This window comes from Liolophura sinensis, chromosome 1 (assembly GCF_032854445.1).
Source record: "Liolophura sinensis isolate JHLJ2023 chromosome 1, CUHK_Ljap_v2, whole genome shotgun sequence".
NCBI classification, from domain to species: Eukaryota; Metazoa; Mollusca; class Polyplacophora; order Chitonida; family Chitonidae; genus Liolophura; species Liolophura sinensis.
Window position 1 is genome coordinate 3,858,637 of NC_088295.1, and position 279,049 is coordinate 4,137,685.

At 41.3% G+C, this 279,049-nt stretch overlaps 16 protein-coding genes across 28 annotated transcripts; 9 read left to right on the top strand and 7 right to left on the bottom strand.

Moving 5' to 3' along the window:
- Window positions 1-12,775: 12,775 nt before the first annotated feature.
- Window positions 12,776-39,756, top strand: LOC135470957 (broad substrate specificity ATP-binding cassette transporter ABCG2-like). Its single transcript, XM_064750009.1, is given in 20 exon segments — window positions 12,776-13,228; window positions 18,117-18,180; window positions 24,235-24,348; window positions 24,655-24,807; window positions 25,277-25,434; window positions 26,063-26,214; window positions 26,538-26,639; window positions 27,315-27,347; window positions 27,774-27,818; window positions 28,381-28,407; window positions 30,284-30,353; window positions 31,811-31,919; window positions 33,046-33,111; window positions 33,560-33,645; window positions 34,163-34,252; window positions 35,016-35,140; window positions 36,158-36,312; window positions 36,810-36,894; window positions 37,739-37,805; window positions 38,534-39,756. Coding segments are annotated over 20 exon segments (2,169 nt in total). The 5' UTR covers window positions 12,776-12,914; the 3' UTR covers window positions 38,688-39,756.
- Window positions 39,757-46,054: 6,298 nt separating this feature from the next.
- Window positions 46,055-70,219, top strand: LOC135475275 (broad substrate specificity ATP-binding cassette transporter ABCG2-like). Of its 6 annotated transcripts, none has more exons than XM_064755114.1 (21): window positions 46,055-46,971; window positions 47,661-47,758; window positions 49,734-50,541; window positions 58,994-59,053; window positions 59,610-59,724; window positions 60,030-60,182; window positions 60,484-60,641; window positions 60,831-60,982; window positions 61,337-61,447; window positions 61,837-61,866; window positions 62,573-62,632; window positions 63,567-63,636; window positions 64,069-64,177; window positions 64,654-64,719; window positions 65,090-65,175; window positions 65,300-65,389; window positions 65,563-65,687; window positions 66,507-66,661; window positions 67,369-67,458; window positions 67,875-67,939; window positions 68,583-70,219. In XM_064755114.1, the coding sequence occupies exons 3-21, from the start codon at window positions 50,240-50,242 to the stop codon at window positions 68,731-68,733; spliced, it is 2,148 nt and encodes a 715-aa protein (XP_064611184.1). In that variant the 5' UTR covers window positions 46,055-46,971; window positions 47,661-47,758; window positions 49,734-50,239; the 3' UTR covers window positions 68,734-70,219. The 6 variants fall into 6 exon arrangements, with proteins under 6 accessions (XP_064611184.1, XP_064611207.1, XP_064611200.1 ...); XM_064755137.1 differs by having other exon boundaries at window positions 61,337-61,435; XM_064755130.1 differs by having other exon boundaries at window positions 50,047-50,541.
- A 3,255-nt stretch (window positions 70,220-73,474) lies between these two features.
- On the bottom strand, window positions 73,475-81,227 carry LOC135477905 (enkurin domain-containing protein 1-like). Its single transcript, XM_064758123.1, has 7 exons — window positions 81,149-81,227; window positions 79,969-80,036; window positions 79,470-79,633; window positions 79,058-79,210; window positions 78,408-78,568; window positions 77,874-78,010; window positions 73,475-76,360 (listed from the first exon to the last, which is right to left on the bottom strand). The coding sequence occupies exons 2-7, from the start codon at window positions 80,030-80,032 to the stop codon at window positions 76,203-76,205; spliced, it is 837 nt and encodes a 278-aa protein (XP_064614193.1). The 5' UTR covers window positions 80,033-80,036; window positions 81,149-81,227; the 3' UTR covers window positions 73,475-76,202.
- Window positions 81,228-81,448: 221 nt separating this feature from the next.
- LOC135481901 (uncharacterized protein C2orf81 homolog) lies at window positions 81,449-93,613 on the top strand. 3 transcript variants are annotated; one of them, XM_064761670.1, is made up of 12 exons: window positions 81,449-81,766; window positions 83,205-83,367; window positions 83,876-83,945; window positions 84,602-84,719; window positions 85,015-85,156; window positions 85,433-85,639; window positions 86,838-86,996; window positions 88,399-88,502; window positions 89,456-89,580; window positions 89,818-89,915; window positions 92,534-92,605; window positions 92,955-93,613. In XM_064761670.1, the coding sequence occupies exons 1-12, from the start codon at window positions 81,654-81,656 to the stop codon at window positions 93,147-93,149; spliced, it is 1,566 nt and encodes a 521-aa protein (XP_064617740.1). In that variant the 5' UTR covers window positions 81,449-81,653; the 3' UTR covers window positions 93,150-93,613. The 3 variants fall into 3 exon arrangements, with proteins under 3 accessions (XP_064617740.1, XP_064617741.1, XP_064617742.1); XM_064761671.1 differs by lacking the exon at window positions 86,838-86,996 and adding an exon at window positions 87,073-87,114; XM_064761672.1 differs by lacking the exon at window positions 86,838-86,996.
- A 1,052-nt stretch (window positions 93,614-94,665) lies between these two features.
- Window positions 94,666-106,409, bottom strand: LOC135482173 (aminoacyl tRNA synthase complex-interacting multifunctional protein 2-like). The gene is made up of 4 exons (XM_064762037.1): window positions 106,266-106,409; window positions 98,614-98,799; window positions 97,628-97,853; window positions 94,666-95,363 (listed from the first exon to the last, which is right to left on the bottom strand). The coding sequence occupies exons 1-4, from the start codon at window positions 106,365-106,367 to the stop codon at window positions 94,966-94,968; spliced, it is 912 nt and encodes a 303-aa protein (XP_064618107.1). The 5' UTR covers window positions 106,368-106,409; the 3' UTR covers window positions 94,666-94,965.
- Window positions 106,410-106,902: 493 nt separating this feature from the next.
- Window positions 106,903-131,707, top strand: LOC135462174 (nucleosome-remodeling factor subunit BPTF-like). The gene is made up of 22 exons (XM_064739563.1): window positions 106,903-108,092; window positions 108,569-108,689; window positions 108,854-108,975; window positions 109,580-109,785; window positions 112,032-112,267; window positions 112,656-113,082; window positions 113,493-113,717; window positions 114,061-114,444; window positions 114,664-114,806; window positions 115,290-117,852; window positions 118,306-118,444; window positions 118,673-118,989; window positions 119,212-119,400; window positions 120,694-120,810; window positions 121,211-122,038; window positions 122,325-122,595; window positions 124,755-124,980; window positions 125,389-125,678; window positions 125,964-126,137; window positions 128,294-128,489; window positions 129,810-129,894; window positions 130,122-131,707. Exons 1-22 carry the CDS (start codon window positions 107,149-107,151, stop codon window positions 130,313-130,315), a joined length of 8,397 nt encoding a protein of 2,798 aa, XP_064595633.1. The 5' UTR covers window positions 106,903-107,148; the 3' UTR covers window positions 130,316-131,707.
- Window positions 131,708-134,460: 2,753 nt separating this feature from the next.
- LOC135462175 (phosphatidylinositol-glycan biosynthesis class X protein-like) lies at window positions 134,461-136,535 on the bottom strand. The gene is made up of 3 exons (XM_064739564.1): window positions 136,267-136,535; window positions 135,285-135,466; window positions 134,461-134,548 (listed from the first exon to the last, which is right to left on the bottom strand). The coding sequence occupies exons 1-3, from the start codon at window positions 136,413-136,415 to the stop codon at window positions 134,538-134,540; spliced, it is 342 nt and encodes a 113-aa protein (XP_064595634.1). The 5' UTR covers window positions 136,416-136,535; the 3' UTR covers window positions 134,461-134,537.
- Window positions 136,536-136,648: 113 nt separating this feature from the next.
- Window positions 136,649-144,472, top strand: LOC135478994 (charged multivesicular body protein 6-like). Its single transcript, XM_064758696.1, is given in 9 exon segments — window positions 136,649-136,774; window positions 137,493-137,602; window positions 138,462-138,549; window positions 139,001-139,016; window positions 139,019-139,086; window positions 140,129-140,194; window positions 141,307-141,387; window positions 142,637-142,694; window positions 143,160-144,472. Coding segments are annotated over 9 exon segments (618 nt in total). The 5' UTR covers window positions 136,649-136,705; the 3' UTR covers window positions 143,222-144,472.
- Window positions 144,473-145,274: 802 nt separating this feature from the next.
- LOC135478978 (nucleolin-like) lies at window positions 145,275-152,003 on the top strand. 3 transcript variants are annotated; one of them, XM_064758686.1, is made up of 10 exons: window positions 145,275-145,489; window positions 146,010-146,096; window positions 146,780-146,885; window positions 147,152-147,292; window positions 147,994-148,080; window positions 148,253-148,393; window positions 148,610-148,721; window positions 151,047-151,234; window positions 151,557-151,681; window positions 151,858-152,003. In XM_064758686.1, exons 1-10 carry the CDS (start codon window positions 145,388-145,390, stop codon window positions 151,876-151,878), a joined length of 1,110 nt encoding a protein of 369 aa, XP_064614756.1. In that variant the 5' UTR covers window positions 145,275-145,387; the 3' UTR covers window positions 151,879-152,003. The 3 variants fall into 3 exon arrangements, with proteins under 3 accessions (XP_064614756.1, XP_064614746.1, XP_064614739.1); XM_064758676.1 differs by having other exon boundaries at window positions 145,277-145,504; window positions 147,997-148,080; XM_064758669.1 differs by having other exon boundaries at window positions 145,279-145,504.
- On the top strand, window positions 151,904-154,751 carry LOC135461818 (nucleolin-like). The gene is made up of 5 exons (XM_064739064.1): window positions 151,904-152,009; window positions 152,643-152,775; window positions 153,241-153,307; window positions 153,688-153,897; window positions 154,680-154,751. The coding sequence occupies exons 1-5, from the start codon at window positions 151,904-151,906 to the stop codon at window positions 154,749-154,751; spliced, it is 588 nt and encodes a 195-aa protein (XP_064595134.1).
- Window positions 154,752-156,248: 1,497 nt separating this feature from the next.
- LOC135482289 (uncharacterized) lies at window positions 156,249-175,527 on the bottom strand. Of its 2 annotated transcripts, none has more exons than XM_064762201.1 (11): window positions 175,408-175,527; window positions 172,241-172,339; window positions 171,879-171,940; window positions 171,197-171,300; window positions 167,497-168,245; window positions 165,742-165,886; window positions 165,135-165,243; window positions 164,638-164,739; window positions 163,892-163,987; window positions 159,441-159,606; window positions 156,249-156,365 (listed from the first exon to the last, which is right to left on the bottom strand). In XM_064762201.1, the coding sequence occupies exons 1-11, from the start codon at window positions 175,422-175,424 to the stop codon at window positions 156,272-156,274; spliced, it is 1,743 nt and encodes a 580-aa protein (XP_064618271.1). In that variant the 5' UTR covers window positions 175,425-175,527; the 3' UTR covers window positions 156,249-156,271. The 2 variants fall into 2 exon arrangements, with proteins under 2 accessions (XP_064618271.1, XP_064618270.1); XM_064762200.1 differs by having other exon boundaries at window positions 167,497-168,281.
- A 67-nt stretch (window positions 175,528-175,594) lies between these two features.
- Window positions 175,595-201,387, top strand: LOC135468072 (scaffold attachment factor B1-like). 3 transcript variants are annotated; one of them, XM_064746129.1, is made up of 20 exons: window positions 175,595-175,764; window positions 184,266-184,356; window positions 185,114-185,145; window positions 185,521-185,811; window positions 186,541-186,636; window positions 187,127-187,184; window positions 189,458-189,983; window positions 190,377-190,414; window positions 190,824-190,942; window positions 191,219-191,368; window positions 191,687-191,747; window positions 192,077-192,322; window positions 193,462-193,643; window positions 194,539-194,702; window positions 197,391-197,528; window positions 197,928-198,074; window positions 198,669-198,998; window positions 199,137-199,330; window positions 199,917-200,057; window positions 200,418-201,387. In XM_064746129.1, exons 1-20 carry the CDS (start codon window positions 175,633-175,635, stop codon window positions 200,744-200,746), a joined length of 3,465 nt encoding a protein of 1,154 aa, XP_064602199.1. In that variant the 5' UTR covers window positions 175,595-175,632; the 3' UTR covers window positions 200,747-201,387. The 3 variants fall into 3 exon arrangements, with proteins under 3 accessions (XP_064602199.1, XP_064602181.1, XP_064602190.1); XM_064746111.1 differs by having other exon boundaries at window positions 192,077-192,379; window positions 200,418-201,385; XM_064746120.1 differs by having other exon boundaries at window positions 185,524-185,811; window positions 192,077-192,379; window positions 200,418-201,385.
- Window positions 201,388-202,729: 1,342 nt separating this feature from the next.
- LOC135482165 (tektin-4-like) lies at window positions 202,730-205,820 on the bottom strand. Its single transcript, XM_064762023.1, has 6 exons — window positions 205,145-205,820; window positions 204,713-204,783; window positions 204,332-204,475; window positions 203,805-204,027; window positions 203,463-203,617; window positions 202,730-203,191 (listed from the first exon to the last, which is right to left on the bottom strand). The coding sequence occupies exons 1-6, from the start codon at window positions 205,712-205,714 to the stop codon at window positions 202,975-202,977; spliced, it is 1,380 nt and encodes a 459-aa protein (XP_064618093.1). The 5' UTR covers window positions 205,715-205,820; the 3' UTR covers window positions 202,730-202,974.
- Window positions 205,821-206,784: 964 nt separating this feature from the next.
- LOC135474965 (forkhead box protein K1-like) lies at window positions 206,785-223,534 on the bottom strand. The gene is given in 10 exon segments (XM_064754675.1): window positions 206,785-211,877; window positions 212,462-212,706; window positions 215,665-215,880; window positions 216,892-217,088; window positions 219,674-219,867; window positions 220,446-220,520; window positions 220,522-220,554; window positions 220,556-220,745; window positions 221,040-221,237; window positions 223,156-223,534. Coding segments are annotated over 10 exon segments (1,926 nt in total). The 5' UTR covers window positions 223,518-223,534; the 3' UTR covers window positions 206,785-211,661.
- A 19,003-nt stretch (window positions 223,535-242,537) lies between these two features.
- On the top strand, window positions 242,538-246,799 carry LOC135480103 (ubiquitin-like protein ATG12). The gene is made up of 4 exons (XM_064759862.1): window positions 242,538-242,823; window positions 243,694-243,830; window positions 244,200-244,262; window positions 244,832-246,799. The coding sequence occupies exons 1-4, from the start codon at window positions 242,700-242,702 to the stop codon at window positions 244,889-244,891; spliced, it is 384 nt and encodes a 127-aa protein (XP_064615932.1). The 5' UTR covers window positions 242,538-242,699; the 3' UTR covers window positions 244,892-246,799.
- A 344-nt stretch (window positions 246,800-247,143) lies between these two features.
- Window positions 247,144-252,841, bottom strand: LOC135481781 (cilia- and flagella-associated protein 52-like). Its single transcript, XM_064761484.1, has 12 exons — window positions 252,667-252,841; window positions 251,901-252,118; window positions 251,556-251,692; window positions 251,227-251,355; window positions 250,498-250,597; window positions 250,144-250,364; window positions 249,862-249,922; window positions 249,564-249,676; window positions 249,152-249,300; window positions 248,573-248,894; window positions 248,053-248,290; window positions 247,144-247,618 (listed from the first exon to the last, which is right to left on the bottom strand). The coding sequence occupies exons 1-12, from the start codon at window positions 252,725-252,727 to the stop codon at window positions 247,463-247,465; spliced, it is 1,905 nt and encodes a 634-aa protein (XP_064617554.1). The 5' UTR covers window positions 252,728-252,841; the 3' UTR covers window positions 247,144-247,462.
- Window positions 252,842-279,049: the final 26,208 nt, after the last annotated feature.

The window sequence follows — 279,049 nt, forward strand, 5'->3', positions numbered from 1 at the left end:
AATGTTACGTTGTGTGGAATGGCTTCGGACTGGCTTAGTACGTGCATGCATGTAGGCTGATTTAGTACTAAGTCTGTATTCTCACCTCCCACAGTCGAGGACATAAGCCTCTGTTCACAAGTTACATTTTGTTTGAAGCTATTTATCTCCATCTTATATGTAGCCCTCTTTACCTTCTCTTGAATTCATGTTTCTGAACTACAAGTCCCGGATTTCATTTGAATCTCTCAGCATGTCTTCACACTAGTAGCAGATTGCATGTACAAAGCTAACAATTGTTGACTGAAAAATTTATTGACAGAATTTAACACATGGTACTGCGGTATATGGTGGTTTTCTAACATCTTCTTGATTCAAATCCCAGTATAATGCAGTTTTTAAATAAATGAATGTATAAATCTCACTTAAAGGGATACAGAATGATTTCTGTCTGGCTGTTGTGAGCGATATGTAAGTCCGGGCTATGTTTAGGCTATTCAGCCTAAGCTGGATTTTAGTTAGGCCTATGGCAGATTTATTTGAACGTGACCAAAGGTGCTAGGTGTAAGTCTGCAAATCTGCTCTGCCGATTATGTATCCCGGCTTTAACACTGCTATCATATTTGCAAAAGCAAATACGCCATGTTTACACACGGTGGTATGTTAATCAAGCTTTCCAATAAACAGATTAACCCATTCTCAAGGCTGTGACAAAGGCAAGAAACAATATAATAGGTAGGTATAATATAACAAGTACCGTAATGGACAAAGCTGGTGACTATAGCATGCGGTGACAAGTTTAAACACAAAAGGGAAGGACAAAGGGGGAATGGGCTAAACAATGAGAACAAGATTGAACAAAAATGCATGGCCAATATAGCGAAAAACTGGCAATGTCTGGAACAGACGCAATTTTGAGACATGAGCATATTGTTTATTATGCTCTTATTAAAGTTTGATGGAAACATGATACAGGGACAGGCAAACTCAATACCACGTAAAGGTGTGGCGTACATCGCCCATTCGGGCGGAAAACGCCAGTGCAAACCAAAAGCCCCCCCCTCTACCCCCCCCCCCCCCCCGTGTAAAGGGACAGGAAAAAGTGGACCAAACTGAAAGCTGCGTGGAGGTGTATACTGTTGCATTTCTGCATTGCAAACTGTGTCTCAGTGACGTACAGGATATTAATTTAGAAAAATTGTCTTCTATATACAAGGTGTAATATTTATAAGCACGTTGGGCGTACACCAGCTGTAAATTTAAATAACTTTGTGGGATATGTAACCATAAATAGAGCAGAGAAGCCGGTGCATGTGAGAAAAACGATGTAGATAAATACCATGCGCGGAAATGCCACGTGCTGAACAGCCAGGTGACAAATTGTCCTACCACGCATTATGGCCCTCTCGTGTGTGAAATGTCAAAGGGTTACGCCGGAACTCTTCTAATGCCCCAATGTTCGGTCAACTCATCATATCAATATGAATACAACATTGCCCAACTCCCATTTACTTTCTGCACTCTGTCGATTCGCTTAGTATCATTAATTATAAGTTACTAATTAGTGCTTTCGTTACTTGGCTTCGTTGGACGGAACACAAATTAAAGTGCGGACCTCGGTTGATTTAAACTTTTCACTTGACTGTGATTACATGTTGTTCTCACCTACTCAAGAGACTTTGTAACGTAAGAGTTGTATGCATGTACAGTAGCCGAGGATATCGCGAGTTGGCTTCGAACACAGGACTTCATATACTTCTCTTGTCGATAACTTACCTGATTTACCTGTCAAAAATTCAAGATAAGGGACATGCTGAATGTCACCAGGGATACAATTTGCATCCGTTGTAAGGAATATTACAACTAGGAAATTGACAGAGTACGTACAGTGTTTATATCAACTTTGGCTGGGAATTCGTTTATGTCATATCGATATCCATTTCACAAAACCGGGACCAGTCATCAGAAAGGGTTGAACACTAATATGGCTGCCGCTGCTTTGGTTTTACTCCCCTTGAATTATGGTTTTTCTTCAAACAAATCCCCCGACCTGGTCGTCTTCTTGAAAGATGATTAAGTGACTTAAATTTTGATAAACGTCTGGGGCGGGTTTCACGAAGTTTTTAAGAATACAGTACTATGATTCTTTTTTGTAAGCCAAACACTTATAATACTATATTCATATATATGTAGTGTTTCATTTCCTTCCTCGAAACACTCCAAGCTCTTAAAAAGAAAATACCGACACTTCATTGATCTTGTTTCGTTGGATGAGCGTTATCCAGTATAGATATAGATCGAAGAACGACAGAGTGGAGATCCAGATGCTGTATTCTAAGCCAGGCCGTAAACATAGGAGTACACCAGGTTTGCGTAATGCACTCTACATATAGTTTACACATACATACGCGATGCGCTAGAACATTGTTTTATGATGTATATGCATATATCGTAGCAGACCATAGCAAGTTTCATGAAAACGGGACGCTACAGTATTCTAGCATAAGATTCCAGAGATGCACAAAAATGACAGTTCACTGTCAGACATGCACGTAGATCTACAGAAGTAACTAACGTGACTACTACAGCATCTATTTCAATGAAATGGGCCAGGCGGTGTGGGTTGGGTCAGGTATGGAGCCACATTGAACTTTCTGTGCATGTCCTGGACTTTCAGTCTGCCCCAGATGCAAGTTGCTGGCATGGATACCGCGTGTAAGTAGCCCATAATCATGTGACATTAGGTGTACATGTACGCATGTATAAACTGAAACCAATGTTCCTCTGAACCAAGCATTGAGCTGTGCTGACAGAATGGATTGTATTCCAGCCACATGGTGATTGAATGTTTAAATAGCGTAACCGATACACTGTCAGATCGTTGTCTTCGAAAGTGAACTACAAATCTATATAGAATCTGTTACGCAGCGCGAAAAAAAAACCTTGCCAAGAAAATAGCTTGATCCCATACAACTTATATACCTGAAGACAACGTTCTCTGCTGACTTACCTGTGGCCATGAAAAGTTTGAACCGTAAACATTTTGCTCCCAAATATTCCTTTGGAGCAATTTCCTAAACATCGACATTGGTTCCTTTCAATGTCGATTCCATTCTTCAATGGGTTTTGTCTGAACTGAGAAGAAATTCAGTAGTTTTTGCACTCAGTCGGATACAATTCGGCATTGATTTCCCCTCAATGTCTTTGAAAAGAGCAGCAGGGAGGGCGAGCGCACCAGCCACCGAGGCCCCCAGGTACTTTTCAGACCATGGCGCGCCCATTAATTATTGATTAATTATGGCTGGGAGGATTTTGTGCTCCATATATACCAAGCGACAACATGACTACTATGGACGAGCTAATCGAAAGAGATTCTTGTAGAAATGCCCTATCCTGTCCCCGAGGGCCAACACTTCATCGACTTGGATGACCAGGTCCCTCCCCCTGTCAGGCTCCCAGCCCATGAGTGGGTCACGGTTCTTAATGATGTCAAAGAAAAGTTTGAAGTTGATGGTGCCACTGCGGTCTTCTCTACATTGAGGGTGGAAGCAGAAGATGCGCTCGACATTGGCGATATCGAGATCGCTGATGGAATGCATGCCAGGGCTGGCCGACTGGCTCTGGATGCTTGTATGTCTGACGAGAGGGCAGCACAGCTACTTGCCGCACTTCCTGAGGGTGAGTACATCCTAAAAATCACAGGGCTAGCACAGACCAAGTCTTGGGGGAAAGGTCTGAAGGCGACTGGTTCATAGAAGACAAGTTTGACCCAGTGAAAACAGAGAGGAAGAAAGGGGAAGGGATCGTTGAGATTTCAAAATACACAAAGTCTGGGGCCCTTACTGGCATTGACAGGCCTTACTATGAGAATGCCTACCCAGTCACAGCGGTCGTGTATAGGCTTTACCCCCTCAGAGACCCAGACCCTACCAACATAGCCCCACTGAGGGACCTCAACTGTGTGGCCCAGAGAGTGGTAGAACAGTTTGAAGGTGCCTTGAGAGGCCAGGGACTTACATCCACAATGCGCCAGAAAATAAGGATTGGGAAGAGAGGGTCCATGAGACTGGAGCCTCGGTTGAAGATGTGGCAGACCTACCAAATTCTTAAGCGGGCAATCATCCTGCGAGACATCGCTGGTGAAGACATATATAACAGTGGCAAGTACCAGTTTGGTGGCAATAGAGTTAGAGGTAAAGTAGAACTCATCTGCCACAACGACCACGCCTGGCCCAAAGACCTCCACTTCGCCCAAAGCAGAGATATCCACTTCTATGAGGGTGACATCTGGCAGGCCATTCAGGAAGCCACCCAGGGCAAGCCATTAGCGGTCTGGCTTCTTGGTAGACAAGACAAGAGGCTTTCCGTTGACCAGTTCGTGCTCCAGGACGGCCGCACCTACAGGACACAAGAGACTCACGAAAGACCTGGAGAAGTTTGGGCCAAGTCAGTGGGCTTCGTTTATAAATGCGGGAGAGAGCATCGGCGACCTCTCCAGCATGTTTTGTGGCAAGAGGTTCAGCCTCCCTATAACGTGAAGCTACATCAACCATGGTGAGAGCATATTTGTAGGTATTGCGGCCACGAGGGAGGCGGTCATGAGGGAGAAAGAGCTGGTCAGCTTGATGGACCTCATTAGGCACACTAACATCAAACTTTGGCCTTGGAATGTACCTTGGAGCAGGTAGGTAGATCTGCCAGATGGCCTGTTTCTTCAGCCAGGCCCGGGCCACATCTTCAGAGACTTTTGCAGCAGAAGCTAGGTTTTTGATGGCTGAAATGCCTTTCCAGTACCCCCGTGAGCTGTAGTACACATTAGACAGCTTACTGGTCGACATGGCTTGCAAGATATTCCAGCAGTCTAATCCGTCTCCAACAGGCAGAAGCCACATGCTCAGGCAGCCGCCCGGTCGTCGCTCGGATATTTGTCGGCCCACACAGCACCTCTGCTGCGAATCATGCCATGTCCCGTTCACCGAGGCGCCACGAGTCTCGATGAGCTACATCAATCATAGTATGGGCCAGAGGGCCGAGGCCTTCATGCCGTCGGGCGCAGTGGCCCACTTGGAGCATCGCACTGTAGACTTCCTCTGGGAGCCCCATCTTGTATATATACTATAGTACTTGTACTATACTATATATCTGAGCGGCAAAAAACATCAGGGAGAAATTCAAACCCACCATACCACTACGGTCGTGCCGGCGATGGAACAGTTGATTCGGATAACTTGGTGAGTTTGTAGGGCAGTCGCGGTCATTCCCAAGAAAACGAAGGCGATCTCGCGGTCTTTTTGGCCTTCGCTCGGGGCGTAGAAGTCAGAGAGTTGGGGCTCGGACCTCAAGGAATCAAGATTATGCCCGGTGACTTTGGCGTACTCGCGCATCGCCACATCGACGTCGCGGAAAGTCTGGACAGCGTGGTTCTGGCGTCGAAGCTCTTCAATGGTCCAGTTCAGGCGCTCAGTGCGTCGGCGAGACCATGCCGCTTGGCCAGCCTGCAGTTGCTCAACTGCCACATCATGGTGCTTCCGTTCCTCTTCAACGCCGGAGCTCCTCAGCATAGAGGAGAGGTAGTTGCTGCCGCTGAACGCCAGAACTCGATGCTCATATGTTCGATGCTCATATGCATATACCGTACAAAGACGTATCCACATGCGATTTCTCTACTCTCTATACTACGATTCCTCACAAAGATCTTATTGAAAGAATATCGTCCTTAATTGTCTCGGTATTTACTAAAACTGGTCACCGTTACATTAACGTCAGAAGCAATAAAGCTTTCTTTAGTTCTACTCTTTATAAAGGTTACCACTCATGGGATGTTACATTATTTATTGTAAAAGCGTTCAGAATCTCTGGCGATCTGCATTGTGATCAACCACATAGACGGCGCTGTTATCACTATGTACATATCTATCATGTACATGGTATTTAACAACATAGATGGCGTTGGTTGCCCAGTGTAACCGTCTATCTTGTATGTCATGTGTAACATCATAGATGCATGGCGCCTCTTGTAGCATGAGATCTTTACATATTAACGGGAAAGACGTAATTGTCCGTTACTTTTGAATTATAATCTGATCGGTTAGGGTGTGTAACGCTCGTCATTTTCAAACTGTATCTAATACCGCTTAACCTGGGGCTAGGGGCCGTAAAGGTAGCCATGCTAATTACATCAGCATGATGCCTTTATGAACAGTTGCAATGAAAGCGCGACCGAGATACTTGTTTAGCTGTTATTTGACATGGAACTCACTCACGGACTACGAATTTGAACTTTGATATGGAATTCATGCCTGGAATATTCATTGTCTGCTCGGCATCATTGAAAACTGATGACCGCTTCTCTCTTGTGTGTTACCGGCTTTATTTCTTACTTATATAATTTCTTACATACCTTTTGTCTTCGGGAGTTGGTGTTAAACGTTGTTGTGCAAATGGATCTTGCGATTATCGATTTGGAACGCCCTTTACGGGCTACGAATGGTATAGGAATGTCGGACTTGACTTATATTTATAACCTGTGCATGCCCCGATTCTGCTGGTGGTTTTTGACCTCGAGGCGAGGCCTCTCCACAATTATACCAATAACTATGAACTACAAAAATATGCATAGGACTAACGCTGGGAATAGTGGTGCATGTTCGTAGGGTGAGTCAATAAATGAATCGTTTGCACTAAGACCCATTTCCATCCAAATACCGGATATATTTGAGAGCATTAAACATGGTATTTCCACCAAACCGTGTTCTATCCAACTGAACGATTGTTTGACACTGAATTCCCAAAGCAAACATTTAACTATTTCCAAATGTGGACATACCAATTGTCTTACATGTCCATCATTTGATACATCCGCCACTTTTATTTCCTCACTGACTGGTAAATGTTATTCGGTAAATTCCTACGTTAACTTAAGTTGTATTGCGTCCAATTGTATTTACTTGGTAACATGCAAGAGTGTGGTCAGCAGTATGTTGGGAAGACCACCCAGAAACTACATTTACGGGTAAACGGGCATCGTAAGTCCGTGCGCAAGAAACAATTGCTAATAGGCAAGCATTTCTCTGCCTCCGACCATGACTGGGACCATTTCAGCATTCAAATAACAGAATCGGTTTATCCATCAACAAATAAGACTGCTGTCGAATTTGAACGTAAAATCCGTGACCGTGAGCTTTTCTGGATGCTAGAGATTGGCTCAGTCTTCCCATATGGGTTGAATGATAACGTTATGGGAATCGGCAATGTAACATCTAGCCAACCATATGACTCCATCGAAACAAATTTATTCAAATACCATAAACGTAGACCTCGCAGTCATGGTAGGAGGAAGTTCAACAGAAACATGATTCACAAACACGTTACAGTTAGCTATTTAGTAGGATTGTCGTATGACACCAATAGCATGCATGCTCTACGCACAGTTTTATATGTACTGCCATTGAACTTGTTAAAACAGGTCGTTCAAGACGTATCCAATAACATACACAATTTTAATGTTCCACCTCACCTTGTACGTCTGTGTCAAGACATATCGTATTTTCGATTGTATCGCCCTGTAAATACAATTGAAACTCAACACGATCGACTCTTTTTGAAGATAAAGTATTTAGACAGTGGCCTTGATCTAATTAACCTACCACCCATCTTTAATGAACCTGATGTTCGTAGTGCTGTGCCTAATTATTTTAATATCCAAGAGCCACCTTGCATATCCTATGAGTATACAAAGCCTATCGCTTCCAAAATTTTCAATTATTCTTAGGCCATCAAGGAGTTCGATTTGGCGATGTATACTTCTGGCGGCTATAACTGTGATTGTGAATCCTCAGTTTTTACCTACGACAAATGTAAACATGTCCTGACTGGTGACCTTAATATTATTAAGAATCATGATCTAAGGAATCTCTTTGTGAGGGGTCCTAAGTATAGAGAAAAGAGTAGTGTCAACATTCGATCAAACAAAAAAAATATCATCTCGGCACTTGAGGAGTATGTTAAAAAATGGTCAAAACGGAAGAAAGTGGATTCTTCCGTACTTAACGATTGGCTTGAGATTGTCAAAAAGAAAGTTACTTTAACTACACACCGTCTTGATGCTCTACATAAAGTTAAAAAGGTTCTAAAGGATCCCACTGTGCAAGAAACACTCGCTGACCTTCATAGTAAATTTGTCATCACTGTAGCAGACAAGGCTCCTAATAATGTCATCTTTATTTGCAAGAATTATTATTATCAAATTCTTGTTCGAGAGATATGTGCATCTACAACGACATCCACGTATTCTGCTACTACATGTACTCTGGAGGAACTATTTAACAAAAATAAAACCTGTCTTAAAGAAAGGCGCATAAATATACCTACCCGTCACACAGAAATACCACAACTTTACTGGATTCCTAAAATGCATAAATCCCCATACAAGGCTCGATTTATTGCAGGTTCAAGAAGCTGTACCACCAAACTCTTGTCAACCCTACTTACGAGAGCGTTACAAGAAGTAAAGTCATTTTGGAATAAGTACTGTTGTGCCATAACAAAACATTCAGCTGTCAACTGCATGTGGATTCTTAACAACTCCAAACGTCTTACAGAAGAACTTGATGCTCATATGCATATACCGTACAAAGACGTATCCACATGCGATTTCTCTACTCTCTATACTACGATTCCTCACAAAGATCTTATTGAAAGAATATCGTCGTTAATTGTCTCGGTATTTACTAAAACTGGTCACCATTACATTAACGTCAGAAGCAATAAAGCTTTCTTTAGTTCTACTCTTTATAAAGGTTACCACTCTTAAGGGATGTTACATTATTTATTGAATTACTTGAATTTCTCATTAATAACTTCTTTGTGAAATTTGGAGATACCATTTACCATCAGTGCATAGGTATTCCAATGGGTATCAATTATGCGCCTCTTTTGGCAGACCTATACCTGTTTTCATATGAATACGACTATATGCAGAAATTACTTAAAAGTAATATCTTTAAAGCTCGATCCTTTTCATTTACCAAGCGGTATATTGATGATCTACTGGCGTTAAATAATCCCCATATTGCTGAAGCGGTGAAGGAAATCCATCCGCCTTCATTGGATTTAAAGGAGACAACAGATAGTCCTGATGGTACATCTTATTTGGATCTATATCTGTACAAAGACGGACAAGGTCTCCTTTCACGCCGCCTTTACGACAAAAGGGATCATTTCAATTTTGATATTGTAAATTATCCTTATTTAGATAGCAATATACCAAAGGGTCTTGCATATGGCGTATACATATCTCGCCTTGTAGCATTTGTCAGATCTTGCGTTAATTGTGATGACTTTAATCTGCGTCACAAGTTGCTAGTTCAAAAACTAGTTTGTCAAGGATACTCAAACGCCTTCATTCTAAGTTTCTCAAATTTTATAATGAATATAACACTCTCGTTGGCAGGTATGGACAAAGTGTTCAGAATCTCTGGCGATCTGCATTGTGATCAACCACATAGACGGCCATGCTAATTACATCAGCATGATGCCTTTATGAACAGTTGCAATGAAAGCGCGACCGAGATACTTGTTTAGCTGTTATTTGACATGGAACTCATTCACGGACTACGAATTTGAACTTTGATATGGAATTCATGCCTGGAATATTCATTGTCTGCTCGGCATCATTGAAAACTGATGACCGCTTCTCTCTTGTGTGTTACCGGCTTTATTTCTTATTTGTATAATTTCTTACATACCTTTTGTCTTCGGGAGTTAGTGTTAAACGTTGTTGTGGAAATGGATCTTGCGATTATCGACTTGGAACGCCCTTTACGGACTACGAATGGTATAGGAATGTCGGACTTGACGCTTATATTTACCAGGAGGTACTTTACCCAAATGCAGTTATTATACCTGCGGTACAAATGCAGCTCTTTAGTTAATGACAGCCCGACTGTGCGGACCACTAGGCTGATAAATATTTCTAACCAGTGTAAAATTGGACTAACAGGTCGTCTAATTGAAAAACCGTGTAGGTCCGTCAGCACCTTCAGCAACATCTCTATAGTGGTGTGCTTTCATGTGATCTACTGGTTCACATAGTCTCCGGATATATATTGGCGAGCTGCCATAGATGGTAAAATTTCTGTCTAGGAGACACAAATTCTTATAGTTGTCGGATACAGAGAAATTAATATGGGCACTAGAACTTAGATCGCGAGGGCGCGAACAGATCTCTCGACATTTGCCCGCCATGCATCCAGTACAGCAGTCTGAGATGCTGCCTGAAGGCATTGTAATGACAAAGAGCAAAGTCATGATTGGGTATAAGTACTTATAAAGACGCTTCATAGCCCCTTCTGTGGATCTTGGAAGGAAGAAATCTTTACAAATTGTACACATTTGCCAGATAATCAGTTCACAAAAAGGGAACATAACTCCTCCCTGACCCACTCTATTCGTCACTCTTTTTCTGAAGACCCTGTACACAAAAAGCCAGGAGCAATGCATTTAATATGCAGTTTTATAAATAAAATGAAAATTTATTTTAAAAAAGAGGAAAAACAGACACACACGCACACACAACGTAATCCCTAAAGACACCTGTATTCACCCATACCCGGTATCTGCATATATAGAGTAGTGAAGCGTAATAATTAAGCCTGCCCATAATGGTCGCATAATGGTTACTTTGGAAGAGAGGACTAAAGAGCACCAAATGGGCAATGGGTAAATGTGTAAATCATTTTAATCTGGAATTCTCATGAGGCCATGGGATACACCATATTGAAGAAAATAAAAACTTAATGTTGCATCACTCATTCCCTGTCCTCTATATAGTAACAAGGTATACAGCGAATAAGTATAATGATTTGTACTTCGGTAGAAATCACCGGTGCCAGACAAAGGCATGTAATTGCTAGGATCAGCGCATGGCACATGGTGTAAATGTACAAAATATACCAACACTCAGGTATATATGTTATGTTATACACATGTACCAGTTAAACCCTACCTGCCAATTTACCTGCCTTGAGCTAACGTTGAAATGCGTTTTCCTTTGGTCTCAGTTTTAGCAGACTTTCGAAGATCAAGACAAAATTTTCCACACACAGACCTATATACATTTAATATATGATTCACTCACGCAACCAACTTTAGATCAATTATTTTTTAATTTCCAAATTTGTTAAACATATTAAGTCTCCTTGTTCAAAGAATATCATGTTTGTTGATATCCTTTCTTCTTAACCTATTTATTGATTGATTGATTGATTGATTGATTGATTTATTTATTTATTTAAATTGCAGGTTCCAATGTTTCCTAATAGGTGTCCGACATTCCCTTAACTGTATATATGTTTTCACTAGAGTATTACCACGTATACATTACTACACAATCAAACCAACCATTGATTATATATGGCCCTATCAAGGCGTATATGTATATTTTGTCTGCCATATAAACGAGTTTTATAGTTCTAACTTGTTCTAGACCAATGAGGTCTTAACAAATTGCAATTAACGTCAATGCATTTTTCTTACCTAATTCTTCTAGCCGCACATGTGTGGCCCGAACTTCTCATCGTTCCGCGTCTCTTTGTACCCAAATCGACTTGTGCAGTAGAAAATGAAAGAGGAATAACTCTCACAAGCTCAATCTTATGTCGTCGTCTGCTTTTCCCCTGCTGAAAGGAACATTTTTATTCAGTACCGGCATAACACCCAACTGCTGAAGAAAAATACCATAGACACAAGAAGGCGATGTAGGTCATCATTAGCAAAAACCGTTTGTTGTTCCAGAACAGGATATCAGCTTACATTTGAAGGTAATGATGGGTCGTGATCCGATCTTGGGCTTCGTGATGTAGACCCTAGTACCGGTAACGAAAGCTCCTCTCAGGCAGGCTCTCCCAAAAGGAAAGTTCCCCATTTGAAAGTCTGACGGATACATTATATCCGCCTTAACCCTAACATATTGCCTATGTAGGCGCGGTTGCAATGGTAATTTTCGCTATGCTGACAGAAATTAGTCTGATGACCGGGATTTAGTTAGGCCTATTTCCCATGAGTTTAGAATGTTAGATATTTTCACGTAGTCGACTTCAGAAAGAAAATTTTCAAAAAGAAAAAAAATCTGGCAAATGGTTATTAACGTTGGCCACATTACAAAAAATACAAGACAGCACTGCGCATATGGAGAGGTATACATACGAAACCGTCAACATTACAGCATATTTATGCCAAGAAATTTTGGGAAATAAGTTTGGGACAGGATGTCTGTTCACTTTAACACACATTTTTTATGTAGTCTTTTTTGTCCATTTTTTCGCAATAAATGTGGAAGGATATAAATTGTAGCTGTTCAGCTGTTCACAGTGATCTGCGAAGGAGCTCACTGACAACAGAGTCATCCTAGTCCTTACAATTGGCCCGGATCCAAATGCTTACGTAATCCAAGCGTCTGCCAAAACCCTACTGACATATCCAAGCCGTGAAGAGGCTGTTTCTCAAAGGGGTCGTAACGTTACACTGGTCGTAGATACCAAGGCGACGTATGCTGTCAGTATGCGACGTCATAGTGATTGGGCCGGCGTAAGGTTACAACCCCTCTAAAAAAAAACAGCCAACAGGCGATGCACGTGCGCCAGGGGTGGAGCGCGGGAATATTTGTATACGTGTAAAGTAAGTGAAGTCACGTGCCGTGTGTCACTGGTATCGCGCAGCCATTTTCCTGACTGTCAGTTTTGGCTTGCGTCAATCGATCGATTGCTACCCCCGGGTTTGCCTTGACCTTACTAAGGTTAGGGCGTTAGCTTTTGTGGCGCTAGAATTCATGAAGCAAAGCCTCAGCCGATACGCGTGGTTGACCATGTACTGGTGATGTACTAGACTTTTCCCATGCCCTGTTCATTTCACGATTAGGCCTAACTGTTGTAGTCAAGATGTCCGGTGCAGAGTTGACATTGTACAATTCCGCGGAAGGAAAAAGATCCATAAATGTTGCACCCGCTTCTTCTACTCCTGGACAGGAACCTTTGGTGGGGAAAGACCAGCACAAGTATGGCACGGGGAGCCCGGGGACTGCCACCCCACACACTACAGTGTTCATGGTGGACAAGGATAGAACTACACAGATGTCACACGAGGCCAAACTGGGCGCAACAGTCTCCTTCCACAGCATCAGCTATGACGTACAAGTGGCCAAGAAGGGATGCTGCAAGGGTACTGAGCCCAAGAGGATTCTGAAGGATGTCAGGTAAGCCTGTCCCCCGCTACCCCCCCCCCCCCCCCGCTACCCCCCCCTCTCCCACCTTAATGTATGGGTTATTAAGTGGGACGTGGGGTGTCTTGTGTAACAGTTGCAGATTGTTGAATGCAGCGCTGAATGGTGAGATCGTTGACACCAGCAGATGCATGTTTGTAAGACTTTTTAATACTGTGAAGTGCATTTTTGACACAAATTAAGGTTTTAAAAGTGGCATTTGGTACAGGAACTTCATTACGTTTTTACAGTTGTACCGGTATGTCATATCCTACATTCCTGAACAGAATTCAGTATGTGTCAATTAATCATCATTCAAGTGTCAACACGAATCAGAAGTCAAATATAAGGAAATAAAAGTAAAAGTTGAATGTCTTTGGGTGGGGGAGAGTGTATGCAATGGCTATAGGCCTAGGTCTATTCATTGAGGTATAGTGATAATACATGACTGACAGATATATGTGCATAAGCATATCCATTTTATACAAAGATGTAAAGAATGAATTAATGCATATTAAAAAACAAATAAAATAAAAATTAAACCATCCTTTGTTGATTTATTAACAGACAACAGGTAGTAAAAGAGAAATTTATTAGGAAAAATTTCAAACTGTAAGCGATGGGTGGGAAGTGATTTGATTACTCTGCTGTTATGTTTGTCAAAATTTTTGTTCCCACATACACCCATGCACACTCCATCGAGGTGACTTCTAACACTTGGTCAGTGCACATACATCCATGTACACTCCATCGAGGCGATTTCTAACACTTGGTCAGTACACATACATCCATGTACACTCCATCGAGGCGATTTCTAACACTTGGTCAGTACACATACATCCATGTACACTCCATCGAGGTGAATTCTAACACTTGGTCAGTGCACATACATCCATGCACGCTACATCGAGGTGACTTCTAACACTTGGTCAGTACACATGCATCCATGTACACTCCATCGAGGTGACTTCTAACACTTGGTCAGTGCACATACATCCATGCACGCTACATCGAGGCGATTTCTAACACTTGGTCAGTACACATACAACCATGTACACTCCATCGAGGCGATTTCTAACACTTGGTCAGTACACATACATCCATGTACACTCCATCGATGTGAATTCTAACACTTGGTCAGTGCACATACATCCATGCACGCTACATCGAGGCGATTTCTAACACTTGGTCAGTACACATACATCCATGTACACTCCATCGAGGCGATTTCTAACTCTTGGTCAGTACACATACATCCATGTACACTCCATCAAGGCGATTTCTAACACTTGGTCAGTACACATACATCCATGTACACTCCATCGAGGCGATTTCTAACACTTGGTCAGTACACATACAACCATGTACACTCCATCGAGGCGATTTCTAACACTTGGTCAGTACACATACATCCATGTACACTCCATCGAGGCGATTTCTAACACTTGGTCAGTACACATACAACCATGTACACTCCATCGAGGCGATTTCTAACACTTGGTCAGTACACATACATCCATGTACACTCCATCGAGGTGAATTCTAACACTTGGTCATTGCACATACATCCATGCACGCTACATCGAGGCGATTTCTAACACTTGGTCAGTACACATACATCCATGTACACTCCATCGAGGCGATTTCTAACTCTTGGTCAGTACACATACATCCATGTACACTCCATCGAGGCGATTTCTAACACTTGGTCAGTACACATACATCCATGTACACTCCATCGAGGCGATTTCTAACACTTGGTCAGTACACATACTTCCATGTACACTCCATCGAGGTGACTTCTAACACTTGGTCAGTACACATACATCCATGTACACTCCATCGAGGCGATTTCTAACACTTGGTCAGTACACATACAACCATGTACACTCCATCAAGGCGATTTCTAACACTTGGTCAGTACACATACATCCATGTACACTCCATCGAGGTGACTTCTAACACTTGGTCAGTACACATACATCCATGCCCTCTATATGGCAACAAGGTAAACAATTATATTGCATGATGTCACTTGGAAACAAGTAGGTGTAGTACATGAGGAAGCACAAAGTTCAGCATTTCACTTCAAATAGCTACAAATTACTGACATATATACATATACAACATGTTTGAGTGGCGTTCAGAAGGAGGTACACTGAGACAGTCTTATGGATATGCAAATTTAGGGTTTATTAAAGGAGAAGAAAATTTAAATATCAAACAGATACCATTGAAAAGAGTATGCATTTCCTCGCAGGTGCATGCCATAAAAAAATTCTAATATGTACCCCAAGTTGATAAATTATAAATAAAGTCAGCCCCAAAATTCGCTGTGGGCAAGTCCATTTTGTCAAAGAGCTAGTCCTAAAGTCTTCTGGGTTAGCAGGAGAATTGCCATCAGAAACCACTGAAATGCAGTTCGTACATTTCCGGTAGAACTCTTCTTCCCAGAAGGTAGCAAACAGTACAGTTTTTTATTCCGCTTGACGATCGGAAAACCAGAATGTTGGACATAGGTTCCGAGTTTACACGAACAAGCCGGCAGTTTTAACCGCTTTCATTGGCTGAGAGGCAACACACCCCCAGCATAAATTATAGCGTGTTAAAGATGGAGGATGCAATGAACTCAGTGATTTATGCAAGCTTTGCCATTTGCAGACTTCACTTGTATTGTGAGGAAAAATCACAAAATTATGCAGCAGGCACCACCAGATAGAAAGAAATGTGCTTCTTTCAGCCTATAGTGTAATTGTTTTAAGTTTCTTTTCCTTTAAAACTACATCGAAATGTCGTTAATGAACCAAGAAATTGTAATATCCATAAGAAAGACTTTCCCAGTGTACGTATACATGTAGCTAAAAGTTACTCTGCACTATCAAATAATTTAATGTCACACCAGTAAGAAACTGCTTCACTTGACCTCCTCTTTTTCAGTGTCACATCAGGAATATTTACACATCATATCAGACAATTCTATGAAAACTAGCAGAGATCGAACACCTCAGTTATGCTTAGGCACTAATGTTGTGCATCATGAATAGTGTGAAGCCGTGGTGTCAGTTTACTTCTCTCATATAATTTTGAAAGATCCATCTGTTTTATCTAGGAAATGGGTGTCTCTTTAAAACTTATCACTTTTCATATCAGTTATTGGAAATTTGGTTATCAGATGTAATTTGCTTTTACATTTGCTTTCAAACTGCCTGAAAGTTACACATTAATTCAAAGAGAACATAACCTATAATTGGAGTCAATTTTAAAGGCTTCTTCAGCTTATCATCATTTGAAATCCTTATTCTACATGAGAGAGCAGGCCTCTCTCATGGTCTAGGGGTTAAAGGTGCTTGTCATTTAATTGTCGTGTATTTCCCCACTTTCAGTGATTGTCAGTGAGATTGGTGGAAATAAGTTGTGGAGTCGTTGATGCTTGTGTTGCCATTTGGGCAGTTCAGTATACATTGAAAACAATTTGTCTTCCACCATCATGGTATGCTGAATGTCACATGTGGTAAAGTTTGTCAGTAACTCGTCAAACATTAGTGCTTTACCTGGAGCATTCTGGTTTTCTTCGTCCATACGACTTATCACCATTGTGTATGTGAAAAATTCTTCTGTATGGCATTAAACAACATCCAGAGCTGAAACAATGTCAAACAAAATGTGACGGGTGGTACCATAAAAAGTAGTGGTAAGGGACAAGATCTGGTAGCAATTTCAGATGGTCGAGGGTTTCCCCAGACTCTGCCCAGTTTCCTCCCACTTTAATGCTGGCTGCCATCGTTTTAGTGAAATATTCTTGAGTATGACGTCGTTTGTTGTCATAGTTTTCACTGTACACTGTCAATTAGGAGACAAAATAGCTATGTCTAAATAAAAATCCACTTCTGGAAATCATGGACAGTGCATCAGAAAACCAGCTTGTTAAAAGAGCATTAATATCAGTTCAGTTGCCATATAAATCAGTGGTAAAGCATTGGGCTGAAATTCTTAACCTCTCAGAAAACGGGGTTCAAACGCTTTTGGCAAGAAAACTGTTAATTGTAACGCAGTTCAGTTTATTCACTACAGAAAGGGCTGTTTTGGGCTGCAATTTGGTGCAAGTTTCAGACTTCTAGTAGCTCCCATAGTTGTTGAGTAACAGATCATTCAAATTACGCAACAAAGTTTTAGTGTTTTGACTGTATCAGTAAGTTACAGTGATAGGCAAAAAATAATTCCTGATTCAGAATCAGGGACCTGAAATACACCAGAGTTCGTGAAAAAAATATTCAAGTTTCAAAACTAGTAGGTATTACAATCAATATTACATCTTCGACCAGTGGCGAGCTTTAACAGTTTTTACTGGAAGTCAAAGATTTCTTCAAACTTATGTAAGCTTGGATGAGTCTACCTGCATATCAAATTTCAGATAAATCCATTCAGTGGTTCTTGAGAAGCAGATGTTTATGTGATTCGGTATAGGATCAAATATGGCCACCAAACCATATGACATAACAAACTTCACGGATTATTAAAATTATACTGCAAAACTTCAAGTCAGTTGGTTGAACGGTCTTCATTGTAGCTTAATCACAAAAATGGTTGAATAATGATAATCGAAAGGATTTCAGTAGGTATACTGGAGGACTACCTGTGTGGACCCTAATAAGCAAAGGTGATGTTCCATCACTGATGCTCTGTGTGCATATTACTTACCATGAACAACCAAATTCACGATTTCACTACTTTATATATTGAGCTGAAGTTTTGCATTCATGGACCTTTTATGTATGAGCTCTTTGATAGCCTTCCTACCGAATCTTAATACCAAGATTATTTTCCACATTCATGTAGCTATTATGATCTCTAAACACAGGTGTTTTTTGTGTTTTTTATTCAGTGGACTATTCCGACCAGGTATGAATGCCATCTTGGGGCCTACAGGGAGCGGGAAATCATCGTAAGTTGGCACCTGTATATAGCGCTTAACCGTGAATGTGTTTGTGGTATGATACAGTAAATGCACTGACTTGTGCTGTGATTGACCCAGTTGCTGACCTCAGATCTGCACCTGGTGTAAAGCCACATTACAGTTATATCACTTCCTTACTGCTTGTGACAAATATCTTGGCAACCTTGCTATGCTAACTAGAGTTGATTTTCCTCTATCTTAAGGTTTTCAGATAGCAGCTTATCATGTTTGCATAGCATACCTGGAGTGTGTTAGTATGCGTGGAGTACTTCAAACATTTTGGCAGACATTGAAAAACAACAGCAGGAGTTACAGTGATGACCGTTATGTTTGTGTGGCCAGCTAGATTGTCATACATTTTATACATAGCAGAAGGTTTTTTAGGTAGTTGTCAAGTTTGCAGTGGTTTTCCTCAGGGTCTGTCCTCAGGCCAATACTTTCTCAAGTGACATGTCTTAATACATATGAAATGCTTCTGTAGTGTATCTAATGAGTTCATATATAACTTTTAAATGTGCACAAGTCAGTGGCAAGAAGTCATTGTTAAACTCCTTAAACCACTGCTTTGAGACCCACTAAATCCTACACACTGCTCAGCTGGTCATTGAGATTAACAACATGTCACTGTTCACTGATAATCCCCTACACATAGTTTTGTTTTTTTTACATTATGAAATTCACACTTGATGGCTTAAATTACACTACCATATGAATTATGAATGTAGATGTAGGCCAGGGACTGTGGATCTGGGAACATTGGCTGGCAGAGTTTTGTGATATTTATGACAGTCTTGCTATATCTGTGGTGTTACGGCCAAGTGACCTTAATGCACTGAGCTGTCAACATGCATGTACATATGGGATGTGGTCAGGTCATGAAAGCATTGAGCCATGTTGTTGCCTTGATGGACACATAAAATGGTACTACAAAATGAAGAGTATGTGTTTAACAAACATGATGAAAGATATGCCCCCAAAAAAATTACTTTTTTTACACTTCATTTTTGAGGCATGTCATATATTTCTTAATAATCCCTTTGTTTTACGTAGATTTCTGTCAGTGATCAGAAATATTTGGAAATCGTGTCATTATTAAACGTAATGGGAACGAGGGAGAAGGGTATCACCCTCAATTTGGGCGCTCCGCCCAACGAAGTTGTGTTGATAGCTATCATCATTGTTGTCACCACAGAAGGCTGGTTAATTTCTGGACTGACTGCTGGGTTCTGATGATAGCTGTAGTTTATAGCCATTTTTACATCACAAAAAGAAATCTGATGAAATAAAAACTAAGCGTTTAGCCTCATTTAATTTATTGTGCCTATTTACTGCACAGAATTCCCACAGCTACATCTGATAAGGAAAGCGTTTCTTAGATTCAGACCATATTGATCACGTACCACATTTCTTTTATATAGCAGGGATTCGTACAAGTCCAAATTTCTTCAGCCAGAAACTCAAAATTGAGTTTTTTCTGGACCAGATTGAGTTTATTTATATTTTAAACCCCGACTATAACCTGGTATTAAGTTTTATTCCACTTTAGCCACCTGTAATTTTGTGGACGTGAAAGTGAGAGAGAGAAAGTTTAATTTCATTTGAAGTTCATTTCTGATCATGATTTTATTGTTGATATGTACAGATACTTTTACTAGTATATTATCCTGATCAGAGATATACATTGTATAATAAAACAGTCATAAACCATGCTGATGCATGTTCAGTTGTTGATTGTTATCTGAGGGAAAAGAAAGAAACTAACAAACGTTGTATCAAAGTAAATACCTGCAAAATACAAAGGTAAGGCTTATTCTGCTCAGACTAGAGGACTGGTATAAATGTAGAATGGCACATTGTATGCTTGGCTATGTTGAGTAAGTACCCAAGGGAGATTCTCCTCAGATCACTGAATAGCTTTGACCTACTTTACATTGCCTGTAAAACACTTACCCTTCAGGAAGAGGGGAGCCAAGATCATGTGGTGTTGCATGAAATTTAAGGGTGATACATCAGCCTTGCCAGTGTATATAAACTTCCCGGTATGGATTTGAAAAATGTACCTGGTCTTTGAAGTACCTCTGCTAGGTATTCACATTACAACAAGGTATCACCAAAATGATACATTTTCTATCCACCAAAGTTTCCTTGGCATTATTGGGATGGTGACTGTCTATGACCACTCGGGAAAGCATACCAATTACTTGATCACTGGCATGCTTTTGAGGGGAGAAATTATCCTTTTGCCTGACAAAAACCTTTTTGCTTAATATGGGATGTCCCAAACAGTACATTTCTGGTGCCCAAAGAAGGGGTTCAAGTGGGGGCCTTAAGCTGAAAGGAGGAGGCACTCTTAGGAATTGTTTGATGAGGTACTTATGAAGCAAAAATCTTCCATTTTGAGCCTGTTCTTACAAAATTTAAGACGTACATTAATCGGTTTCAATTTGTCACAATGATTACTTGTCCCACAGAGATATACAATTGTCAGTCACTAAACTCATTTAGATCACAAATGTTAAATTCAGGGAGTAGTCTAGGTTCAATAATTGATTCAGGCAGCTACCCGTTCCCTATATAAAACCAATGCATGTGCCATCTCTTGTTGTTATACACAGTACACTTTGCACTGTACACTGTAGTTTTTGACATAAAGAATCTGTGAATCTTACATATGACATCATACTGCACGTGCTTTGAGACTTTGTGCCTCTTCTGGGTTTGAAGCTGATGGTAATGTTTGCTGAACACAGATGATTATGTGATTAGCGTAACATGCTAAAAGAATACTTGGTCTCCAAATCAGGACAGTGACAGACTTTTGTGATGGCGGGTCATCTTTGAACACTGTGGGTGAGGGAACAACATGGCTAACCCGTGTCTGCAAAATAAGGGCGTGCCTTTGCCATCTTGGCCCTGAAAACAGCTCAACTCTACGTGTATATTTTTGAATGTAATTCAGTTTTCCTCCAAAAATTTGAGTATTTGTACCAGAAAAACAGAGAATTGAGTTTTTGTAACTCCAGTGTTGTGTTTTTAACTGAATTTTACCACCGAATACCAGGGTCTAAAATCGACGTGTATGAATCCCTTTTTAGGGATCCCGTTCTTCCTGAACGGGATCCCTATTGTAATCGTTCTGTTTTTTTTCTTATTATTATTATTTTTTTTCACCGACTTTGTTAGCAAGGAAACTTTTTTACCGTTAAACATAGAGATCTCAAAATTTGTACACATATTTTGGCAGAGATTTTCCAGGAATAAATTCTCCATTTTTTTTTCATGTCACGTGGTTGGCCGCCATATTGGATTTTGTGTAAAACTTTTAAAAATCTTCTTCTCAAGAACCACTGAACCGATCGCTTTCAAATTTGACATGCAGCTAGACAGTCACGAGTTCTTTAAAGTTTGCGAAAATGGTTTACTTCCGGTCAAAAGTCTGGAAGCTCGCCATTGGTCGAATTTGTGACGTCACAAAAAGTTCTCAAAGTTCATTTTTTCTGAACGCATTCTGATGTATTTTGAACTGCTGATTCTGAATCTGGTTGCATTTTTTGCATATCTGTGTAACTTTTTGAGATATAAGCAAAAAACTCAAAAAAGTTACGTAATTTCAATGACCTGTAACTCGAGAACTATGGCAGCTAGAAATGTGCAACCTGCACAAAATTGTAGAACAAGACATGCTCTTTCGAGCATTTGTCAACGGATTTGAGCTCCGATCAATAGTTTTTTGCTAGAAGTGTATGACAACACCGTTTTTTGTTTAGAAAAACATTGGAATCCCATTGCTTTAACATGGAGTTAGATGGGGACTGGACTGGGTTAGTAGTATTTGACCTGATGCTTTCGGCTACACTGTCCGTGATTTCCCGAAACGATTGTAGGATGACATTGATTCCAGTTCCCATCTAACTCCAGTACTCTATTAGATGGAGTAGAGATCTAACTACAACAGCAAATGACGTGGACCTGTAAAAGTTAGCTTTGTTTTGCGCAGACCTCGTCCTCTTTACTATACGTTAAACAGGCCAGGGTGATTGAAAGATATGGACATGTGCCGTGGTCCAAGTGCTGACTTTCTAACGATGGCCGAGCTATCAGTGGAGCAGTGAGTCTGTGCATGGCATGTCGTGGATTGAGATGTGAATGTACAAACTTGCTGTTACACTGGTCGTGTTTTTGTGTTATTTCTTAGAAAAAGCGGGCTAACTCTGCCAAAGAACGACCGTTTTTCACTGGGCATAGCGTAGCATCATCAAGGTCGCCGATCTATTCGAGGGAATGCAAATGACCGGCCGACTGCCTCAGTGACAAACGGTGTCAGGTCGCAAGGTAACTTTGAAAGCCGTGTATGTGGAACATGTGTCCTTTGAACACAGAACATGAAGATGAAAACGTCATCGATCCGATCCGGGATCCCGGCCTAGGATCTGCTATTCGCAGATCCATTCTAGTCTTATTATTATTTTTTTTTTTTTTTTTCACCGACTTTGTTAGCAAGGAAACTTTTACACTGTTCAACATAGAGGACCCAAATTTGGCTCACATATTCTGGCGGTAAATATCTCAGGACAAATTCTCCATTTTTTTTGCTATGTCCCGTGGTTCGGCCGCCATATTGGATTTTGTGTAAAACTTTTAAAAATCTTCTTCTCCAGAACCACTGAACCGATCGTTCTCAAATTTGACATGAAGCAAGAAGGTTACGAGTTCTTTAAAGTTTGCAAAAATGGTTCACTTCCTGTCAAAACTCTGGAAGCTCGCCATTGGTCGAAGTTGTGACGTCACAAAAAGTTCTCAAGGTCAATTGTTCACATCGTATTCTGATGTATCTTGAGCTGCTGATTCCGAATCTGCTTGTATTTTTTGCATATCTATGTAACTTTTTGAGATATAAGCAAAAAACTAAAAAAAGTGACATAACTTCAATGACCTGTAACTCGAGAACTATGGCAGCTAGAAATGTGCAACCTGCAGGAAATTATAGCCCAAGACATGCTCTTTTGAGCACTTGTCAACGGATTTGAGCTCCGATCAGTAGTTTTTTCGCTACAAGCGTTTAAATCACAACACCGTTTTTTGTTTAGAAAAAGATGGGAATCCCATTGCTTTAACATGGAGTTAGATGGGGACTGGTCTGGGTTTGTAGTATTTGACCTGATGCTTTCGGCTACACTGTCCGTGATCTCCCGAAACGGTTGTAGGATGACATTGATTCCAGTTTCCATCTAACTCCAGTACTCTATTAGATGGAGTAGAGATCTAACTACAACAGCAAATGACGTGGACCTGTAAAAGTTAGCTTTGTTTTGCGCAGACCTCGTCCTCTTTACTATACGTTAAACAGGCCAGGGTGATTGACAGATATGGACATGTGCCGTGGTCCAAGTGCTGACTTTCTAACGATGGCTGAGCTATCAGTGAAACAGGGAGTCGGTGCATGGCAGGTCGTGGATTGAGAACTTGCTGTTACACTGGTCGTGTTTTTGTGTTATTTCTTACAACTAGCGGGCTAAGCCTACCAAGGAACGACCGTTTTTCACTGGGCATAGCGTAGCATCATCAAGGTCGCCGATCTATTTGAGGGAATGCAAATGACCGGCCGACTGCCTCAGTGACAAACAGTGTAAGGTCGCATGGAAACTTTGAAAGCCGTGTATGTGGAACATGTGTCCTTGGAACACATGAAGGGGAAAACATGAAGGGGAAAACGTCATCGATCGGATCCGGGATCCCGGCCTAGGATCTGCTATTCGCAGATCCATTCTAGTTGTACCTATATTCATGTCATTCCCCTTTCACAGCATTTACACAAACCGTTAGGGTAGAGATTAAATAGGAAATTGAAACCTTCACTGGAAAATGACTAGAAGATAACCTGGATTTCACATCACCAGTATGAACTCAAACCTTTCAATGTGGTGCCAAAATCTAACTTTGCTCTAACTAAGTACTTTGATGATAATCCTTGTTTAGAAGATGTGAATACTTTTTTGTGGGTGTTGTGATAGGAGTACTTCAGTGTGTGTAACTGTCATTGTTCCAGCCTTCTGATGTCTTGGCAGGGAGGAAGGATCCAGCTGGGCTGTCTGGCACCCTGTTAATGGACAGCAATCCTGTCCCAGATAACTTCAAATGTATGGTCGGCTATGTGGTGCAGGTAAGGTATCAGAGACAGGTGTGGTGGGAGATGATGCAAAGATTGGTGTACAGTTTACTGGCATATTTTGCTACATCTTCTGGCATTTAGGGCATTATAAATGTGCCAACATAAGGATTATGCGCCTGAAGAGGTTTACATTGAAATCCACATATTGAGAGTGTTAAAATGCAATAGATGTGGTATACTTTACAGCTGGTCTACTGTGCTGAGCTAGTTAATCGAAAATAGTCAAGACCAATTGTTCTTCCTAGAGGAGTGAAGTCTACTGTTTTATTATTATCATACTTTTTTGTCTGTTTATAGGATGATGTTGTGATGGGCACATTAACTGTACGTGAAAATCTGTTGTTCTCAGCAACCCTGAGATTGCCCAAAGCATATTCTGCAGAAGCCAGGAAGATGCGAGTAGAGGAAACTATCCAGGAGTTGGGACTGACCAACTGTGCTGATTCCAAGGTACACCAGTTATCCTGGAACTCCAGTACATTATGAACAGTGCAACTAGCATACATATGAATTTAAAGTTTGTCTGAAACAAGCTGCAAAACAAGCTTTACAGGACACAAGATTATCCTGCAGCCCCAAGGCTGTCTGCGCTGTTCTTATCTTCCCTAGGAGAGTCACAAACAAACGTATCAGCCTGAGCAGCCTATGAGGAAAGTGTTCAGCAGAATTTGTGTCCAAGCAAATATCTCTATGGTCTCAAAAAATAGATAGTTTGAAATGCAGGTACATGTATGATCAATGCTGCTTGACACAATGTTTAACATGTGAAAGAGTTGAGGAATGTTATTGTTGAAATGTTGCTTCAGAAATACACCAGAAGCCAGTAAACTAGTGCATCTATTTAGTATTTCCTTTCTGATATTGATTAGGTACGTTCTGTATGTTTGAGAGGAATGTTCATTTTGATTGTTTTCTGTAGATTGGTAACGAGTTTATTCGGGGTGTGTCTGGGGGAGAGAGGAAGAGAACTAACATCGGTATGGAGCTGATCATTGCTCCTCCCATTTTGTTTCTGGATGAACCCACCACAGGCCTGGACGCCAGCACGGCCAACGCGGTCATGCTGCTGCTCAGACGGTAGGCCAAATACAGTGAAGCATATTTCACGATATCGTGACATTAGTCATTTATGCATGGGCATATCAGTTTATTCAGACAAGTCTACCAACCAGGGTGTTTACACATTAATTTAACTTTCTTTTCCTAAGACTTTCAGAAGCCTTTTTAAGTACTTAATAAGATTGATACAGCATAACATGATTTGTGTAAGCAGAATTTCAGAAATTTGACTGAAATATTCTTATGAAGATATAGAAAGCTGTAATGATGTAGATGAAGTGACAGATATGTAATCTTCACATTAAGTGACTTGAGTGTAGAAAAAGAAATTGTTGATGACAGAAATCCTATGATGTACATAGATAGCACAGTGTATTGGGACAATACATGATATCAAATCATCAGTAGTACCCCATCAGATGGTATTACAGTGTAGTAAACATGTATTAATGAATTCGATTTTGAGTGTTCTTGTGTTTGTGGAAACCTGTCACAAATATTTCAATATGTTGTGTTTTCCTAACCCCTGATTTGATATTGTAAGCAGTCTACTATCTATGATGGGTACATGTGAACTGTTTAATGGCACCTTCTGGAGAGCCCCTGATATTGTGGTTGTAAGACCCGCTGATATTTCCTTTGCCAGACTTGCCCTGCGCGGGAAGACAATCATCTTCTCCATCCACCAGCCTCGCTACTCCATCTACCGTCTGTTTGACTCGCTCATGCTGCTGTCTCATGGGGAGACTGTCTACCATGGCCCCTCAGACGAGGCACTCCAGTACTTCCATTCCATTGGTAATTTTAGTTCCACCATTTGTAAAAACTAGCTGTAGAAGGTTGAGCATGTTACTCAAGGCTCTGTGTAAGCTATTTTTAGAATGGTATTTCCGTTTTACGTCTTCTGAGTATATAAGTGAAATGTGCAATTAGACAAACTGGATTTGTTTGTCCTCATGATTTACACATATGAAAACATTCTCAACCCCAGGATTAACATGCACGAAGGTATGCAATGCCTGTGTCAGCTTGACATACTTTGTCTGACTTCACAAATATTATCAACTTCTTGCTCATATTTCTGTTGGACAAGAAGCATTGAATGATTCATTTATTTGAAGGCCATCAGTGTGAAGAGCACAACAACCCTCCAGACTTCTTCCTGGACATCATAAATGGAGATTCCACAGCTGTAACTGGGACAGCCGATGACCAGCCAAATGGTGAGATCAGTTAGTAGTGAGTAGCTAAATGGTGAGATCAGTTAGTACTGACCTGCTAAATGGTGAGATCTGTTAGTACTGAGCAGGTAAATGGTGAGATCAGTTAGTACTGAGCAGCTGAATGGTGAGATCAGTTAGTACTGAGCAGCTAAATGGTGAGATCAGTTAGTACTGAGCAGCTAAATGGTGAGATCAGTAAGTACTGAGCAGCTAAATGGTGAGATCTGTTAGTACTGAGCAGCTAAATGGTGAGATCATTTAGTACTGAGCAGCTAAATGGTGAGATCAGTAAGCACTGAGCAGCTAAATGGTGAGATCTGTTAGTACTGAGCAGCTAAATGGTGAGATCATTTATTAGTGCAAGCAATATTGTGAGATTTGTAACTAGTGACCAGCTAAATGTGAAATGCAGTTAGTACTGATCAACTAAATAGTGAGATCACCAGGTAAATGTGAGAGCAATAAATGAGTATGAGAAAGTGGTTAGAGCTAATGAGTGACCAACTGCATGCATGTAATATATACTACATCTGTGTGTAATTGTAATAAACCTAATTAAAAAGGCGAGGGTTGTTGATACCAGTGCCCCCAATCTGCAAGTAATTTTTTTAATAGGCCAAAGGTTAGGGTTGTTGATGTGGTCAACATGTGATATTCTCCTTTCCCTATTAACAGGTATCCTCACACATCTCTCCCGTCAAGAAGAAGGTAGGGCAAAGATATCTTGTACTGATCTGCAATACTCTATTTACCAGTTTATTGTCTGCCATTGCTGAGCCTTGGAGAATGTCACAGTTACTAAACCTTCTCATTATCCCTGTATTAAATGTACATATTCTGGTGTGGAAGAAAGATAAACCCCTTTGTGTTCTGAGTGTATGCCATACTAAAAATTGCCAAGCAGTATGCCTCGGTGCACTTGTAACTCATCTAACATGCTTTGTATCTAGTATTACAGTCATTTTTGCATGCTATTTCTTTGCTTTTTGGTATGAAGATTCTGGAGGGATTATTTCTAGCCTGGCTACAATCAAATCTCTGCTGTGCTAACCGCTTAATCAGTCACATGCCATCTTTTGTCTTGCTCTGTCTGGCATGCTGTAACAGCAGCTAACCTTTGACCTTTGATTCCAGGTAGAGGGGGCCATCCTCCAGACTCACCCCAACATGACTATGATGGTATGACCACCTCCATTTACACCAGGCCTCCAAATAGAAGACCTTGTAAAAAATATTTTAAAAGTCCTGTAATTTATAACCTGTCAGAATTTTGAATGAGGAAAGAGATGAGATTACATTATCTGAAAACCTAGATGTAAAATACATGTACATGCGCAAAAAATGCATGTATATGTATGTGCAACTGGTTTCAGGCTATCAAAGGAGATTCAAAAATTGATCACCAGACACCAGGTTCAGGGCAACAATTTTTTTGTTTACTGTGGGGCACGCTATTTTGAGGCGTTTTTATGCTACGCCTTTATTAACCTGCACTTGGCTTTATTGCACGAAGTAATGTACTCAGTTTTTTGCTAGTTGTTATAAAGCTGCTTTACATGTAAACTGATAAGAGATAAGAAGATATTGGCCTGGAATGAGATATTCATAATGTATACATCTTTGGAAATTGCAATGTTATGAATTTGAATGTTTTTTATATGTATATATGTGATACTATTGTCGGATGTTTGGACATTTTTTTTTAACTTTCTCCTTGTACATTTCCTGCTGCTCTCCTCAGTGTGGAAGACTCTAATCTCCAGTCATGGTATGTTCAGAGTGCCTTTATAAGGAATGGTGAGATCTGGCGTAGACCTCACCCACTCTGTTTCTTGTGGATGGGTTTCTTTTTCGTTTGTTTGTTTCTTTTTTTGTGTGTGTATTTGTGTTTTTTGAAGAGCGGCATTGCAATGTTTTTGTAAGAGAAAATAGTTGGATATTTTTCATGTAGTATTCATGTAGTGTGGTTGTGGATAACAGGATCAAAGGTTTGCATTTCTTCACCTGTAATCAACACGCTCCCTCTTCAGTTGTTATGGAGTGACTTCTTTTGCAGTGAAAGATCTCTCACCTTGTCCTTCTGGCTGCATCCCCCTCTCCCTCTTCAGTTATCACAGGGTGACTGCCACCGTGTACACTGCCCTGCCCCTTCCCCTCCACCCCCCCCCCCTCACTTCCCTTGCGCCCTGCTCTCCCTCTTCAGTTATCACAGGGTGACTGCCACCGTGTACAGTGCCCTTTCCCTTCCCCTGCACCCCCTCTCCCTCTTCAGTTATCACAGGGTGACTACTACAGTGTACACTGCCCTGTCCCTTATCCCCCCCCCCTCACTTCCCTTGCGCCCTGCTCTCCCTCTTCAGTTATCACAGGGTGACTGCCACCGTGTACAGTGCCCTTTCCCTCCCCCCCTCTCCCTTACCCTCCACCCCCCCCACCTCACTTCCTTTGCGCCCTGCTCTCCCTCTTCAGTTATCACAGGGTGACTACTACAGTGTACACTGCCCTGTCCCTTCCCCTCCACCCCCCCCCCCTCTCCCTTCCCCTCCACCCCCTCTCCCTCTTCAGTTATCACAGGGTGACTGCCACCGTCTACACTGCCCTGTCCCTTCACCTCCACCCCCCCTCCCTTCCCCTCCAACCCCTGTCCCTCTTCAGTTATCACAGGGTGACTGCCACTGTGTACACTGCCTTGTCCCTTCCCCTGCACCCCCCCCCCCCCCCACTCACTTCCCTTGCGCTCTGCTCTCCCTCTTCAGTTATCACCGGGTGACTACTACAGTGTACACTGCCCTGTCCTTACAGCCCCCCACCCCCTCACTTCCCTTGCGCCCTGCTCTCCCTCTTCAGTTATCACAGGGTGACTGCCACCTTGTACAGTGCCCTGTCCCTTCCCCTGCACACCCCCCCCCCCCCCCCACACACTTCCGTTGCGCCCTGCTCTCCCTCTTCAGTTATCACAGGGTGACCACTACAGTGTACACTGCCCTGTCCCTTCCACTGTCCCTTTTCCTGCTCAACCCCCCTGATGAGCTCATGTGTTGTATTTTTTTTATTTATTTATTTGATTGGTCAGCAACCTGCGTTTCATGGGTTTCCCCCGCGCTCTGCCCGGTTTCCACCCACCATAATGCTGGCTGCCGTCGTATCAGTGAAATATTCTTGAGTATGGTGTAAGACACCAATCAAATAAATAAATAAATAAATATTTATCTGATTGGTGTTTTATGCTGTACTCAAGAATAGTTCACTGATACGTCGGCAGCCAGCATTATGGTGGGAGGGAACCGGGCGGGTGAAAACCAACGGCCATCTGCAGGTTGCTGACAGACCTTCCCACATATAGCCGAAGAGGAAGCCAGCATGAGCTGGACTTGAACTCACGGTGACTGCATTGGTGAGAGACTCCTGGGTCATTATGCTGCACTTACGTGCTAACCAACTGAGCCACAGAGGCCCCCTCATGTGTTGTAAGATTTAACTAGCTTCCCTATAAACAGTATTGCTGTCTTTACCGCGCTTCCCTTACTCCCCACAAAGTGGTGCATCTGGTGCAATGGCTTGCTAAGTGATGCTTACTGTGGATAGGAAATTGATTTTTACCTCCTTAAGTTTTTATGTTGCGATGGTTATCGTGATTGTTTCAGAGAGGGGCACTGATTCTCCTGTTCACTGTGAACTGGTGGGACAGTTCCGAAAATCCGGGCATAAACAGAGGTATGTGTTCTGTTGAATGGTTCTCTTCTTCATTGCTAGTCCTCATTAATTAGCTCAGTATGATATGAGGATTTAGAACTAGAATGTTTGGCAAGTATGGATTTGTGGTGTGCTAAATTATGCTACAGTTCTGAATACGGAGAGCCCTACGGATATTTGACATGACACTCCACAGGCGTAAATTCACTGGGTAGTCACGCTTAATCTTCACACACAGTTTTCTCCCAAATTCCCATTTATCACAAAATAACGATAATAAAACAATCTATGAGGGCCAAACTTTAGATTATTTGGCCTACTAGCAGACGAGATGAAGATGTCGAATTGCGATCAGAGCAACACCTACACACATGCTTTTGCACCCCCGCAGCAAAACATTTCTTGTTCATTCGGGAGTCATTCGAAAGACTGTCAACTGAGCTATTGCCTATGTTTCGTAGATTTAAATACTTAATAGTTAATCGAGTACCCTCAGATGAAATTTTAGGCATACAGATTGGTTTTTTCTACATGTAAATAGATACAAGCCACTTACAATCACAGATCTTGAAATTTCTACGTGTCTACCCATCAATCACATGATTTGTGCTGGAGAAAGGCAAAACAATAATCTTATCTGTGGTTGGCGACTCCATGAATCACATCTGGGCAAAACTCTTAAAGAAGAAATCATAAAACATTTTCTTCATAAAGCCAGTGACGGTGTTGTGCGAACTGCTAATGTGATAACTCAAACAAATCCTGTCTTCCGATATGCCGGACCTGCACACAGTGCTACGGAAAAGGGGTAAAAGTAATTTGTTGTAGTTTCGAGGAACATCGCATGGATTATGTTTTCTGTGTTGAATGGAGTTGCGGATTTACAAACACGGGAAAAGGAACTCTTCTGCAAGAAGACAGTTCTGACTGTAAAGAAACAAAATTGTATGTGTAGACTAACATACTAAATTGAAGTTAAATGGACACGATGACACATATTTCTTAGTGAAATTCGTTTTCAGCTAAAATACATTTGTACACATATTCGTTGCATAATGAGGACTCTCAGCAGCCAACCCTTGACCAGATAACGGTGTTAGGTAACTTGCACGTAGGCCTAACCTGAATAATTGGTTAGTCTAAAGTGTACATTGTGGATGTAGATTCCTTGTTTGGCGTGGTCATGCTTTGAGACCATGTTTGGAATGTAAAGGTTTGTGATAGACATCGCCTGTTTTAATACTTTCTTCGATTTCATTCATGGGTATATTTAGAGATCTACATGTAGGCCTACTAGTAGGGGGACCTGCACACCTCACTCTCAGTGACCACCCCATTAAGTGCCTTGAAGGGGTCTCATCTGTCATCTTGCGACCAACTCAGATCATGGGAAAGTTAACAACAGTACTACATGTGCAAAACTTCAGGTCATTTACCATGAAGTACAGTGTGCTAAGTGCTGTGCCTTGTGATTGCAGACTCCATGAGGAGTTGGACCCAATCCTGAAGGACTATGAACAGAGGGTACACCGTGGGGAGGCTATTATCATCCCCAAAGTAGACTATGCCACATCATTCTGGACACAGGTAACAAACTTTTTGTTAGGCAAGAACTATTCATTTACAATTCAGCTGGAGTTTGACATCGGAAGGTTTGGTCTGTATGTTCACTGTACAAAGGACAGTTGTTTTCTCCTCAGTATTTCTCCTGGCTTCAATCAGATTTCCTCCTCACATAAACCAGATTCAGGTCTTAAGTACAGTGTGCCAATCATACAAGCAAAAGCATATAAACAACTGAATAAATAAATTTGTTAAAATATTTAGGCAAAGGTTGGTGGACAGTAGGAGTAGTACAGTGGACAGTAGGAGTAGTGCAGGGGACAATAACAGAAGGTGCAGTAACAGTACAAGGGACAGCAACAGTACAAGGTGCAGTAACAGTACCAAGTGCAGTAACAATGCAAGGTGCAGTAACAGTACAAGGGACAAGAACAATAACAATTGTGCAACGGATAGCATTACTCAGTACAGAAGACAGTAACAGTACAAAGGGTTGTAACAGTACAAGGGACAATAACAGTACAAGTGGTAATAACAGTACTAGGTGCAGTAACAGTACAAGTGGCAAGGGACAATAACAGAACAAGGTGCAGTAGCAGTACAAGGTGCAGTAGCAGTACAAGGTGCAGTAAGAGTGCCAAGTGCAGTAACAGCACAAGGGACAGGGACAACGACAATTGTGCAAGGGACAGCATAACTTGGTACAGGGGACAGTAACAGTACAAGGTGCAGTAACAGTACAAGAGACAGTAACAGCACAAAGGACAATAACAGCACAAAAGACAGTAACAGTACAAGGGACAGTAACAGTGCAATGGACAATAACAATGGTCCAAATGACTGCAGCAATAGTACAGGAGACAGTAACAGTACAAGGTACAATAACAGTGGTCCTGTGACTGTACCAATAGTACAGGGGATAGCTACAAGCTACACATTACAGTACAAGGTACAGTAATGGAACAGATAACAGTAACAGTATCAGGAACAGTTGTAATATAAGGGGCAACAAAAGTACGAGGGTCAGCAACAGTACAGGGGAGAGTAACTTATTATTTGTATCAGTGGCACAAAAGATGAATAAATATGACCCTGTGGATTGTTTCACCTTTGTGATTTAAATTTCTTAACTTCCTTTTCTCACATGCAGCTCCGTGTCGTGTCTCAAAGAGCTGTGAAGAATATTGTGAGAAATCCTCAAACCTCGATTCTTCAGGTGAGCTGCCACCTGCATACGATAATGTAAACATTATTTCTTGTTATTATTGCAGTAAGTGTTCCAAATGCTTTAAAAAAGAATAGATATGTTTTGTTATTCTTTATAATGAGTGATGTATAAACAGAATTTGACTATTGATCAATGTAATTTGGCTGGTATTGTTGCTTTGTACTGAAATATAGTGGTATTGTTTGGGAGCTGTGATTGGTTAGATTTCACATGATAGCAAAGCTACACTGCAGTATGTATTTTTTTGTGAGCTGAAAATTTGTTATTCAGGCTGTTTGAAGAAAATAAAGAGCATTTTTCTTATGATTTGAACGTAAGTTTGTGCTGAATCTGCTTTAGCTCTCAGTTTGTATGTTCACATGTACTAGTGAAATAAACAGTGTTTGCTATGTTAACATGTGTTTGTTGTGTAATTTGTGCTTTTTATCTCTTGCAGGTGATTGTCATGATCATATTTGGTCTGATCGTGGGAGCTATCTATTTCCAGATTGAGCCTTCCCTTAAGTCAGGTGTACAGAACAGGTATGATGATACCCTAAACATCCTGCTCTCTGTAGTACGCTACTATTGAGTTCTAATTGTGACTTGTGAAGATAAATGGTTCTAGTTAGGCAATAACCAACAGTCCCTTTTGTTCTGTAACACAGTTACATAGCCTGTAATTGTGTATGCTACAGACATGTGTTTACAGTTTGAATGTGTCTTGTGAGCTAGCTGATCTCTTTGAGTGCATATATTTGGACATAAAGCATTTTTGAAACATTTTCAAAGTAAAAATTTAGTTATGTTTTTTTTGTCTATAGTAGTAGGTCTCCAGTATATGTATTTAACATGGCTGTGCCTTCAATATATGTACCCTTAATTCTTCAACCTTTTCAACTGCCACTGGGACCAATATTTGAAACATTCTGAAAGAACTATGGGCTGTGGAGAAATAACTTGCACAGCTTCATGAAGCCTTCATCTTTAACAAGAATACTCACAGATTATCCTGAAGATGAACAGAGATGTGTCATTTTGTATTTATTTTGTTCCATAGAGTGGGTGCCTTCTTCTTCATCATTATGAATCAGGTGTTTGGGAATTTGTCAGCTGTAGAGCTCTTCATTAAGGAACGGGTAATATTTATGTGAGTATGAAATTTATGTGAGTATGATGTTCATATGATATTTATGTGAGTGTGATATTTACAATATATGTGAGTATAATATTTATGTGACAATATTTACAATGTATGTGAGTATGATACTTATTTGACGATATTACAATGTATGTGAGTATGATATTTATGTGACGATATTTACAATGTATGTGAGTATGATACTTATGTGACGATATTTACAATGTATGTGAATATGATATTTATGTGACGATATTTACAATGTATGTGAGTATGATACTTATGTGACGATATTTACAATGTATGTGAGTATGATACTTATGTGACGATATTTACAATGTATGTGAGTATGATACTTATGTGACGATATTTACAATGTATGTGAGTATGATACTTATGTGACGATATTTACAATGTATGTGAGTAGGATATTTATGTGACGATATTTACAATGTATGTGAGTAGGATATTTATGTGCTGTAGAACTCATTGACACTGAGTAGAATAACATTCATGTTAGTGACTGACTCAACATTGACACTGAGTAGAATTTTGGTCAGGTAATCCTCAGGAATTAGCCATGTAAATCCATGCAAAATAGAGGATAATAATTGTGCCAATACGACCCTGGAAGGTAGTTATTGAATTATTAAGAAGACAAGAACAAATTTGCGAGCAAAAGTGGGGATCTCTCTGATGTCGTAGTTGAGAAATAGTTGTCACACAAGCCGACTATGTCAATGACTTTCACATTTATTTTTGTGTTTTTCAGACATGAAAATGCCAGTGGGTTTTACAGAGTGTCCGCTTACTTTCTTGCCAAAATATTCTGTGATGTGATCCCAATGCGTGCTGTACCGGTGGCTGTATTTTCATCAATCACCTATTGGATGATAGGTGAGCTGGTTGGCTTTTTCCATTTGTTAGCAAAATGTAAGGGGTGTAATGGTCTCAAAAAGTACAGCATGTACTGAGCTGAAGTAAGACATGCGTTTAAAGCACAGTGACACTAGGGGGAATGTTCAATCGCTGATGCTCTGTGTACATATGAAGTAAGACATGCGTATAAAGCACAGTGACACCAGGGGGAATGTTCAATCGCTGATGCTCTGTGTACATATGAATTACTGTAAATCACCAATTTCATGACCTCTATATTTCATGTACTGAGCTGAAGTTTGACATGCGTATAAAGCACAGTGACACCAGGGGGAATGTTCAATCGCTGATGCTCTGTGTACATATGAATTACTGTAAATCACCAAATTCATGACGTCCATATTTCATGTACTGAGCTGAAGTTTGACATACGTATAAAGCACAGTGACACCAGGGGGAATGTTCAATCGCTGATGCTCTGTGTACATATGAATTACTGTAAATCACCAAGTTCATGACGTCCATGTTTCATGCAGTGAGCTGAAGTTTTGCATTCATGGGCCTCCTTCAGGTGAGGTCTTTTGGTAGCCTTCCTACCAAGTCTAAGTGAGCTTGTCAATGGTTTGCGCTCATTGAGCCGTGTGCTCATTGAACAGGTGATAATCCTCTATGGTTATGACATGTTTCCGTCACCTTCGATAGGTTTGAAGAGAAATCGTGCTGAATATATGGCAGATGTATGGATACACAGGTTGTCTGTCAATTAAGAAACATGTTAATAATTATACCTTCTCAAGATGGTAAACATATTTAAAGTTTAATTTTATTTTATTTATATTATTATTTATTATTATAATATTTTTATTATCATATTTAATAGCTGTAATTTCATGACTGTTGCTGATGCGTTTCGTCCTCATAAAAAGATTGATACACATTTGTTTGACCTTACAGATGCAGACATTTCCATAAAACACTACACCTCAGAGTTATACCTCTTCCAGTCAGTCCTCATGATTTGTGTTTTTGCCATAGGTTTCCGTCCAGAAGTGGGTGCCTTCTTTGTCTACATGCTGACTTTGTTTCTGACGACGATGAGTGCAGTCGGCATCTCCTTCATCATCAGTGCCAGTGTCAAAATCTACGCCATTGCTAATCTACTCATTGCACTCAGCTATGTCTTCATGATGGTCAGTAAAGTGCCTCTTTTCTGTGCTTTGTGAGCTCATTTGTCTGCTATTGAAATCCCTTTCACTGAACAGTGTGGTTACCCTTTAACAAGGCAAAATAAGTGTTATTGAATTATCTGTAGTTTTGAAGGCTTCTGCTTGTGTTAGAAGTTTCTCCTCTGTGGTAGAGAGGGAAAGCGTACTTTCAAGCAGTTGTATGAATTAAGCCTTGATAATTGCTGTTCATATGAGGAAAGTTTTTGTTTGTCCTAAAAAAATAGACACGATCACCTTTATGGGAGATAATAAAATATTGACAAAGATTTTTTCTTGTCCTATTATCCGTACTGTTATCTTCTTCAGATTAAAGATATACTTGGTAAGACTCATTACCTCACTGAAGGAGCACAGCCAGCTACCTTCTGTCTTCTCCAACAGAAATTATTCTGTCACTCTTTCTCTCATTCGAGGTCACTATGCGCGAGCTGACTGAGTTATGTCCCTTTTGCATGTTGCAGTTGTTCAGTGGCCTACTGGTGAACCTGGATGATATAGCAGACTGGCTCAAGTGGCTCAAATGGTTCAGTATCTTTCGCTACGGGCCTGGATGTAAGTCCTTGAACATGCTTAGTAAAACAAAACCTTACATACTATAGCTCCATGTACCCCATCGTGAGATATGTTCAGTCGGGGAGAGACAAAGAGAGGCCACGTTGATCAGCCAGTAATGTGATGATAGAAGGGTATATTCTAATTAATGGCTATAAACCTGTAAACATCTTCTACATGAGCAATTTTGGAGTCAATAAATCAAAGAATCTAATTGAAGCCCTCACTGTGTGAGCTATCTAATGGTTTGTCCTAGAGGAATCCTGACCATAGGCCAAACGGTTGTTTCGAATCTGCATGACGGGCATTTCTGCTGCAGGTGCTGTAATAAAGCCCTCAGCAGACACCCAGTTCAGTAAATTCCATGCATGTGAGCCACGTTACAGTTAAGACTTGAGGGCTCGAGCATAGTTTCATATTAAAAACTTAGAAAAGTGCACATAAACTTTGTAAACAACTGAATTGAACCAGTTGCCAAAGTGGGTAATACTGTAGGCATAAATGGCCAGGTGCATTTGTTTATCCCACATATGACCCACTCTGCACATGTGCACTGATGTGAAGGTCAGAAGGTTTGTTAGCAACATGAACCTGGTGAGGTATGGTGGTTCTCTGCAAGCTCCACCCAGTTTTCACCACCAGTAAACCTAGCTACTACCTTGTTTATTAAATATTCTTGAGTACATCATAAAACATTCATCAAATAAGTAAATAATATCCCTTGTGGATTCACAATTGCAGCGTTGGCACCCATGGATTGTAGGCTAAGTGAATTGTGACTACTGTGTAACTACATATGTTAAAGGTATTGCCGCAGATTTAGATTATGTCCCTTTCTTTCAGGCCTTAAGTATCAATGAACTGAAGGATTTAGAGTTCTGTGATGCAAACAATACAAATATTTGGTAAGTAATCATAATAGAGACATTTGATGTGTAATGGGGACATTTATCATTCAGTATAGGTCATTTGGCTCTATTAGGAACATTTTGCTCCACCAGGGATCGTTTCACTGTGTTGGGCATCAGTGGGCTCTGTCAGGTATCATTAGGCTGTACCAGGGATCGTTTGACTGTGTTGGGCATCAGTGGGCTCTGATAGGTGTCATTAGGCTGTACCAGGGATCGTTTGACTGTGTTGGGCATCAGTGGGCTCTGATAAGTATCATTAGGCTGTACCAGGGATCGTTTCACTGTGTTGGGCATCAGTGGGCTCTGATAGGTATCATTAGGCTGTACAAGGGATTGTTTGACTGTGTTGGGCATCAGTGGGCTCTGATAGGTATCATTAGGCTGTACCAGGGATTGTTTGACTGTGTAGGGCATCAGTGGACTCTGTCGGGTATCATTAGGCTCTACCAGGGATTGTTTGACTGTGTAGGGCATCAGTGGACTCTGTCAGGTATCATTAGGCTCTACCAGGGATTGTTTGACTGTGTTGGGCATCAGTTGGCTCTGTTTTATAGTGGAGATGTGTACAGGTCATTTGTGTCAGGGAATGTAATAGTTGGAAGGTGGGGGGAGGGCATGGAGTGTCTTCGTGTGAAAGAAAGCGTTTGGTATTGTGTGGTACATAGATATATATTGTCATTAGGCGTACAAATGTTTTACTCTTTGGTTTGGTCTGTTTTCAGCTCTCCTGCAGGAAATGTCTACCTGGAGACACAAGGCATTGTGTTTGACTCAGCCTGGGACCTGTGGTCAAAGGAAGTAGCCTTGGCTGTCATTTCCTTCATTTGTCTGGTTCTGGCTTATATCCAACTTGTGCGAATTAAAAAGTTAAAGTAAGGTGTCGTGATAAATGTTTACAGGCAGCTTACAGGCGTCTATCTGCTGTTTTAAGTACTGGCAGTTTTATGCCCGCTTACACAATAACCTTATGCAATAGAGATGTAGAAGTTGCTTGTAAGGTGTGATGGATACGGCAGGTAAATCATGAAGATGGTAGCTAAACCATATTTAATGTTACGGGACATACCCACAAAAGCTGGACTTTCTACTATGTTGTGATTCTGGAATAATCTTCCATCCATATCATTTGTTATGTAATATTTATATGGAAGTTTTATTGTATAGGGTTTTATGGCATAGTTAATTTTTATGCAGCTGTATCATTTGTTATTCATGGAAGTATCCATATGAAGATGTGCATTAGATGAGTTATCCTCGAATAAATCGTATCTATCATTTGTTGTGGAGTATATCACCGTAAATCTGTGTCATTTATCTTCTGGTATATCCACCTGACTGTTAGCACTCCGCAGTATATATTCCATTTGTCAAATGAAAGTTTTTTGGGGTTCAGAGGTGACCATTACAAGTGCTCCGGTGCATTTTATGTTGACATTACAGCTTCGGCCAGGATTGAAATCCATGACAACAATAAACATAGAGTGAGGAACAAATGTCACTGTGGTAAATTGGCTTGATCCGACATAGTGATAGACTTGTAAAACTTGACCCAGATTGGGATATGTCAAGCTGAATGTTTGACTGTCTACAATGGGTAATAAAGTCAACAACTATACAAGGGCCACTGTGTGAGTGTATAATCTGGGTCAGGTCGTCCCCTGTACAGTATAGGACTGATTATGTGTTAGATGAACATGTGTATAATCTGGGTCAAGTCGTCACGTGTACAGTATACGGCTGATTATGTGTTACATGAACATGTGTATAATCTGGGTCAAGTCGTCACCTGTAGAGTATACAGCTGATTATGTGTTAGATGAACATGTGTATAATCTGGGTCAAGTCGTCACGTGTACAGTATACGGCTGATTATGTGTTACATGAACATGTGTATAATCTGGGTCAAGTCGTCACCTGTAGAGTATACAGCTGATTATGTGTTACATGAACATGTGTATAATCTGGGTCAAGTCGTCCACCTGTACAGTATACAGCTGATTATGTGTTACATGAACATGTGTATAATCTGGGTCAAGTCGTCACCTGTACAGTATACAGCTGATTATGTGTTACATGAACATGTGTATAATCTGGGTCAAGTCGTCACCTGTAGAGTATACAGCTGATTATGTGTTACATGAACATGTGTATAATCTGGGGTCAAGTCGTCACGTGTACAGTATACGGCTGATTATGTGTTACATGAACATGTTGTATAATCTGGGTCAAGTTGTCACCTGTACAGTATACGGCTGATTATGTGTTACATGAACATGTGTATAATCTGGGTCAAGTCGTCACGTGTACAGTATACGGCTGATTATGTGTTACATGAACATGTGTATAATCTGGGTCAAGTTGTCACCTGTACAGTATACGGCTGATTATGTGTTACATGAACATGTGTATAATCTGGGTCAAGTCGTCACCTGTAGAGTATACAGCTGATTATGTGTTAGATGAACATGTGTATAATCTGGGTCAAGTCGTCACGTGTACAGTATACGGCTGATTATGTGCTGCATGAACATGACAGTGACAGCACTGTGGGTAGATTGAAGCTGACTTGTCATCCCTACAGCATGATTTGTTTAGGAGGACTTCAGGTGCTGACTACACGAGGAGCTCTTAAAGCAAGAGTGCTGTGCACAGTACTTTGTTTCGGAAGCAGTTCCATCCTTGTGCTATATGTTGTTATTACAATAATTTCATGTCTCACCTGTAAAAAGTTGTGGTGTGCTTTATCTTGCTCTCATGGTTATGCCAACTAGAGATGCTCTGTCTTTATTATGGTTGATGTTTGGGGGGGGGGGGTCTTTGTGTCCAGGCTCTCAGCTATGGCAGGAAAGTAATTAGTCTGCTTGTGTAAATTACTGTGTTTACTGTTTCATTGAACTACACACCTCTGTATCCAGATAGTGTTTGAGTTGTTTCCCTCTACTAAACAGTTATGTATCCAGATAGTGCTGGAATTGTTTCCGTGTATTACACACCTCTGTATCCAGATTGTGCTGGAATTGTTTCCTTGTACTACACACCTCTGTATCCAGATTGTGCTGGAATTGTTTCCGTGTACTACACACCTCTGTATCCAGATTGTGCTGGAATTGTTTCCATGTACTACACACCTCTGTATTCAGATGGTGTTGGAATTGTTTCCTTGTACTACACACCTCTGTATCCAGATTGTGCTGGAATTGTTTCCATGTACTACACACCTCTGTATCCAGATGATGTTGGAATTGTTTCCTTGTACTAAACAGGTATGTATCCAGATAGTGCTGGAATTGTTTGCTTGTACTCCACACCTCTGTATCCAGATGGTGTTGGAATTGTTTCCTTGTACTAAACAGGTATGTATCCAGATGGTGCTGGAATTGTTTCCGTGTACTACACACCTCTGTATCCAGATGATGTTGGAATTGTTTCATTGTACTAAACAGGTATGTATTCAGAAAGTGTTGGAATTTTTTCGCACGTTATTAACACAAATTTTGTTCTTGCCATGTGTCTAAAATCTTACATTTTACTTTTGATTGAACTTACTTTTCTGTTTGTGATTGGTTTTTTTGTTGTTGTTGTTGTGTTTTTTGGGGGGGTGGGGTTTGAGTTAGTTTTGAACAGTTGTAGTTACTCTTTGATCATTGATCTAATCTGTGTTTAAAAATTTGGTATAACATTTGTTTCTGTCATTGTCTTGTAGTTGTCCACACCTTCCAGGGCCTGTAGGTGGCCGCTGGACAACCCCGCCCACGCCACACTTCTTGGAAATTTCCTACGCCTGTTCTTTGTAACTTAACCGGATTACACTTTGTCATACAACCCCTCGTCAATGGTATGTGCTAGCCACTTTGTTATGCGACTCTCCGGTGGTTTTATAGCAGTTGTCGACACATGGCGGTATAAATATTTATATACCTCCATGATCCAGGAGACAATATTACAGAAAATGGTTGCAATTTACTGAAAAGGCAAAGCTTAAAGGATTTGTGTCCAGATTTAGCTACTTGTCCTTAGCATGAAGATTGTAACCTGTTTAACAGTTTGTTACCAGGATGGCCTCAGAAAAACGCAATTATGTCTTTAAATCCACTAAAAACAACAGATTTTCTACCCTGTCTCCAGCCGGCAGCCCAGTACGGCTCAGCGGGTGACGTCATAGGTGGCCAAACCAAGTTTAGCCGGCCTATTCGACCTGGAAATTCGTATCAGACCGATGTCTTTTTCGAGATGGATTCTAGCTACACAGAAGCAAATATACTGCTGTATCAATTCGAACCCATAGTGGACGACGTTGAAGTTTCGATTTATGACACTGGCATCTCTGATCAGACTTCATATTCCGAGTTTTCAGACGTTGAATTTGATCTTTGTCCAGGCATTTCCAACCGCACTGGCTATACGGACTGGTAAGCTATAGCTTTCTTCTGGGCTACACTGTAGGTCTACATTTCGTGTGTATATCAGATTTAATATATTCTATTCTTTGCTTTTGTCCGCTTCACAGTAAATACCAGTCTATTCCCTGGATGGATTTACTTCAAAATTGGGTTTGTGGGAATTAAATTTTGTGCATTTAATCAAAGCAATTTACTGAGAGAAAAAAATCTTAAACCTGTTAAATTTTCCTACTTTCTGTTATGGCCGGAAGTACTTAGACTTCATTTACTCTCATTCCACATACATGTGGCATACGAGGATACAATCTTCACATGTAACACAGAATGAGTTATCATAGGGGATGCATGCAGAACAGAGCATCCACTTAAAGACATTGACACCAATGAATAAACGTATGTGAAGGTAAGGTCAGAGCAGTATACAGCAGGCCGCTACGTAAAAAATGGAAGCATAAATACCTGTACACAACTTCACTAGTTGCGGTTAATTAGAACATAAGTCGAGCACTTCAAACAGGTATTATGAACGGTGGCTTTAATCCGCTTGTTTGCTTTGGTGTCGCTAAACCTCGTAATCGGAGATAAAAACAATGGGGGATAGATCATCACTATGTAAGATTGCTTTCGCACCTTAGTACACTGAGCAGTATCGTACTCAAAGAGATGTCACTTGTTTTCGCATCTTTGGTGAGTAATTTTAATCAACAGCCAGTATTTCAACCCCAGTGATTAATTGTTGATTAACGCAGTCAAGCAACACGATAAGTTTTGGATTGTTCTCGGTTTTAATCGTCCGCTGTAGCCGGTCAGAAACCGCTAGCATTGCCGTAGCTGTCAAAACAGCTGTTGCGTTGTTGTACACAGTTCACAATTTGCAAGAAGCTCACGTGTTGGTCCACAGGAGAGAGACGGCCAGTGGGAAAGCGACATTCACTGGACGCCATTAAGTGGTTGTATATTCTTTTCTTTCACTTTACCGGCATATTGATGATCGAACTATAATGGCGAATGGACTCCCGCTTTGTTTTACACCCACCAAGCCCTATCACCAGAGTTGATATACACATATTTAAAGCCTAAGTTCCCTCCCTGCTGTTAAAATGTAGCTGCCTGCTAAGATGTCTCATTCTAACTCCTGCCAGCCGGGGAAAGATTTGACTCGTTGGTGGGTATAAAATCCTTCCGTCTTGTGCCGTGAATTCCACGCTTTCCTGAGGGCTAAATCGTCTAAAAACTAACTACAGGATTCTTCTACAATCGTTTTTACAACAACATGCAGAACAACAAACCTTTTCGCAGAAAAATTCGATATGCTTGTCAGTTGTGTGGCTTTTTAACACTGAACTAAATTTCACTTTGTGGTGAAAAGCGATATTCATGAAATTCATGACGTAAGGCTAGAGCTCTGGAACAGATCAACTATCAATATCGTCATTCCCTATCGTGGTTATAATTTGTTTTTATGCAGGCTGTAGTTCCTGCTGTGCGTTATTCCATGACATTCATTCCAATCTACTCAGTTAGTGAAGTGTATATTTTAAGATATAAAGTTTAATTACTATACTTATGTCAACATGTAGTCTCAAACTTATCTCAGGCATTTCTTACCGACACTTCCAGTCGGATCATTTTTATTAAAATATTTATATGTATTAAATTGTTTACCTGTGAAACGAAAGTAAATGGCGTCTTTATGTTGTCATTAACAGTTTTGCATCAATATAATCTGAAGTATCTCTGTGCAGTTTACTGCCCATAGCCATTGTACCGTTTTTGAAAGTGCCGTTAAGGGCAGCCTCAATGTTTAAGAGAGTGCCCATAACGGCAGCCTCACTGCTCGGGAAAGTGTCCAAAATGGCATTGTTTAGGAGAGTGCCAATAAGGGCAGGTTCAGTGTTTAGGAGAGTGCCAATAAGGGCAGCCTCAGTGTTTATCTAAATCTGTAAGAGTGTTTGTCACAGAAGGCGCGGATATCCTGGTGTTCTCACGAGTGGCCATAACGGCAGTCTCTGGTGTCTGTGTTTAAGGGTGGAGAGGATACAGTTGTCTATGCCTAGTGGGCAGTTAAGTGCATTTTAGTCGCTTTTGAAGCAAAAACGGTTTACAAATTTCGATGCGTCATTGACAAATCTTTTGATTTGTCCAAGGGTTAAGCTTAATTGTTGATAGATTGAAGTTTAAAGCCATTTTTAGGAATATTTCATTTGCATGACATTAAGTTATTTGAATGGTGGAGAAAACGAGAAAAGTCTGGCGTAAAAATGCTACCATTGGATAGTTACTGGTGAAATCCACTGCAGAGCTCACCCGAGAGCACTGTTGACGGATTAATAGCTCCGAAATGTATATCAGTCTGGAGTCTTCAGCATGATGTTTAATTGTTTGAGGCCGCGGAATGATTGAGAGAGTGCTAAAAACTTTTTCTGTAACATGACGACCAGGTTTATAGATGGAGTAGCACCAGAACGAATACGATTGAGACCATCCTGTAACAAAAAGACACTATTAAACATCCGGTCGTCCGTGGGAAGGTCTGCCATAAATGGGGGTGGTGGATTACCCTGGGCTCTACCCAGTTTCCTCCGCCGTCGTAAAAGTGAAATATTCTTGAGCGCGGCGTAAAACACCAATCAAATAATTAAATTTTTTTAACATAAACGACTGCGGTGGCGTTATGATGGGAGAGCCTGCCACGTAAATGGTAGACCCTTGGCACTGATAGGTCTATTGTTAGTATTATGTCTGGTGTCTTCAGTATGGCATTCCAGTGAGGCAGCACTATAAATGTCTGAACAGGGTCCGGAATGATACGTCAAGGAGACATCACCGACGTTAAATCACGATCAAACAAATTTAATGAACATTCACACTCGCTAAGAATTTAATGTCGAGTCAATAACACAAAAACATTTGGAAGGTTTGTCGGTTAATGTGTAAAACTGAGGGATATTTCCAAATAATGGGCAAATGCCCGAACAATGGCTCTGTGTGTACGCGTTCATTAGATGAAAATCCTGTTAGCAGTCTCCTTCGTCATACTCGATAGTTGAGACTGGGCGTGTAAGGCCTATACAACATATAGACAGAGAATCCACCTATAAGACAAAACCATATAGGCTCGGCCTAGCCCGTATCAGCGTGCTACTACGGACAGTAAAGTCATTTGAGATGTTTTAAAGAAGAAGAAAACTTAAAAAAAAAACTTACATATTAGATTTTTTATGGTATGCACCTGCGAGGAAATGTATACTCTTTTTCAATGGTATTTGGTTGATATTTACATTTTCTTCTCGTTTAAACATTAGCATCCCATCCTCAGAAGCGTAGCTGTGTTGTTCCACGGCGTTTCCAAACACAGGCCTAGTATGATCAGTCACGTGATAAAAACCGCCTCTGAGGTGTTGAAGGAATATAAATGTATATGCACATTACTCTCTAGATATAGGTCATCGAATTAAAGTTTCCTCCCACCATAATGCTGAGCGCCGTCGAAAAAGTGAAATATTCTTGGGTACAGCTTAAAATATTGTAAACACTAATCCCAGTTATACAGGTCATCAGTCAGTTATAAGCTGGAGTGTCGATAGTTAGATCCCAAACCAACACATTGATCAAGAACAAGATCAATTAATATGTCAGTACTGGCTGTGACACATACTTCTTTAATCTGGCACAAAGACGTTGGCAGTCAATGTGGATTTGCCATATACTTCACTTTCGCTGACGTATCACCCATACATAACATGTGTTCTGATGTATTAGGCTTGGTATTGAGTGTGGTGGGAGATGACTCGAATTTCATAAACCCAACTCAACATATTAAACCACGGTATTATATCTACATGTAATACCCAATCATCCATATATTTACCACTAAATATAGTGGTATTCACTAAAGGATGTATTATTATATAGTTAGATGTTTACCGTTTGAGATGCTGTGTGTCCTCACAAATACAGGGAAGGCTCCTGTATTTACACGCTAAAGGCCTATGGTCACGTGACCTAAGTTAACCAATCATGACAGCTTTACCGATCGGCTAGATTTAGTGAACTAATTTTCCAGACAAAAATGCAGAAAACTGTAACTATAGAACTATATGTAACTATATATAAGAGCTTTTGGGCTTATGTGAGAGCGTTTTCCTTGGGGTTTAAAAGGCACCAAATATTTACATTGAATAAGGAAAACTGACAAAAAGCTCTCAAGGGATTGAAGAGTTTGGGGTATGGCTATCCTCACTTCCATATCACGCAGTGCCAAGTGCAGACCGTACTAAGAATTCTTTCGATCAGCATGGCCAAAGCGATTTGGTGTAGGCCCCTACTTAACAATATATTCTGAAGAGCATTATTCCCAAACTAATAAAATTCCATAAAAGCACCTGATATTTACCTTGGGAAAGAAACTTAAACACAGTTGAATGCCCCGGTACTCCCGACTCCAAACACTGCGCTGGGAGCGTAGGGAAGTATCACGCAAAAATAGTCCTCAAACATTTCTTGCATACATCAAAAATTGCTCTTAACAAAGTGAAAAATTATACTCAGTTATTCAACTGGAATATTTTATAACATTTCAGAACATGCTAAAACAACTAGCAACCTGAAAAAATGAGCAGAGTTCAGAACTGTATATTAACATACACTGGCTCGTCGTAAGCAAACAAAATGGCCGCCACGGGTGAGGAGAGAGTGAAGCCCACACAGACTTCAGGCTTTTACACAGGATATACAAGGTGTCAAGTCCTATAGAAGAGGTAACATATCACTTTAGTTCTGGGGAAGCCTTAGAATATTGTCCTACAATGCACTGTGGAATAAATTAAGCAAAGACAAGCTGAATAGTTTGTCACAGTGCCACACGTGAAATGTAGAGGTACAACGAGTACATTCGAAGATATGTGAAGTGAATTACAGATGTTATAGCTACAAAAATATGGCACTGTTGTTACACATAGTATTATTTCTTACAACACCAATCAAATAAAAAAAAAGCTGAAGAGTACGGACTGGCGTCATTAGTGTGAAATGCATCTGGCTTCCACAAGTTCTTGGGTCAACGAGAAATTCTTCATTCGTCTTCCATAGTACATGTAATTCTGTAAAAGATAGAACAGCGATTTTACAAGGCCATGTACATGTACGTCCACCGTCTCCACAAATCCCGTAACGCAACACATGCACAGTCAGCCAATCAACGGTCCTGACGTATGACGTCATTGTAGACATCACAATAACGGATTACGTTCTGACGCCATACGTAAACAAATACAAATGGCGGGCTTGACAACGACTGCATGACCAGCCTGTTTGATGGCTGAGGTGTCGAAGACATCACGATCTCGAGGTATGGACAGTATAACTAACGGATTGGCATATACAGTTTTATGTACACAGGCCTAGTGTATCAGGTAAATGATCTTTCTGTTTGTTGTGTTAATGGCAGAATCCTTACCCCGGGTAACAGATCACTATCAACAATCTACCCGCTGATGCCAGGGGCCTACCGGAAAAAGCCTGTGGATGTGAAGTCTTTGGATATACGTAGGTTTCCCAGTTGATGTAGGCCTATCCGTTTATGATATTTTTAATTACGTACACCTATATGAGGCTCAACGGTACTTGGGCATGTTGTCTAAATTGTCTAGTGCATAATTTTTAAGTGTTGTAGGCCTGTGCAGTATAATTATTCCCTCGCCATTTCCGAGATGCCGAAGTGGGCTGTATATAGCTTTATCATTAAGTATGTGTAGTTACATGTTCTGTACCGATCAACCTGCTATGACTCGGTCATGAATAATTAATGCTTTGTAGTACAGCGGCACCAGCTGTGACATGCGTGCTCCATACAAAACAGAAAATGGCCTATATTTGGAGACCAAGGAAGTCCCCTGTATAGACGTACTCCTCGAAAAGCTTGTATGCGCATGGGTCGTTGTACTGGCACCTCATATAACAGGTGTTTCATCGGCATTTCCCTTACATATTAAATAATGCACACAGCCAAGTTAATATTCTCATAAATACGACTTAGGTTAAACCTATAAATAGTACATGACGACTATATAACCTGCGAAGTTGGCAAACACCCAATGTTCAGTATGACTACAGACATTTTCGTGAACTTTGGCACAAAAATGTTCCAAGATTTGTGAGTATTAGTGGCTCATGCCACGTGTGTATCAGTAGATCACGTGGAACGAACGCTGTACCGTACATTATTCCAACGCGGTAAAGTACAGAATGAACTCAGTGACGGACATGTGTCACACGATTGAGCTCCGACACTGTAAATAAAATTTAAGAGTCGTTTTATCTTCACACAGCTTACTATCCGTGTGGAAGTACTTATACTCTGACTCATAGTCTTAGGGGCATATGTAACGGCAGATATCCTCAGCGTATCTGGTCATGTGCATGGGTGTACTTCTCTGATGTATAGGGCCCTGACGTATAGGTACTTGTAACAGAGTAAATTCTTTTAAATTTCTTGATATCATTAGTCATACAGTTTACCATTCATCTGTAACGGATTATGATCTGTATGTTCATACATGTATGATTACCTTTCCGCATACGAAGGTGCGTGGTTAACATAACTATAGCTAAACAATACTAATATAATAGTTATGTTTAGCCCTTGGCGACGTTCAGGCCTGTAAAGGCAGATTAGGCAATGTGTCAGATCTGGTGTAATGGGCATAACTTCTAACCATTCACGTGGTAGGCATGTTAGTCATGGAGTGGGGTGCGCGGCCCATGAATAGACCCGACTCATGCTCATCTTAACACGTGTTCATATACCTTTGTATTCACTTCACCGCTGACCAACTCATGCGGATACATTGTTGTGAGACTGCAGAGTTATCTACACAGCCGATATTACACGCGACAAAGCTATACAAGTAAGTGTGGCGTATAATAGCATATCTAGTTCACATCTGACTGTTGCAAATGAAATTACCCTGGAAGTCAAATTGATTTATTAAGGGCAATAATAAGTGTGTGAAAATGGGTCTGCGTTACCTGTACAAATATTGTAGTACTTTTGTACACAGTGGCATACGTATGGTGTGTTAACGCTACAGCTTTTTAGACGCGTAGGCCTATAGGTGTCTGTGTAGGCTACGGATTTGAAGTATTTAACTGCTAACGTGATCCAGACTGATGTGAAGGATGAGCTACACTAGAGTACATACAGCCACACCCATACCCTCCCCCGGTCTAGTAATTAGGGCTTGGATCTGTTCCCATTTGGCCGCAATGAGTCTGCCCCCTCTGTCACACCTGTCACATACCGACCTAGTTACGTCTGCCTTGTGGTCCTTCGTGTGTATTCATCGCCTTTGAGATAGCCCGTATGGCCTGGGATGTAACTAGCTAGGCCTTCTATATAACACAGAGGCAGATACCATGTAGTTGAACTGTAGAGACTAGAAATCTTTTAGGACGGTATCTTCGTCACGCGTCTATTAGTCAGCTTTGAAACTTGTGGCTCTCTCTACATCTGTGCCTTCAGGTAGTCGCTTGGTTAACTAACCGACAGGTCCCCGTGGGACCCCCTGTGTCTGAGTGACAGAAGAAGAGTCACGGGAAATCAATCCGCCCAGCTTGGGCTGGCAGCTCTGTAACATGTCTACACACGTTGTTGTTAAGTGAACAGACCGACGTACAGCGTGTTGCTGCTCCCCAACACACGTCCGCTGGCCCACGGAGCTGGAGAAAACAGACCACAGTGGCCTGACGGTATATGTCACAGTGTTCAGTGTACGTGAGGAATCAACGAATACAGGTGTCTGACAAGCTATATAGGGCAATCTGCTTTCTTACAGGTATTCGCTGTTAACAGGTAGGCTGCACCCAGAGGCCGTGAACACCTTAAGAGGTATCTTGAGCCGTTCTATCCCCGGGGCACGGCTGTCCCAGATTGTGGCCATAGACTGACCCGTTTCACCTGTGATGCAGTCTGTGTGAGGTATACTCTGAGGTTATAGCTGTAGTTTTGAAAGGCGACTGGGTACAATTATGATGGAGTCGTCGTCGAGGAAATACCGCATCTCGTCCGCTCTTCCCAGGACTAACTCAGGCTCTCAGGAACCAATGATCATATCTAACGGTTTCCATTGTGACAATCCTACAGCAGTCATGGAGGGCTGTTCCAACCCTGGTCACACGAGCATAGAAATGAAGTGTCTCACAGACCTGGGCCAACAGGCTCCTAAGACAGGAGCCACTTTAACATACCACGACATTAACTACCAGGTTCAGGTGCGCAATAAGGGATGCTGTAAAGGCTCATGCCCTAAAAGGATTCTAACAAACATCAGGTGAGTGTATAGTGTTAATGTATGGGGTAAGATATAAGGAAAGTATAACGGACTACTGCTATAACATGGTGTTTCTGTGTGAAGACGCATTTATATATAACAGTCAAAATGGCAGAGATGAGATATGTGGTAATGTCTGTATAACGGTCCATGATATCGAGTTGCCAGCGGTTGTTTGTTGTCGTTGATATCACGCCAGGTATACAGACAAAGGTGTGCTGGACCCGGGCCAAGAGCGTTCGCTGACACAATGCTGACCTTCTCCAGAACACAGCAGTGCCGGGTCCCATACCGCCTTTGTTAATGGGGCTTCCTCGGCGGCAGTTATAAAGGCTCATTGCATTCTCGTCTATATTGTTATCTTAGGCTTATTCCACACCGATTATATAGCGTGCATGTGCGATTAGCTGTACGTAGGCATATGCATACTGTGGGGTGTACAAACAAAGATCGAACCATAAAGTCAGAACCATTGCAATTCTGATGATTGGTGGAGCACTTCAGTAAACAACTGTCACACAAAGGACAACAAATTGCATGAGATATGCAAATAAATTCAATTTGGGGCCGTCAGTTAAACAGGGTTCAGCAATACAACACAGTCATATCCGTCATAGATAAATCTAGCTGGTTCTCATTACAGTTTGGGGAAACAGGTATACGATAATGTCATCTGTTTGTTTAATTTTCAGACATTGAACCATTGTTATATCCCTTGCGAATTAAAGTTAAAAGACTACTCAGGTATCGTACTGTAACCCCGACGAAAATCTTTGGCTGTTTGAGGGTTGTAGTTTACAGTAATGTACATGTACAAATACTAAGTAGGCCTCTCACATGGATACAATAACGATTTACGGGCTGACACTTAAACGCTTGGAAGTTGAGCCTCTGATTTTTAGTCAAAAGGAGGAGAGTTATAGGTTAAGTGGCAAATCTGCATAGCATCGCAAGAATTCACCCTTTCCCAATACCTACACCTTCACGGGTGAGAAAGGAGGAAATGTGTGTGTGTGTGTTTGGGGTAGGGAGAGTGGTGGGGGGGGGATAGATGGATACAAATTGTAGTTTAATTGTTACACAATCTAGGGACCTTCACTTAGAACCCGCTGAAGGATAGGTCAGTGTACTCCATGTGACTAAAATGGACAAACCAGTCGTATATGTAGATAAAACATTTAAACACGACACGCGTGATAATAAAAAACACCATTTGTAACTTCACCCATTCAGGTGCACTGACCTTGTATGTGTTTTTAATCAGATCTGCTGTCAGACATGTACAGGCTGTGTTGCATACACCTGGCATAGGACACACACCACCCGGTAGCTACATGTAATTGTGGTATATCTCTGCATGTATAAATCCCTTTTATTCGTCTTATCTGCTGAAAGGTGGGCAGCTCAAATCGATAGGTTTGTCGACTGTGTTCAGGATTGTCCGAGCTGCTAAACGTATATGCGGAAAGACCTGCATTTTATAGGATGCATGTGACATTATTATTGATTGCCTACATGACTGTCCAAATCATCCGCTACGTGCACATGTGTACGGAAAGGTCTGCAATGTGATCTAGGATGCACGTGACAATGTGTTTGTCTACATGACTGTCAAAGTCGCTACACGTACGAGGAGGCCTGGGTGCTACAGAATGCACGTGTCCACAGGTTTCGCCACCCACCATCCACCCCCTCAAAAAAAATAATAAACAAATAAACATTGGACCACAGATTTAATCTGTATTTTCATTGGGCCTGTTTGTGTTCTACTGGACCAGTAATATATCGAATCGATACATGCGCATGCAGTCGCGTATAAAATGACAAATAAAAACACTAAGTTATTAATTTAACGATCGGCTTCCGTCTGTGTTCAACCAAGTTTATACGGAGGTTTCCGTTTAAAGATATCGAGGAAATTAACATTATTGTTAAAAGTATTATCCATACGTATTTTTGAGAAGGACGAAAATATCGATTTGATGTATTTTTCGATTGCCTACCTGACTGTTCAGATCGTTACATATACGGAAAGGCCTGCGTGCTACAGGATGTGTCGGTATGTTTGTCTGTTATCCGTAGACTGTCCAGATCGCTACCTATACGGAAAGACTGTCCAGATCGCTACACATACGAAAAGATTTGCATGCTACAGGATGTGTGTGTCGGTATGTTTGTCGATTGCCTTTAGACTGTCAAGATCGCTACATATACGGAAAGGCCTGCGTGCTACAGGATGCACGTGTCGGTATGTATGCCTATTATCTGTAGGCTTTCCAGATCGCTACATATACGGAAAGACTATCCAGATTGCTACTCATACGGAAAAGTCTGCATGCTACAGAATACACCTGTCGGTATGTTTGTCGGTTGCCTTTAGACTGTCCAGATCATTATATATACGGGGAGGTCTACATGCTACAGAATACACGTGTCGGTATGTTTGTCGATTGCCTTTAAACTGTCCAGATCGCTACATATATGGGGAGGTCTGCATCCTACAGGATACACGTGTTTGTCTATAATCTGCGTTCTGCCCAGACGGTTAAGTATGTAATTACATAATGTTGATCTGAAATATGGTTGCTTCAGGATACGCTTGTCAATATTGCCTGGCCGATTGCCTAAATCTATTTAGTCTCCTATATTTGCAATGGCAAGGGGACAGGAACAACACACACTCGCTGATATTATATTTTAGCCCCTAGTTTTCGTTTCTGTGGTGGGTTTTTTTTGTGTGTTGAAAAAAGCTTGACAGAGGAAACACTATTTCTCTACGTGAGGGCCTGTCAGTAGTCAGTTACTGAGGACTCATCATTTGTACGTGTGTGTTATAGAATACGCATGCGTCATTCTGTGGGATTTGGAAATATATTTGTGATACATGATGGCTGAGTAGAATAAAATACAAATGAATTTGTTTTTAAAAAAGCATCGATAGCCTATGATCATTGTAACTATCAGGACGACTGCCATCTTATGGTTTTAATATCGAATGTTCCTTCAAATTCCCAGAACTTTACATGTGTGCAGCACCCTTTGTATTGCAGTATATGGAAGACTGCCCGTTTAGGGTAATTTTACTCACGGTAATCAGTCAGTATATATATATGTTTCAAAATTTGGCGGTTAACTGAGCAATTCTTCAGTCAAATGAATGATAAGAGCACATGAGAAATGATTAATAGGCCCCTACTGTTCAGTGAGGAATGAGCTAGCAACACCTGTCACAGTGTAGCGAGGAATGATCCAGGAACACTTGTCACAGAGTAGCGAGGAATGATCTAGGAACACTTGTCACAGTGTAGCGAGGAATGAGCTACCAACACCACGGTGTAGCGAGAGATGATTTTACAACACCTGTCATGGTTTGGTGACAAAGGATCCACCAACATCTGTCACGATGCAGCGAGTGATGATCTACCAATACCTGTCACGGTGTAGCGAGGGGCGATTTTCCAACACCTGTCACGGTGTATCTAGGAATGGGCTACCAACACCTGTCACGGTATAGCGATGAATGAGATACCAACGTCATGGTGTGGCGAGCGGTGATTTACCAAAACCCGTAAAGGTATAGTGAGGATTGATAACATCTGTCACGGTGTAGTAGGGGGTGATCTGCCAGTGCTACGGTGTAGCAAGGGGCGATATACTGACATCTGTAGCAGTGTAGCTGGGAGTGACCTAGTGACAAATGATCCACCAACATCTGTCACGATGCAGCGAGTGATGATCTACCAATACCTGTCACAGTGTAGCGAGGGGTTATCAAATAACATCACAGTGTAGCGAGGGGTGATCAACCAACATCACAGTGTAGCGAGGGGCGATCTACCAACATCACAGCGTAGTGAGGGGCGATCAACCAACATCATATTGTAGCGAGGGGTGATCAACCAGCATCATAGTATAGGAAGGGGCGGTCAACCAACATCACAGTGTAGGGAGGGGTGATCAACCAGCATCACAGTGTATGGAGGGGCTATCTACCAACATCTGTAACAGTGTAGCGAGGGTTGATCAACGAACATCACAGTGTAGGGAGGGATGATCAACCAACATCTGTGAGAGTGTAGGGAGGGGCGATCAACCAACATCACAGCGTATTGAGGGGTGATTAACCAACATCACACTGTAGCGAGGGGTGATCAACGAACATCACAATGTAGCGAAGGGTGATCAACCAGCATCACAGTGTAGGGGGGGGGGGGGCGATTAACCAACATCACAGTGTAGCGAGGGGTGATCAGCCAGCACCACAGTGGGGGAGGGGTGATCAATCAACATCACAATGTAGGGAGGGGCGATTTACCAACATCTGTCACAGTGTAGCGAGGAGTGATCAACGAACATCACAGTGTAGGGAGGGATGATCAACCAACATCTGTCAGAGTGTAGGGAGGGGCGATCAACCAACATCACAGTGTAGCGAGGGGCGATCAACCAACATCTGTCACCATTTAGCTAGGAGTGATATACCAATACCTGTTACGCTATAGCGATGAATGAGCTACTAACACTTGTCACGACATAGATCTACCAACAGCACGGTGTAGTGAGGAATGATCTAACAACAACTTTCATGGTTTAGTGAGGGATGATCTAAACAACACCTGTCAAGGTGTAGCGAAGGGTGATCTACCAGCACCACAGTGTAGCGAGGATTGATAGAGGAACACCGTCAGGTATAGTGAGGAATGATTTACCAACACCTGTCACGGTGTAACGCGGGGTGATCTACCAGCACCTGTCACGATGTAACTTGGAATGGGCTACCACCACCACGGTGTAGCGAGAGGTGACCAACCAACACCACGGTGTAAGGAGAGAACACCTGTCACGGTGTTGCGAAGCATGATTAACCAACACCTGTCAAGGTGTGGCAAGGGACGATCTACCAACATCTGTCACGGTGTAGGGAAAGGTAATCTACCAACGACACGGTGTGGCTAGGAATGGGTTACCAACACCTGTCACGCTGTAGCGATTAATGAGATACCAACACCTGTCATGGTGTAGCGAGAGATGACCTGCCAAGACCTATCTCGGTGTAGCGAGGGGTGATCTACCAACACCTGTCTCGGTGTAGCGAGCGGCGACCCAGCAACACCTGTCACGATGTAGCGAGGGGTGACCTACCAAGACCACGCTGTGTTACCAACACCTGTCACGCTGTAGCGATGAATAAGATACCATCTGTCACGCTGTAACGATGAATAAGATACCAATACCTGTCACGCTGTAGCGGGGGTGATCTGCCAACGCCTGTCACATTAAAGCGAGGAATGAACACTAAAATGTAATGTTACCATTTCACCCGGTGAAATTTATCCCGTTTTAGACAATTTAGATTTGAATATAAGGCTGTGGGGTCTGATAGTTCCCCAACTGAAGTATTGTTCTTTGAGAATGTCCAGAATAGTTGTGCAGTCCTCTGTCTCTAGGAGTAATCAATCTCTTCGACCCGGATCCTTGCCGCACAATTACAGATGCCTATATTGCCTACATACAAATCTCGTGGTTGATACGCTTGATTAATTATAGTCCTGTTTCGCGTTTATCAATCGTGTCTTAAGTTTTTGAAAAAGATGTTTATCTCCATTTGTATCAACCTGTATCAAGAGCAATTTATCAGAACAGACACAGATTCTTGCCCAACAAGTTTACGGCAACGAAGTTTTACGAATCTTATCAGCAAATGTTTTAACAAAAGGGTCGACGCAGTCTGTACTGACTTTATCTAGGAGTTGGACAAGGTTCCGCGCCTTCTCTTCCACTATTAAAGGACAAGATCAACGGATTTCGACAGGGCTTCAGTTGGTTCTAGATGGTTTTTCATAAACGTAAAACCCACGCCCACTTAAATCAGTTTTAATATAAGCTATTAATTAACTAATATCTAAAATGGAAGTGGCGCAACAAGAACATAATACTTGTGTCAGCACACACTGTCTGACGACAAGACGGTGCTTTGGGTTATCTTAATGTTGTAAATGGGTCCATGTGGCCGAAAACTGAACTATAGGCCTACATGTACCAACACCTTTCACCCTATGGTAGAGAAAAAGGAAATCGACTACACGTATGTCACGGTATGATCTGTGCCACAGGTGATCAACACCTGTCAAGCTAAGGTGGGGAGTTTGTTACACGTATAGACTTATATGGCACATATTATCAAGACCTTCCATTCTAAAGTGAGGAGTCAGCCATACGTAGAATTATCTTATATGGCACATGACTTATTGCTATGGTGGGGAGTCAGGTATAAGTATATCACCTTATGGTCTGTGGGAAAAACAGCCTTAAATCACGCTATAGTGAGAGTCAGCTATAGCTAGACTTATGGTATTTTGCCTATGCCACCAACACTTAGGTTAAGTTTTCACGTAACTGTCAATGGAACAACTGACCAACGGCTTTCATGGTATGGTAGGGAGTGGCCTATACCTATGAATATAACAATACATCATGGCAAATAAACAAGAGCAGTGGCGATAGTGTGATAGTTGGCAAATAGTCACTCATAAGCGGTGAAATCCGGCCTCTTCTCGAGTTATCGCAGTTGAATTATTTCAACTGTTCGTATAATTCCGTAAAAAAATTTTTTGAAAATTTTTCGCGACCCTGGATTTGCAATGAGCGCTGAAGAACTCTATATACCATCTAAACAAACAGCTCGCGTAGCCATGATTGATAATCTATAGGATACTAAAGTGTAGACATATTAATTGCACGGTCCTCCCATTCCTAGCTGTGTGTCTGCGATGTAGATGACTGACTATCGATCGGCTCCCCCACCCCTCAGCAAGACCCGAGCAGCCGGCACAAACAGAAGCCTGTTCAGGTGAGCACGTCGATGGTTGCTAGGTGATACCTGCACTGATGGGCCGACACACGCCCAGGATCGCTGAATAAATTATTACCTTGTCAGCATATATACAGTAAAAGGATGTCGGCCACAGTGCAAGTATCGTTCGGTCTTTTAAACCCACAAAGCGGGTCGAAGAGAGAGCGTCCGTCACACTCTCTATATATATGACAGCTTAACCAACCCCCGCATAACACTGTTGTGATCCTCTGCCCCACCGCGCGGGAAGTGTGAGATATTATACATTTATGTACGCCTTTCACCTGTGGGTTGTTTCGCTTCGTTAGTCACGTGATCAGCCACTTAACGGTTAGCTTTATTCACTTTCTCAAATTCCAATGACGTATCATAGCCTGACTTGTTATCAACATGACCGACGACTGATGGAATATGACTGCTTTTGAGCTCACGCCTCGAAATTTCCCTGTTTGTTGTCGATAAGAATATTCTTGCGACACCCCTGGCAGTCAGTTTTGGGCAAGATGGAACGTACCGTATAATAGCTGCAAGTTTGATTCAATCTATATCTGAGAATTAGAACTACCAGAGAGAATGTTGCTAACCCGACACACCTAATCTTATTTTCTGAAGGTCATTGTGTATCCGAGCTGAATAACTTGTGTCCATGCTTATACGTCCACCGGCTGTACGCTCAGGTATTATATGGGCCTATCGCTTGGTGTTATTGTTTATGTTTACGAGGAAATTGTGAATAGTTAATTCCAGAACAAGCTTTGTTTGTGGACAAGATTAAGCGAAGAAAAACGTCACATCGTACCACGTATCTAAACCTCTAGCATACATGGACCGTTTAAAAGAGGAAGTTCTAACTTCCTCGCTTGGCGTTCAGCATGAAGGGGACAGTGCAACGACTGGTTGACCCGTATCAGTATAATGGCTCGGGCGGGGCAGCTTACTTGCCTTCGGTAAGTCATCTCAGTGAAGCAGAACTAGATAAAAGAGGGGTGGAAATCCGTCCTGCAACAAGGAGGCACATTACATACACCCTAAGGATTCCTTCGTCGTCATATGACTGAAAAGTTGTTGAGTAAGACGTTAAACGCCAAGCACTCACTCACTCACTTACATGGACCGTTGAGTGAAATATTCTTGAGTACGGCGTAAAACACCAATCAAACAAATAAATAAATAAATAAATGAATACATGGACCGCTGTTCTGCCCAGTTCATGCCTGCAATTTTGTTATGCGGATGTTTTTAACAATTGATTTTATGCCTTGTTATTGGCGGATAGCGATTGGAAGTGACATAAGATCGGTCAGCTGACTGTTTGTAACGAAACAGCTATCCATCATTATTTGTCGTTACGGCTTATGTTAGGAGTTTTCTCCAGTCTGTAACCCGTTCCCTTACACCAGAACATATAAGCGGCGTCTGTGCATTGTAAGCGAAATGTTCTCGAATACTGTGTAAAACACCGATCAAACCAATACCTCGGTTGATAAAATCTTTGGGTAAGTAGAATTGTACACGTATAATATCATCTACTTTGCCAGTGGAGGCCTATAGGTTAATTCACACATGTGTTAATGTAATGATATTGTTGGTCTGTTGCAGTGGAAAATGTGGACCCGGCATGAACGCCATTCTCGGTCCGACAGGCAGTGGGAAATCCTCGTAAGTATATCGGACACCTGAATGTTTGCCTTCCACCTCACTAAACCGTTGAAGTGAACACCTGAACGTTTGCCTCCCACCTCACTAAACTGATAAAGCGAACAACTGAACGTTTGCCTTCCACCTCACTAAACTGATCAAGCGAACACCTGAACGTTTGCCTTCCACCTCACCAAACCGATGAAGTGAACGCCTAAACGTTTGCTTTACACCTCACTAAACTGATAAAGTAAACAGGTGAATGTTTGCCTTCCACCTGACTAACCTGATGACAAATAAGTGAATAAATGGTGCTATGAAGCTATAAACTGCATGCTATCCAGATATTGACAGTGTAATTGCAAATACAGAGTGCGATCTACATACGGACTGATTATATGGTAATTAATGTATTATGAAATATAAACGTGCAGGATGCTTTTTTGTCTGTTGGTATCCCAGTAAAATGGAACCACGAGTTATTTGATTACATGCCGTTTTTGATCAACTTATCGATGTGTAAACCCACTTGAGAGACATTGTGGACAATGTGTGTTCACTTCGGGTGTATTTGCAGGTTACTGGATGTCCTGGCGGGTCGCAAGGACCCGGATGGCCTGACAGGAAATATTCTGATAGATGGGAACAAGGTCCCGCATAATTTCAAATGCATGGTCGGATATGTAGTTCAGGTATGTGGTGGAAACGATTTCATGCACCAATCAGATGTCAATAAGAGTATGATTGGAAGGATTTGAAATGATATACACCGAAACATTTTTGATCGTAAGGTGTGAATTACGTGAGCAGGTAATACCAATAGAATAGAGGTTTTGCTGAGAGCACGCATACTGTGGTTACGTAAGGACGGTGCTGTGATTGTCCGACTGCCTGCGAAAACTCCATTATATGTCCAAGTTTCTGTTTTTACGCTTTTCCACACTTGACATACAAATGCGTATGTCTAACTATTCATCATCGTAGCTGTATATTTCAGGATGACGTAGTCATGGGAACACTAAGTGTTCGAGAGAATCTCGAGTTCTCTGCATCCTTGCGTCTTTCTAGTGATGTATCAAACAAGGAACGAAAACAGAGGGTAGATACAACTCTACAGGAACTCGGCCTTACTCACTGCGCAGATACCAAGGTATGCCGTCATTTTCACCTGGAGTTTTCTTTGTGATGTGTGATATAAACTTCTGATTGCCAGACCATGTACATGTATTATGTGAGATAAAAGGCCGACTTCTGGTACATGTGTTTTGTATTCAAAAACAAAACTTTGTTTTTATCTCAAGAATGGTATTTGCAGAACACAATTATCACCCGTCACACTTTAACTCGCCTTTTTCCAGGCTTTGCCTGCAAACAATATCCCCAATTTTCTTCCGTGATTTTATTTCTGATGTTCTCTGTGTATTAAGGTAAGGTCATGGCTCGTTTTTCAGATTGGTAACGAGTTTATTCGGGGTGTGTCTGGGGGAGAGAGGAAGAGAACTAACATTGGTATGGAGCTGATCATTGCTCCTCCCATTTTGTTTCTGGATGAACCCACCACAGGCCTGGACGCCAGCACGGCCAACGCGGTCATGCTGCTGCTTAAAAGGTAACTTGATGACACCTGTTGTATTCGGTATATGATAATGTCTCCTGCTTTACCAACCGGTCACTTTTTCTGTAGCAGTGCAATTATATTACAGTTCACATCATTTTCGTGTTCACACTGGCGCTCATTATGTCGAGTCCATTGACCCAGGCTTTTGTTTCTGACGGACTCCGCTGCTGTGTGTTGTAGATTGTCCATGCAAGGAAAGACAATCGTCTTCTCAATCCATCAACCACGGTACTCCATCTACCGGCTGTTCGACAACCTCACACTGCTGTCCAAAGGTGAAGTGGTGTACAATGGACCGGCAACAGACGCTCTCTCCTACTTCGAGTCAATAGGTAAATGTCAGAGAATGTCGTCAGATCACTAGTGGTTGTCTTACATTTGTCAAACAAAATTCATTGTTGTTTTAGATAAAAGTTATCTCAGGATAAAAAAAATATGTATAGTGTTGTTTTTTTTGTTTTTTTTTGTGAAAATGGAAAACAATGGGCATCATCTGACTACTAAATATAGCTGAAATGAAAAATTAGAATAGAAGTTTGTGCCATTCCAATACCTCTAAGCCACTATCTATAAGCTAGTTATCCGAATTGTTCCGGACGCAGGCGAAGGTTAGGTATGTTCTGTTCGCTGTGTATACCAAGATATTGACTGTCTTTGTTCTCTACACCTCCCCCCCCCCCCCCCAGGTTACCATTGTGAGGAACACAACAACCCTCCAGACTTCTTCTTGGATGTCATCAATGGCGATTCTACCGCTGTGGCCGCCACTGTTGATGATATCAACGGTAAGTTGGAAGGTACGCTACTAACCCTATTACGCCTTTTTACGCCTTATGATTTTGCGTGACGTTTTACAAATACCAGGTTCGAACCAGCAGATGACTCATCTCAAAACAGGTTTGTCGCCTGCATGTGGGACTTTACAATAGGAGGTTTTATTTTTATTTTTCGTAATGTGCCTTCTTGACAGAACTGAGTAGTTTACTTTATAATATGTGTTCAAAATAATTCCGAATAATACCGTTGTTCCATAATATTGATTGGAAACATAGTTTAATATAAATACAGTGGTATAATGTCGCATATGAGGGATGAAGGGAGGTTATGTTCCAGACACACCAACCATAGTCCAAGTTATTTGTAACCGTCATGAGGAATGGCTCACAACACTTGTTTTGTGTTGTAGGAAACATGAACAAATCAACAGAGAACGAAGGTGAGCATAGGCAAATAACTTGCCCATTAAACCATGCACAAGAGTGTTGTTTGTTTGCTGATTAAACTGTGCACACGCCATTGATATAGCCGTGTTGCTGCGTGATCAACGGATTGTTTGTTTTTAACATTTGGCCAAGAGTTCATTTTCTAAATCATATGTTTATTCCATAGTTAAACTTTGTTCTTTCTTTTTTTTGTTAACTAATATATGGAGAGAATCTGAGTGTCTTACATTAGTGATTAATTCTGTCATTTATGTCAAGTGTAACCCCTTATCATCAGCACTTTACATTTTGAATGTTTCTGACCAGTAACGTCACCAAACCTTAATCTGTATAGTGACTCTCTCCTAGGTCAGGTGTTGACCATTTACATGTAAAAGTGAGCCCAAGCTTGTCATCATGCATCGATCCTTGTTATTGTCTTATGGCCAAGTGAACAAAGTTTCTACTGTTCTGATCTTCCCCAGTGATCTCTTTTGGCGCCCTTTCTCCTCGGTCTTTCTTACGTCATTACACTGTACTCTCCAGCATAACACACGGCATGCTATTATAAGTTGTAAAAAAGAAAAAAAATTAAACGCGATTGAACTGTATGATAATCTGCTTACAAAACCATTCTGTATATACATGGCTGTACAAAGTAGCCTAAGGTCTCATGAACTTATGGGGAAAATGAGTTCTAAAGTTAACCCCTTCTTCTAGACAGTGTCTTCGACGAAGACGTGAGCGACAGGCGGCACATAGTGGGCCAGCCACTCGTCAGTAAGTAACCTCACCATACTATATGCATATATATCTACATATCCTGTACTAATACAGCGGGCCATCCCTTAGGCGCGCCCTGTATGAGTTATATCCTTATGCCAACACTTGCACATACACACACCCACATGTTCGTATAGCCCTGGGATGCGGTTGGTTCTGTACAAGTCAGATAGTAAATACAATAGATTTTTGGAAGAATGCATTACTGATCCTTTTATCTATATAGAGGGTAATGCAGGATATTTTTGGTATTTACGGTATAGACATAGGTGAAAGGGTTGTGGTATATGTCACGGCATGTTAATGGAGATCGGCCCGAACTGCCGCTCTTATTTGTGGAACATGCCGCATTCACAGACTTGTCTCTGCTAAAAACGCGATAGCCAAGCCGACTTCATCATTCATTCCGCTTCTGTTCTCACTTCATTACTCGCCTCTGTAGAGCTTTCTGAGTATACCCTGATGGTTGTCACATTTATTACTACATGTAGTTCTGATGTGTTGTTTTGGTGTGTTGTTGTTGTCCTTAACTGTCATTCACTTTCCTGCCTGAGGTATGGGCACCGGCTTCATATATCCAAAGTGATTCCAGCTGGGTTGTGGGTCTGCTATCTTCATGCACACAGTAATGCAAATGTCACTTTATTATCATGTATTTAATGATCAGGCGTTTTCTATTCACATTCGATATTATGCTTTAGTTGTTCAACTACTGCCGATAGTCTTTTCAGCTTAAAAGCTGTTTAAAAAACATTTTTTCAGATTACTGCTAACTATTAAAACATGATTAATACTACGGCTCTTTAAACTGTGGTCGTATAGGTCACAACCTTTTCACTGTTAATAACGGTAGTTTCCATTGGAGTAAGTCTTGTCTTAAAAGTCCTTTAAGCCAGCGGTGTCATGATTATACATCTTTTGTTTTCTTAAGAAGCGACAGATGAATTCCCCATTCAAAGAGAACTAGTTGCGAAGTTCAAGCACTCTCATCATTTGAAAAGGTAAGTGTCCACCGCCCTTTTCTAAAGCCGCAATGTTGTTTCTAAGCTTGGGTTAATCGCCTGAGATAATTTTACCCTGGGACGTATTTTATTATCGACAACTTATATACTAGCAAGGAACATGACTTGAATACTCACTCGCCTAGAACACACCTTGCGTCTTTCCATCATCATTGAAAACCGTTGACTGCTCCCCTTTGCATGATTCCGCCCTAATTTCGCACTTTCTTAGTTCTTAGTGGTGGTTTGTGCTGTACGTCGTTTTAGGAATTGGCCTTGCGATTATTGACATGGAACGTTCATATAGGCTGACGGCTGGTCTATGAATGCCTGTTTTGATGTGGGCCTATAGACTTTCACAGCACTGGCGATACCTGCATCTCCGTTGTCTCCACGTCACGGGTGATTCACTGGTGCCTGCTTTTGTTTCAGACTTCACGAAGAGATCGACCCTGTCCTAAGGGATTTTGAGAATCGAATGACCGCAGGTCAAGACATGTCCGTGAAGCGGGTGGAGTACGCTACTTCCTTCTTCCACCAGGTAAGGCACTCTTACCGTGTTTTGTAAAGGCGTCATATGGACGAGCATTAACCGTTTGGTACATTTTATAAGATACAAGCCTATAAGCAGTCTTTCCAACTTCATCTTGTTCTACACAACCGATTTGCAAGGATGTCAGAAATCATAAGCACGTGGGTACCGTTTGTAAAAATGCCATTTTGTCGCAGTCGTAGAAAGTTTGTGGAGATGCCCCAGCCGGCTTGTGCGAATCCAGGGTTTGTAGCAATGCCATATCGTCACAGTAGTAGGTATGATTTGTAAAAATATCATACTGCTACACCAAAGCTTTCTGTGAAACTGAGGTGGCTCTGTTACATACTGTCAGTTTGTATTCTTTGCACCTACGGCCGTTACATTACGTGTTATAGCCAATAGACCCATTTATTTGTACCCTTTAATAAGGGTAAGTGCATTGGCCCTGGTCGTTGTTGACGGTATGCTTGTACTTGTTACAGTTACGTGTTGTCTGTTGGCGAACTGGGACCAACACTTTGCGAAATCCAGGAGAAGGAATTTTACAGGTACGTATCGTGCACGCAAATTCCTGCGTTAGTTTCGGTGTCAGTCCATGTCCTGGCTGGTGGCTAGGTGCTAGTATGAAAGTCAAGAAATTTATGTATATCCATACATCGGCAACATGCCCCTGTGCGGCTTCTCCCCGTCCTCGCCCCAGCATAATCTTCACCGCCGCTGATTTTTGGGCCAACCCTAATTAAAGGAAAGTAAATTAACCGTAACAGTTTTATCAGCTGCTAAAACAAGGCTACCTTTTTAACATCAAGAAGCACTTGCAAAATTATTTTCTGATTGGATGTGTCTGCTTTATCTGCTGTATATGTAAACCAGGCTAAGACGGCTTTGTAACAAGCTGAACACTGTTTCCGGTTTCAGATGTGCGTGAACACACTGTTTGGTCTGATTGTCGGAGGAATATATTTCCAACTCGATACCTCAAATGACGTTGGTATCCAGAACAGGTAAGAATTGATGCCAGGCTAAAGTTAGAAGTTAGTTAAACCACGTCTCAATCTCTGAGTATCTTGTCGCGGGTTATATTTGTCACGAAGGCTAAATGTTTAAACTGGTGATTTCTATCCGCAGGATTGGGGCTTTCTTCTTTGTCATCATGAACATGATTTTTGGGAACCTGGCTGTCGTTGAGCTGTTTGTCAAAGACCGTCCAATATTTATGTGAGTTGAGTTTTCATTAATTTATCATAAGAAGAGTTATAGATAAACATAACGTAGATAGAGAGATCATTCATAACTTAACAGTCGTTTGTATATGTATATATGTAGTATTTTGTTCATCTGGTGCGAGTCAAATGAAAAACCTCTAATGGCCATTTGCTTTGTTTTGGCAGTCACGAAAGTGCCACGGGCTTTTATAGGGTCTCTGTGTATTTCCTGGCTAAAATCCTCTGCGATGCCATTCCTATACGGTCCATACCCGTGGGGTCTTTCGCTGTGATAACATACTGGATGATGGGTAAGTACTTCTGATGGCCTCCCCTGTCTGGAATATGCCTCACCTAGGGCCACCAAGAACTGACCTTAACTAACCATACTACATTGTCAGCTGTATTGTAACGTCACCACCGCCAGTGGTTTTGAATAGACGCAATTCGGTGGATACTCTATTTGACACAGTACTGCACTTAATCCTTGTGTAATACTCCCCAACCATTCTTTATTAGGTCCCCACCCCTCATCTCATCGCCTGTTGAAATCTCTGGTTTGAAAATCATTTGCAACCCTCCCTGTGCAAAGTTCTGGAAATTTTCTAAGCCGAGTAGTTTTGAAAAATGTTTACAACGCTGAGACCGACTCCAGGGCCAAATGCATCAGTCCTCGTGATATCTGATGTTCCCAAAACAGCTCTCTGCTCTGGCTTTAGTTCAGCACATTTTCCAGGTACCCTGTGAATCACGGTGGCCAAGGGGTCCATCTGGCTATGACCGGTTTTATCTACCCAGAGACATATGCAGGACGCATAAGTGAAATATTCTTAAGTGGTGTCATCCATGAATACCCCAATCAAATAAAAAAAAACCAATAAAAAACTTATCCTTATTAAACTAGCCAACATTATTTTTGGCTATCTAATTCTTATAAAATTAGCCAATGTGCGAGGTATGTGTGTGTTTGGAATTAGGTTTTAGTAGACATGGCTATGGTAGTGATCACACTGTATGTTTTCCATTGGTTTACCTTGATTCCTTGCAATGTGAAGACGGTGTTTTATGCTGGTGGTTGGCTAACTGTCCCAACAAAAGTAACCCATATTATGACCTTTGCTTTTTTTCAGGACTCAAACCTTACTTCGGCCGATTCCTCATCTATTTTTTAACACTGTTCATGTCGTCGATGGCAGCATGCGCCGTGGCCTTCATTATTAGCGCCACCACGCGGAAGATGGCAATCGCCAATTTGTGCCTCGCTCTATCATATGTGTTCATGATGGTAAGGAGTAATAGCTGCCTTTATTCACACGTAGAACCCTTGTATCCAGAACTGTCTTATTTCATTTATTAGTATTTTAAAAAAAGGCCTAACTATAATGTCTTTAAGTCTGTGTCTTGCCAAAGGTACGTGGGTTACCCGGATACATTTCCTCTGCGTGTAATTCTGGCAGCCATCGTAAAATGATTCCATGGCCAGTGTAAGGTTACTTGACAAGTAATTAATTATATAAATATGCTCTTGTGTTCATCAAAGGAAAAGTCCAGGGAGGTAGAACTCTTAGCGAAATGAAAGATAATGAATAAGGCCTTAATTCCACTAATAATTACTTTTTATGGTTAACGTTAATGAATCGCAGCTTGTTCCTCTTCGAACAGCATTGTAAAACAAGACCATCTATCACCCAGTGGAAAGTGTCAAACACTCCGACCGTTACATGTCACATCCGGAGTAAACGGCAAACAGGAACAAAGCACTGTCTCAAATCCAGCTGGCTAGAATCATCGGTCGTCAGGCTTTGAATTAAAATAACTACATGGGAAAAAATTACTTGTCGGCTATTTGAATTCCCGAAGCTTGGTTTCTCTGCAAGGCCAACTTTCCCGACTTTTTCCTTTAAGGAATAAACTTTGGATCCTCATTTACACCTGCCCTGGTCTCGTTTTAACCCTGTATGCTTAATGGCAACTCCTCTTGTCTTTTTACAGTTATTCGGTGGGCTGCTTGTAAACCTGGAATCAATGGGGCCTGGCTTAAGCTGGCTAAAATACCTTAGCATATTCAGCTACGGACTTGAGGTGAGTGTGTAGGTCTGATAAATTGCATTTACCATGAGTGCATTTTTTTCTGGACCTAATTCTGCTTAGGGTACACCATGCTGTTAGGGGACATGTGAGTTACTGCTATTTAATCTTTTACATTAACAGTTAGAAATAACAGGATTTTGCTGCGGTCAGTTAACAAGATGCCAGATTTCACAGGTTACGTATGAGCATTTACCAGCTGTCACACTACCATCCTGCTCTGGTTTTACTGTCCATAGTGTTGTCCTTGATGCCCTAGTTCTTTAAGTTTGTTGTAATCGTCGGTATAAAAACAGAAGAATAAAGGAAATTGCTATACACCAAAGTATTCGTCCTATTGAGAAACATACCTGACTTAGTTATGTTATCTCCTCTAATCATTTGCCGCCATATATATCATCTCACTTCAGGCTCTCAGTTTGAACGAGCTGACGGACATGACATTCTGTACCTACAGGAACGGTACAAATGATTGGTAAGTACTAGTATCACAAAGGTTTCCACACCTGGGTTTTGTTTTATAAAAATAAGTAATAGATAAATTTGTTACTGATGTTTCCGCACACGCTGAGTCTGACAAATATCTGCACCCATTATTATTTCTTCGTTTCTCAGTGACATGTACCTGTGCTTTTCTATATGGCTTTGGTCTGTGTCTCCATGACACTGACCAGTGTGTTTCTTCATAAGGCTGACCTGTGTGTTTCTTCATGACACTGACCTGAATGTTTCTTCATGACACTGACCTGTGTGTTTCTTCATGACACTGACCTGTGTGTTTCTTCACGGCACTGACCTGTGTGTTTCTTCATAAGGCTGACCTGTGTGTTTCTTCATGACACTGACCTGAATGTTTCTTCATGACACTGACCTGTGTGTTTCTTCATAAGGCTGACCTTTGTGTTTCTCCATGACACTGACCTGAATGTTTCTTCATGACACTGACCTGAATGTTTCTTCATGACACTGACCTGTGTGTTTCTTCACGGCACTGACCTTTGTGTTTCTTCATGACGCTGATCTATGTGTTTTTTCCTGACGCTGGTCTTCATCTTTCTTCACGACACTGATTTATGTGTTTCTTCATGACGCTGACCTGTGTGTTTCTCTGTCTGCAGCGTGACCGGAGAGCAGTACCTCGACAAACAGGGCATCCTACACGGCAGCCTGTGGAAGCTATGGGAGAAGGAGCTGGCTCTCACCATTATATGTCTCGGCTGTATGCTTATAGCTTATGCACAACTTCGACGTATTCCTAAGTTAAAGTAATTGATAGTCTTTATATTAGCGCCATAATTCTGTTCATATAGCTGGAATAACTTATTTGTACAACAGATTTTGACAAATCGGGTTGAGTTTGTTCTGTATATTGACAACAAACCTGACAATCCTCTGAAAAGTAAGAGGAGATTTTATACTGTGTATACAGACGTGTATTCTGTATGTCTTTCATACTGACTTTGAGCTGTGATTTCCATTACCAAATATCTTCATATTTGTCATCATGTGTTAGCTGTATTTTATGAAATGGATGAATTGTTTACAGTGTGGATGGTGTGACATGGTTGGCTGAGGGGTATATGGGCGCGAGGGTGTGATCGACCGAGTGCAAAACTTTTTAGATGCTTGGTTAAATGATGAGAACAAGCTAAACTTATGGTTTAGGTCGTAAAATGCTGAAGGATGAAATTTTAATGGCAGCTGAAGTGTTATGTAAACTATGAATATAGCGCTTTTACAGTAACTGAACTGTTAGAAACGATGTATATAGCGGTTTCACAGTAACTGAACTATTATAAACTGTGGAAACAGCGGTTTTACAGTAACTGAACTGTTATAAATGATGTATACAGAGGTTTTAAAGTAACTGAACTGTTATAAACGATGTATATAGCGGTTTTACAGTAATTGGACTGTTATAAACGATGTATATAGCGGTTTTACAGTAACTGAACTATTATAAACCGTGAAAACAGTGGTTTTACAGTATCTGCACTATTATAAACCGTGGAAACAGTGGTTTGACAGTAACTGAACTGTTATAAACGATGTATATAGAGGTTTTACAGTTACTGTCGTGAACGATGAGGACATGTGTTCTGTGACAGTAACTGGGACGAGAACAAATGATGTTTATAGTGATTGTGTAGAATTCTACTTCTTCTAGAAAGTGTAGGCCTAGTAATTAAATCTAGATCTTTGTAACCAATTATTGTGTCATATAATGGGGACAGAATTACATGGACAGCAGGTTGGTGTAGACTGAGGTCTTGCCTCATCCGGCACTGCTTTCTGTAGAAGACCTGGTTGTGGGGGAGCAGGTTGATGGTAAAATGAGCCCGACACCCCTGTGCTGTCAGTCTACAAAATGAGCTCAGCACTTGTACGCTGTCATTCTACAAAACGAGCCCGACACTCGTCCGCCGGTCAGTCCACGTGAATATCTTTACAGTGTCAATCAACAGGGCTCGTGCTTGGCCAATCCGTAATGAGACCAACACCTCGTCCGACTGCTCCTTTGGCTCTCCCGTCACTCATCTATGCAGTCACATATGTATCCGTCCATATACTAAGCCTGTTAGTTCCATGTATACATTACGTCAGATGGACACCTCATTTACCCATTGTCGTGCAATACAAGTATGCAACATCCCATGTATATAATAGCCCTTAGATTTTGGTTGTGACACCTGAAGTATAACATGCCTGGCTTTTTAAAAGTATAATGTGTATATCGTGCATAAGTGCCAGGGCATGTATATGTATATATATATATATATATACATACATGTGTATATCTTCTTGAGATATATGTGATATCTACACCCCTTACGAGCAAGTGGTTTGACTTTGTCCGCGTATATGTCTGCTGCATATTTGTCACCATTGTATATATTCACTGTCCATTGTCACTCTCATGTAATACTGTCATATTTATAAGCGGCCACGATAAACAACATTTGGGAAAAAGTTCCAAGGGGGATAATTCATGGGGAAAAAACTCCTTGGATCATCCGGCCTGGTGGAAAATCCCGGGAAATTCGTCATCATGGAAAATCCATGTTTTTGTCTCCATGGTGGGAAATTCTTAGCTAATTTGCCGCACTTTGTCCTTGGAACAATTAACCTGAATGGATGACTTTTTTGCGTCATAACCTGTTTATTGCTCATGTTTTATTTGGTTTGCAGGTTTAATGACATGTTGTTTATTTCGTGACCTGTAATCCATAGTATATAATTTTATATCCAATAAATCCTCAAGATACTGCTGTTTTTGGCTGGGTTGATCGCTAGTGTATATATTACCACCTCAGTGACTGTCACATTTACCTTGTTGTAATACATTTTGAATCTCATCTCCGATGTAATTGTATACCTCTATCGTGGCGTAACCACACCGAGCGTATTGATACAATATGTACAGGCAGCTACGTTACAGCCTTCACTCGCCACCCAGACGAGGTTGACAGGGCAGGTCACATATGCATTCTATGCCGGTGCCGTCAAGGTGTTAAGTCCTATCAATAGGACGTGGTTTTGGGGAGGGAGTATAGAAGATTGTAATTTTATCGGTAAAGGTTGGGTAATATTACACTTATCGTTGGGATTTGGGGGTAGGGTTGTGACGGATTTCGTGTCTATATAGTCATGAGACACGCAACTGCCTTGTACTGTCGAAATACGCCACAATGAGCCAAGTTTAGAATCATCTTCTACACATTCCTCAGTTGTAATGATTGTGTTCTTGACTTACTGAAACTAAAATAAAAAGAAACGATACAAGAAAAACAAAAATGTTTTGTTTTGTAAGCCTATACATGTATCACGCGAAGAAAGCCCTAGATATTCCAGCTGAAATGTCTGGTAACTGTCTAATTTTTTTTCTTTTGTTGAATACCGGTGTTCAATCCCAGAACGATTAAACGATTACACTTTCATTAATATGTGACTTGGCGCTCTACATTCCAAACTCTGCACTTCGCGAGTTAACTACTACCCATGTAGTCTGTTTTCGGTGTGATACAGTGCAGTGGTGATGGGGGTTGGCTTTCCTGTTATTCCAGAAACACGAACACGGGCGAAAATTTATTTGTTTCTTGGATTGTTGTTTTAACTCCATATAGGCCTACTCAACGGATTTTTCACTTATATTAGCGCGTTCAGTTTTATGGATGAATGAAACTGGAATGCCCACGGTAAACAGTCAGCATTTCGCAAGTTACTTATGTACGGACAGGCACACCGTAGTGGTAGAAGACAAATGGGTCCAATTGTTCAAAAGTGTATTAGCTAATACTGGTATTTGTGAATACTTGTGATTGTGGCTTAACACCTGTGAGGTAACGCAGCAAATGGGCTATATGGAAGGAAAGCAGCGAGATAGCCTCGTCTCTTCAGTTCGCAATCATGATCTCGTTGCCTGGCCCCAATTCCTCGCTACGCTACTTCGTTACCAGTCTTCATTTCGTTGATACCACGCTGTCCACCTTTCTTGCTCCCTGGCCCACACATTCATTGGTCCAGGTATTCGTTTACTGCATATATGCATGGTGGTTGAGGACTGCATGGTTGTTTTTTCATGTTAAATACATGTAAAACAGCATTTTCCCCTTCTTAACATTAGATTCCCAAAGAACTGTCTCCATTTATTTAAGAGACATGCCCGGTTTCCTAATGAAACATGCAGTGGTTAAGACATTTTTTTCAGAGGACCGCGTTTTTTTACCACCATACAAAAGAAAGTTGTTGGGATAATTTCACACAGTAACGACCAAATGAAAAAACAAAATTTATTGACAAGAATTACTGGTATTAAAGATGTATTACTGTCTCGATTTTGAGTTTCTCAGTGTGTTAGATATTTACTGTGACAGTGAGTGAGTGAGCCCTTGGGGTTTAACGTCGTACTTAACAATTGCACTGTTTTGCAAGTGATATACTGGCATATGATAATGTGGTCGTAGATGGCAATAGGGATTTGTGAATCATGTCAGTGCGAACTGTGACGCAGCAGAACATTTTCATGGTATCACATTCGAGCAGGGTAGTTATGTTCATTATTTATTTCATTTGGGTTTTACGCTGTACTCAAAGATATTTCACTTACACGACGGTGGCCAGCATTGTGGTGGGAGGACAGCCGGCAAAACCCCGGGGAAATTCCAAGACCATCCACAAGTTGCTGTCAGACTTAAGGGCTGAGAGGTACCCACCATGAACTGAACTTGAACTGATGAGAGGCTTGAACTGGAGACAAGATGCCACAAAAACCTCATGACGTGGTAGGCTTCCTGGTGTTAAATTTGAATATTCTACCTCAAAACGTCAGCTTGCTAGCATTTGATTTGAATAGGCTGCCTCATAACGTCGGCTTGCTAGCATTTGATTTGAATATGCTGCCTTAAAACGTCGGCTTGCTAGCATTTGATTTGAACAGGCTGCGTCATAACGTCGGCTTACTGGCCTTTGATTTGAATAGGCTGCCTCAAAACGACAGCTTGCTGGTGTTTAATTTGAATATGCTGCCTCAAAACGTCGGCTTGTTAGCATTTGATTTGAATAGGCTGCCTCATAACGTCGGCTTGCTGGCGTTTGATTTGAATAGGCTGCCTCACTGGTTAAGGGCCAATGGCAAATCATGGCCTTGAACACAATTTGGTCCATTCCTATAAATGTTGGCCCAACTACTTCTGATCCAGAATTTTCCAAATCCTCATCTGATATTACTTTCTTCCTACGGGACTTTAGTATAGGTCTAGATGCAATTTCTGTTAACCGGTATCAACCTTGTATCTAACCAGTGGGAATCGCATACATTTCAAGCTTAAGAAAACCTTTCTTTCATCTGCTCATTAATCTGAACACATGGGTTTAACACAGAGTCATTCCCTCCTATCATCGTAGAGAAATCTGAATGTTCATAAAAAGGCACAAAAAGAAAAAAAAACCCAAACAAGGCAATGGTGTAAATTTATACATGTATTCAATGTTTATTAGCAAATGTTACCTGTACACATTTATATTTAATAATTCAAAAGTCCTGAATGTATGGCCCCATCCTATTTCTTGTATCGATACAAGTATATACATACAACCAGCTACAGGGAGAAAATGAAGCCTGGAAAGTTTTCACAGCTAAGCTAGCATCACCTCTGACCACACCTCTTTACTTATGATGCGCAGAAAATCTTCTAGCACTTGTGACCTTGCCATTTAAGGCGCACAGACATAAAAAGAGTAATGTCCCTTACATACACATGCTTACATAACTCATATGCAACAATTAAGGATATAATACACATAGGTAAGAATTTAATTAGCTGTAGCAGTTCACAACAAAATCCCCATCTAGACTACATATCCTCACAAAAACATCTCATATCTACACTTGTAATCAGTGGACAGAACAAGTGTCTGGACGGATACTTGCTGACTCTGAAGTCACAGCTTCAGAAACCCAAGATCAATATCTTATTTTTAAGTATTATCAAGAAAAGGGCTGCACTTGAACAGGAAGGAGATATACAGAGAACACAACCTTTGCCCATGTTAAGCCATTTACATCTGGACCTTATCACTCAACCAACACTGTAGTAGAGATTGAAAAAAAGCAAACCCATTACCATTGACAATATTTTAAATACGTGTTCAGAGAAAAATACTACAACATGGAGATTTGAGACGAAAGGAGAGACACGATACAAGTAAACATACATGTAAAATAACAGGCTGATGAGATTTTTACACACTTTCATGAGTGCAGATCAAAGAAAAGGAACATCTCAGTTACACCCTATAACTGAAGACAATACTTACAAATATAGGCACGGTCAAATCTATGGAAAGTATGCACCTTCCAGTGAGCCAAGGACAGTTATTTCAGCCTGTTGTAATTATACCTATCATGGAAAATACGCACGTGCAATGTGTATGTAAGTGATCCATGGAGAGCTGTTTTAACTTGATTTACAGAAAGCTACTAGCTCGGGACCCTTGTCCCCTAAATGGTTTGATGATGAGCCGGATTTACAGAAAGTAATGACACCAGTTGAGGCTCAGGTCCCTTGTCCACTAAATGGTTTGATGATATGTCAGATTTACAGAAGGCAATGACACCAGCTGCGCTCAGGTCCCTTGTCCACTAAATGGTGTGATCATGTGCCGGATTTACAGAAGATAACGACACCAGTTGAGGCTCAAGTCCCTTGTCCACTAAATGGTTTGATGATATGTCAGATTTACAGAAGGCAATGACATCAGCTGCGGCTCAGGTCCCTTGTCCACTAAATGGTGTGATCATGTGCCGGATTTACAGAAAGTAATGACACCAGTTGAGGCTCAGGTCCCTTGTCCACTAAATGGTTTGATGATATGTCAGATTTACAGAAGGCAATGACACCAGCTGCGGCTCAGGTCCCTTGTCCACTAAATGGTGTGATCATGTGTCAGATTTAAAAAAGGTAATGACACCAGCTACGGCTCAGGTCCCTTGTCCACAAAATTGTGTGATCATGTGCCGGATTTACAGAAAGTAATGACACCAGTTGAGGCCTTGTCCACTAAATGGTTTGATATGTCAGATTTACAGAAGGTAATGACACCAGCTACGGCTCAGGTTCCATGTCCACTCCAAGGTTTGACCACATGCCTGATTTACAGAAGATAATGACACCAGCTGTAGCACATGTCCCTGGTCCACTTCATACTCTGATGATGAGTGCCTGGTTTCCAGAAGGTAACGGGGCCAGCTGTGGCATATGTCCCTGGTTCACTTCATACTCTGATGATGAGTGCCTGGTTTCCAGAAGGTAACGGGGCCAGCCGTGGCATATGTCCCTGGTTCACTTCATGCTCTGATGATGAGTGCCTGGTTTCCAGAAGGTAACGGGGCCAGCCGTGGCATATGTCCCTGGTTCACTTCATGCTCTGATGATGAGTGCTGGTTTCCAGAAGGTAACGGGGCCAGCTGTGGCATATGTCCTTAGTCCACTTCATGCTCTTATGATGAGTGCTGGTTTCCAGAAGGTAACGGGGCCAGCTGTGGCATATGTCCCTGGTCCACTTCATACTCTGATGATGAGTGCCTGGTTTCCAGAAGGTAACGGGGCCAGCTGTGGCATATGTCCCTGGTCCACTTCATACTCTGATGATGAGTGCCTGGTTTCCAGAAGGTAACGGGGCCACCTGTGGCACATGTCCCTTGTCCACTTCATGCTCTGATGACGAGTGCTGGTTTCCAGAAGGTAACGAGACCACCTGTGGCACATGTCCCTTGTCCACTTCATGCTCTGATGACGAGTGCTGGTTTCCAGAAGGTAACGAGACCACCTGTGGCACATGTCCCTGGTCCACTTCATGCTCTTATGATGAGTGCCTGGTTTCCAGAAGGTAATGGGACCAGCTGTGGCTCAGGTTCCTTCTCCACTTTAGCCTCTCATTATATGCAGCTTACTGACAGATACTGAAGATTCAGGTTGAGATCCATGAGGTTCACATCACTGTCTATTAGCACGCAGAAAGACAAAAAGCTTGTCTTCTTGAACCTCTCATGATCTGGGAGTAACTAACAAACCTATCCAGTTGGCTAAAAAAGGCGGTCCACATTCTATTCTCCAGTTAAACCACCCACTGCTTATTTACTGAAGGAGCATCCTAAATTCTGTACATCTGGTATTTTCTCACTACAATGGTGCTAGCTCATTTCTCGCAGCAGCCATTGTTTTTCAGGTATCATGTCATTAATCTACTTTGACAAAAACCTTGGGTCGTGCAAAAATTTTAACAGCTTCTTCCACTTCTGCTAATTTGCCCTCCAGTTCCAGCCTCTTATTCCTCACGCGCACTGTATCCATGCACAGCGGCAATGCTCTCAGTTGACGTAACAGTTCATTTTCATCTAAAAATACAAACAGAAAGACAAAGTTTTAGTTTCAGTTTTATATGTCACTGTGATGTATTCTTGCTGATATCTCAAGGAAACATGCATTAAACCTTGTCATAATCACTACCTGAACATGATAGATCTAGTTATTTGAATGCACTCAGTCAGGTTGTAGGAAACAGAGCAGGATGTACAATGTAGGACAAAGGGCAGGATGCACAATGTAGGACAAAGGGCAGGATGTACAATGTAGAACAGAGGACAGGGTATAGGACATGTGACAGGGTGTAGGACACGGGGCAGGGTGTAGGACACTAGGCAGTGTGTAGGACATGGGGCAGGGTGTAGGACATGGGGCAGGTTGTAGGACACGGGGCAGGGTGTAGGACACAGGGCAGGATGTACAATGTAGGACATGGGGCAGCGTGTAGAACACGGAGCAGGATGTACAATGTAGGACACAGGGCAGGATATACAATGTAGAACACAGGACAGGGTGTAGGACACGGGGCAGTGTGTAGGACATGAGGCAAAGTGTAGAACACAGGGCAGGGTGTAGGACATGGGGCAGGGTGTAGGACATGGGGCAGTGTGTAGGACATGAGGCAAAGTGTAGAACACAGGGCAGGGTGTAGGACATGGGGCAGGGTGTAGGACACGGGGCAGGATGTACAATGTGGAACATGGGGTAGGGTGTAGGACATAGGGCAGGGTGTAGGACAGAGCAGAGTGTACGACATGGAGCAGGATGTACAATGTAGAACACGGGGTAGGGTGTAGGACATGGGGCATGGTGTAGGACACGGAGCAGTATGTACAATGTAGAACAAAAGGTAGGGTGTAGGACATAGGGCAGGGTGTAGGACACAGGGCAGGGTGTACAATGTAGAACGCGGGGCCGGGTTGTAGGACACCAGGCAGGGTGCAGGACACGAGGCAGGGTGTAGGACATGAGGCATGGGGGTAGGACACAGGGAAGGGTGTACAATGTAGAACGCGGGGCCAGGTTGTAGGACACCAGGCAGGGAGAAGGACATGAGGCAGGGTGTAGGACACAGGGCAGGGTGTACAATGTAGAACGCGGGGCTGGGTTGTAGGACACCAGGCAGGGTGCAGGACACGAGGCAGGGTGTAGGACATGAAGCATGGGGGTAGGACACAGGGAAGGGTGTACAATGTAGAACGCGGGGCCGGGTTGTAGGACACCAGGCAGGGAGAAGGACATGAGGCAGGGTGTAGGACACAGGGCAGGGTGTACAATGTAGAACGCGGGGCCGGGTTGTAGGACACCAGGCAGGGAGCAGGACACGAGGCAGGGTGTAGGACATGAGGCATGGGGGTAGGACACAGGGAAGGGTGTACAATGTAGAACGCGGGGCCGGGTTGTAGGACACCAGGCAGGGAGAAGGACATGAGGCAGGGTGTAGGACACAGGGAAGGGTGTACAATGTAGAACGCGGGGCCGGGTTGTAGGACACCAGGCAGGGAGCAGGACAAAGGGGATGAATGAATCCGCAGATCTACTCACTTTGTTTAAGGAGGGCAAGAGTCTGTTTGCGCTCCTCCTCAGGTAGAACTTTATGGCCAGGGGGCAGGGCTGGGTCAGGTGTGTTAGCTATCCTCTCCTCCTCCTCCTGTTTCCACTTCTTCTGACGACTCCTCAAGCTGAAAACAAACAACATGTCAGCTTATTTTTAAAGTATAAATTCAGTGAACATGAGCACAAAAACGGTAGAGCGACAATCAGTTACCATAATTCTGATATTAATGACAGATATTAATAGTTCTGAAAGCTTAGTTTTTTGAAAAAGCAAAGATATGAAAATGGTGTTAATTAGAAGAACAAACTATGTGAAAAAAAAGAAACCAAATATTCCTGCTACAATCAGATGTATATTGACTTAAAAGAGGTGACCAGGTGTTACAAAAGTTAGAAGAATTAGGGTATGTAATGATTACACTTAACAAGAGGAAGAGGAAAAACAGGGTGTGGCCTGGTCATAAGACAAAAGCAGTAGGTATGGAGTTCACTGTTAATATGTATTAGAAGAGTCCTACTTACTATTTGGGCACCTCCCCACGGTGGTAGTTCTGCATCTCACTCTCATTCTTTTCTCTCAGCTCATCCAAGGCATTTACACTGGGACATCGAGGGATTTTAGCATGCTTGGCACAAATACCATTTAACTTCACAAAATTGATGTTATTCCTGGTCAGCCTTACCTGCAGACGATAATGGCATCAGGATTCTAATATTCTCAGTTTAAACCAATAGTCAACTCCATCTGATAATTTTAATATAATCACAATACGCAGTGTTCGACTTCCGCATGAATCTTGAGAATCCAATGGCGGGGGTAACAGATTTCAGGAAGGTCAGTCAGTTTACACTGCACAGACAATAGCTGCACACTGGGATAATTACTTATTTTGACTCTTATCTACCAATGCATTCCAACATAAAACTATACCATACACACACAAAAAGTACCGTGGGCACCTATGGAAGGAAGGCAACACAATTTATCTCCTGTTATAAGTTCATAAACGATTAAACCATCAAACTAAAACATGTACAACTAAGTGACAGCTCCACAATCTGCTACCCTCATTCAAATGATTTTTAAATTTAGATATGAAATTCACTGAAATACATGCAGTAAATTGTATGTTACATAATTACAGGCAGATCATACAGCCTGTGTCACTTACATCAGCTGCAGACTGTGCTCTGGGAACAGTGAGCTTGTCTTCTGGAGGGGAGATAACTGGTGTGTGGCTGCGAACTCCTTTTACTGGTGGTCCAGATCTTGAGTGAGCTCTCAAAAAATCAGCAGAACAAGGTCGAGGAGGAAGTGGTTCCTTCTGAAACACATGCAAATCATCAGGTAAAAATCGGTTGAATTGTTTCCACTAATGGGTATGGTTCCACTTGTGGACAAAAGAAAAAATTAAAGAAGTCAGTCAGAAATATCTGTGTATGATGCCAATGCAAAGTCAGGACGTTAAAGTCCCAAAGGGTACTTGTGCACCCATGGAACATGGACCCCCCTTGGAGAGGTACCTAGCATAACTGAGAGAAAAACAGGTTAACATGACTTTAGAATGGGAGAATGGTACACACCTCAATAATGTCTGTCTTAATCTTTGATGAGACATCCTTGTACTTCTCAGATTTCCACATAGGTCGCACTGGTTGATTACTCGCAGCTTCCCTTTCCTTACATTTCCTCTGGATTTGTCGCATCCTTCGGACATTTTCACTCACATGGTCTCTAGATTTCAACCCTACCACAACAGAAATGAAACTATAAAGACAATACAATGACATACTCATAGCTGCACATTATTTATCATTTCTATCTGAACAGGCAGAGTTCACCGGATATGGTGATCTCCATACAATGATACATAAATTCATGCTGCTTTTTATAAAGTTCTCTATATTCATGAATAACGATCAAACATTTTCTTCTCTTTTCACCATTAACAATGTCATTCTAATATATGATTATTTTTGCAGATACAATACCATGCTATAATGGATTATATAAAACCATGATCGCTTGTCCTTTACAGTAAGCATATCAAATATTAAAATGAATCATAATGATTGGATTTACCTGAATAATACTGTCGGGATACACCAAATTGCTTCCCATCAGTGAACATTGATAGAGTGCTCATCTTGCTGTATAAAATCAAAATTATAGGGTAATTAGTGAGCACCATGGGAATTTGGTGACTAATTACGAAGTGTATACTTGCCTTGGTTAAGTATCCAGCAAGAAAAACTGTTGTTCTCCTTATGAACAGCCAGTTTCAAGTGAATTTTGGTAAAGTTTAACAAAAACATTTGACATTTTGCCAGAGACTCAGCATTTGATATAAAATGTGAACTTATTAGGTCATTTCACATCCAAACCTTGTGACACCAAGTTATTTCTTACTAGCGCATTTGAAGGTGGAGGACATTTTTGGTGGTTTGTCACTACAATCAGGTATCTCCATGTTACTGTATGACAGGATTTAGGCCTAAGTACCCTGTAAAGTAAAAATCCTATAACCATCTTTAATTACCATCAATTATGCCATACTCTATAAACCTATGCTGTACAGTATATGCAGAGACTTTAACTCGGCTATGGTCATGTGTTACGTATTCAGGACATATTTTCAGTTAAAAAAAAAGATATCTGAGTATTGGGTTGAAAGGTTACATGTCTAGGTTTGCTTATCATGATTACTGTATGGGGCTAGCAATCCAAAAATAACACCTTATAGGCAGCCTTCCAACTTCGTTTTACAGCAAACTACTGAATGGATTTCAGTTCTGTAAACTGATTTAGTAATCCCTGGATATGCCCTATAACGTGACGTATTATTATTATTATTATTTTTTTGCCTGTATAGAAAATGTAAAATTCGCCTGAAACCCCTTATCTGATTAAGTTAAGAAGATTTAAATAGTGGACACATATAAAATTGAAGTTTCCTAATTAAGTTCCTCCGCCATAAAACAAACATACAGGAGCAGCTAATGCACTAATGTAGTAATGCCTCTGGTGTGGTAATAAATAAAATGGCCAAGTTGCCGGTACGAACTTACATGTACATGTACCAAGACGGAATTCACTTTAATGCGGTCAACGCGCAGTTTACCAGCTCTTTTCCAGTTTCCGTTTCAAATTTTAGCGATGGCCGTGAATATACCATGTATGTATACCTCTGCAAATTATCTAAAACTTCAGTCAATACGTTATGTGTTCATCAAACCTCTAAAATATCTAATGAGTAACTTACAACAGACAGGGTTTTTCCGGACAATGCTTCTGGCAGGTTCACACTCGCTCACTTCTGCCTTCGTCAACCATATTGTTTTTCAGCCCGTTGGTACGTACTCTCTTCACAAAACGTTGAGGGTAGTTATACTGAGCTTGTGTGTCAATTTAACGATCATTGTTTTTTTTTTGTAATATAAACATTTAAAATATCATATTTTATTTTGTTTTCTAGTCATAAATACACAAAACAAAGAATATATATCTTGTTTAGAGAGTACCTAGTTGCTGTTAGCAACGTCGCCAGCGTACTTCGCCATCGGGAGTGGAGTCTTTATTGTGGGATCGTTGAGGCAAATGGGGTTTACGGAGGACGTTTAACATATTTATGTTTTCATGATGTAGAGTTTGTTTTCTTACGATCATATAGCGTTATCTATCGGTAGCAAATAATACAGACAGATTTATTTTAACCCACGGTTGTGTGGGGAATATCAAGGGAACGTGTACAACAACAACAAGGCAGTATGTCACGGGGAACTGTCACAAAGTCGCGGACAGACAAGAAAGGTGGACAGTCTGTTCCATTGCCAGCCGTGGCCCATGAAATTATCCCTGGAAAATATACTGACCAAGATTGGTGAGAATATGCTTGTACATTATTAAATGAGATGAAAATAATGAAATATTTAAGAATTTAATATTGATATTCGAGACCGCTAGCCAAGAAATCGGCTGTAAACTTTTAATATTAGGTAAGGTCTAGTTCAAAGCCGAGAAGCTATCCATAGTAAAATATGTATATGGGAACAGAGAATTCTGTTGACTTATTCAGAGGAACGAAAACACAAGAAAACACTTATGTGTCATCGGCAAAAGTCAAGTGAATTGCATTCGCTGATAGCTTTGTGGTATTCTGGACAATTTTTATCCAATTGTGGCATATACGAATGGTAATTCCTTGATATCTCACTGTTGTGCCCTACTCACAAATGTCAGGCCATCTTCATTAAACATGTCTAGCTATTGCTTTCTCTCCACATGCGCACGTGGTGAAAAAAAAAAAAAAAACTCGCTGTCCCAGACAGATTTGGATATGAAGTAATGCGTATGAAGCAAGCTATGCTGATGGGGTAGCTGAATATGGATACATTGTTATAATCGGGTGCACACCTTCTCCGTGCTAAGGATGGCAGCGTTCTCTGCATGTCAGTAAATATAAGCTATCCGTAGACCGGATTTTCGGGCTATTGAGACCGCATACATCTCGGCACTTCAGTCGCCAGAGACTGCGGCAGATGAACAAGGTGAAGATATGAATGATAAGGGTATAAGATATGGTATGGTAGACAAAAGAACAATAGCATATGTAAATGTTGAACATGACTGTGTTCAGTATAACAGAGTACAGTTTTGGACTTGAAGCAAAGAAGCATAGATTTGTACTAACTTCTATGTTAATGTTATTTTCACTATGTGTGTAGTTAGAATCAAATAAAATGGCAAACGTGTGGATGTCTACAGACTTGAACAAATACACTACCAAGACTGTTTCTTCAGATTTCATTTGCGTTTCAGTGTGCTTATGTCGGTTTTTAGTGAGTTTGTCATACATGGCAGTTTTACTAGTTGCACTTTATATCAATATATAATAACCAAGGCAGTATTATACATTGTGTCATAATATCTAGAAATAATTCCATATTTATTGGCAAAGTGCAGGTTTTATAGTGAAGTAGGTGTTTAAAATACAGATAATGAATAATGAGTGATGAAACTATGCAAAACTGCCTGAAATTGACATGTTAGTGTGAAAGTATATATCTGTACATAAATGTCTCCAATCATCTGCGGTTCATAGTCCAAATATGATACTGATGATGAAAGCATCTATACATTCATCCGTTACAACTTGCATGCTTAACAGCATGTATACATTTGTGTAGACAGAGGAGCTGTTGGTTAGTCTATTACGGAACAATTCTTACTAGCACACTTTATAGGTTGGCAAAAATGTCTAAACCAGTTGTTTGTGTTGTCAGTGTTGTCAACTTTATGTGACTGATTTACTATTTCAGGAATTCTATGCTAGAAAAAGATGATGGGGAGGACTTTATTGCGGATATTGTTGAGGATGTGGTGGCCATGACGTTGGAGAAAGCTTATGATGGCTATATTAGTCGTCAGCTTTTGCCATTCACAATAAATCAGGCCAAGGATGCTATTTTGCAGATCATTGAGGTACATATATAGTGTAAAGAATGTTGCACTTCGAAGTTGTAATTACATGAATGGATTACTGACTGGGACTTATACTGTGTCATGTTGCACACACCCAGTCGCCGTTGTGTGAATTTAGCCCCCAGTTGTGCTCATTTGCTGTTACTTCTGTCATATTGCATTGTGACAGAACTAAATGCTAAATGTTGTCTCTGGGTTGCTTCAGTTTAAACGTTTGTACATTTATGTGACATTTTTATATAACATGACTTTAAGGGTTAAAAATGTGTGGGTTTATGCGTTTGGTGTAGACACAAAAACCTTTTTATGGGAGTTTAAGCTGTTAGTGAAGAGCCAACTGCTGAACATTATATTCTTAACAGCTGGGATTACTGTCTACAGTAAACCATTGCTTCCTTTTGGAGTCCAGGTGTTCCGTTTATTCAAATCAAGATTGTCTTTGATCTTATTGACATGTATTTATTAATGAATACTGTGATGGCAGTATATTATTTATTTTTTAAAACAGTGGCAGTTCCTTGCTCATGATGAAGGAGATATGGAGGTAGACAAAGACCCAGGCTGGATTCAAGAAGAAGGTAAGAGCATGGATTCCTTTCTTCCCCAACTCTGGATTTACATAGTTCTCTCAGGTGCCAGGAAGGCTACAGTCGTGCGAGTTTCCTCCAATGATAGGCTTGTATATCACCCAAGTGTGCATTCAGCACTATGATTAGGATGAGTTGATGCATTATTTTTTCTCTACGTTGCAAATTTTATGTAACATTAGCAACATGTTTAATTGACACACTGTATCGGTATCAGTGAGTTGTCCCCCGTAGTTCTCTTAGTGCTCATACTAGAATGCTGAACAGAGACTATATGTGCCTATGTAAGCAGGGAGCCTAATGTGCTTACAGTTTCTCTTTTTTAAGACTCACACGGTCTTTTCCAATAGTAATGCGTGTCCCTCACAAGGTGTTTTGATGTATCTTGTTCACAGTAGCTGGGGGCGTTGTTTTTGGAATGATGGTGTACATGTATAGTATAGCACTTTAGTTTGAAAATTGCTTGCTCTGATGCTGATAACCATAATTTCTGTTGCATGTTTTTGGTAAGAGTAATGATTGGATCAAGGAATTTGGAGCAACATCCTTATTTGAAAAAAAAAAACCACTCTAAAAATGAAGCTCATCCAGTTGAGGAAATCAGTTTTCATTTTTCCCACTCACTCACGCTGTGTTTGTGTCCACAGAGCCTGATCCAGCCACAACAGACTGCTGGGCACAAGGCTCTGTTCCCAAAATCTTTCTGCCTCCAGTCTGCTCTGTGATAGAAGAGGAGCCAGAAGTGAAAGAGGAAGCCCAGCCCACGTAAGCCCCATCAACACTAAATCTTACCTGCACTGCCGCTTGTTACATTCTGTTAGTTTGGTGTTTATATGTCCTGGATATAGGCAGGCACAGAACATCATCCTTCTACTGTACATTATAGCACTAAAAAATCAAAGCAGGATTTTTATCAAGCAAAAAGAAATTACTTTTAGCCCTACCAATTACATTATAATCCTTACGGATTATTTAGAAGGCATTTACTGAACCTTCTACTTTTGTGAAATATAGTACCTGTGTCTAGCCTGTATATGTCTATCGTCTGTGTCATATTCAGTGAGACAGTAGATCCAGAGATTTGTGATGAGCAGATGAGTGACCAGGTATCGGAGCCGCCACTCCCAGAAAACACTCAGTTAGAGGAAGACCAGCCACAGGATGCTAACTTTGTACCAGAAAATTCAGACTCTCCCACCAAGGTATCTTTTAGGCACTGAAATGTGATTTAGGCAAAACTGTTTCAGTATAAAATCCAGATATAGGTCTGGGGAAAGTCCAGAATGTACAAGTTTTCTTGTACATTCTGCAGTTTTTCAGTGTTTTTCTTGAAACAGAAGTACATGTAGCTTCATCAGTATTTTTTTGACCAGTGTAGAACCGTTGAGGAGTAATCTTTGAGGCTGCAGAAAAGTGTGAAGTTTTTGTCCACATAAGTATTTTCTGTCATTCATAAATTATAATCATAATTGATGTAGGCGGCTGCCTCCCCAAAGAAGAAGAGGCGTGGTTACAAGCCACACTATGGGTCCCTGAAGTCTGCAGGTGTAAGCAGAATGACAGAGTCTCTAGAGGACACAGAGATTCAACTCTGGGAGAAGGAGGCGCGGGAAAACTTGTCCCCAGAGAGACCATTGGCACTTAGCCTCATACAGATGCCTGTCACCTGCCACTCCTTACTAAAAGTAAGTGCCTGCTGTCCCAGTTTGCCCCATTATTCTGAAGCACCCGCTGTCTTTCTAAAGAGGTGTCAAATGTTGACACGCTTCTATGGGTATTACTGCTAACTGATATAGACAAATTTAACATCTGCCCTCAGAGTTCAGAGTAATAACACACTCCTACTACTGTTACATATACCCATAACTATGGGATGTTCAGACTATGAAACATGTCTGTTGCAATTACTAACTATTATAAATGGCCAATATAATGTCTCTGCATTTATAGGCTTATAACAATTAATACAGGAACATACATGAATACATCAATACATGATCTGAGCCTGAGCTCAGATACAGGCAAACTATCACTGTCAAATGAACATGACTTCACTCTCAAATGAACGTGACAGCCCTGTCTTTCTGTAGGAGCCTGAGCCACAGGCACACTGTCATTAACTACGCATGAACAGTAATGTAGGATCCGGAGCTCGGTTACAGGCACACTGTCATTACCTACGCATGAACAGTAATGTAGGATCCTGAGCTTGGATACTAGCACACTGTCATTAACTACGCATGAACATGACTTCTTATACTGTAGGAGCTTAAGCTACGGGCACACTGTCATTTACTACCACATAAACATGACTTCTCTTACTGTAGGAGCTTAAGCTACTGGCACACTGTCATTTACTACCACATAAACATGACTTCTTATACTGTAGGAGCTTAAGCTACTGGCACACTGTCATTAACTACGCATGAACATGACTTCTCTTACTGTAGGAGCTTAAGCTACTAGCACACTGTCATTTACTACCACATAAACATGACTTCTCTTACTGTAGGAGCTTAAGCTACGGGCACACTGCCATTTACTACCACATAAACATGACTTCTCTTACTGTAGGAGCTTAAGCTACTGGCACACTGTCATTTACTACCTCATAAACATGACTTCTCTTACTGTAGGAGCTTAAGCTACTGGCACACTGTCATTTACTACCTCATAAACATGACTTCTTATACTGTAGGAGCTTAAGCTACTGGCACACTGTCATTTACTACCTCATAAACATGACTTCTTATACTGTAGGAGCTTAAGCTACTGGCACACTGTCATTTACTACCTCATAAACATGACTTCTCTTACTGTAGGAGCCTCAGATGCAGCCACATGATCATTAACTACACATGAACATGACCTCTCTTACTGTAGGAGCCTGAGCTACAGGCACACTCCTATCACTACTTTGTACAAGGCCTCCTCAAAACCTCCCACTCACTGCACTACTCTTCTCATGGCCTTGTGGCACAAGTGCACTCTACTCCATCTGTGTTCCAAAGGTGTCTGATCGATACACCCTTCCGTCACAGGGTAAGTTACGTGTGAATTGATTATTACTGATGAAATTATACGCTCTAATGTTCCACCATTTTCTGTCATTCCACAGCAAAGGGAACAAAGCTACATTTACATGCTTGATGGAACCATTGTGAGTTTTGGCTGTAAGATTTGACTTGCTATGCAGATGTATATATATATATATATATATATATATATGTATATATGTATATATATGTATATATATATATTAATCTTGTTTGCTGCCTCTAACTCTTGTGAAGTATTATGCTGTAAGCTCTATTCTACATTGATTTTCTGCATGTGTACTATTCACTCCAGTCTTCCACTGCCTTTCCTTCTCTCAAATGAATCTGTTTGCCGTACCAATAATTCAAGTTTTCTGAAAACTGACTTGATATGTCAACAAGTCTATGACAAGGTCAGTACTTTGTCACAGTTCTGGTCTGGCCACTTTCAGTGTACATGAAAGTCATGGTACGTATGAAATATGCTGTTATTACATGTAGAGTGATGCTTGGTCACATGATAGTCTATAAAACATAGTACATGTAATGTACAGCAATAATGTGCTCAAGCAAAACAAGGTCAATCTCACTAGGCAATATTGCACATTCATGAGGTATACATTTATTTCACTGCAGTTTTCTCTCTGTGTGCTTTCTGATGTCTGCTTATAAAGTAAGCAATGTATTAAGCAAACAAATGCATTAAATAAGCAATGTATTAAGTAAACAATGCCTGGATTTAAGTCCCAACAAAGCAGGTGTACTGTTTATTTTTTCATTATAATAAAACATATGGTGTATGTTGTAAAATGAGATATGGTGAATTGCCAGTTTTCAACAAGTGATGTGCACTTAGTGCTCTGCACTTATTGAACATCATGACTTGAGCTGACAATTCCTGATATTCTACCCAACAGCTTCCACTCTGTGTAGATTGTCCAGTTTTTATGGAAAGCTGGAGAAGTTAGTAGTTTCACAGATAACACTTTCTTTTGCTGACAGTTGTTAACACAACCTCTTACCATGGTATATGTAGCCTGATTTTATAGACTGCTATCACATGTAATTAAATTACTATGCTAGCAATGATTAGGTTTTGTAGTTATTTATTTGTTTATTTGATTGGGGTTTTACATCGTACTCAAGAATATTTCATTTACACGACGGTGGCCAGCTTTATGATGGGAGGAAACTGGGCACAGCTCGCGGGAAATCTGCGACCATCCGCAGATTGTTGCCAGACCTTCCCACGTATGGCTTGTGGGTTTGGTAGTTGACTGTGTATGATACTGTGCAGTAGCATGATGGCTTCTAGCAGACATTATCCCTGACATTTTAAGAAGAATATATGAATTGGGATAATAGACATGTGAAAAAAGCTTGACTCTGTCTTTTCCTCACTACAGATGCAGCAGGGTAGACCACCAGGAAACAAGGAGGTGACGTACGATGAGATGGGCAACGTTGTGGCTGTTGTTAAGCTTAACCCTGACAGATTACCCAACCACAGGTATCCTGTGCTCTTATGATGTCTTAGTAACACTGGAATGTTCTTTGTCAGTTCAGACCACCCATATGGCCATTTCACTTTATACAGAATGTTTTACAGTCATTTACGACATTGTTATTACCAAATTCTGTCATGTAATAAATCCCCCCTCCACTAATACCAACTCCCCCACCCCCTGGTCATGACAGACACTCCACGCTGGCTCAGCATGCCTATCAACTGATTGTAAGAGTATCAGCTCAGGTAAAACTAGAGGCACAATTTACTTCACATCATTTCACTACATACATGTATAGAACCTTGAAACTTACGCATCGATGTACATGTATACAGATAAAATACATGATGGGGCTGATGCAAAGTTATACAGGATACACTTGGGCTGTAGTTTAACTGTGAGCTTCCAAGAGACAGTGTTTAAAATTGGAGAAAACATAAAATTACACTGTTAAGTTCAGATGAAAGAGTGTGACAAGTCAGTTGTAAATTTGGTGTTCAATATTTTTTTCAAGTTTTCTTTAAAATGGTTTTTGTCAAGAACATAGGAAAATAATTTTTGTATTTCAGTTATTTGGAACCACCTCTTGATATATATTGTGTTAATGATGTTAAAAATGAGGATGTAACACATGTTTAATTAATATATTTACACTAGAAGTTGGTCTTTTTGGCTGACAAATGTGTTTGACCTGAATTTTAATCATATTTATAATTTTAATATATTCATAAGTATTATCACAACTCAGATTAAATGCTTGTGTTTGGATATAAACAAAAAATTTATATACAAATAAATTCATTAAACATGCATCACAACCTTATATAGAACATTATTATCTACATACAGTACATACTAAGCAGCATCATTTTTATGTTTTCTTCTCCTTTAATAAGTGTGGTTGTGTTCATGTGCCAGTAGCTGCTCCTAAGTGGTGTATGTTTGGTTGTTGTAGAGTGAAGGTAGGCTATCATGTGGTGGATCCAACCGTAGAAGCTGCAGAGGCCAGACTGGATGCCATGAAGAAGGGGAAGTTAACCAGGAAGAACCTGTCACACAAGGAACCTAAACACTCTAATGGTAGATACCATTGAAAGGGATAAAGCTGTATGTAACAAACGGGAGAAACACTACACAGCTTACTGAATGGATTTGTTGTGTGGCTTTCTTCTAGTTACAGCACCGCTCACACCTGTTTCAGTTTACTGCATATAACATATACATGTATAATGAATATCAGAATATCTGTACCTGTTTGTATTAGAAAGACTGTCTCGGCTGTTCCTCGTGTAAGTTTTTCTTTTCTCTTTTTGTTAGGCAAACGAGCAAGTGTTGGTTCATCTACAGTCACCAGTAAAGGGAAGCCCTCTGTGCTGACAGATTCACAGTCTAAAACTCCTCTGCCTCCTGCAATGGTGAGTACAGTGTGCCCCACTAAGCCAGTAACAACCTTAAACTTTAGTGCTCCTAGTAACAACCTTATACTTGAGTGATCCCTGTAACAACTTTATAAGTTAGTCTTCCCAGTAACAACCTTATACTTTAGTGCTCCCAGTAACAACTTGAAAGTTAAGTGCTCCCAGTAACAAGTTCAGTGCTCCCAGTAACAACCTTATACTTTAGTGCTCCCAGTAACAACCTTATAAGTTAGTGTTCCCAGTAACAACCTTAAACTTAAGTGTTCCCAGTAGCAGCATGAAACATGCTTTCATTAACAACCTGAAGCTTAGTGCACTCCGTAACAACCCGAAGCTTAGTGCTCTCTGTAACAACCTGAAGCTTAGTGCTCTCCATAACAACCTGAAGCTTAGTGCTCTCTGTAACAACCTGAAGTTCAGTGCTCTCCGTAACAACCTGAAGTTTATCATTCCCAATAACAACCTGAAATTTATCATTCCCAATCACAACCTGAAGTTTAGTGCTACTAGTAGCAACGTGAATTTTAATGCTTCTAGTAACACCCGGAGACTTTGGTCCTCCCAGTAACAATTTGAAATATTGGCACTCCCTGTGCTCCCAGTAACGACCCAAACTGACTACCTAAAACAACAGTGTTTGATTTATTTATTTGATTGTTGTTTTACGCGGCACAGTGTTTGAATTGCTACATGAAGCACACTGGTTATACTGCTGCGTGTAATTGAGATATTTATTAATTTATTTGATTGATGTTAACACTGTATTCAAGAATGTTTCACTTATACGATAGCGGCCATCATTATGGTGGGAGGAAACCCACAACCTTCTGCAGGTTGTTGGAAGACCTTCCCATGTATGGCCGGAGAGGAAGCCAGCATGAGTTGAACTTGAACTCACAGCGACAGCATTGGTGAGAGGCTCCTGGGTCATTACGCTCTAACCAACTGAGCCACGGAGACCCTTGTTCACCGTTAGCATTGCTCAATCATTATGTGTAGTGATTGATAGTCCACCAATGTTGATAATGCCACTACCGATACTGAGTAAACTTGTGTATATTTCAGATCGACACTGTTGACATTGCTCCAGGTGTGGTGATTGGTAGTCCACCAGTGTTGACAATGCCACTACTGATACTGAGTAAACTTGTGTATATTTCAGATCGACACTGTTGACATTACTCCAGGTGTGGTGATTGGTAGTCCACCAGTGTTGACAATGCCACTACTGATACTGAGTAAACTTGTGTATATTTCAGATCGACACTGTTGACATTGCTCCAGGTGTGGTGATTGGTAGTCCAACAGTGTTGACAATGCCACTACTGATACAGTAAACTTGTGTATATTTCAGATCGACACTGTTGACATTGCTCCAGGTGTGGTGATTGGTAGTCCAACAGTGTTGACAATGCCACTACTGATACTGAGTAAACTTGTGTATATTTCAGATCGACACTGTTGACATTGCTCCAGGTGTGGTGATTGGTAGTCCAACAGTGTTGACAATGCCACTACTGATACTGACTAGACTTGTGTATATTTCAGATCGACACTGTTGACATTGCTCCAGGTGTGGTGATTGGTAGTCCACCAGTGTTGACAATGCCACTACTGATACTGAGTAAACTTGTGTATATTTCAGATTGACACTGTTGACATTGCTCCAGGTGTGGTGATTGGTAGTCCACCAGTGTTGACAATGCCACTACTGATACTGACTAGACTTGTGTATATTTCAGATCGACACTGTTGACATTGCTCCAGGTGTGGTGATTGGTAGTCCACCAGTGTTGACAATGCCACTACTGATACTGAGTAAACTTGTGTATATTTCAGATCGACACTGTTGACATTACTCCAGGTGTGGTGATTGGTAGTCCACCAGTGTTGACAATGCCACTACTGATACTGAGTAAACTTGTGTATATTTCAGAACGACACTGTTGACATTGCTCCAGGTGTGGTGATTGGTAGTCCACCAGTGTTGACAATACCACTACTGATACTGAGTAAACTTGTGTATATTTCAGATCGACACTGTTGACATTGCTCCAGGTGTGGCGATTGGTAGTCCAACCGTGTTGACAATGCCACTACCGATACTGAGTAAACTTGTGTATATTTCAGATCGACACTGTTGACATTGCTCCAGGTGTGGTGATTGGTAGTCCACCAGTGTTGACAATGCCACTACTGATACTGAGTAAACTTGTGTATATTTCAGATCGACACTGTTGACATTGCTCCAGGTGTGGTGATTGGTAGCCCAACAGTGTTGACAATGCCACTACTGATACTGAGTAAACTTGTGTATATTTCAGATCGACGCTGTTGACATTGCTCCAGGTGTGGTGATTGGTAGTCCACCAGTGTTGACAATGCCACTACTGATACTGAGTAAACTTGTGTATATTTCAGATCGACACTGTTGACATTGCTCCAGGTGTGGTGATTGGTAGTCCAACAGTGTTGACAATGCCACTACTGATACTGAGTTAACTTGTGTATATTTCAGATCGACACTGTTGACATTGCTCCAGGTGTGGTGATTGGTAGTCCAACAGTGTTGATAATGCCACTACTGATACTGAGTAAACTTGTGTATATTTCAGATCGACACTGTTGACATTGCTCCTGGTGTGGTGATTCGAGAGGGACAACAGGTCAGAAAAGGGCCTCGCAGGGTAAGTACGGAGAGACAAGGTTTGTTTTTGCAGAAGACAGTGTCCTTGCTGCCTATGAGACAAATTGGAAACTCATTCCTGCCTATAACAAAACAGTCCAAAGCCTGAACTCTTTTGTTCTTTCCTTTATTACGTCAGTATTATCGATGTATGTGTGCTCATAAAACACATATGAAGTACATAAGCACTGCAATGTCACAGACGTAATCGATGCGTTCTGCTGTCATTTGGACTAATTTGTGTAGCTTACCCCAGTGTATGCCACAAGACAGCTCATGTTCAAATGTGTTTGGTCCTAAGCCGTTTTTGACACGGACTACTTTTGGTAACAGCTGTTGTTTATTTGCAGGTTGTTAAGAAGTCCAATCAGTTAACGGATGAGACACAGAGAATGTTAAAACCTATCTCTATCTGTAACAACCTAGCCACGCTGGATGTGAGTGAGATACTGGAGCGTCGCACACCCACGCTGAAACCCCTTGCAGAGTCCAACCCCATTCCCCCAATTAACCCCCACCCACCCCAGCAACCCCGAGTCTCCTGATCTCACGGGAACAGGGTGTTTCAATCAGACTGTACAAACATTGTGTGCTTAATTCAGGAGTCCATGAAAGATGCATGGATCTGTGCATGACTGTGATACATACATTGTAAAGTGGTACATATATTATAAAAATGTACAGCTACACAGTTAAAAGATCATGGTAAGTTTGTAAATAGAATTAATGGAAATTTTGAGTCGACTTGAAAAGGATTACTGGTTTGATGAGATACACTAGACATCTTGGTACATGCAGCTCTTTTTTTAAGCAGTTGTCAAACATTTATATCTATCCCAATTCAGCAAGCACCAGCAATTATTACATCTTTGTGAAGATGAACATGGAAATAAGTGTCACTGTTTTTTTTCTTTGAGGCTCTACTTGTTTATATTTGTACATTTATTCATTCTACTTGTTTATCTTTGTAAATTGTCCGTTAGTCTCAAGATGGTTTTGTATCCTTTATATTGTTATCTATTTGTCTTTCTAAAATATACAGTTGTATAAATATGGATGTGGTTGGTTGTTAATAAGTTTCACAGCTGCTACAATTTCTTCAAGATCGAAGTACACGTACATCGTTTCAGCTGAAAGACTGAACCACAAAATACACGTACGATAAAACACTCAGTCTGAACATATTTGATTGTGTTTTATCACACCTTGACTACTTGTCCTTATGCTAACAAAACACTCACTGGGCAATTGGGAAGCCAGTTAAATCCTCTCCATCAGCTGGTTTTTCTCCAGTGATGGTTTGGTTACACATTCTCTAGCGTAATGTCATTTTCTCAGTTAAAGCTGGACTTTATATGTACCTGAGTAACCCACCGCCCTTCGCCAGATAGATGAAAAACCCCCAACCCTTTGTCAGATACCTGAGAACCCCCCAACCCTTTGTCAGGTACCTGAGTAACCCATAGCCATTTGTCAGATACCTAAGTAACACCCAACCCTTTGTCAGATACCGCAGTCACAGATACCTAAGTAACCCCCACCTCTTCGTCAGATACCGCAGTAACCCCCAACCCATTTGTCAGGTACTGGAGTAACTTTCACCCTTCATCAGGTCCATGTGCCTGACAAATGTTGAGATTAAATAGCCACAACTTGAAGAGCAAGTCTCTGCAAATGCTGAAGTGGACAGTAGAGAGGAGGACACCAAGATGCTCCATAACAGTAATACTGGGGCAGTGATTCTGACGAAGGACAAGCTCTTGGAATCACCCCTTGTATGCAAATGAACAACCATAAAGTACTTAATATCACCAACAGCCATACGGAACTCTGCAAATGCTTCAGGACTAAAACAAACTTCTCCAGACACCATTATCTGCATCCTCACTGAACAACACGAGTTTCTGCAATGTAGCTGGATCAGTGGTATTGACCAAGCAGCTGAGTGAAATATCGTACACCATTGAATGTTTAATACTTTTATACGTCAGATAAAAGAATAGAAATGGCATCTAAAGAGAGCTAAATTTGACAGGTCTGTCAACACAGCCATAGGTTTGAAGTCTGATTTATTCATCAGGAAGACAAGACTCAAACAATTTGTAGAGATAAACATTTCTGACATATATTACGTTTGATGCACCTTTGGGTGGGTAAGTCCACAATGAATTTCTTCTCTCTTAATGAGTTGAGGCCTTGTAAATCGATCACAATACACATTTAAGAGTTAAAAATATTTTGTACATTTTTTGCCAAATCTGCAGTCGCAAATCTTTTCGTGTTCATTTCCAATGAAAGCTATTTTCTTTTTGTTTTTCCATCACAATATGCTTCAAAGCAAAACTATTACTTCGCTTTTTGTTAATGTGACAGGAGAGTTTGAAGTTGAAATTCGGGTAGATTGCGACATGAGCATATCCATTTCTGAACGTTGGCTGGAGCATCCTGAGTAAGCCCCACCTGCTGCAGGGCTGACCACACAACAATGTCTGCTAGTGACATGGACGAAGCCACCAGCCAGTCATTCTTGCCCAGTCGAGAGTTTAAGTTCCTCACAGCAGCTGCCTTCTCCTTACTGTTCCCCTGGAGCAGCTGGTGTGTGGCCATGTCTAACCAGGTGTCTATGAGTGTGGACTGGACAGGGTCGGAGCTGTCATACGCAGGCATGAAGAGACGTGCCAAATAGCGGGCGATATTTGCCTCTCCGACCACCGGAGACTGTCTGTGTGGATCAACCATCATGGAAGGACTGAGCTCCTCTACAAACACACAATACATTATCTTAGATGCACAGGAGACAGAGAGTGGAGAAAAGCAATATACATATTCATTGATCTGATTGCAGTTTTACGCTGTACTCAAGAATATTTCACTTTATATACGACAGTGGCCTGCATTATGGTGGGCGAAAACTGAGCAGAGCCCTTGAGAAATCCATGAGGTATGAAGCTAAGTAATATTTATTTTTATCTAATTATTTATTTTATCAAGCAATTATGGCAGAAGGGCCATCTATAGTAAAGAATTTTGTACTCGCACCATATATATATATATATATGGTGCGAGTACAAAATATATATATATATATATAACTACAAACCATCAGTATGTTACTGACAAACTTTTCCCATATGTGATGTAGAGTTTTACATCATATTGGTGGATGACAAGCTTTTTCAGTGAAAGTAAGACTTCTAAAATAACTTCAGGGGCACTTTAACAGCATATCGTTACCAAGATCACACAAACAGTGAATGTAATGACCTGGGGTTGTTCACCACCACCTCCTCTCCCCTAATCCCTATACTGCTTACCAGCTACCCCTACTCATACAAGAGGTACTGTATTTCACCTAAAATTTGGCCAGTAAAAATGCACTATCAGACGCGTATAAATACCCTAAAATTATACATTTGATGCCAATGCTTAAGTTTTTGGATAAAAAATTGATCAGACCACAAAAGTCTTCAGTAGTCCTATGAAGTGGATGAATCAGTCAAGACAAATGTGTCACAAAGAAGTTTTCACTGGGCCTATAAGGTGGATGAATCAGTCAGAATCAAGACAAATGTGTCACAACAAAGTCTTCAGTGGTCCTATAAAGTGGATGAATCAGTCAGAATCAAGACAAATGTGTCACAACAAAGTCTTCAGTGGTCCTATAAAGTGGATGAATCAGTCAGGATCAAGACAAATGTGTCACAACAAAGTCTTCAGTGGTCCTATAAAGTGGATGAATCAGTCAGGATCAAGACAAATGTGTCACAACAAAGTCTTCAGTGGTCCTATAAAGTGGATGAATCAGTCAGGATCAAGACAAATGTGTCACAACAAAGTCTTCAGTGGTCCTATAAGGTGGATGAATCAGTCAGGATCAAGACAAATGTGTCACAACAAAGTCTTCAGTGGTCCTATAAAGTGGATGAATCAGTCAGGATCAAAACAAATGTGTCACAACAAAGTCTTCAGTGGTCCTATAAGGTGGATGAATCAGTCAGGATCAAGACAAATGTGTCACTTGAAAAATGCTAAACTTTAGGTGCAATACAGTATTTGAAACTGAATGCACAGGTTAGCTGTTTAAGAATGGAGTTGAGTAATGGGTTATGTCCGCTGAATAGTAATTAACCCTGGTGTGCAAAAAGCAGCACAAGGTCTTCTGCGTTTCAACTCCCATCAATCGTTGTCATTGCTACATACTGCATATATGTATTTATGTCACTGAGGTTTGACACAATACGTTAGGCTGATACAATGGTTGTCTAATGCTGTGCCTCAGAAAGCTTCACCTGCAGAGGAGGAGTAAACCACAGGGAAATAGGAGTGAACTGCAGAGCGATTGAAGTAAAAACCAGAGGGATAGGAGTAAACCACACAGGGACAGGAGAAAGCCACAGCGGAACTGAAGTAAAAACCACGGAGGGATTGGAGTTAGAACCACAGAGGGATGGAGTAAACCACAGAGTACACCATAGAGGGATCAGAGTACATCACAGAGGGATAGGAGTACACCACAGAGGAATAGGAGTACACCACAGAGGGATAGGAGTACACCACAGAGGAATAGGAGTACACCACAGAGGGATAGGAGTACACCACAGAGGAATAGGAGTACACCACAGAGGGATAGGAGTACACCACAGAGGGATAGGAGTACACCACAGAGGGATAGGAGTACACCACAGAGGGATAGGAGTATACCACAGAGGAATAGGGGTACACCACAGAGGGATAGAAGTACACCACAGAGGAATAGGAGTACACCACAGAGGGATAGGAGTACACCACAGAGGGATAGGAGTACACCACAGAGGGATAGGAGTACACCACAGAGGAATAGGAGTACACCACAGAGGGATAGGAGTACACCACAGAGGGATAGGAGTACACCCCAGAGGGATAGGAGTACACCACAGAGGAATAGGAGTACACCACAGAGGAATAGGAGTACACCACAGAGGGATAGGAGTATACCACAGAAGGATCAGAGTACACTACAGAGGAACAGTGGGGCATCACTCACCTTTCTTCCAGACCAGTGTCACAGCAAACTGATACTCAGTCCTCATCCCTCGTGGGCCGTTCGTGAAGATCTCCTTTAGATGTTTCTCAATGTGTGTGACTGATGAGTGAACATGGGCAGTTGTTAGCACTTTCGTATTCTGAGCCAGTAACTTGAGGATGATGAACAGTGATAATGGTGGTTTGTCTGGGTCAGCATTCACAACTATATCCTGTATCACACCTGACTAAAACAGACAAAATTGTATAATCACACAGTTGTGTCACTTTCCTGTTAATACTGCACTGATCAAGTGCCTCTTGCAGGACAGTCTACATACTCTTGAATACTTCAGAACAAAAGGGATTTCTTTTTTATTCTGCATGTATCTAGTTTTATTTGAAAATGTTATTGTCTGCTAAAGGGTAGATAAAACCTGTCCTTAGCCATTAAAGAGCAGTTCAAGAATGTGAAATTTACATATCTGTGCAGAATAACATGAGCAAAAGCATTATGTAGAGCTAAACAGAACAGAGGCACTGTCACTGTTGACAAGCAGTTAGTCTTATCAACACCATGTCACCACAAGTGACAATTTCGCTTAAGTACTCTCCCCTGGTTTCTCCTCTAATTTTTGCTTCAAGTTTCACAAAGTCTGTTGAGCTGTGACTATGTCAGAGCAACAAGGGAGTAGTCAGCTGATAACCCGGTACCATGATGAGAGACGGGGAAATTCCCTCTCTAAACAGAAGAATTAGGTGGGTCTGTGTATAAAAAACTTGTGATGGACCTGGGCTCAGTTTCATAAAGATGTTGTGTGATAATCGCATATATAGGACAATGGTATGGTAATAGTAACATACAAAATATCGTAAGACTAAATATCATAAGACAAAATATCGCACGATAAAAAAATATTGTGTGCAGCTTCGTGAAACTGGGCCCAGGTGTGCAAACAGGTGAAGACTTTACCATAGAGATCCCCCATCTGTGAGCAACTGACTTACCTGGATCTGTGTAGATGGACCTGGTGTACAAACGGGTGAAAAATTCACTAGGGGAATCCCCACCTCTGTGCTCAGCTTTTTGACGTCTTGCTGTAGTTGGGCTAGTCTCTGGAGAATGACTTCCTGTCGTTGTTCAAGCTCTGATAGTGGTGATCCATCCCCTGATGAACTGTTCCCTGGCAATGTCTGAAAGGACAGGAACAAGAGGAAAATCAAAACATGCTGCATTCTGAACTTTATGGTGGTCAGAACACCATGTCACAGGCACCACAGTATACTGACTGCCTGTGTCTTCTTCTAACAGGCTAGTTATACTGCTGGTACATAAAGGTACATGTGTGTAGTGTGACTCACACACAGTATCACAGGCACCCCAGTATATTAACTGCCTGTGTTCTCTTCTAACAGGCTAGTTATAATGTTGACACATACACAAAACAGATATGTAGTGCTGCCCCACTAAAACAGCATACCACAGGAACCACAGTATACTGACTGCCTGTGTCTTCCTGTAACTGGCTAGTTATAATGCTGACATATACACATACAGGTATGTAGTGCTGCCCCACTAAAACACCATGCCACAGGCACCACAGTATACCGACTGCCTGCCTGTAACAGGCTCGTTCCAATGCTGACACATACACATACAGGTATGTAGTGCTGAAACACCATGCCTTTGGCTGGCTGTCTGTGTCTTCTTGTAGCAGGCTAGTTATAATGCTGACACATACTGGTGTGTAGTGCTGCCTCACTGAAACACCATGCCACATGCACCACAGCAGACTGAAAGCCCGTGTCTTCTTGTGATAGGCTACAATACTGACACATACAGGTATGTAGTGCTGAATGGTTGCGAGGGTAAGGAAAAAGACCAAATTGGGGCAGGTGTAGGGGGTGCAGAGGGGGCGCTAAGCTGGCCCGAAGAAGCCATGCCCACAGTGTAGCAACCCGTTCATCGAGCACAGGGCACTCCTGTGGTGTTCACCGAGTTCGTGCAAGATCAAGGATGATATAATTTCTGGAAAAAAAAAATGACCGTTGACAGAAAATATGCACAATATAGAGGGGTAACTAACAAGTTTAAAATGAAATTTTTTTAACAAAAATTCTGGGGCATAATTTTCTTCACCTGGCATAAAAAACATAATCTTTGTTTTATAGTTCCTTTTTATGTCCTTTAACTGCATCGACCTGGATTTAACCGCTTTAACTGCATCTGCCTGGAATTGAACGCATCTGCCTTGGTTTAACTGTATCTGCCTGGGTTTAACTGTCTCCCCCCGGATTTACCTGGATTTAACAGTATCTGCCTGGTTCTAACTGTATCTGTTGGATATAATTGTATCTGCTTGGGTATAACTATATCTGCCTGGGTTCAACTGCATCTGCCTGGATTTAACTGTATCAGTCTGGATTTAACTGTATCTGCCTGGGGTTTAACTGCATCTGCTTGGGTTTAACTGCATCTGCCTGGGATTTAACTGTATCTGCCTGGGTTTCACTTTATCTGCCTGGATCTAACTGTATCTGCCTGGGGTTTAACTTTATCTGCCTGGGTTTAACTGCACCTGCCTGGGGCTAAACTATATCTGCCTGGATTTAACTTCATTGGCCTGGATTGAACTGTATCTGCCTGGATTCAACTGCATCTGCCTGAGTTTAGTTGTATCTGCCTCGATTTAACTGTATCTGCCTGGGTTTAACAGTGTACTCCTGGATCAAACTGTGTCTCTCTGGGTTAATCTGTACCATAATGTTTGGTGTTAGAAGTTAGCATTTTCCAGAAGGATATCATCCTGTTTTACAAGCAAGCCCCAAAACACAAAACAGATCATTAGAACTCTCAGGATTGGGCAAAATGGATGAAAGTTTGGGTCAAATACAGTATTAAATTGAAGTCAAACTACACATACTACACATTTCATCACAAAACGTACCTGTATTTTCACATGCATTACACTCTTACAATAGCTGTGTGTATAGTGTATCACAACATACAAAACATGATTACTGTCTTATTCATACAAACAAAATGCATCTATGTAGTCCGCATGTGTGCAGCTGGCATGTACTATTAACCGCTGGTAGATGTACCAGTAGACAACACACATTTCACAACACAGTCAGGTGAGCTAGTTTTATTTAGTAGACAAGTACATGTACACAGTTGGAATGTACCCAAAAGCTAGATATAAGTAACAGTAATCTTCTTCTCAGCTCTACCCTGAACTGCATTTGGTGACCGCATAACATGTACAGGCAGCAGGTTACCCCACCCATACATATAGCTACACCCCCTCTGTAACTACCCACTACCATATTTACCTCACCCATACCACATTCCTCTCTGACTACATCCTCACAGCTTGAACCCACCAAGCCACATGTAGCTTCTTTAGGGAGACTGGTTGCCTTAACAATCTGAGCACTAGAGTCCTTTGGATGCTCTGCTGGTATTCTGCTTTCTCTGTTTTGAGGGGGTGATACCTGGCTATGTCCATCACAACTATCTTCCCTCTCCTGTTTCTTCAGGCCGCCACTACAGGTGACTACTTCTCGGACTCTCCCTCCACACCTGGACGCAGACTTGCCCATGACTCCCTCCACAAATGTGTATCTCCTACCCACGGGTTACTGGTGTAGGTGAAGTGCACATAAAGCACTGCTGGGCACCTTGATGTGAGTTCCACTTTAGCCAAACTTTTCAACCAATCATTAGCTGAATTAAGTCTTAGTTCACCACACAAACACACACATGTGCAGGTGAAGTGTGAGATTCTACTGCAGGCAGACACAGATCCTGGCTAGAGAAAGTAGTCTTCTTTATGAAATTAATCATTGCATGCCACGCTGACTGTATCACAAATGAGGCTCCAGAGAAGTGGTACATGGATGTGAAACCCTTACCACCCATTTTCTTAAACCCTTATACATGTATGAGACCTTGTGTTTAAGGGTTTCATCAAACACAGTGAGTGGAAAATGATTCAGTCACATTACCACCCAGAATTATTATTTTTTATTCTTTGGGCTACAAGCTTGCACAGCCCTAAGCCCACTCCACTGGTCCCCTCCTCGTGAGCCCCGTCCATCCTCTGCCTAGAGTCAGCAGGCCAGTGGACACACAGACCAAACCACATATGTTACCTTTCATTTGTAAGTTTGACACATGGGCAGGATTAGTGTCAGATTTCACGCTCTATTGCTCACAAGATTCCCAACACTACAGGCACTTTCATCCCTGAATCTATGAATAAAATGTAACAGTATATCTAGTGTTTTGTACATGACTCAAAAATCACTTGCCATCAATCTGTCTGAAGAATGTGCAAGTAATGTCATGAGGGATATCCATAATGTCATGAGAATCTGCACTTCATCAGCGTCTGAATATAAGTCTTCAGGGTGTGAACATAATGCCACAAGGGTGAGTACATAATTGCATGATGGCCTGCACATCTGTCATGAGGGTCTACACAGACACACACACACACATAATCTCATCAGGGCCTGCACATAATATCATGATGGTCTGCACATCTGTCATGAGGGTCTCCACAGACACACGCACACATAATCTCATCAGGGCCTGCACATAATATCATGATGGTCTGCACACATATGGAATGCGACAAGGGTCTGAACATAATACCATGGCAGTATCCACACACTGTCACAAGATCTGCACACAATGCCATGAAGGTCTGCACATAATGTCATCCGACAGGGTCTGCACATGTCATCAGGGTCTGCACATACATGTATATCATGAAGGTATGTACGTAACATCACCCGTGTCTGCACATAATGCCACAAGGGCGTGCAAAAAATGTCACCAGCATTTGCCAATAATGTCACATGGGTCTGCACAAAATGCCATGAAGGTCTGCACATAATGACACGAGGGCCTGCACATGTCACCAGGGCCTGGACATAATGCCAAAAGGGCTTGCAACAAAATGCCACAAGGGCCTGCACATAATGCCACGAGGGTCTACACATAACGTCACGTAGGTCTGCATATAATGTCATGAGGGTGTGCACATACTGTCCTCAGCATGTGCACATAATGTCATGAGGGTGCGAACATAATGGCACGAGGGCTTGCACATGATGTCATGAGGATGCGCACATAATGCAATGAGGGTGTGCACATAATGTCATGAGGGTGCACACATTATGTCCTGAGGGGGTGTACATAATGTTATGAGGGTGTGCACATACTGTCCTGAGGATGCGCACATAATGTCATGAGGGTGCGAACATAATGGCACGAGGGCTTGCACATGATGTCATGAGGATGTGCACATAATGCAATGAGGGTGTGCACATAATGTCATGAGGGTGCACACATTATGTCCTGAGGGGGTGTACATAATGTCATGAGGGTGCGCACATACTGTCCTGAGGGTGCGCACATAATGGCATGAGGGCTTGCACATGATGTAATGAGGATGCGCACATGATGTAATGAGGATGCGCACATAATGCCGTGAGGGTCCACACATTATGTCCTGAGGGGGGTACATAATGTCTTGATGGTTTGCACGTAATACTATGAGGGCTTGCACATAATGTAACAAGGGCTTGCACATAATGTCACAAGAGCCTGCACAAAATTTCATGAGGGTTTGCACATAATGCCATGAAGGCCTTGCACGTAATGTCATGAAGGCCTTGCACATAATGTCACAAGGGCCTGAATATAACATCATGAGGGCTTGCACATGTCATCAGGGCCTGCACATAACAGCACCAAGGCCTCTCCATAATGTCATAAGGGCCTGCATATAATATCATGAGAGCTTGCATATAATGTCATAATCTGATATTGGTACAGTTAGAGTGCCACTAACATTGGATATTGCTGCCAAAAGTGATACCATCTGTCTGTGTTACACATCTAACAAACTCCTTGAACCTTGTAACTTACAGCACAACCAAGTATTTGCCACAAGTTATACAATCTGCACATAAAACTGTTCACAGAATCATGTTTTCAGCCACTGTGGCCTAGGCGATTACCTGGGTCTATTATTCACCTTATAAGCTTATTAAAGGCTAAACACGTCGATGAGTAATATTAATATGAAGTGGAAGTAATACTCATGGTGACTTTTCTATTTGTTTGATTCGTTTTGTTTTTTTTGACTTGAGAGCTAGTCCTGAGGGGGTTCCATGAGCTTGGCAGCATGAACCACTTTTCCTAACAGGTTTGTCATGTACAAAACAAGGGCTCATCAAGGGTGTTCTCTGGTCCAACTAACAGGTTTGTCATGTACAAAACAAGGGCTCATCAAGGGTGTTCTCTGGCCCAAATAACAGGTTTGTCATGTACAAAACAAGGGCTCATCAAGGGTGTTCTCTGGTCCAACTAACAGGTTTGTCATGTACAAAACAAGGGCTCATCAAGGGTGTTCTCTGGTCCAACTAAAAGTGAACTCTTAAACAACTTGCCTACATATTGAAGGCATAACTGACTGCATGTATGATGTACAGTCTGAGATGGTTCAGACGTTGAATTTGCATTATAAATGACATGGTTGCCAGCGAAGTCCAATTCCATGACTTTTACTGTACTATACCATGAGGCGATGCTGTCTGACTTTCTGACCGGCCATCTAAATAAAAAAACAATGCCTAACATGTCTGAAACTTTAACAAAAATACTCCCTGGAAACATTGGTGACTACATACAGTGGCCCATATCTGCTTTTTGGCCCTTATAAGTTATTACCATCCAAAACGATTCTGTTCCTAAAGCTCTGTTTGCTAAAAAGATTGCGATGTCTTGAAAGTGCAACGACAATAGACTGATTTCTGGCAACCATCAAGGAGAAATTTAAGTGCATTCCTTGCTTAAATGATTGGATGTCGCTTCTCAAATGTTGACATTTTCAACAAATGATTCCTTTTCAGCACAAGCAAACTCTGTCTGACCTGTCCAAATTGGGTCTGAAAAGTTGTGACCTTACTTCTATATAAGGAATCGAAGAACTCCAAATCATCTAATACCATGCGCACATATGTATGTATGCTTAGAGATTTTCGTCATACTTTGCAGTTCTATGACCATGAGGAGTCATTAGCTGTGTGTACATTCTGTGTCTTCTTGTGGCATGGCGAGCCCTTGCTGCCTAAGTGCTGCCCACACTGAAGATGTCAGACAAGACACCCAACCCAGTCACATTATGCTGACACTGGGCCAAACAGTCCTGTTTCCCTGCTCTAATCTCTCAGTGCTGAGTGCCAAGAGAGACACCAAAAATTTGGGTACCATTTTTAAAGTTTGTTTGGTGTGACCCAACTGGGTTTGATACTAGTTTAATTAAATTAAACGCTGATGTATATTTTCAACAATTTATGATATTTATCTGGGCCAAAAGCCGTCATTCCATTCCGCGAAGCATTTGCGGAATGAAGAGGGCCTGTAAATCCACTTTTGTGATTAAAGAAGTGATCTCATTAAGCCAGATGCCAATTCAGGTGTCAGTTGCCAAATCCAAACCTAATGTCAAAAAAGTGTGTGCGATGTGTGTTTGTGCAAACGTGGTGATATTGTTTTAAATTTGCCTGATATAGCTGTTTTAATCTGAATATCAAACTGGCAACTGGTATCAAATTTATTTTTGAATATCGAACTGGCAATCGTGAGCTGGCATCTAACTTCAGGCACATAGTGGATTTTCGTGTCTTTTGGTGTGGGGTTCAGAGATTTTAGGACACCCGATTCGCCACGACAGCACAAAGTTACTTTGATGAGTGAGATTTCAATACCATCTTGACTTGGGAATGGATATACACTTGCACAAGTGGTAATGCAAGTCATGTACACCAGAAATAGGCGAGTGTTGCCGTTTTGGAGTGGATTTAACGGCCCACTTCGTCCGCAAATTGCCTTGCGGAGTGTACCTACCAAGTTTTTAAATTCAATGATTACACTTTGAGGCAGGTAAATATCAGAAATTGGTGAAAATAGACCTCAACGTTTAATTAAACTGAATGATCAGGTTTGATATCAGGTAAATAAAATGGTCTAACTTATTAATTTAGCAGTTAAATATGCTGAAAGCTATACTGTTCTTACCTCCTAATACACTTCATACTCTTTTATCCTTTTGGAAAGTAAAGTACTGTCAAGGCTGCTTTTCCTACCTGTATAGGTATAAACCATTCAATATAGCCCTGAAAGACTCAGTATACGCTCTTAAGAGACTCTCGCCATTTTGAGCACCCAAGTGCATGTCCTGCTTCACAGTGGAGTAGTGGGAAGATGGCAGTATTCACCGAGGAGCGAATGCCATGGAAGCCTTCATGGCTGTAACAAATCTATTCCAAATCGCGTACGGACGTATGGAGGCGGAGGCGGTGCGTTTGTGTCTTTTATTTGAGACACAACACTGGCAACACTGGTTCGATAACAAAGAGAATCGGCCTGGACCTTCGTTGAGCACGAAATTGACATTATAAGCGTCGAGACTCCAACAAAGCTAGGGCAGTATAAGAAAAAAGTTGGAGTCCTTCGAGGCTACATTCAATGTAACTATGTTACTAGGGCAAGTTGTCGTCACAATGTTGTTGTTGTATGCAGTGATCTCTCATGTAGCTACTAGTAAACCAGCGTTAAGAAAAAAGTGTTCATTACTCACCACGGGACAAGGCGGCTTGTGATAAGACGGTACTCTGTACATCCCATCTGGAAGCGTCATTCCAATTTCATCAGATCTGTAATATGGTTTTAAATAATACATTTTTCTGTCTTGCCCTGAAGACCTTACCACGTTTTCGGTATGACAAAATGACCCAAGTCACAGGAACACCCTTCCATGCGATATCGATTTCACATTTAACTACAACAAACCATACACCGGAAATCATGTCTATAGAAGGCACATACGACTAAGGTAAATTTCCGGCAATGCAAATGAACAGAAACCGATGTTACAGACATTTTCATTGGTTAATCCTTTTCGAGCAAACCTGTAACCATTTACAAATTACGGCTGACAATCGGTGTTAATGGGTCAGCACAACTTGCGATGAGAAGAACAAACTCCTAGTATGGTTACACAAGGCATAATATTACCTTAAGACTTTGAACCTTTTGGTTAAAACTGGAATTTTGCTTTCATTTTTCGATTATTTGTCCAATAAAACAAGCGCTTTCATCAAATACAAGGCAGCCCTGACATGAATCAAAACTATAATTTTCTCAAAATCTCATCGCCAGGGTTTGAATATTGTCTGTTTTAAGACTTTGTAAAAGTATCTCTACATTTTCTTCACCTTATGGATTGTGATTAAGGTGAAAAAAATCTGTTTAGAAGTGAAAAGTTGAGTTCATTGTCAGTCCGCTTTTCACAAGTGCCCTCCATTTAGTCACGTGACCTGAGTTTGGGAAAATGGCGGCTTCCAAAAATTTTCAACATGGATTCGAAAACTAATCAAATCGCGGGACAACACATGGTGGTCGTCCAGTACTGTATGCTTAGGAAAGCCGGGGACCTGTCTAGTGGATAACACGTACTCAGAATGTCAACAAGAGGAAAGCGAGGTAGGGGTCGACCACCAAAAACTCCTTCTTCGACTGGAAGAACAAATTTTCTCAAACGGCCTCGAGCTTACGGTGGCTCGGAGCCGAACTCTCGGTCGAGTACGCCGGTGAGTACCAGGGGAAAACCCAGAGAAGCAGCCCAGAAGAGTAGAAGCTTTATACAGAATCTCTATGATGACGGGGATTATGACAACTGTCTGAATGATTTGGATGTAGATCGGTCTAGTGATGTAACTGATTTGGATGCCAACTTCGATGTTGATAGCAGTGAATCGTCGGACGAATCGGAGTCTGTATATAGTGAAGCCAGTTACAGTACCATCAGCTCATTTGGACGCCGGAAATTGTTTCCAAGGAGGCCCAGAACTCCAGATTTGTACGATGAAAGGGAAATACCACCCTTGACACTCCCCACAAGTGCTTCAGATCTTCTATTAGAAACGAGTAAATTAATGCAAACTATTGGGATCTATGAAGTGCTGAGACATTTTAGAACAATATTACGCCTGTCACCATATACTTTTGAGGACTTTTGTGTTGCTCTCCTGAGTGATGAGCAGAGTGCCTTGCTTGCTGAAACTCACATATCTTTACTGAAATCTTTGCTAAGAGAGGAAGATTCAAATAACACTACCTTCGGCCCACAAGACCTAAAGGACAGCATTAATATCACTTTGATTTTCAATGATGGCCTAACTTGGGCAGAGCTGGTCAGATCATACCTTGATAGTGACACACATGAGGAATTTAAATCTGCTATTAAACCACTTGAAAAACCTGACTATCCATTTGTCACTGTTGACGATAAACTTACCGTTCTACAGTGTCTCACAGACTTGTTTTTAGGGACCAACGCAGTTCGTGAAGAAATCTTGAATGAGGGAAACATACGCTATGATGACCACTGCCGATCGTGTCACAGGTAAATGCCAAGTGTTCATTCTGAAAGATTTAAAAGTAATTGGCTTACCGTACTATAAGAGTTTCATCAGAAATAGCTGTATATATATAATTAAAACTGAGGTGCATTTTGGACTTGCAGTAAAGTGTTGATTCATGTGCATTATAATCATCATGTTCTTTTGTTTTGTCTCATGTATGACCAGTTCTGCTTAATTGTATAGATACATCTCTCGAAACAGCTGTTGGTAATCATTTTAGCCCTACAAACAGTACACAAAACAAATTTAAATTTCTGCTTTTTCATCAGAATTATTTTACAGAATTAAAAATAAGCTTTTCACGTTCATTAATTTTATACACGATATATTCTTGGTTCATATGTCTTTCAAGAATGTACAAAATGCTTTATATCATATACTTGTATGTTTATTGTATGATGTTATCAAAAGAATTGTTTGCTTCAGTAAAGTCCTATATATTTTGTTTACGTTTCAGACTGGGGGACCTGCTATGCTGTGAAACCTGTCCTGCTGTGTATCATTTAGCTTGTGTGGACCCTCCCATGGAGGCAGTGCCCGAGGATGACTGGTTGTGCAGTGTCTGCAGGGCGCATCAGGTACATGTTCCAGAACTGTCTCCTACCACAGTATGTATTTTGCAGCATTTTCTGCTGAGTCTTTAAGAGTTTAATTTTAAAATATAACACCAAACTTTCTTGATGTTGCTGAAAATGACCAAAGGCTAACAACCAGAGTTAAAACTTTTTTGTTTGTATTCCAGGTCAAGGGAGTTACAGAGTGTGTTTCTGAGGCAGAAAAGAGCGGGCTTCTGTGCAGACAGGAGCCCCTTGGTTATGATCGCCAAGGCAGGAAGTACTGGTTCCTGGTGCGGCGTATTATTGTGTATGTAGAGAATGTTTTACATTCATACCATCCCTCCAGTCATTGTGCCAACCTGAATTCTGTACAAATATAATAAGTTTATTGGAAGGGCTGTTAGTGCCATTTGTTACTATGTCCTTTTTGCCAGTTTGTTACCTAGGCATTTCATCATTGGATGAAGTGTACAACCAATCAAATCAGCTTGATCCCATGCCAGTTTCTTCAGCAACTTGGTTGCCAGCTGACTCTTCTTTTCAACTGTAACAGGACCATCAAAGCAGAGTTTTATCCTGAAAACATTTGCTGGCTAATGAATCTCTGATAAAGGGAGCCTTGAACATCAGACCATGTTATGTGTATAGGGGTATGCAGATTGCAAACGAAGGGGAACAACTCAGGGTCATACATTGACTGGCTATTCTGTATTTATTGTCTGGATGCGTATTGGTACAGTATGAAAATATTGTCTGTTGCTTATTTTTGATCATAAATAAGTGAATACATTTTGAAGTGCATGACATGCTTTTGATAAAATGAGCATGCTTGGATATAATCACAATATATTATTTTCAGCACAAAAAATGTTTTTGTGGTTTGAATATATATGGACGTTTTTGCCATTCAGAGAGAGTGAGACTGAAGTATGGTATTACTCCACCAAGGCTCATTTGGATGAACTCATCTCTACCCTGGATGGTGAGGAATGGGAGAAGGATCTGGTGTACAATCTAATAGAAATAAAGGACGATATAACTAAGCAGATGAGAATCACTGAGGAGCTCACCAACAGTTGTAAGGGGAATAAGAAATCAACACTTGAGATAGAGAGTGGTAAGCTTATAACAGTTTCTTCATCTTGACATTACAGTGTGATAGATCTGTGTGTATAAAAAAGGATCTTCAGTATGATTAAATCCCTTTTCAAGAATAATGTTTTAAATATACTCAAAATGACATAATCACACAGGATTATCACATGAGAAATCCCTGATAAGTGCTCATGGACTAAGAAAGATAGGCTGTCTGCAGGGTTCTCTGTGTAAACAATTTGTACAAAAAAAGGAGATATCCTTGATTCAGACACCTAGCCAGGATTTATGAAAGGCATGGGGATGAGTGTCCTAACCATAATAGCTGGTTGTTGCTGTTCCCGGCCGCCAAGAACTTGTCCCTCGCTGGAGATGGCTATGTTGTGATTCAAGACCAGTTTAGATCTATGTCACGGTTTAAATATATCTCAGTATTAATTAAATGTCATCTGTGGAATGTATCAATTAAATCTCCTCCACTGTTGATAAAAAATGGACATTTTCACATATATGTAAGCCTTGTCTGCAGTTATGTACATTGCAAGTATCACATTATATGCATTGCTTACAGGGGAAGAACTTTTTTTTAAATGAAGTACTCTTCAGCAGACAATATTAACTTAAGACCTAAACAGTAGGGAATTGTTTTATTTTATGTTTATTTCATATATTTTTTTCATTTATTTTATTTTTGTTATTTGCACTACATAAAATACAACTAGCACCATGGACATGAATGTTATTAGTTCAGGAATTACTACTAATAGTTTTGGGTAAGAAATTTGAAACACTGACGTCACTTAATTCAGTCTGTAAAGTCAGTCACTTAAGTTATTTGTAAAATTCATACCATTTGAACCCTGGTTTTTCTCAAAAAAAAAAAAAAAAATCATTTTCTTGAATAGTTATGCTCGAGGAGTACTTTGTATAAAGGTTTTCCTATCATGTAATATTATATGAATCTTTAAGATAGAGGGCTGACTCGGAAGATGTTGTTGTTGTCGCTTTGCCAGTTGCATTTGCCCTTTTCATATTAAAAGATGGAGTACACTTTTTCTGTGTGGCTAGTCTTTCGTGAGTGAACTGACAATTCCTCTCCAGGCGACCCTAACTGGGCACACTGTTGGCAATGTTGTGCAAACTTGTTGATGCGAGTTTGTCAATGCACGGCTGCACATTATATATACGCAGTTGGCTGAATGTTAGAATCTCTGAACCTCCTTTTGCGGTTCCGATTTTACAGTTACTCTTTAATAATTGGAGGGAAATTATCCTCCCGCAATCGGTAGAGTTGTTCAGTGAATGCGATACAAGGCTGATGAAAGTATTTACAGTTTTGCAGAAAAGGACTGCAAATCGGATAAAGTGTTTTTTAGAGGCAGGGCGTACTGCCCTGTGGCTTCACAGAGGCATGCCGGACCTCCAGACAGGCATTTTGCTGTGCCTCGCAATAAACTGCTAACTCGGGGTCTGTTAATTTGTATGCAAGTAAGTCATAGAAAGCAATATGCAGTGGTTATTACACTCATGTCTTTTAGCTCTATTACTTATAACTTTTATGACTGGGAAGCACAGACACCCAGCAGCTGTGGTGGATGTGCTTTTATTGAGCCTCATGGCACCAGTGCCAGTAGATTCATGATTGGAAGACCTCAGAATATAAACAGACAGTCAGTGAAGTGGCGTGAGCCCACCAAGAAACTTCTGAGGTGTAAGTCCTGTGTAAGTCATGGTCTACATTGGAACAAAAGCAACAGTTGGGTTGCATAAAATCTGATGCGTTGTTGCTTTCAGGAATGTCTGTTTTTCGTGAGTTATTTATGTGAAAGGTAAGGGTAATTGTGAAATCTCCAGAGAAAATAACACAGATATCTCTCTCTTCTCCTGCTGATTTGTATAGGCAACCTGTCGGCATGATGTAGGATCTGTTTGAGGAGACATTTGACACAGCACTACATGAGTACCACTGTGTTCACCAGTTGCCTGTCTGGTCTTTGAGAGGGCATATAAAACTTTTATGGTTGGTTTTTCTCCCATGGGCTATATTCAGCGAAGGAGCCAACATGTCCGATAAAGAGATTATTTCACCCTGTCCCCTTGCACAGCCATGTAGATTTCAGTGTAGAATATTCTGTGCTTATTGGGTGCTGTTGAACACTGTATTAATGAACCCTGTATTTGAACTTGCATTATCATGAAATCTGGAAGTATTATGATAATCTTAATTATATATACATATTACTGCAATTTGAATTTTTCCTGCCACAGCTCAACTGCTGAAGACTCAGGCAGAACGAGCAGTGAAGAAAGCCGAGGAAGCCAGGCTTAAAGCTGAGGAGGAAGAGAGACGGAGAGAAGAGGAGGAAAAGCAGAGAGAGGAGGAGGAAGAAAAGCACAGACAAGAAGAGGAAAAGCGCAGACAAGATGAGGAGGAACAAAAGCTAAAAGAGGAGAGCAAGGAAGAAGAATATAAAATAGACAATGACCAAGAGACAAATCTACAAGTACGTGACCAAAAATGTTGCCTGGTATTTGTGAGATATGTTGCATGCGTCTGCCTGAAGACTTGATTTTGATTTTCAATATCTATCAATTTGTCTGCCTTTCTGACCTGTGCTGTTAAGACAAAGTACCAAGTAGTGAAATAAGGAAGCTGAATTTAATGCAGCGTCTAACTGTGTCATTTTTGTGATTGTCACGAAAGCATTTGAAATGATTTGATTGGGAGAATTTCGTTTACATATGCCCCCCATCCGAAAAGGAATGATTTGGATAAATTACAGTACAAGTAATGATGTGAAAGACTTCAACCATAAAAACACTATAATCTGTCTTTTTTTTGTTAGCTAGTAAATTTTAGAATGAGAAAGCTATATATTTTTTTCAATCTAGGAAATGCAGTCATTGGCTAAACACTCTTCACAAACTGCCACAGTTGTGAGTACAACATCTGTGACAAGCCTGACCAATTGTGATGGGGTAATCTCACAGAAGGAGATGTCAGAAACTATGATTGTGACAACGACGCACACCAAGACAACATCTGTGGTTGTCAATTCTAAAAGCTCTGAGAGAACTGACAGCTCAGGGAAGATGGCGAACGATCAGCTCACGGACAAACACAATCCCAATAAAAACTGCAATAACACAAATAATCGCCCTGAGGGGGCTGTGCTGTTCAATGTTCAGTCAGTGTTCCCCAATGCCAAGGCCCAAGTCACAAATAACGTGGATGGGTCAGATGGAGATGGAACTGAGGAAGCGAAGACATGCAGCACGGATGAAAAAAGTGGGGAGACAGCAAATGCACAGCAAACAGGTTAGTAGCTGGGGATGTAGTAAGTGCACTGCTAACCGGATAGTAGTTGCGGATGAAGCAAGTGCAAGTGCTGCAAACTGCTTAGTAGCTGGGAATGTAGCAAGTGCGCTGCTAACCGGTTAGTAGCTGGGCATGGAGCAAGTGCACTGCAAACTGGTTAGTAGCTGGGGATGTAGCAAGGAAGCAAATATACGGATGCACTGATATACAAAAGATATGTGAAAAGTGGGGATGCCTTAATGCGTAACACACAGAAAAAGTAATGCGTGAAGTGAGGCCCACAGATACCCATTTTTAGCTCGTGCATGCTGAAATAACCACTTCTTTTTTTCTCTGGATGTAAGCCTTGTAATGTGATGTTACATACTGTACATTTAGAACATCCACATTTGCCGTGTCTCTCCTTGCAGGTGAGGCCAGACGGTATGTGACACGCTCCAAGACAGGCTCCCTCACACCAAAGATGTTCACAGACTCTGTGACCTCTACAACACAGAGCCTCAAGACGTCTGTGCGGGCAGTCTCCTCCAACAGTGACGAGGTGTTGGTCATCAACAAAGATGGAGATATTACACGGGTGACTCGCAGCAAAACTTCCTCACTTAATGTCACACAGTCACAGTATTTCAAACTAGGTATGTTGTCTTCTGGGTAATATGGTACGCTGTTGTATATTATGTATGTGAATGCCTAATCACTAGATGGTTTCGGTTTGATTTGTTTGTATGCTTTACTTGCCTTGGATCTAGTGACCTTGGTGGGCCAGACAGTTAAAGTGTGTTGTTGTTGTGACTGTCAGGCCCTGAACCATGAGGTGGCATGTTGGTGTGTTTATCACAGTTTTCCGACACCCATAAATTGTGCTGATATAAGTGAGAAATTCTGGAGTAGAGCATTAATCATCAAATAAATATATAAATAAAAGCCTTGATTATGTGTCTTCTTTCATTGTGTGTGCGTGTGTTTTTATTTGTACAGGACAAGGAAATAATTTCAAGTCCTATCAGAATCAGTATTCCAGCAATACCTTGGCCCTGAACAAGCACCAGCACAACGAGGAACGTGACAAACGACGCTTCCTCTCCCACAAGTTCAGTCTGACACCCCTGAGTGAGTTCAAATGGAGCGGGTCCATTTATGGCTCCCACGAGCTGATAGTGGCCACTCTGAGGGCCAGCGTTATCCAGCTGGAGAACAACATTCCCTCGCCCTTCCTCCATCCTAACTGGCCCATCCACCGCCGCAACTGGCAGAAGGCAGTCCACATGTGTCAGAACCCTCGGGACTTTGCCCTAGCTCTGGCTATCCTCGAGGCCTGTATGAAGCCCGTCTTGTTAAACCCTGTGTGGACGGAGGCTCTGGGTAAGTCAGTGGATATGTATGATTACCTACTTTTATTTTCTGTGTCGTCTTATCCTGTATTTTTTTTTACATAGTTCACTGTTTGATTTGTTCCTAACAAATTCATTGCTGTATTTCCTGTATCATCTTAGCTTTTGTTTGCTCTGTAGGTCACTGATTATTTCTTACAAAGCTCAGCTTAGAAGTTTGTTTCTGTATTTCTCTGTATTTATTTTATAGGCCATGTGCGGCTTCAGCGTCTCACATCCATGGACAGAGAGGAGATGAAGAAACGAGAAAAGGAGAGGAGTCGGCGTCGAGATGAAGAGGAAGATCCGAGTCGCCTCGTTTGGATGAAATACACTCTCGGCCTAAAACATCAGGTTTGTCTGCAGTTCGTTGGAGTCTGCTGTTATCAAACTATTTTCCAGTTGATACAGTATTACTCACAGTATGTTTTGAGTAGATGGACAAATGTGGTCCTGTATGCTCCTTTGTTTTACAAGTATTTATGAAATCAACAAATATCTCCTCAGGAAAGTAAGGTACATGTATTGGGACAAACATGTTTTCCCAAGTTGGCTGGAGTAAAGGTCATGGTCTTAGACCAGTTAGTTACTTGTTTTGTTAGTGAATGAAGTAATCAGAGAAAGGCACCTTGGAGACAAATTATCAAACTGTTTGTTTTGTGTAATGCCACCACCCACAATATAAAGACCTTGGCCACCAATATCTTTGTTAATCCACAATTATGATATATAGTGTGTATAAATCATTTTACCTGTTCAGTTGTTGAAGTAGAATGCTGCATGTGTCTGATGGTTTGCCAAGGGATAATATGATGATTGAGTTTAATTTCTGTGCAGGTGTGGAAGCAGAAAGGGGAGGAGTATAGGATAGCTGGGAACGGCGGCTGGCTGTGGTCCAGTGCCACGCGGAACTTTCAGATTGTTCATCAGGATGATGTAGGCCTGAGGAATGTGGCGAAGCGGCTGAGGGCACGCCTCCTCAAAGCTGCTGATTCTGCCTTAAAACAGGCCCAGGCCTCAGAGAAACTGAGCCAGGTCAAGTCAGAAGTGGCCGATCAGCCTGATAAGGCAGAGACGGCAAATGAGAAAGTGAAAGTTGAGGGGGAGACCAAGACCAAACCATGTGACACAGAGGAGACACAGGGGAACAAGGGGGAGAGTTCAGGAGATGAGGAGATTAAGCCGTGTGAGGAAGATCTGAGGGATTATAGGGAAAAGAAGAAGTCTAGTGATGGACAGGTGGAGGAGAATGGCAGCTCAGTTGGTGAAGTCGTGGTGAAGTCTGAGCCTGTAGACAGTAGTGTGTGTGAACCAGCTACAGAGAGTATGGAGGTGGACACAAGCACAGAACCCCTGGGCCAGGAGACAGAGATGAACACAGGCGGAGAGGGGAGCACTCTTACCCAGGGGACTGAATGGCAGGCTGTAGGATCCCAGGAGGAGGAGAACACAGGATGTTATTTCCCACCTGTAAGTGGTACAGAAACTCCAGCCTCTGGTGTGTCAGGTAGTAACATCACAGAACCAGAACAAAGGCAGCCTAACATCAAGCCAGAGGTGATCAGTTTGGTAGAAGCTATGGAGGTAGACGATGACTGTCAAAATACCTCTGGGGACATCAGCATTGATGGTAGTGGTGAGAGCAGTGGTGAGAAGGCTAAGTGTGGAACCAAGAGCTGTGCCAAAGATGAACCAGGCATGATCAGATCAGACATCAAACCCTTACAGTACCTGAAGTACAATTCATCCAGCAGTAGCCTCTTGCCAACTAAGCTAGATGTGGAGCTAATAGATGTGTCCCAGTCATTGGTGGACAGAAAGCACTATGTGAAAGTGTCCAAGCCTTACTCCAAGCTGGACCAGCTGTTAGATCGACGCCTTAAGCAGAGGGACTGGGAAAGCAAACAGCGCTTCATCTTACAACAGCAGATTCTTTCCAGGGTAAAACAGAGCAAGTCGTTATTAAATGATAAGTCTTCATTGTCCAAACCATCAGGGTCAAAGTCCAAGTCTGCAGACAGTAAAGGGACAGGCACCTGCTACTCTCCTTTGTGTCGCAAGGGACAGTCTCAGAGCTGCTACTCCATTCTGTGCCGTAGTTCAGGCAGGAATGTTGCAGGCATGCCCACAGACTCAGCACAAGGAGAGGATGCTTTGGCAGGAATCGGTGGAGAGATGATCGACAGTAAAGAGCTAGATTCAATAGAAGGAACATGTAATAGTGAGAATGAAGAGATGGAGGAGGGGAAAGATTACGAGGATGCAGAGGAGAATGTTGATGTGGATGATAAGCCTGAGGAGGCTGATGAGACTGATGGTAAGAGAGAGGAAATCAAGGATAGCGAGAGTAAAGCTGCCCATACAGAGGATGGCGATGGTAAAGCTGAGGAGGATGAGGAGGAAGAAGTGGATGTGGAAGGGGACAGAGATGAGGCCAGCCATGGACGAGACATCGATAGACTCTTGTCCCCGGTCAAAAACAAAACCGCGATGACTCCTGCCAAACCCAGTACCACTACAACAGCAGTGACAAACAGCTCTGGTCAGATATCCACCCCGACCTTCAAAACCTCTCTGCTGACTTCTACCACAAAGACCCTGCTGCAACCTTCGCTGCTTAAAGGTGTCATTGACAATAAGCTACTGGTGGCCAAGGTGAAGGTTGCTGACACATCTGACACGACCTCAGTAAGCACTGCCACCACCAGCGTGGTGTCACTTAGCACCACCACTTCTGTCACTGGCACTGTCGCCCAGCTGCTGGGGAAGAAGTTACCTGTCACCGCTCTGGGCAAAACCATGAAAGCTCAACAGGCAGCAGCCAATCAGATTCTCTCCTCTCTCTCAATAGATGACCTGAAATCCAAAATTCCTCCACTTCGTAAGACGACTGATAAAATCCAGTTGGCAAGGTTTACAAAAACTGGCAATAAGAAGGGTAAAACGATTAAGAAGGGCAGTTTACCAGTGTGTCAGAAATTCCAAACAGGCTCAGGGAAGAAAAGCATCTTTGTTTTAGAGAAATGTGAGTTACGAAGACTGGCAAGGAAAGCTGGTCACAAGGAGGCAGCTGGGTTTAACTATAACTGTAAGATGAACCATGTGAACTGGCCGTACCCTTGTCCCCGTCCCGTCTTTAAGACAGGCTGGAGGTACCGCACTCAAGTCTTGAAGACGTTGGCTGCAGCAGGCCTCCAGCTGCGACTTCTCTGGGCCAGTATACGGTGGGATGATATGGCTGTCAAACCACCAGCAGGGGGCACCAATACCATCTCCACAGAGTCAGAAATCACCACAACAGAGTTGCTGAAGAGGAGAGACATTGGGGTGTATGGACTGCGGTCCGAATTCCTCGTCAGGAAGATTGTGGTCCCTATAGGACTACCCAGTACACCTAAAGGTATATACTCCTCTTTCATTAAACGATGATCACTGAGAATAGTATTTTGAATTCCTGACAGCAGTTTTAATTCTGCAACTGTAAGAAGCCCTATTTCTCAAAGAGAGGTGGGAAATTTGTTTATCAGTTTAAGAGAATGTTTGTTTTTCCGTTTTGTTTCTCACATGAGAAAAACTTTTCTAACACTCCTGGAGTAAGAGTATGGTGTTGTCAGGATTAGATATAATCAAGCTCCGTAAACAACAAAGTCTGGAACATGAGGTTTGGATTGTCCTTCCTTTTATCATGTCATCAAACTGTACTTATGTATGTAAATAAGAGTGATTATTGTTTGCTTTGGTTTTCTCCACCTTTAGAGTTGACCGACTGCGCTCTATTGAATGTAGGAATAAATGTACGAACGATGATGAAATAGTGTCCAGACTGATAGATGTTATGTCTTGTTTGTTACAGAAAAGTACACCCCTCAGAGAAGTGGTTTGCGCGAGAGGAAGCGCGCAGAATCGCCCAAGCTAACAGAGCCCAGTGTAACGGAGACGTGGATCCCAGAAGAGGATCTGGAATTATGGGAAATCAAGCAGTTTGGCGAGAAGTGAGTTGTCATCACAGGTGTAATGTACAAATTTATTAGTCTTATGTGGAATGTGTTTTACCTCATTATACTAGCAATATTTTGTCTGTGGCCTTGTAGTTGACCGGATGTGAACTATGTCTTACTGTGATGTTTCTGAGTGTGATGCTAATGCTCACATGTGGAGTACAGCCTCACATCATTCCGTGTTGACTATTGCTAGAGTGTCTGTATGTTTGTCTATTACAGGCTGGAGAAGCAGCGGGCAGCCATACAGGAAAAGATGAACCAGCAGCAAGCTCAGCAGAATGCTGCCCAGATCAAAGCTCAGCTAGAACTGCAACTCAAACAACAGCGCCTGGCTCTCCAGCAGAAACGACTCAGCGATGGCAACGGTGGCAAGACAACAACAACAGCATTGTCCACCACCACAGTGACAACGTCAACATCGCTGTCTCGCGTCAGTCTCTCCACACCCACCATTGTGAAGGCATCACCAGCCGCCACTGTTATCACGACACCCAACATCAAACATCTTCAGGTCCAACCAAAAACCATCATTACAAGTGAGTACGGGTTCATATATTTGCTCCTGAATAAGGTTTACTTGTTACCAGACATGTAGTCCACGGACATTAGTTTAGACCGGGATGTAGAGCCATCTTTCGGCAGTGTATATACATCAAGTATCAGAAGCATGTCTCTCGGATGTTTTAATGTCATAACTTTGCAAAGTACGTTGAGGTATCAAAGTGGGTGTATGTTTATAACTGTGTTATAATTGACAGCCCCTCAAGGTGCCACAGCAGCTTCAGCAATACGACCAGGAATTAAACTGCAGCTGCCTGGTTCTACCGTGACGCTCAGGCCTACCACCACTGTTACACTGGCCCCTAAACCATTTGGCACCATCTCCAGCACGACCAGTTCCAATACCATCATCCGAGCCATCACACCAGGCCAGGTCCAGGCCAAAAGTAAGACTCGCTCATTATTCACTGCATTAGGTACCTGTTGTTACCTGTTGTTATATGCCTGCTCAAAGTAAATCGAATTAATTTGGACTTCATGGTAAATACGTTGAGGAGATTAGAGGCCAAGTAGTTCTGATGCTTTTCTGTCAACCGCTAATACATGTACACAGAAATTGGTTCATTCCCATACTGACAGTGGGAATATGTAAGATTTATTCTCAGACTCCTACTGGCAGTATACAGGGTTTATTCCAACTCATACTGGCAATATACAGGGTTCATTCCCAGACTCACAGTGGGGATATGCAGGGTTCATTCCCAGACTCATGCTGGCAATGTACGAGTTCATTCCAAGACTCATACTGGGAATATGCAGGGTTCATTCCCAGACCCACAGTGGGAATATTCAGGATTCATTCCAAGACTCATACTGGCAATATACAGGGGTCATTCCCAGACTCATACTGGCAATGTACGAGTTCATTCCAAGACTCATGCTGGTAGTATGAAGGGTTCATTCCCAGACCCACAGTGGGAATATGCAGGATTCATTCCAAGACTCATACTGGCAATATGCAGGGTTCATTCCCAGACTCATACTGGCAATATGCGAGTTCATTCCAAGACTCATACTGGCAATATGCAGGGTTCATTCCCAGACTCACAGTGGGAAAATGCAGGATTCATTCCCAGAATCATACTGGCAATATGCAGGATTCATTTCCAGATTCACACTGACAGAATGCATTATTCCTCTACCTTTATTCTAAGGGACCTTGCAGGCAATAACCAGCTGGGATACATAAACTCATTTAGGCCTCAAATGAAGTTCATTCCCCCAATATGGCCTACCCTTTGAGCTGTGGGTGAAAAACTGTGTCAAAAATGGGAAAGTTTTTCCGTAACTTGCCACTGGCTGGTGTTTATACTGAGCATTCCTGTTGACTCTAATCATAAAAGCATTCTACCACAGCACAGTGACTCGGGAACCTGTCACCAGTGTGGCCACTGTGCTGGTTAGGTCAACCAGCAACCGGTTGATGGTTGTGGGTTTCCCAGGGGCATAGCCCGGTTTCCTCCCACCATAATGCTGGTGGCTGTCTTACAAAAGAAATATTTTTGAGTACAATGTGAAGCATTAATCTTAAGGTAAATCTAAAAATAAATAGTAACACATGTCAAATCAGTGTGTTACATATTTTGTGATCAGTTATATGTACTTTGGCTTGGTTTTTTCATACCTACATGTTTTATTGACCTGTATTAAGAGGACACATGTTTACTATCTGTGTGCAGCCTCAGCTGTGGTAACCCGCCCACAGGTGGTGGCCCAGGGGGTGCCAGGGCAGGTACAGAACGTACAGATCATTCAGGGTCCCCAAGGGCAGCTCCAAGTGCGCGGACTCCTCCAAGGTAAGCTGGAAGAGGGTCTTCCTGAACATGTAGGCTTTGTGGTGGACAAAAGCAGTATTTCCCAGTTTAAAAAAACATGTAGACTTGGTCTAAACTACAGGCCAAGTTACCTTTGAAGTGATATAAGGCTACAGTAAACATCTAAATGTATGCATATTTTAATCTATACATATATGCCAAGTGTAGAATGATGAGCCCTCTGTTGATGTGTTTTCCTCCTTTAAAGAATCCAGCTTGGCATATTTGAACTGTGTTGCATATGATCTTTTTATGAGACTCGCTGTGAGTTCAAGTCCAGCTCATGCTGGCATCCTCTCCGGCCATAAGTGGGAAGGTCTGCCAGCAACCTACAGATGATAAAAAGTAAATTTTATGAGACTGACTACTCTTATTATTACAGGTCAGCAGATAATCCGTTTACCAGACGGCCGCTTGCAGCTGATCAGTTTGCCCACTCCGGCTACACAGCAGATTGTTACGTCCTCCACACCCTCCTCCCAGTCAGTCGTGTCCACTCAACCGCTGGCCACACTGCGTACATTGTCCACCCCAGGCTCCACACTCCGCACTGTCTCAACACTAGGCTCAGTGTCCAGTCCTCGAACCGTCACCACAATGGGGGCAGCCACAGCTGTGCGACCCCAGATCACAGTGCGGCCTCAACAAGGGACCGTTCGCCCTCAAACTGTGGTTGTGAGTTCTCTCCCCTCATCAGCGACCACCAGTAGCTCTGCCACACGCCTCATCATCCCTGCTCAGATTGGGTCCCCTCAGACAGCTGTGGCCATAAGCAAACCTGCTGTGTCTGTCCTCTCTAAGCAGGGGACCCCCACCATTGTCACCATCCCAGCCTCTCAGAAGATGACGGTGCCTCTCACTCAGAAGGTTACACTACCTGTTACCAAACTCTCCGTGCCAGTCTCCCAGAAGCTGACCTCCCCTGTCACCCAGCTTATCACCTCCCCTGTGAAGACCAGCTCTCCCCTCCAGCTCAATACTTCTCTTACCACCCCTCAGAAAGCCAGTCTGCCCCTCACTCAGAAGGTAACGCTTCCTGTCTCTGCCCAGAAGATTGTCACCAGCCCCCCAAACCCTGTCATCACTGTGCGGCAGCAGTCACCAGGCGCCAAGCCGCAGCTGGCTGTCACCAAGCTGCAGATGTCCCCGCCCTCAGCACCTACAGCGGCTGCAACCAAATATGCAGTCACACCTCAGGTTGTGCAACAAGGTGAGACAGATTACCTTCTACATCTACATAGCTTTTCAGGTGCCCAGATGTCTGAATTCGGCTGCTCATTTCCATAGTCATTTGCTATTTGCTCTTATACATTGTTGGCCTTAAGAATTGTGGTAAGATTGATCCTTGCAGACTTCATCACGGATGCTGTAGAACAGTTACAGTGAAGTAAAGTTACCCTGCTTGCAGACTTTCATCTGGCTGACTGAGTAATGTGCCACTTTCTGTTTGCTAATTAGAACGGGTGCCTGATCCTGGGATTTCTGATTCATTACAGTTGTGAGACAAGCCCTTCTTCAGAACCAAGCTCCTGAGATTCAGGCTAAATTGTTAGCTATGCAGAGACAGATGGAGCAGTCTCACACCAAGATTGGGGTGTCTCCTCTTGCCAAGTCTGGGGGAACTGGAACGACAGGTAGAGAGCAGTCCCTGTTGGCTGCCTCGGTCACCCAAGCCGGTGTACGACAACCCACCCTCATCACCCCCGTGGAGGCTCCACGTGTAAAGCAGCGCCCCCTAACGCAGGAGCAGAGAGATGAACAAACAAGGTAAGTGCCAGGAGTCTGCTGAGTACTAAATTAGTACATGAAAGCCATACAAGGACAAATTTTTGGGTCTGTTCTTTAAAGATAGCAGGAAATGGACTAATATTTCATTAAAAACAACACAAATATCGGCGTGAAGTACTTTGAGCAAGCCGAATTTAACTTTTTGGCTGATTCATCCATGTATATGATTCTGTCATTCCTCATTATGGATTAGTCCATTGCATCTCACTAGCCTCCCAGTCCATTGAATCTCACTAGTCTCACAGTCCATTGCATCTCACTAGCCTCCCAGTCCATTGCATCTCACTAGTCTCGCAGTCCATTGCATCTCACTAGTCTCACAGTCCCTTGCATCTCACTAGTCTCCCAGTCCATTGAATCTCACTAGTCTCACAGTCCATTGCATCTCACTAGTCTCCCAGTCCATTGCATCTCACTAGTCTCCCAGTCCATTGCATCTCACTAGTCTCCCAGTCCATTGCATCTCACTAGTCTCGCAGTCCATTGCGTCTCACTAGTCTCCCAGTCCATTGCATCTCACTAGTCTCCCAGTCCATTGCATCTCACTAGTCTCCCAGTCCATTGCGTCTCACTAGTCTCCCAGTCCATTGCATCTCACTAGTCTCGCAGTCCATTGCGTCTCACTAGTCTCGCAGTCCATTGCGTCTCACTAGTCTTGCAGTCCATTGCATCTCACTAGTCCTGCAGTCCATTGCATCTCACTAGTCTCACAGTCCATTGCATCTCACTAGTCTCCCAGTCCATTGCATCTCACTAGTCTCGCAGTCCATTGAATCTCACTAGTCTCCCAGTCCATTGCATCTCACTAGTCTCCCAGCCCATTGCATCTCACTAGTCTCGCAGTCCATTGAATTTCATTAGTCTCGCAGTCCATTGCATCTCACTAGTCTCGCAGTCCATTGCATCTCACTAGTCTTGCAGTCCATTGCATCTCACTAGTCTCGCAGTCCATTGAATCTCACTAGTCTCCCAGTCCATTGCATCTCACTAGTCTCGCAGTCCATTGCATCTCACTAGTCTCACAGTCCCTTGCATCTCACTAGTCTCCCAGTCCATTGAATCTCACTAGTCTCACAGTCCATTGCATCTCACTAGTCTCCCAGTCCATTGCATCTCACTAGTCTCCCAGTCCATTGCATCTCACTAGTCTCCCAGTCCATTGCATCTCACTAGTCTCGCAGTCCATTGCGTCTCACTAGTCTCCCAGTCCATTGCATCTCACTAGTCTCCCAGTCCATTGCATCTCACTAGTCTCCCAGTCCATTGCATCTCTCTAGTCTCCCAGTCCATTGCGTCTCACTAGTCTCCCAGTCCATTGCATCTCACTAGTCTGGCAGTCCATTGCGTCTCACTAGCCTTGCAGTCCATTGCATCTCACTAGTCTTGCAGTCCATTGCATCTCACTAGTCTCACAGTCCATTGCATCTCACTAGTCTCCCAGTCCATTGCATCTCACTAGTCTCGCAGTCCATTGAATCTCACTAGTCTCCCAGTCCATTGCATCTCACTAGTCTCCCAGCCCATTGCATCTCACTAGTCTCGCAGTCCATTGAATTTCATTAGTCTCGCAGTCCATTGCATCTCACTAGTCTCGCAGTCCATTGCATCTCACTAGTCTTGCAGTCCATTGCATCTCACTAGTCTCGCAGTCCATTGAATCTCACTAGTCTCCCAGTCCATTGCATCTCACTAGTCTCGCAGTCCATTGAATCTCACTAGCCTCGCAGTCCATTGAATCTCACTAGTCTCGCAGTCCATTGCATGTCACTAGTCTCGCAGTCCATTGCATCTCACTAGTCTCGCAGTCCATTGCATCTCACTAGTCTCCCAGTCCATTGCATGTCACTAGTTTCCCATACATGGATAGCAAGTACATTACAGATACATGTAGCACTCAATGAAGCACTGTATTTGACCTAAAATTATGTCAATTACCAACTTACTTGTTCCGCCTGATTCTGAGAGTTCTATTAATCTTATTATTAAGGTAGAATGATATCTGATAAATCATACCAGAAAAAGGTAAGTTTCTGCACCTATTTGCCTCTAAAAACAGTAATCAACATGTTCCAAGTTGCTTCTCCATTATGTTTGTTTATATATATGTTCTATGTAAGGTTATGTGTTTACTTATCTAGAGTTGCAGTGTGTGGCCAAGTAATGAAATCCATGCTGGACAAAATAGAAAGAGAAGAAAAACTGGAACAAAGGAAACTGAAGAAACAAGAGACTGCAGAAGAAAAGCAGAAGCGTGCGCTGGCTCAGAAATTGCAGGGTGCTCTGTATAAACACAAGGAGTCCCTGAAGTCAGAAATCCTCAAGAAAAGAGCTTTGATGGAGAAGTCCTTACAACAGGAAATACAGGCAAGTTAGACATACCTGAACTATGAGTTTACTCATACCTGAGATACAGATAGTGTCAAGGCTTTTCTTACAGATAATTGTTGTTAATCCATAGTAAACAATGTTGAAGTTGTCAATACCAAACCTCCACGAAAGGGTATAATGAAATAATGCTCAAGGGACTGCTGACATTCCAGCTGAAGTTCTCTAGCAGTTTGACTGAGGGTGTAAGTGTTGGTACTGTTCATATTCTTTAGACTTACAGCCTTTTGAATAAGTGAGTGTTTATGATGTTATTCTGAATGAGTTCTAAGATTACTTTTTTGTCAGTGGCGACAATACACATGCTGAGCCTGTTATGAATTATGCGTGGTTATAACTGGCAGTAACAGAACAAACATAGTCAGACAGATTATTGCAATGTTTCAGCTGGAGATAGGTGAAGTTGTGAAGAAACAGAAGAAGAGTATCACATCTCCCAAACCAGGAATGTCCCCTACTATCCAGCGCCTGCAGAAGAAGAAAGAAGAGATGTCTGCTGCAGCAGCAACAGCAGCATTGGTGCAGGCATCGCAGGCACAGGCAGCAGCTGCAGCTGCAGCAGCAGGACTAGACAGCAAGACCAAGAAGAAGAAGATGAAGATCATTTCTACAGGAAGTGCCAAATCTAGAGATAACAAGCTTTACTGTGTGTGCAAAACACCGTACGATGATAAAGAGTAAGTACAAGACCATGAAGCTGTGTTTTCTTTCGTATTACACCTGTGAACTTTTATCCCAGATAAAGTGTGTGCAGAACCCAGCATGATGATCAAGCCACTCAAGCCAGCTTTTTTGCACGTACTGTCTTCTCTCACCCACACCCCACTGAGGTATTTCTCCATACTAGACTGGGCATTCCTAATAACCAAGGAATTAACTTACTTAACTGAAGATGATGTTGGTTGCCTCTGTGATATGCCGTTGTGAGTAGCCAGTGGCCTACATGTATCCTATGATTGCAGGTTTTACATTGGGTGTGACCTGTGCTCAAACTGGTTCCATGGCCGGTGTGTGAACATCACTGAAGTGGATGCTAAGAGGATTGACTCGTATGTGTGTGAGGAGTGCCGCACCCAGACTGACAATACCTCAGAGGAGCTGTACTGCCTGTGTCGGACGCCCTATGACGAGTCACAGTATGTAACAGCTACTTCCTGTTCTCAGGAATACATAAATGTCCTTGTACATGGTGTTTGCTATTAGCTGACATACCCATGTGTATTTTATGCCAAAATGTGGAGCCCTTGATGGCTCAGTATGGATAAGGTATTGGCTCACTGCCGCTGTCAGGCTATTGACTAATGTAGTTGCTTGTTTGAACCCAGTTCTTGTGGCTTGGCGCATAGCATTAAGTCAGGAGCTTTGTCAGGTTCCTGATAAAGGGTTGTGCTCCTGTGGTGAGGTCAGGAGCTTTGCCAGGTGCTTAATGAAGGGTTGTGCTCCTATGGTGAAGTCAGGAGCTTTGTCAGGTTCCTTATGAAGGGTTGTGCCCCTGTGGTGAAGTCAGGAGCTTTGTCAGGTGCCTAATGAAGGGTTGCGTCCCTGTGGTGAAGTCAGGAGCTTTGTCAGGTGCCTGATGAAGGGTTTTGCTCCTGTGGTAAAATCAGAGTCAGGAGCTTTGTCAGGTGCCCGATGAAGGGGTGTGCCCCTGTGGTAAAGTCAGGAGCTTTGTCAGGTGCCTAATGAAGGGTTGTTCCCTGTGGTGAAATCAGGAGCTTTGTCAGGTTCCTGATGAAGGGTTGTGCCCCAGTGGTTGTCAGGAGCTTTGTCAGGTGCCTGATGAAGGGTTGTTCCCTGTGGTTAAGTCAGGAGCTTTGCCAGGTGCCTAATGAAGGGTTGTGGACCTATGGTGAAGTCAGCAGCTTTGTCAGGTTCCTGATGAAGGGTTGTGCCCCAGTGGTTGTCAGGAGCTTTGTCAGGTTCCTGATGAAGGGTTGTTCCCTGTGGTGAAATCAGGAGCTTTGTCAGGTGCCTGATGAAGGGTTGTGCCCCAGTGGTTGTCAGGAGCTTTGTCAGGTGCCTGATGAAGGGTTGTTCCCTGTAGTTAAATCAGGAGCTTTGTCAGGTGCCTGATGAAGGGTTGTGGACCTATGGTGAAGTCAGGAGCTTTGCCAGGTGCCTAATGAAGGGTTGTGCCTCTGTGGTGAGGTCAGGAGCTGTGTCAGGTTCCTGATGAAGGGTTGTTCCCTGTGGTTAAGTCAGGAGCTTTGTCAGGTGCCTGATGAAGGGTTGTGACCCTGTTGTGAAGTCAGGAGCTTTGTCAGGTGCCTAATGAAGGGTTGCGCCCCTGTGGTGAAGTCAGGAGCTTTGTCAGGTTCCTTATGAAGGGTTGTGCCCCTGTGGTTAAATCAGAGCTTTGTCAGGTGCCTGATGAAGGGTTGTGCCCCAGTGGTTGTCAGGAGCTTTGTCAGGTTCCTTATGAAGGGTTGTTCTCAGTGGTTAAGTCAGGAGCTTTGTCAGGTGCCTGATGAAGGGTTGTGCTCCTGTGGTTGTCAGGAGCTTTGTCAGGTGCCTGATGAAGGGTTGTTCCCTGTGGTGAAGTCAGGAGCTTTGTCAGGTGCCTGATGAAGGGTTGTGCCCCTGTGGTTGTCATGAGCTTTGTCAGGTGCCTGATGAAGGGTTGTACCCCTGTGGTGAAGTCAGGAGCTTTGTCAGGTGCCTGATGAAAGGTTGTGCTCCTGTGGTTGTCAGGAGCTTTGTCAGGTGCCTTATGAAGATTATAACATTTTAGGGCGGCCTTATATGGCAATTCAATTACAAAATCGATAGCGTGGACAGATTATCAAGTAGATGTACACTGTGTACCATACGTTCTCAATAATTACAGACACTCGCTAATTAAGATCCACTGTAAGTAAGCGAGCAGATAATAAAAGTCTCCCATGAGAGTCTCACAGCGGGTCATGTATATATATATATATTTTTTTTTTTCTCCACATCTCCACATTTATTACAAGACTGAGTCCATCCGTGTCTCTTACAACCGTTCAATGGCAAAAAGCGAATCTTTAAAAAACCGGCAACGGTTACCTCTCTTGCCAAGCTGGTCAGGCTCACTGAGGCGTGACGGAGGTGTAGACTGCTTGTCACTGCTCGACAAACGGTTATCCCCTACTCCCCACAGAGTCTTTATTCCTTAAGACATCAGCCCTCACAAGGCACCCTGGTATACAGTTTTTGATAATGCGTCTGGAATGATTGAAAGGGTACGATATATTTCTATATGTTATGCTGTACACTGCTTTTACATGCACATATGCTTTGCGTAATGTATTGTTTGGCCTGTCTTCAGGTTTTACATTGGTTGTGACCGATGTCAAGACTGGTTCCATGGTCGATGTGTCGGAATCACCAAAAAACAGGCTGATGACATTGAAACCTACATTTGTCCAAATTGTCAGCGAAATGCCGACGACGACCCTATAAGTCGGAAGGTGCTGACTGACCAGGACTATGAACATCTCAAGAGGCTGCTCAAGAGCCTTCAGGTGAGTTGTTGAGATAAACTGTGTCATCAAGGTACCATGTTAACAGAGGTTACTGGAGAATAAACATCATTCGACTGCCTTCTAAAATCCTGTGCCATCGCAGATATTGCTTAACCTGATTTAGTAATATGAGATCAGACTTGCATGATTTAAAGGGACCTTGACTGTTTTGATTGTCATAGGCGACATGATAGAACCTATTTGGCAATATTTTAAAACAAGAAGTCTACTTTGGTCGAATCATCATAGTTTGACACACTGACAGATAATGTCTAAGGTACCCAGCTAATGTACAGCAGACAGCCACAGGAGATTGCAGCCATTCTGTCTAGAAATGTTGTAATTGTTAGAATCATCATAGTTTGACACACAGACAGATAATGTCTAAGGTACCCAGCTAATGTACAGCAGACAGCCACAGGAGATTGCAGCCATTCTGTCTAGAAATGTTGTAATTGTTAGAATCATCATAGTTTGACACACAGACAGATAATGTCTAAGGTACCCAGCTAATGTACAGCAGACAGCCACAGGAGATTGCAGCCATTCTGTCTAGAAATGTTGTAATTGTTAGAATCATCATAGTTTGACACACAGACAGATAATGTCTAAGGTACCCAGCTAATGTATAGCAGACAGCCACAGGAGATTGCAGCCATTCTGTCTAGAAATGTTGTAATTGTTAGAATCATCATAGTTTGACACACTGACAGATAATGTCTAAGGTACCCGGCTAATGTACAGCAGACAGCCACAGACGATTGCAGCCATTCTGTCTAGAAATGTTGTAACTGTTAGAATCATCATAGTTTGACACACCGATAGATAATGTCTAAGGTACCCAGCTAATGTACAGCAGATAGCCACAGGAGATTGCAGCCATTCTGTGTAGAAATGTTGTAATTGTTAGAATCATCGTAGTTTGACACATCGACAGATAATGTCCAAGTAAGCCAGCTAATGTACAGCAATGTACACCAAGTCACCTTAGTCACCAGTCATTTGTTCCTGAAGCTGTTGTGAACCAGTCAGGGACTGGGACAGATGTGGCCTTACTCTGGGTAAAGGTACACCTACATCTAGATTCAGGGGCCATATGCTGGATTCTTTACTGTGTACTGTGATACATATATCACTGATAGTTTGGTACCTGCCAAAGGTCGGTGGTTTACTCGACTCATAAACCTGGCCACTGATGTATTGGTGAAAAATAGTTACATGTGGCGTTAAATACTGATCGATCAATGTAGCATCACAAGTAAGTTCCATATGGCTACTGCTGGTGGAAGGGGAGGTAAGCAGTGTTGCTGTATGTTTCAGGCTCACAAGATGTCCTGGCCTTTTCTGGATCCTGTTGACCCAGTAGAGGTTCCAGACTACTACCTAGTCATCAAGGAACCCATGGGTAAGTTATCCTCACATAGGCATGGTACTGTAGGAGCCATACACTGGCTCATCCACTCAAATTGTTAATCTTCCTAGATTTTTGTGTGGTCTTTGCCATACATACTGATTACAAATGAATTTATTTGAAGCAAGTTTGTGGAGCGATTGTTTAGAAATTGTCAGACTTGGATATCCCTGACAGCATTAACACTCATAAACTCAGATCGGGTATTCTTTCCATTTCAGACTTGACCATGGTGGAAGAAAAACTTGCTGCAAAAGCCTACAATCAACTAGTGGATTTTGTGAAAGATGTGTCAAAAGTGTTTGATAACTGTCGCTATTATAACCCTACAGACAGTCCCTTTTACCTGTGTGCTGAAGTCTTAGAGACATTCTTTGTTCAGAAACTGAAAGGTGTCAAACAGAAGCTACAGTAGCATTTGGTCCTCCCAGGGAGTTCTTCATTCACTTTTCTTACCATTTACCCACCCTTCTCATGGAAGCGTCATCAACTGTACAGTTGCAATGAAATGTCATGCAGATTTGATGTTGGTAATTATAAAAATTTGCACAATATTGTTTATACAGCTGTTATTTAATGTGTAATTGTGCTGATTTTGTATTGATATGATTAGTTATTGGTCACCTCATGTGCACTGAAGGGCACATCATACTGAAGTATCAGCTCCCAGTGTGGAATAAGAGTACACAGTGGTCTCCTCCTAACATTAGTTGACATTCAACTTTGTAAATATCTGCATGAACTGTTAACGGAGCCATGAGCTGTGTGGTCAAACCCCTTGTAGTATTTTCCTTCTTTTTTTTTCTTTTTTTTTTTGGCTTCCTTATTTCCTTGCAGTATGTTCCATGAGATTTTATACACTTTAGAATCTATGCAATTGTTCCATGTAATATCACTGATGGAGGGTTTTGTGTAGTCGATGTTCAACATCCAAACACTGGCATGGAGCAAATAAACTGATGCTGATGGCACTTACAAGGCTTAAATGGGTACTTTTACTCCTCTTGGGTTTTGAGATAAATTAAGACTAAATCAACACTGCAAAGATAAACACTATGGTGGACTGATTAGACTGTTGTCTGTTGCTGTGATTGGTTTCTTGCCATGGATGCTTATGTTATTTGAGAAAATGGCCTTGCTATCAGACTACAAGAAATTGGCTCTCATTGTAACACCTGCAATATCACACGAATGACCTGTCCATGACAACTAACCATATCGAATGCACTGAATGCTGCTCTTGAGCTGCGAAAAGGTGGAGGAATTAGGGTGAACGTATTCACATCAAATCCATTACAGCTGCCAAATCAAGGTTCATAACGTGACATCCATTACAGCTGCCAATTCAAGGTTCATAACGTGACATCCATTACAGCTGCCAAATCAAGGTTCATAACGTGACATCCATTACAGCTGCCAATTCAAGGTTCATAACGTGACATACAGACTGGACATCCACAAATCATGACGGAGATTTCATGACTTATATGACAGTGAAACGAAGCTAATAGCTCTGTGCAATGAGAAATCGTTCTAGGGGATAGTGGCAGATTCACATGTGAAATGAAGCTAATAGCTCTGTGCAATGAGAAATCGTTCTAGGGGATAGTGGCAGATTCACGTGATGTACAGCATGTTTCATTAAGTTGTAGTGTCTGAAATTTTGTACAGATGCCACAGAAAATATTCCTAGTTTAATCAAACTACAATAGAACTCTCCTATACAAGTAGAACACTTGACCTGTGCCCAACAAATGTGGACATGAGCAACATGCTCTCGGATCTGCTGCTGATGGTAGGCATACTCTTAGTATCTTAGTACATAAGCAGCAATCTGTTCAGACACAGATATTTAAGTATTGAATTGATCTTTAGTCTCTTGGTTCATTAGTTTGTGCTTTGTGTGCACCATCATTTTAAGTGTTAATTTATTTGTGCAGGTAGTTTTACTGGTGTTGAACTCCCCATCACACGACACACACAGGCATGTCAATCATATTCATTGTTGTAGTTCATAGTTCTCTTCTTTGTTCAGCTCATGTAATAAAGCCTTTCATCTGTACATAGCATCTTGGTAAAAGGTTTCTATATTTCACATCACTTTTCCTAGAAAAGGCCAGGAAGGTTGACTGATTTGCTCCAATGGGTACATTGGACTGAATGGTGTATTTATACATGCACAAGAATTTTAAGACGAGTATGTACTTTCTATTGGTTACATTAGTTGTAAAAAAACAAAAACAATAATAAACCAAGTCAGATATAAAGTGAGAGTGTCCTGTTGTTTTTGTTGTTTTTTTTTTTTTCATTAAATACTTTCTTGCACACAATATTTTCAAATAGTTGTAAGCATTACAGAATGATGGAGGGCAATGATTAGCACAAAATGTGATTATGTTGATCAATTTTCTACATGCTTTGGTCAAGTCAAGTCTAGATTCGAGTGATTGTCCACTGCCAGTTTCTTGTAAAAGGCTTTTTCAGTTTTCTGGCCAGTGACATATACTCAAATACTATGTAATGTGGACAAACTGAGGTACTCTGTCAAATCATATTTTGGCCAGTGCTATGTAATGTGGACAAACTGAGGTACTCTGTCAAATCATATTTTGTCCAGTGCTATGTAATGTGGACAAACTGAGGTACTCTGTCAAATCATATTTTGGCCAGTGCTATGGAATGTGGACACACTGTAGTCTTGTTTCAAAGTGTCCAATAAAATCATGTTGACGCCACACACGCACACATTGTGAACACCCACCTAAGTCCATGATTGTTCTCTTCTGTTCATGTGAGATTTCCTCCAGGTGGTAACCAGAGGCCTCACACACACTGTGAACATCCAGTGATGTTCATGATTGTTTCTTCTGTTCATGTGAGATTTCCTCCAGGTGCTAACCAGAGGCCACACACACACTGTGAACATCCAGTGATGTTCATGATTGTTTCTTCTGTTTGTGTGAGATTTCCCCCAGCGATGTTCATGATTGTTTCTTCTGTTTGTGTGAGATTTTCTCCAGGTGGTAACTAGAGACTATAAACACACTGTGAACATCCAGCTATATTCACCACTGTTCTTTTCTGTTCATGTAGGATTTGTTCTAGAGGCCACACACATATTGTGATCACCCAGCTATATGTTCATGACTGTTTTCTTCTGCTCATGTGAGATTTGCTCCAGATGGTAACCAAAAGCCACAGACATCCACCACCCGTCACACCCAGGGTTACCACTACGACCATCTGATGATGGCACAGATCACCGACAGGTACCATTGCAACCAATGCTTTATCAGCCTATAACAGAGATTACAGGTCATGCTGAACAGTTATTATACAATGTTATTATTACTTGGTACACAACTGCTGTAAAATGTCTAGTACAAGATCTCATTAAAATGCAGGGTTCGGGAACTCACGATACCAGTCGTCACAAATTTGAACACGTCAAACTGGATATCAGTCCTACCACTTTCCTAACTTCTACACACTGTTCAGAGGTATCAAGGAGAGTGCTCACCTTAGTGTAGGATAACCTAGACCAAGAGCACTGCGTTGATGTACAACTGTTACATGGGGCCTCTATGGAATTTCGATCTGAAAGGCAATCAGAAGAAAATCAAATGATCTACAACATTAACTCACATTACAATGAAAATGAATGTAGTACAAAATCTAAACTTTTATATCATATGTATCTTATCAGCACAAATGTAACGTATATCACCATATAAATAAATGTGTACCTGACAATCTGGAACACATGTATGCCTCATCAAAGTAGAGAGGATAGCCGGGTGATATCCGAGATTAACAGGTAAGGTGATCATGTTTATGAGATTACCTGTATCTGACTGCATGTCACAGGTGTAACACAGCTGAGGACTGGCGAACTCCACTTTAGTGGACCTTACTGAGGACAGGTGGGTGATCATGATGAACAGGTAAGGTGATGATTACCTGTATCTGACTGCATGTCACAGGTGTTATACAGGTGATGACTGGCAAACTCCACTTTAGTGGACCTTACTGAGGACAGGTGGGTGATCATGATGAACAGGTAAGGTGATGATTACCTGTATCTGACTGCATGTCACACATGTAACACTACTGAGGACTGGCAAACTCCACTTTAGTGGACCTTACTGAGGACAGGTGGGTGATCATGATGAACAGGTAAGGTGATGATTACCTGTATCTGATTGCATGTCACAGGTGTAATACAGGTGATGACTGGCAAAACTCCACTTTAGTGGACCTTACTGAGGACAGGTGGGTGATCATGACGAACAGGTAAGGTGATGATTACCTGTATCTGACTGCATGTCACAGGTGTTATACAGGTGATGACTGGCAAACTCCACTTTAGTGGACCTTACTGAGGACAGGTGGGTGATCATGATGAACAGGTAAGGTGATGATTACCTGTATCTGACTGCATGTCACAGGTGTAATATAGCTGAGGACTGGCAAACTCCACCTTAACAAAGTGGACCTCCCTATGAGCTGGCGTATGATACCTGAGGTGAACAGGTAAGGTGATGTTCCCACACATCTTGCACACATGTCACATCTTGGTAGACATAAACAAGGTGCTTTTAGACAGGTATTCTGGCTTCTCCAAGTCAATGGCCTCATCAGTGTGTACCTGCAACAGACAGATCATAAATGAAAAATGGGATAAGTAGATGGATATTGTGAAAAAGTGAGCAAACTTGTGAAGGAGATAATCTAGTACGTCATGCAGAAATGGGAGGTGGTCATGTGGAGGTGAGAGGTGGTCTTGTGTAGGAAAAAGGTAGTCGAGTGGAGGTGAGAAGGAGTTGTATGGACATGAGAGATGGTTGTGTGGACCACGAGAGGTTGTGCGAAGTTGAGAGGTGGTTGTGTGGATGTGAGGTGACTGTGTGGAGGTGAGAGATGATTATGTGGAGGTGAGTGGTGATTATGTAAATGCAAGAGGAGATCATGTGGAGGTGAAAGGTGATTGTGAGGAGGTGATTGTATAGAGGTGAGAGGTGATTGTGAGGAGGTAAGAGGTGATTGTGTGGAGGTGAATGCTGAATGTGTGGAGGTGAGAGATGATTATGTGGCGGTGAGTGGTGATTATGTAAATGCAAGAGGTGATTATGTGGAGGTGAAAGGTGATTGTGAGGAGGTGATTGTATAGAGGTGAGAGGTGATTGTGAGGAGGTAAGAGGTGATTGTGTGGAGGTGAGTGCTGAATGTATGGAGATGAGAGATGATTATGTGGAGGGGAGAGGTAATGTATGTGTTCAATTATAGTGAATGGGTGGAGGAGAAAAAATTAGACGTGAAGTGGACTTCACATTACTAAATGTCTGACGCAGATAGATTAATGTGTGGAGAAAAGTTGTTATTACTTAAAGAGACAGGTGAGACAGTTGAGTCTAGTGTTACATACTCCAGGTCCACCAACTCTGACAACTGTCTGATCTGATAGATATCAATGTAGCTACTAGCAGGCAGACTCTCAGCCAACATCAGTTTACAATTCTTCATCAGCCCAGACGTAAATTCCACAGTCACCTCTGTGTGGAGATCTCTGAAACAAGACAATGGCATTAACATACTCAAAGTTTACGCCTACATGCATCTTGGTCAAGGCATTTCAACAAGACATTTGACTCTCAAACAATAATGGACAATATCAAGTGCACTGAGGCTTATCATATTTATTTACTACATTTGCTGTTTCAATGCTATACTTTCTTCACCCATACCATGACAGTTTTTTGTGGAGGAAACCTGAGTGCCTGTGGTAAACCAACAAATGTTTCCACGTGTGACCTAAGTTTATGGCTCTATTTATTCGATTGTTGTTATTGAGTGTCATACCCGAGAATGTGACCTACAGGCTTGCATATATTGGTGGAGGACAACTGGTCTTCAAGTGAATCTAAAACTGTGGCGATGGCTCTAAGAAAACTGTTAACTGGTTATTATTACTCAGGCCACAAGCACAATGGGAGCTTAGGCATATGTACACATAGCATTTACTGGTATTAGCTCTATAGACTTATTGTACAGCTATATAGGTACTAGTATATCGTACAAGAGAGCAGAATATTTGTAGGATCATTTTGGCCCATGTGTCATACACATTATTTGCTTCCCCAGCCTTTATGCTTCTGACAATAAAGTTTATCCATACCACGGATTAAGCCAAAATGCAATGCTCGCCTAGAAGACATTCTAAAACAGATAATACATACCACATGGTGATATGTAACATCAAAACTCTTGCCTTTATATCAAACTTTTCTTAAAATGATCCTAGCACACCCTTTTCTATCAGACATATAGGTATATGCCAGACACTGAGCAAGAACTTCAAAATGCTACCTGTGAAACCCAGATTTAAGGAGTTGCCTGGTAACTTTGGTAGTAATCTCACTGTGTCCTGCAGGAATACCTGTAAGAATACATGTCCATATGAGCACAACAACGACAAATTTGGACAGGCTTTCCTCTCTGAAAAACACAGCTTCCATCTCGGATGGAAATGGAATGTAAGTGATGAACAAGTGTTCACATGCTTTCCACGAGAAAGACTGTCAGAAAGAAATGCTTAACAAATTCAAATAAGCTTATGACATCTTGCTCGACATCGGCTTCTATGGCAGTTAGGCGATGTGATCATGCTGCGAACACATGGTTTCGTCCAATCACATTCATCTCCAAGCGTTTCTGCTCGGCTGTCATGTTTTGAGACTTGACTACTTCCTGTTACAGCGGGCGATGTGACAGAGGAGCTGGTTTGCTTTGCAAAATTATCCCAAGGATGGGAAGTTTATTTGGGAAGAAGAAGAAACCAGAATCAAGGGTGACAGAACAAGATAAAGCTGTCTTGGTGAATAAGCTTTATGTCATCCCTGTCTTTTTATCTTATCTGAGAAAGATAACCGGTTGTCGTCGTTGTTGTTGCAGAGGTTGTGTATGGTCGCCAGTGATTTCACTTGACTCGTCACCGTTAATTAATTGATCTGTTGGGCTCCATAATTTGTAGTTGAATAAAAGATTCTACTTCCATTGTCTGACAATAAGAGGTGGGACTTGCATGAATGTAGATGCCAAGTAGCTTTTCTTTGCGAATCTCATCACAAATGTCAGTCAAACTCGGCCTCTGCTTGCCGTTTGTCATTTTGTCAAATCTCGAATCCTATCTCGATGACATTAATTAATTCACCACCTTGTGATCATTTTAACAATTAAAACTTAGGACCAAGCACGTCGCCGTGGACAGCTATTTTCAACTGTCGCATGACATTACTTGTCTAACATTGAAATTCTCCTGAAAACTATATATTACTAGTGGCGTGTTTAGGCATAGGTTCAATCATCATATTCCAATCAAGAAGGACATAAAAAGAATTTGTAATTTTAATGCATGGGTAATTTTGGGTACCACCAGCTAGGATCTCATTGAAACTTGTTCCATGGAGTTGGTGTTCAGAAGTTTGTGGCAAGTTTTTTTTTTTATAGAAAGGGATAGATTGTGTTAATGTATCTCTTTTAAGTGTTTATTGACTGGCACAGTTAAAGTATTTCTACTTTTTTTTTTCTTTCAGCAATTGAAACAACAGAGAGATAAGCTAAAACTGTATCAGAAGAAAATCAATGCTCAGTTAGAAAAAGATAGAGAAGTTGCCCGGCAGCTGCTGAAAGATGGCAAAAAAGAGTTTGTATTCTTTGTTGTTACACTTACATGTAACACTCCTAACTTCATACTTTAGCGTATTGGAGGGGGCCTCCATGGCTCAGTTGGTTAGCGCGCTAGCGCAGCGTTATGACCCAGGAGTCTCTCACCAATGCGGTCACTGTGGTTTCAAGTCCAGCTCATGCTGGTTTCCTCTCCGGCCGTAAGTGGGAAGGTCTGTCAGCAACTTGCGCATGGTCGTGGGTTTTCTGTGGGCTCTGCCCAGCTTCCTCCCACCATATTGCTGGCCGCCATCGTATCAGTGAAATATTCTTGAGTACGGCTTAAAACACCAATCAAATAAATAAATAAATAATAAATAACTTTTGCGTACTAGAGACCTCTAGTATGCCTTCAGCAGATGATGACTCAAAATTTAATCTTGGTCAGGACTGAAAAGTACTTTTGGTCTATTCTGAAAGAGTTCTTTGGGAAAAAGCTGACTCCTTTGGGGAATCTAATGCATGATGGCTCATGTGTGTACTCACATAGCTACATGTACACATAATCCAACAGCTTTGAAAACACCTGTGAAAAATTCTTTGTGGTGAGTAACCTATCCCTATCATATAAGATAAGGTCAGTCGGTAGGGAATTTTTTTTTTTTTTTTAAATTCTTGCTATGAGAAAGTTTGAGATTTTAAAGAAATCAACATGGAAAGAAATTTTCAATATCTCAATAAAATATAAAAGTTCAGTCAGATTATGACCATCCAACTTATTTTTAAGAATAGCCTGGAAGGAAACTAAATGTTGTTCAACAGCTACTAATTTGTTGATTGTTTTAATTATTTACTTTTAGAGAAGTTGTTGTAAAGAAAAGATATGTTGTGTCTTGCAGGAAGGCCTTGCTAATGCTGAGGAAAAAGAAATTCCAGGAAAGCTTACTTGAGAAAACTGACAATCAATTGGATAACATAGAAAAGATGGTGAGATAGCTAGGGGAGATTCAAAGTCATTCAACAAAAAGTTAAATAGTATTCCCATGTAAAGGTGAATGTGCGTTATCAGTGACTCATCCTTCACTATTAATGTGTGCACTATAATACCAATGTAGACTGGTCTGCTGATTTGATGACACAGTACATCCAGTGAGGAAATTATACCACTGAGTGTCCGCTTAATATTTTGCTGAGAAAATACTAGAAATTTAACTTTTCTGAAAAAACTATCACTTTGCTGAAATTTTATCTTAACTGATAGTTTTGAGGTAGCAAGTACTGTTACGTCTACTGCTTGATTTGGACTTCTTCATTTTATACCTCATGTGAAGGCCTGTCGTGCTACCTTTTACCTGGTTAAATATGTGCTCCCCTCCAAAAGATTTATCCCAGTATTGTATTTTCTCATGTTGCTAATTTTATATTCACTGCTTTCTAGGTTCAGGACATCGAGTTTGCCAAATAGAGTCCCAGGTTATAGCTGGTCTGAAGACAGGAAATGAATCCCTGAAGAAGATGCATGAGGTAATAAAACTTGGTTGTGTGTATAATAATGAGAGTACATGTAATCTTGTGAAGAAGTCATGACATTAACTCAGCATCGTATGACTGAAAAATTGGTAGGTAGGATGTTAAACCCCAAACACTCACTCAGTCACGACATTTACAGAGACCTGTGACATGGGTGGAAGCACATTCGCAGTCCTTAACGTATAAATACATATATAACACATATATGGTAACACAGAAATCACTCTCCTGAATTTCATATTAAGTAACGAGGAACAGTAAACTTAGGTAAAGACTGAAGGGAAAATAGGTATTTTCAGAATGATTTCCACATGTCTTAATCATGTCTTTATGTAAACTTTTATGCCAATTCTAGCGCCAAATATCTAAGACATGAATTATTTTACACATTTCTTTTGAAATTTAAACATGTATGATGTCAAAATTGCACATATTATCAAACGCAATCTCAATTTATTGCAGATTTAAGTTAACCATTGCAGAAAATAATGGCAAATCTAGTGTTGGTATGTTCCCTGTTGCAGAGATTCTCAGGGGAAAATACATCACGTAGCTTGTCTTTTGCTTTCATTAGGATTAGAGGGGTGAAGTACATGTATACGTTGTACTAATATCCTGGTTGTATAAGGTGAAGTACATGTATACGTAGTACTAATATCCTGATTGTATAAGGTGAAGTACATGTATACGTAGTACTAATATCCTGGTTGTATAAGGTGAAGTCCCCCGGGCAGTGCCCGGTTTCCACCCACCATAATGCTGGCTGCCGTAGTATAAGTAAAATATTCTTGAGTACGGCATAAAACACCAATCAAATAAATAAATAAATATAAGGTGAAGTACATGTACACATACTATTATCCTGGTTGTATAAGGTGAAGTACATGTACGCGTAGTACTAATATCCTGGTTGTAGAAGGTGAAGTACATGTACACACAGTACTAATGCCCTGGTTGTATGTGGTGAAGTACGTGAAAGTCTGTTGATTTGAGAGCAGACATTAAATCTTGAATATTTACTTCATGCTTGTTGCAGCTAATGTCGCTGGAAGACGTGGAGAAGATCATGGATGAAACTCGGGATGCTGTGGCTTACCAAGAGGTATGCTGTCTGTAAACCTATTACCCATTGGATATCATGAATATTCCTCCTGTGAGGATATCATGAATATTCCTCCTGTGAGGATATCATGAATATTCCTCCTGTGAGGATATCATGAATATTCCTCCTGTGAGGATATCATGATTATTCCTGCTGTGTGGATGTCATAATTATTCCTCATGTCTGAATATCATAATTATTCCTCATGTGAGGATATAATGATTGTTCCTCCTGTAAGGATATCATGATTATTCCTCATGTCTAGATATCATAATTATTTCTCATGTCTGGATATCATAATTATTCCTCCTGTGATTATATCATGATTATTCCTCCTGTGTGGATATCATGACTATTCCCCCTTAGTGGATATCATGATTATTCCTGCTGTGTGGATGTCATAATTATTCCTCGTGTGGATGTCATGATTGTTCCTTATTTCTGGATGTCATGATTATTTCTCATGTCAGGATATCATGATTATTCCTCTTGTGTGGATATCATAATTATTCCCCCTTAGTGGATTTCATGATTATTCCTCCTGTCAGGATATCCTGACTATTCGTCACATGTAGTTATCATGATTATTCCTTGTGTGGATATCATGATTATTCCTCATGTCTGGATATCATGATTATTCTTCATGCGAGGCTATCATGATTGTTCCTCCTGTGAGGATATCATAATTATTCCTCATGTGAGGATATCATGATTGTTCCTCCTGTGAGGATATCATGATTATTCCTCATGTCTAGATATCATAATTATTCCTCATGTGAGGATATCATGATTGTTCCTCATGTGAGGATATCATGATTGTTCCTCCTGTGAGGATATCATGATTATTCCTCATGTCTGGATGTCATAATTATTCCTCATGTCTGGATATCATGATTATTCCTCATGTGAGGATATCATGATTCTTCCTCCTGTGAGGATATCATGATTATTCCTCATGTCTGGATGTCATAATTATGCTTCTTCAGGTATAAGATCAGGTGGGTATTTCTGTTGGTATATGTTACTGAGGAACTGTGTGATTGTACTGCCAATAGTCTGATACAAGTATTAGTGATCACTGTGTGACATGTTGACCCTTGGTCTGTGAACAGGAAATTGATGCTCTATTGGCGGGAGGGCTGACACAGGAGGATGAAGATGAGGTCCTGGCTGAGCTGGAGGCTATCACAAAGGTTTGTCAATACAAAGAAAACCTCAGAGATAAAATAGGTTTACTTTCAGGAATTTTAAAGTCTAAGAATGATATTTTATCATGCTGCACATTTTCAATAACAAATAATCAGCTTTTCCTGTAGTCTAGCCTATTGAAGTACTAGGGCCTCTTGTATAGACTGTAGGCTAAATTGATGGTAACTACCATGGTAACATGTTTTCACATATGCCACCATCATAGTAACAATCAACTTGACCTACACTTTTGCCTTGTGAAAGCGGCCCCTGGCAGATATCAAATTTGTGCCTTTGCGCTAGTTTAAAGAAATCATTTGACCCAATGTACATATGCATGGGTAAAATACACCACCAGAAGTTTAAAAAGCATAACTTCTGTTTTTGTGATATAGCATGACAGAGAAATCACGGTTCAAAGTAAGCAAAATTGCTTATAAAGCCCCTCCATTTTATCAGTTTTAACAAATCAGACACAAGTTATTTCTAAAACGCACCTTGAGGACGTTTCTGCTCACATACCCCAAACCCTGTTTTTGCATTTAATCATTTGACTGTGGAGTACAAGTGACTCTGGCATGGCTCATCCCACAGCCTTGTAAAAATTCTTCATTGAAAGTTGATTTACAGAATTCCCATCCTCTTCACAAAAAAGCCTGTGACCGTTTAGGTCTGTTTCCACCCCTTTTCCGAAATAGCTTTAAGTTATATTATTTGTTGTCTTTTCTTTTAACAGTTGTTTTCCTCTACAGGTTAACTAGCCTGGTGAGGTCTATGAAATGTACACAAGAGATTACCAAGAAATGAAGCATATTGAGCTTTAGGGTAAATCTGTATCTCTGAGGTTTCAGCTTCAGGTTAAGCTGTGAGGTGTGAGATAATACAATGGCTGTGTTCATCTTCTCTTCCACTTTCTACAGGTGGAGTTATTGAGCTTTAGGGTAAATCTGTATCTCTGAGGTTTCAGCTTCAGGTTAAGCTGTGAGGTGTGAGGTAATACAATGGCTGTGTTCATCTTCTCTTCCACTTTCTACAGGTGGAGTTATTGAGTTTTAGGGTAAATCTGTATCTCTGAGGTTTCAGCTTCAGGTTAAGGTGTGAGGTAATACAATGGCTGTGTTCATCTTCTCTTCCACTTTCTACAGGTGGAGTTATTGAGTTTTAGGGTAAATCTGTATCCCTGAGGTTTCAGCTTCAGGTTAAGGTGTGAGGTAATACAATGGCTGTGTTCATCTTCTCTTCCACTTTCTACAGGTGGAGTTACCTAATGTTCCAGAAGACAATCTTGCAGATGAAGAATCAGAAAAACCAGGTACAGTGTGTCCTTCTCACCCTCCACAAAAAAACTTGACCAAACTGTTCTGTTTAGGTTGTCAGGATGAGCTTTTATGGATTTTTCTGGTTTAATATTCAACATTTATAGCCAGCTTTATAATGCTTTTCATCAGTGGACACTTGTGAAGCCCCCACCTTGTTTATTTATTTGAATTATGTTTTACACTTATATTTTACTTACACGACGGCCGCCAGCATTATGGTGGGAGAAAACCGGGCAGAGCCCGTGAGAATCCTCCACCATTTGCAGTTGCTGGCAGAGCTTCCCTAGTATGGATGGAGATGAAATCAGCATGAGCTGGATTTGAACTCGTAGTGATCACTTTGGTGAGAGGCTTCTGGGTCATTGCGCCATGCTGGCACACTAATAACACTAACCTCACAGGCTCTGCTTGCCTCTTGTTGAGGGAAAGATATATCTAATATGCGTCTTGTGTTTTAGTTACAGAAGCCAAAAGGGCAAAGACAAAGAGCCATGCGAGAGAGGCCGTTCCTGCATCATGACAGTTGCATCTGGTATTTGACATTTACATGTTGGCAGGACTTACATAGCTGGCAAGTCTGGCAGGATATTGTAACAGTTGTAAGGAAGTCACCCCACCAGCTGACCTTCAGACAATAGTCTTCAACAATTACAAAAAGAAAGTACCACATTAACGGGCATGCCATTTACATCAGGGTTTTTGTTTTTTCACATTTCTAAGTCTGAGAATGCTTTATATGCAATCAGACTATTTCTTACCTGTGTTTTCTCATTATTTAATGAGCGCCTGTTTTAATTAGAAATCAATACTGTCAGTGTATAAATTTCACGAAAATATATTTTAATTTGTATTGTATGATAATAGGATAGATAAAAAGTGCATTCAACTGTTTAATTCTCAAATCATGAGATGTTCTGGTTCACAAATGGATCAATCTCTGGTTCAATTCTGATTTGTAATACTGGTTCATGTAATATGTTTTACCTGTCTATTACATGTATGATTTAATGATATAAATGTCTATTTAAAAAAATAATCCTCAGCCTGTGTATTGCTTTTCCATTAGTTATTTAAAATGCTTCAGTGGAGCATCAATTGGTGGGTACTTATACAATCAGTTTATGCATATTTTCAGGTTTTTAGACAATGAAATCAGTTGTGTCAACATACATTACACTCACATCATGTACATGTGGAATAAAGTTTTTACTTTATAAAACTATGAAGAAGAGCTATGTTGTGAAGAATGTGTTTTAAATGGAACTTTGGATTACAACTGAAATCAAATCAACTGAATGCATCAGCTGCTGCACACAAAGTTTTTCACTTGTATTTTTCAGCCCAGTTAATTTGCTTTCTCTTTGACAAAATTTCATTTATATAGAAATGTCCGGTAATAAGGTGTCAGTAAAAATGAATGTACTTCAGTCAAGTCAATAATTAATTTTTCTATGAGTTTTATGGGTGGAGGAGTGCCCAGGGTAAACCACTGATTGTTGACAAGTTACCAATCAACTTACCCACTAATATATTGGTGGAAGACGAATGGTTCTTTTCTTTTCATCCATATGCTGGTTTATACTAAACATAGTATAAGAAAGGCTCAAAATAATCCTTACCAGACAGCCAATATAAACAATATGTTTCAGCAACCTGTGAATATTGCGTAAAACACCAATTAAATAAATATATACAATACAAATAAAACCATCAGTAATTAATCTAATTATGTTGTAGAAAAATGGCATGGATGAAACATACATATCTCTTCCTATTTCTCATGAACTAGTACATATATAGGCCTAAATAATGATGTAAAACAGTCCTCAACTTGCCATGTAGGGCAAGATCACCTGTACTGTGTTTATGAAAATATATTTCATACCATTAATTAAACCGCTAAAGAAATGAAATGACAATGAACTTCAACTGATTTAACACTCAGAACTTCGTAAATATGTGGGTAGAAGGATCCCAGAAGGATACACAAGGCTTGTCCTGTGTCATTATCTAGGTCGTCAAGTTGAGTTAAACAGTTCGGCATGCTATATACCCATGTTATTGTCATACAGTATAATTCTCTAGAAAGGATTTTGTGTGTAGTCTTGGTATGTACGTGTTCTGTGGACTTTTGTGATAGGTTGGTTGTTGTGCTGTGTAGCATAGATCCCGATACACGTGCACAATTTCAGTTACCCCTAACAACTTACTCACGCCCCCCACCCCTCATTGAATGGGGCTAGCCGACACGTTTCTGGCCAGACATGGGTTAAGTTGTGATGGTACGCGTGTGCTCTTTCGTAATGCGTTGAAGTATAATGCTCCGGTCTTGAATGTTACCAATATATGGTTATTGGCAAAATCGGAAGCAGTAAAGAACCAGGTTCATTCATTAAGGAATACAGTATTCTTCATGTGAAAATGCAAAAGCGTGATGTGGCTTTATGCAACATCGATTCATTTTATTACAGTATGTTTTATGTAAGCCCTGCCGTTAGTTCACTTGACATACATGTTAGAACCTATTCCGAAACTGTCGTGTACACTATTAAACATTCAACAATTACATGTTATGCTTGTGAAAGGTATACAAGCTGGAGTTGTCTAAATTACACCACGTGGCGAAAACACCGGAACTTGGGGTGTGTTAGCGATGTGCGCATGCGGTCTATGACGCACCGAGCACATGGTGTCTCGTTTTCACGACCTCATTTTGGAAGTGGCAGCGAGCAGGGAGAAGTATTGCTCACAGACACAAGTCTACACAACACAAATGGCTCCAAAACAGGTGAAAGCCGCGAAGGTATTGTAGTTTGTCATACTATTTTAACATGTACAACATGCTTTTCATGAATTTATTTGCCTATCAGGTCATTAATGTTCGTGTAAATTGGATTTTCATGTGCATATGGTGCAGAATGTACCGTGGTATTAAATAGACCACGTGCATCGTGCTGGGCGAAATGGCATGTGGTCTAAGAAATCTTTTTCAGTTATGCTGTTTCTACCTTGTCTGGTTGACTCATACGCTAGCATGCATACCAGTTTCAACAAAGATGAGCTATAGAGCAAAAACTGTCTTCCTAGAGACTTTTGAAGTACATATACCTTTACAGTGAATGTAAATTAAGAAAATTAGAGCTTGTCTTAATTTAGCCAGTAATCTCAAATAACAATATTTTTAAGATGCCTGATGTAGAATGAGTGTATATCAAAATCTTGCCTATATTCTAGCAACGTTTGTTTAGTAAATCACAGTTGTGGAAAGTAAATTTAGGGTTTAGCTTGCATTGTGCTTCACTTTTCAGGCTGGGAAGAAGCAAAAGGTGAAGAAAGCGCCTCCCAAGAAGGTTGTGCAGGAGGCATCAGAGGAGAGCTCTGATGAGGACTCTGAGGTAATTATGCTCTGGTGTGGGGACTAAATAGAGTTCCATGCTGATGGGAGGACAGCTACGGATAATCCAAACACCAGGAGGTTTAGAAATACATGAATATGCCATATTCCTTGCTGGTCAACCTCTGATCCCAGCCATTCCGTATGTGAACAGATTGAGTGCGAATGGTTACGTCACAAATCTCTAGCTGGTCACATGGATATCGGCAAAATTGTCTAATGACAGCCTCAGCGAATCTGAATTGTCTAATATCTTGTATGGAGGTCAGGTTGTTAAATACATAGAGCAGAGCATTTAATGATGGATTACTAATTGTAGGAAAGTATGGCAGTTGTAAAATATAGGTTGATGCTTTTATCAGAGACTGAGCCCCTTCTCGGATATTCATTTTGTGAATCTGGTTTGTCAGTGACAGCAAGCTGAGCTTAAAATCTCATGAAATAGTAGAGCCCCTCTATCAGTCATTTATTGGATGATGGATTAGCTATACAAACCCAAAATACACTAGGCTTGGCGGGCGTATTACTTTAACCAAAGATACTTGAGTTTCCTACTGGCATAAAAATATCCAAATAGCATCAATATTCAGAACCTGTTTGATCCTTGATGGGTGGTTTACGACAGTGTTTGCAGTGTTTTAAACGCTGGAATGTAGATTTCACTTTGAAATGATTGTTTATTAGGAGGAAGAGATAGAAACTCCAGTGGTGAAGAAAAAGGCCAAACCAGTGGTCCGGGCTAAAGAAGAGGATAGCGACGATAGTAGTGAGGAAGACAGTGATGAGGAAGGTAGGGAGACCACACGGATTCACGGATGTTGTACAGAATGTCATTTAGTTACGAAAATTGGTCGTAAGTGGGACAGTCCACCAGCAACCTACGGATGGTCGTGATTTTCCTCCCACCACAATGCTGACCACTGTCGTATATGTGAAATATTCTTGTATGGTTTAAAACTCCAGTCAAATAAATAATTCACGAAGATTAAATTTGACCTGAAGATTTGTGTCCCAGATTCCTTGCGTTGCTAGACAAGGTACTATCTTCTTCCACAGAGGAAACTCCTCCAATAAATGGTGCTAAGGCAAAATTAAGTGAAAAACAGAATGGAAAGACTGAGGAAAACGATGATGAGGATGATGAGGATGACGATGATGACGATGAGGATGACGATGATGAAGAAGAGGAGGAGGAAGGTACAAAAGCTGCTAATAATGTTTGTGATACTGTCACCAAGAAGAGGAATGTATGAAAGTTGTTATTAATGTTTGTGGTACTGTCATCAAGAAGAGGAAGGTGTGAAAGGTGTTAATGTTTGTGATACTGTCATCAAGAAGAGGAAGGTATGAAAGGTGTTAATGTTTGTGATGCTGTCATCAAGAAGAGGAATGTATGAAAGGTGTTAATGTTTGTGATGCTGTCATCAAGAAGAGGAATGTATGGAAGGTGTTAATAATGGTTGTGGTACTGTCATCAAGAAGAGGAAGGTATGAAGGCTGTTACTAATGTTTGTGGTACTGTCATCAAGAAGAGGAAGGTATGAAGGCTGTTACTAATGTTCGTGGTACTGTCATTGAAAAATTCATTTTTTCAAGAAGTGATAATTGCTTTTATCTGTTGTCAAATTGGCCATGAAAAAGATCTAAGTAACCATTAGGCCCTTGATACTTTTCAGTCTCTGTTTGACTCTCCTACCTGGAGTGTTGAACGTTGGTATGTTTTCACTGAGTTGCCCTTTGAGTTTTAAGCTATGGTTCAGTTTTTAAGAAACTATGGCCATTGTAGATGAAGAAATATATCATGCAGATTTATAGTTTTTTTTAGAATGTATTTTCTGAACCATTATTGTCCTGTTTTGAAACTGGCTAAGAACGTAATACATCTGTTTGTACACTAGAAGAAGCCCCACCTCCAAAAGCCAAGCCACAGAAAAGGAAGGACAAGCCTGCAGCCAAACCCAAGCAGCAGGCCATGGAGGTTGAAGGTAAACATTTGAATATACTGCAGATAGCATTTACTACAGTATAGCATTTCTTGTCTTGTACTCATCCCCTCTTTAAGTTAATGACGCTTGTTAGATCAGTAAAAAGATAGACAGAACATGATGCGTGGATGTTGTTTGTTTGAGTACCGTAAACAAATTTTATGTTTTGCAGAAGATGAAGACGATGATGAAGAGGATAGTGAAGAGGAGGAAGATGACAGTGATAGTGAAGAAGAGGCTGTTAGCAACAACCAGGGAAAACGGAAGAAGGGACAAGCTGACAAACCATCTAAGAAGGCAAAAACTGATACTGGTGAGTCCACAGTTTTTGTACATCAATTTAGGACAGGACATTTGTAAAAGTTGGGGTTAAGACATATCAAACGAAGAGAGAATGTAAAGATTCTGTCAAACATAGAACTATTTTTGTACAGTAGTATTTATGTGGTTCAATAAAATTGCAAAAAAAAAAAAGAAGAAATAAAACAATGCCTTTCACATCTGACATCTCCCCCTGCTTTGTTTTCAGTGACTCTTTTCGTGAATCGTTTGTCTACAAAGACTACTGAGGAGACGCTTAAATCTTTCCTAGAAGAGAATGGTGTTGGTGTAAAATCTATTCAGAGGCTACCCAAGAAGAAGTAAGTGGCATTTACGTCAGAACTTGTTACTGGCAAAATGCAATACTTCATGTACTAGCATTGAAGCGTAACAGTAGTTCATGTACTAGCATTGAAGTATAACAGTACTTCATGTACTACCATTGAAGCGTAACAGTAGTTCATGTACTAGCATTGAAGTGTAACAGTACTTCATATACTACCATTGGAGTGTGACAGTACTTCATGGTACTACCATTGAAGTGTAACAGTACTTCGGGTACTGGCGAGGAGTTGTATGTACCAGTTGTGATGCTCATGCTTCTGATACTGGAAAGGTACTTGTATAGCACGTCCGCTTGAAGTGGTATGTTCCAGTACTTCGGGTACTGGTAAAGGAATGGTCAGTTCCAGTACTTCCGGTACTGGTAAATGATGGTGTGTTCCAGTACTTCGGGTACTGGTAAAAGAATGGTCTGTTCCAGTACTTTGGTTATGGGTAAAGAAATTGTGTGTTCCAGTACTTCAGGTACTGACAAAAGAATGGATTGTTCCAGTACTTCAGGTACTGACAAAAGAAGGGATTGTTCCAGTACTTCAGGTACTGACAAAAGAAGGGATTGTTCCAGTACTTCAGGTACTGACAGAAGAAGGGATTGTTCCAGTACTTCTGGTACTGGTAAAGGAATGCTCTGGTCCAGTACATCAGGTATTGGCAATGGAATGGTATATCCCAGTACTTCGGGTACTGGTAAAGGAATGGTCTCTTGCAGTACTTCAGGTACTGACAAAGCAGTTACCAGTTCCAGTGCTTCAGGTACTGGTAAAGAGAGATGTGCTTCAGATCTTTTAAGTACTGGCTTTTCATCGGCACAACTGCAGTACTTAATGTACTGGTATAAGTTCCAGTAAACGTACTCTGGGTACTGACATCATGTGATATGAGATCAGTACCTTAGGTTCTGCAAAGTGGTATACCCAAATTCTTCTTGTGCTGGGAGAAAGTAGATCAGCCACAGAACACAGGTACATATGGTACCTAACTGTATCAATTGAGTGGTTATTACTGTGGCTAACAAAGAGTGGTACATTTCTGTACTTAATGAACTGTACTTTATAATGGCATGTTTATTGTTAGTTGCTCATTTACTTACATCAAAAGAAAATTCAATGTGGATGTGGAATCAAAGAAAAGTGGAATATGATTGATCGTATTCATGACAGTTTCACAGATTTTTTTGTAAGAGAGTAATTAAATAAACAAATACTGGTGTGCAATACTCTGCAGAATCTGCAGATTGGTTTAGTTGACTCATGGGCTCTTTAGTGCCTGGAGGTATAATTCATCGTTCCATGATTGCAGATTCAGGTCATACTGGACTTCAATATCCAAAAGAGGTAATCTTCGTAAACCTGAAATTAATGCTGTCCAGTTGCAGCACCACTGTTTGTGTCTAGTATCAAGAAGTTGGTGTGCAGTGTGGTGTCCAGTGGCAGGAACATATTTTTGGATTGTCCATTGGCAGGAAGTTCAAACTTTGTGGTGTCCAGTGACAAGAAGTTCAAACTTTGTGGTGGCCAGTGGCAGTAATTTAAGATTTGTGGTGTCCAGTGGCAGAAAGTTAGGATTTGTGGTGTCCATTGGCAAGAAGTTGGGATTTGTGGTATCCATTGGTAAAAAGTTGGGATGTGTGGTGTCCAGTGGCAGGAAATTGGGATTTGTGGAGTCCAGTGGCAGGAAGATTGGGTTAGTGGTATCTAGTGGCAGGGAGTTTAGATTTGTTGTGTCCAGTGGCAGGAAGTTCAGATTTGTTGTGTCCAGTGGCAGACAGGTAAGACTTGTGGTGTCCAGTGGCAGACAAGTAAGACTTGTGGTGTCCAATGGCAGAAAGTTAGGATATGTGGTGTCCAGTGTCAGAAAGTTCAGATTTGTAGTGTCCAGTGGCAGGAAGTTCAAATTTGTAGTGTCCAATAGCAGGACGTTGGGATTTGTGGTGTCCAGTGGCAGGAAGTAGTTTTGTGCTGTTCAATGGCAGGAAGTTCTGGTTGTTCCTGATCTGTTGTGATACATGGATCAGCTTCTGCCCGAGTGAAGGCTCACCGTGTGGAATATACCGGGACCTGATCGATGACGGCCAGGCACCACACCCAGCACACAGGGTAATCCTCTCTTTGTTTTGTATTTTCAGACCTCAAATTCAACTGAATTAGGTAATTAACACCTTCAGTCAGCAGCCTTCAAAAATAAATTGAAGATAAGATTTGTAGAACTTTTTGTGTCCTTGTGTTAACATGCATTTACCTGTTGTGCACTCATCACTTTAGCTTACATTGTTTTTTATTGACTTTCCATGTTTGATGTGACAGGTTTGCCTTTGTGGTTCTGGAGGACCCGGCTGACCTGGACAAGGCTGTGGCACTGTCAGGCCAAACCCTGGAGGATAAAGAGATCATGATAGAGAAGGCTAAGGCAGAACCCCGCAGTCCACCACCAGCGGCCACCCCAGACAAGCCTAAGGCTAGCCCCGTCAAGAAAGGCAACACTGAGGATGAAGGTAGCTGCACTAGAGCAATGTCGTTCTGCACATATTGAGAGGAAGATGCAGGCCTCAAATATAGCAGGTTACCATGTCAAAAGGCACATGCTTCACACATGTTCTATCTGCAGCATGATCAGAGTATGCCCAGTTATTAGGTTATTCTGTTGTTGTAGTATACCTCCATATGTAGTTGCAACTTTGTGTTCAGACATTTTCCTTATATGGCTAATTTATGATTAGATGGAAAGTAATCTATAACACACCTTAAAGGTTTGATATACTTCAGCTTTGTTTTAATAGTTGTACATATTTGTTCTCAAAATCTTACTGTCTTTAGAGGAGGGCAGCAAATTGGTGGTGAAAAACTTATCCAAAACTGTGACAGAGGACATGCTGAAGGAAGCCTTCCCGACGGCAGTCTCCATGCGTATGCCACTTTTTCCCAGATGGCAACAGCAGAGGGTGAGTCAGGCTGTCATGCCAACTGCATGGACTGTCTTCATCTTTACCCACAAATACTCCTATACATCATTAAACCCCATTCAAATAAAGAAATATCTGTTTGCTCTGAAGATAGTTTTAATATAGTATGTGTAGTCCACCTGGAGTATCTAAAGATGTAATTTGTTTATACACAGGTTTGCCTTCTTGACATTTGAAAGTACATCTGAAGCCCAGAGTATCATGGAGGAGAAACAAGGTCTTGATATCGATGGGCAGGAGATTTCCTTGGGCCCATTCAAAAATAAGCCCCCAAGAGAAAGGGATAACAGAAGATCTTCTTCAGGAGGTAACACTCACTTTTCCTTCCATGTGACACCTGTCTCTATAGCACAGTTGGGCAGCATCCACTTTGGGAGGCGATAGATCCTTGTCAATTCTGGTAGTCACTCCTAAGACCTTAAAAGAGGAATTTGTAACTTCCTTGCTTGGCATTTAGCATGTAGGGGATAGCGCAACAACTGGTTGACCCGTATCAGTATATTGCCTGCGGTAAGTTGTCTCAGTAAAGCAGCACTAAATAAAAGAGCGATGGAAATCTGTCCTGCAACAAGGAGGCACATCACATGCACTCTAAGGACTCCTTTGTTGTCATATGACTGAAAAATTATTAATTAATAATACAAGCCTCACCCTTTCAATTCTTCTATTTGAAAAAAAAAATACATGTAGCCAGATCTTGAAGATCTTGAGTGCAAACTCTTCATCACCGAACTCAGATTTCTGTAATAAGTCTGTTTTGTTATGATAGCGGTTTGTATGATCGTGAAGGTTCTAGTCTGTCAGTGATGATTGATGACGAGTCAGATGTTCAGTGCTGACAAATCGAGGCATTTGACTGAGACAGGCTTACTCACATGTCTTTAGTGCCCAAGAAAGTACTGTCCCCGTTCTAAGAACATGATGTACTGTCTGTCCACAGAGGCTGGGAAGAGCAAGGTGCTGTTCATTGGGAATCTGAACTACGACTCCACGGAGGATGGCGTGAAGGAATACTTCCCCAATGCCACAGCTGTGAGAATACTTACCCACCAGGACACCGGCAGATCTAAGGGGTGAGCCATCTGCCTCATGGGTGCAGTAGGAGTAACATAAGATGAAAGTAGGCCTTACTGTGCCTAAGTTCGATTTGCAAAGGTTTCCCCTGGGCTCTGCCCGGTTTCCTCCTGTCATAATGTTGGCCACCATGGTATAAGTGAAATGTTGTTGAGTACGGCGTAAAACACCAATCAAATAAATAAAATCGATCAATTCTTACTGGAGTCTGGAAACCTCCGCTTATGTTTTAGGAGTTTATTAGTTCTCCAGATCCGATAATTGTATTGTGGCACATGTCTCTGCGATTCATGCAGCTGTTGGCATCCTGAATATTGTTAACCTCTTGATCCATTTGATCCATTTACCCCTTGGCTTGTAAGACTGCTGATGTGATACCAGTGTTTGAAATGAGAAATGCAACTTTATCAGACCACCATTGTCTTGGGTGCTTTGTGACTACAAGTGTGTGCTTTGTTTACCAGGTTTGGGTTTGTGGAGTTCAGCAATGCAGAGGATGCTCAGAAGGCATTTGACGAGAGGAAAGGGGAGGTAATTGATGACCGTGAAGTGTCTTTGGACTTTGCACAGGAAAGGGGACAAGGAGGTAAGTTCCCTGTGCCTTTTCGTGGGTGTGACATGGCTCTAACCTTAATAACAGTTTGCAGCACCATTTGCCAATGTGGCTCTGTTAACCAGTCTTTAGACACTGCAGCTATGAAGTTGGTTCCCCTTTCACAGGTTAGATTTTCTGATCTTGACAATTGTGGTTTTAGTGTTATCTTCTGCTTTGCATATGTCATTGTAGAGAGTCTGTCGTGAGTACATATTTGATAGCCTTAATGCTGGTGAAATCTTGCCGAGTCTTTGCCAGGGTTTTGACTGACATAAGGATTGTATGTACCTGTGCTTATTCTACTTTGTGTCCTCAGGTGGACGAGGTAGAGGATTCCACGGGGGTCGAGGGGGCCGTGGTGGAGGATTCCGTGGAGGGCGAGGTGGAGGAGGATTTCGGGGGGGCAGAGGTGGATTCAGAGGTCGTGGAGGTGATCGAGGAGGGCGAGGTGGTTTTAGAGGTCGTGGGGGAGGAGACAGAGGTCGAGGGGGCAGAGGACGAGGCGGGGGATTTGTACAGGGATCTGGTAAGCCTTGAAAGCACAGATGGTTGTATTAACTGTTCCAGTGTGAGGGGCCAGATACCAGTAACCGTGTTCAAGGCCCTGTGGACTGGTTGTTCCCCAAGTATTTATCAGATTCCAAAAACTAAACCGCATACACAATGGCTGATTTGCAAATGGGAGTTCCTCTTTGCCTGTTTTGTTGCCTAGCAATAAGTTTCATGTTGTCAAAGATTTTCCTAATCTGTCTACAAAGAAATCAGATTTGATCAATCACAAATGAATCTGTTGTAAACAATGTTGTGTCCCATTAGCAGTCGTGTTATTGCTTTGTCTTTTTTTTTTTTTTTTTTCATCATCAGTTTCTCTTTGAAACATTCTAGAATATAGACCTTTCCAAACTGTGAATGTAGAACACACAATTGACCAATCATAAGTAGTGTTGTTGCAAAAATAGTTCAACAGGATGTCCCACACATTGGTTACAAATGTTTAATCATGACGTCACAACTGCTTCCACCACGAATAGAATGAAATGAAAAGTAACATCACGGGATGGGGTGGTGGGACATGTGTTCGATCTATCCATTCCACATCATAGTAATGAAGTAAACATTTCTGTTATTAACATTTGCTAGACATGGAGTGCAAGTGACATGGTAATTTGTCCTAGTAATATATTAAATAGGAGCCATCTGTTCTGCAGATTACTTTTACTTATGGATGAAAACTAATAATTGCCATTATTGTAATTACAATATCCGCTGAGAAAAAGGCCTAATGGTTCTTTTCTTTTTTTCTTTCAGGCAAAAAGACAACTTTTGATGACAGTGACTGAAGAAGAGTATCTTCCATCCCAACTTACAACTGCATTTTAACTGTATATAATTAGTCAACCGTCACTTGTAAATTTCTCATATTTTGTACATTTTATCATGTGTTGGCATTGTCCTGACTGGGGACAATGCAGATCCATTGTTAAAGCTGTAGCAGAAGTGCTCAATGGGTTTGTTGTTGTGGTAGTGTTACCATTGTTGTTGTGGTAGTGTTACCATGGTGGACATGATTAATTAAATCCATTGGTCTTCTGGTGGATGCATACTACAAATCCTGTGTATAACTGTGTGGAATTTGCTCTTTGATCAAGACTCTTCTCAAAATATGAATTTGTCATGTCAGCTTCAAGCTTTGGCTAATACTGTATCTTTGAATGTTGGAATGATATTTGTTATCTGCTGTGAAATGACAAACTGCACAAAAGAGTATTTGGGAAAGTTTTCTGGGAGTGTCAATCATTCCTGCAAATGGATTTTATTAATGTGTATGCAATTTTTGTGAAATACATATAATAAATCTGTCAAATTCCTTGTTTGTGATTTTCACTGCACCTGTTCACCTTTATTGAAGTTGTCAAGGGTTCAGTCTCCAACCCTGTCATTCCAAGATTTTACAGTGCCAGGGGTTGAAAGTCCACTGGATAAACCTGATTATGGTTCAACTCCGAGTGCTGTCATGCCAAAGACTTTCACAATGAATCCACATGGTCAACATAATTTGGAGTTTTGTCCCCAGTAGTATGTTCTGTCGCATGCTTTTCTGACTTGGGTCTTAGCATTATAGGAGCTGCATAAATTATTGCACAAGATTTCACATATTCACACACTGTGAATTCCTGCCTTTGGGATGGTGGGACAATACCAGAATACCTGCAATCCACCTCTTAGCCTTGACAGAACATTAGTCCTCTCAGTGCAATGGACGCACAGACATAATCCACCACCTATGTTCATGAAGGGTGAATGATTGTTGTAACCCTCTGTGATTAGTGTGCTGGTGAAGAACAATGGCCCAGGAAACCGTCACTGATGTGATCGCTGGGAGTTTAAGCTCATGCTGGCTTATGCGGTCGTAAGTGAGAATGCCTGGTTTCCTCCTACAATAATGCTGGCTGCCTTCCTATAAGGAAAACATTCTAGACTACAGCATAAAACTCCAATCAAATACTACATCTCAGTTTTATGGGTTGAAGAAATCGGGATAAACCACCGAATTTTAAAAAGTTACAGATGAACTTTCCCACTTATGGCATAAAAAGACTTGGTCAAAAGCAAGCTCTTGCTCGAACAGCTCTCCAAATCTCGCGAACCGCTTCTTGTCAACAAGGCCCCTTGTAAGAAGGGACAGAATCAACAACCAGGGGCTGTCCACACCTTTTCACTTAAAAACAGATTTATGCTCGATATATTCATGTTTTGTTACTGTACAATGTACAAAATTTCCACTTAATTACCACTGCTTATACTTGCTCATCTATAATCTGTGGAAATTACAAACCTAAACACTTCTATCAAAATTTAAAATTTCAATTTATTATTAGAGGTTAAAGCTTGTTTTGTGGTCAGGATTCTTCTGTGCTCTCCATGACAACTGTGGGAAGTTGGACAGCTGGATGATTCAGCAAGGCATACACAGCTCGGTACAGAGGTATAGCACTGGGGAAAAACAAAGAGAATAAAGTGTAGCAAGGTTGACCCCAAACCAGTCTTGGAGCACACTCAGCTTATAAACCTGATGCAGTTACAAATGTATCTGCTCGTCTAAGCTGTCAGTACAGCAGATAGCTTTGAGCGTGACGTTTTGAACATCTCTGCCCCACACAGCTACAGAAATAACGAATCAACATTGTTACTTAAATAATTCAACCGACAAAAAGTAAGGATCTCTCTCTCCACGACAGATCATTCGAATCTTGACACTGCTCAGTTGAAAGACACCTGCTTTTCTGATACGAGTAAAAAGTTGTGAGTTCAAGTCCAGCTCATGCTGGCTTCCTCTCTGGCCGTACGTGAGAAGGTTTGGCAGCAACCTGTGGATGGTTGTGGGTTTCCCCGGGCTCTACCCGGTTTCCACCCACAATAATGCTGGTCGCTGTCATATAAATGAAATATTCTTGAGTACGGTGTAAAACACCAATCAAAAATGTAAATAAAAAGTTATGTAATGTATGTTAGCCAATAAGCCCGACACATGAGAAACGTTGTCCAATGCCAAGCCTTGTATGTTAGCCAATAAGCCCTACACATGAGAAACGTTGTCCAATGCCAAGCCTTGCATGTTAGCCAATAGGCCCTACACATGAGAAACGCTGTCCAATGCCAAGCCTTGCATGTTAGCCAATAAGCCCTACACATGAGAAACGCTGTCCAATGCCAAGCCTTGCATGTTAGCCAATAAGCCCTACACATGAGAAACGCTGTCCAATGCCAAGCCTTGTATGTGAGCCAATAGGCCCTACACATGAGAAAGGTTGTCCAATGCCAAGCCTTGTATGTTAGCCAATAAGCCCTACGCATGAGAAACGTTGTCCAATGCCAAGCCTTGTATGTTAGCCAATAAGCCCTACGCATGAGAAACGTTGTCCAATGCCAAGCCTTGTATGTTAGCCAATAAGCCCTACGCATGAGAAACGTTGTCCAATGCCAAGCCTTGTATGTTAGCCAATAGGCCCTACGCATGAGAAACGTCCAATGCCAAGCCTTGTATGTTAGCCAATAAGCCCTACGCATGAGAAACGTTGTCCAATGCCAAGCCTTGTATGTTAGCCAATAAGCCCTACACATGAGAAAGGTTGTCCAATGCCAAGCCTTGTATGTTAGCCAATAGGCCCTACACATTAGAAAGGTTGTCCAATGCCAAGCCTTGTATGTTAGCCAATAAGCCCTACACATGAGAAAGGTTGTCCAATGCCAAGCCTTGTATGTTAGCCAATAAGCCCTACACATGAGAAAGGTTGTCCAATTCCAAGCCTTGTATGTTAGCCAATAAGCCCTACACATGAGAAAGGTTGTCCAATGCCAAGCCTTGTATGTTAGCCAATAAGCCCTACACATGAGAAACGTTGTCCAATGCCAAGCCTTGTATGTTAGCCAATAAGCCCTACACATGAGAAAGGTTGTCCAATGCCAAGCCTTGTATGTTAGCCAATAAGCCCTACACATGAGAAAGGTTGTCCAATGCCAAGCCTTGTATGTTAGCCAATAAGCCCTACACATGAGAAAGGTTGTCCAACGACAAGCCTTGTATTTCCAACATTCCAACAATTTCAACTTCTTAAGCAATACCTGGCCACCGTAACTCAGTAGCTCACCATAAGCTGCTTTTATCCGGCCAGGGAGACAGACACGCTGGTGTACCTGACCAGAAACTGACTCCAGGCTGCTGTTATCTAGCCAGGTAGACACAGACATGATGATGTACTGGACTGATCTGTCATCACCAGTAAATGACTCTAGGTTGCTCTTATCTAACCAGGTAGACACAGACATGATACTGTACTTGACTGGTCTGTCATCACCAGTAAATGACTCCAGTTTGCTCTTATCTAACCAGGTAGACACAGACATGATACTGTACTTGACTGATCTGTCATCACCAGTAAATGACTCCAGGCTGCTGTTATCTAGCCAGGTAGACACAGACATGATACTGTACTTGACTGGTCTGTCATCGCCAGTAAATGACTCCAGCATGCTCTTATCTAGCCAGGTAGACACAGACATGATGATGTACTTGACTGGTTTGTCATCACCAGTAAATGACTCCAGGCTGCTGTTATCTAGCCAGGTAGACACAGACATGATACTGTACTTGACTGGTCTGTCATCGCCAGTAAATGACTCCAGCATGCTCTTATCTAGCCAGGTAGACACAGACATGATGATGTACTTGACTGGTTTGTCATCACCAGTAAATGACTCCAGGCTGCTGTTATCTAGCCAGGTAGACACAGACATGATGCTGTACTTGACTGGTCTGTCATCACCAGTAAATGACTCCAGTTTGCTCTTATCTAGCCAGGTAGACACAGACATGATGCTGTACTTGACTGGTCTGTCATCACCAGTAAATGACTCCAGTTTGCTCTTATCTAGCCAGGTAGACAGACATGACGCTGTACCTGACTGGTCTGTCGTCACCAGTAAATGACTCCAGTTTGCTCTTATCTAGCCAGGTAGACACAGACATGATCATGTGCCTGTCTGGTCTGTCATCACTAGTAACTGATGACAGGTTGCCCTTATCTCGCCAACTAGACACATACATGATGCTTTTACCTGTCTGGTCTGTCATCATCAGTAACTGATGACAGGCTACTCTTATCTAGTCAGGTAGACACAGACACAGTAGTGTACCTGTCATGACCAGTAACTGACTCCAGGTTGTTCTTATTTAGCCAGGTAGACTCAGACACGATGGTGTACCTGACTGGTCTGTCATCACCAGTAACTGATGAAAGGCTACTCTTATCTAGTCAGGTAGACACAGACACAGTAGTGTACCTGTCATGACCAGTAACTGACTCCAGGTTGTTCTTATTTAGCCAGGTAGACTCAGACACGATGGTGTACCTGACTGGTCTGTCATCACCAGTAACTGATGAAAGGCTACTCTTATCTAGCCAGGTAGACACAGACATGATGATGGTGTACCTTTCTGGTCTGTCATCACCAGTAACTGATGACAGGCTACTCTTATCTAGCCAGGTAGACAAAGACATGATGATGTACCTGTCTGGTGTTTCGCTTGCTGTTTGCTCCAGTTCTGGTAAGATGAACTCCAGCACTTGAGAGACAACGGTCTTCTGTATGTTTAACAGTTTGATGGAATGCTGGAGTTTGATGTACTTGAGTAGGTCCCTCTCTTTCCTGTAGTCAAAGCTTTCATCTGCTGAACCTGGAACAGACAGTACAGGACGAGAAGACAAACTTCACTTGCTCTAACCCAGATCACAGACTATTTGCTAGTGTTTGCAGAGTTTTAGTTAATATGATGTGAAAATATTTGTAAAGCCATCCTTAACAACAAGTTGGCTTCTCGTAGCCTGACCTTATCTAATTCACTGGCAGTAAAACCAATTCGAACACATGATTATACATGTATGTTTACAGCCAACTTAACCCTTTGCATGCCACTTGAAATTTTATGAGCCAAAATCAAGAGATAGGATTGTTGTAAGGAAGTAGCAGTATCACTGGGGAGTGATCAGTTCATTCCTGAAGATACCTGTTTAGCTTTAAGTCTTTGTTCTTCTTCACCAGGCACTGGGCACATATGGACAAGCCCCACACCAGTGTGTTACAATTACCATATTCCCCACATAAAACACTCAATGGAAACACACAAATAAACAAACATAAATAAGTTGAGCTGACCAAATGCAACTCTGGCCATTAGACAAAGTATCACCCTGATTCACACATTAGTTAGACGGGTCACATAAAGGTTTGCTCACCTGCATCCCCTAACAGAGTTGACCACACCTGACAGATGTCTGCTCACAGATATCTGGGTCATTGTTGGCCATACCTCAACATCAACAACACCAATTTACTCACCTGTATCTCCTTACAGTAAGGCGTCACATTGGTATCCCAGGCTGACAGGTAAATCTACAGTCTGCTCACAGATATCTGGGTCATTGTTGGCCATACCTCAACATCCACAACACCAATTTGCTCACCTGTATCTCCTGACAGCAGGGCGTCACACCGGTATCCCAGGCTGACAGGTAAATCTACAGTCTGCTCACAGATATCTGGGTCATTATTCATCACACCTTAACATCAACAACACCAGGTTGCTCACCTGTATCTAATGACAACAAGGCGTCACACCGGTATCCCAGGCTGACAGGTAAATCTACAGTCTGCTCACAGGTATCTGGGTCATTATTCATCACACCTTAACATCAACAACACCAGGTTGCTCACCTGTATCTCCTTACAGTAAGGCGTCACATTGGTATCCCAGGCTGACAGGTAAATCTACAGTCTGCTCACAGATATCTGGGTCATTGTTGGCCATACCTCAACATCAACAACACCAATTTGCTCACCTGTATCTCCTGACAGCAGGGCGTCACACCGGTATCCCAGGCTGACAGGTAAATCTACAGTCTGCTCACAGATATCTGGGTCATTATTCATCACACCTTAACATCAACAACACCAGGTTGCTCACCTGTATCTCCTTACAGTAAGGCGTCACATTGGTATCCCAGGCTGACAGGTAAATCTACAGTCTGCTCACAGATATCTGGGTCATTGTTGGCCATACCTCAACATCAACAACACCAATTTGCTCACCTGTATCTCCTGACAGCAGGGCGTCACACCGGTATCCCAGGCTGACAGGTAAATCTACAGTCTGCTCACAGATATCTGGGTCATTATTCATCACACCTTAACATCAACAACACCAGGTTGCTCACCTGTATCTAATGACAACAAGGCGTCACACCAGTATCCCAGGCTGACAGGTAAATCTACAGTCTGCTCACAGGTATCTGGGTCATTATTCATCACACCTTAACATCAACAACACCAGGTTGCTCACCTGTATCTCCTTACAGTAAGGCGTCACATTGGTATCCCAGGCTGACAGGTAAATCTACAGTCTGCTCACAGATATCTGGGTCATTGTTGGCCATACCTCAACATCAACAACACCAATTTGCTCACCTGTATCTCCTGACAGCAGGGCGTCACACCGGTATCCCAGGCTGACAGGTAAATCTACAGTCTGCTCACAGATATCTGGGTCATTATTCATCACACCTTAACATCAACAACACCAGGTTGCTCACCTGTATCTAATGACAACAAGGCGTCACACCAGTATCCCAGGCTGACAGGTAAATCTACAGTCTGCTCACAGGTATCTGGGTCATTATTCATCACACCTTAACATCAACAACACCAGGTTGCTCACCTGTATCTCCTGACAGCAGGGCGTCACACCGGTATCCCAGGCTGACAGGTAAATCTACAGTCTGCTCACAGATATCTGGGTCATTATTCACCACACCTTAACATCAACAACACCAGGTTGCTCACCTGTATCTAATGACAACAAGGCGTCACACCGGTATCCCAGGCTGACAGGTAAATCTACAGTCTGCTCACAGATATTTGGGTCATCATTCATCACATCTTAGCATCAACAACACCAGGTTGCTCACCTGTATCTCCTGACAACAAGGTGTCACACCGGTATCCCAGGCTGACAGGTAAATCTACAGTCTGCTCACAGATACCTGGGTCATTATTCATCACACCTTACCATCAACAACACCAATTTGCTCACCTGTATCTCCTGACAACAAGGCGTCACACTGGTATCCCAGGCTGACAGGTAAATCTACAGTCTGCTCAGATATCTGGGTCATCATTCATCACATCTTAGCATCAACAACACCAGGTTGCTCACCTGTATCTCCTGACAACAAGGTGTCACACCGGTATCCCAGGCTGACAGGTAAATCTACAGTCTGCTCACAGATATCTGGATCATTATTCATCACACCTTAACATCAACAACACCAGGTTGCTCACCTGTATCTAATGACAACAAGGCATCACACCAGTATCCCAGGCTGACAGGTAAATCTACAGTCTGCTCACAGATATCTGGGTCATTATTCACCAAACCTTAACATCAACAACACCAGGTTGCTCACCTGTATCTCCTGACAACAAGGCGTCATATCGGTATCCCAGGCTGACAGGTAAATCTACAGTCTGCTCACAGGTATCTGGGTCATTATTCATCACACCTTAACATCAACAACACCAGGTTGCTCACCTGTATCTCCTGACAACAAGGCGTCACACCGGTATCCCAGGCTGACAGGTAAATCTACAGTCTGCTCACAGATATCTGGGTCATTATTCACCACACTTTAACATCAACAACACCAGGTTGCTCACCTGTATCTCCTGACAACAAGGCATCACACCGGTATCCCAGGCTGACAGGTAAATCTACAGTCTGCTCACAGATATCTGGGTCATTATTCATCACACCTTAACATCAACAACACCAGTTTGCTCACCTGTATCTCCTGACAACAAGGCATCACACAAGTATCCCAGGCTGACAGGTAAATCTACAGTCTGCTCACAGATATCTGGGTCATTATTCATCACACCTTAACATCAACAACACCAGGTTGCTCACCTGTATCTAATGACAACAAGGCGTCACACCAGTATCCCAGGCTGACAGGTAAATCTACAGTCTGCTCACAGATATCTGGGTCATTATTCATTTCACCTTAACATCAACAACACCAGGTTGCTCACCTCTATCTAATGACAACAAGGCGTCACACTGGTATCCCAGGCTGACAGGTAAATCTACAGTCTGCTCACAGATATCTGGGTCATTATTCATCACACCTTAACATCAACAACACCAGGTTGCTCACCTGTATCTCCTGACAACAAGGCGTCACACTGGTATCCCAGGCTGACAGGTAAATCTACAGTCTGCTCACAGATATCTGGTTCATTATTCATCACACCTTAACATCAACAACACCAATTTGCTCACCTGTATCTCCTGACAACAAGGCGTCATATCGGTATCCCAGGCTGACAGGTAAATCTACAGTCTGCTCACAGATATCTGGGTCATTATTCATCACACCTTAACATCAACAACACCAGGTTGCTCACCTGTATCTAATGACAACAAGGCGTCACACTGGTATCCCAGGCTGACAGGTAAATCTACAGTCTGCTCACAGGTATCTGGGTCATTATTCATCACACCTTAACATCAACAACACCGGGTTGCTCACCTGTATCTCCTGACAACAAGGCGTCATATCGGTATCCCAGGCTGACAGGTAAATCTACAGTCTGCTCACAGATATCTGGGTCATTATTCATCACACCTTAACATCAACAACACCAGGTTGCTCACCTGTATCTAATGACAACAAGGCGTCACACTGGTATCCCAGGCTGACAGGTAAATCTACAGTCTGCTCACAGGTATCTGGGTCATTATTCATCACACCTTAACATCAACAACACCAGGTTGCTCACCTGTATCTCCTGACAACAAGGCGTCATATCGGTATCCCAGGCTGACAGGTAAATCTACAGTCTGCTCACAGATATCTGGGTCATTATTCACCACACCTTAACATCAACAACACCAGTTTGCTCACCTGTATCTAATGACAACAAGGCATCACACCGGTATCCCAGGCTGACAGGTAAATCTACAGTCTGCTCACAGATATCTGGGTCATTGTTGGCCACACCTAAACATCAATAACAGCAGTCAAATGAACTATACCTCTTAAAATTAAAACAATACTTCTAATCATGTGTACCAAGAACTTCAACACCAAGGGAAGCTGCTTCTTATTACAGGCTGACTGAAATACTGTAGCTTCTTTTCCATTAGGCACATGTGTGTTATGAGAAAACAAGGTAAGGAAATCCATCGTCTGACACACATGTAATGATTTCAGGTGTGTGTTTTCATTCAGCCCTCAAGCGACTGTTTCCAGTGGTGCCTCAGTATGCACAAGCACAGCAAGGCATATGTGGGATAAACAAGATACATGTGGGATAAACAAGGCATATGTGGGATAAACAAAAGCCCATGGACAGTTATGCCCATGATACAACAACCAACCTTGGCGACAACCCAAGAGTCAGCTCTGTTCTAATTTTTTTTTTACATGCTTTTTAAAAATTTTTAACTTGATGCATGTATGCTCTAGCCTATGTTATGTCTCAAGTTTTACAAAGACTCCTATAATATACAGGAAACTAGCTGAATTGTTTGTGACAGCTAATGAGTTAAACTAGCCCCACAGATGTGTTTGTTTCCTTCAGCACCTAAATCTCAGTCATGCCCACTGGGAACAGCTATCCAGCTTATGGGAAGATGTCCGTCACCCACCTTGAGCCAGCAGCGTTACCTCTGCCCCAGCCTCCCTGTTGGTCATTAGGATCATCTCCAGCACCATTTTCTTTCTCAGTATATCTCTGTGCGACAGAGCAGCTATAAACAGATAGACAATTAAACTTATATATAACAACATTTGTAACAAATATAACAATATAAATAGTACAAAAACTCAACCAAAAAAAAAATTGTTACCCCAGTTATGTTTACCTAACTCATGTATTAGACTCTGCTATATTTGCAACAAAGATGTGTTAACCTGAGCTGTGTTTACCATATATGCTTTTCTTTATCTCTCTCCTCTTTTTCTTTCATGTAATTCCCAGCCATGTTGGCCTGACATATAGTTATGTCCCAGCTAAGCTGACCGGACGTATGGTCAGTTACTAATTACTTGCATGTTTGCGTGATCTGTGGTCATCTCCCAGCTTTGTATGGCTCACACATTGTCATGTGCCATCTACAACTGTATGCTTCAAGTACGTGGTTACCTGATAGCTGGTTAAGTTCCAGCTGGTCCAGTTGTTTTAGAAGACTCCGATGAAGATACAATTGCCTATTCACAGCTTCCCCAAGCTGCACTTTTTCTTCAATTTCTACCTAGAGAAGTTGAACACGTGAATTGATTATTATACTGGTATTTCAGGCACATGAATGTCATTGTTTTGGAGAGTTAAACCAAGGCAATGTAATTACTGTCTTCCACCTGAAGTTCTAGCATTTTTCAAGTGACATGTTTTTCTTTCTGATTCTAATTGATTCATCCGCTGAAACCCCACTCACCACTGGGGCCTCATTGTAGTTTAAAGCCATTTTTATACCCCAAGAACAATGCTAAGAGCCTATTTTGTATATTAAGACACATCTTAAATTTCATATTAAGTAATAAAAAATGACTGTTTCATGTGTCCTTTTAACTAGCATTTTAATTACATCTCTTGCACGTAGTTCAAAACGGTCCTTGCGGAACACGACCACCTAGTTAACAGGCTGGGTATTTAAAATATCCTGGGCTACAGTGAATCCTCACAAATAATGTTCAATCACGTGACATTTTTTCAGGCTAAACAGTGATTTCAACTAAATGTTTGATCTTACCAGCTGGTTAAACTTGTCCAGAAAACTGTCCCTGTGGCTTGCTGTGTCCACTCTGACAGTCAATTTTTGGGTGAACAGCTTCCTTCTCAAGTGATGATTATGAGAAAACATTCTCCGGAATTTGATTGGTATCACAAGCTTAGAGCTGTGTATTAAAGGAGAAAAAATTATAAAAATGATGTCAAAATCAAATGAAAGAGCATCAAACCTTATTTGCAAATATGATCTTTAATATTTTTTGCATTTTTTTTATTATTTAAAGGTTATTTAAAAATATTTTAGTATGTTGGGTATCTAGGGCCAACTTTTGGTATTTATCGTTGTTGCATAATAATGTTCTAAATAAGGATGCAATGCTTGTCCAATAAATTTATTTGAATGTAAATTTGTTGCTTATATCAAAACATATGCATTTAATCTAAATTATGATAATATTTATTTATATCCAAATTGAGGTTTAATATATTTGTTAGCTGAAAAGAATAAATTCTAGTGCAAAAATATTTATGAAACCTGTGTTACATCCTCATTTATGACATTATCAAACAAAGACTATAAATACCAAAAGGTGGCCACAAATACCACCATACAAAAATTATTTTCAAGTGTCTTTTCCTCCTTAAGGAAAAATCGGAAAAATATTGAAGACCACATTTAGGAATAACTTTTGGCAATCTATCATCTGAACTTTACGTCATTTTTATGTTTTCTCCACCTTTAAATAAAACATTTGTACACAGTGAAACAGTTAGTGTTCAGCCATTCTAAGCATTTACATGCACTGATACATTTCTCACAGCTTACGTCATATTTTTGAGCAGAAGGCTATTCGGGAAAAGTAGCCAGGGAATCAAATAAATTCAAGCAGGAGCATTTGTTAAAACAGGAGCATTTGTTAAAATAGGAGAATCTGTCAAAGCAGATGGCTACCTGCTCCATTCTCTACAGCAGTCGGACACTGTACATGTAGGCAACTTTAACCACCTTCATTATCTACAGTAGTCGGAGGGTGTACATGTAGGTAGCTGGTAACTGCCTTCTAATGAATGCAGTGTATGTGTATTATTGTTAGTTTGCAAGTACGTGATCCATGAGGAAGTCCCATGATCATGAAAGACATCAAATATAATAGCAACTTTTATTATTTAGTCTGTTAGGTTGTGTTTTAGAATGTGTCATTAAAAATGTAATGTCTGTTGAGTTAATGACTATCTATACGCACAAACACCATTGCTTTAGTCCTGCAACCTAGACAAACTAAACATTTCCTGTATTGTCTGCAATAATGCACCATTTGAAGTATGTATCTATGTTTGCTTGGCGTTCTACATGTACTTAACAATCTGTCAGTCACATGACAATGAGGAATCATTTTAGGAGTGTGTACATATACTGTGTCTTGTGGCAGGGTAAGTCCATGCCTCAAACGTGCTACTGCCACTGAAATATCATGCCACCCAGCATAGGGTTAGCCAGCTACCTGTCCACCCATCCAAGTGGACAGGTGAAATAGAAAACCGGTGCTATCTGGACACCCTGTTTTCAGCCCTTTTAACACCGGAGAGATAAAAGAAAATGAAATCTGGACAGCCGGCTATAACAAAATGGCCTGAAAAAGGGATATTTGGACACCCTGTTTCACATTTGTAGCTAACACTCTGCCACCCAGTCACATAATACTGACAATCCGTAGTGATAAAATCCATTTTATCTGAGGAAGGAAAACAAGATAACAGTATAATTATAAGAACTTACCCATCTCTCAGAAGGTCAAATCTTTGAGTAGACTTTGTTTCTCCACATGGTTCACAGGGTCCCTGGGAGGTTACCAAAGATGTGGTAATAGTATCACTAGAATGCAGTTCTGCTTTGTTCTTAGTGCCCCTGGACTGAAGTTCTGCCCTGTTTTCAGTATCACAGGAGTCCAGGTCTGCTCTGGAACATGTGTGAGCACCAACAGTATCCTGCTCCTCAGTCTGATTCTCCCTCTGCACTGGGTTATCTCCCCTTTTTTCAGTCTCCTCCTGGCGAAGATGAGGTGGTGTCATGACTGCAGCACCCCGGACACGTCCACCACTTAGGGTCTGGTGTCGGGCTATAGTTACACCCACGTGTCCTCTCGCAGTTGCTCGCTGATCCATGGACCCTTTCTTGAGCACAGTTCCACAGGCATGCCCACTGAATGGCCTTCTCTGTGCAGATCCTCTCCTTACAGGAACTCTATCAGGCTCTGTTTTGAATGGGGCTTTACTGTGAACTGCTGTGATAGTTGAGCACTTCTTGGATTGATTATCACACACATTTTTCTTCACTAACTGATTTAGTTTTGATTGTGAAATTACTCCTACTTGGCTCAACTTTGTGGATACATTCCTACGGTCTGACTTTGACAGAGACTGATTAATCCTGTCTTTAATATGACCCCTCCTACTGGCAGGTGTATTGTTGACGGTACACTCAGAACCACGCTGACTGTCACCTCCAGCTATATTGCCTCTCAGCTCCTGTAAAGCATTTTCATTTGTTTCCTCTGTTGAGACCTTAAAGAATACATGAGAAGGAACTATAAAACAAAGATTATTTTTCTATGCTAAATGAACAAAATTATGCCCCAGAATTTTTGTTAAAAAAATTTCACTTTGGGGGTATTTTTATTCCTGTTAATTATCCCTCTATATTATGCATATTTTCCATCAATGGTCGGATTTTTTCAGAAATTATGTAACTGTTGATCTTGCTCGTAACTTGGTGAAAACCCTGAAGTGCCCCGAGCCCGGTGAACTGTGTCGCTACAGTGCGCGGGAAAGGGGACATGTACGCAGATACTGCATGGCTTCTTGACTGCCGAGGCCTTAAGAAAACTGTACTTTGATGAAACTTTTACCCCCCCACCCCCCCAGGTCAAAGTTGAAAAATTTGTTGGTACTGTTATATGTTATTACACATGATAATCTGCACATTAAGAAATAAAACCATAGCGTTTCATGTATCATTTTAAGTGAAAGAAAAAGAAAAAAGGGGAAAAGGAAATATTCTGTACGTCATAAAAAAAACCACCTCACATGAACTACCTAACTACTAACCAGTACCACTAGTGACTACAGGGTCCATATTTGCAAAACGTTGTAAATAATATTCACGTAAATCGTGACACCAATAATCAGAATCCAGAAGTCATTTGCCAAAAAGGCTATGAGAAAAGTGATTTGTGAGGTTTGTAGAAAGTGACCTCGAGGTGTATGTCTTCTAACCTTGGAGTGTTTGTTCCGTGTTTTCTAACCTTGGGGTGTTTGTTCCGTGTCTTCTAGCCTTGGAGCGTTTGTTCTGTGTCTTCTAGCCTTGGAGCGTTTGTTCCGTGTATTCTAACCTTGGAGTGTTTGTTCCGTGTTTTCTAAACTTTCAGTGTTTGTTTCGTGTTTTCTAACCTTTGAGTGTTTCTTCCGTGTCTTCTAACCTTGGAGTGTTTGTTCCGTGTCTTCTAATCTTGGAGTGTTTCTTCCGTGTTTTCTAACCTTGGAGTGTTTGTTCTGTGTCTTCTAACCTTGGAGTGTTTGTTCCGTGTTTTCTAACCTTGGAGTGTTTCTTCCATGTTTTCTAACCTTGGAGTGTTTGTTCCATGTCTTCTACCCATGGAGTGTTTGTTCCGTGTCTTCTAACCTTGGAGTGTTTGTTCCGTGTTTTCTAGCCTTGGAGTGTTTGTCCCGTGTCTTCTAACCTTGGAGTGTTTCTTTCGTGTCTTCTAACCTTGGAATGTTTGTTCCGTGTCTTCTAACCTTGGAGTGTTTGTTCCGTGTTTTCTAACCTTGGAGTGTTTGTTCCGTGTCTTCTAACCTTGGAGTGTTTGTTCCGTGTCTTCTAACCTTGCAGTGTTTGTTCCGTGTTTTCTAGCCTTTGAGAGTTTGTTCCGTGTCTTCTAACCTTGGAGTGTTTCTTCCGTGTCTTCTAACCTTGGAGTGTTTCTTCCGTGTCTTCTAACCTTGGAGTGTTTCTTTCGTGTTTTCTAACCTTGGAGTGTTTGTTCCATGTCTTCTAACCTTGGAGTGTTTGTTCCGTGTCTTCTAACCTTGGAGTGTTTCTTCTGTGTCTCCTAACCTTGGAGTGTTTGTTCCATGTCTTCTAACCTTGGAGTGTTTCTTCCATGTTTTCTAACCTTGGAATGTTTGTTCCATGTTTTCTAACCTTGGAGTGTTTGTTCCATGTCTTCTAACCTTGGACTGTTTGTTCCTTGTCTTCTAACCTTGGAGTGTTTCTTCTGTGTCTTCTAACCTTGGAGTGTTTGTTCCGTGTCTTCTAACCTTGGAGTGTTTGTTCCGTGTCTTCTAACCTTGGAGTGTTTGTTCCATGTTTTCTAACCTTGGAGTGTTTGTTCCGTGTTTTCTAACCTTGGAGTGTTTGTTCCATGTTTTCTAACCTTGGAATGTCTGTTCCATGTTTTCTAACCTTGGAGTGTTTGTTCCATGTCTTCTACCCATGGAGTGTTTGTTCCGTGTCTTCTAACCTTGGAGTGTTTGTTCCGTGTTTTCTAGCCTTGGAGTGTTTGTCCCGTGTCTTCTAACCTTGGAGTGTTTCTTTCGTGTCTTCTAACCTTGGAATGTTTGTTCCGTGTCTTCTAACCTTGGAGTGTTTGTTCCGTGTTTTCTAGCCTTGGAGTGTTTGTCCCGTGTCTTCTAACCTTGGAGTGTTTCTTTCGTGTCTTCTAACCTTGGAATGTTTGTTCCGTGTCTTCTAACCTTGGAGTGTTTGTTCCGTGTTTTCTAACCTTGGAGTGTTTGTTCCATGTCTTCTAACCTTGGAGTGTTTCTTCCGTGTCTTCTAACCTTGGAGTGTTTCTTCTGTGTCTCCTAACCTTGGAGTGTTTGTTCCATGTCTTCTAACCTTGGAGTGTTTCTTCCATGTTTTCTAACCTTGGAATGTTTGTTCCATGTTTTCTAACCTTGGAGTGTTTGTTCCATGTCTTCTAACCTTGGAGTGTTTGTTCCATGTCTTCTAACCTTGGAGTGTTTGTTCCGTGTCTTCTAACCTTGGAGTGTTTGTTCCGTGTCTTCTAACCTTGGAGTGTTTGTTCCATGTTTTCTAACCTTGGAGTGTTTGTTCCGTGTTTTCTAACCTTGGAGTGTTTGTTCCATGTTTTCTAACCTTGGAATGTCTGTTCCATGTTTTCTAACCTTGGAGTGTTTGTTCCATGTCTTCTACCCATGGAGTGTTTGTTCCATGTCTTCTAACCTTGGAGTGTTTGTTCCGTGTTTTCTAGCCTTGGAGTGTTTGTCCCGTGTCTTCTAACCTTGGAGTGTTTCTTTCGTGTCTTCTAACCTTGGAATGTTTGTTCCATGTCTTCTAACCTTGGAGTGTTTGTTCCGTGTTTTCTAACCTTGGAGTGTTTGTTCCATGTTTTCTAACCTTGGAGTGTTTGTTCCGTGTTTTCTAACCTTGGAGTGTTTGTTCCATGTTTTCTAACCTTGGAATGTCTGTTCCATGTCTTCTCAGCTTTGGCCAGGACATTATCGATCAGCTTCAACTCCTTCTCGTCACGCTGGTCTGCTCCTACAATCAGGAGAGGTCCTGAAGGAGTAACAGTAATAACATTAGTCAGCAAGGACTGGGTATTGTTACACCAGATGGAAACATGATATAAATGTACCAGACAGCAGGTTTCTTACAAAATAATTACCAGCTCATGCTGGCTTTCTCTTCGGTAGTATGTGGGAAGGTCTGTCAGCAACCTGCGGATGGTCGTGAGTTTCCCCAGGGCTGTGCCCGGTTTCCTCCCACAATAATGCTGGCCGCCGTGGTATAAGTGAAATATTCTTGAGCACGGCGTAAAACACCAATCAAATAAATAACCAAATAACTACACTGAAAGTCCTAGAAGACACACTGCTTCCAAGAGGTCTTCATGCTCTGTGTTGGACTACACTTTGGTGATGTCAGTTTTTCTTTGTAAATTTACGTAATTATCATTTTTCAGTTAGTTAATATGAAATCTGTTATATCCACAAAGACCTAATCAGAGCCCGGTCAGAACGAACCTTAACATAGCAAATTAACAGGAGATCAACAATCAAGACACAGTGTTTGCTTGACGTCACCAGTCTGTGTCTTATGGAGGCCTACATGATTTACTGTAGCCATAAATATACCTTTTTTTTCAGCTTCAGACTCTTTGAGCACTTCACCCTGGGAGGCTACTGGTGAAAAATGCCTACAAATATAGATAATATGACTCATCACAAGCAAACAGCTATATTAATGCTGTATACCACTACATAATTCATCAACCTTAAGACGGCTGTTGTTATTAACTGTTAGGTACAAGAATAAGACAGGTGATTTCCAGGGTTGAACTCCGCATACTCCACCTCCAACCTACTGCTATTACATGTAGCCGGTGAGGTAGGTGTTCCTCAGGATTTCTGAAGAAATCTTTATCCATCACAATGCATCTTTGAAGAGTTTATTGTTACTACATGTATTATCTTTGAGCATGAAGCGTGGTATTTACCAGGGCTTGAGAAGACGTCTGTATCTAGCACATTCTGCTTCCAGCTGTCTTCGCTCTGAACACACCTGGTTGTACAGGTAAAGATGAGTTTCTAGGATCCTAAAACATACCAGTGAATGTATCATTATACGTGTATCAAAAGAACTTGTAGAGAAAATATGAAGCAAACAGCTGTTACTAGGTGCTTGATGCAATTGATTTTTCATTACTGTGTTTGTTACAGCAGAGTGCATTGATGTAGGATGAGACTCTGAATGCTGATAAGGTGGGGCTGAAAAACCACAGGCACAGAGAATTGAGGACACACCCTTAACTAGACAGGGTGGGGTGTGCAAACCTCAGAGATTCAGATAAACAATAACACGGACATTCAGGTGTTAAAACTTGGAGTAGTCAGGAGAAGTTTTGCTGTTCCAACAAGAAAACCAAGACAGCTTCGTACGACAGGTGACCCCGTGCATGTACTCAGTACAAATATTCTAAAGACTGTGTCAATAATATACGACACCTAATATCATACAGCAGAGTACTTCATCACATTCAAACAGGTAATGCCATTACAGCTGTGATTGCTTTATATTCTTTATTTATTTGATTGTTGTTTAATGCCATACTCCAGAATCTTTAGTTTTATGGGTAGAGAAGGCCGAAGTGCCCCAGGTAATCCACCAACAAGTTACCAATGAATGAATCAATGATTATTGCTTAAGGCTACAATTTTTCAGCCATATCGTGGCGAAGTTAGTGATGAACTTTCCCCCAGTAATGTATATACATGATATGCACACTATATTGGCGAAGGATGAGTGGTCTTCAACGAACGGTAGGCCGCGTAGATGGACACGGGATGACCACTTATTGCCATCAAGGCCCCATGAATAGTAAGAGAAGGGGAATCCACAACTTCCTTGTCTGAAACTGGAACTAAACTCACCACCTGTGTGTCCTAGCCATCTAAAGACAAACATCTCAACCACTCAGCCACAACTCCCGCACAAACGATTTACAGTTTTATGTCTAATAAGTTTTGAACTATGGTAACCATCAGATAACGCTAACTTTACTAACATATGGTAAGGAAGAATTTATCAGACCTGAGCTAGTTTTACAGTACACATAACCGACTCAGGGCTTATGACCCAGGTGAATGGTACAACCATGTGCAATTCACATGACCCAGCCATGGCTTATGACCCATTTATTTATTTATTTATTTATTTGATTGGTGTTTACGCCATACTCAAGAATATTTCACTCATACGACGGCGGCCAGCATTATGGTGGGTGGAAACCGGGCATAGCCCGGGGGAAACCCACGACCATCCGACCATCCGCAGGTTGCTGGCAGACCTTCCCACTTACGGCCGGAGAGGAAGCCAGAATGAGCTGGACTTGAACTCACAGCGACCGCATTGGTGAGAGGCTCCTGGGTCATTACGCTGCGCTAGCGCGCTAACCGACTGAGCGACGGAGGCCCCTCTGGCTTATGACCCAGGTGAATGGGATAATCATGTGCAATTCATTTGACCCACTCATGGCTTATGGTCCAGAAGAATGGGACAATCATGTGTAATTCATTTGACCCACTCATGGCTTATGGTCCAGAAGAATGGGACAATCATGTGCAATGCACGTCACCCATTCATTACTTATGATCTATTAAATGAGACAACCATGTGCAATTCACATGACCCACTCAAGGCTTATGATCCAGGAGAAAGGTACATCCATGAACAGGCTTGCTGTCACTTGTGAATTATTTGCTTTCTTTTAAAGTCTCTTGAGACTTTCTATGGCAACAGACATCATAGGTATGAAGAGTTTGTTTAGATCATATGATGCATTTACCGTTTGTAAACAGCTAGTCAGCACCCCCAACCTCTGGTATGCCACCACACTTTACAAGTGTAAATTGGGGAACCTGCTTCAGCCCTATGGACAGGACAAGTTGATCTACGCAAGATGAAACTGCTTAAAATCAATTGTCCCAGCCCTCATACCCCAATCTGATGGGCCGTCAGTATGCTGGCAGGTATGTGGGTGTGAAATCTTTAAGGCCATCCATGCCAATATGTCTAAAAAAATAGGCGAGGATGTAGATCATGCAAATATATATTAAAAAAACTGTCCTACACCAGTATTGATGAGCTGGAATTAATCCAATTGCTGGAATTTGTACCCACGCTGGTAACATACCGAAAGAAATGTCTGTGTGATTAATTAATACAGTGTAAATTATAAAAGTGTACATGTTTTTATAGGATATAGGTCTGACTTGATAGTATGTGTTTTATAGTTCTGATTATAAAATCACTGTTGAAGAGTACTTTATGGCAACTCACATGTACTCATACCAACTCACACCCTAAATGTTAATAGTGTATAATGCTCAAAATTGCGTTGCTTTCCTACTATCATACTGCTTGTCTTTTTATGTTTTTCATTTTCTTTCTGAAAGCTAATCTGTGTTCTTTGCATCTGCATAACATAGCTCTGACTACATTTTTTGATATTCACCCTAACCATTTCTCGGTCTTGATATGTACTTTTCTTAATTTATGAGTTAGTTTGAAATGTAAGTAAGTGAGAGGATGTGTGAAAAGAGGGCCTCAGGGAAGATCAACTGTTTGTTGAATGAGTTTATCAAAAAGAAGAAAAAAATTACATGAAGCATTAATCAGTTGAAAGTTATACATATAGGCCTATATATATATATGTATAACTTTCAACTGATTAATGCTTCATGTAATTTTTTTCTTCTTTTTGATAAACCGAGTTGCTGTCGAGTGGTTGTGTGGTGAGTGAATAGAGGGCCTCAGTGAAGATCAATACTGTCATATTGACATATTGAGTTTGTTACCCTCTGAATATAAAGATATTATTATTATTATTATTTGTGAACAAAGTTAGTCAACTAATCAACCTTCTTTTAACAATTTGGAAAGAATGTATATATTATCGATGTACCATGGTATACTTCCAATTGCTTATATGCATTTCCAGAAATATAAGATGATTACGAATCATTACCAGCACTCACAATTAAGTCAGAAAATGTACATGTACTACGCCGATAATATAGTGCACAGAATACAATGTGCATTTATCTTCAGGCTGATGCCCTGATCGATGATCAACAAGGCAAATGTCACGCGGGCATATCTTACTTATCTATTTCCATCATGCATGAGACAATTTGGGGGAGCTGAGTTCACTATCTAACGTCAATCCAGCCACTGGAGTTTGCCTCCATCGAGCGCCTCGTCTTAGGGAGACATCCGATCTTGATGCACGGCACATGTATGCCAGACCGCGACCTTCACCTTGACCGGGAATAGCCGAAGCTGACGGATTTCCTGATCGGCTACAAAGCTGCCAGCACGAGAAGGAGCATGGCGTCCACAGAATCATCGACGAAGAAGAAATTAGTCGATTTACGAGTAGTAGATTTGAGATCAGAATTAGAGAAACGTGGTCTTGAAAAGACGGGAATCAAAGCAGTCCTTATCGAAAGACTACAAAAGGTAAACGCGATCGTAAATCCTCTATATATTTACTATGTAGGCCTAGTTGTCGCGCCTTTCAATATGGCGGACATGTTCCAGTTTATTAAAAATAATAGACGGGAGAGTGTAGTCCTATCCTGGAAAGTGTTAATAATTTGCTCGTAATTTCGGCGAATATAATATGACGACGTCAACTTCCAGGTTTAAGTGTGTATTCTGTCGCTCCAGAATGCCTGAGCAGTCCTTGAAATTGAAAGTGGGCCTGATGAATTGCACGATGGAAAACGAATTACACTGACTCGCACTGCGCGGTTAAACGGGTTCCTTCGCTTTTTATGAGTCTCTTGGTTATGGTCAAATATTAACTTCCTTTCGTTATGTTTTCTTCTTTGTTTTGTTGAAATTTATGTTATGATTATGCATTGAATGAAAATTTCAATTTTGTTTAGAGTCATTCTTACATTTATTGTCCGTTCAGTTTCATGTCCCGAATGGTTCTCGAATGCGCGTGCATTATTTTGAGGATCGAGACGGTAAATTTCACATGCCAGTTGGTACTGTGATAGCATATGTAGCGAAAAGAATTACACCATGTAAGGTAGTTAACAGTTCCTGATAATATTTAGGCCAATCTTATGGCAATCAAACGCTTTGTTAGTCACCAACATGGTGAAAATAAAGAATGTGAAAGTTACCAGACAGCGGGTATACCATTTGATCTTGACCCCAGTGCCACAGATAAGGGACGTGCAGGTTTAAATTCGCTTAAAAATTAGATATGCTTCTAAAATTGAAACAGAGCATACTGAAAATGCTTCATGATTTGTGTGTACGCCTAAATTGCTGAAAGTTATAGCGTACATGCGAGATTTAAAGCAAACAGTCGTGTCAAAATCGAAAGTAGATCATGTATTTTCCTTGCATGACACTCTCCACGATGTGTTTTCAGAAACGGAAGGTTACAGCAAAGGCCCATGTACCACTGCTCACAGTCATGGAGAACTGTGATATTTGTGTGTGTGACATTCTGTAGTGTTGGCCATGAAGATGTAGCAAGGCCTAAAAAAATGGTCATTTTTGTTACTATACAGCAAGTTCTGCTACTATACTACATTAAATCATCCAGATATCACTCTCAGTGTATGGTTTTAATTCTACGCCAATCGTCAGTTATTTGTGCTATGTTTAAGTGTCATCGGGGGTTCAGTTTCCAACACTTACATATATCGGTGATTTCTGAGGAGAGAAGCTAATGCTATGAAATACGAGAATAACTAGTGTTCAGAAACACTTCAGATTTATACTATATACTGCCAATAAATAAAGCCCAAATACTAAATGTTTGTCTTCTAATGTAGGCCTACATTTGGATATAGTATAACAAGTGTGTCATGTTTTGATCTCAGAAGGGCAGTTGTGCATGTATACAGAAACGTTTCGGCAGGTAAAAAAAAAATTACCAGTCGCATTAGGCAAGTTACCATAGAAAGAAATAATACTGCGACCCCTGCTATCAGAACAAAATGAAATAGTTAAGTTGTCAGTGACTGAGGTATTGGATTAAACTGAGCAAGTCCACAGGTTGAGGTGTAATAAATAGAGGCGGGCCTATGAATGTGATTCAGATTCATTCCTAGTGAGGATGAGCTGAAGTAATTAATTTATTCTGGATTGTTATGACAAGTGGTGATTCTGGGCAATCGACATGTACATACACATAGGCCTACTTTTAGTCCTGTATTATATTGAATTGAATGGTTATTCACCATACGTAAATGTATGTATAATCACATATCTCGTAAAATGGCGGGAATAAAGTACGAGGGACTTGTTCTATCCCTGACTCATTGTTATCAAAGAATAATAATACATGCTTGGTGAGGAGTGATAATTATTGAACAATTGTATTAACAAAAAACAAATTTACTTGGGAAAAAACTCACATAGAAATGTAACACTACAAAAAAAGTTAACTATACAATAGTGTGAATAATATTTTGTGTGACACCTTGTGACAGATTGTTTGGCTGATGTGGATCGAATATTGTTAATTAAAAAATCTTTTAACCTGGATTTGAATAAAGATGTGACATTGATTACTTTGAGGTTTGGAGGAAGCCTATTCCACTCCCTTGGGGCTGATGATCTGATGAAATGTGTGGATAGATTTGAAGTTAGAAAAGGTACATGGAGATCGAAAGAATAGGATCTGGTTGGGTTATTGTGAACGTCGGATTATCTTTTGAACAACTATAGAAATTTGTGAGGAAGAGAGGGTGATTGGTGAGTGAATTTATGTGTGAGTAGCAAGGATGAGTATCTGTGCATTTGTGCAAGTGGGAGGATTTTGAGGTTCTTAAATATTGGAGCCATGTGATTCAGTCGTTGTGAGAAAGTGATGAGGCGGATGATGCGTTTCTGAAGAATTACTAAGGGATGGAGATGACTCATGTATGTGTTACCCCATAAAACATTTGTATAGGAAGATAGGGGAATATCAGAGAGTAGTACAAAATAAGCAATTTTTTTTTTGTTGACATTTGCTCGAATGTGTTTGATGATGTCATTATTTCTGGACACCTTCTTACTAGTAAAGTTAATGGGAGATGTCCAAGATAGCCTTGAATTAAAATAAACTCCCAAGAACTTGTGTTCTTGAAGGCTGGCTATTTCAACGCCATGTAAATATAATGGGGGCGGGAGTGCCTTATTTTTGGATACATTTATTTGCGTGCATTTTGTTTTACTAATATTAAGGGACAAACGGTTAGCTGTCAGCCAATCGGAAATTTTATGCAACTCTACAGACATAGTGGATACAGCCTCGGTGCTTGTAGGCGCATAAGTGCAAACACTTGTATCATCGGCAAATAATGTAAAATCCAGAATATCTGATGATGCTGTGATATCATTAATGTACAATAAAAATAATGTAGGACCGAGAATGGAGCCCAGGGGAACACCACAATTTACCTTGTGGTCTTATGACAGATTTTCTTAGTGAACTGATTGGGATTGCCCAGATTGATAGGTCTCGAACCATTGAGCCCTGTTAGCTGGAAACCCATAGTGTTTGAGTTTTTGTAGAAGGATTTTGTGGTTGACAGGGTCAAAAGCTTTTGACAGGTCAAGAAAAGACATGACAGAATGTTGTTTGGCAGAATGTTGTTTGGCCTCTTTGGCAACAAACGAGGTAGTTGTATAGAGTGCCCAGTTCTGAAACCAAATTGTTTGGGCGAAGTGATGTCATTGGCTGTCAGAAAATCATTTTATTTTTCCATTATTTTGCTCAGACTAGGTAATACCGAGATAGGATGGTAGTTTGTGATGTCATTGGCGTCACGACATTTAATGATGGGGGTAATTTTTGGAGATTTCAACGAAGACTGCATACAACCTGACATAAGGGACAAATTAACTATATTTGCAAGGGGAGTTGAAATATCTTTTGCAACAAGTTTGAGATCAGACATGCAAATGTCATCTAAGCCTGGAACTGATGACTTTAGACTGTGTATAGTGGTTTCAACAAGACCAGGTGAGACAGGAGAAAACTGAAAGTTTTCTTCTACAGGCTCACCTAGAAAATCTGAAAAATGTTTAGGGCTTGGGGGGTATCTTAGCATCAAGACTAGAAGCTGTAGTCAAAAAAAAGTCATTAAATCTATTGGAAATGACACTTTTATCTGAAACAGATAACCCATCAATATTAAAACTTTTTTTGCATTTACCACGTCCCATTAGATCATTCAATACTTCCCAAGTTCCTTTTATATTGTGATTTTGATTGTTAGTGGGTTTTTTTCGGAAGTAATCCTTTTGCGAAAAACAGATCAAGTTGTTCAGTATGTTTCTGTACATCCTATATTTTACCCGAGTCGGTGTATCAGTAGATTTCAAGTACTTGTGATAAAGTTTGTTCTTCTCGAATACAGACTATAAAATACCTTGTGTGACCCAAGGTTTGTGAGTATGTTTCAATAGGCTGTCTTTGGTCACGACAGGAAAGCATGTGTTGTGTTGTATTTTATGGATAATTTCCCAGTAAAACAGGAGAAAGCATCATTAACACTATCGGATGATAGAATGTCATGCCAGTCTATATTTTGAACATTTTTTTTAAACAGATTGACTTGTTCTGGTGTCTTTTTTCGAAAAGGGTAAGTTGATGTTTCTTTCGAAAAAACATTAGTCGAGAAGATATTGAATATAGGGAAATGGTTAGATATAACGTTTAAAAATATACCGGAGAAATTGCATTGAGCATGCAAGTTTTTGAAGATGTTATCTATAAGGGTAGCAGAGCAAGAACATACTCACATAGGTTTTGTAATGGAAGGAAAAAGGTAATGACACTTCATTAGTTCAAAAAAATCTTTGATGGTAAATGGCTATCACACTTGAATAAGTCTATACTGAAGTCACCCAAAGTAATACATTTTTTGTTTGCGGGTATATTACGAAGGGCTGTGCTTAGTTTTTCATTAAAAAGATACACGTTTTTGCCTGGAGGGCGATAGTTCCAATAACATAGACATTTGACGGAGCAGCGATCTACACAAATAAAGACTCACATCCACAATCTGCATCGAAAAAAGAAAGATTATCGCGTATCTTGCAAGACCCAAACGAGCTATTAACATAGAGTACAACACATCCTCCCTTCTGTTTATCTCGGGAGGCAGAATATAAAGTGTAGCCTGGCAGAGAATATAAGCATTTGGTTAATGGGCTGAGCCAACTCTCCGAAAATCCAAGGACTGAAAAGTTAAAGATTGAGAGTATGGATAAAGCACGAATTTCGTCACAATTTTTTGCAGTGCTACGGGCATTTAAATGAACGGTTGAAAACTGATTTTGATTGTCATAATCGAAGGTTTTTAGGTGTTGAGTAAAACTTGTAGGGCTATGGTAGTTGGACAGGTGTGAGTCTAAATTACCCCAGTAGGCAATTTCATGTTCGTTGTCATCAGTCTGTTTTAGATGCATCATAGTCATTCAGTTCACTTGAATTGAAGCACATCTGGTCAATAATATCAAGATTATATGTTGGGACGGTGGACGAGGCAGTTGATGATGAAGTAGGTGTTGTGTAGGGAACATCATGGAATGGCAGGTGGGAGTATGAATTGTGAGGTGGAACAGGCATAAAAGAGTCATTATCCATATTTAGTTGAGTAATATGCGAATGATTCTGTACAATTATTCCACATAAAAAAGCCAGGATGAGTGTTAATTATAGATGTAAGGTACACATAGAGAAGTAACACATTTAAAAAAATACTTAATGAATACAAAGAAAGTGAAAAGCCGATTTGTAAAAGAGCCACAATATATACACAAAAAACAAAAATTAGCCATACGGTTGTGTAGGATTTTCTACAAGTCACACGACAAGGTAAGTGGATGTAATTAACATGAAGTGTCAACATAGAGTCGAAGCCACATAGTCCATGCAGTGTGGGTGGATATAATGATAAGATGCTGTGGGTTGAAAAGCGTGCACGCACTGTAGCTATGACACGGGTGTCACAAGCACTGTCATGGCACAATTCATAAAGGGTCAGCTCGGTTTTCACTGTACAGAGTCTTTCAGTAAGAACTTGTGAAAGGAGCACGAAAGCAGCGCGCATGCAAACTAGTTTTAGGAAAGTGTGGTGTGCTATATTGAGGGCACTACCGACAGTTACCCTATACCACCAGGTAATGCAACAGGCATTCATGGGTACACATACAGTTGCTTACATAAGGGTAACAGTTAAGATAAAATATACATTGAGATCATACCGTTCAGGACAAGTGTTAAAATTGGAACATGGTATGTACATGTAAGATGCAACTGCGCATTATCCAATATATGCTGATTAAAATGCAGCTGCACATTGTCTTGAGTTACTAATTGGGAAACGAAGGGAGGGGGCATATGTTTGGATACTCAGCAAGCGAATCACTAGTTCTTGGGATTGACACTTCTTTATTGTCAACAAACAGTTTCCCACACGCAAAACGCACCTTTTTCCCTTCCATGTAGTATCTGTTCATCAGATCCCTAGCATTGTTTTTTTCAGCACCTGTATTCGGGGATCAGATCTTCAGTTACAAATAAAGATGAATCATCCAGAAGTTCCTTGGCCTTAGATAAAACTTCTCTTTGCTGGGGACGGTACAAGAATTTAGCCAAAAAATGGCAATTTTGACCCTCTCTTTGTTTTCCCACATGGTGTGCATTTTCAGTATTGATATCCTTCAGTTCCAGCTTGCCTCAGTAACAGACTTTACAATCTGGAAAGCATTTTCATCAGATTTTTTTACCAATTCCTCCGAAACGTAAATTATATGCCCGACTATACCGTTTCTAGTCAAGAATTTTTTCCTGAAGGTCACGGTTTTCCTCAGAAAGTGATTGCATATTGGATTTAAGTTTTCTGATTTCCTCGGCGTGACTCTTCTGCACTTTGTCCATGATTTGAACGATGGAGTCTGTATGTTGTAGGCTAGAAATGAGACTGTTGAGTTCTATCAAGTTGAGAGAGGTGCTTGAGTGAACTTTGCTGAGTTGCATGTACCTTGTATAGAATTTGTTGAATGTCACTCACCAAATTCATCACAAAATCAAGGAACTTTTTGTCTTCATCGGGTTGATCAACAACCTGTTCAGCCTCAACTTTCACCTCTTCCTTGTCACCAGGATCACTGCACTTTGGATTGGCTTCTTGTTGTAGATCTAAGACTTTCGTTGGGGTTGTCCAATTTCTGAGGCTTTTGGTGGCATGGTGGTATAAAGCAGGCCCCAATATGTATGGCTAGTTTAACTTCTGTTCATTGAACACTACTGGGCTCTGCTGGACACTGCCGGAGCTCCACGAAAAGCACGTCCTCACCCAAGGATGCTTCCAACTACAAGAATCTCTCTAGGCCTGTACATGTATGCATATGTATGACTTTTGATTTTCTCAACCTTCTTCACTCAATTAACTTCACACTTTCCAGGTGTGTTGCTTGGGATCCAAACTAGTGAAGTGTTGAGTATTTTCAAAAAATGGGTACTGCAGTAGGCTCACCCAGTGCTCCCTTTTTTGGAAAAGTAGGGAGTACCGCATCACCTCTGAAAATTGTCTGTAGCACTGCTTGAGCCCTTGGGTTACTGCCCAATAATTGATCTTCCCATTTGGGTGATCTCTTTGAGGTCATGTCATTATAGAATTCTGGAACTGCCTATAGAATTCACGGCAGTTGTAAAGACTAGGTTAACCCTGTTGTTAGTCAGTGAGCTCCTCCTCAGATGTTCGTTGTGAAAAGCTGCTGCTTCAATGAATTGGCATCACTATACCACCTGACACCACCCTCAAGTTTAAAATTCCCACCCTTGCAGTACTGTCTCTCGTATGTATGTTCTTGCAAAAGACATTGCCATAGTCTTCAGAATTGAAAAGCAGTAGACTATATAGGTTTATGTAGAATAGTGCACTTACTGCGTAACATATTTCTTTTCATTTCAGATTCACATTCTGTAACCATAAATTTGGGCTAAACTTTGACAACACTCCTCTTTTTCCTTGCACTCATCCCCTGTCATAGTTGGGAAGTCGACGATGTGAAATTAGATGAATCTTACTTGACTTGCTTGAAACTTCCGAACGGATTTGGCTGAGGTTTTCTCGGTCTGATCAGGCTAGCGCCTGCACTCAACAAAATACACTTTGGCACTTTATGTGGGCTTCTTGGAAACGCACGAAACGATTGAGAAAAGTTCACTTTTTACAACACGAGGACCTCTTTGTCGGATTTATATGCAAAAAAATTCTGCCCTTTTTGGAATAGCATTCTGAAACATGGCCAAGGGTGTAGAAAATTTTTCTTATTTGAAACTAGTTGTTTCAGATGAAATCGTCAAAAAGCCCAGATCAGATTGACATTCTTGTTGCGTCATGTTGTGCAAAAGATTGTTTGATTCTGCATGATACTAGTGATGCTTTTTGAGAGAAAAACTATGATTTGGCGGATGGTCGTGGGTTACCCCCCACCATAATGCTGGCCGCCGTCGTATAAGTGAAATATTTTTGAGTATGGCTTAAAACACCAATCGAATTAATAAATAACTATGATTTGGAAGGGGTTTGTGGGTGTTTATGTGTACCTGGCTGAAAGCTATTAGATTTATATAACCAGTGACAAGAAACGAGAAGGTCACCTGGCCTCAGATGCAGTTGAGGATCGACCGTGTAGAATGGATAAACTATCCCAAATGATGTAAAAATTCAACCATGAAAGAGCATTTTGGAGGCGAATAAATGTCATGAGAAATCATTTTTGGTGCTAAAAAGTAGGTTGTCATCCTACCTTCCAAACACCTCTCAAAACACCTTTCTATATTCAATGGAACTCCCAGAATCTGGAAAAATGGGCAACTTCGTCATGGACAAAATTTTAGGTCATTTAGGGCACTCCTGGTTCGTGGACTTCATGACCGCAAATATGATAGAATGTATCAATGTGACTAAATGTGATGTTACTTTCAGGCATTGGAAGACGAAGGACAGGACCCCAATGTGCTAGAATTTGAGACGGGGGATGGAACCCAAGGGAAAAGAGCTGTGAAAAAATCACCAAGTAAGCTGGACTACATATAGGGCTCTGATAGTGTGACAATTACCACAAAGAAAACCTGGTATCGCTACAATAAAAGCATAAACAAATCTAAATGTACATGCAGTAACAATTGTGTAGGCCTCAAATGTCAGATTCTTCATGCATAAATGTGTTATGTATTTGAAGTCGCCAGACTGACAAACTGATTTCTGCCTACCATTTTTAAAAAACCTGGGCGATAACTTCATTATAATGTTTTATACATTTATCCCATATCACTTTGTCTATTATTTTTGAAAGTCACTGCCATTCTTTGGGGTGATTTGTCAAAGTAAGCCTACTTACCTGAAGGCATAAACAGTGATTTACTTACACCTAGCAACATAACAGCCAGTTGCTGATAAAGTGAATGTATATGCTTTAATGTAGACTGTTGGGAGTTGTTTTAATTCAAATTAATGTTACAAATTGTTAATAACAAGTGGAGTCTGCATTGTAAACTGCATCCATAGCAGTTGACATGTGATGGTCAATGTTGTTTGAGATGAGGAAAGCATTTCTTGATATGAATGTTCAGGCTGAAAATCTGAGCCAGAGGTGGAGGATCTCTGGCAAATCCCTCTGACTTCAAAGGGAAAGTAATAGTGCATTTAAACTGTGGCAATGGTCCTGACGGGTTAACTTTTATTTTTCAAAAGATTAACTTGTGCTTTGGTAAACAGTTCATCTGAACTCTTTGTTAACATTCGTGTACACGATACATTTTGTGGTTTTTCAGGAATGGATGTTGAACCCGAGAAAGAGACTGAGGTACGCCCTAGAATGTCCTGAATATTTGCTGCTATATTTTTCAATTAAGCGTAATGGTTGGAAAAAATATCTTGCTTGTCAGTTTTTGAGTATTAGTGATACTGTGTTAACTGGTGCAATTCACTCGATAAGGTGTAATGTTACATATACATGTGTACATAGTGTATGTCAGTGGGATGTGGGGGTTGAAGAAGTATATTGCAGGCATGCCTGTAAATACATGGAAGGATATATTTCTGGGCATTATTTCCACTTTAACCACAGTTAATTTGCAAAACACAAAAAAATTAAGAACAACTCTTTATGAAGGAAATGTTCATCTGTTGTTGGTCCATTTCTTTTGGGTGTTCATATGTATGGATTTTCTGGTTTCAGCAGGACACTGTTGATGAGCCAGAGGTTGAATCCAAAGCAGAGTCAGAGCTCCAGCCTGAGCCTGAAGGGGAAACTGAACCCGAACTGGAGGTTAAGCCTGAAACGGAGCCTGAAGCTGAGTCAGAGCCCCAGTCTGAGAATGCTGAGCCTGAACCCGAAGCAGAGTCAGAGCCTGAAGCAGGGCCTGTGCCAGAGGCAGTGGAAGAGGAGGAGGAGATGGAGACCAGAGAGGAGGAGGAGGCTGAGGCTGCAGAACCAATGGAGCAAACTGTGAACGGCACTGCTGATGACGTAAGTGCACTTCTGGGCGAGTCTCATTTTCAGTATTCACCAAACACAATACATGTGTATAAATATTGAGGATTTCTACCATGTTGAAGTACAGCTTGGAATACCTGTTTTACTTTGTTCATACCTGTGCAAATTGTGTGTTTGAGGATTTCTACCATGTTGAAGTACAGCTTGAAATAGCTGTTTTACCTGGTTCATACCTGTGCAAATTGTGTTTTTGCTGGAGTTGGCTAATCAGGTTATCTCCTAATTGAGGTGTTTTACCTGGTTCATACCTGTAAGAGTTGTGTGTTGTGTTGGCTGTAGTTGTTGGAGTTAGCTGATCAGGATCATTGTCTGGTAATTTGAGCCCTAATTGAGGTGTTTTACCTGGTTCATACCTGTACGAATTGTGTGTTTGCTGGAGTTGGCTGATCAGGATGGTTATCTCCTAATTGAGATGTTTTACCTGATTTTTACCTGCTTCATACCTGTAAGAGTTGTGTAGTTGCTGGAGTGGGTTGATCAGGTCGACTGATGGTTGTCTGTTAATCTGAGCCCTGATTGAGGTTTTTTCTACCTGATTTGTACTTGGTTCATACCTGTAAGGGTCATGTGTTGTGTTTACTGTAGTTGCTGGAGTTGGCTGATCAGAATGTTTGTCTGTTAATCTGAGTCCTGATTGAAGGTGTTTTACCTGATTTGTACTTGGTTCATACCTGTAAGGGTCATGTGTTGTGTTTACTGTAGTTGCTGGAGTCGGCTGATCAGGAAGGTAGGGAGGAGGAGGAGGATGAAGAGGCAATGGCTCTGGGTCAGGAGGAGGAGGACAAGCTCTTGGGAGAGGTGAGACATAGAGCAGAAGGTCTGTTAGAAGCTCCCTGTATACTTATGATCTGTGTTCTTCTTCAGATAGTTTTTACCATACGTCCATTAAAAGGTCGCAACCAGAGAAAAGTTTGATTATGAATTATTGCAGAGAGCAAAGAGTAATCACAGTGTTGTTGAGGTTCTCAGATGTAAAAAATGGTATTGGTAAAGATTGCATTGTTCTCTTTATGCATGTTACCATTGACATATTTATTTCTGATTTTTTTTTTTAGAGCGTAATCCCTGACATTTTAAAAGGCAAGGCATGTTTATTTTGGTTACCTTTCTAAAGTGAAAGATAGCCTTGTTTTTATATCTGTTGGTTACCAAATATAAACTAAATGTGATAAGGACTGCGAGTACTTCATCATTTGTTTTCAGTCTGAAATGTGCAAGATTTGGCATTGAGTTAATTTTGTGCATCAGCAATTGGATGTTGTAATAGCTATTGTTTATATTTTATTAGCCTGAGGAAGAAGTTACAGAGGTACCCCCAGTTACTGAAACAACAAATGTGGATGAAGGTAAGCCGTTGAGATTTTAAGGTAAACGTTTCTGTAGAGACGAGATAGAGCTGACATTGTGTGAAAGGAGGAGAATGTTTGAGGGATGGTTAACAAATAAAACCATGAATTATTAGTGTTGGTGTGTGATTGTTACATAGAACTCAGCAGATTTGCTGAAGCTATATGTAGGTGTCCAGTACCAAGAGCAGAGTTGAAGAATGTGGCAAAATTTTCCTCATGATTCAAGAACAGGTTACTCCTACCAGTAAGAAGAGACCAGAGTCCGGTGACATGAAGTAGACGTTCGTGCATTTAAATGTACAGACATACCCTCTGATCAGACAATAGAACATCTGTACGACACTACATCTGAAGAACCACACTTGGAAAAATTTGAAGACCATACATTTTCCCGCAAAAAATGTTCCAGTTCAAGGCATGAAGAGTTATTGCACATAGCTGATATGGACACACTTCAAGAAAGAGATGACGATGTGTGGACTTCATGGACACTATGTGAGATGTTTGCAATTCCATGGTCAGCACTAGAACGCTTCACAATGCCATGGACAGCATTAAAGATGTTCACAATTCCATGGACACTATGTGAGATGTTTGCAATTCCATATTCAGCATTAGAACGCTTCACAATGCCAAGGACAGCATTAAAGATGTTCATAATTCCATGGACACTATGTGAGATGTTTGCAATTCCATGGTCAGCATTAGAATGCTTCACAATGCCATGGACAGCATTAAAGATGTTCACAATTCCATGGACACTATGTGAGATGTTTGCAATTCCATGGTCAGCATTAGAACGCTTCACAATGCCATGGACAGCATTAAAGATGTTCATAATTCCATGGACACCATGTGAGATGGATACAATTCCATGGACACCATTAGAGAGCTTCATAGTGCCATGGATATCATTCTATGGACAGCATTAAAGATGTTTACATTTCCATGGACAGCATTAAATATTGCAATATCATGGACTGCATCGGAGATGTATACAATTCCATGAACACCATTAGAGAGCTTCGTAGTGCCATGGATATCATTTTATGGACAGCATTAAAGATGTTTACATTTCCATGGACAGCATTAAATATTGCAATATCATGGACTGCATCGGAGATGTATACAATTCCATGAACACCATTAGAGAACTTCGTAGTGCCATGGATATCATTTTATGGACAGCATTAAAGATGTTTACATTTCCATGGACAGCATTAAATATTACAATATCACGGACTGCATCGGAGATGTTTACAATTCCGTGGACAGCATTAGAGAGCTTTGTAATTGCGTGGACAGTGTTTGAGATGTTCACAATTCCGTGGACAGCATTCCGAGACAATTCCATGGACAATCCTGACGGTGTCCATTGTGCCTGCAAACAAAGCTTATGGTTGAAGTAACAGTTAATGAATTAACAAAGCAAACTGACTCAGACAAAGGTGGCTTACATGGAAGGCGTGAGGCTCATGTGAACATCTGGGTACTGAGAGTATCCAGAGTGCAGCAAGAAACAGTCTGAAGATATGGTAGAGGAATACACTGTTGAGTAATGGTTTCTCGGTAATTTTGGTGAAGGATTGCAGTGTATGGGACTGGGACTTGAAGTTGGAAAGTTCGCATAGTTGACAGCAGTATGGACAAGCCAGGCCAGATTCTCATTTTATTTAAAAGATAACGCGACAAACTTCAGGACAATTGTACGAGTGGAAGTCCTTGTCCTGTTGGTGGACTGGTAACGCTACTGTAACTGGAACGGCTCCTTGTATCAGTGGACTGGATCAGAGTGCAGTGCTAGGAGTACTTTATCCAAACATTGTTTCCAGTTATAACTGTTGAAGTTCACAGTATGACCATACCTGGTTGTGACATAATGTTAGAAGTGACGCCTGTCCTAGGGGACAAGTGGTGTGGAGATGAATTGAAGATGCTTCTTGGCACCTGAAGTAAGCAGCACTTATTGAATGAAACATGTTGGTAGGTGTCCTGAGGACAGCTTTTTTTTAGCTGCTGGGTGTGTGGTTGTGTGACAGGCATTTGTTTGTAATCTGTTTTTTTTTTTCCTCTTTCCATTAATTATGCAGTTTGTCTGTATACAATTAACATGATTTTGTGAGCTGAAGGTGTGGAGGAGGAGAGTCCTGTCTGGCAGATTCTCTCCAATGGTTTTGCTAGGTAGATTGAAGCAAGCGACCAGTTGTTTCCTTGTCTGTTTCCTTGTTTCACAGCAACAGATCCTCAACTTATTTCTTGAATTTCTCTAGAATCTAAGCCATCTGAAGAGACAACAGCAGCACCACCAACAAGTTCAGCAACAATTAAGGAAGTAGAGTCTCCAGTCAAAGGAGCTGAAATAGTAAAGGAGGCAAAGTTACCAGAAGCGTCAGCGCTTGTAAAACCAACGTCAGCACTAAAGAAAGCTGCAGTTCTGAAGCCGCCGAGTCCAACAAGCGTGCCCATCCCTGTCCCTCTTACAGTCGAGGATACCATAAAAATGGACACATCTTTAGCTCAGCAGCAGACAGAAGACAATGTTTCACTTATAGTGCAGGTAGATGACACTCAGTATGATCTAGACTCTGACATTTTTGATGGATCCAGTGGGAAAGGGGAGAAAGCTGTCAAGCCTGAGGGCAGCGATGGTAAAGATGGTGCCTCGGCCTCTGCTGAAGTCACACCGATCACAACCGAATCCACCAGCGAGACCAAGAAAGAGGGCTCAGATGGGGGCAAAAAGGCTGAGGACAAGAAAGAGGAAAAGAAAGATGAGAAAGATGCAAAAGTGAAAAGGTTTGTTTTGCCTCAGTCCATCTTGTGTCCCCCATGACGAAGGAAAGCGAAAGGTTAAATAAAATTTCTCAGGCTGCAGCCACTAGCTTAAGTAGCTTGTTGGTTGAGTTAGTTTTAGTCTACCTTACTCATGAGAAGGATAGGTCTGCCAAAATCTGTCATGGATTACATTCATTTTGTCACAAAAACACTTGATCAGCTGATCGACATTTTTCTTTGCAGCCTTTTTGATCTTGCACTTCACATTCACACCCTCCCAAAAATTAACAACATAATCTAGACAGGATTGATTCTCACCTACAGGTAAGAGAAATGATGTAAAATGAATGAAACTATGGTATGCTATGGTGTGTGAGTGTGGTAATTCATCATGGCTTCTCTTGTTCATTTCAGTACTGCTACTTCAAAGGATACCAAGTCCACCACTAAAGGTACTGTATTAGGTTGACATGACGTGTATCAAATTGTGTCAGACGTACAAAGTCAAGACTTCAAACCCCACACATTCTTAGTACAAGATAGTATGAACACATGTAGGACAGCATTATGGTGGATGGCCCACCCATCCAAAGGAAAACTGAACATGGCTCAGTTTGGTGACATCCAATCTCTGGTTTACAGCTAACCAACCACTTCAGGCACATGAGACATTTTTATGTTGATTTTCAAATATTTTTAAATTAAATGAACCAGGAAAACTTGTGTTAATACATGTACTGTTGGAAAGACACCATTGCTGTCCATAAGTAGGTAGAAGTTTCAAAGACCCATGAAGGATGTTTAGAGAGTTTGAATAGTGTGTGTGCCTAGGTTAAAATATTGCATTTGTGATGTTGTTAGATTCCAAGTCTGTGGCGGTGAAGGGTGGTAGTTCTAACAGCCGAAACCTGTGGGTGAGTGGACTGGCCTCCTCTACCAGGGCTACCGATCTCAAGTCACTCTTCAGTAAGCAAGGGAAGGTAAGTGCCAGCTGTTTGATGTGCAATGTACATCTGGGGCTTGTGTTCATTTTAATGTAAGTTTTATAGGCCCCTGCCATTAGGCAGAGCCTATTATGTTATCTGCCTGTCCGTATTCGTGTCCGGGCTGTAACTCCCAACAGTTTTCCACATAGAGTTTTAATTTTTGGTGGACAGACAGGCGATTCACATTTGTCCATTTTTGCGGTTGTCATGGTAACCAGGCATGCACCTCAGTTAAAGACAAACAACTGGCAAGGATGTATTTCTCAACAGGTGATGGGAGCTAAAGTTGTGACCAATGCCAGGTGTCCTGGATCCCGCTGCTATGGATTCGTCACCATGAACTCCCCTGACGAAGCTGCCAAGTGTATTCAGCATTTAAATCACACAGAGCTGCACGGAAAAATAATCACCGTAGAACGGGTAAGTACAGGAAAGGGCAAATTGCTCAGCCTCATTTTTTTTCCCTGAAAAGTGACTTGGAGAGGAATGTAAGTAGGGCAAGAGACATATAGGGCTTTATACATTTTGTCGTTGGGACAGTTATGCCTCCAAAAAACCAGGCAGTTGTAAATATGAGTACACATCAAAGCAATTGTTTGTCGATATGCAAATTAAGGATTCAGTAGCTGTGGGAGGGTGAAAAATCGATGTATAACGGAATTAGAAGAACGGTGGATGATGAGTTAAATTGTATAGTAAGTGTGATTACAATGTGCCCTTTAACCATTTGTGTTTCAGGCCAAGAGTGATCCTGCTGCCAAGAAGGCAGACTCTAAGACAGCAGATACCAAAAAAGAAGGTAAGGGGCACATATCACTTGAGCTTATTATATTCAGGGACCATCCTGCGCATACATCAACATGAGACTTAGGGGTAGTGTTGAGTAGTGTTACGTTTAAACATTGTTATGTGAAACGTGTTAGATTTGTCATGTCATTAAATGTACTGTGACTTCAGTTGGAAATGCCTATATATGTCCTAAAGGGAGAAAAGGATTTCGTCAAGACATGGATGTTTTTGCAGATTAAAATGGAACTTGTGACTGTCGGAGAACTACAGGAAAATAGGAGAAATGGCAGCTTTTTGTCACATTTGAATGGAAAGCAATTCTGAATTTTGTCTTTAAAGATAAGAAAGATACAGAGAAGAAAGATACAGAGAAGAAATCTTCTGAGAAAAAGGATGAAAAGAAGGATATCAAGAAAGATGATGGTAAAAGTGTGAAGAAAGAAGATGCAAAAGCTATGAAGAATGATGAAGGAAAAACAGTGAAGAAAGATGATGGAAAAGCAGTGAAAAAAGATGAGAAGAAAGATGTGAAGAAAGAAGAGAAAAAAGATGACAAGAAAGATGAGAAGAAAGACAGCAGAGATGGTAAGAGGGGCGAGAATAAGGATAGGGGTCGCTCATCATCCCGGCGGAGAGATTCAGGTGGGCCATTACCTGCTGGATGTTCTATTGTTATCTCACTTTCTGATTGGTTGAGCTTTAATTGGGGCATCTGTTGATGGCTTGTACACTTGTATTAGTAGTATGGGACTGATTGTAGTATCTTCCCTTTTCCTAATTGCTCTATGCCAATTTGTTAACTTACTTGCTTCGTGCTCATGCTGTCAATGTGTTTTCTCTCCTTTCCTTCATTCTCTCATTCTGCTACCCGGTACCTGTATTATCTCCCATCAAACCACCTGATGCCTGTATGTTCTCTCATCATGCTACCGGATGGCTACATGTTCTATCATCCTGCTACCTTATCCTTGTATGTTCTCTCATGATCTTGCTACCTGATATCCATATGATCTCCCATCATACTACCTGATGCCTGTATGATTTTTTGGCATGTTTCTTGTTGTCTGTGTGTGTGTTGATCTGCAGTGGTTTACAGGGTGGCCAACATATTAAGATTCTTGGAATGATCTTGCTTTTTATACTATAAATATTATAAGTCCATTATTGTTCATATTTTGTGATACTGCCTTGTGATACAATAAAAGGAACTGATCAACTTGAACAGAACTATGATAAAGTTTATAGTTACATTAACAAAAAGTGAAACCATTTCACCGGTCAAATTATGTCCTATACATTACAAGTGCAAGTTGTGAGTGACTGTAGAAGATACACCCTATACATTACAAGTGTAACTGATCAGTGACTTTAGAACATACACCCTATACAAAGTGTAAGTGGTCAGTGACTGTAGAAGATACACCCTATACATTACAAGTGTAAGTGATCAGTGACTGTAGAAGATACACCTATACATTACAAGTGTAAGTGGTCAGTGACTGTAAAAGAGACACCCTATACATTACAAGTGTAAGTGATCAGTGACTGTAGAAGATACACCCTATACATTACACTTGTAAGTGATCAATGACTATGGAAGATACACCCTATACATTACACTTGTAAGTGATCAGTGACTGTAGAAGATATACCCCTCACATCGCAAGTGTAAGTATTGAGAAAATGTCAAATACACTAATAGCGAGAGATGGTGTTTTTGACAGAGAAGTCAAGGACAGTGGTAATGGACAAAGGGAAGGGAGAGCCAGTAGTGCAGTTAAAGTCCAAGGAGGAGAAAGAAAGTGAAAAGAAGACCAGCCCCAGATCCTCCTCGGTGAAGAGCTCGAGTCAGCCCAGGTCACGTCCCCCACCCAAGAAAGAAATCCTCTCCTTTGATAAAATCAAGGTAAGACTGTTGTGGTAGGATTGAATCACACAGTGACATGTTTCACCAAGCAGAGTTTACAGTTACCCTGTGAAGTTGCATTTTAATGCATTTTAATGGTTCAGTGTGCATTTGCAAATAATAAGTGGTGAACGCGGTTTGTCACTGGTTGATGATTTGCAGTTTGTTGATTACTTGCCAAGGGTTTATGGTTTACAGTTTCTTAATATCTCGCCAATGGTTAATGATTTACAATTTCTTCATAATTTGCAAAATGTTGATGATTTGCAATTTCTTAATAATTTGCAAAATGTTGATGATTTACAGTTTCTTAATAACTTGCCAGCAGTTGATGATTTACAGTTTAATATCTCGCGAAAGATTGATGATTTACAATTTGTTGATATCTCACCAAAGGTTGATAATTTACAATTTCTTAATCTCTCCAAAGGCTGTTCTCATTTTATTAATATCTCACCAAAGATTGATGATGTACAATTTTTTAATAACTCACCAAAGGTTAATGATTTAGCATTTGTTAATATCTCGCCAAAATTTGATGATTTACAATTTGTTAATCTTGCCAAAGGCCGTTTACAGTTTCTTAATGTCTCGCCAAAGGTTTATGATTTACAAGGTGTTAATATCGCTCAACAGGTTGATGATTTACTATTTGTTAATAACTTGCCAAAGGTTGATGATTTACTATTTGTTAATATCTCGCCAAAGGTAGATATACAATGGGCTCTTGAGATTCCTGCACCTATAAAACTGATCCGTCACAATGAAGTAAAAAGTTTTGGAGTACAGTGTAAGGAACAATCAAATAAATCAATGCACTGATACTGATTATCCCAGTGGATCCTAATGAACATGACACACACACATGTGTAATAGTTGTATAATTGTGCGGCAGGAGGCCAGAGAAAGGGAAAGACTGCGAGTGAGAGAGAGACGTTTGAGGGAGGAAGAGACAAGAAGATTGCGGAACCTGGACCTGGCCCGACAGAGGCAGCGCGAGGTGGAATGGCAGCAAAAGAATGAGGCTATGAGGCTGGAGAGGGAAAAGGAGAGAATCAGGTCAGTTACTGACATCATGCTTTCTCCTTGCATCCTGTTGTCGTCATGAGGCTGGAGATGGAGGAGAGAATCAGGTCAGTCACTGACATCATGCTTTCTCCTGGCATCCTGTCAGTGTCATTTGTCTGGAGATGGAGGAGAGAATCAGGTCAGTCACTGACATCATGCTTTCTCCTGGCATCCTGTCAGTGTCATTTGTCTGGAGATGGAGGAGAGAATCAGGTCAGTCACTGACATCATGCTTTCTCCTTGCATCCTGTCAGTGTCATGAGGCTGGAGATGGAGGAGAGAATCAGGTCAGTCACTGACATCATGCTTTCTCCTGGCATCCTGTCAGTGTCATTTGTCTGGAGATGGAGGAGAGAATCAGGTCAGTCACTGACATCATGTTTTCTCCTGGCATCCTGTTGTTGTCATGAGGCTGGAGATGGAGGAGAGAATCAGGTCAGTCACTGACATCATGCTTTCTCCTTGCATCCTGTCAGTGTCATGAGGCTGGAGATGGAGGAGAGAATCAGGTCAGTCACTGACATCATGCTTTCTCCTGGCATCCTGTCAGTGTCATTTGTCTGGAGATGGAGGAGAGAATCAGGTCAGTCACTGACATCATGCTTTCTCCTGGCATCCTGTCAGTGTCATGAGGCTGGAGATGGAGGAGAGAATCAGGTCAGTCACTGACATCATGCTTTCTCCTGGCATCCTGTCAGTGTCATGAGGCTGGAGATGGAGGAGAGAATCAGGTCAGTCACTGACATCATGCTTTCTCCTGGCATCCTGTCAGTGTCATTTGTCTGGAGATGGAGGAGAGAATCAGGTCAGTCACTGACATCATGTTTTCTCCTGGCATCCTGTTGTTGTCATGAGGCTGGAGATGGAGGAGAGAATCAGGTCAGTCACTGACATCATGCTTTCTCCTGGCATCCTGTCAGTGTCATTTGTCTGGAGATGGAGGAGAGAATCAGGTCACTCACTGACATCATGCTTTCTCCTGGCATCCTGTCAGTGTCATTTGTCTGGAGATGGAGGAGAGAATCAGGTCAGTCACTGACATCATGCTTTCTCCTGGCATCCTGTCAGTGTCATTTGTCTGGAGATGGAGGAGAGAATCAGGTCAGTCACTGACATCATGCTTTCTCCTGGCATCCTGTCAGTGTCATTTGTCTGGAGATGGAGGAGAGAATCAGGTCAGTCACTGACATCATGCTTTCTCCTGGCATCCTGTCATTGTCATGAGGCTGGAGATGGAGGAGAGAATCAAGTCAGTCACTGACATCATGCTTTCTCCTGGCATCCTGTCAGTGTCATTTGTCTGGAGATGGAGGAGAGAATCAGGTCAGTCACTGACATCATGCTTTCTCCTGGCATCCTGTCATTGTCATGAGGCTGGAGATGGAGGAGAGAATCAAGTCAGTCACTGACATCATGCTTTCTCCTGGCATCCTGTCAGTGTCATTTGTCTGGAGATGGAGGAGAGAATCAGGTCAGTCACTGACATCATGCTTTCTCCTTGCATCCTGTCAGTGTCATGAGGCTGGAGATGGAGGAGAGAATCAGGTCAGTCACTGACATCATGCTTTCTCCTGGCATCCTGTCAGTATCATTTGTCTGGAGATGGAGGAGAGAATCAGGTCAGTCACTGACATCATGCTTTCTCCTGGCATCCTGTCAGTGTCATTTGTCTGGAGATGGAGGAGAGAATCAGGTCAGTCACTGACATCATGCTTTCTCCTTGCATCCTGTCAGTGTCATGAGGCTGGAGATGGAGGAGAGAATCAGGTCAGTCACTGACATCATGCTTTCTCCTGGCATCCTGTCAGTATCATTTGTCTGGAGATGGAGGAGAGAATCAGGTCAGTCACTGACATCATGCTTTCTCCTGGCATCCTGTCAGTGTCATGAGGCTGGAGGAGGAGAAGCAGAGAATCCAGTCAATTACTGACACCATGCTTTCTCCTGACGTCCTGTCATTGTCATGACGCTGGAGGAGGAGAAGCAGAGAATCCAGTCAATTACTGACACCATGCTTTCTCCTGACATCCTGTCGTTGGCTGGAGGAGGAGAAGCAGAGAATCCAGTCAATTACTGACACCACGCTTTTTCCTGACGTCCTGTCGTTGTCATGAGGCTGGAGGAGGAGAAGCAGAGAATCCAGTCATTTACTGACACCATGCTTTCTCCTGACATCCTGTCGTTGTCATGAGGCTGGAGGAGGAGAAGCAGAGAATCCAGTCAATTACTGACACCATGCTTTCTCATGACGTCCTGTCGTTGTCATGAGGCTGGAGGAGGAGAAGCAGAGAATCCAGTCAATTACTGACACCATGCTTTCTGCTGACATCCTTTCAGTGTTCCCGGACTACAATACATCGGATTCTGATATGCTCTGAAGGCATAGGTTAACCCTTCATGGGCCTGGTGCCTGTTTACTCTGACGTGGTGGGGCTGCTGTTAGGAGTCCTGTTCCAGTGAAGGAGCACAATAGATGGTTTTCCTGAGACAGGCCTGCTACATGTTTATACCTATCATGGTATGACCAACCCAATGCTGAAAGAGATGTCATACCTCCAGGAAACATGCACTTGACAACAATAGAAAGTATGTTCTTTTGTGTGTGTGCCAATGAGGTACATAAAGACCTGTCAAACAAAAAAGCATTTTTATTTTTGTGGTTTTTTTCCCCCCTCACAGAATGGAGCGTGAAAAATTAGAGAGAGAGAAGTTAGATGCCGAGAGACAGGCCCGTATCCGGCTGGAGGCAGAAAGGCGGGAAAGAGAGCGAATTGAGAGGGAAAGGATACAGGAACAGAGACGACTAGATCAGATCAAGTGAGTGGTTGGACAGTCTGTCTAACAGCCAGCACCTCTGTGGTATAATCACTAGATGTTTCAGAGATTACAAGGTCTGATCATGATAATGTGATTGGCAGCTTGTCTCAAGTCTCCAGCGCAGTCAGTATAAGTTCATAAAAAGCCCTGGAGTGTTGCTACAGGTTTCTCAGTCACTGTCTAGCTTCACATTTATCTTACTTAGTGGGTTAAGATAAATATTAAAAAATTATTATTTGTGAATCTTAAAGCTGGAATCTATTATCTTCTCACTTTCCTTGAGGTTTGCGTGCCTAGACCTCTCTTTTCACTGTGAGATTTTGATATGTAGCGGCTGTAACAGGAGACTATAGTCTATGGTGCATGTGATGTTGATGGGTGTGATACTGATTTGTGCAGATTAGAACAGGAGCAGCAAAGACGCTCGATGAAGCGACCTTACGACAGTCAAAATGCCAGGGATTCTGACCCTTACTGGAATGATAACAAGCGCCAGGTGACTTCCAATCGCTACGACTCACATGGAAACTACAATTCTAATGATAGGTAAGGCATGTAATCTACATGTTTTCCAGCTTTTAACAGCTTTACTCTCTGTTCTGACCCCAAACATTCAGTATAAATTGGTGTAATTGTGACAAATTCAATACAGCTCATCATTAACTCTAGAATAAAATTAACAAAGAGTTCCTGAAAGTTGCTGATTTCCTGTGAGACCATAACTTGGTGTGCAAAGCCCCTACATGTCACGAAAAAATGCTGAAATCTGCTGGAAAACTCTTCCCACTTGCCTGTAGTCTGTCCATGGATGAATCTTCTTAAACATATCCCAATTGCCACTCTTTAAAAAGAAATGTTTTTTTTCTTTGGATCCAGAATATTGAAATGTCTTCTGTTACTTTACGTTGAGCAAACAGTGCATGCTTAACACACAGGTATCTTATCAAGCACTCACGGCTGTCAGTTGTAAAGCCAGGACATTCTAATATCAGCCTTCGGCTAATAATTTTGATTAACTCTTTCATTTTGAAAAATCCCCTCAAAATTTAACACTGTTTATTAAATTATCAAATATTATATTAATTATGAAAGTATTTTCAGTCTTGCTGTATGGAACTCACCTTAAACTTGCTGTTGTAGAAATGACCGTTATGGAGATCGGAACCAGGACAATGGGTACGAACGGCGAGTGGAGAAGTATGACCGACGGGACAGAACGGGCAATGTGGGATCATCCAGAAACGACGCCTCTAATGGGCGGTACAGCGACTCCGGAAGGAGGGATAATCGTTCTAGTTCTAGAGACACTGGCCGTGGCCACATGGACAGGGACGTGCGTGTTAGCCGAGATGGAAGGGGTAGAGATCAGGGATCGCGCACAGGGACGGGGCGAGATGTGGGTCGGCGAGAGGTATCACAGCGGGGGGATACACGCACAGTCAGCCGTGACGATAGGACAGACGTGGACAGGTACTCTACCAGATAAGTCTTGGTCTCCCTGTACGCTTATGGTTGTAAAACTCAACAGATTTATTGGTTATAAATTTGAATTGCATATATAGTAGCTTTAGGCATTGTTTATACATGTAGTTATTGTTTTGTTGTCAGGTTTGATAGTCGCACAGGGATAAGGGATGACAGTCGAGGTCGACGTGATGACTCAGGTGGGCGGGCCAGGAATCAAGATGTTACCATGGCACATGACCGGAGAAATGTCCAGGAAAGGGGCAGAGAACCTGTTCGTGACACACGATCTGATTGGAAGAATGACCGTGGCAATATGGCACAAGTGGACAGAAGAGGTATAAAGCTTGCTCAGAATTCCTTATGTGTTTTTGAAGCTCTGGGCAACATTTCTGCATATTGTGGGAAACTCCATTTTCAGCTCGCCATTACAAAGTTAGGCAAGGTATTGGGAGAGAGGGTGTAATGTTAATATAGATGCCAAGGCGAGCTTTGTCATAAAATCAGTTATTGAAGTCACAGAGTAAGGTTTTATGGTTAGGCTTAGTTTTCAGGATGTCTACTTGATGAACAACATTTGAAGATGTCTCTCTTAATTCTGAGATAAGACTTTCAACAATACAAATTTTTGACTTGGCCAATTTTGGCATCAAATTCAGTAGGCTATACATAAAACTGCCAGTGTAGGTTTTATGTATCGGTCAACTAGGATGTCTTACATCTTAAGCTTGCTTTGAAGATATGCACCTTTTAAATCTGAAACATTATATGAATTTGGCACAAATACCAGGTTTTGGACATCCAGTCAACTTGCACTACCATTTCAAACTAAAGCATTAATTGGCGAGCTGTCGGGTTTCCATAACCCTTTGTTCAAGTGTTGTGCAGTACTCCTGACAGCCTTGTGTTCCTCTTTTTGTGTAGATTCCCGCCAGACTGTGTCGGATACCCGGTATGTTGACGGTAGACAGTCAACCTCGAGCCACGGTGGTGGACGAGACTCTTGGCAGTTGCAGGATGACCGGGGACGGAGTAAAGGATATAGCAGTGGACAAAATGTCATGGGTAAGATGCACATGTTTTCTCTGCTCAGTCTCGAGACAAAGGTCTGTCTTTGTAATGCATTTCTATAATATCCAGTGTACATAATTAATTCAGATCCAATGTTTTACAGGCTTGTAACAGGGTTAACTTAAAGGAGCAGGCTTCTTCAAATCTGGGCAGATGTTTAAGTTTAGCACTTATAGGCTCCCCTCCAGCAGTGTGTAAGAATGTTTGGTATAGCATGGTCAGTTGAAGTGTAAACATTCATTATGTAAATCAGAAATATTCTTTCTTATGTGTGTGTATGATTTTAACATACCTTGGAGTTGTGTTGTTAACTTATAATGGTAGACTCATGCTGCATGTGTGTGTATTTGGCAGGTTCAGTGACCAGCTCTGGACGGGACCAGTGGTCTGGGGATCACGGGAAGTTGGACTCGTGGGGTGGGGTGAACAATGTTGACAGCAACATGTCGCGCACAGCTGACCACAGGTGGCAAGGTCAAATGAACACACAGACTGATAACCGTGGAACGTTTGCCATGAATGCTGGACTCTTACCAAACCCAGGCACGACGTTGTACATTCAAAACCCTGCTGCAGCTCAAGTGACCTCGTTACTGATGGGTGGAGGGGGTGGAGTCAGCAGGCAGCAAGATGCGCGATTTGATGCCTACAAAACTATGAGTACTTCCATGAGGCGGTACTGAGAACACTGACTTGTCCAACCATTCAAACGGCCACATTTCATACATACATGGTGCATGGACTTCGTGTTTCATTTAAACATTTGTGTAGAGGTCAATTTTTGTTCCTGTGTCAATCATGTGAAGATTTGTTGGTATAATTATTAGACTGTCGTTTTTAGCCTGGTGTGAGCCAGCCAGAGTGGCAGATTTTAAATGTAAATGCAAGATCAATAAATATATCCATGTTACCTGACTGCCTTTTCTGCTGATTTTCTGGGGATGGAAGCCCAGGAGTGGTAGACCCCCACCTATACTAGGTAGGACACCCAGTGATGAGGAGAAGTCCAGGTTGGACATCAGCCTCATTTGTCTGGTGTGCCTGGTGTGACTGATCCAAGACCCAGCCATAGATGTACATCTCCTAATATAGAAAACTTTTCATTGGCAGAATAATTGCTAATATCAGTGGTCAGCTTAGAAAAAAAGTAGTGCACCTTAATTTACAAAATGGCTGCATAAGTGATCTTTTTTGGGTGCAATGGCAGGTGGGGGCCTTAACTTGAACTCTCGTTACAGAAGCCGCTGAGTAGCGATACCAGCCCCAGTGACTTATTCAGGCCTCATTCATTATGTGATGAGATTTACTAAAAGACTTCCCAATCAGACTATGGAAGGTGATTACCAGAACTTAAATATTGACTTTTATTTGTTCTTGTCAAGGTATAAACAAGTTTCTTGTATCATTGATCGTTTTTTAGTTTCTTCCACCAGTGACCTTGGTCAAGATTTCTGTACACAAGTTGCTAGTGGTACCAGTACTGTAAAGCAAACGTAAAAAATAATGCATGCAATGTAAGGAATATGCCAGTGTTCAGGTTATGGTGGTGTTAAGTTTCTGACTAGATACATTTCCATGCCACTTACTTTCCACAAAAGTGCGGATGGTTGTGGGTTTCCCCCGGGCTCTGCCTGGTTTCCTGCCACCATAATGATGGCCGCCGTCGTATAAGTGAAATATTCTTGAGTACGACGTAAAACTCCAGTCAAATCAAAATACCTTCCAATGTCGCATGCAAGTCACTTGGGAAGGTGCGTTTGTAGCTTGCCAAAGGACAGTGGTTTACCCTGTGCAGTACAGTTTCCTCTTAAAAAACTGATCGTCATTGCTAAAGTCAAAAATTTGTTAATAGGGTGTTCAAACAACCTCAGTTTTTAGCATATGTGACAGCATCAGAATGGCACAAAGATTGACTATTATTTAAGGTGTTAGGCCATTTCTAAACAATTTGACGTGGCCCTCAACATATTCCACAAGCGTGCAACATAAGTTTGTAATGTTATGTTATTTAGAAAGTGGCAGAAATAACAGGTTTATTGTCATTATGGATTTACACTTTCTTGACACAGCACGCATTTCGGTGCTGCACATTGGACCTGACCACCTACCACATTTGTGGACACCTGTCTTGACCATTTGGTCAGCATAAGGCCTCTCACAAAAATTGGTGCTGATTAGTTTGGCGAACATGATCCTGTAACTAAACATCTCAAATTGGTGGTGCCATTTTGAAAAAAAATTGCTCAAGTAACAATATGATTTTTAGAGATCTAAGCTTTCTTTACATAGTATAGATTCTAGAGCTAAAAACTGACTGAGACCACTCTTGGTGTCGATCTCAATTCAAAGTTGGGCACCTCGTTGCCAGCTATAGGCTTCCCCAAAAATAAGTAGTTGATGGGTAGACTTCTGATGGTCAGAGGCAAGAAAGCTCCTACAACTGAACACACCCGAATGGTCGCTGTCATTTAGAAAGTATCACTATTTAGGATTTACAAATTCTGGTGGTGGAATGGCCTCCAAGTGTGGGGTCTCCGCCTATGTAACACCAGAATCCCTTCTACCTGTACACCGAGACAGCGAAAATCAGGGAAAAAAAACTTTGATACTTGTAATTTTGTAATGGCAAATAAGTACATTATTAAATGTCCACTAAACCGCTGAAGTCAAAATTGATGCATGTGATTTTCTTTTATTAAGCATTTCATGAATGATATGTACATAACAAAGATTTTTTTCCTAATAAATATTGTGATAAAAGGGCAAGATCTCCCAAACCATATCACAGAGAAGCCAACCACATACATACGTTAAAACAAATCATGAGATTTAAGATTTAGTTTTTAATAATGACGTGCATACCCTAAATCAAGATGTCCACAGCTATGAGAACTAAACAAATGGGCTTCCCCTACTGGTAACCCTGGAGTTTGAGGGATGATGGGTATCGTGTGCGCACAGTGGCACACTGTTGGCGATCAATGAATATGCTCTTCTTCTTGCGTGAGATGTCCTTTTCCAAGGCCATGCGGTTGTCCTGTAGGTCCTTGAGTGAGTTCACTGCGTGGTTCAGCTTGTCTGTCAACGCATCCACAGTCTGCAAGATTTCGTTCACTTCTCCCACAAGCCTGTAAGGGCAGAAACGAAGATTAGATCACTGAAGGTAAATCAACACCAACCTTTTTCATACCTTCATCAACTATACGGTCTTCACAACTTTTTACGTAACAAGAACCAGTGACTGTTTAGAGCAGGTGATCCAGATTTTTGTTATTCCGACCCATTCCTTCACGGAAAACTCAAACTTTCAAGGCACAAGTAAAACATTCTCTAGTATGCCGTGAAGCACTAAATAAAAGTATCTGTGATAGAGGAACACTGTTAGTGAAGAGGACTTACTTGTACTGGACAGGATCCCTGCATAGCTCCACCCCAGGCCTGTGTGTCCTGTTGTCCAGGCGCGTCTGGGACACCTTCAGTGGGCTCTCCTTGTCTCGTATGGCCTTGTTCAACTCAGAGATGTTTTTCTCCATCTGTGCAACTTCTGCACATACCTATACAAATGCAAAGAAACGCTAAAATTTGTTCTGTAGGCTACAAAATGGGACACTTTGATAAGATTAATCAATTAATGTTATAAAATGAATTCCTTATGCCCAGGTTGAATGGTCACGTGCCCAGCCATCTACACTGATGAGAATTTATGATTTGCACATGTATGCAGACTGTTGCAGTTTGTACCTTAGACAGGTTATCCTCCATCTTTGTTTTGGCATCCTCCATTTCTGAAATCCTCTTTTGCAGAGCGACATCGATGATGTTGGACTGCTCCTGCATGTCACGTGAAGTGTCTTCCAGAATGTTGTCAATCATGCTTCTCAGCTGGATGGAGGCCATACGCTCATGTTCAGCACGTACAATGTTGTCATGGGAATACTGGGCCCAAGATTCTGGAGTTGACTGACTGAAAACACAAACCATCAGCTTTGGTAACTAGTAGATGGTGGTCATTGTTCAATAATGGCCTCCAAAAACAATGGTTATCAACTGGCACTGTTGTAATGTACAATAATGGGAGACTTGAGAACGAGTTACAAAGACGGTCTTAATCAAAGCAGAACACGTGATTTTCTTCTGACATTGCAGTGATTGTGTACTCCATGTTTGTTTTATGAGCACACAAATACCGATTATTGTATGTTTTACAGAATACATGTATTGAGTGGAGAGTGGGGGGAAATGTAGCATTATTATCCTTAATAACTTACATTTCCTCAAATTTGGCAGCTCCTGCATAGAATTGCTTGTTTGTGTGAGGGTTTCTCAGAACACCAGATGCTGTGTCAATTTCATGAGCCTCTTTCTTGTCACTCCAGTCCATTTCAAGATTTTGCTTAGCATCTCGGCTTAACCTGCAACAGATATATCTTACCTTGAGATATAAAATGTTTGGACTTCTACATGTTCTTGCAGATAAAAGGTGAATATATATTTTAAGTGTGGATACTGAGCATCTGTTTACATGTATTAGTTACATTCAACAAAAGCTTACACCTTAGCACACAATAAAGTTTACAGTACAACATTTGACCAAAAGGAGTTTCATTTTTGTTTATATTTTGGCCTACATGTAAATCTACTGTACAAACCTGATCTGTTTCTCTGCCTGGCTAATTGACTTCTTCAACAAGTCCTGCACGTTGTTAATTATTTCTACTTCCTAAAAGCAAAACAAAAACAAAATATTTATAAACCATGGGGCCATATCTTTGAATCATATCCAACCATCTTACATTGCTTAGCAAACCAGTACCGGTACATTGTTTACTGTTCGTAACTTTATAGAATCAGTTTTTGTGCATTATGACATTTTTTTTTTCTTTAATTTTTGTCTTAAGATCAGAAATTTAATTCATGTATTTAGCAATGTCAATATTTAAAAGAAAAAGTTGAGCTAAACCTGTTTGTATGGCTTTTAATTCAGTCTGGACAGGTCTTACACTTTGTTCTTACGTCTATATCAGATCAAGACTAGGGTACATGTAAATGGGTGCTGGTTAATGTACGGGTAATACAAGTACCTTTAACAAGCAGAGCTCGACATCATCCTGCACAAGGTCCACTCCCTGTCGCCCCTGCCTTGCGTGCAGATTGTCTGTGGCAATGTGCAGAGGGATTTCTGTTGCTCGTAGTGCGTTTTCCAGCCTTTTTTTCTGAGCTAACAACAAATCTGTCTCAGCTATAACGTCCTGAATCTCTCGCTCGAGCTCAAATTTCCAGAACTCAATGTCTTTCAGTCTCTCGCCAAGTTTTTTGGTGACATCCGCCTGTGTGCGGTTAGATGTGGCCTCAGCCTCTTTAGTGGTTCTCTTAGATTCGTGACGGACTTTCTCGGCGTTGTCACGGTCCACAAATGAAGCGTAATATCTTGCGTAGTTACTCTCTTCCCATTCTGACGGGTTGTACTTGCCCGAGCGAAAGCCGCTGGTAGAAATGCCCATGTCATTGCCGGTGTTGCCTGTGTAAGTCATCTCCATGTTGACGTTTCGTGAACCCGAATCGGTGTTCATTACCGGTCTCTCTGGGGCGATTTCACGGCTGGCAAGGGTAGCACAGTGGTCCTGAGACATCATTGTGGTTGCAGCTGCCATTTTTTGTTGGTGTTATGCTCGTATGAGTTGATGTTCACTCTGACTGAAAGCACCAACTATATATACACGGTGAAATGAGCACGGTGACATGGGCAACCACGTTTGTTTGAGTGCATCGCTATGGTTGCTAAGCTGTTACCGGACACCTCGAAAGCGACATCTAGCGGCTGACTAAATGGGAGAGAACTGATAACCAACAAGCGAAGCATGTGCCTGAATTTGTCAACGTGCGAAAGTGCCTGGGAGAGTTCAGCTTGGAAGACATCAATTTAAAGAAAATACTTCGCAAAGCCTAGTTGTGATTTGTGTCAACCAATTTAAGAATTTATTTCTTACACTGACTATATATCCACAGGCATGTAGGCCTACACAAGCCTAGTCTAGTATTAATGCACCTTTATAGGCCTAATGCACCTGCATGGTATACTCAATATGGTATTCCAAGATTATGAGGATTTTATATACTCTTTGAATTTTACAACGAAAAATATATATTTTTGGTAAAATTCGGTTCAAGTATTTGGACTTCGGGGAAAGTAATTGAGGGATCACTCAGTTGCAGCTTTGTCAATCTGTGTGGCTGTTGGGCCTAACTTGTGCACGTATGTCTTCAGGTTATATCCACCTGTTCTTGTTCTCCCCAATATACATGTAATTGAAAGCGCTTAGGAGTGATTTTTTTTGGTGTTCACCTCTATGCTTACATATTCATGAGTCTGAGTGCAATGACCCACATCTGTCCAGTTCATGTCCAGTCCAGATGGCCCCAACATGTATCTCTCGGTCACCAATGGGCCTACACCACATATTAGTACATTACACGCTCTTTATGATCACATTCCAGGATCACAAAGCTGACTTGCACATAGATCAAGGTTAGTCTTATCTTAATTGTGGTGTTATTTCTGGCCCTAAATTTAAACGTTAAACAGCAGTTGGTGCCACTTAAGCAGCTGTATTCACTGGCTTATGGGCATCCTATCCCTTGATCTTCGCATTCCCTCAAAACTTTGTAACACTTAGTATTTTGGTAAAAGCATACATAACAACATACAACGCAAAAACCTGGTAAAAAGCTGATATTTTATTTGTACTGACAAATCTTATTTGAATTTAGAGAGAGCATGATTGCAACTGATCCAAACCATGATAAATATACACATGGGAGGCGTTACATCTGGCAGCTAGTGCAATGACAGTGCTAGAAGAGAACAGGCGCAGTTGACAACAATATTTACCATACTACATGTATATAAGGGAAGTCCAAATCTGGCTATGGCTTGAACAGAGCAGGAACTGTACGGGCTACAGGCACTAGTGTACAAAATGTAGTTTACAGCTTAGCACATATTACAACTGACCATAGCCTCAAGACCCACCAAGTTTACTGGTATCTTGACCTTTATGACCAGTGAATCGTCAGACCGACCTCTGTCGCTTGTCCTTATGCTACTTAGGACAAACTAAGGCTTTCCACCTGACATCCCATCAGAATTTATCAAAAAGATTCATATTATGAAACAATATAATCACATTTACATAAACCACATCATACAGAGTGGAGGTTGTGAGTCATTCAACATCAGAGTTGGACACATCATCCAGGTTAGACTTACAAATAACAAGTTAGGATACAATAACCTGCACTCCTCTCAATGTCCACAGAGCATCACTGCTCAAAACGACAGCTTTATTGTGTTCTATGTACATACAAGTCTCAGAGTGGTACAATAAATCAGTGCTGTCCTCACCACACTGAGAAACACTGAACACTGGGAAAGATACATTGAAAACCTCATTTACAGCGCAATACACATGGAGATATGATGTACAGAGACTAGAGGAAGATACACTAGCAAAATGATAAAGGCTGGGGAAGACACACTAGCAACATGATAAAGTCTGAGGAAGATACACTAGCAATGTGATGGAGGCTGGGGAAGATACACTAGCAACATGATAAAGGCTGGGGAAGATACACTAGCAATGTGATGAAGGCTGAGGGAGATACACTAGCAATGTGATGAAGGCTGAGGAAGATACACTAGCAATGTGATGATGGCAGGGGAAGATACACTAGCAATGCGATGAAGGCTGAGGGAGATACACTAGCAATGTGATGAAGGCTGAGGGAGATACACTAGCAATGCAATGAAGACTGAGGAGATACACTAGCAATGTGATGAAGGCTGAGGAAGATACACTAACAATGTGATGATGCAGGGGAAGATACACTAGCAACATGATAAAGGCTGGGAGAGATACACTAGCAACAAACTGGCAACATGATGAATGCTACGGAAGATAATCTAGCAATGTGATGACAGCTGGGGAAAATACACTAGCAACAAACTGGCAACACAATGAAGGGTGGAAAAGATACACTAGCAACTTGATGAGAAGGGTGGAGAAGATACACTAGCAACATCATAAAGGATGGGGAAGATACACTAGCAATGTAAAGGCTGGGGAAAAAGCTTGAAACATTCTGAAGCCCGGGGAAGACACAATAGCAACATGATTAACATTGGGAAAAATTCACCAAGAACATGATGTTCAATCGAAAGTTAATCCAGAATACGTACAATGAATAATAATCTGTTTAATAAAATCATTTTGATCACTTGATCATTTAAAACATGAAAATTTTCAACCATTGATGGCAAAAAAGGAAAATTAAGAACAAGTACAAGGAAAGCATTTGATATTACGAGAGGACTGATCAGTTGTCTGTTCCTGTGCAGCCCAAGTTAAGGTGCTGCTTAGTACATACTTATCCTGCTGGAGGGGATTTGGTGGGTTCATGCTCCATCCTGACTGGCCATCCCCACAAGAAATAAGGAGGAAACAGTTGTGGAAGACTTAAGGTACTAGAGAGCACGCAAAATTAGGAGACACAGAAGAATAAATATTGAGGAATCTTTTTTGAAAACAGTAAGATAAAAACAGGTTGAGACAGTAAATAAAATGTGTGAATAACTACATAATTATATACATCACTGGCTTAGACATAACTGCTAACCCTCAGAAAACAGAGGCCAAAAGATCAACAAAATAACCAGATAAAACACAGAAAAGCCACAGAAAAATCACACATGTTAATTTCTTATAACATGCAACAAAAATGATTTCATCATCTTAAGCTATAATAACCCTATACAGTTAACATCGGAGAGTGAAAATCAGTGTGTACCTTGTAGGGTACACCAATACCATACACATGTACAGTAAATGGTATCACACTGTTTGCTTGCACTGTCAATAACACCTAGTACAGGTTTTGTACCTCTCAAGGCATTTCCACACACTGCATGAAATCCCAAAATAGCATTCCTTTGCAGTACACTAAATGACATCACACAGTGTTGTTGTACTGTAAAGAACACTTCGTACAGCACATGTACCTCAAAAAGTATCCCCACACAGTACATGTACATAACAAAAAGTATCCCCACAGTACATGTACATAACAAAAAGTATCCCCACACAGTACATGTACATAACAAATGGCATCCCGATACAGTGTACATGCACAGTAAATGACATCAAATAGTGTACTTGTACTGCATAGAACACCTATGCAGTATCTCACAAGGCATTCCCACATTGCATATACACAACAAATGCCATTCAATACACATGAACTGTAACCTGCCACTGGCAGATATAACATGGATGCACATTTGGTGCAAATGGCATAAAATATACATCACTTGTATATGGCTTTTCCAAACTACATAAAGTCTATAAGCACTGTCAACAACACACACACACAATATGCATGCACTGTAAATGTGTACAATGCTGCCTAAAAAGCATTGTTTGAAATCAAATAACTCACGATATGCAGGATTTGATATACATAAAAATATTTACAATTGTGAACAACTTCATTTTCTTTGAGTTTTCCTTAATTCACCACAATTACATCATCTTACTACAAACGTCTGCCAGTGTATGCAAAGATCTATTATTCATGTATGATAAAAGTTGAAGGCCAGATATTGGATACACAAGGGAAGAGGGTGGGATAGGAACACTGAATAGGTTTAGACTGGGTAGAATGGGGTAGAATATGAAGGCCAGATATTGGATACACCAGGGAAGAGGGTGGGATAGGAACACTGAATAGGTTTAGACTGGGTAGAATGGGGTAGAACATGACGGACAGATACTGGATACACCAAGGAAGAGGGTGGGATAGAAACACTGAATAGGTTTAGACTGGGTAGAATGGGGTAGAACATGACGGACAGATACTGGATACACCAGGGAAGAGGGTGGGATAGGAACACTGAATAGGTTTAGACTGGGTAGAATGGGGTAGAACATGATGGACAGATACTGGATACACAAGGGAAGAGGGTGGGATAGGAACACTGAATAGGTTTAGACTGGGTAGAATGGGGTAGAACATGACGGACAGATACTGGATACACCAGGGAAGAGGGTGGGATAGGAACACTGAATAGGTTTAGACTGGGTAGAATGGGGTAGAACATGACGGACAGATACTGGATACACCAGGGAAGAGGGTGGGATAGAAACACTGAATAGGTTTAGACTGGGTAGAACATGACGGACAGATACTGGATACACCAGGGAAGAGGGTGGGATAGAAACATTGAGTAGGTTTAGACTGGGTAGAATGGGGTATGGCATGACGGACAGATACTGGATACACCAGGGAAGAGGGTGGGATAGGAACACTGAATAGGTTTAGACTGGGTAGAATGGGGTAGAACATGATGGACAGATACTGGATACACCAGGGAAGAGGGTGGGATAGAAACACTGAATAGGTTTAGACTGGGTAGAACATGACGGACAGATACTGGATACACCAGGGAAGAGGGTGGGATAGAAACACTGAGTAGGTTTAGACTGGGTAGAATGGGGTATGGCATGACGGACAGATATCTTAGCTCATTTACTGTACTTGGCACATCACAACAGATTCATCTGACAGGAGGTGGATAGAAGGCAGGGGGTCTGTCTAATTCAGATTAAATGATGCTTTGAATGAGAGATTATGACAGTATACTAATTAATCGTGTTGATAAATTACAACTGAAAAAAAAACTTTCTTGACATACACTATGTGAGGCGCAAATCTGTTGAATTGACAAGTCTCATATGTGTAGGAAAGCAAATCAGGAGTCTATTTACAACACCCAACATTTACTGCTACTCCCTGTTGGAGCCTGAATAAACAATTGGCTTTCTAAGTTTATGCTTTAAGCACTGCAAGCTGGGGAATGGATTATCTGTACTTGGAGTAAACTAACTTGATGATGTGCTAAGCGGCATGAAATCATAGGCATCAGGAGGTCAGAGAACACTTATTGTAGAGTATGGCAAAGGGCAATAAATTTGTTCTCGGATTTCTGTATACAGTACATAGCTCTACAGATGATCCAAGTGTCTTTTTGCCCGTTGGAGAGTTCACTTCATTTTGATTTCTGTAAACAGATGCAAATAATCTGACCCCCAACCCTTGTTGTCAAGTCCAATCAATTTTCACACACAATGAACATAAAAAAACACATGAAAGAACCCTTGTAGTGACAAGTCTATGGAATGAGACCCGATTAAATATGTGTACCAATCTGCGTGAGTCGACCATTTCACTCCACACTTCCAATGCTACATTTGTCCATCATGTAAGTGTTGTTCACATTAAAAATCACTGGGGTCTCCAAGTCCCACTAACACAGCCCAGGCTGGCCCCAGGGTTCCCCCGGACAGCACACACTGGGGGACAGGGTTGAAGCACTAGGGATTTGATGAAGCCAGCTAAGAGGGGCTGCAATAACAGGCTCTACAGGTCAGCCCAGCGGCCAGGAAGGAAATCATCTCTACATAAGTCCGCTGACTGCTGACCAGGTGAAGACAGACTAGGTCGGCCAGCACACATCACGGCTCACTGACCTCAGCATTGACCCACTCATTCTGCTGCCTCTGTTTTGATACGCTTGGCGTCGGACTCGCCTGCATCAGGTTTCTGCAGATTGGCGGGACTTGCTGACCGCTTGACCTGTACCAGAGAGACGGGGAAGGGGCTTAGGTTGGCGGGAAGCATGTTGGCAGTCATAGGTGTAGTTGTCTGTAGGACCCGGCCCTCTGTTGGGACAACAGATCCAACTGTGGATATCACAGCAGTCTGCAACAATAAGATAGCAACTATTGCAACAACATGGCAACAATACCAACAAACTGGCAACAATTACAACAAAATGGCAACAATCATAACAAAATGGCAACTATCACAACAAGATGGCTAGGTGGAGTCTATGATTTACTGCCATGCCTGACTGTGGTGTCTATGACTTACTGCCACGACTGACAGTGGTGTCTATGATGTATGGCCATGCCTGACTGTGGTGTCTATGACTTACTGCCATGCCTGACTGTGGTGTACATGACACTGTGGTGCCTATGATGTATGGCCATGCCTTACTATGGTGTCTATGACTTACTGCCATGATGGACAGTGGTGTCTCTGACTTACTGTCATGCCTGACTGTGGTATCTAGGCCTTACCACCATGCCTGATTGAGGCGTCCATGACCTATTGCCATAAATGACTGGAGTGTCTATGAGTTACTGCCATGTCTGACTGTGGCGTCTATGACTAACTGTCATGCCTGAAGGTGGAGTCTATGACTTATCGCCATGCCTGACTGTGGTGTCTATGCCTATTGTCATGCCTGACTGAGGTGCCTGTTGAGGATGACTGTTACTTACCGCCATGCCTGACTGTGACGTCAGCTGATTGGTGGCTGTGACCTGGGCCAGGGAGACAGGCTGAATCAGCTGAACCATGGTTTGGCCTCCTGGGGTGCTCACTACCTGAGGCAAAGCTGTTCCCTTCACCCCTGCGTTTCCTGACATAGCCAGGTTAGAGACTACATGTGAGATGGTCACTGACTTCCCCGTCATGATGGGTTGACCCAAGGCACTGGTTAGGAGTGTGTGCTGGGGCTTGTGATCTGAAACATCAGACACTATACTGAGGTCATTCTAACACGGGATATATACCACTGAGGTCATTCTGACATGGAATATGTAACACTGAGGTAATTCTAGCAAGGTTAACACTCACTCTAACATGGAATACGTAACACTGAGGTCATTCTCATGTGGGACATGTAACACTGAGCTCATTCTGACACGGGATATGTAACACTGAAGTCATTCTCACATGGGATATGTAACACTGAGGTCATTCTCACATGGGATATGTAACACTGAGCTCATTCTGATGTGGGATATGTAACACTGAGGTCATTCTCATGTGGGATATGTAACACTGAAGTCATTCTGAGGTGGGATATATAACACTGAGGTCATTCTGATGTGGGATGTGTGACACTGAGGTCATTCTGACACCGGATATGTAACACTGAGCTCATTCTGATGTGGGATATGTAACACTGAGGTCATTCTGATAAGGGATATGTAATACTGAAGTCATTCTGATGTGGGACATGTAACACTGAGGTCATTCTGATGTGGGACATGTAACATTGAGGTCATTCTGATGTAAGATATGTAACATTGAGGTCATTCTGATGTGGGATGTGTGACACTGAGGTCATTCTGATGTGGGATGTGTGACACTGAGGTCATTCTGACACCGGATATGTAACACTGAGCTCATTCTGATGTGGGATATGTAACACTGAAGTCATTCTGAGGTGGGATATATAACACTGAGGTCATTCTGATGTGGGATGTGTGACACTGTGGTCATTCTGACACCGGATATGTAACACTGAGCTCATTCTGATGTGGGATATGTAACACTGAGGTCATTCTGATAAGGGATATGTAATACTGAAGTCATTCTGATGTGGGACATGTAACACTGAGGTCATTCTGATGTGGGACATGTAACATTGAGGTCATTCTGATGTAAGATATGTAACATTGAGGTCATTCTGATGTGGGATGTGTGACACTGAGGTCATTCTGATGTGGGATGTGTGACACTGAGGTCATTCTGATGTGGGATGTGTGACACTGAGGTCATTCTGACACCGGATATGTAACACTGAGCTCATTCTGATGTGGGATATGTAACACTGAGGTCATTCTCATGTGGGATATGTAACACTGAAGTCATTCTGAGGTGGGATACATAACACTGAGGTCATTCTGATGTGGGATGTGTGACACTGAGGTCATTCTGACACCGGATATGTAACACTGAGGTCATTCTGATGTGGGATATGTAACACTGAGGTCATTCTGATAAGGGATATGTAATACTGAAGTCATTCTGATGTGGGACATGTAACACTGAGGTCATTCTGATGTGGGATATATAACATTGAGGTCATTCTGATGTAAGATATGTAACATTGAGGTCATTCTAATGTAGGCTATGTAACATCGATGTCATTCTGATGTGGGATGTGTGACACTGAAGTCATTCTGAGGTGGGATATATAACACTGAGGTCATTCTGATGTGGGATGTGTGACACTGAGGTCATTCTGACACCGGATATGTAACACTGAGCTCATTCTGATGTGGGATATGTAACACTGAGGTCATTCTGATAAGGGATATGTAATACTGAAGTCATTCTGATGTGGGACATGTAACACTGAGGTCATTCTGATGTGGGACATGTAACATTAAGGTCATTCTGATGTAAGATATGTAACATTGAGGTCATTCTGATGTGGGATGTGTGACACTGAGGTCATTCTGATGTGGGATGTGTGACACTGAGGTCATTCTGACACCGGATATGTAACACTGAACTCATTCTGATGTGGGATATATAACACTGAGGTCATTCTGATGTGGGATATATAACATTGAGGTCATTCTGATGTAAGATATGTAACATTGAGGTCATTCTAATGTAGGCTATGTAACATCGATGTCATTCTGATGTGGGATGTGTGACACTGAGGTCATTCTGACACCGGATATGTAATACTGAGGTCATTCTGATAAGGGATATGTAACACTGAGCTCATTCTGATGTGGGATAAGTAACACTGAGCTCATTCTGATGTGGGATATGTAACACTGAGCTCATTCTGATGTGGGATATGTAATACTGAGGTCATTTTGATGTGGGACATGTAACACTGAGGTCATTCTGATGTGGGACATGTAACATTGAGGTCATTCTGATGTAAGATATGTAACATTGAGGTCATTCTGATGTAGGCTATGTAACATCGATGTCATTCTGTTGTGGGATGTGTAACACTGAGGTCATTCTGCTGTGGGATATATAACAGCGAAGTCTGGCTGATTATGTAAATATAAGTGAGTGAGTGAGTGCTTGGGGTTTAGCATCATACTTAATTAACAATTTTTCAGTCATATGACGACAAAGGAGTTCTTAGAGTGCATGTACTGTTCCTCCTTCTTGCAGGACGGATTTCCACCGCTCTTTTATCTAGTGCTGCTTCACTGAGACACCTTACCGAAGGCCGCCCCACCCGAGCCATTAGATACTGGTCAACCAGTCGTTACACTATCCCCACTATGCTGAACACCAAGAGAGGAAGTTACAACTTCCTCTTTTAACGTTTCAGGTGTGACTCGACCCAGGATTGCCCCTGGATCTACCGTTCCCGTAACGAACGTTCTACCATCTGTGCTATCAGGGCCGGGCATATATATAAGTTGAATAATTATTACAAACATATTGACCAAGGAACCATCTAGCCCAATGTTGCTGTAATTCTCTAACATAAGCATATGGTCAGTAAACGTTTCAAACAGACTAACCAACCAAGTCTTAGGACAAACGTGTAGTACTGGTATTGGAAGTCTGCTAAATACATCTAAACTTTATTTCTGTCTGTCTAGAACCTTACTGTCGTCTCAGTGCATAAAAAACTTTGTCAGGTGTGATCACACTAGTAAGTGAAGGTAACAAGATGGCTGACATGCTGTGTAATAACACACCACCTTACCTGATGTACTACTGGTGACCTCTTTCTTGCCTTCGGCGTGAGTTCCATTAGTGACAGGTGCTGCTAAGCCGGGGCCATTTAGAAGTACCTGGGCAGGCTGAGACATGATCATTTTGGGCTTTGTGATCACTGTGGGCATGTGATGGAGGGCTGGGGAACCCACGCCTCCCAGAGGCTTCACAGAGGTCACAGTCAAAGGGGAGATTACTCTGGAGCCTGAAATCAAGATCAGAGAAATTATACAAAGGTGATTTGGACAGGAGAAGACCTATCTGCCTATTCAACCTAAATTTGGCATTTTGAAACGAAAATATTTACAGCTGAACTACTTGCAAACTGCAAATTACTGATTATCATTGAATCCTAAAGCCTTTGTAAAATTTCTGCCAGAAGTTACAGTTGCTTAACATGAAGCAAATGCACAGTAGGATCTGGGTTCCTATTACAGTTTGATGAGATTACTGTCAGCATGCATGGAAACCAAAACCATGACATTTTGTGAAGATTCTTATACAGCGGAGTTATTTTTGTGACAAAGGGACAACAATGTCAAACAGGAGACAAATTGATCAACCTGGCGCAGCAGACTACCAATGTGTCATAATATCAACATTGTCATTGAAACCACAAGGATTCTGGCTAATTTTTCACAAAACAAACCACATATAATCTATTTTGACGTCAAACCAGGTGAAAACTCTTAAGGTGAAATTACTCTGCCTTAAATATTGCTGTGTTTGGTACCACGCCTATGAGTTGTATTTTCAAATTCAGGACTGGTGAATCCCGTTCTTTTGACCACATGACTCATGAATACCACTCGGTAATTTGAAAATTAACAGAAGGATATGAAAGTTAACAGTGGGATCGAGTTAACAAAAGCATTGAACTTATGGCCTTCCCCTAACAGGAAGTTTTGCAAAGATGGCAGACCACAGACAGGCCCATGAAACTTAAAGTACTCAGAGTTAAAGCAATTTAAAAACTTTCTCCACTTCTGTCCATGCATGACCTCGGTGTCAGTGAAGTAGAATAACAACAACAACAAGCTACTTGACACAAGCAGGACAGAGGCACAAACTGCCTCCATTGTCTCCATCTTGTTTCATAGGTGCGAATGGCAAAATTGTCTGAATGATTCCACCTCGTTCCTTCACCCAATTTCACGGCATGAATGATGTTCATAGGGGTTACTGAATGCAGCATAAGTCCTGTAGATGAACACACCTGATGGTGATCCCGGTGCTGATTGGCTGAAACGGGGGTCAGAGTGCAGATGAGGTGCGGTCGTTATCACCGGAGCGGACTTGTTGCCCTGTGAAGTTTCCCCTTCTGCCGCACTCTCAGGTATGGGACTTCCTTCTCGGGAGAGACAATCGGGGGTGAATGTACCCATCACATGACTGGGGCTGGCGGGAGCTGACCTGAAGATATACACAACGTAGGCTTCATCACAACACACACACAAATACCTAGGAAATTTAATTATTTGACCAACTGATTGTTACTTAATAAGGAATTGTTACTACGGAATATTTCATGCCAATTAAGTGGGTAGAGTGCCCCGAGTGAACCACCGCTACATGAACAAGCCCCAATTTGCATTGGCTGTAACATCACTCATATAGCATTTCATGTCATTCTTGCACTCAGGCCCCCACTTAAAGGCAAGACAGCACCTGGCTAAAACCTATTTCAATCTAAAGCAGGATAAGCAAGCTTTCTAAAAATGATCATACTTTATTATTCAGGGTTCATACAGAAATGGGGTTTTAAATTCCATGATTTTCTATTCTATTAAAAATTTCTGGGTGTTCACCTGTAAAATTCAAACTGTCGAATGGGTGTTTGGTGGGACTGTTAGTGCAAGTTGATGGAACAATAAAGTTTGGATTGATTGTGTATGGTTTTTCTATGCTTTCAACATTATTTCAGTCATATCTCTTATTGTTTATTGCTAAACATCGTACACAATAAATCATATGCCTATGGTTTCTGTCTGTTCTACCAAAGCTGCTATATTTAAACAGTCATGCTAAACAGGCCAACAATATACAGACTTTGTTCTATTTTCACTGAGAGCAAGGCCCAAGTAACATTAATACATGCATCACCAGTAATATTAAATAAAACCCTTGGTATGGCCTACATCAGGTGACAGTGCAAATGAAGAAAACATATTTATTTCTTTGATTCTTGTTTGATACCATAATCATGAATTTTCACTCAATGTAGGCTGCTGGTAATTAGGAGTGGAGCAAACTGGGCTGCTCTGAGTAAACCATTAGCCTTTGGCAAATTACAAACTGATAAATACATGCACGGTTTGGAGGGGAAGACAAATGATCTTGATGAACAATACACTGTGCACGTGTCCACACAAGAATCAAAACTGCTTAGCCTTACTGTCACCAAGGCCCCACAATGGTCCTATTAGTAACAATATATCAAGATTTATAAACACTTGTTTAACTTTCTTATCACTGAAGCTGAACAGCAGAGAATCCATGGTGATCCATCTTGGGTACAAACAGGAAAGAGAATAAAATAAGTTACATGCACTGATGTAAGTACAAGGTCCATGAATATCTTCTTCTCTAGCATGTTAAATGAATTCAGAGGAAGTATCTAGCGGTGAGAATGTCGCCTTCCCACAACTGTACATGAACATTCATCTATTTGTTTTGTGTCTTTAGGTTTTTGCTTTAATCAAACAAAACTACTTTCATGATCTTTCATGTGGTCTTTCCTGAAATGCTGTACATCACCAAATATTGTCATGTATGCATTCTTTTCCTTCTCACACTGCAATTATGAGGCAATGAAACCATCTGAGAGCTTTATCCATAACAGAAAATTTAAATCAAAAAATTAACAGTAAATATTAAAATCACATAGTGATACGCATACATAGCAAACTTTATATTTAGAATTTGCTAAAAAATAGTGACCAGTTTATTTTTATCACATTAACTTTATTGAAAGGTAAGAAAAAATTCAGATTTAAAAGAAATAATGAGTAAACCTTTTACTAATGTAATGATCATGTTGGCCCAAATGAACACTTACAAGAAATCTGACAAGATACTGATGCCTGAACAACAATAACAAAAGTTACTAGCAGAAACAGCACTCCACAAGTCAGTATCTGTATCAGCCGAAGAGTTGTAGGGACTGGATTGATTTTAGACACCACCAAATCTCAGCCTCATGTTTCGTTGCTAGATGCATGCTGGTTGTTCTTGTTGACACTGTTGTCTATGACTGTACAAGGCAAAGTGTCAGTATAAAAGTTACAGGTAGTTTGGTACTACAGGCTCAGTTTTCCTTCATATGATTTCTGAAAAACTATTTTTTCAATGTCCAGAGCGTCTGTGAGTTAGAGTGACTTCATGGTTTGATGTTCATTGACTGACGGATACAAACCACACAGCGATGATGGTGTGGAAGTAAAGTACTGAGTTATCCCCCTTAGGTTACTGCTGTAAAACCTATCCAAACCCGTGCTGTTACCCGCAAGAGTTGTACACAGGCGTTTCCGACACCACTTCACTAAAAACATGAAGCGAATTTCGAGCACCGGTGTCTTTGAATTTTATATTTCATAACAGCAAACATCAAGGAATTTAGAGCTGTTTGACTTTTGAAACTTGCTTCAGCAGACCCGACATCAAATTCCCCGATATTACTGGACAAAACCATTAAAAATTTTAAATTCCCTGATATTCCAGTGTCTGGAAGAGGAAGTTCCATTTTCCCTGATGTTCCAGATTTTCCCTGATCCACGCCAATGAATTTTTCACCAAATAACATGTAGAACAAAACTGCACACATAACTGTGTGAGTCGAAGCTGCTGATATATCGACCCCTGAATGCTCAACCCAACCATTGGTGTATGAAATGGAATATTATTTAAATGACATAAAATTCTACACGTCACAAACACATCATTCCAGTATGATTAAGAGGTAGGACAATCTAACTTTGTGATATTCTGTTCACTCTCACCTTGTGGATAGTCCCCCAAAGGGTGTCCTGAAGCAGGGTACCCCTCTCTGTCGCCGCCTTCTGAATGCCTGTTCTGAAAGTTTAGCTTCTGACGCTGGGTCGATCCTCCAAAAGGAACCCTTCCCAGGCTCCTCCTGTGATCGGGGGACTTTGATGAAATAACGATTTAGTGACAGGTTGTGCCGGATTGAGTTCTGAAAGAAAAGCAACATATACAGCATGCTGAGGATTCTTCCACAAAGTCAATCATTATATCAAAGCCAGTTCCAGCTGACACAGTCCTGCCCAGAGTTAATTTCAGCAAATCCCTACCGTGTGGAAATCAGGAATTCACAGGCAGCTGCTTAATTTTTATTGTGATAAATACTGCGAAAGGTATTTCTTATGCAATTAGAAATGTCCCCCTGTGTAGTCTATCTGCAGAGTCATTCAATGACACAGATCGTGACCACCACTGACACTGACCAGGCTGTGACAGAGGTTGGCGATGTTTGTATCTGCAAACTTAAGACTTGGTAGCAAGGCTACCAAAGAGCTCGCCTGTATGAAACAGAAGAATGCAAAACTTCAGCTCAATGCATGAAATAACTGATATCATGAATCTGTAAATTTGCAGTAATTAATATGCTCACAGCCTTGTGCCACTGTGCTTTATACGTAAAAACATTTTGTTTAACCTCTGCTTTCTCTATTATTGGATGCCGACAGTCAGTGTACTTTATACACCTGAATTAAAAAGGTAAAAAATAAAGGTAGCTAAAGTAGTCTGTACCTGCCAGCCCTTGTCAGCCGTTCTGTAGTATGGGTAGTTTTTGGTTATATAAGCATAGATGCCACTAAGTGTCAGCTTGCTTGTCTGTAGCAGACATGATGGCCTGTACACATCAGCTGTGCGTATGAATATGGAGGTTTAGACTCGTCTTTTGGCTGGTCGGGGTTGCCCGATGCAGGGGAGTCCTTCTCATCCCTCTTGTGGGCCGCTGCAGCGTACATCGCCGCCATCTGAAGATCGGGCACCAAGTTTGATCTGGTCATCCCACCCCGAGGACTTGTCGGACAAGAGTTGGCAGCACTGAAAACATATTAAAAAATGCATCTTAGCAGGGGTGATAGAAATCAGAGGTAACAATGAATGAGGTAGTCACTGATTAACATACAAATGTCAAAAGGGCTTGTATTCAATTTATTCCTCATGCCATGTCACATTATTTTATACATTTAGGATCAATTCAAGGATTAGCAATTCATCAAATATGGTAAATATGGTAATATGCATATCTTTAAGATGTCCTCATGCCCTTTATCGTTCGGTAAGTCAGTATACAAATTAGTCAATTGTTGAGTGCGTCATCAGAGATGAAGGTACCTAATAGTTCCTGTGGGAGAAGGGCATGGACTGCTGAAGGAAACCTCATTCTTGGGGATGTTAATCTCCAAGGGGGTGACATGGACAGGTTTCCTCTTGGGTGATACAGGGGCTGGTGGGGGAGGGGCAGGCTTCCACTCTTCTATTAGTGAGTCAAACTTGATCTTGATGTTTGTGCTGGGAAAGCGCACTATACACCTGCAACATACAGACAGCAAAGAAACACTACATCAACAAGTCGTTTAAAGGCATTCTCCATGATGACTGCAAGAGAAAATAATCAAGAAGCCAACAATGTTTTATATTAGTGACTGAAGACAGACTTTGTGTTCTGGTTATGATAGAGATAACCTCTCAGACACTCACTGTACGTAACTGCCTGCATCTTTGGTACAAAAACAGACAGCATTAACCAACGCTTTTTTCAGAGATGTACATTGAGGTCACTCTGTTTTACTTGATAAATGGTTATGGCTTCACACCATATTGGCAGTATTTCAGGCTTATCATGCCAAACGGGCCTAGGAGAGCTACGAGTTTTCGCGAGTACCGCATGGCTGAGTGAGTGAGTGATTGGGGTTTAACATCGTGCTCAACAATTTTTCAGTCATATGACGACGAAGGAATCCTTAGGGTGTATGTAATGTACCTCCTTGCTGCAGGATGGATTTCCAGCGCTCTTTTATCTAGTGCTGCTTCACTGAGACGACTTACTGAAGGCAAGTAAGCCGCCCCACCAGAGCCATTATACTGATACTGGTCAACCAGTCGTTGCACTATCCCCACCATGCTGAAAGCCAAGCGAGGAAGCCACAACTTCCTCTTTTAAAGTCTTAGGTGTGACTCGACCCAGGATTGATCCTGGATCTACCGCCGAGTACCGCATGGGAGGCGCTAGCACATGTGGGAATTTGGGGTTAGAACCCTGGCAGTACACGGCTTTCGCACATGTGTGTTGGGCAAATGGAGCGTTTTCTACCCCTGCTTCCGGTATATGTGCAAGCCCCCCACACAGGAATCCTGAAAACTTGTATCTCTCATATGCCCTTCATAATCCACCTTTGGAATCATGACTTATCAAGATTTTAAACAACTATCGGTGGATCAAAGCAATGACATGCCAAGAAAAATGGCAGAGTTCCTGATGTCTTGAGAGGTTGCATTCTATGTGGACCTTGTCCTTGCTATGTGACAACACATCATAAGTAAATGGAATCATTGACAATTAAATTACAAGGACTTCATTTTACAAATAAGATGGTATGCTTTCAGTGAAAAGAAACAACATATTTTACATATCAACATATCTATGAAGTAATTTTAAAAGCCATACATGAAAATATCACAGCGCTTAGAAATCAATATCTCACAGTCCAACTACACACTGTTGTCTTATGAAAATCATCAGACAAATCATACCAAAATCCCTTTTAAGAGTATGTCAGTCATATCACCACATTTCTCTGTGGAAAAAAATTTGATATTTGCCAACTCTAGACCTTGGTTTTGTGAAGATTTACAAGTGAAAAGAACAACTGCCTGGAAAGTGGATCACCAAGATCCATACTTAATATAATCAAGGCAATGCACATTTTTTCTACAGTTCCGTTAACTTTTCTCCCCTCCCCCAATATTTTAATATGCCAACATTTTACATGTATTCTCAAGCCTCCTTGTCACATCAGCAATAAGTTTGTCATTCATCACAAAGATGAAATAGTGTTTGTTACATAACCGAACGTGTAATGTTTCGAAAGTTCGACACATAGTCGACTATTAGTACTACTATTAACTAACAAATGACCGATACTTTGGTTTCTACACGAGGAAGTCGCGATTGATCATCAACCGTTGTTGTTGTTGTTGTAATTTACCCAACGCCATGCGCACACGTTTTCTGTGGCCGCTAAATTATTCACACATTTGCATTTAATTCAGAGTTACGTCTTACAAACAACGTCTGTGTGGATGAGACTAACGGGGCAAGAGCTGCAGTATGGCGTACACCGAAATACGATGGTTGTCAGGACAAGACTGGCGTTGTTCAGGTGACCCGGTCGGGTATCTGTCTGTATAAACATGTGGTCAGGCAAATGGCTAGAGACTATCAACTTACGATCGTGGCAGCTGTAAAGGGGGCGCCCCTTTCCGCTGAAATGTTCCGTCAACAAACACACCATTCTTCCCATTACATTTCAGAAAGAAATTTGGATGATCAAACTGAACCTCCAGATGTACTCGGGAAATGAAACTCGAATGACCCATGTTGATATCTACATCGCCTTTGCTGCTATTTCGACCGATTGTGACGCGGGTCTGTCGCATCATGTACTTGAAGTCTCGCCCTTCCAGTCGTGCAATGGCCGTTCCTTTAGGTTCTGCACTAACACTGACATTTGCTGGACTCGCTGGCGCTGATTTAAGAGCCAACAAAGCCTGTGCGTCGTTGATATCCGCTGGGTTTTGAAAGGCCGACATGGTAAGGTGTCTTCCACGCCAAAATGGCAGATCGCAGAAAGAAAAACAATGTACCCTGTTCCGCCGGTGTTTACATCAAGCCTTTTCCCATCATGCTCTTCGCGCACGTGTCACTGTGCTGCATAGTAGACTGTGAATGTTTTAGCAGCGGTAGATGGCGTCGCAATATAGAGCTATAAGACGCACGAGGCTGTTCGCGGTTAACATGAATATTCGCTTGATATTACAGAAACATCAACTCCCATATTATGTCAGCTATATAAACAAACAAGTTAAAGAAGGTAAAACAAATAAGTAATTAAATATTGTAAGACGTGCCAACTTGTCTTTTTGGTCATATTTTAACAAGACTGGAACAAATATGATGATGTTTGCACATTAATATCACGATTTTTAAAGTTAAACATCACTAAAAGTGTAATATACATTTGTCATTTATATGAAAACGATGACGAAAATGATGACGACTTATAAATGGAAAGTTGAAGTTTCAGTATATACAGGGTGTCCCCGAAGTCGTGCACCATCCTCATTTTCATTTTTTTTTCTGTGTTTCAGACTTAATACTGATTTTAATTTTTTTCTCTCTCTCTTAAAGAGTTAATTACGGCTAAAGACCTAACAGTAGAAGAAAGAGTTGAATTGGTTTTGTACGTTTGGAAGCTCTGTAGCTCAAGCATTCAACCTCAACCTGGATGGTGCGCGACTTCTGGGACACCCTGTATATAGGCGAGCATGCATGTTTAGAGTATATAGGCCTACACCTCCAATAAAATGAACATAATGCTGAATTATTTTCGGTTAACTACATGTATAGCTATATATATGCACAGAGTTATACGTATACCGGTACATGCTGACTGAGAGCCGAATAACTGTTGTCACTGTTGTATCACTGCGGTGTCTGATGTAAGAACCCCACCTACGAACCCTGCGGAGCTGCCACGTGAGGTCAACAACCTATTTGGCAACACATTATGCACTGTTGGAGGCTAAACAGGCAAAGTTAGGACACCATGTGCCCACCTGGGCAGATTTGGAATATGCAAAATCATTGTATTCTTTACCGTATCAAAGGACATGCTTCCTGTCAACATATATGAGTGTATATAGGCCTACATCATTTATTGAAAAAGTAGGCCTACGGTTTTAATTCGATTGGGGAAATGGGCGAATCATTCTGGATTCCATTCATTTGAATCTCATATTTTCGCTCTTCCCAAGCTGCACGTCCTAAGACCACATATATATTAAATATTATTTCGTATATTCTTGAGGCCCGTGCATAGCACTTTGTATAGCATGCTGTTTATATACAGCCGCTGTGAGACAAACCGTGAGCTCTGTTGTATATGTTTGTGCATGCCCATGATTTGATAGCTAGGCCTATAGGTTATCTACGACGTAGACTTGCGTGCATGTGACGTAAAGATGACCCTCATTTGCGACAGGATCTTGGGGGTAATCAGAGTGGCGAGTATAGCTTTAAATTTGCACGTGCACCCCAACTTGCATGAATGTTTGACTAAGGTATATGCTTTCCACTCCAGCTCACTTGTACATGGACACAATATATAATTCTTTGGGGCTTCTTTATACTTTGGTGTCAAAATACCGTTACCCAAATATAGATGTACAATATTATAATATTCATTTCGGTCCCCTCAGCTGACTGAGAGAGGTGTCGACATTAACTCTCAGCATAATTATTAATTAGTCTTAACCGTTGTACATGTGTAGGCCTATATAGCAGTAGAATGTATAAGCTTCACAACCACTCATGAGCGTTGGAGACAACGTGGCCATGTATGGATAATGGCGGCTGCGGAACATGTGGTCTGTGTTTTCCAGACATACATAATGTCAGGTTAGATGTTGACTGCACGATGGTTATATTTATCGCCTCGCTTATTATCAGTCTACCTTCGGTTACCCGATTCTAGCAGCATGGTATATGTATACGCTGTCGAGGTCAGGCAGCTCAGCTGTACAGCGGCGGGGCCATGTGACTGTTTGTGTGTCAGCTTGAAGAACCCTGGCTTCATTTGCACGATCTGTATTACTAGGTCAAATATGCCTGCTCAGTAGGTGAAACGAGGTGGGATGTGTTACCGGTATATGTAACACCGGGCCTACATCATATATATAGCTACTCATGAGCGGTGACATGTTAATGAGTGATTGGCCGAAGACGGAGGCTGATCCTCTTTAAGTTCATGTAGAGGATAACACTGCAGCCGGGAATAAACAAATGCAGCTGCATCATCGACGCTCGCGGGTATAGACTGTCGCACATCTGAGGTCACTACACATATCAGAGACTCGCTGGACGTCACTGCTACTGTAAACACAACCCTGGCAGATCGACACGGGGACTCGTGCACTTCCATTACAGCAGTGTCCAGGATCGTGGTCTGCAAATAAATGATGTTTTCATGACATACAATTTGTAAATGGCCCTATGATAAAGTATTGGACCTATTGTTATGTACGCAATAGGTCTCGATTCTCATTCTGCAGGAATTAATCACAGTTAAGTGGGCGTCATCCTGCCCACCTGATGCCCGCGTTTGTTCACTCACATATAGACGTATAGTACATTAGCAACAATCTGTAAACCTTGTCAAAATGCTCTCGCCATTGCTTTTGCCCTGCTTAATTTGTGAGGCATTTCTCCCGGGTGTCACATTGCTAGAACATTAATAGGAATGTCCTGTGTATTCGATGATATGTGTGTATGTCTCGTGCGGACGCGGACCGATATGTCTGTATACCACATGATGCATAACTGGCAGGAATATAGCATATTATCTTCAGCACATTTTATTGTAAAGATACATACGCCTATATATCTCGAGTGTTATGTACTACACGGACTTCGTCATGTAACTAAAAAAAGTGGATTGTCATATACATGCCTATCCCTGACGTGCACGGATTTCATCATGTGCGTGAGAAGATGGATTGTCATAGAGGCCTATTCCCGATGTGCACGGATATCGTCATGTGAATGAGAAGATGAATTGTCATATAGGCCTATCGCCGACATGCTCCGATTTCTTCACGTGAATAAGAAAATGAATTGTCACATAGGTCTATTCCCGCCGTGCACGAATATCGTCATGTGATTGAGAAGATAGAGATTGTCATATACATATAGGCCTATCCTTGACGTTTATGGATATTATCATGTCAGTGAGATGATATAGATTGTCGTATGTAGGCCTATTTCCGACATGCACGGATTTCATCTTGTAAGTGAGAAAATACAGATTGTCATATGTAGGCATACCACCGACATGTATACGGATTTCGCCGTGTGAATGAGAAAATAAGTTGTCATACATACAGGCATATCACAGACGTGCACGGATTTCACCATGTGCAGGAAAAGATAAAATGTTGCCACGTATGACGTGCACACCCATGCGTGTATCGTCATGCTTGGGAATGACAAAATAAATTGTATATATGTACATTTATGACGTGTGTGCAACGTTTTAGTCACGTGAGACAGATTGCCATGTAGGCCTATACATACCCATCATCAGTTCCACGGAAATGCGGACATGGAGGTTCAAATTTCAAATCACATAGAATATATATGTCAATTAAAATTTACTAGAGCACAGTATGCACGTCGAACGAAACGTAAATAACCGACATTGTTTTGCGAGCGAAAGTCGTCAATTTTAATTCATTTACATATGTATGAAAAACGCGGACAGTGGAACAATTTCTGATGTAGTGGGACTAAATATTAAATCGGACAAAGATCTCATCGACGTTGTACCGACCTAGAGGCCAATTTTTATATGAGGTTCCGGTCTTGATGAGCTGGGAATAGTTGAAGATGAGCAATACAGAGAGGCGCAGCAGTGGAAAAGCGCCGTGCGATCTACACGATGACCCGCCTGGGCAAAATGACAATGGGCGTGATGAGTTACACGTCCCTCCAGATGATAGCTACAACGGAACAGAGGACAACAGCCAAGCAGTTTCGTCTAGCGACGAAGAAACTCAGGTAATAAATACACGTAAGGGGTAACAGTTACGGGCAACAATTACTCCAGCGATAAATCGATTACGCCAGTCGACTGCGGAAGCTGATCAAAACCGGAGACGTATGAAGCGGATTATCGAGGAAATCAATGCTGACTACGCAACCGCTTGTTAAATTTATAGTCAGTTTCACGATTTTGTATATTCCTCTCAAATCGCACGTCTCGACCAGTGGGAAGCCGATCCCTCCAGTGGTGTTACAGTATGGAAGAAGACGTGGGGGATTATAGGCTTTTCTGACATTTCTGCCGTGCCACGACCCAGACGAATTGATACACCATCCGTTACAGGAAGCCATACAGTTGGGGTACAGTTTGCCTTCACAGTCGGAGATTCCTTTGTCAACAGTGTCGTCCGGAGACACTCACACTAATTCGTCTAATTCTACGAGCGAGTCACGGGAGACAGCCCAGAGAAATCATGGTCCCCACACGAATTGGACGTGATGTTTCTATTTGTATCACAGGCACGTGATATCCATCCACAGGCACCTGAATCTCGTTCACCGAGATACCAGATGCCGCCCATTCCAGATGCCGTGATGCCAGATTCAGAGTGTTTTGACTCTTGGATAGGTTCTTTAGTAGAATTTCAGGAAACCGTAATTCCATCTCCAATTAGGGAAATGTCAGTCAATGAAGCCTTTCTTAAGCTTCAGGCGAGCAGCTATATCTCTTCAATAATGTTGGATAAATTTGACGGGGATCCCTTGAGCTATGTATATTTTGTAGAGAGATTTAACATTTACAAACACGACAAGACATATTTGTCTGACGATATGGGAATGGTTCAACTGCGTATGCATCTCACAGGCGACGCGGAGCGCTTGATCTCAAGCTTAGGCGCAAGCGGTTTGATATACGCTACAGTTTCAAAATGTTTAAAGGATCAGTTCGGCCAGAAAAGTGGCATTGCGCGCGCATGTTTGAAAACGTTGAACAATGGACCTAGAATATAGGCAACAAGGACAGGCAGAGTTTGCGTGAGATGTCATTGGATGTAATGTAAATTGTATTACTGTTTTCCAAAGAACAGGACACCAGGCTGACATAAATACAAGCAAGAATCTATGACAGATAGTGAAGCGTCTGTCAGACTCACCCATAGGTAAGTGGAAGCACATGGCAGCTGAGACACGGGACAGAGGTCAGGGTCCCACAATAAATCAGGTGAGTTTGATCCAGATTTTGGGGGACATACAATCTGGGACTAGAGCAGCATAAACTGGATACAAAGATAAACGAAAAGGCATACACTGAAATCAGGTAAAATCAAAAGCCCAGAAGTGTTACATCTGTGAAAAAAATCAAAGCGTTTTTGAGAGCCAGAAGTTTGTGGACTCTACATTCAGTGAGCGAGTAGAATTGGTGAGAAAACACAGGCTACGTTTTTCTTCTAGATCGTAGAAAAAGTGTTCCATCGATGGATGTACGCTCTCACACCACATTTTTCTACATACAAACCCGCCAGCAGCGAGTTCTGTATCATCTGTTCTTGATCAAGACGACTTCGTGCCGGTCGTATGCGTGAAATCTCGGTCGCTAAATTGTAAGGAGCGTGAGGGAAACGTATTAATCGACAGCGGCGCGGCTCCCTCCAAAGCACTGGGTTTACAAGGTAAGACAGAGCGACTTTGATATCTCTGTTATATAGGTGGGGAAGGAATCGCCCACCCAGGAGTAGGAGAGTGAAATTCTCCACTTCTTCAGTACCAGCAGGCAAAGAATACGCAATTGAAGCACACGAAATAGAGAAAACTATTCCAAGTATGCGCCTCTGAACAGATCATGGCTACAGACACATCCGCATTTAGCTGGCCTGAATTTTCCGCAAAAAGCGGGACCAGTGGATCTGATCTTAGATGTGCCGTATTCACATCTGCATGTGGATGAAGAAACCCGACAAGGACGCCAATTTGTACGCCGTTAGGCTGGCACATAATTGTGTCAGATTCAACAAAGCCAGCTGCTGCAGTATGCTCAATCGGATTCGTTCAGCCAATTGATCTAGAAAAGCTCTACGCCATAGAAACTTTTGGGTTTTGATTGGAACTGTGATACAAAGCCTATGCGCCAGGGCGACAAAAGAGCATTGAAGTTATTTGCGGAATCCTGTGTCGGGACTGAAGGTCGTTGCACGATAAGGCTTCCTTGGAAGATGGACCCAGTCATGTTACCGAATCCGTTAGCAGAAAAACGACTGATATCTTTGACGCGCAGTTTGGCCAAAGACGAGAAAAAGGCTCCGCTTTACAAGCAGGTGATCGGTAAATATGTAGGGGAATGCTGGACTACAAAAATGACGCCAGAAGAAGCTTCGGAGAAGAAAGTAGTGTATTACCTTCCCCATTACGGAGTGTACAGAATTCACAAGCTAGATTTAATGTAGATCCAGCTTGTGAATTCAAAAGGTTTTCTTTGAAATCCGTGTTTGACAAAGGCCCGTGCTTGATAGGCAACCTTCTGGGCGTAGTTATACACTTCCGTGAGGTGGCCTTTATGGGAGGCATCTCAAAAATGTATCTACAGATATGTTTACCCAAGTCCGACACATATGTTCACCGTTTCCTGTCGAGAATTCTTTACGCGACACAATGCCCATCTGTCTGTCTCGTGCTCAGAGTGACATTCGGCGATAAGCCACCCCCCAACATGGCGAGTTACGTCATGTTGCGTATTGCAGAGGAGACAAAGGAGAAATTTCCAGAGGCACCTACAGTCATTGAACGGGATCGGTATGTAGATGACCGAATCCATTCTTGCCCAGCTTGACAAGATCATAAGCACAGGAAGTTTCAGGATCCAAACGTGATATTGTTCGGTTGACGGACATAGTCCGGAAAAGGAAGAGGGATATCCATTTTCTGAAGAGTCGTCGGATGTAGTTCCATGGAAAAACGATGGTCGAACAAAGGCTTTGGGGGTCGTCTGGAACGTCCAAAAAGACGTGATCAAATACGAAGTCAAACAGATGAACCCATGGGCCTATGTCTTGTCAAAACGGTTTTGTGATCCAGAATATCGGAGATCTTCGATCCCTTAGGACTGCGATCAAAGCAAGAATCGCGCTACAGGACATCTGGAGAATGAAAACATTCGGCTGTGATGACAAGTTACCCCGAGAAGTTCAGGTAAGATGGAAAAGGCATTTCCAAGAGATCCAGGAACTGGATAAGGTAGAGTTCCCACGTAGCTTGACGCGGATTGATGCGGTTGTGAGAGATTCACCCTTCAAGGGTGAACTCAAGGTTGCGTTTCGTCTGTTGTTTTATATGGGTATAGTATTAGACAGGTTTCTCTTGAAAGACATTTGTACTATATAAATCGACACACTTGTTTCATACGACTTATTTTCGTTTGTATCATAAAGTGTCCACTTTCCGAGACACAACGGCTTACTAGATTTAATAAATTTGAGTTCATTTCAAAGTCATGGGACATGTTCTATAGTTTAAAGGAGATTGCTTAGACTTTATTGGCATAGACTCATCGTTCTTTTGCATAATTAATGAGAATTTTGTTGATGTGGAGTTAACGTCACGGCTTAGTCGCTTCGGGAGTTAACTCCCATTGTACGTTTATACCATCCAGTGTAGTCTCCCATTTACCATTACGTATTACAACTGCATTATGTATGTAGGATGTTTTGATCTTAACTGTTTTTTGTGAAAGTTAATGGAATAATTAACTTTGTTAGATTAATTTTGCAAACATTTCACTACAAATAATTTACTGGACAGGGGCTTATAGCGTTAATGTAAGGCGGTGGTGCATTGAGCTGTATGTTATATACAATGTATTTCATCAATTTTCACATGACTGAGTGATTTATTCAGTAATCAGCAATTGTTGCTGACAGAAAATGTAGAGATTGCATTTAATACGGACATTATAAACAATGTGATTCATGGTTTTAATTCTTCATTTTTCTTCATGCATGATCTCCCGTGGGTGTGTATTTTTTTTCATTCATGATGCCCCATCGGTGTGTATTTTTCTCTATGTATGATCCTCCACCGGTGTGTATTTTTCTCCATGCATGATCCTCGATCGGTGTGTATTTTTCTTCATGCATGATCTCCCGTTGGTGTGTATTTTTCTCCATGCATGATCCTCCATCGGTGTGTATTTTTCTTTATTCATGATCTCCCATCGGTGTGTATTTTTCTTCATGCATGATCTCCCATCGGTGTGTATTTTTCTCCAAACATGATCTCCCGTCGGTGTGTATTTTTGTATGTATGATCTCCCATCGGTGTGTATTTTTCTTCATGCATGATGTCCCTTCGGTGTGTATTTTTCTTCATGCATGATGTCCTATCGGTGTGTATTTTTCTCCATGCATGATTTCCCGTCAGTGTGTATTTTCTTCCATGCACGATCTCCCACCGGTGTATGTTTTTCTTTATGCATGATCCTCCATCGGTGTGTATTTTTCTACAGGCATGATCTCCCGTTGGTGTGTATTTTTCTCCATGCATGATCCTCCATCGGTGTGTATTTTTCTTTATTCATGATCTCCCATCGGTGTGCATTTTTCTTCATGCATGATCTCCCATCGGTGTGTATTTTTCTCCAAACATGATCTCCCGTCGGTGTGTATTTTTCTCTATGCACGATCCTCCATCGGTGTGTATTTTTCTCCAAACATGATCTCCCATCGGTGTGTATTTTTCTCCAGGCATGATCTCCCATCGGTGTGTATTTTTCTCCAGGCATGATCTCTCATCGGTGTGTATTTTTCTCCAGACATGATCTCCCATCGGTGTGTATTTTTTGTATGTATGATCTCCCATCGGTGTGTATTTTTCTTCATGCATGATGTCCCTTCGGTGTGTATTTTTCTTCATGCATGATGTCCTATCGGTGTGTATTTTTCTCCATGCATGATTTCCCGTCAGTGTGTATTTTCTTCCATGCACGATCTCCCACTGGTGTATGTTTTTCTTTATGCATGATCCTCCATCGGTGTGTATTTTTCTCCAGGCATGATCTCCCGTTGGTGTGTATTTTTCTCCATGCATGATCCTCCATCGGTGTGTATTTTTCTCCAAACATGATCTCCCATCGGTGTGTATTTTTCTCCAAACATGATCTCCCATCGGTGTGTATTTTTCTCCAAACATGATCTCCCGTTGGTGTGTATTTTTCTCTATGCACGATCCTCCATCGGTGTGTATTTTTCTCCAAACATGATCTCCCATCGGTGTGTATATTTCTCTATGCATGATCTGCCATCGGTGTGTATTTTTCTTTATTCATGATCTCCCGTCGGTGTGTATTTTTCTCCAAACATGATCTCCCGTTGGTGTGTATTTTTCTCTATGCACGATCCTCCATCGGTGTGTATTTTTCTCCAAACATGATCTCCCATCGGTGTGTATATTTCTCTATGCATGATCTGCCATCGGTGTGTATTTTTCTCCAGACATGATCTCCCATCGGTGTGTATTTTTTTGTATGTATGATCTCCCATCGGTGTGTATTTTTCTTCATGCATGATGTCCCTTCGGTGTGTATTTTTCTTCATGCATGATGTCCTATCGGTGTGTATTTTTCTCCAGGCATGATTTCCCGTCAGTGTGTATTTTTTTCTATGCACGATCTCCCACCGGTGTATGTTTTTCTTTATGCATGATCCTCCATCGGTGTGTATTTTTCTCCAGGCATGATCTCCCGTTGGTGTGTATTTTTCTCCATGCATGATCCTCCATCGGTGTGTATTTTTCTCTATGCACGATCCTCCATCGGTGTGTATTTTTCTCCAAACATGATCTCCCGTCGGTGTGTATTTTTCTCCAAACATGATCTGCCATCGGTGTGTATTTTTCTGTATGTATGATCTCCCATCGGTGTGCATTTTTCTGTATGTATGATCTCTCATCGGTGTGTATTTTTCTGTATGTATGATCTCCCATCGGTGTGTATTTTTCTGTATGTATGATCTCCCATCGGTGTGTATATTTCTCTATGCATGATCTCCCATTGATGTGTATTTTTCTCCAGGCATGATCTCCCATCGGTGTGTATTTTTCTCCATCCATGATCTCCCTTCGGTGTGTATATCTCTCTATGCATGGTCCGCCATCGGTGTGTATATTTCTCTATGCATGATCTGCCATCGGTGTGTATTTTTCTCTAGGCATGATCTCCCATCAGTGTGTATTTTTCTCCAGACATGATCTCCCATCGGTGTGTATTTTTCTGTATGTATGATCTCCCATCGGTGTGTATTTTTCTCCATCCATGATCTCCCTTCGGTGTGTATTTTTCTCCAGGCATGATCCTCCCAAACACTGGTTGTCTAATGAAGCCACATCTACATATACATCCAGGATATGGGCTTTAGTTATACACACATTATATTTCTGATAAGGTAACGTTTCAGCTGTGTGCTATCACATCATCTCCCAGAACAATCTCCATGTAGCGCTTGCAAGTAAGAACATGCAGAGTGGACATACAATGTAGCTATATATACACTGAGAGAAAAGTTTTGGGTCAATTGACTCAAAAATCTGTGTGTGTGTGTATATGTGTGTGTGTGAATTCAGAAGCTCACTAAAAGAGTATAAAAATTAACTTCTCTGAGGGTTAATCATTAATCCTTGTGGGTACACGAGAATGAATCCCTGGGGATTCACGTGAATAAATCCCTGAAGGTACACGCGAATTATTCCTTAGGGAAGACGTGAATTAATCCCTGATGGGACACGTGAATTAATTCCTGAGGGAACGCGTGAAGTAATCCTTGATGGTACACGTGAATTAATCCCTGAGGGGAACGCATGAAGTAATCCCTGAAATATACGTGAATGAAAAACTTCATTTTATCTTCTCTCCTCTTTTCTCTTCTTCTTACCCTCTCTGACCAAACATTTTGTGAAAAGCTCCGCACGTTTCCGTGATGAACACCCTGCGTTGCACATACATTAAAACACCAACAAATTTTAACGCCATACTACAACGCAAAGCGCAGGCTAGCTCAGGTGTACTTGTATCATACTGAGTACAGCCGAAACCTAACTGCGATGCACTTCAGGATGAAAAGTAAGATCAGATAGCCACGAAGCCGGCTTTTCCTCTACATTTTATTCTGAAAGCTTAGCTCCAAAAAGTAAGAAAAAGATAAAAAAAAAAAAGAAGAACTAGATGACTGCAGATTATTCTAGATGTGCACGGCTTTGGGTACAGTGCAAACACTTGATTGATTCAAGTTTAATTATTATAGTAACACAGATTTAAAGAACTAGACGGCCATCATCCTATTTTAAACAAAAGAAATTAATTTAAACTACATTAAAGGCAAACAAAACATTAAAACGAAGTATATTCTAGATCAAAGATCGCTAAATACTGCCCCAGAAAAGACTTAAATGTAATATTTGTTTTTGAATTTTTTCAAACGCGTAAAATACTTTCAAAACGATGGATTTTATGGTGGTCTGTTGGGACCCAGAGAGTATCAGTGACGTCACATCCATATTTTCAGCTTGAAATAGGTCGTTTCAAGGTTCACTGGGTGAATGCATTCCTGAATGATGACATCTAGCAGTGTATGTGTGCGAAGCGGCAAAAAGTTGATATGTGACGTCACTTCCCCAATATGGCCAGAAAAGGCCACTGTAGAATCCGGTGTTTCAAATGAATTTCACTAGGCTGAAAAAAGAAATCGAACTACTTTTCTCGACAGTGTGTCATCTAATATATACATTTTCTTTACCTATATTCTTGAGTACGGCGTAAATCACCAATCCAGTAAATAAATATATTATAGCGGCTACACCGGACATTTAGTGCAAAAAACCCACATTTTGTTCGCTAATCAAATTTTCTGTATTTACGAAGAATAGCTCATATACCTTTGAGTACATTCAAATTGTCGTGCCTGTACTACTTACAGTGTTTGACTGTGATGCGGTTTTAGGAACCGAACTATAGACCTATTACCCAGTATGGATTTTGAACGGTAACACATGCGAAGATATTTTTTGTAAGAGGTTAGCTAATTGTTCGGGCTATTCTAAAATGACAGCAAAACTTCGATTGGATTTGCCCTGAGCGAAAAATCTCCGGTTTACTATAGGCGTTTTAAACCCGTTTTTGAGGAGAACGATGGTCACGTTTACTTAAACCATCACAGGAACAAAGTTCTACAATGATGGAATCTACATCTCGAGGCAGTAGCGGTTAAAGTTACCTCCCTTTTCTGACTCACTTAGGCTACAGTAATGGTCAACCTACATCCATCAGGGGACCGGAAGTACATCCACCAGCAGGCGGGACATTCATTGGGACGACGGTAAAGAGCGCACGACCTAATATATGGCGGGAAATGCAAATACTGTGGTTATTTATTTATTTGATTGGTGTTTTACACCGTATTCAAGAATATTTCACTTATACGACGGCGGCCAGCATTATGGTGGGAGGAAACCGGGCAAAGCCATCAACATACGCGCACAATGAACGTTCATAATTTTATTACAAACCTCGTTCAAATTATCGGACTAGTGATAAATGATTCGTTTTTCTGTATGCATATATTTAGTGGTGCTTTTCAATATAGGCCTATTGCATGTGTATTGCATTTTATAGGTCTGTGTTAAATGTATTCAGTGCAGAGTGGTGGTTTTTCCGTAGAATATTTTCGTCTTACACTGGTTGTGTATTAGCGTAGGTTAAATATTCCTCATTACATCATTTGTTGAATCTCCAAATGAACTCACAAAGAAATGTAGGCTACAACTAGAGGGCCTGCGTGCCTTGTGATACACAACTTTCCCACCATTCAGTTATTCGTTTTCATCCTATTAATTCAAAACTGAATGTGAAACAAGCAAAATTCAATAAACACACCACTGACAAACCTGAAAAAAAGTATTCTGCACTTCGCCTTCTGTTGACCGGCCCGGATAGCACAGTTGGTAGAGCGTCCGCTTCGGGACCGGTAGATCCAGGATCAATCCTTGGTCGAGTCACACCTAAGACTTTAAAAGAGGAAGTTGTAACTTCCTCGCTTGGCGTTCAGCATGAAGGGGATAGTGCAACGACTGGTTGACCCGTATCAGTAGGCTATAATGGCTCGGGCGGGGCGGCTTACTTGCCTTCGGTAAGTCGTCTCAGTGATGCAGCACTAAATAAAAGAGCGGTAGAAATCCGTCCTGCAACAAGGAGGCACATTACACGTGCATGCACCCTAATGATTCCTTCGTCGTCATATGACTGAAAAATTGTTGAGTACGACGTTAAACCCCAAGCACTCAAGCACTCACTCGCCTTCTGTTCCAAGCTCCTTGCGTTATCGTGGAGGACGGTGGCTAATTAACCTTCCTGTGTGTATAAAGTATAACATCCATGAGGAGGACGGTGGCTAATTAACCTTCCTGTGTGTATAAAGTATAACATCCATGAGGAGGACGGTGGCTATTTAACCTTCCTGTGTGTATAAAGTATAACATCCATGAGGAGGACGGTGGCTAATTAACCTTCCTGTGTGTATAAAGTATAACATCCATGAGGAGGACGGTGGCTAATTAACCTTCCTGTGTGTATAAAGTATAACATCCATGAGGAGGACGGTGGCTATTTAACCTTCCTGTGTGTATAAAGTATAACATCCATGAGGAGGACGGTGGCTATTTAACCTTCCTGTGTGTATAAAGTATAACATCCATGAGGAGGACGGTGGCTAATTAACCTTCCTGTGTGTATAAAGTATAACATCCATGAGGAGGACGGTGGCTAATTAACCTTCCTGTGTGTATAAAGTATAACATCCATGAGGAGGACGGTGGCTAATTAACCTTCCTGTGTGTATAAAGTATAACATCCATGAGGAGGACGGTGGCTATTTAACCTTCCTGTGTGTATAAAGTATAACATCCATGAGGAGGACGGTGGCTATTTAACCTTCCTGTGTGTATAAAGTATAACATCCATGAGGAGGACGGTGGCTAATTAACCTTCCTGTGTGTATAAAGTATAACATCCATGAGGAGGACGGTGGCTAATTAACCTTCCCGTGTGTATAAAGTATAACATCCATGAAGAGGATGGTGGCTAATTTGCCGTCTTGTATGCAGTATGAAGTACAATGCACATGATGGGGACAGTGACTAATTTACCTTCTTATGGGTATAAAGAGTGACATTCAAGTACATGCCTATATAGAGAGTCGCCATTCTCCTGAAGCACATTTTAGGTATATGCATGTCATTGTCTTCATACGTCTGTTTTCTGTTAAATCAACATGTACCTTTTTCTTAAGCAGTTTTCGTGTATATATACTTATTTATTTACTTATTTTTTTATTTACTTGATTCATTTTTTACGCCGTACTTAAAAACTTTCTATTTGTATACGACGGCGAGCAGCATTATGGTGGGAGGAAACCGAGCGATGCCCGGGGGAATCTCATGATCATCCTGTAAACCCCTAGGTCAGATCTGCCCAAATCTCCAGGCCAGATCTGCTCTGGGTGTTCACCAGTAAGCTAGTCATATCAGTAACCAAGCCTTATGGTTGTGGGGGAGTGCCCATGGCCTGAGAGGGGGTGGGAGGTCACATGACCTCCACACCCCAGCCTTGCCACGCGGCCCTTTGTTTTAGCCCCATTCCCTCCAAGACAGCCGAGCAGTCAAGACGTGTTTTGCCAAGATCACAGCCAGTCTTCATTCACACATTTCACCCAGGTAAGAATTTAACCCTTGTGGTCTCAGAACACTTCCATAAACTGATATATGTAATTGTTGTTACATATGCACTTATCTGACTGTGCCATATAGGATATATTATGCACATCTTTTTGAGTAATTTAAGTTATTACTTCGGGTAGTCATTCACGAGTTAGTGTGATCCCTGTAAAGAGATACACACATTCTAAAATGATTGGCTGAATAGCTTTCAGGAATTTACACTAAGGAACAGGTGGGATAACTGCTTCTCCCATCAACTTGTTTACAGTGAAAATATTTGGTTAGCTGTGTTAGTTTGGGATAAACCTCCACATTGGAACTATTAACCCACTTAAGTTCACTAGTTTTAAAAAGTGACCACTGTTTACTTAAATTAATCTGGAATTTAAGGATTATATGTATCAATTACTAGCTTTTGCCTAAACTTAACTTGATCTCCTAACTTCCAGTACAGATAGTTCCGCTTACACTGGTTAACACATGGTCAAGCCTAATTCCTTTGTTCCAGCTGATCATGCCAGCCTCCAGTAGCTACAGACGTGTATTACCCCAGTGTATGTAAGCAAGGTGGCAGCACATCTGGAATGGATTAATTTTACCTTGGCATCTATTGCCCCTGATGACCCCCGCTGGTTAATCTCATCCTATCAGCTCAGCCTTTATCGAGTGGCTAAACAAGATGGCTGCACCAGCAGTACACAGACCAAATGAAAACTCAGTACAATAGCAACCACTTGTAACTGTTCTGAGTTTTTGTATTTAGTTATGCCTCAGTGATTGTCCTAACACAACACAATCCTCAGAAATTATATATTACTGCAGATGCACATATACTGGAATTTATCATACTTTTGGACTTTGACATTTTGAGTCCAGTGTACATGTTCTCTATGGCCAGTCAGTAAGCATTTGTCATTATTGTTGATAGATACATATATATATATATAGATATTAACTTTGTATATACAGTCAATATGCATATGGGCTATCGCGTGGTAATATTGCGTTAAGTTTATAGATATTATCAAAATCCCCTGTCTTACAAGCATGTTGATGTTATATCGTCCGACTGATGTAGACCTGGTCAATTATTGTTCCCTTATGAGGAACTGCATACATATATCTCATTGATAAATGGTTATCATGTTTAAATGTTTCCGTCATAATTTGTTTTTCTGTCTAAATGCGCAATTTGACATTTTGACTACCTTAAGAACAAGGGTTACCAGCACATACCATACAATGACATGTCACATGCATCACATACATGTGGTTATCATGCGTGACCCGTATCATTGTTCCTCATGCGGTAACCGTTCTGGGTTGTACAATATGTATACAGCCCCTAGCATAAAAAATGTACCACTCAGATTATTATTGCATACACTAGTCTACACTATTGATTTGTAACCTGTATGTTAAATGATCGAAAGAGTAATTTAAGAATGTTGTGTTTTGGTTGGAGGTGAAGGTCAGCTGGCATAGACCAGCGTGTCTTGTTATATATGAGATATGACCTGGCATCATAAAATGCATTTGTACCCAGCATGTGGATACACTGAGTCATCTAAATTTCTAATGCGAGCCTGGCCCCTTATTGGCCTGGCAACGTACTCGACATTATGTTTAGATGCCTCTCTTAAACAGGATACCGATAGCCCTGTGACTCTTGGCCTCTCTAGTATTGACTATATTGCAATCATTGTTAGCATGATGTCACTTGGTTTCTAGATGTCATGCTTAAACGTTACATGCATTATGGTCTGACTGTCAGGCTGACTTCTCAACTTCAGCCTACCTTGACCTACATGTATGTGTACAGGTCGCTGTGTATACATGTGGACATACATGTAACATGTCTATTATGTAATTGGGTTAATAATCACGTCCAACACCTTAACTTGTTTAACTTACCTGTTATGATCATATGGCACTTCTATTAAGTCTTTGAAAGCTAAGTTCTAAATTATTTACTCATTAATACTTGAAAGCTCTTGTAGCTCTTCCCATTCCCTCCAAGACAGCCGAGCAGTCAAGACGTGTTTTGCCAAGATCACAGCCAGTCTTCATTCATACATTTCACCCAGGTGCTGTACCGTCTTGACTGCCAGACGTTACCCTCTAGGCTGCTTCTCCTTGTGAGTCCCTCAGCGGGAACACTGTCCAAACTCAGAAGGAAGGAAGGGAAGAAACATATTTACAGATACTCCTACTCTTATACTGATTACCTCTGTTTCACGTAATAAATTCTCAGGCTGTGGCGCTTGTGAAAACCCACCAGAGCATTTGCGTTTCTTTGTCCAGCATATATTTAACACTTGTTCCCCCAAATGCCAGTCAAGTGTCCACCCGACAACGTAAGATAGTCTCGCAGGTGATTCAACCGCAGACAAACAGGTCTTACAATCCGAAGGTTGCTGACAGACCTCCCAGTGTACGAGAGGAAACCAACATGGGCTGGACATAAACTCACACCGACTGCGTTGATGAGAGGCTCCTGATTCATCGTGCTGCGCCAGCACGCTAACGACTAGGCCACGAAGGCCCCTCAGTTTTAGTAGGCCTGTATACTACACAATACGCAAGATTATAGATGATGCGTCAGATGTTGTACATGTTGCAAAACTCACATTAATTTTTCTGAAACAGTAATTTTGAATGTGAAAGCAAATGCTTGTTCACCATCGCATCCCAGGCAAGTTGAGACATCTATCTTCGGTCATGTCAGACAACTTATGAACAGACTGCGCCGACTGATACCTGGAGTTCTAAACTATGCAACCATAGTCATCGCATCACTGTAAAAGACTAGGCTGTAATTTCATTAGAGAAATATTATAAATTATGGTATATATATAGAGACACTGAAAGATCTGCTTCACTCCTATTCAAACTAAACCACATGCATGCAGCTGCTTGGATGTCAAACACTCAAGCGAGAGCAAATGTTGGTAATACTGTGTAGACCGATATACCTGCAACAAAATCCATTTCCACCCTCAGTATACCATTTGCATACAACTGCTGTGCTACATTATTTTGCCTATATACATGTACATATACATTTGTTAAGAAACATTTTGTAACATATGGAGTTTTATGATTTTCTGTGTTGTAATATTAAAAATATTAATAATACTTATACTTGGGTATATTGCTTACGTAAAAGAAAACAAGTGCAGAATACGAGAAAATTGTAAACGATACATTTCCATGACATAGACATAGATGTGGTCTGAGTTCCTATTTAAATTTGGGGACAATATGCTGAGCATAGTGCTCAGTGCTGAGCGAAAAGCGAGTCACCAACAAGTACGACTTCTTAAAGTCTTTGGTATGAAGCTGTCCTGGTACATATGAAAGTCCTCCAAGATGCAAGCTACTATTTACTTTCACTTACCTGTTTTCGCTTTGACAGCTTTATTGCTTCGGACTCTAACTCAAGCGATTAAGTCAGTCAAATCTAATATACAGGATATAAGCTTCCGTGGTAAAATTAAACTTGGTATCAGCGGTCAGGTCAAAGGCTTTTTTTTTCTGAAATGAGCCGTTCAAAACTTATACATCATTTTATTCCGACTACAGTTTTGAACGTGTTGTTCTTATCATGGAATGGAGTATGACAGTTTGTCATACTTTGTACATGGGCATATTTAAATTTAAATATATGATCACTTAGACAACAGATGTTCAAGTCAGTTGGGCATGCAACAGGGCTCTACAGAGAAATGTCAAAAGGGCTAACAATGGCCATCGTTTAGAAGATTAGTGTAGAGTCAAGCACTAATAAAGTTCAGGATGCACACGAAATATTAAATGCTTGATAAATCCACAATAATACATAATTAATTAATGTACAAGTGTGATTAGAATCGTTGAGAGCTACTATGGCCAATGGCTTCCATTCAGATCAACTTGATAGTCATCAATAACCAAAGTTCTCAGTCATATCACAGCAATGTAAATAAGCCACCGTCCTCCTACATAGGAAGATAAATTATCCACCGTCCTCGTCATGGATGATTTTATTTTTATGATTGGTATTATTGTTATAATTTTTTTGTTTCTTGTAGATACAGAAATGCTTAAAATACCCAACTTTCTCATATTGCCCTGTACACACATCACATAACCTCACTAGTCTCGTACCTTGCCAAATTTCTGGTAAAGGGACGAGTTTTATGTTCCGTTCTGCTCATGGATGTCCGTTCCCCTCGTGGACAACTGGACGTGCTGCTCAAAACGTAGGCTGCGTAGGTAGGGATACACAGGGCACAACTTGTTTTGTTCTTCACTTCCTGTCACGAAAAACACATGCAAGTTGACATTTTCGTACATTCAGGTGCCCATTGCCAAATAATCTCGCCAGTCTGCAAAGGAAGAAGAATACGACCATAAATAGTTAACTGCTGAGATTACTGAATATGTCTGACGGGTCATTGGATCCTAAAGAGTCTGGGGAAAATTTGTCGTCTGCTTCGAGTCAAGTGACGGAATCCCAGCCTGACGTCGGCCCAACTAGTCCAAGTCACACGGCGAAACAGAAAGGTAATGACAAGTCCTAACCACACGACTAAACAGAAAGGTAATACTGACAAGTCAAAGTCACACAGTGAAACAGACAGGTAATGCCAAGTCTTAGTCACACGGCAAAGCAGAAAAATAACGACAAAGCCTGTTCACATGGAAAAACAGATAGGTAATGCCAAGTCCTTGTAACATGCCAAAACAGAAAAGTAATGACGAGGCCTAGACACAATGGCAAACCAGATAAATAAGGAAAATAAGCGTAGTCTTATAGTGAAACAGATTGGTTATGCCAATTCCTAGTCACACAGTGAAACAGAAAGGCAACGCCAAGCCCTATCATGCAGTGAAACAGATAGGCATTACCAAGTCCTAGTCACAATGCAAAACAGAAATGTAATGACGAAGCCTGTCCACATGGCGAAACAGAGAGGTAATGCCAAATCCTAGTCACATGGCAAAACAGAAATGTAATGACAAAGCCTGTTCACATGGTAAAACAGATAGGTAATGCCAAGTCCTTGTAACATGGCAAAACAGTAAAGTAATGACGAAGCCTGTCCACATGGTGAAACAGAGAGGTAATGCCAAATCCTAGTCACATGGCAAAACAGAAATGTAATGACAAAGCCTGTTCACATGGTAAAACAGAAAGGTAATGCCACATCCTAGTCACATGGCAAAACAGAAATGTAATGCAAAGTACTTGCCACACAACGAAACAGAAAAGGTAATGCCAAGTCCTAGACACACAGTGAAACAGAAAGGTAATGCCAAGTCTTAGTTACACTGCAAACCAGGAAGGTACACCTGTAATGACAAGGCTTAGTCACATGGTGAAACAAATAAGTAATGCTGACTCCTAGCCACTGTATATATTTTGATTTTTAGTGGATGTTCTCCTTAAGCCAGCTGGGGATGCTCCAATTATGAGGAAGAAAAAGTGGGCTGTGGAGAGAACCAAACAGATAGGATGGGTCTCAGAGTTTATAAAAAAGTATATCAAAAGTGACCCATCAGAGAGTCTGGTATGTCAGATTTCCATGTCCTTTTATTTACTTCAGACTCATGACTTCTCTATCTATAATCAGTATGTTGCCTCCTGTCCTCAAATTGAAATAATCTTTGGGGGGGGGGGGCACACGTTAACTAAGTAGGTAAATCAGTGTCTTTACCATCACATGCCTGAAGTCATCTAGAGGCCAGAGGAGTTATGGCCATCTAGCTTTGTGATGAACTTCTGAACATGATAAAGTAAGTGTAAGGACAGGATGATTTACTAAAACATTTAAATTTCTACTTTTGTTGTAATTCTAGTAACTGAAAAGATAGTGATACATATGATGTCAAATTTGAAGTAAAAACAACACCCCCTTTTGTATCTTTCTATTTTTCAGTTTTTATATGTAAATCAGTCATTCTGCCCATCACCAGACTCAGAAGTTGGAACTGTTTATGATGTGAGTGGAATTTTCTTCACATTTCAATTTTATGCTGGTGTTTGCTCTTCCCATATGGTATAGGACATTAATTATCTTGCAACAGGACAAGCGCTATGTTAAGTGTACTTTGTTCAGCCTTTAAAGGCACCTTCAAGATTTTCATGTACCATTAGGGGCTGGCTTGAAATTAATATTATGTTATGGAAGCAACCAAGTGGTCCCTGACTTAAGAAGTCACAGGCTCCAATCTGCTTGTAACACTTGCTGGTTTTGCTACAAGGAGGTTCTTTTTAGTCCGGGTGGTCAGACACCTGGCAAACGGCTGTCATTTTCTCCAAGCTTTCCACCTTTCTCCATTCAGTAACACCTTCAATTTATAGATATATAAATATTTTTGACTGAAAATAGAGGGTAACTTTATTCAGGTAATGTCCTTTATTTACATAGGGTCTACAATTTGCCTAGTGATAAAAATCTATAGTAGATTCAGGTGTCTTGTGGTTTAGTTTAATTTTAACTTTAGTTGGTCTATTTAATGTTAAATGGAACTGTATTCAGCCAACAGTTATTTTCTTGGTCTGTTGCAGTGTTTTGGAAGTGACGGAAAGCTTGTTCTCCATTACTGTAAAACACAAGCATGGGGATGAAGATGAAGTTAGAAGAAACATGAAGCATACGTATATCTTGGAATGAAACTGTATATACACTAAATATTATTGTACACGTATATATGATATGTATAATGAAGCATAGCTGTGTCAGAGGGAGAGTATTGGTCATATTTATTTGTGTAAAATCATATATCTAGTGGCAGAATTGAGCTTTCATCCTTTTATCTTGTCCAGCTCATCAAGATTGTGTCTTAATGGTATGTTTATCCTCTCCTTGGGAACTTCTGCCAGTAGCCAGAGGATGGTAGTGGGTTTCTTCCTGGTTTTTTTCCTCCCACCATCATGCTGGCCGGTGTTGTATAAATGAAATATTCCTGAGTACAGCATATACACCAATCAGGTAAATGAATAAATAATGACATGTTGGTGAATCAAGAAAGGTGAACTTAAACACATGTAAGTCCCAGATAGGTATTGGTCATAACTGGCTCTTTTCTCCTGCCTAAATACTCTGTGCTGATGCTCATGCAGTAAGCCAACTTTCTCAGAGCTTGGCAAATCTTTTCTTTCACAATTATTTAAAAAAATAATGATGTCTAGGATATAATGCCTCAAGAACTACGAGAAAAGTTCAAGACCATGGGCTGCATACATTCTGTTAAAAGAATTACACCACCTACCATCCGTACCCTAGATGACATAAAGTTTCGTCCACAAAACTCCATTTATAGAGGCAAATAAATGTCACATATTATTTTTGGTGCTGAAACTTTTCCAGGAGAGTATCATCTCATGCTCAAAGCAAACCTCAAAACACCTTTCTAAAATGTTTAGAGCTCTCAGAATGAGGAAAAATTGGCAAATTATTGCCGAAATTGATAGTCATTATGGGTATTAGTTAATGTAGCAACTCGCAGCCTTCACATGCCCATTGAAACTGTTGTGTGTTCAAATCCAGCTCTTGGTGTTTTGGCTTCGGCTTTGAGTCATTGGCTTCGTCAGGTACCGGACAAAGGTCGGTGGTTTATACTGGACAACCCAGTCTCCTCCACCTATGAAACTGATTGCTGTCTACAGTCACACAAGTGAAAAATTATTGTCAAGCATTTAAACACCAACCAGTCAATCAATACTTAATGTCACATCAACTTGTAGTTAAGGTATTCTCAGATAAAGCAAGATCACAATGCTGTCATCAGTCGTCAGCTGTAGTGCATATGTGAGCAGAATAGCCCATTGCTGGCAGAAAGTCCTCGCCAATTTTAGGGAGGCTTGTATTGTAATGTTTCCTACTAACCCCCCCACCCCCACTTCTTCCCCTAGCTAGCACTAGAATCACAACAGGAATGTAATCTTAGGCAACCAACTTGAGTGCAGTAATTCCTTGTTATTCTTGTAATGACAAATTCAGAAATAAAAAAAGAAATATATGGATTATGTACAGAAAGCAAATTAGCTTGTGTAGTTCTGAATTTCTATCAATTCATAGCATTTATACTAGCTACTATTTGTCCGTGAATGTCAGTGGAAAGGTCTCTTCCAAAGGATTGCCATGAGCTGGCATGGGGATTTCCCTGTTACCTGAACAGATCTCTTTCTCATACTGAACTCCTGAGGAATGTGAATGTTCCTCTGTGCCTGTTACCGGTATAAAAGTGTTCTTGTTTTGTATGTATGATTGAATTTAAATACACGTAAGTAAATACTGATACCGCTTTCTTCTGGTTGTTTTCATAACAAGATACTCAGACTTAACAGTTGGCATCATTGTTTGGTTCAGGTTTGTGTCTGGGATTTTCACTCCATTTGGAGTGATTTTCTTCTAGTTCAGAATCAGCCCAGTTTTTTCATTTTCCCATGAACATGATTACTGTCATGAAAGTAAAATTTCTTTGAAGAGTGTGGAAAACACTTGTCAGTGGCAAAAGTGTGTTACGAGGTGCATCCCAGCTGCATTAAACACAGATCTACTCGGCATTCCCTGCATTAACTTCTTGATTGTTAGATCACTAATAAAACTAATAAACCAAAAGACTGTATGCTGATCAAGCAGTCGTATTGTTTCTTCTGCGTTGTGAGTTTGAAGGCGGCTGTTCACTTCTTTCACATTTCTGTTTTCACCTGCCCTTTCAAAGATGGATTATCCACAGGCTGAGAATAGACATGGTTGAGTAGATCTGAATGTATGCAGATTGGGCTCATTCTTGTCTAAGAAAAGGTCGAATCAGTTGTTCAAGGTAACCCCATTTGCACTGGGCAAGAAGTGCACAATATCAACAAAAGGTGGCTTGACATGGATTATTTCCTTTATTTTGTACAATACAGAATATTACAGTAATGTCTGAAAACGTGGTCAGATGTTCAGTCTGAGGCATGTTGCAGACACATCGCTCTCAGTGGTTGATGAGACTTTGCTGTGAAGGTGTCGTAATATATATATATATATACATACAGGAGTAGCGAGAGAATGGAGTAACACAGATAAATACATATCTATATACAGCATACCAAAGTCTCGAATCTCTTCACTGAACAGTTAAGAGAAAATGCTTTTTTAAAGTTGAAGTGTAATTAATTTTCCCCTGATACCCCATTTCTGTGAACTGTTTATGCATTTCTTTGTGGGAACTTCCACCTTAAGATGGCTCCGTCTGTGCTGACACTGACAATGAAACGACTGGCAGGGCAGATCTTGATCTTTGTGATGTTTCCACTGTGACCAATGCCGACATGAGTTACTTCCCCTTCATTATAGTTCCAAACCTGTACAACAAAGTACATGTATACTAGTATTAGGTATATCGAGAACAAAGCGTTGGTCAGAGTCATTCATGATGGGTTGATATAAGTGTACCTAATAGCATTTTATCGAATGAAGAATGACTGAGAAACATCTGTCATGTTATTGCTTAGGTCTGATATTTGGTAAGCTTGGCCGGCTCAAATCAGATGACATCTGAGCCCTTTTCTATGCCCACTTTCAGAAAACGTCGAAACTCATCAATTCTTAATTAATAACTGTAACTTTGTTGATAAATAATGTTGCCATACGATAACCCTCAGAAAACATCATCTACTCAAACCTGATTTACAACTTTTATGAAAGTGTGCCCAGCCGAGCCCAAGCCAATACAAGTGAGGTGACCTGTTCAAATCCAGTTTACACTGGGTGGGCTTTGGTTGCTTTAGGTCTTTACCTTGATCAGTTTATCATCTCCCCCTGTGACAAACTGGTTGCCTTCCCGGGAGATGTCCATAGCGTTGACCGAACCGGACTTAGAGCCCTCCAACTCTCTAATCATGGAACCATCAAAGATTTCCCAGTAGCAGATTTTGCGGTCCGTTCCACTGGTGATCATCTGACACTCCTCCGCACCATAGCACACACACTTGAACAATGTATTGGCAAACATAATTTGTTTCCTCACAAATCTCCTGAAAAACACATCATGAATGACTGTAAGTGACGTTGGCCAAAATGAATGGTAACTCTGTAACCTACATTTAAGATTTTCCATCACTTAAGGGCGTAGTTCTTGTAATTCAACCTCTTGTAGTACATAATTCAGTTTGGAACTCAAAAGAGCCTTACAGTAAATGTTACCTAAATCTTTACCCGATTCAAAGTCCCATCAGGGCCAAGATTAAGACAGGGTTACACTTTTGTGATAAGGAAAATGGCTCTCAGGGAGCCACCCACTCAGCTGATGATCTTACTCTAGATCCCAGACAATGCAGGTTCCATCTGTGCTGGAGGACACACATTCCTTGTCTTTTGTGGTGATCTTGATGGCTGTCACCTTGCCCTTGTGCTCCTTCATGGCCTCTACCAGCTTGGTGGTGATAGCTGGTCCTTTGGGGCCATAACCATTGATGATGTTCCATACCCTCACTTGCCCTTCACCCCCTCCACTCACAATGGAATGGCCATGAGAGGCACATGCAATGGCTGTCACCCCCTTGTTGTGAGCGTCGTGAATTGTGAACATTTCTTTTCCAGTTTTAGGGTAAAATGCTCGAATCTTCCCATCATCCCAGGCTACAACATAAGACCATACATGTGATCAATCCGTGGCAAATGATGATGAAATTTTCAACAGCAGCTTCTCCCACATATATCACCATAATTAAATGTCGTTATTGCCTACCAGCTTTAAGCCATTTAAATTCAGGACAAGTGTACAAATAACATAATAATAGTGAGGAACTATCTGAACATTGCCACAGTTGGTCAGTATTCTTACAGTCAGACAAATAAATAAATTTTAGTGTAGAGTAAAAGAGGCTAGATCTTACCACTGATGAGTGTCTTGCCATCCTGCGCCAGACAAATGGCGTGGCACTCCATGTTGGGCACTTTGATTCTCAGTAACTCATCACAGGTATCTGTCTGCCACACCCTGATGTCTTCCTTCCCACAGGTCAGGAACAGTTCAGAGGCTCCCCTACACAACATAATAACAGGTACAGATACAATGTTACACCACACCCGCATGGCAGATTATCTAGGGCTATTACAAAAGGCTTACAGTTCCAGAAGCAATGTTCATGCTTTGTGAACAGAGTAGTTTAATTTGGAAGGTGACAGTTAACTGGCTATTTCCTATGAAGAACTACATGAAATACTAATTTTGTTTTTTCTGGTGTCACTTGCATGCTAGTATTGAAATGGTCACAACTTCTTATGAGAGACTCAGATGAAACTTACGGAGGGAATATGATGTCATTAACAGCTGTGGAGTGCCTGGTCCCAATCATCTCATGTGAAAACTCCGAGTAGTTAAATCTGTATATATGTGATTTGTCTGTGCCAACGAAAAACTGGAACAGAAGAAAGAAGAGTAAGCATGTATTTATCAACAGTTATTCCATACATGATTTGTGATGTGCAAATAGCAAATTGTAGGCACTAGTTTACAATGTAAAACGACATGTCAATTCAGTAATATCTTTATCAGAGTGTGTTTGTTAGGCTTGGTGGACATGTGAATGTTAATTGCTTTTACCTGGTGACCAGAGCCTCTCAGTGTAATCGATGTGACAGCGCCATGGACCTTCTGCTGCTTCCTGTGGTTAAGAACAAAGGCATCAACAATAAGACAATTGCTTATATAAACTGTAGGAGAGAAAAAAAATAAAAAGGCCTAAAATACATAAAAGAAAGAAAAAATGCACCAGATTTACGGCAGAATAGGAATATTTAATCAAATTACCAACTTGGTATTGTACTCCACTAACATTCAGGGCTAGGCATTTGTAACTTGTTATTTACATGTGAAAGTACTTACCCCTGCACACGTTTCAGTTTCTCCCCCTTGACCACAGCGACTGTGCCATCTCCAGCTCCCACAAGTACCTCCCCAGTCTTCAGCAAGGCCAGAGCTGTTACTCCTAGACTAAACTTGTCTTTTGGGGGACCGTCAAACTGGTAGAGCTTAGTCTTTACATTTACACTAATGATATCACCGGTTGTTGTTCCACAGTAAAAGAAGCTGTCATCAGATTTCATCTGTGAAATAGAAGAAAACAGAATTAAATTGCATTTCTGTTTCATTCAGCAATTTTTGGACTGACACACTGGAACAAATGTGTAATGTGTGTGTTGCTTTTGCTCTATTTTTATGTGACACCTAAATGCTTACCTGAATGCATTTGATTTTGCGTTTCAACTGGCCCATGTTGACGTCAGTAGCACGTACTTTTCTGTTGTCCAGGTCTAGGTCCCATACTCTCAAAGTACAGCTGAATAAAAAGTGAAATTAATTAAAATGCAGTTTTTACTGAACTTTAAAAATCTGATAATTTTCTAGAAGATGTGATAGTCTAATCTGTCAAAGTGTCCCACCAAGTGTTTGTTCGATAAGGACTTGAATGATGTAAATCATTGATGTAAAACGTTTATGTATCTAAATGCTAAAGTAAATAATCAAGATAAAGCTGTTTTCTGTTGAGTGAGTGAGTGAGTGCTTGGGGTTTAACGTCGTACTCAACAATTTTTCAGTCATGTGACGAAGGAATCTTTAGGGTGCATGTACGTGTAATGTGCCTCCTTGTAGCAGGACGGATTTCCACCGCTCTTTTATTTAGTGCTGCTTCACTGAGATGACTTACCGAAGGCAAGTAAGCCGCCCCGCCCAAGCCATTATACTGATACAGGTCAACCAGTGATTGCACTATCCCCTTCATGCTGAACGCCAAGCGAGGAAGTTACAACTTCCTCTTTTAAAGTCTTAGGTGTGACTCGATCAAGGATTGATCCTGGATCTACCGGTCCCGAAGAGGACGCTCTACCAAATGTGCTATCCGGGCCGGTTGTTTTCTGTTGTGTGGTGATGATTAACAAATAGATGTTGTGACCGTGCAGTACTCACTCTCCTCCAGTGACAAAGACATTGTCGTCATTGTTAGAGTAGCAGATACAGGTGGTTGTACCAGCACTCTTCACCTGAGCAGGGGAGCCACAGATAGCATCCTTCTTATCAATACTCCACACCACAACACTGAAACAATATAAAATGTACATTACAATGATTTCTAACTCAAAATTCATACAAATTATTAATACAGCGTTTAAAGTCCAGAAGATTAGCAAATGCAAAATTATGAAGATTCTCACTCATGGGCAAGATATAATCGTTTGTACATGAAAATTCAACTGCAACAAGTGTTATCCTGGTGTAGTAACCGTAGCAGCCTTTACCTGCCATCATCCTGACCACCCAGAGACACCAGGTATTTGTCATTTGGGGAAAAGGCCAAAGCCTCCACGTTGTTTTTGTGAAGGACAAGACGGCAGTACAGCTCTCTCCTCTCAAAGTCCCAGATAATTATATCAGCCTGTAAGACAAAAAATATGGTGAACTGGTGTTTAACATAAGTTGGCAAAAATCTCAAAAGTGCAAAAGCAAACTGAAATCCTGTGCAGTAGTCTGGTCAAAGGCTTACAAGATTTAACGGTGGTCAAATGAAATAACATGGAAAAAGTTGTAACTGAAAGGCATAACATTGATTTAACAGAAACGTAATTCAAAAGCTAAATTCTTGCCTTAAATCCCATGTATGTGATTTGCCCGGAGGCCAAGAATCGCCCACTCTTGGAGACAGCAATGCAGGACACATCATTGGTGTGACCTGTCAGGAACTCTTGCTTTCTCTTTCTTGGTCCCTTCTCATCAGAGATCTCCTCAATAATAACCGTACTACCCAGAGGGTAGATAAAATGTTGTCTGTCAGGATGCACTATAAGCCCAGAGGGAACCTGACCTGAAAACAACAACATGGTATATACATTTATCAGCTAGTGTATTGACGAGTTACTTCAAAATACATATGTTTCACTTTCTACACAACATGTAGTATAAATACAATGAGACAGGGTTAATTCCTTGTACAAAATAACACTGAAATGGTGCACTAGTCCAAATGTACGCTCCAGCTACTTACAGATCATGCAACTTCACAAAATTAAATTTTGTCAACAAGGAATGTGTATATAAACTGATACTGTGACTACACATTCCCATAGTGACAAATGTCGGTATAGAGGCCCAACGGTAGGACTACATGTAATGTTAAAGTATCAACAATCTCCAACTAATTTTAAATGTATATGTTTCCCAGTGCAAACTGTTATTTTGTCAAGTTGGACTTGCAATATCATGCTACTTGTGGATAACAATTTATTACAACGTACAGAACAGTTTCATTAGTTACAAGGAAAGGCACATTTATCTACAATAATAAAATCACTACGAACGGCTGACAAGATGGTTGAAACTGTTCAGAGCTTTTTGACCCGCTAAAACACTTACCACAGAAGCCAATAGTGGCTTCAAGTTCCAATTTGTCAACGTCAAACTGTGTGTCTGGCATCTTTACTCCACTGGGTTAAGTTCTGCACTAAAATTATCCCTGATGGGTTTTTATACGACTTCAATTCTGCCTTTCAGCGCTGACACTCGCACCACGGCGTCGAGTTTATTTCAACGGTTACCACGGACAACCAATATGGCGGTGTTGTCAGGTAATGCGCCGCGTCAAGGGGGGGTAACCGTGCATCCCAAAACATGGTCAGACACGATCGCATCTGAACATGTACAGGCTACCGGTAAGCCCTGAAGCCTGTGGCTGTGTGATCGCCCGTAGTTTTATACATGTCATACATAAACATACCCCTATAGAGCAAGGTCGACTGGTAGAGTCATTTCGACGAAAACTGATTTATAAAGGAGCGCAATCTTTATATGGCTATGCCTGCATCGTACTGGTGATAAAATGCCTGTAGGCCTATAAGCAAGCAATTGATACAGTTGGCTTGTAGACTTTTAAAGTAAAACATTGAACTATGATTTTAGGATTAATTTTTGGAAGTTAAAATTTGTTGATCGCTAAACCCGTATTTATGACGTAACTTAATTCTTAAGCTTAAAGGACACATGGAAGGTTTTGGTTTTATTTCATAATGTGCAGATTAGCATGTGTTATTTAATATACAACAATACAAACAAATTTTTCAGCTTTTACTTTTGGGGTAAAAATTTCAACGCCAGCTGTCAGTCCGGAAGTTAGGTAGCTTGCAACGAATACAACAATGATCTCTGTTTAAAAGAACTCTGTGGGGGACAGACCGAACGGGTCTGGCCGAATGGGGGCGGAGGTGTTGGGAACAGACCGAATACCGGCGGGTGTAGGAGCGCGGAGGGGCGCCAAGTTGGTGTGAAGAAGCCATGCAGTATTTGTGCATCACCCAACTCTGGGCACTTCGGAGGTGCTCACGGAGTTCCAAGCAAGATCAACGATGACGTAATTTCTGAAAAAAATCAGACCGTTCACGGAAAATATGCATAATATAGAGGGTTAATTAACAGGTATAAAAATACGCCCAACATTAAATTTTTTAAGAAAAATTCTGGGGCATACTTTTCTTCATTTGGCATAGAAACATAATCTTTGTTTTATACTTCCTTTTCATGTATGGAAAACATTTTAATTGTAGCTGTTTTGGAATTCAGTTTGAGTTAAGTTTTAAGGCATTTGATAAATAGAAGATATAGATTTACACCTCCATGGCTTTAGACTTAACTTTATGAACGAAGACATTTACAAGTCCAGAGTCGGACATTTCCTTATCAAACATTAGAATTTGGATATCTGTATAAAAGCCAGAGTGTATACATGTACAGGCTAACAAGTGGACGTCACTGAAATCAGGACTCTCTTCCCGGGTTCTTCCACCCTTGAGCATGGGAGCGATTATATTAATCACAGATATGCACACATACATGTACGCGCAACGAATACTTTTGTTTATTTACGTGATTGGCGTTTTATGTCGTACTCAAGAATATTTCTCTTATACAACTTCGGCTAGTATTATGGTGGGAGGAAACCGGGCAGAGCTCGGGGGAAACCCACAATCATCGGCAGGTTGCTGTCAGTCCTCACGTACGACCGGAGAAGAAGTCAGCATGAGCTGGACTTGAACTCAACATGTAGCATTAGCGGGAGGCTCCTGGGTCATTGCTCCCTCCCCCTCCTCCCCCGCAACCATAATTAAAAGTGTTTCCGCATTGTTTAAAAATTTGTTACATATGACCTGCGTTTCCCAACAGTTAACTTATTAGTCACAAATTAGGCGTTTATTGTTGACTTTAACGGTACAAGTATTAGAATCGTTAAGCTATTTATTCTCAAGATTTAAACTGAAATGATATCTTTAACAATTCATGATACACCCAACGTTGTGACAGAAATGGAATATTGAAATTATAAGTTAAGGCAACACTATCTAGAGTGTTATAAACTTAACACTTTGCTAAATGTTTAGAAAATGTTATGATCTATTGATATTCGTCTTATAAATGTTGAAAATCATGCAGATTAACAAAATGTTACATTTTGTAAACATTAAAATTGTAACATTTAAACGTGTTGACATTTTAACAGTTGTGTTTAAAGAGGGCTCTTTCCAGATAGAGGGCAAATTCTGCGGCTAAAATTAGAGACCACTGCGGGGATTCGAACCACGATTGAGACGCCCATGTCTGCTATCCCCGAAAAATCATGTCCCATGTTACAATGCAGGCCCCGCTGACTTGGTTTGGTCAATACATGAGTATTTTTGTCTCTTAAACATAAGAACAGATGTTATAATGAGATGAAAGAGTGTCCAAACTTATTTGCAGATAAAGTCTTCAATATTTTTTTCCATTTTTTTTCAGGAGAAAAGGGTATTTAAAAATCATACTCATGATGAGTATGTGGGACGACCTATTAGTATTTATCGTCGTTGCATAATAATGTTCCAGATAAGGATATGATGCATGTCTAATAATTTTATTTGAATGTAAATTTGTGACTTGTATGCAAACATATGAATGTAATCTGAATTATGACAATATTTATGAATATATTAAAAATATAAAATGATCACAGCCCTCATTTATAACATTATTACACGAAGATTACATATACGAAAGGTGGTCACAGATACCCACCATACAATGATTATTTTAAGGTGTCTTTTTCTCTATAAAGAAAAATGGAAAAAAATATTGAAGATCACATTTACGACTAACTTTTAGAAGTTTTCATCTAAACTTCATGTAATCTTATCTTTTCTCCACCTTTAAGGCTGGAAGAAACTTTAAAGTAAAGAAAGTGTCATTCTGCCAACACTCGCACAAAAATACGCGCGCAGCACGAGATCCAGCTGAGATTCAGTCGAGATTCAATGTACAACGCGAGATATACAGTCGAGTTTTTGTTCCAGAAACCGCCATTCACCCAATCTCATGGTTTTCTAAAGTAGGGCGCTAATCTGGCCAGAATGTCGTGCTGTTTTCCAAATCTCGTCCTTATGTCGTGTGTCGTCCAATTGTCGCAAGGTTCTGACGAGCATAAGATTATGAGGGACATTCTCAGGAGATTAAGTCGAGAATCAATGCACTTCGCGAGTTTTGGTGAGATTCAGTCGAGATCCGTTCGAGAAATGAAGGACGGACCAGCATTGAGTCAATAACACCAGATAGAGACTCAGGCGCGAGATTTACACAAGGCTCGCCACAGAATATCGTTGAAGTTTGGTTGGAATCTCGTTAGAATATGTCACATTGTCGTTCTAATTTCGACTGAATATCGACTAAATCTTGACGTGTCGTTAATTCAGATATCGCTATTCCTGGTTTGAGAATGTGTAGGAGAGAGCATGGTCGCTGTAGAAAAGACCCGGAATATTGATAGCCTCGTTTTATTCGCAAGGACTCCAACGTTTCGAAAAAATGAAATACACAGCAATTTATTTCTGCCATTTTTTAAGGATACATATGTGTAAATAGTTACTTTGGTTCAAACTCTTACAAACGGACATAATCTATACTAAACAGCTGGTGGCTTAACTGTAAGAGCGTCCCAAATGAAGGTGGGACACCTGAGATCCAACCCTGCTCGGGTCACGCCAAAGGCTTTAAACGTGGTACTTGTTTGTGCTCAGCACTGAGAGGTTAGAGCAAAGAAACAGGCCTGGTTGGCCCGGTGTCAGTATAATGTGACTGCATGCGTGAGGTTTCATGGATTCGCTCTGAAAATGTCCTATGACTGAAAATTGTTGAGTACGACATAAAACCCCAAGCATACTTATATGCATACTTCCGTCTTAACTGGTCATGTGATCGAACTACCGGTGGTCAATTAGTCCATTCCGGTTTACCTAGGAGATTTGAAATGAGAGTTAATTCCTTATTACTTACGCACTGGTCGAGTGGTAAACGTGATCGTTAATCTCCATTGATGCGTAGGCTACATGTTCGTGTGCCTTATAGTTTCTTTGAAGTAAATAAATCTTGACAAGGTCTAGTACCATGTAACAGGGCGTGAGGCAATCTGATGTTGGCAACATAGGGACTGAAGCACGCATAAAAGGCGATCAATGTGGAACGTTTCACCATACAGGCCATGTTTTATGCTTATGTTTTCCCTATGTTTTATGCCTATGTGTGAAAGAGAAAGCTAAAACATGGTTCATCATACAAACAACTGAAAACTATGCATAAAATACATTCAATTATTTTTTCAGATTTTTTGAAGAGGTGTTAAAAGGCATAATATTTAATATTTAATTACTACGGTGGGCTTAAGAACCATACTGACGGTATCTAGGAACTCCGACGTCACATCACTTTTTTTCCTGATGTTCACCAGAAGAATGGAATTTTACGAACGTTATTGCAGTAATTACATGTATTTACTAATAGATAAAAGACTCATTATAACGTTCAGTGTCGTGATAAGAGTTGGGTAAACTTCCCGTGACGCCAGAGTTCCTGACCTGATAGTATAGCTTTTAACTTTTTTTTTCACAAAAATCTAACCCCCCCCCCCCCAAAAAAAAAAATGAAAGTATATTTTCGCAAAGTTTACGAGATCTATTTAGTTATACCTAAATAGAGATCTTTTCCTTTAAACCTGGACTTACAACTACAGCATTGGTGAGAGGCTCTTGAGGCATTGTGCTGCCCTAGCCACGCTAACCACTTGACCAACGGAGCACACCCCGACCCCACCCTCTGGGTGGAAAGAGTGCCTCTGTCACCGTATCACAGACACGGACCAACCACTGCGGTCTTTGTTGTCTCCTTCAAGCCCATTGAATCTGTATGTATTAAATGCCAGTAATTATACGTGTATGCAGTCTTCATTTCCTATATTCATAGACCGCGTCGGTAGCCTATAATAGTTAGACTGTCCGCCTCGAAGTTGGAGAGATTGTCGGATTAAAACCCGCGTAGGGCCATATCAAAGGACGTTTAAAATGGTACTGGTTGCTGCAGTTTGTTGACTGGAGAAAGTCACGCATATGGTTAGCTGCATGGTTAAGAAACCCCAAATGTAAAGATAGGGAAAGGCTTAAGAAAACCAATAGTGTTATAGCTGTTTGGAAAACCAAACAAGATTACTCGAGAAAACCGTAAGGGTTAACTCTTGTTGCTGATTAGCTAACATGACAAAACCAAACAGCTGATTTAGAAAAGATACCTTGAAATGAAGCTTTATTTATCTGCTTTTGAAATTAAACCGGCGTAGGTCATGGGGAGGAAGTAATTAGGATTTAAAAATGATATAACAGAACCCGTTCACTGAAACCCACCAGGAAACATAATAGCAAACAGAACAAGGGTTCCCTTGGGAGACTCTTTGGGAGAAGGGTAAAACCAGGGGACGTGAAACTCCCAAAATGTTATTTTGCAATCTCAAGAGAATTCTTAAATGAGTGATCAATGAGGAATTTAACCTTATTTTAACGTATACTAACCACGTGGATAGAAGAGTACTCATGGCTAGTTGATTAGTTGTGAAATTTTAATCACCCAAACCTCGCTTCGGCTGTTGTTTTTTTTTTTGTATGTGTGTGTGGGGGTGGGGGTGGGGAGGGGGGAGGGGGGTGGGTAATCTATAACAAATAGAACCAAAGTGCAATCCATGTCATGTAGAAAGTGTGCTATATTATTCTCATGATTGTGTGATAACATACACAGGGAGGTACAAACGCCCACATAGTTTTTTTTTTTTTGTCATTAATATGATATTCACGACTGATATGCCCACTCTTATGTATCAAAGAGGCAAGGTCCCCAAGACATTGGTTGAGATTCTTGTCAAAAGTTTATTTAGCATAAACTTTCCCACAAAGACATAAAATGTATGCACGGCTTGATACGTGAACATGAACAAAGACTTAAATACTAAGTAACAGTTGCAGACATGGCTTTCGCAACAGGTTGCAACGTTAGCAGCATACTGATCAGAAAGATAACTTATCATTTGGGCACGACACAATAATACACTTTAGCACAGTATCAATGGCTCTCATCAAGATATGATGCTCTATACTTCGATCTCGGAACAAGTACAATGTCACGGATGGTATTCACAACTGGCTGCTTCAAACTTGTGTGTAATAATGAGGTCGTTTAGAGTGGGCTGCTGGGAAGATCATGTCCCAATGGTCTTTGGATTCGTTAGTCTCTGAAATCGAGGTCCTTCATCTTCTCAAAAATCTTCCCAAGTCTGAATACATAACTTTGGCCAGGACAAAGCTCACTCAGTATTAACCCACTGAACACTCACTTAATTGGCCAGTCACTGTGGCGCTGGACGATAACACCGACTTCTTCGTATTTGAACCTCCATAGGGACCTGGGCGATAGCTTGTCCACAATTTGCGTGGGTGCCAGTTAACATTCAAGCAAAGACTGTATCGTCTACATTCCCCAGCTGTCACGGACATCTGCTGGTGACGTGTCATAGAGTCAGAGAATGCTACATATCTCAATTTTCTGCGTTCACAATTGTTATATCTCCGGGGTTTGTGTGGACAACTCTTTTACAGAAGCCGAGATAGTACAAACTCCATCGTCTGACGCGTCCGTTCGCCACTGTCCAATACGTACGTCGGGTGGCAATTGATATTCTTCACGGTAACAAATTCCTTCTTCATGGTCACCGTTCGCGCCCGATGGTGCGCAATGACACACAAACTCCCGTTATTCACGAGGACAGTTATGTCGGATTCCGTGACAATGTCTTCGTAGTGTCTTTGTGTATTTAGTTCCAATGGGCGTAAATTAAAGGTTACAGAGATGTTCTGTGCTTGATAGTCGAGGCTTACACATGGCGGCATGTTGGGTAGATAGGCACAGTGATCAGAGGGCCAGACATCTGGTAGCTTATACACGCTCAAGGGACCTATTCTGACCACATATAGCTAGTGTTTGGCCTGCTGACTTATAGTTTTTCACATCTTCTTGTTTTTGCAACATAACCACTCGCATTAACGTATCCGCTTTCCTGTGTATTTAACACCCAGATAGTATATACACGTATAACAACTGTGCACGACGACCACACTTGGGTAACTGTATAGGGTGAGATTGTACCACGATCACAACTTTGCAACACTCGTAATCAACATTATATAAAGGTCACAACTTTGTAACACTCACAATCAATATTATATAACGATTACAACTTTGCAACACTCGTAACCAACATTATATCACGATCACAATTTTAATTCTCGTAACCAGCATTATAGAACGGCCACAACTTTGTAACACTAGCAATTAATATTATTTAACGGTCACAACTTTGTAACACTCGTAACCAATTTTATATAACGGCCACAACTTTGTAACACTTGTAATTAACATTATATAACAATCACAACTTTGTAACACTCGTAATCAATATTATATAACGAAGGCAACTTCTTAACATTCAACGTAACATCGTGTGCAGAGTAAAGACCGGCATTTATTGGTTTCGCTACACAAATAGAGGGCCTACTGGATAGGCGTATCTAGTCGTAAATGGGCTACTTACGCCTACTTTGGGGACATAGACATTTTCTCTTTTCATAACTCGATACATTCACAAATAATCCATATCCATTAAGTCACTATAAAGACGTCTTAAAAGGGACCCTGGAGCGGAATTGCTCGGATCTACTTTTATACAATGCTGACCGATTCCATCTGCCGCAGTCCATTTTACCCGTGCATTCTTATGTGTCAGTCATCCCCTGATGCTAAATGTCCCTGTAAGTGACCGTTGATATTCTGCATTTTCTCCAAGGGTATCTCCCTACTTTAACACAGAGACGTCGTGGCGTCTGATAGCCTCTTTGCTACATAAACGTGCATACAGCTGTAATGTCCGTGGGATAAGTCGGAATGATCTCATTTAAATGTGTGATGGATGTGGTCACTGGGTTTGATGGATTTTGACTTTGGTTGATTTTGTTGGTGGCTTATGGCGGAAAAGTGTGAAGTGACGGTATTTACAGGGACGTAACGCTTAATGGTCTTGCAGTGAATGGCTGGTATTTACAGCTGTAACGTTTAATGTGTTTGTAGTGAATGGTTGGTATTTACAGCACTGTAACGTTTAATATGTTTGTAGTGAATGGTTGGTATTTACAGCACTGTAACGTTTAATATGTTTGTAATGAATGGCTGGTATTTACAGCTGTAACGTTTAATGTGTTTGTAGTGAATGGTTGGTATTTACAGCACTGTAACGTTTAATATGTTTGTAGTGAATGGTTGGTATTTACAGCACTGTAACGTTTAATATGTTTGTAATGAATGGCTGGTATTTACAGCAATCTGGTGTTTATTAGTTTTGTGGTGAAATGTAGGTTTATACATGTTGCTTTGTTGATTGTAGTTCTTTTTTAATTGATGTTTGTAGATTTTGATGATTGGTGTTAGCTGTGTTAGCTGGAATGATTAAAATTGACGAATTTTGAAAATTTGTCGATCTTGGTACAAATCTGAGAGCCGTAATAGACTTTCGTATAACAATCTCCACCATAATGGACGTTCTTCGTTGATGATAGATCCTAACGGTCTGAAAAGGATTGGTTGTGCGGAAGCTGGACGGGAAAGGCATGATTGTTCGTAACAGATCTTTTGAGAACGTCTAATGAATGTGGTCTTTAATCTGGAAACGCCATTCACTTCTTATTAGCTGGATGGTGCCTTACACTTCAAGTAAATCTGGAAACACCACACCCTTCCTGTAAACTGGATGATGCCTTACACTTCAAGTAAATCTGGAAACGCCACACCCTTCCTGTAAACTGGATGGTGCCTTACACTTCAAGTAAATCTGGAAACGCCACACCCTTCCTGTAAACTGGATTGCGCCTTGAACAAGTAAATCTGAAACACCACGCACTTTCTGTACACTGGATGGCGCCTTGCACTTCAAGTAAATCTGGAAATACCACGCACTTTCTGTACACTGGTTGTCGCTTTACACTTCAAGTAAATCTGAAACACCACGCACTTTCTGTACACTGGATGGTGCCTTGCACTTCACGTAAATCTGGAAACGCCACAAACTTGCTGTAAACTGGATAACACCTTAAAATTTTGAAACGCCATTCACTTTTTGTACACTGGATGGCGCCTTACACTTCATGTAAATCTGGAAACGCCACACACTTCATGTTAACTGTCTTGCACTTCATGTTAATCTGGAACGCCAACTTCATGTAAACCGGGTGACGCCTTAAACCTGACACCTTACAATCTGGAAACGCCAACACGTCTGGTAAAATGGATGGCGCCTTACACTTCAAGTAAATCTGGAAACGCCACCCCCTTTCTGTAAACTGGATGGCGCCTTACACTTCACGTAAATCTGGATATGCCACACACTTCCTGTAAACTGGTTGTCGCTTTACACTTCAAGTAAATCTGAAACACCACGCACTTTCTGTACACTGGATGGGCGCCTTACGCTTCACGTAAGTCTGGAAACGCCACAAACTTGCTGTAAACTGGGTGGCACCTTAAAATCTTGAAACGCCAACTTCATGTAAACCGGATGACGTCTTAAACCTTACACCTTACAATCTGGAAACGCCAAACACGTCAGGTAAAATGGATGGCGCCTTACACTTCAAGTAAATCTGGAAACGCCACCCCCTTTCTGTAAACTGGATGGCGCCTTACACTTCACGTAAATCTGGATATGCCACACACTTCCTGTAAACTGGTTGTCGCTTTACACTTCAAGTAAATCTGAAACACCACGCACTTTCTGTACACTGGATGGCGCCTTACGCTTCACGTAAGTCTGGAAACGCCACAAACTTGCTGTAAACTGGGTGGCACCTTAAAATCTTGAAACGCCAACTTCATGTAAACCGGATGACGTCTTAAACCTTACACCTTACAATCTGGAAACGCCAAACACGTCAGGTAAAATGGATGGCGCCTTACACTTCACGTAAATCTGGAAACACCACACCTTTTCTGTAAACTGGATGGCGCCTTACACTTCACGTAAATCTGTAACACCACACAGTGCAGTGCAGACAACGTGTAGTTCATACCGCCGGGGCACAGCAGATCCTGTCCATGACGGAGGACATCATACGCTACGTACAGAGGTGAAGGCTGTGGAAGAGTTATTGGTCTCTTCTATAAACATGTAGTTTACTGATGCTAAAAGGTAATAAGCCGGTAAATGTGATAATATGAATAGTACCATCTTCCTGTTGCTGAGAGCACTGTTTATATTGTATAAGGTTTAATGAACACCCCATGGTACTGTCACTGATTTGGAACCTATTACATCAGAAGAAAAGTGTATAGTTCGCATGTGCGTTGTATTGTATGGGATAATGCACACTTCACGGTATTAACATGGATATGAAGTTTCTCGGAAGAAAGACGTACATTTCCTGTATCGGGTCGGAGTCGGCCGCCTGTCCCGTATGGGAAATGGAGCAATGCTTTCATTGCCACGTTTTCTGATTGTTGCAGAATCGATTACAGGGTACGCCTTTGCATGAGTCCTGCAATGATGAGATAAGGAACAGGGCGCAGAAGAACTGTAATCGTGGCTGACGAACAACTTCGTCTGGAATTACGCATGTAGTGTACTTCACGGCAAATTCAAGTTATCTAGTGACAGGAGCCCAAATTAATTCAGCTTATACCCATTGGTTAAACTGTGCGAGTACTGTCCAAATGCCAACCTAATCAAAGTTAGCTTCTCGTTAATCTGAACCCCCTCGTACGTGTTTCTCCTGGCGCGGGTGGGCTTCCCTTGCCTTTTCCCCTGGGACATCCTTGCCGCGTGAGGACATTGTAAGCCTTTCCCGATCAGGTGTACAAGGGATTGGGGTCAGCCTTCATAATGGCCCGGGATCTCGAGTGCGACCAGATTCCTCCTGTTAGATTCTCACCATCAGTTCTCTTATAGCTCAGATTAATCTTCCTCTCGATATCGTGTGTAATCGATTGTCCCAAACGTTTGAAAGATGCTAGCTCCTCCCGGAATGCTTTTAACTTTTTCGAGAAGTCTCTGCCTCTCGTATCTTCATAATCAGACCACGTAAAATTCTGCGCTGTTAGTGGTTCGAATCTGCGGGCTTGTATTATTGTTCCCGGCGGCCCAGCCACTTGCTTGGGGCGGGAATCGGTAAACTGGTAAGAGGACTGGTGCTTACCTCTAGCAGACACCGTCTCAGAGCTAAAATTTGAGTTCCTGGGGTCGTTTAGCACGAGTCGTGCAGTAAACTTTGGGTAGTCCTCAGCCGTGAGCTCCTGCTCGTTCACCTGCGTGAGAGGGGCCTCGATGACAAACACGTCATCTGTATCCAGGTAACACTGCCAGGACTTCTCGTCTGCAAACCCCGGGATGATATAGTCAGCTGAAAACTCTTTCTTTACGTTGTGGCCGAGCCGTCTTAGGGTATGTTTAGCCTCTAGCCTCAGATTTCGTCCGTCGACATCAACTAGTACTTCCGTCACGGAGGCAAAGGGCTCTCCGGGACGGAATTCCAGACTACGGCACTCTTGTAGAGGTCGCAAATCTAACCGTATCTTCAGACGGTTTCCCTGAGTTTCCATCCCGAGTCGACACTCGGACGAGGCCATGCTAACTTGGCATATGTCTGCGCAGAAATACTTCGGTGGAACCGCACAGAGCCCATTGCCGGACAGGTACAACAGAGTTACGACCTGCTCGGATTAACTCTTGGCACCAAGTAATCTCTTATACAGTGCTTAGATATAGGATTAAGGTGGCGTACTTCACAGCGATTTCAGACAGGCACATGCCAGAATGGCTTACCCATATAATCCCTTTGCTGGGGTAAGCCATTGGTGCCTTCTCGAATCAGCAGCACTGCATGTGCGCCTGCATGTAGGCCTACACCAAGATCAGTTTGGTACATGTGAGGAGACACGTTCAGAATCCATTGTGGTATGTGTGGTGCATTATAAATTCCATAAATTCCATTCCGGCCTTGAATGCTGTTTTTGGTTACAATGCGTGTATTTTGTGCCCGGAAAGCTAGGACAAAACAGACTGTTGACAGCTTAAAAATGTGTCACTTTCAGATGAAAGCTTGACTTTTTTCTTTCTTTGGTACCTGAGAATGGGTATATGGGCTGTAGATTTGAAGCGTGACTTTTTGGATAACGAGATTGCGTGTTAAGATCTATAAGCTACCAGGCACAAGGGAAATCATTTGAATTCCTCTTACGTTCCTGAAATGTAGAAAGCAATGGACGGTCGTAAAGAGACGTTCCTGTCAATGGTAATGCACTGCAGAAGATTCATTCCCAACGCATCGTTTTGTCTTCAAAGAACTGGGGATAAAACAAAATAACAAATGATGCTGGCATTCTTTACATGAGAAGATTGTAATCTGTGGGAAACTTTCTATGAGGTTGAAATGGCCCCACGGACTTTAAGGGATATAATTTGTATTCTGTTTTCGAAGCGGTCTCGATAGCACAGTTGGTAGAGCGTTCGCTTCGGGAGCGGTAGCTCCAGGGTCAATCCTGGGTCGAGTCACACCAAAGTCACACCTGAAAAGAAGAATTTGTAACTGGTGTTCAGCATGAAGCGGACGGTACAACGACTGCTTGACTGTTTAATGACGCGGGTAGGGCGACTTACTTGCCTTCGGTAAGGTGTCTCAGTGAAGCAGCACTGGATAAAATCCGTCCTGCAACAATGAGGCACATTATATGCACTCCAAGGATTCCTTCGTCGCCATATGATAAATTGTCGTCGTACGACGTTAAACCACAAGCACTCACTCTGTTTTCGAATCATAAAACAGTGTGGCCTATGCAACCTTTGTAACGTTTATTAAACATTTAAACATTTATTTAACCTAATGCCCTAATTTATAGTGCCACGAATCACTATTTGTAAGCAGATATGTTTTAATCACATTGCCATGAGTTTACTATGGAGCAGACACAGCAAATTTACCCCTTATTCTTCACATTATTTACTCCCGTCCAAAATGTAATGGAGCAGTAAGATGCTACGTAACAAGAATTCATTGTAGTTTTTGTTCAAAATAGGCTATGCGCACAACCAGGGAAAGGTCAGCAAAGGTCGTGTAATGTCGCTTTCACCCTTAAGAACTTCTTGGTTTGGTCACCAAGTATTGTAAACAGAAATACATCGTAATCGCCTCTTGTTCTTTGCACTATTTTCGGCGAAGCCAATTAGTTAACTTTGTGTGTGGGGGGGTTGGAGGGAGAGGGGGGGGGTCGTCTTGGAACATATAGCCCTGAACTGAAGCCCCAAACCCTCACATATTATGTACATGGTGCATTCCAGGAATTCAGTCATGTGACTGAGTGTCCTCAATAGACACAGAAATAACAATAACACTATAGCTTGGATCTTTTCATTAAATACATGATGCAGTAAAGAAAATACGGCATTCATCAGCTTTCTTGTAGTCTGTCTCTATGTGAAAAAAATTCCGCTGTGATATTATTTTCTGTCACCCTGAGGACAAACGACGTCACTGCAATAAGACCACACTTAGACAGCGCTGAAGTTAGGTACCCTGGAAATGTTGTTCCTATTAGGCTACATATCATAACCACAGTGTTTTCTTAAGTGCTGTGAATTATGTTATGAAAGCCGTCGCTTTAAAATTTTATTATCGGTTTAATAAGTAATAATCTGTGCTAAGACTTTCAGGGTAGCTTGAGTTTAAGTTGTTTCTAAATACGAAATCATCTAAACCTCCTGACTTTACTAGGCCTCTGATTGTTGTGTATAGCAGGTATAATATATATATATATATATATATATATATATATATATATATATATATATATATATATATATATATATATATATATATATATATATACGCCTCCATGCCTAAATTAACGCTTCGACCCCTGCAAGACTTATTCACGGGAGTCACGTGATTACCGAAAATCAATCATGGCAATTGCACTCTCAGAACTGCATTTGACTGAAATTGGCATGTACTTCAGGAAGAATTTGTGGTACTCGAACGGAGCTCGTGTAACAAGATCACACCGATTCAAACTAGTCAGAATTTATCTTTGTGCATGTACAAATACCACCTGCGACCACCCCGACCGCTGGAGATCGCTGGCTGTATCTTCAGATTCATCAAGATCCCCCACGACTCACGGCATTCAGATTCATCAAGATCCATCACGACTCACGGCATTCAGATTCATCAAGATCCATCACGACTCACGGCATTCAGATTCATCAAGATCCATCACGACTCACGGCATTCAGATTCATCACGGCATTCAGATTCATCAAGATCCATCACGACTCACGGCATTCAGATTCATCAAGATCCCCCACGACTCACGGCATTCAGATTCATCAAGATCCATCACGACTCACGGCATTCAGATTCATCAAAATCCCCCACGACTCACGGCATATTGTGCGATCGTTCCAAGAAAATTTTACTACGATTACACCCGATTTTTCGGCATCTGACACACCTCCTGACGTGTAAAGCCGGACTAAATTTTGTTATCGACAACTCATATTCTAGCATGGTGCACGGTTTGAATGCTGATTTCACTCAGTCGCATAGAACATACCTTGTGTCTTTCCTGTATCATTGAAAACTGCTGACCGCTTCTCTATGTATGATTCCGTCTTACCGTCGTACTGTATATACTTCTGTTAGCTCTGTGGTAATTTGTGTTAAACGTTGTTTTGGGAATTGACCTTGCGATTATTTAACGTTCTTATTGGTAGACGGCTGGTATACTAATGTCTGTTTCGACGCATAGACCTTTCAGTTCATCGAAATGTATTGGTTACCATCCATTGATATGTTGCAGTGCTTGTTGTATTAATCCATATCAGATTTAGTGCCGTCGCATCCAGATTTACTGCCGTCCCATCCAGAGTTCTAAATTAGTTCTTATGCAGTTAGTTCATCTATAAAATTTCAGGCTATTAACAGATAAAATTTACAAAATAAAACGCTATATAAGAGGCATAAAATATTCTTCAAAATATATTTTATTGACCGTTTTTTGGGCACTTGCAGGGGACGAGTGGATGCTTGCGTCTATTCGTTTTATTTAATTCCGTTCACGCCGTGAAGCTATAATAAACGTGGGCTTGCTTTGTTGTAGGTTTTAGTTATTGCCATGGTCAGACAGAGAATAAAACACTGCTTGAGATAAAAATGTCAAGTGTCCATCCTTGACGAATTTTGTGTGACCAAATTGACTATCACAGCCAACTTTAGGCGAGGGTCCAGGGGTCGCCTAGACCCCGGAAGTTCCGCGCGCCCAGATGCCCGGAGACGCATTCTGTTCGATATTAAGCCACTAAAACGAAGAGCTGAAAATGTCTAGTGTAATTGGATTCGACCTATTTTTAGCTGGTTCCTGTAGGAGACCATGTTCAAAATTTTGACTGTCAAGTATTATGCTATATTAGAAGATATATGTATGCTGAAATATTGATTCATATCAGTGGTGATTGTACAGTATGTAATAAATAAAAGTGAGAATATCTCTTTATGTTAAGTTCTATCATTAGAATATCATTAAAAAAAGGTTTATGCATTGGAGAAGAAATGTTCTTGTACTTTAACCACAGACATGGAATGCCGAGAAAAAAAAACGCCATGGTAATTTAAATGGATAGACATCATCATGGTTTTAAGGCTACTGGATGCTGTGATACTTGGGGTCTAACGTCAACAATATTTCAGTCACGACGAAGAGTCAATTGTGCTGCCTCAACGTGAGGAATTGCCGAAGACAACCCGTTACATTATACCAGGGTGACCATGCAGTCATTGTTATTTCCCCATAATGGTGAGCAAGGAAACATGCCGCAACTTCCTCATTTTTTGGTCTTAGGTGCGACTTAGCCAAGGACTGAACCTGGAGATTTGTGCCTGGCGCGTATGAACACGGCAACATCACTCACACATCTGGTGGACTTTGTCACATTGTATCACATGGTTTTATTTTGCTGTTGTTAGTTGCATTTGTTTTAAACTTTAATAATTTTTACAGTCTGAAAGAGTTGAAAATAAGTTTTAATCTTTTCACTGGGAAAAACTCCAACAAACTGCTAAATCAAAATGAATCCTTCAACCTAATGTGTAACACGGGAAATGGAGACAGGAAGAAGCATTTTGTCATACATACTTATCTTTTACATGTCACATGGTTTTAAAAAAATCAGCGCACGGAATTCCCCTGATTTTTACAGAACATTAACATAGCATTTTCTTTTAACAGCAATTTGGTTGGGTGATTCATTTCCATGCTTATTTCTTCATTGTTCAATGCTGACATCAGTTAGACCTCTATGCCATGATATAGGACTTGAATCCAAATCTGAATCACATAGACTTGAATAAAACGACCCAAAATACTACTATATTCTCAAGAAGAAATGCACATCCAGTGCTTCTCATTTATTAATATTTGAGGTGGGAAAATTAAAATTAAAAAACAATGGCTAACATGAGGTTTCTGAATCCTTCATTCACATACTTTCGGTACAGACGTGTCGTTAAAATAAAATCATACACTTACATGTTCCAAAAGAAAATATCATGAAGGTAACTTGAAATGTAATACCATTTAACGATCATGTTATTGGTGGCCGAGTGGTCTAGGCGCTCGCCTACGGATCACTGCCGTACGTGGGAAGGTTTGTTAGCAACCTGCGGATGGTAATAGGTTTCTTTCCGGTTCCCTCTCTCTCCCCCCCCCCCCTCCCACTATAATGCTGACCACCGTCGGATAAGTGAAATATCCTTGAGTACGGCGTAAAGCACTAATCAAACAAATAAATAATTACTGATCACTGTAGCGCACCCATGGGTCACGGGCTCGAATTCGGTTCACGCCGTCTTCTCCCTGACTTTACGTGGGAAAGCTTGCCAGTGTAGCTTACTGTGTAGTGTCGGTTTCCTCCCACCGTAACTGGCTGACCGTCGTCATGTATAGCTGCAATGCTGTAAGGCATTAAAATCCAAACAAGCAGCAAACCAAAAAAATAAAATATTAGATCAAACTGAATCTAAAATGAATCAGAACTTGTACGGAGTTTAGAAATGTCCATAGAAAGATTTCCTCCTGTCATTCACACTCCCGAATTCCCTCCCTACCCCCAATAAATTAGCTTTGTCAGCAAGGTCTTTGTGGCAATGAATCAGTATTAGATTACTTAGTCTAGATTGAGTCATTGTTGAACGCAAGTATGTCTTCAACCTACCTAGATTTGAAAACGATCTCTCTGCAGAAACACTGGAAATTGGGATTGTTCTGAATATCTTTAGAAGTTTGGCGACCTCTGAGAACAACCCGGTTTCAGCAGGTACCAACGGGGAGATACTTGTATACTTCAGGATTTCAACAACGGTTTCAATAGCTGTTACTTTCTTAAGGCCGTGCATGACGCCCGGGCCTTCTCACACTACCCGAACCTGTTCTGGTAACATATTCAGCTGGCGTTTGAGGCGACTTCCGTCTAGGTCTTTGGCATACAATTTAAGAATTTTCTCGTTGACATCCAAATCCCGAACTCCATCCCAATTTGCAGCCTCGAGAAGGAGATCCTGTACAGCTTTTGGAACATTCAAGGAGGATTGGTCATACCGCTTTGAGATTTCCTGCGTTACCAAATCCAGTACCTCAAAGTAGATTTTCCGAAAGTACTCTTTTGGAGAGGAAAATTTATGTGGATCAGGTCCTTCACTCACACGCCTGGGTCGACGAACATACCTCGGTAGACAAGGATTGTCTGTGTGTTTACTGGCAGCCTCCAGCACCTGTTGATAAAATATCTCAAACGACCCATCTTCACGCTGTCCGGTTAAGGATTTTTTTGCCACGTCAGTTTCGATGAGAGCGAAGCTTTGATTCCATATTCGTCATGCGTTGTGGAATTTATTTCCTCCATGGTCTTCATAAAAGAGCTTCATAGTTGTCCACGACTGATTGTATTGCACCTGTGCGGATCGTCCATCTTGTAGGACACAGTGGACGCAAACGTGGGGATGCAGGGGATGTTTCGCTTTGTATCGTCTGGAATAAAGCGTCTCGTTTTGGTGAAAAGCGAATGAGTTGGTATATTTCCTGAATTAGACTAAGAGAGTCCCTAACAATACGACACTGTTAAGTAGCGTCTAGCCTACAAAGGTTCAAGCAATGGGCGAAGCAGTGTACATGTAAAGCAGAAGGTTCTTCTTTCCTGCTTTGTGTAGCCACACCTGGAAAGCGTCCAATCATATTTGATGCGGCGTCATAACCCTGACCAGTACATTGGTTAAGTGGCAAAGAGCACTGAAGGAGGACATCTTTAATGGATTTGATCAAAGTGTCTGAATCTGTTTTGTCAACATTCACCATTCCTATGAGGTCTTCATGGATTTCGAAATCGGTGTCCACCCAGCAGATGCATATGCATAACTGCTCTTGATTGTTGATGTCCCTTGTCTCATCAGCGATAATGCCATAAAAGCAGCTTCACGGATCTTGGCTAGTATCTGTCTCGGCAAACCTTGCCCCATCAAAAAATACACTCATTCACACAATCAGGTGAAAGGTACTTGTTTTTTACAACCCAATTTTTCAGTGCAGGAATGTCTTCTGATCTCATTAAAAGAAGTTGTTTAAGGTTGGATTCCATATCGTGGTGTCCGCGGATAGCGTTTCCCTGCCTCAGCAGCATTCGCAAACTTGACAGCTGCTTCAGAAACATTTCTCTGTTAAGAGCTTCAGGTTTAGGTAATTGTTCCGAAAGTTGTGCCTGGAACGGTCTATTTTCATGGGATTTTAATTTATACACTACTTCCCGATGCCAGTCACTCTGTTCATGTCGCTGAAATCTCTGTCCAGCCTTTTTCCAGTTTTGGAATCCATCCTTTGTAAATGCACTCTCCAAATTCTTACTCAGGGTCAGTTCCTTGTTTCGGTGGCATTTTCGGCAATAAAAACGAAACACACTCTTCTTGGTCAGACAGAGGGAAAGCCATTGGAAGTCATTGTACCAATCTTTGGTATATTTTCTGTGCTCAGCTTTGCTCCCAACCCTTTGTCTTGTCGATTGGAGTGTCTCGTCGCCTGCTGGTTGATGTAGGGAATCTCTACTTAAGCAACAATCCGCAGTGCAATGAGGCGTGTCACTGGTACTTGTCCCACTGGAAGCAGAAAGATATTTGGTTGCTTATTCTCACTTTTGGGGAAGCCTTCCTTTCCATAAATTTATGCAGGCATAAGAAAATGTATTTAACCTATACTTTTGAAACGGATTAACAGCTGTAACTGTACACGAGTAATGTCACATGTGTATGGAGAGTGGAGCTTTTCTTGGTTTGTGGTTCATGAATTAAAATACATTTAACTCGCTACATAATATCAAACGTTTTTCCATATACTTAATTGCATGTGTAAAACACTATAAATGCTATTCTACTATAAACACTATTCCTGTTTTTATTAATGTATTTATGGACATAACGCCGGAATTTTATTATATCTTGCACACCTTTTTACGATAGACAGGTCCTCTGTAATGCCTTGAACACATTCGCCGGATCGGCTTGATTCATTGCTAGAGGATTCCGCCAGAAAAACTGCCTCCCTTACATTAGTAGATATTGGATTCTCACTACCAATTGACGGTTTTTCAACATCCCCTGAAATAAAAGGTAACATATCCCAGAGAAAATAGGTCAAGATGTCACTATGCAAAAAAGGAACTGTGTGAACGTATGTGTTCACAGTTTCATTTGTATCAGTAAGTCAGTGAGTACTTTTAACGCCGTACTTAACAATTTTTCATTCATATGACGACAAGGGAGTCTTTTAGGTGTAAGCACATGTAATGTGCCTTCTTGTTGCAGGACGGATTTCTACCGCTCTTTTGTTTGGTGTTGCTTCACCGAAACGACTTACCGAAGGCAAGTAAGCCGCCCCACCCGAGCACTTACTAACACTGGTTGATCAGTCGTTGCACTATCATCTTAATGCAGAGTACCAAATGAGGAAGCTGCAACTCTCTCTTTTAAAGTGTGACCCGACCCAGGATTGACCCTTGATCTCCCGCCCCCAAATCCGACGCTTTATGAGCTATACCAGGGCCGGTCATTTGTGTCAGATACACGTACTTTGATTTTATAAGCAACCGTGTAATTGTGTAATTATCCATTATAATTATATTTATATAGATGTAGTTATATATTTGACGAATTTACAGGCTGGAACCTCCATGGTGGGACTATATATAGGTCCACTGTGTTTCGAAATGAAGTGTCTTACATTCTCTCAGTTTGATAGGAGAATAAGTTTGTTCATGTATTTTGTTAAGGCTAATAGTCCTTGAGTTATGAGCAGTGACCAGCATAGGGCCTAATTTGCAAGTACATACCTGTATGTCTACATGGCATCTTGAAAAAAATAAGCAATATTCGGTTATTGTCGTTCCATGCTTGTACGCTTTTCACCATACAAAACACGTGCAATGGGCAGCGGTAATATAGATGGCGCAGTCACATGGCTAGTCAGATAACTCTCCTTGGAGGAATATTATTCGGTCAATCACTTTCAAAGAACGATGGGTTAATTAGTCAGTGCATTAAACCTTCGAATGATTCGTGCACATAATATTAATGTAAAGTACGGACTTGTTTCGTCAGATATATGACATTTCTGTCTCTAAATTTTATGTTTGAAGATGAGAGTTTACCAGCAGTTTGGCGTCAAATATTGATTGACAGGCCTATAGACCTATAGAGGCCTACACTAGCTGGAAATCTTTCTTGGCTAATTTGGTGACGCAGGAAAAGATAAACCATATCAAAACTATAATATCATAATAATGTCTGGGTAAATTAAAAGCTTAAGTTCTGATAGCACTATATCAAGTGGCCCTTGGCATTATCCGTAATATAGCGTACATATAGTAAAGTACGACTATCTTTTAGTTTGTCGTAGCTTCCTTGATATATAGGCCATTCTCTTTTCGTACATATGTCTTATCCTAAGAAACCATAGGCTTATACAGTAGGCCTAGATGTGTGTCATATAATGGATATATCATGATTAGCTTTTGCGTCAGGGATATAGGCCCTATACGGCCGTGCTTGGACAAATTTCATCCCTTGTTTGTCACTGTCAAAAGGATTTACTAACATTCGCCTTGACTTGAAAAATTTCACCAACGGCAAGCCTGGGGTGGGGGTAGGGGTGATGGAGGGTGGAACAAAAGATATCCGCCCCCTCTGCCAACCCCACCCCCTGTTCCTTCTCCTATGTATGTGAGTGTAACAAACGCACACAAGTCTTCGTATGGGAAAGGCACAATGTAGTTTGTATTGACAGTGAACATCGATCGAGCGTCGTGCTATATTGCATTTGCACATGAAGTGTTGTGGCGCTATACGCGCTTATACACGATATTACATTCCTCCACCTTTGGGTAAGAATTAGATTTTAGAGAAAATGGTAACATGGGATAAAACATTAGCAGTGATAACTGGTACAATGGAAATAATATAATGTCCATAAGTACAGCGTGTACTTGAAATATCCCGACGTAAAGTTAATTCTTCACAGTCTTTGTAGAATCATTAGTGTCAGATTAGGCATAAGGTAATTCTTTGTCATAAACAAATACCAAAAGAAGCGTTTAACATCCTCAAGAATTAAAAGTCACTGGACATAGTCTTCAAATAAGAGTCCTCGTTTGGCGTTCATCATGAAGGGGATAGTGCAACGACTGGTTGACCCAGTAGCCTATAATGGCTCGGGCGGGGCGGCTTACTTGCCTTCGGTAAGGTGTCTCTCTGAAGCACCACTAAATAAAAAAAGCGGTTGAATAGCATGGTCATCGCGGGTATCATTGCGAAGTCGAATCTGGTCCTGGTGTCGACGACGAATTCGTCTGTCTGATGTTTGAACATGCCAAGACAAAGATCCTGTCCTTTTATGCACAATTGTTGGTATCCGTTTCTTGCAGCTGCAATAATTGCGAACACAGACGCTTTCGTTTTCCAATATATTGCGACTTTTTGCGTGTCGATCATGGTATGTCTTCTGCTGTTGTTACCTCTCGTAAATGCGTCCTTGAATATCTGGGCTGCGTACTTTGTTTTCATTTTCATTGGCCATCTTGGGTCACCATATACAGCTTGTGGCAATGTTTTTAAAACGAGAAATCCCTGGATAATGTTATATGAAGTTCCTGTATCATCTGTTGACATCCCTGTGAAGGTACAATGACATGTGCTCAACACAGAAGGCAACCATTGAGTTCTGTCCGTCTTGTAAAAAAATGGTCTGCTTCCTGGCATTTATCTAGCCAACCCTGAAGAACAAGTTTGAGTTCTCTGGACAACGCTGGGTCTCGCTGAGTTCATGACTTGATCTGTTTTTGGTTTAGAGGTCCATGAATGTCCAGATGAGTAAAAAGTTGTACTTGGGATATCCCGGGATAGGTGGATTTTCGCCGCCTGATGAATCAAGAAGTGGCAAACGACTTTAAGCGTCTGCGTTTGCATTTAACTTACCAGATTTGTAGACCAACACATATTCGTAGGCTGTCAAAGTCAATGCCCAGCGCTGGATACGCGCTGCTGTTATGGCTGGTATTCCCTTGGTTTCTATTAATAGTCCAAGTAATGGTTTGTGGTCACTCATTATGGCAAAATGTCATCTATACAGAAGTTGACGAAATTTTTTTTACCCCAAATACGATGGCTGAGGCCTCTTTCTCCAGCTAGGAATACCCCTTTTCAGCTGTAGAGGGTGTGCGCGACATGAAGCTGACGGGTCGCTCTGTTCCGTCCGCCATTTTGTCAGAGAGCACTGCCCCAATTCCGTATGATGACGAGTCATAATCCAGTACCAAGGATTCAGTCTTAGCAATTGAATAGCTGTCCAATTTGGAAACTTGATTAACTGTTTGTTTGTAGTCCCCCCATATACGGAGAGATTTGTCACTGTTCTCTACTGGAGCTGCCCACTCCAATACTTCACAGGTTCTGCTGTCCGTTCTGACTGAAGTCTCTCCAGTTCCAGGTCAATTTTCTCACGTAAGGCGTACGATACTGGTCTTGGTCTGAAGAATTTAGGCTGAGCATTTTGCTTCACAGTTATCTTGGCCTTAACTTCTTTAAAGGTGCCTAATTTCTCTTTGAACAGGTCAGGATACTGGTTTAACACAGTTCATATTGTAAATGATTTAAAGACTTGAAAATGTCTCTCCAATTCAATTTGATTTGACAACCAGTCTCTGCCTAGCAAGTTGAGACCGTTACCTTTAGTGACAGCAGCTGTGAGTTTAACGGCTTGTCCATTGCATGATACTGGATCCATAACTGTCCCCAATACTGGAATTTCCTCCTCTGTGTAGGTCCTGAGTTTAACTTTTTAAGTTTTCTGGAGTTCCCAATTTTCAACTGGTTGCATGTCTTTTCATCTAGCACAACAACTGATGCTCCAGTCTCCAATTCTCACTGAACACTAACATATCCAATGTCCATGGCAACCTGATATGATTAGCAAATCACGCTGAAGGCTAAACACAGTATAGATGTCCTGGGGGCCTCCGTGGCTCAGTTGGTTAGCGCGCTGGCGCAGCGTAATAACCCAGAAGCCTCTCACCAATGCGGTCGCTGTGAGTTCAAGTCCAGCTCATGTTGGCTCCCTCTCCGGCCGTACGTGGGAAAGTCTTCCAGCAACCTGCGGATGGTCATGAGTTTCCCCCAAGCTATGTCCGGTTTCCTCCGGGATCTGCCCGGTTTCCTTCCACCATAATGCTGGCCGCCGTCGTATAAGTGAAATATTCTTGAGTACGACGTATAACACCAATCAAATAAACACATGAATTTTATTGACTTCTGGTAGTTTTACAGGTTGTGTGGATTGCTGAGTGTGTTGGAGGTCCTGGGTGTTTTTAGATGCTAATTCCATAGCTGTAGATACTTCACGTGCCCTTTGGAACGTTAATCCACGCTCAGACAGTAATCTTCTTTGGAATCTGTCATCTTTCATTCCACATATCAGCTTATCTCTAAACTTTTTTGTCTAGAGATCGTCCAAAGTCACAATGTTCAGAAAGTCGACTGTTGAATTTGCATCTCTGGACACACGCTGAGAGTGGGGCATTGTGATCACCGACGATTTTCACCAGTTCGATAAACGTTTTTCACCATGTTTTTCAGGTGCAACTAAATTCCTTGCATCGAGCGTCGTGCTATCTGGGCGCGGCCATTACATGTGCACATAAACTGATGTGGCGCTATACGCGCTTATTACACTGGGCATATCTGTCATTTGTGTTATACATGGGTATATATCTGTCATTTGTGTTATATCTGGGTATATATTTGTCATTTGTGTTATATCTGGGTATATATTTGTCATCAGTGTTATATCTGGGTATATATTTGTCATTTGTGTTATATCTGGGTACATATTAGTCATTTGTGTAGCATTCGAAACGCATTTGTGTTACATTGATCATTTTAGTTCGCAGGACTAAATTTAAACTTCAGCAGGAGATATTACTAGCGAAGAGGTTGGTATACTAAGGCACTCACTCACCTGTTTGTCAACATATACTCCTTACCACCGTTATGTAAGTACACTTCAAACATCAATCAAATGAATAAACAAATAAACAGATAAATAGTGCTTGACTTCATCTTTCTTGACATATGAAGAGTTTTCCAGGTGATGAAAATTCCTAAAAAACGAATGCAATTATTAACAAGATCAGAGGAAAACAACTGTCAGAAACTTCACCAGAGAATAAACAGAGGGCTAGATTTCTTTCAACATATACAAATACATTTATTGCAGCGACGTAAATCACAAAGAGAAATAAGATCAAATGTGAAGATAAAGAAATAATCTCATTAATATACACAACAAACTTTGACGTGCCATGCATGGTGAGTCTATAGTAAGTTTCATTTTAAATGAATGAAATTATAATCTATGGGAAAATGGAATATAATATACATATACTCATATCTCCAGAAATAGTTTGATTTGTGGTATATTAGTATACAGTACCGACATGACTCATTAAGGCGTGGCTTCTTATATGCATATTATTTTCTGTATATTATAGTACATGACCTTGCAAAAAGGTGAACAGGCTTAGGTGAGCTTTTTATTAATCTGAATATGGTGTTTTACGCCGCATCACATGTATCCATGGTTATTTTTGTACACGGTCACAGCCAGGTTTATGAATAAAGAAAATGCCATGGTGATATCGTGACCTTTGGACAGACATTCGGCGTCAGTGGTTCTGGGATAGTCCTGTTACAGCAGAGTCCCAATCAGTTCAAAGGCAGATAGCCTTCACAGAAACGTCTCCTCCACAAGAAATAGACAAGAATAGCATGGATACTTAGTTTTGGCTTATATGAAAAAACTAGAATGCTAAAATAAACCCTGAAATCTGAAAAAATGCAGTTCATTATAGGCTTTCTTGTCAAAAAAAGGTATCCTTGTGACGACTTAATTTAATGTGTCGCATTCTACAGGATGTGTTCTGGGACTCGAAAGGAGAAAAACAAATGCAGTAAATGTCAATTTTGTACAGAGTTACAGATTCAATTACTATTTAATATCCAGTGTTTAGGCCCTTTTTCGCGGATTTGTGCAATTTCTCCTAATATATGTGTGTATATAAAATACCGCGCAATGAACTATATTCCCTTCGGCAAAAAGCACAGTCAACTGGGATAGTTTGTTTACAAGGTAATAGAGGCACAGATCCAACGGCCTTGAAGAAGTAGGTCATAGGGTTCTTCTTCATTACTGGGTTGTGCACTTGTGGAACAAGTATGAAGACAATAGCTTCCAGAGATATCGTGTTTACAAGGTTATAACAAAATACACACTAAATCAACCCAAAGACCTTGAAAGGTCACTGAAAACAAATTTGCACGCAGCTTTTGCTACAAACAATCAAGAGATACCCTGATGACAAAATATTGACAAATGGACGGACGGATTGATTGACGTCAACCTCTACGAAAATACACCCTGGACCAATTTTCATCGCCGGGTAAAAAACACGTCATGGAGGGTTGAAGAAAATATGTGAAGATTGGAACAGCTAAAGCTACAAAATAATAAGTGGTAACAACTGTACTGTTGAATGACTTGTATTTATCGGATGGCCTGTATAAAGCCCTGTTCCTATCGACCTCAAACGAGATCTGTAACTTAACATAAAACACGGCAATTTGTGTCCATTCCTCAAAAATGACGAAGATAAATAACGTCTACGACATAGTTTGCCAGTTATGTTGCTGATCACGGAACAGGGCGTCAACCAGCAGATGGTTATAAT

Coding starts and splice junctions, on each gene's coding strand:
- LOC135482289 (XM_064762200.1), bottom strand. Junction 165,244..165,741: donor TGGACAAGTTTAACCAGCTG/GTAAGATCAAAC, acceptor CAACTTCTCTAG/GTAGAAATTGAAGAAAAAGT. Junction 164,740..165,134: donor GGAACTTAACCAGCTATCAG/GTAACCACGTAC, acceptor ATCTGTTTATAG/CTGCTCTGTCGCACAGAGAT.
- LOC135482165 (XM_064762023.1), bottom strand. CDS start 205,714: ATGGCAGCTGCAACCACAATGATGTCTCAGGACCACTGTGCTACCCTT. Junction 204,028..204,331: donor GCTGCCAAATTTGAGGAAAT/GTAAGTTATTAA, acceptor TTGTGTTTTCAG/TCAGTCAACTCCAGAATCTT. Junction 203,618..203,804: donor TGGAGGATAACCTGTCTAAG/GTACAAACTGCA, acceptor GCATTTGTATAG/GTATGTGCAGAAGTTGCACA.
- LOC135478978 (XM_064758669.1), top strand. CDS start 145,388: ATGGTGTCTCGTTTTCACGACCTCATTTTGGAAGTGGCAGCGAGCAGG. Junction 148,081..148,252: donor GCAGGCCATGGAGGTTGAAG/GTAAACATTTGA, acceptor TATGTTTTGCAG/AAGATGAAGACGATGATGAA. Junction 151,682..151,857: donor CCAGATGGCAACAGCAGAGG/GTGAGTCAGGCT, acceptor GTTTATACACAG/GTTTGCCTTCTTGACATTTG.
- LOC135481781 (XM_064761484.1), bottom strand. CDS start 252,727: ATGCCAGACACACAGTTTGACGTTGACAAATTGGAACTTGAAGCCACT. Junction 251,356..251,555: donor GGTGGTCAGGATGATGGCAG/GTAAAGGCTGCT, acceptor ATATTGTTTCAG/TGTTGTGGTGTGGAGTATTG. Junction 248,291..248,572: donor TGCATTGTCTGGGATCTAGA/GTAAGATCATCA, acceptor TGTGTTTTTCAG/GAGATTTGTGAGGAAACAAA.
- LOC135482173 (XM_064762037.1), bottom strand. CDS start 106,367: ATGTATTATTTAAAACCATATTACAGATCTGATGAAATTGGAATGACG. Junction 97,854..98,613: donor GTCCATCTACACAGATCCAG/GTAAGTCAGTTG, acceptor TGTCTGTTTTAG/TCAGGTGTGATACAGGATAT. Junction 95,364..97,627: donor GACACTGGTCTGGAAGAAAG/GTGAGTGATGCC, acceptor GTGTGTTTGTAG/AGGAGCTCAGTCCTTCCATG.
- LOC135480103 (XM_064759862.1), top strand. CDS start 242,700: ATGTCTGACGGGTCATTGGATCCTAAAGAGTCTGGGGAAAATTTGTCG. Junction 243,831..244,199: donor GTGACCCATCAGAGAGTCTG/GTATGTCAGATT, acceptor TCTATTTTTCAG/TTTTTATATGTAAATCAGTC. Junction 244,263..244,831: donor AAGTTGGAACTGTTTATGAT/GTGAGTGGAATT, acceptor GGTCTGTTGCAG/TGTTTTGGAAGTGACGGAAA.
- LOC135475275 (XM_064755114.1), top strand. CDS start 50,240: ATGATGGAGTCGTCGTCGAGGAAATACCGCATCTCGTCCGCTCTTCCC. Junction 59,725..60,029: donor TGGTCGGATATGTAGTTCAG/GTATGTGGTGGA, acceptor TGTATATTTCAG/GATGACGTAGTCATGGGAAC. Junction 60,642..60,830: donor GTCATGCTGCTGCTTAAAAG/GTAACTTGATGA, acceptor TGTGTGTTGTAG/ATTGTCCATGCAAGGAAAGA.
- LOC135481901 (XM_064761670.1), top strand. CDS start 81,654: ATGTCACGGGGAACTGTCACAAAGTCGCGGACAGACAAGAAAGGTGGA. Junction 83,946..84,601: donor AGGCTGGATTCAAGAAGAAG/GTAAGAGCATGG, acceptor TTGTGTCCACAG/AGCCTGATCCAGCCACAACA. Junction 86,997..88,398: donor ATACACCCTTCCGTCACAGG/GTAAGTTACGTG, acceptor TCCTCACTACAG/ATGCAGCAGGGTAGACCACC.
- LOC135462175 (XM_064739564.1), bottom strand. CDS start 136,415: ATGGAAGCTGTGTTTTTCAGAGAGGAAAGCCTGTCCAAATTTGTCGTT. Junction 135,467..136,266: donor CTTAAATCTGGGTTTCACAG/GTAGCATTTTGA, acceptor GTCTTGTTTCAG/AGATCTCCACACAGAGGTGA.
- LOC135462174 (XM_064739563.1), top strand. CDS start 107,149: ATGTCAACAAGAGGAAAGCGAGGTAGGGGTCGACCACCAAAAACTCCT. Junction 109,786..112,031: donor AACACTTGAGATAGAGAGTG/GTAAGCTTATAA, acceptor TTCCTGCCACAG/CTCAACTGCTGAAGACTCAG. Junction 128,490..129,809: donor GGCTGCTCAAGAGCCTTCAG/GTGAGTTGTTGA, acceptor TGTATGTTTCAG/GCTCACAAGATGTCCTGGCC.
- LOC135461818 (XM_064739064.1), top strand. CDS start 151,904: ATGGAGGAGAAACAAGGTCTTGATATCGATGGGCAGGAGATTTCCTTG. Junction 153,308..153,687: donor TTGACGAGAGGAAAGGGGAG/GTAATTGATGAC, acceptor TTGTGTCCTCAG/GTGGACGAGGTAGAGGATTC. Junction 153,898..154,679: donor GGGATTTGTACAGGGATCTG/GTAAGCCTTGAA, acceptor TTTTTCTTTCAG/GCAAAAAGACAACTTTTGAT.
- LOC135477905 (XM_064758123.1), bottom strand. CDS start 80,032: ATGAGCACTCTATCAATGTTCACTGATGGGAAGCAATTTGGTGTATCC. Junction 78,569..79,057: donor GAGCACAGTCTGCAGCTGAT/GTAAGTGACACA, acceptor TATCGTCTGCAG/GTAAGGCTGACCAGGAATAA. Junction 78,011..78,407: donor CGTGGGGAGGTGCCCAAATA/GTAAGTAGGACT, acceptor GTTTGTTTTCAG/CTTGAGGAGTCGTCAGAAGA.
- LOC135468072 (XM_064746111.1), top strand. CDS start 175,633: ATGGCGTCCACAGAATCATCGACGAAGAAGAAATTAGTCGATTTACGA. Junction 184,357..185,113: donor AGCTGTGAAAAAATCACCAA/GTAAGCTGGACT, acceptor GTGGTTTTTCAG/GAATGGATGTTGAACCCGAG. Junction 198,075..198,668: donor AACTACAATTCTAATGATAG/GTAAGGCATGTA, acceptor TTGCTGTTGTAG/AAATGACCGTTATGGAGATC.